General features: G+C 44.3%; 15 protein-coding genes, 1 long non-coding RNA gene, 7 other non-coding genes and 4 pseudogenes across 32 annotated transcripts; 9 read left to right on the top strand and 18 right to left on the bottom strand.

Moving 5' to 3' along the window:
- Positions 1-7,069: 7,069 nt before the first annotated feature.
- Positions 7,070-7,141, top strand: Trnaq-cug (transfer RNA glutamine (anticodon CUG)). Its single transcript has one exon. It is a non-coding gene; the product is annotated as a tRNA-Gln (tRNA).
- Positions 7,142-12,227: 5,086 nt separating this feature from the next.
- Positions 12,228-12,301, bottom strand: Trnan-guu (transfer RNA asparagine (anticodon GUU)). The gene has a single exon. It is a non-coding gene; the product is annotated as a tRNA-Asn (tRNA).
- A 1,769-nt stretch (positions 12,302-14,070) lies between these two features.
- Trnav-cac (transfer RNA valine (anticodon CAC)) lies at positions 14,071-14,143 on the bottom strand. The gene has a single exon. It is a non-coding gene; the product is annotated as a tRNA-Val (tRNA).
- A 4,190-nt stretch (positions 14,144-18,333) lies between these two features.
- LOC117708010 (U1 spliceosomal RNA) lies at positions 18,334-18,498 on the bottom strand. The gene has a single exon (XR_004606746.1). It is a non-coding gene; the product is annotated as a U1 spliceosomal RNA (small nuclear RNA).
- A 5,829-nt stretch (positions 18,499-24,327) lies between these two features.
- Trnan-guu (transfer RNA asparagine (anticodon GUU)) lies at positions 24,328-24,401 on the bottom strand. The gene has a single exon. It is a non-coding gene; the product is annotated as a tRNA-Asn (tRNA).
- Positions 24,402-28,176: 3,775 nt separating this feature from the next.
- Positions 28,177-28,548, bottom strand: LOC117707796 (signal recognition particle 14 kDa protein pseudogene; annotated as a pseudogene).
- Positions 28,549-33,070: 4,522 nt separating this feature from the next.
- Trnag-ccc (transfer RNA glycine (anticodon CCC)) lies at positions 33,071-33,141 on the bottom strand. Its single transcript has one exon. It is a non-coding gene; the product is annotated as a tRNA-Gly (tRNA).
- Positions 33,142-52,140: 18,999 nt separating this feature from the next.
- Fcgr1a (Fc gamma receptor Ia) lies at positions 52,141-61,088 on the top strand. The gene is made up of 7 exons (XM_076932959.1): positions 52,141-52,492; positions 54,328-54,418; positions 54,783-54,803; positions 55,795-56,052; positions 57,449-57,700; positions 59,269-59,553; positions 60,600-61,088. Exons 2-7 carry the CDS (start codon positions 54,388-54,390, stop codon positions 60,668-60,670), a joined length of 918 nt encoding a protein of 305 aa, XP_076789074.1. The 5' UTR covers positions 52,141-52,492; positions 54,328-54,387; the 3' UTR covers positions 60,671-61,088.
- Positions 61,089-63,665: 2,577 nt separating this feature from the next.
- LOC117707747 (histone H2B type 2-F) lies at positions 63,666-73,914 on the bottom strand. 2 transcript variants are annotated; one of them, XM_076932960.1, is made up of 2 exons: positions 73,689-73,914; positions 63,666-67,589 (listed from the first exon to the last, which is right to left on the bottom strand). In XM_076932960.1, exons 1-2 carry the CDS (start codon positions 73,912-73,914, stop codon positions 67,132-67,134), a joined length of 684 nt encoding a protein of 227 aa, XP_076789075.1. In that variant the 3' UTR covers positions 63,666-67,131. The 2 variants fall into 2 exon arrangements, with proteins under 2 accessions (XP_076789075.1, XP_076789076.1); XM_076932961.1 differs by having other exon boundaries at positions 63,666-73,914.
- Positions 73,915-74,524: 610 nt separating this feature from the next.
- Positions 74,525-74,957, bottom strand: LOC117707392 (histone H3). The gene has a single exon (XM_034500818.2). It carries the CDS (start codon positions 74,935-74,937, stop codon positions 74,527-74,529), a length of 411 nt encoding a protein of 136 aa, XP_034356709.2. The 5' UTR covers positions 74,938-74,957; the 3' UTR covers positions 74,525-74,526.
- Positions 74,958-80,626: 5,669 nt separating this feature from the next.
- LOC117707563 (histone H4) lies at positions 80,627-86,640 on the top strand. The gene has a single exon (XM_076932958.1). It carries the CDS (start codon positions 80,743-80,745, stop codon positions 81,052-81,054), a length of 312 nt encoding a protein of 103 aa, XP_076789073.1. The 5' UTR covers positions 80,627-80,742; the 3' UTR covers positions 81,055-86,640.
- A 10,595-nt stretch (positions 86,641-97,235) lies between these two features.
- LOC143442067 (histone H3) lies at positions 97,236-98,773 on the bottom strand. Its single transcript, XM_076932957.1, has one exon. It carries the CDS (start codon positions 98,142-98,144, stop codon positions 97,734-97,736), a length of 411 nt encoding a protein of 136 aa, XP_076789072.1. The 5' UTR covers positions 98,145-98,773; the 3' UTR covers positions 97,236-97,733.
- A 193-nt stretch (positions 98,774-98,966) lies between these two features.
- On the bottom strand, positions 98,967-99,529 carry LOC117707558 (histone H2A type 2-A). The gene has a single exon (XM_034500959.2). The coding sequence runs from the start codon at positions 99,470-99,472 to the stop codon at positions 99,080-99,082; it is 393 nt and encodes a 130-aa protein (XP_034356850.1). The 5' UTR covers positions 99,473-99,529; the 3' UTR covers positions 98,967-99,079.
- Positions 99,530-104,453: 4,924 nt separating this feature from the next.
- LOC117707559 (histone H2A type 2-A) lies at positions 104,454-105,020 on the top strand. Its single transcript, XM_034500960.3, has one exon. It carries the CDS (start codon positions 104,511-104,513, stop codon positions 104,901-104,903), a length of 393 nt encoding a protein of 130 aa, XP_034356851.1. The 5' UTR covers positions 104,454-104,510; the 3' UTR covers positions 104,904-105,020.
- Positions 105,021-105,461: 441 nt separating this feature from the next.
- Positions 105,462-106,971, top strand: LOC117707557 (histone H3). Its single transcript, XM_076932956.1, has one exon. The coding sequence runs from the start codon at positions 105,841-105,843 to the stop codon at positions 106,249-106,251; it is 411 nt and encodes a 136-aa protein (XP_076789071.1). The 5' UTR covers positions 105,462-105,840; the 3' UTR covers positions 106,252-106,971.
- Positions 106,972-122,283: 15,312 nt separating this feature from the next.
- Positions 122,284-128,187, bottom strand: LOC143442066 (histone H2B type 1-L-like; annotated as a pseudogene).
- On the top strand, positions 128,068-128,482 carry LOC117707561 (histone H2A type 2-C). The gene has a single exon (XM_034500961.2). It carries the CDS (start codon positions 128,093-128,095, stop codon positions 128,480-128,482), a length of 390 nt encoding a protein of 129 aa, XP_034356852.1. The 5' UTR covers positions 128,068-128,092.
- On the bottom strand, positions 128,322-129,036 carry LOC117707546 (histone H2A type 2-B). The gene has a single exon (XM_034500943.2). It carries the CDS (start codon positions 129,014-129,016, stop codon positions 128,624-128,626), a length of 393 nt encoding a protein of 130 aa, XP_034356834.1. The 5' UTR covers positions 129,017-129,036; the 3' UTR covers positions 128,322-128,623.
- Positions 129,037-149,260: 20,224 nt separating this feature from the next.
- On the top strand, positions 149,261-150,126 carry Bola1 (bolA family member 1). Its single transcript, XM_034500942.2, has 2 exons — positions 149,261-149,395; positions 149,657-150,126. Exon 2 carries the CDS (start codon positions 149,660-149,662, stop codon positions 150,071-150,073), a length of 414 nt encoding a protein of 137 aa, XP_034356833.1. The 5' UTR covers positions 149,261-149,395; positions 149,657-149,659; the 3' UTR covers positions 150,074-150,126.
- A 1,436-nt stretch (positions 150,127-151,562) lies between these two features.
- Sv2a (synaptic vesicle glycoprotein 2A) lies at positions 151,563-166,125 on the bottom strand. Of its 2 annotated transcripts, none has more exons than XM_034500219.2 (13): positions 165,983-166,125; positions 161,703-162,651; positions 160,219-160,399; positions 159,080-159,231; positions 158,866-158,999; positions 158,207-158,296; positions 157,885-157,995; positions 157,623-157,711; positions 156,930-157,094; positions 156,618-156,751; positions 154,515-154,721; positions 153,773-153,932; positions 151,563-153,410 (listed from the first exon to the last, which is right to left on the bottom strand). In XM_034500219.2, exons 2-13 carry the CDS (start codon positions 162,322-162,324, stop codon positions 153,227-153,229), a joined length of 2,229 nt encoding a protein of 742 aa, XP_034356110.1. In that variant the 5' UTR covers positions 162,325-162,651; positions 165,983-166,125; the 3' UTR covers positions 151,563-153,226. The 2 variants fall into 2 exon arrangements, with proteins under 2 accessions (XP_034356110.1, XP_076789067.1); XM_076932952.1 differs by having other exon boundaries at positions 151,563-151,803.
- On the top strand, positions 164,504-169,181 carry LOC143442065 (uncharacterized). The gene is made up of 3 exons (XR_013109973.1): positions 164,504-164,976; positions 166,944-167,167; positions 167,850-169,181. It is a non-coding gene; the product is annotated as an uncharacterized LOC143442065 (long non-coding RNA).
- A 656-nt stretch (positions 169,182-169,837) lies between these two features.
- Sf3b4 (splicing factor 3b subunit 4) lies at positions 169,838-174,900 on the bottom strand. The gene is made up of 6 exons (XM_034500082.2): positions 174,581-174,900; positions 174,139-174,267; positions 172,942-173,484; positions 172,516-172,722; positions 170,545-170,718; positions 169,838-170,246 (listed from the first exon to the last, which is right to left on the bottom strand). The coding sequence occupies exons 1-6, from the start codon at positions 174,612-174,614 to the stop codon at positions 170,059-170,061; spliced, it is 1,275 nt and encodes a 424-aa protein (XP_034355973.1). The 5' UTR covers positions 174,615-174,900; the 3' UTR covers positions 169,838-170,058.
- LOC117707970 (small nucleolar RNA SNORA19) lies at positions 170,907-171,033 on the bottom strand. Its single transcript, XR_004606708.1, has one exon. It is a non-coding gene; the product is annotated as a small nucleolar RNA SNORA19 (small nucleolar RNA).
- An 813-nt stretch (positions 174,901-175,713) lies between the features above and the next one.
- On the bottom strand, positions 175,714-185,074 carry Mtmr11 (myotubularin related protein 11). 4 transcript variants are annotated; one of them, XM_076932954.1, is made up of 18 exons: positions 184,782-185,072; positions 184,280-184,370; positions 184,073-184,150; positions 183,788-183,909; positions 183,471-183,531; positions 183,188-183,330; positions 182,681-182,759; positions 182,440-182,575; positions 182,134-182,221; positions 181,920-182,008; positions 181,711-181,835; positions 179,492-179,558; positions 179,238-179,308; positions 178,627-178,793; positions 178,185-178,358; positions 177,426-177,608; positions 176,745-177,038; positions 175,714-176,335 (listed from the first exon to the last, which is right to left on the bottom strand). In XM_076932954.1, the coding sequence occupies exons 1-18, from the start codon at positions 184,845-184,847 to the stop codon at positions 176,189-176,191; spliced, it is 2,181 nt and encodes a 726-aa protein (XP_076789069.1). In that variant the 5' UTR covers positions 184,848-185,072; the 3' UTR covers positions 175,714-176,188. The 4 variants fall into 4 exon arrangements, with proteins under 4 accessions (XP_076789069.1, XP_034355969.1, XP_076789068.1 ...); XM_034500078.2 differs by lacking the exon at positions 184,073-184,150 and having other exon boundaries at positions 184,782-185,070; XM_076932953.1 differs by having other exon boundaries at positions 176,189-177,038; positions 184,782-185,074.
- Positions 185,075-185,922: 848 nt separating this feature from the next.
- Positions 185,923-244,468, bottom strand: Otud7b (OTU deubiquitinase 7B). Of its 5 annotated transcripts, XM_076932950.1 has the most exons (14): positions 244,201-244,466; positions 240,071-240,128; positions 219,034-219,113; positions 210,921-211,071; positions 206,703-206,891; positions 205,599-205,826; positions 203,121-203,222; positions 202,371-202,498; positions 196,112-196,224; positions 195,617-195,744; positions 195,067-195,216; positions 194,483-194,597; positions 193,557-193,641; positions 185,923-192,314 (listed from the first exon to the last, which is right to left on the bottom strand). In XM_076932950.1, the coding sequence occupies exons 2-14, from the start codon at positions 240,096-240,098 to the stop codon at positions 191,112-191,114; spliced, it is 2,700 nt and encodes an 899-aa protein (XP_076789065.1). In that variant the 5' UTR covers positions 240,099-240,128; positions 244,201-244,466; the 3' UTR covers positions 185,923-191,111. The 5 variants fall into 5 exon arrangements, with proteins under 5 accessions (XP_076789065.1, XP_076789066.1, XP_034355691.1 ...); XM_076932951.1 differs by lacking the exon at positions 240,071-240,128 and having other exon boundaries at positions 244,201-244,441; XM_034499800.2 differs by lacking the exon at positions 219,034-219,113 and having other exon boundaries at positions 244,201-244,281.
- A 19,850-nt stretch (positions 244,469-264,318) lies between these two features.
- On the bottom strand, positions 264,319-270,352 carry LOC117707391 (large ribosomal subunit protein eL42-like; annotated as a pseudogene).
- Positions 270,353-272,171: 1,819 nt separating this feature from the next.
- LOC117707390 (glyceraldehyde-3-phosphate dehydrogenase pseudogene) lies at positions 272,172-273,297 on the top strand (annotated as a pseudogene).
- Positions 273,298-283,958: the final 10,661 nt, after the last annotated feature.

Raw genomic sequence — 283,958 nt, 5'->3', positions numbered from 1 at the left:
TTGATGTGTGTTTTTGTTTTTTGTTTGTTTGTTTGTTTGGTTCTTTTCTTTGAAATAGGATCTCTATGTAGTCCTGGCTGTCCTGGAACTTGCTCTGTAGGCCAGACTGGTCTTGAACTCAGAAATCTGCCTGCCTCTGCCTTCTGAGTGCTGGGATTAAAGGTGTGTGCCAGCCTGGCTTTGTTGATCTTTTTTTAAAACAAATTTCCTAATACCAAACTCTAAGTGAAATCTTCTGATATCTAACTTTGTGGATTTCTAAAGGGCCCATAGACTATCTCAAAAAAAGTATTATATTTTCAACAGACTTGAGGTTCACATCCTTAATCCCAGCACTGGGGAGACAGAGGCCAAAGGATTTCAGTGAGTTCCAGGCCAGCCAGAGCTACATATTGTCTCAAACAAACAAACAAACAAACCACTATCATTTGTCTTTATAAAAATAGTCACTAAATAATGTTTATATTATATTTTAATTTGCATAGAAAGTGGCATCAAGTAAGAATGTCATGTCAGCTGACAATATAATTTCAGTGGTAGATTAAATTCCTAGCCTGCATGAGGCCTTGGGTTCATCTTCAGAACAGAGAAAAACCATTAGTATGTTACTGTGTTTGAGTTACATTTGTATACAGACACATGGTTTTTGTTTGTTTTTGTTTTTGTTTTTTTCGAGACAAGGTTTCTCTGTGTAGCCCTGGCTGTCCTGGAACTCACTCTGTAGACCAGGCTGGTCTCGAAATCTGCCTGCCTCTCCCTCCCAAGTGCTGGGATTAAAGGTGTGCACCAGCAAGGCACATGTATTGACAAGGCTCTGTAAATTGTTACTAATGTTATACCTTAGTCACAGGGACCCCCAAAGACCACTGAGGACCCAATTCTGATGCAAACATATAAGGGTCTTTATTATGAGGTCAAGAGCAAGGTCTCTCACTGACCCGTCACAGAGGGCCAGAGAGAGCGCCCCAACTCAAAAGGCACGGTGTATTTATTGCAGTACAGCGATCTTGGGGAATTTCTATATGGGTCAGCAAGGTAATATTTTTAAAACTACATTTCTGGCATAATCTGCAGGAACGGAACATGGTGGCAAAAATCACCTAGCAAACAGGATGGCCAAGTTATTTATTTTCTGCAGGATGTCTTAATTTATCTAAATGTACCTTGATCCTGCTATTGGGATGTTTGCTCAAGTGGACTTTGTTATTTTCTTCCTGGAATTGGAGTTTAGCTTCTCGTCTTGCACAAAAATGGAGTTTCTTCAAAAAAACAAAGTTGGTCGGGCTTTACACTAAAGGCTCAGAAGTCTACTAAGTCTTGGTGTACCATAGTCATAGTTTATTATCTTCAAATAGTCTGTGACAGAGAGATAATCAAGTTTCCACGTTAGTTGGGTTGCCATGGTGATGGATGCTCACCAGGTCTTTAAGCATAGCCCTTCTAAGTCTTGTCCTCCAGAGCTCATTGATTCTGTCGGGGTCCAGCCCCGACACAGGATCAGAGTTCTCGACTGGAAGCAGGGATATCTGGAAGACGCATAATAAATATACACAGACTACTTTTTGGGTACAAGCTGGTAAGCATTTTTTCAAGGCTTAAAGCTTCTCTCTCTTCTCTCTCACTCTTTGCTTTCTCTCTCGATCATTCGCTTGCAGCTTGAGGCTGTACACACTCTGCGTTCTCCTGCATACTCTTCTTCTGTGTGCTTTTCTTGAACTCCCACACTCCTACACACCTCTGTGCATTCCCTTCTCACTCTCACACACACCTCACATACACCACATGCACTCTCCTTTCACTCACACACACACTCTCCATACACACCTCACATTCTCTCTTCACTCACTCTTCACATGGTCTTCTCATGCTCTCTCACTCTCTCTCTCACTCACTACATTCACCTCACATGTTTCTTCGCTTTTCTCTTGTCCCAGTCTTTTATTGTTACTCCAGAAGCAGGTAGAAAAAAAGACATCGTATAATCATTGCCAAATCAAATTCAAAAGAATAACCACGTCCCAGAAGAATTAAGAATTACAATTGTTCCCCAAAGTTTCAAGCTTCTCTATTCCCAGGCCTGTGGCCAAAATAATAATAATTGCAAACTTATCATTATTTAAACTTTAACTTTAAACTTATACTTCAGAGCTCAGAGCTCTGAGGTCAGCTACTTGCATTTTCCTGTGACGCTCTAATGATAAATGACATGGACAAAGCTGCCAGGCGGTGGCCAGAAAGAATCAAATTAACCCTTAACTCAGTAGTTCCGCTAGCTTTCTACTTCTGTGCATTGCACACAATGACTCTCCTAAGAGTCCCAGTGTTGTGACTTAGTTTTACTAGAATAAGATTTTATGTATTCTATACTTCCTTATCTAGGAACCACTCTTATATGTTACACAAAACTTATTTCATAACTTCAATAGATTTTTTTTCTTTCTTGGGGTCCCAGTGTTGGCTCTATTTCATTCTCTGATAATTTCTCCAAACTTTCTTTGCAAGTCAAGCATTAATATGGAACTTCCATTGTGCAGTTATTACGTTGTTTCCAAGATGAGAACACACAGCATGCACCTGGGCCATTAGGACTGTGCTGGGCTGTACCTTGTGCCTCAACTTTTAATTGTTTAAGAATCATTACATCAAGGAACATCTAGTTTCACAGAATTCACCAGAGCAGAAGGAGAAAGAAGTAAGAAAGTCAGATATAACAGAATAATCATGTACACCAAGACCAACTGAAAACCAGTCAGGCACAAATGAAATCCATACAGCCGTTGTCCAGGGCTAAGGTTAGAAGAAACGGGAACAATTTCTTTCTTTTTTTTTTTTTTTTTACAAAGAGCTGCCATGGGCTACTAAGATGCCTCCATCCCGGCCTACTGCAGTTAGTCCTTGTCATTGTATGCTGTTCCCAGCATCATTCACTTGCTTTCCTAAGTGTCTATAAGCCTAGACTATTCCTACTTCTAAGAATTTCATAGAAAAGATAAATATTACATTTTTCTAAAGTTAAAATCATACCACTTGGGGCTGGAGAGATGACTCAGCAGTTAGGAGCACTGGCTGCTCTTCCTAGAAGACACTCACATATCAGTTAACAACTGTCTATAACTGCAGTTACAGCAGAGACCACATCACACCCTCTTCTGGCCAACTGGGGTACCAAGCATGTGCAGGAAGCTCAGACATACATGCAGGCAAAACATCCATTCAAATAAAGTAAACTAAAATAATTAAAAATATTATACCATTTGACAGGGAAAGGTTTCAGGATTGGTAGTTCATAGGTCTGTTGACTCAACGTCAAATGGAACAAAAATAATCTGAAACTGAAAAAACTGATAAAGTGTAATTATTTTTTCCCATTTTTAAATTTTTTGATGAAGTGTTAGTCATTTAAGCATTGTTTGTTTCAAACATTGTCTGTTCTGTTGTGTTCTCCAAATCTAAGGAAAAATCTTAGCAATGAATGTTTGTGTGTACATACTTGTAGGTGTGCATGCTACAACAGCCATGTGAAGGTCTTTGGGAGTCAGTTCTCAGCTTCCATCTTGTTGAGGAAAAGGTCTTTCCCATTATTGTTGCCCCAGGCTAGCCAGCTCAAGGTTCTGTTGCCCCAGGCTAGCCAGCTCATGAGGTTCTGCTTTCCGTTTCCTCTTTGGAGTGCTGGGATTAAAACTGCAGGCTTTCATACCTGGCTTTTCAACATGGGCACAGCACATTCAAGTCTATATAAATAAGTAAATCTAACAACATGGGAAATACTGTTCTATTTATACTGCCAAAGCTTTGACTAGCATGTCATGTTTGAAAATGTTCACCAATGGGCTGAAGAAGTGGTTCAGTGATTAAAAGCACTGGTTGCTCTTCCAGAGGACCTGGGGTTTGACAACTCACAACTGTCTGTAACTTAATTCCAGGGAATCTGACACCCTCACACAGACATAAATGCTGGCAAAACACCAATGCACACGAAGTAAAAATAAATTGTACATTTTAAAAAAGTAAATGTTCATTGAATCTGATGTCTCTTTGAAATCAATCTCACCACAACAGTTCATAAGCTAAGCTGGGCTTTATGGCAACAATAAGCTCGTCATTACAACCTGGCCTGATAAATATCCTTACTCTTATAGAAAGAAGACACAAGAACATTATAGCTACTCTGAGGAGCTATAGAGAAGAATTTATCCAAATCTTAGGTTGTATAGGTAATTTGAATAGCAATGGCTTTTAGGTAGAAGAGATTTTGGAAATCTAATCTGGGATTGTATGTGTATTCATATATGTGTGCATGTTCACGTGTGACAGACTCTCACTGTCAAGTTAGCCTGGAACTCACTATGTAGACCAGGTTGGCTCCAAACTCTTGGTCAATTCTCTGCCTATAGGTGAACAGACATTACCATGCCTTGATAATCTGAAACTTCTTTATTAAATATTCTAGCAAACCTGGTTCTGGTGGCACATGAGTATGTACATAGTCTTCGGGAACCTGAGGTAGAAGGACAGTGAATTTGATGGTAGCCTATTGTCTTAGTGTCCTACTGCTGTGACAGAACACCCTGATTAAGGTGATGTATAAGAGACAGCATCTAATTGGGGGCTTGCTTACAGTTTCAGAGGGTGAGTCCATGAGTATCATATTGTAAAGCCTGGTGGTGAAAGGCAAACATGGGACTGAAGCCGTAGCTAAGAGTTTACATGGTGATCCACAGGCAGGAGGCAGAGAGAGAAAGAGCAAGACTGACTAGGTGAGGGCTTTTGAAACTTCTAAGCCCACCTTCAATGACATACCTCTCCCAACAAGGCCACACTTCCTAATCCGTCCTAAGCATGTCCACCAACTGGGAAACAAACATTCAGAATCTATGCACCTATAGTAGGGCAGGAAAATGTGCATCCAGCTTACGTTTAAACCTCCTGAGCTTGACTTTCATCCTTGTTGTTTGATTTTTTTTTTTTTAGTTGGTTTTGAAAAAGTTAAAAAAAATTTAAACCCTAAACAGATGGAGCCAAGAGTGCAGATCAGCTTGTTCATGCACTCTGGGTTCCAGGAACTTGGCTGAGCACAAAATAAATTGAATGGGACTTGATTCTTAAGAGAAGAAAGCTTGTATAGGATATTTCCCCCATGACCGTTTCTTGAACCTGTCACAGAAGCTGAATAATGGGCAGGTGCTTTCCAAAGGTACTTAATCATGATCTCCCCTTACTCTCCCTGGGTTGTGGTTTTGTCCTTTAAAAAGTGTTCTACACTTTTCTAATTCAGGGTTGTCCTCTCTTGCTTGTCTCTGCGTAGGTCAGGCTGGGAGTGTGGCCTCAAGGAGTTGATTCAAAATATACCTCTTGCTGTTTGCATCGAGTTTGGTGTCTTGTGAGTTATTGGGTGGCCGTGAATTCCCGAGGTTTGAGTGGGGGGAGTTCCTCCCTTCATGAGGACCTTACAGTTTGGTTGGTGGGGACTTAGGTGAGAGACCACACTGCAGTCTTTTGCTATTTTCCTCTTCAAAAACATCACAAGTGTCTTCCTGATGTGCTGCATTCTCTCAAATGTTGTGAGTATGTGGCTCCTATGTCCAAAGCCATGTGGTCTCATTGTGATGAGAGTGAGAGAATCATCAACCAACCGGAACAGCAGAAAAAACAAAACTTCTTCAGTGAGTCTGACATAGCTAATGTATGAGTTCCTTCCCAGGTCACAGGCCAACCAGCTTTGATGTTGACTGACAGTGGTGCTTAGGTCAAATTTTGACCAAATTTCCCCCAAAACTAATGGGGAAGGGGAGGCTGGAGAATCAGTTCAGTGGTTAAGAGAATCTGTTGACTGTTCTTCCAGAGTTTAGATTCCCAGTGTTTATGTTGGCTGCTCACAACCCTTAATAACTCCAGCTCCAGGGAAATCCAATGCCTCTGGCCTTCCATGGGCACCTGCATGCATGCACACACGCACACACATTTTAGAAAGTGAGTGGGTTGGGATTTGAGAGGTGTTATCTCACTGAGGTGCTGTTATGCTGAGAAAGCCTGGCGCTGTGGGGGTCCCAGGTAAGCACACCAACACCCAGAGTAAACAGTGCAAGCTGGTTCTGCATACCAGTGATCACAGGACACTGGAGGCTAAGGTGAATTTGGAGCTAGCTTGGGTTACAAAGTTAGATTTTATGTGTTTGCCCAGCTCCAAGCCAAACTGTTCAGGCTACACTATAAACCAAAGCAAAGACTTCACCACCAGAAAGGACTGACTGCATACCTTCCAGTTAGGTAGATTCCACTCTGAAAAAGCAAACATTCTTTTGTTTTTGTTTCTTGTGATCACTTTATAGATTTTTCTCTTGCCCCTGCCTGCAAAGTGCAAAATTCTCTTTATTTTCCCACAATTATAAATGAGTGATCAAAGAAAATGTGATTAAAGCCTTAACGAATACAGGTCTATCTTTAACAGCCCCCAGGCTGACTGTATATGCACACATTACTATTTTGGGATATGATGTTGAATTTTATCTATGTGGTTTATGAGGCCTTGGATGGATATATATATATATATATATATATATATATATATATATATATATATATTTTTTTTTTTTTTTTCTTTTGAAGGAAGAAACTTAACCTAAATGAAACACACATGCGTGCATATATGAAAGAACACAGGAAGGTCCCTCCAGTCCTTCCTATTGTAGGCTTATATTTGTATGTTAGAGATAGGTAGTGTGAACCATCATCATGGGTGCCTGTCGTCCAAGGAAGAGCACAGAATGTCCCAGATCACACCTTTCATCACTGAGCCTGCTTGGAGGAGGAATAGAATGACAGGCAAAAGAAATACTTTTGAGTGGGGAAATTTCGTCTCAGGACAGAAAAGTGTAGTGAATGAAGGGAAGCCATGTTGCTTTTGATGGGGGCTCTTGTCTGGTTTTAAGGCCATAGAGGATTTGCCTTCAGTTTCTCATTTTCTGCAGTGCAAATAAAATAAAAACCGCACAAAACTAATAACTAAGAGAATGAATGATAAACATTTTCTTATACAACCAAGGAATAATTCAGAACATTAACAGGTGTAGGTTCCATGGTGTAATGGTTAGCACTCTGGACTCTGAATCCAGCGATCCGAGTTCAAATCTCGGTGGGACCTCTTTCTTTACTTTGAGCAAAACCTCTTTTCTTTCCCTTCATTCCTGATCTTACAAAGGTTTTAGGTCTTGTGCCTTTCCCGGACTTTCTTTGTCTTCAGGTGAGCTGGAGTGAAGTGGATCCCAGGTCAGTCTCTGGTTTAGTGGATGTTAGCTGGATACGGAGACCTTCCTTTGGTGTAGCTTTTAGTGCCTGGACAATATCCGACATTGGTTCACCGACGTTTTGCATTCGGATCTTGTCGGAATTTCCACAACAGTGGACGCAGCTCCACGCATGGGATTCAAGCGTCGTCTGGCTTTTGCTTTTGTGGCTTCAAGACTGGGAGGGCAAGGTTGCTTGGCAGCGCGTTGGCAGAAAGGGAAACTCCGCGTTCTACAGGTGGGTCTGCAGAAGCTTGGATGGAAAACCGGAAACCCGGATAAGGACAGTTAACGATTGCTTGAGCGGGCTGAGATTTGAAATGAGAATTAGAACCGAAGGAATGCAGGCAGCTTGGCTTCAGAAAACAGACTCAGAAGCACCGGGGCAGAAGTCGCAAATTGTAAAAATCGATCTAAAGAAATGGAAATCGTTTAAAAAGACCCAATGAAAAACCAAAGACGAGTTTCAAACTGTCCCAAATCCCCTCATCCCCTCGTAATCCACATTAGTCTCCCTAATGTTATTTATTCTAACAACTGCTCCCCCAACGTTTTATTACAAGCAACATTTTTTCTAGATCTGTGTTCTCAACAAGCGTTCCTCTCACGTGTCTCACATTCATTCCGCCCCCTGTCCTTTTACCTACGCGCCACTCACCTCCCCCCCCCCCCCCGCGCATTTAAACAAATACACTTGACAAACACATAAAGAACACCCATATTGCCACAACCTAGAATCCCCTATGGCTACCTTGACGTCTTTCCCGTACAATCTCTTTTTAAGCTGCTGTGACGATTGATTTTAGTCGTCACTTTGGCTGGGATTATTAGGTATATTATTAGGACTGCACCAGAGGGTCTATCCGTGGGACCATTTCTAGAAAAGATTGTGTTTGATTGTGATCCCAAACAAAATGTAAGTATTCAGAAGCCGCATTTATGAAATGATCTGACAACCATCCTTACTGTTTTTTGTTTATATGATTTATTTTTATAGACACAGACATTTTCTAATATCGCAAATCTCACAAGGGTTTCTTTTGCTGTTTCTATTTTAAATGTGAGAGTATGTTGCCCTAGCAGAATAAACCAGACGACCATCATGGTGATGGACTTTGTCATACTGGCCTCCTCTTCAGCCACCAGCATCAGGCTTCAATGATCATCTTGTGTTATGTTTTGTATTCCGCAAAGACAGTCTTCAGATTTGACAGAAATACCTAGTTCAAAATGTCCTTGAAATGTTTACTGGGTCTCTTTTAGTGAGCAGAAGACATCTTTGATGTAGTCCAGGAAGAGGTGACTCCTTTCTTTCGCGGTGACTCACCTGAGGCCCGGCAGGAGCGGCCCTGGAGGAAGGCGGGTGAGCGGCCGATTCTTGGTGCAAGGTCCTCGGACTCTCCTCTTAGAGACAGAAGCCAGCAGGTGACTTTCTAGATTGCAAGTGTCTCCCTTGGGATGGAGCTCTCACCATCTCTGACACTCTACTACTGTTCCCCAGGGTTCCTGTTCTCAGAATAGTTTTTGTGAAGTCGGTCACCCGCAGCCTCCTGGCGCTGCTACTTTGTCTCTGTTGCGCTCTGTTACAAATCTCCTGTCATGCGCAGACTGGGGATTTATATTCAAAGTCGACCTCATTAGCTTTTGCTTGTAGACTGTTAAATGGTAGGGCGTTGTAACCTGTGGCTGAAGGCGATCACCGCAAGGGAAGAGGGCTACAAAGCATGGTCCTCACTGTGTGACGGCTGCGGTTATCTGCAGGTTGTATCCTTTCCTGGAACATGGTTGCTAGCCAACAGTTTGTCTTTATGTGCTAGAAACACATTTCTCAACTAATCTGGTAGTAAGCATATTTCTCCCACACACACCCACACACACATTTTGTGCCTCCTGAATGCTGGGGTTAAAGGCAAGTGACATTACCGCCCCACTGCTTCCGCTCTTAAACGCCAACAAAATTGTCCTCAAGTTACCATCTGGAAATGTTAAAAAAGCTTTTTTTTCTCCCTAAAACCAAGAACCAGCAATAGGACCCTGTGTTCCCTAGTGACTGTTGGGGTGCATTCTCTTGTAAGTTTTTGAACTCTATTTTTTTTTTTTTTTAAAAATAGTCTTTTGGCAATATTTTTTCCAACATAATATTTTATTAATTATTTGAGAATTTCCCATCATGCACCTCGATCACTATCACGCTTACTTCCCAATCCTCCTGTGTCCACTCCCCTTCCCTGTAATCTCGCTCCTACAAAGGGGGACAAAAAAAGAAAGAGAAAAAAAATAATAAAAGGAAAAACTCAAGTTCATTTTGTGTTGTCCGTATACACTCATTGGAGCACGGACAGACTCCCAGTGGCAGCCCCCGAAGGGAAGATGAATCCTTCTCCAACTGCGCCCCCCTCCCCCCCACCAGAAGCCATCAATGTGGAGAGCTACGCTTCAACACCCTATCACAGTTTTTAAGAGTTCTCTGGGGCTGGAGAGATGGCTTAGTGATTAAGAGCACTGACTGCTTTTCCAGGGGATCTGAGTTCAATTCCTGCCAACTGGTATGGTGGCTCAGAACCATCTGTAATGATTGATTCCCTCTTCTGGTCTCTTTGAAGAGAGCGACAGTGTACTCACTTGAAATGAGTTAAAAAACAAAACAAACAAAAAACTCCTGAGTTCTCTGATAGTTTCCTTTTTAGGCTCTTATTTATTTATTTATTTATTTATTTATTTATTTTGGTGGTTGGGTTGTGGTGGAAGTAGGGGTTGTCATTGAAGCCTTCTGCTGTCCTCGTTTTGAACTATGCGTCTGCAGACAGCGATACTACTTCGAGAGTAGCTTCCTTGCCTTTTACAGTCAGCGGGTGCACAAATCCTGGGCTTCTACATGCTTTCTGTCAACAGCGCGGACTAAGAACTTGGTCTCGGGTGGCAGTACAACCCGCGGACATCAACATGGCTATCGAAGCAAGAGCCAAGGACCATCGTGGTCTCTGGAAGAAGTATGGACCATGGAGGTCTTTCTTTCGAGGAAGTCCAATCTAGTAAATGGACCATTCTTTATCTTGAACATCTGGTCGCTGTTCAGAGCCAGGGCAGTCCTGCGGCTGGGCAGCTCGTTCCAAGGTCTGAGGCTGAGTGCGTACAAGCTCCAGACTGCTGCACACCATGCTGCCATGCTCTCCACCATGATGACAATGGACTGAACCTCTGAAACTGTAAGCCAGTCCCGATTACATGTTGTCCTTTATAAGAGTTGCTGTGATTATGGTGTTTCTTTACAGCAATAAAACCCAAACTAAGATACTGGGTATGCACAAAAGCAAGAAACCTGGCACATAATGAGGAGAATAAATAGATCCTGGTCCGGATTTGATAAGTTAGAATGCGTTGAGAAAAACTTGAAGCTGTTATATAATTGTTTTGTAGGTCCAAGGACATAGACAATATAAAATTAAAATGGCCAGAATTTACCTTCCAAGCCTAAAATAACATCCAAGATAATAAATGTACCAGATGAAATTAACAAAAAGTAAGCTATTAAATGGGGAAAGGTTAGGGAGTGCAGAGCTACGGGAAGCCATTAAGAAGGAAAATAATAAAAAAAAAATGTTTGCTGGGGCATGAGGGCATACGCCTTTGATCCCAGCAATTGGAGGCTGGTGGATCTCTGAGTTCCAGGCTAGCCTGGTCTACAAAGCGAGTTCCAACACAGCCAGGGCCATAAAGAAGAGCCACCGAGAAACCCTGTCTCAGAGAACCAGGAAAAAAAAAAATCAATGAAAAAGTCCTTAAGTTTAAGTGGTAGACGGCGGTAAGAAGCCCAACCAGGAGCGGCTGTGGGAAGCCCAACCAGCAATTTAGGATCCTGAATGGATTGAAGGAGAAGAAGAAGAAGAAAAAATTAAGGACCAGTAACTGAAAAATGTCCAGTTGTGCCGGGCGCCTTTAATCCCAGGCAGAGGCAGGCAGATTTCTGAGTTTGAGGCCAGCCTGGTCTACAGAGTGAGTTCCAGGACAGCCAGGGCTACACAGAGAAACCCTGTCTTGAAAAACAAACAAACAAACAACAACAACAAAAAAAAAAAAAAGAAAAGAAAAAGAAAAAAGAAAAAAAAGAGAAAAATGTTCAGTTGTAATGAGAATTATTAACCCACTGACCTGAGGATCTGAATAACCTCGTGTACTAGACATTTGAGGAAAACCACACCTACGCACAGAGAATTAAACTGCTAAAACCTGTTGGAAAAGAAAAAAAAAATCTTCAAAAGTTATTGGAGGAATGGCACATACACAAAATGCAGAGGTCCGCTTTTAAAGAACGGGAGTAGGGGGATGGGGAAAGTAGCTGCCACTCGGAGGGAATCTGTACGCACACTGAGAATTAGGAGCATTGTAAATACCGCTACAAATGAAACGGCAAGCACAGTGTCACTATTCTGTTATTTTCATTTCCTTTTTTAAAAAATCAGACTTTAAACAAAAGTAGTAAAGATGAGTTACTCGGCGTCTTTGGAGCGGGGGGGTGGGGGGAAGGGCGGGGGGAGGATGGCAATGCAAGTAGCCACGAACGACAGCACTTGAAAATAGACTATGATAAGTTAGAAAGTTAATGACAATAAAAACAAGGAAAGAATTACAGCTAATAAGCCAACAAAAGAGACAGATTTTAAAATTTAAATACTAGCATTGAACACTTGCTTACCAGGACTCTACAGAAGCGCTTGCAAGAGCGACCACAGATGTGTGCACAGAATGGATGTTATTGTTTGTAATAATGAAACACATGATCAAAAGTCAAAAGTATATGGGAAAGGGACAGATATTAGTTGTTTTTTTAAAAAAGGGAAGGAAACCTTACAAATAATAGTTTGGGCCTGAAAAGAACCTCGCTTTAAGGAGAGAAGATTTGTGAGTTGAGAATGGAATGAAACAATCTTCTCTTCATAAACCACACGTCCCCGGGTGGGCTCGAACCACCAACCTTTCGGTTAACAGCCGAACGCGCTGACCGATTGCGCCACGGAGACACGGAAGCAAGTGCCCTCCCCATCTCATAAGAAACCAGTCACTCGCCTCCAGCTTGGCTCCTTGTTCTTCTTGCTCCCGTTGTGCTTCTCTCGCCTGGATCGCCCCAGCCGGAGGTAAAGCTTGCTCTCCTTAAAAGGAAACCGGAAACCAAAAGACGCACGCGCTAGTTCCAGTGGGCTCAAGAGAGGGTACCACGCTACCAGGGCTAAGATCAGAACCGACGTGACCGTGGGCACACGCTAGAACATCACCAGGCGTCCCAAACACGAATTCCCTTATTTCTAGTGGCCCTTGTTTTTAAATTTACAAACATTTACTTAAAAAAAAAACCCGCCTTATTGAGGAGCAGAAACAGTAAATAGCTTTGCTAGTCAGCTGAGAAGCCTCGTTTTTCTCTGTCATCTTCCTTTTTTTCTTCCCTGACCTACTTTCTTTGCTCCCTTTCACGACTCCCCCTTAACCCTCTCGCCTTTTCCCAGCTCTCGCTGCCCCATCGGCCGCAACCAAGTCGGCTGGAGTACGAGGGAGACCCATGCCACAGGTGCTGGTCAGGAGAAACCTTGGATTTTCTGTGTCTCCATAAAGCAGGAAATAGCATGAACCGCACCAGCTCTCTTGTTCTGGCTGTTGAATAGAGAGCAAGCAGTGAGAAGGGCGAGCGCTTGAGGACTGCGCATGCTCTGCTCCTCGGTGTCAAAAGGAGGGGGTTGAGGGTGATAGGAAAGAAGATAGAAGCATCATTAAATGGTATCAGCCTTGAAGTGCGGAGTCTAAGAGAAAGAGAAAAGAGACCGTGGGAGAAAGCTGACATGCCCAGCTTAGCTCCCCCAACCCCTTTTAGGTTGGCTTCAAACTCAGATTCAACTTTCCCAAGTGCTGGAATTAAAAGAATGACCCACTACATCCAGACTAAAATGTGACCTTTCTTCTGCTCCCAGCAGACTAGAATGTGGTTTTTCTCCTGGTCCCAGCAACCAGAGCCCGCAGAGAGGAGCCGCCTACAGTCCGTGACTGCCTATTTGGTGCACTGAGCCATGGGGCAGTCTACAGGGATCATCCTTTGAATAGACATTTGGGACTAAACTCATTCGCACAACGGTCTATCTCCCCTGATAGTTAAGTAGGAACGTTGTTGTGGATACAATAAAAGCCTCATCTATCTTCACGTTGACTGAAGATCACGACCTTCCCTCTTACCCAAATGCCATTATAATTTTCAGTTGCTCTGTGCAGGAGACCGAGGCGACTTTCATATGAGGATGCACTGCCCGCGACATTCACATGACGCGGTACTGTCCAGTCAAGCAGACCACCTTTTAGCTGATGCTCGGCACTCAAAGCCCTTCGCCATTTCAAATGCACACTGCACCCTATGCACTAACAGTGGTCCCCTTCCTCCAGGCCCATTTTTAGTCCTCTCACCAGTACTAAAATCCACTAGAGACGCCAACCTTCCCTAGTGCCGAAACGGGATTTTCTAGGGTACTTTTTAAAATAGCTCAGGCTATCATAACGAAATACCAATTGAGTTTTGTTTTAATACCAGCGGTGGTTTCTATTCCCAGTAAAGCAGACCACCCGGAGGAAGGAAGGGTCACTCTCTGGGATTTTCTCCTTCTAAGGACACTGACCTAATCCCGAGGGTGGATTCCTCATGACCTCACCTGGATGAACCAAACATCCTAGTGTCTAAAACCACCATCACAAAGACTAATAAGGGTTTTTACCCCCACTGTGGTAACTCTAGGCTGGGTTAAAAGAAACTCCCTGTTTCCGCCCGGTTTCGAACCGGGGACCTTTCGCGTGTGAGGCGAACGTGATAACCACTACACTACGGAAACCACATATGATCCTTTTGCTGCGCGATTGCATGAGAATTGAGTACCTGCTATCCCTACCAGTTTCTAACATGAAATCCAAAAGCATTTTAAATTTTAACCGGCACACCAGTGATCGCTCAGACAACGTAAGTCCTGCTCCTGGGAAGCGGAGGGCCGCAGAATGGTTTTTGTTTGTTTGTTTTTCTTTCACGGCGCCAACAACCGTTAGTGTTCTTGACCCTTGAACAAAGATCGATGTGTTTATTCAACTCAGACGCTGTAGAACTTTTCCTCTGACCCTGTGCTCTACTTTTCCTGTGTTGCTGCTCTCTCCCGTGACCTCGAGTGGCCTGCCTTCACAAGCCCTGATTTAGCTTTTAGTGTCTCTGACTCGAGACCCAGAGGGGGCCCCTCGGGTCTCGGCTGCTGCCATTTAGCCTGTGCGATTCAAAGTCCAGTACTTAATCATCTTACAAGTTAAGATATTTGGTTTTTTGTTTGTTTTTGTTTTTCACCAAATATCAACTCAAGCCAAGCCGCGCGTTCTCAGCGTGGATTGCATTCGTTTGAGGACTCCTGCCGTCGGGTCACTGGGACGCTAACTCAGACTTCAGAACGTCTTTGGTCTTGAGATACTTTTTCGAACCATTGGTTTGGTTTATTCTTTACAATTTTGGACTCATCTTGTTGTTGCTGCTGCTGTTTTGATTTCCCTGTTCAACTAGTTATGAAGTGCGATTCTTAGCCCAGGACCTTACAGCAAATTGCCAGAAGGACGGAGAAAAGCTGAGTCTGAATCGATCTTAATCAATCGGTCAGTCCATTTTCTTGAATCTTTGAGAGAGACCCCGCCTGTCGTCCTCTGTAGCCAGGCTTCTTGGTAGCTTTAAATGGTGAACTTTCGAGAAACGTTTCTCTCCCATCCTTCACTGTCTATCTTCGTACTCCCATACCCATCTAGACATTAGTTGCGTCTAGATTTGTTGGGGGTACAACAAAGACAAGACGAAGGGGGCAGATGTCCATTCTGGTACAGAAGCGGGAAGGGCAGTGGGCGCCCAAAGACCACAGAGTATCACGGGTGCCCACTTGCCTCGCCCTCCCTGCAGATTCCATAGAGACTTGACAACGAGTCTCTGCAGGCTGGATTGGCGGCAGCACGCAGTTCTGCCTCAGACAGGAGCCTCTCGAATGGTAGGTTCTCCGCCCTTCCTCTGGCTGGTTCTAGACAACAGACCCATAAGATCAAAGGAAACGGGTAACAATAGGACAATTCAGCGACATCCAGAGTAAATTTAGAGTCTGGTGTTAAACAGATCTCCAGTGCCTTTTCCAGTCTTTGCTCAAAATTAAGAAATCACAAAAGGGGGGTATTGTGTAGATAAAAGCTGATAGACACTTCAAAGAAAAGGCTATGAGGAAAACAGGGGTGCCTTCGATTTTCACAGGACTGCAGAAGAATGATCGTCCAGGACTGGGAGAGCACAGGTGCATCGTGGGTAAATCTTGGAGATCAGTTCAGGCTCCTGGAGCCAAACCTTGCTGCACCTATCCAGGTTGTCTAAGTTCCTTCATTCTTCAGACTCCTTTAAGATGTAAGAGTTCCTGAGGTCTCCAAGGTCTCCCCTCCTTCTCACTTCGGTTAATCTCTCTCTCCCCTGCATCCTTAGTGTCTCTCCCATCATGACCTTGCAGAGGTCAGCTGTGAGATATGTACCTGAAAGGTAACCTCCTCTGCCACTTTTGGACACTCCAGACATAATAATGTTCTTTGTTAAGGCTGCATGTCTCGCTGGTGTGAATTTGAGGTAGTTTCTGAGGCTTTGGCGTACCTATCCATTACTCTGGATACCATTATTTAGATTTATTATTTATTCTTAGTTTTAGGTTTGTTATTCTTAGTTTTCAGGTAATGAATAACACATAACAATGACAAATGTTCTTAAGTGAGATGTTTACATAGTGTTGAGTATCTTTGAAAAAGGATCACCTTATTTACCTCACGCCCTGGGTGTCTACATATGTCTGCCACCTAAAACATTCCACACGCATTTATATGTATTTGTTGAGAAACCAAAACTAATTTAATGGTGTTTTCTCACTAAGTCCTTTCTTAGAGATAGAAATAAATGCCGATCTTAAAGCTGGATGAGGTGGTGTTCTTCTGTATCAGGGTATCAGGAGTTCAATCCATCCTTGGGCAACAAGGCCAGTAGGGGGATAAAGAAGGGGGGGGGGTCAGGAATACAGTTCTGGACATAAATCTTGATTCTGCACCAACAAACTACACAGTTGGCAATTTACTTAAACAGTTTATATTCTGGTATGAGTAAAATGACAGTTACAGAACTAAATTACTTGAATTTGTGATATGTAAATTTACTTTAAGTTTGATGAAAGTATAGTATTCAATAAATGTGAGTGTCCTACCCCCATCCCCACCAGACTCTGAGGGATTATTTTCCTCTTTGCCAGACAGAATACTTACTAAAAACTAAAGAAGTTGCCAAGAGTACATGTGTTACACAAATCATCCTATAATTTACAGAAAATGGAGAGCTAGTTGTGGGATCAGAGGAGGCTCTGAATGAGTGAAGTCCTGAGGTGGGCCTTGCCCTAGTAAAGTTCAGGGAGATAGAGAGGCCTTTCCTCCTCAGGGAACCTAATGCAAATGTTATAGTGTGTGCAGAGAATGTCCATCATAGCGTTCTTCCCCCTCACCCCCCAGATAGTCACAGCCTAAAGTCAACCTCCTACACACAGCCTGCTCCTATAAAGATCAGCTGAATCCTTTCTGAGTTTGAGGCCAGAAGATCCACAGAGTGAGTTTCAGGACAGCCAAGGCATCCTGAAGTGTGTGTCCACCGTCTTGCCTGTTATAAGAAAGACATGGGAGAGACTCTTTCCTCAGACCGAGTAGCAGACTCAGTCTTTCCCCTTTGCTGGTTCCTTCTCTAAGTCCTGATGTGGCCTGGTCTTCAGTTGAAGCATTTTGTTATGAAGAACTTGTCAACAGCTTGCTTGAAATGAAGGATGCGAAAGAAAAAGTGTCCAGTGCTACCTAAAAGGAATTGAAATAATACTAGTTTGAAAAAGTGAAGGTATGTGAGCAGATTTCCACAGGTTCACATGATCACAAGACCAGGATCCACGGGGGAAATGACGATGGAGGCCTTCAATGTGGATTCTTTGATGAGGACTCCTCAGCGGTGAGGACCACACAGCCTGTTGGAGAAAGATGGAGCGGGTATTAAAGTATAGCGGCGCATGCCTTAAATCCCAGAACTTGGGAGACACAGGCTCTCCATGAGTTCAAGAGCAGCCAGTCTGGTCTACACAGTGAGTCCCTGTCTCAAAATAAACAATAAAATAAAAGGCAAAAACAACAAAACAAAACAAACCCTATGAGATAAGTGAAGACAAAGTTTAAATTAGGTGAAGAGGTGAATTTAAAAATTCTTACACTTAAGATGAAGGGCAGAGAGATTGTCCCTTTGGAAATCAGGAAATGTTTCTGACTTGAGAGTTTTTTTTTTTTTTTTTTTTTTTTTTTTTTTTTGGTTTTTCGAGACAGGGTTTCTCTGTGTAGTCCTGGCTGTCCTGGAACTCACTCTATAGAAAAGGCTGACCTCGAACTCAGAAATCCGCCTGCCTCTGCCTCCCAAGTGCTGGGATTAAAGGCGTGCGCCACCACCGCCCGGCGACTTGAAAGTTTTAAGTATCATAAAGAAAAAAAGTTGAAGATGCCAGAGCTCGCTCCAAAGTCACTGAGATGTCAGCGGTAGAGTGTAAGGATGCTGGGCTTGAGTTAGAATGGGATGCTATAGAGCCTGGGGACACCCCACCTTCTGTCGGTCTGCCATGCTCAAAACAGGAACTGTCCTCCACGGAGGCCTCTGCAGTTTTGAGGACTTTTTTCCAGCAATCTGTTTTAACATTTCTGTACCTTTCTGCTAATATTTAGTTAAAATTAAAAAGTCAAGTATATTTTTCCTTACTCAAACTTGCTCGGTCTTTTTTATCCTACTTATGCCCAGAGATGAGCCCATTGGCGTCCCAGATTCTCACTAATCATTAAGCAAGAAAGTACTCCTTGGTTTGCATACAGCCCAAAATGTATGTTTCTCAGATAACCAATGTATGTTGACATAAAACCAGCTAGTCAGTTGTGTACAACCTAACGTACTCCCTTATTTTTATACAGTAAATGTCAGGGGACCGCGCGTACGCAGCTCCCCAACTACCACAAATTATGCAGTCGAGTTTCCCGCATTTGGGGAAATCGCAGGGGTCAGCACACCCGGAGTGCAGTGGGTGAGCCTCGCCCTGGGAAAACCACCTTCGTGATCATGGTATCTCCCCTGCCAGGTAAGTATGCCTGCCTCGCACCCAGCCCCGACTCACACCCGCCGGCCCGCCACCCTTAACGCATGGTCACTTCAACCCGCCCGACCGCGGGCCTCCCCGGACGCACACGCCATCCCTGCGCTCCGATCACTCCCGCGGACCCGCACTCTGTCCCACGCCGCGGCGAAATCACTCGCGATTTCCCGGCGCCTGCGGCCGCGGCAGCCCCTGCGCGACCCTCATCTGCATAAACCCCGCCCCTGTCAGGCACCCAGAGGTGACATCACGTCCCTACCTTTCGCGGCCCGGTTCGCGGGCCCTGTTGAACTTTCTCGCTTTGCGCAGTGCTGGAGCGTTGAAGGAGACTGTCGTCAGGCAGTACAGGAGCCAGCCCTACCGCAGAGGTCTCCTCCCTGCGCTGCTCCCACCTGCCTGCCGCGGGTCTCCACCGCCGGAGTTTAAAGGGCTCTTGAGTTTTTAACCTGTCGCTTTCTGTGTTCTCTTCTACAGGAACATCACGAAACTGACACTGAGTTGAAACTGACACTGAGTTGGAACTTGGGGCTACCCAAGTCTGGGTTCCTGGCCCAGGGGATCCAATATGCCCTCTCCGGACCTCCTCCGGCTCACATACATATATGCAAAATAAAGAAGTACTCCTTTTGTGTGTGTGTTGTGTATGTGAAGGAGGAGCGGGGGTGTGTACCACGGCTTGCGTGTGGAAGTCAGAGGACATTTTGTGGCAGTGAGATCTTCTTCAGTGTGGGCCCAGTCAGGCTTGACGGCAACTGTCCTTACCTATTATGCCACCTCTCTGGCCCCTTGAAATCTGTCTCTCAGTCTCTGTCTCTGTCTCTGTCTCTGTCTCTGTCTCTGTCTCTGTCTCTCTCTCTCTCTCTCTCTCTCTCTCTCTGAGACAGGGTCTCTCAACAAAGCCCTGGTGTGCTGGAGTTCATTATGTAGACCAGGCTGGCCTTGAACTTACAGAGTCTCCTGCCTCTGCCTTTCCAGCGGTGCAATTAAAGGTGTGAGCCTCCCACACCAGGCTTTTTGTTTATTTGTTTGTTTTGTTAAGGTTCCTCTAGGTAGTCTTGGCTATCCTAGAACTCACTCTGTAGACTAGGCTGGCCTCTAACTGGAGAGCTTTTGATTAACTAGTTGATCCGATTTTTAAGTTCTTGCTTTTTGGACAGTTAACTAGTAAACAGATGCTGGTGAGATGGCTCAGCGGTTATAGACCATCTACTCCTTCAGAGAACCAGTGTTCAAGTCCCAGCAAAGACATGGTGGCTCATGACAAATGGACCTGATGCCCTTTTCTGGCATGCAGACAGAGCACTCTTACACTAAAAACAACAACAACAACAAACCCATCTAAATAGACTTAGCAATCAGTTAACCAGTAAAGGACAATTTCACTTAGACAATTTTACTATTGCTTGGTGAGGTAACCTGTGGAGTGTCTAACACTTGAGCTGTTTTATTTGTTATTTAGGGGGAAAGGGCAAGAGATCTATTAAGTTCTACTTTTAGAATAAGCTGGGACTAAAGAGATGGCACAATTGTTAAGAGTGCTTGCTGCTCTTGCAGAGGACCAGAGTTTAGTTCAGTGGCCAGCACTTACACCCACAGTTCCAGAGGATCCAACACCTTCTGTCCTCTGTTGGAACTTGCAGGTATATGCACATAACAGACAGACACAAATAAATAGTAAAAGTAAATGAACCAGAGCAGAAATTCTCATACACTAAAAACTGGTGACTTAAAAAATCATGGATAGAGCTGAGTGTGGTGGCACAGGTCTTCTTAGCACTCAAGAGGCAGAGGCATGCAGATCTCTGTGAGTTTAAGGTCAGCCTGGTCCACTGCTGCAACCAGTACAGCTTTGTGAGCTAAGAAATGACAGGCACACATACAGAGGAGCTGGGATCAGATGGGCAGGGTGCTGGCAGAGATGGGCCAGAAGCCTGGAAGCTCAGCCTGTTTATTATACACGGTTGAAGGAGGACTAGCCCACGTTAGGTTCTGAAAAGAAGCCAAGCACGGTGGTGCACACTCTAATCTCAGGAAGTAGAGGCAGGAAAATTATGGGTTTGAGGTTGGTCGGATTCTAGAGTGAGATGGTCTTTTTTTTTTTTTTTTTTTTTAGGGTTAAGGGTGAGTAGGGTATGTCTTAGTTAGGGTTTCCATTGTTGTGTGTCGTGAAGAGACACCATGACCACAGCAATTCTTATAAAAGAAAACATTTAATTGGGCCTGGCTTACAGGTTCAGAGGTTCAGTCCATTTTCATTATGGTACCATGCAGGCAGACACGGTGCTGGAGAAGGAGCTGAGAGTTCTACATCTTGATCCACAGGCATCAGAAGGAGACCGTGCATCACACTGGGCAGAAGTTGACCATGTATAAGAACGCAAAGCCCACCTCCACAGTGACACACTTCCTCTAACAAGGCCACACCTACTCCTATGAGACCATCCATCCTAATAGTGCCACTCCTTATGGACCAAACATTCAAACACAAGTCTACGGGGGCCATACCCATTCAAACCACCACAGGGTTCTTGTTTGTTAAGTACAAAGCTCTGGGTTTTATCCTCAGCGTAGCAAGAAAGAAAAACTACTTTCTATGTTAGAAATTAGAATGCGCAGGTGGCTGTGTCTGTGGCCTAGATGGCTACTGATTCTGTGATCCTTGGAAAGTCGTTTGATTACTCATGGTAGTTTGAATCTTCAGTGTCTCTCAAAGGCTCTGTGTTTAAATGTCTTAGTGTCAGGTAGGCATGGCAGTATGAGTTCCAGGAGAGCCAGAGGCACATAGAGAAACCCTGCCTCAAAAACAGTCTTAGTCTTACTCTGCAGCTTTGGGTTATGGGAGAGGTAAATGGAGGTGAAGTCTTATGGCCATTGGAGACCCACCCCTTGGTGGGAATTCTGGGATCTCAGCCCCATTCTCTTCCTCTCTGTTTTGCTTTCATATCATGGAATAAAGTTTTGTCCTGACACACCTTCCCACTGAGACGTGCCTCTCCCCACTATGAAAAAACTGGAAGCAACAGGTCTACCCGATCATGAACAAACTTTTTAAAGTAAACCATCTTCCCTCAGAAACTAATTTATGCTCCTTCAACAAAAGCCTTAAAATTAATGGATACTTTAAGAGAACTAATTGTATACGAATAACTAAGCCTTCATTCAAATTGTAATTAATTATTTCGCACATGCTCGTTAATTCGTCGCTTCTTCCATAGCTGACAGAAGCTCTCATTTTATCCTCTGGGGATCCCTGGGGCAGACCTTATATTCACTCCCTGCCATATAATGCCAAAGTCTCTCTTCCCTCCTTCCTGCAGCCCATTTAACCTACTGAAAAGTAGTTCAAACACTCGAGAACTTCATTGTACTAACACAGTAGCTGCTGGAAGCCAGAGACACTTTCTCTCCACCGTCACCTTCAGGCTGCATTGAAGCTAGTGTTCTTAAGGGAGAAGAGGGTGACGGGAGAGTGTTCGTGTTATAGATATATGCTGACACCTACTGGGCCCCTAGGATTTTTATCCAATATCAGATAAAATGTGAACCACTTTTCTTTCTACACAGCAGAGTCACATACCAGGAAGTACCAAAACCAAAACATAACACATACCTCAGAACAAATCAACTGCCAATCCAAACAGACTCATAGGTTGCCTTTAGCTGCCACATGTCACCTAACAGAGAAAGGAACACTGCTAGACACTGCTCAGCAGAGCACGCACCCCTAGATGCTCATTTCATAAAAGCAAACCAGAAATCCATATGTTCACCCCTGATGGGAGAGAAAGAGTCCACAGCATACAGATAGAGATGGAAAGTTATTGTCCTGTGACAGCTCTTAGTGCTGAAAACCCAACGAGGGCTTGGGGAAGGGGGCAGTGGTGCACGCCTTCAATCCCAGCACTCAGGAGGCAGGGGCAGGCGGATCTCTGAGTGTGAGGCCAGCCTGGTCTACAGAGTGAGTTCCAGGATGGTCAGGGCTACACAGAGAAACCTCATCTCAAAAAAAAATTAATAAAAATAAACCCAAAGAGCTAAAGATAAAGGAATGAGTTTGGTGGGGCTGTTTCTGCACAGGGTGACAAAAGGTGTGGGATTCTATCGACTACCATCTGTCTCAGATGGAGAATTCATATAGAACAGCACTCCCTCCCATTGAATGATAACATAAAGACAATATCAAAGCCAATTTTGTGTACCAGCCTGTCTAAGTCATTATATAAAGATTTTTGGCCCAACATGATGCTAAATGTTTTAGCAAAGGTATATTTAATTAAGTTACTTACTTACTTACTTTTTTTTTTTTTTTTTTTTAAAGATAGTGTCCCTCTACATAGTCCTGGCTGTCCTGAACTGAACTCATATGTAGGCCAGGCAAAAGTGTATTTTAAATGAAATTAACTTTTATATTAGTAAATGCTAAGTGAAGCAAAAATGTGAATGGACTTTATCCAATCAGTTGAAGGTCTTAATAAAAACAGGTTGACCTTCCCAAAGAGAGAGTCATAATTAAAATACTACATTACTTGTCCTAGAAGACAGACTTAAAAACCAAAATTCTTCCGGAACTCACTTGCTGGGACTCACACCTCTAACTTTTGATTTGCCACAATGATGTGGGCCAATATCTTAACAGATATTGATTGATCGACATGTAGCTAGGTAGAAGTCTGTTCCATCCTTCTGAAAACACTGAAGAACAGAGCATGTTATACTAATTGTCTCCTGTTGTCTGTCCACAGGAGACAGAGAGGAGGCACAAACAGCAGGGGTCCGTGAGTGAGGATTTTCTCCTTTTGGGTAAGATACTTAGCACAAAGCTCTTCAAGAAGTCACTCTGGCCAGGACCCTCTAGCCCTGGTTGACCAGGTCACCAGAGAAATGACCACAATTTATATTTCAATTTATTTTATTATATCAAAAAATATAATAAATTGGAATATAAATTGGTTCCATTCTTACGGGAAGTTGTTTTATAAGGTCGGTTGCTTAGAAGCTCATATACTGTAATCTGGCATAGCATTTGTAAAGCCAGGGCTCAGACTCTCAGAAAGACTTGTACAACTGGCAAGCGTATTTGTAGGAGAATGTCTGCAGGAGCACTGTGTGTGAGCAGAAGAAGCACGGAAATGCCTTAATTTTTAAAAACACCACCTATAGGGATAAATAACGGTGCAACGGAGGAAGAAACGCGGAGTCACTAGACTTTTAAAAAAGGATTTGCATATGTGAGTTTAGATGCTACAGGAGACAGGCTGGTAGATTTTCCTGACAACAGTCGCTTGACATGACAACATGAGACGCTTGACATAGGTGCTGGGAACCGAACTTGGTTCCTCTGCAATAGCAACACACATCCCTATCCTCTCAGCCATAACTGGAGTCTTGCAGTAACTCTCCAGGGATCAGGAGGGGGTTTTAAAGGAAAACAATTTTACTGATTCAATGAGTTCTATTGAGGCTCCCCAGGTGTTAGCTTGACCTAGGCCCCACCTGCACAGAGCCCGGTGGCGGACCTGTCACAGGGCAGGGGATTAACCTAGGGTTTAGGAATTTAAGCAAGCATGATAATGATGGTCTTTGTCTTTCCTGGTAGCATTACAAAATGGAGCAATTACTAAAGCCAGTGTGTCCTCTGGATAATGTAATACGAATTACCAACCTCACTTTACAAACAAAACCAAAACAGTATTAGCACAGAACGGTTTCTCTTGTCTCTGGTCGGATTATAGCGGGCTTCTCAAATTCCCTTAGAACATTTTTTTGTTAGGATAAGAGACCATAAGAATGTTTCATTGTGGAGATACAATAAAAGCCAGAAACGTCTCTGGGTGGGCTTGAACCACCAACCTCTCGGTTAACAGCCGAACGCGCTAACCGATTGCGCCACAGAGACACAAGCATGTGGGTGATTACATTCTCATGGAGAGTGAGTTATTCGGCTAGCCAGTATCACAGCCATTGCAAAATTCCTGGGTTAGTTCCAGTGCCTGTAAATTTGGATTATTTAGCGGCGAATACAATCGTTCTTGTCCTTTGATGCCTGTACTTTGAGTCCATCTACTGACACCTGAACAGCTGAGCTGCCTTCTCCTTAGCGCTTCCAGGCTCAGAACCCCCGCCTCGCCCTGTGACAAGACCGACACCGGGCTCTGCGAAGGTAGACTTAGGTCGACCTAACACCCAGGGAGCCCCAATAGAACTCACTGAATCAGTACTTTTTTTTAAAAAAACATTTTTTTTTTTTGTCGAGATTATCATGAAGTTTCATCATTTTCCTCTCCAAACTTTCCCATATACTCTGTTCTTACTCTTTTTCAAATTTGTGAATTTGTTTTGCATAAAAAATTGTTAAAGACACATATACATGTGTATTGCATATGTATATATACGTCTAAATATATAAGTACAACCTGCTCATTTCTGTGTAATGTTACTCGTTTGTATGTTTTCAGGGCCGACATTTGGCATTAGATAACCAAGTGGAGTACTCTTTTCTTCTCTTGGACCCCTGGGCCCCAGGATTCCTTAGTTGCCTGTAATTCTTGTGTAGGGTTGAAGTTTTGTGAGCTCTCCTGTCCACTTTGGCATGTGTATTGTCCTTGCTCAGCTCATGTTTGTGCAGTCATGTTGGTGAGACTTTATGGGTCTAGCTTCTGACATTTCTTAGGTGACACAATCTCACAGCAGGCTCCCCGATTCTCTGGCTCTTACAATCTTTCAGACCCCTCTTCCACATCATTCCCTGAGCTTTAGGTGTGAGGTCCCACCTCCATGTCACACCTTCAGGCCCATTACTGCAGTCGGCGACGGTATTAGTATTATGAAACCATCATAATTCTTTTTGCCTTCCTGTTTGGAGAGAGCAGACGCTACAGGGCTCCAACCTATGACACGACCACAGGAAGCAGTAATAAGGACCCGCAGTTCTAACCCTCTGCATTGTTCCCCGTGTGTCTGTTCACTTCACTCCGAGACAACCTGAGTGTGGCAAGGTGGGAAATGAGCTGGAATGAGAGGAGCATTAGTAATAGTCCCTCAAAACCCGTCCACTGCTAAAACGAAGGGTTCTCCTTCCCTTCATTCTTTGTTGCATTATGAGTGATAGGTAACCATTCTTTAGATATGACTTTCAAACAATGAACTCATGCCCAAAATACACATAGCAGGCTCTTCCACTCCTACTTCATAAGATGAATCCAGATTTAAACCCTGTTTTTAGGGAGCAAAAACCTGCTGCTGTTGTAGGGTCCTGGGATCTCATTAGAGTCATTGGTACCAACTGAAATAGTGGGATCCTGCCCCTCCCCAATTTAAGGGAGGGAGAGTTAGGAATATAAGCCCAGTAAGAAAAATTCTTCGCCTTACTTGAGCAGTGGTGATTGCTAACTTGGTGAAGAACACGGTTGCAGGTATTTTATTTTGCCCCAGATAATACGCCATCTTTCCTCCTTCATTTGCTGATGAAGGCTGCACTCCAGGTGGGAAAAGTACAAGTCACTGTGTAGGACAGTGGTTCTCAACCTGAGGGTTGTGACTCTGCAACATGCCAGACATTTACATTACGATTCATAACAGTAGCAAAATTCCAGTTAGGAAGTGGCAAAAGCACAATTTATGGTTGGAAGCCACCACAACATGAGGAACTGTGTTAAAGGGTCAGGAAGGCCAAGGTAATGGTTTTTTCAGTTGTTTGCCTATCTGACCCCAAGTTAGATGAGCCATTTGTTCAGTAGGTAGGTCAGGGTTAATCTGGGTTGCTTACTTGTCTCTCAGTTTCTGAAGTCTTTCTGCAAACCAATAATCATCTGTCTCTGTAGAAACATAAGCACATCCTTCCCCTGGATTGTAACAGTCTTTGTTCCGTTGCAAGAGTCCTCCTCTTTATATCAAATAGGTTGTAGTATTTCACCCTTAATACTTTCTTCAATAATAGATTGCCAATGAATTTCAGCTGGTGTAAACTCATTGTCTTTACAATTCAAAAATTTAAAGTAAATAACGAGTCTAATATGATGCTTCCAGGCTTACGGGCTGTCTCCTCCTTTTTGTTCAATTAACATTTCCTTTAACATTTTGTTAGATCTTCAATGATGGCCTGTCCTTGAGAACCCTCAAGTAATATGTTTAATATTTCAATATTGTAAATCTCTTTTTCTTTTTCTCTCCTTCCTTCCTTCCTTCCTTTCTTCCTTCCTTCCTTCCTTCCTTCCTTCCTTCCTTCCTTCCCTTCTTTCTCTTTTGAGACAGGGTTTCTCTGTGTAGTCCTGGCTGTCCTGGAACTCACTCTGTAGACGAGGCTGGCCTTGACTCAGAGATCCTCCTGCCTCTGCCTCCTGAGTGCTGGGATTAAAGATGTATTCTATCACCACTCAGCTTCTAGTAGTGTGTGTGTGTGTGTGTGTGTGTGTGACGTATAAACTGGAACATTTTAATTTGAGGAAGAATACTCATGACATTAAAAGCTCCTTTTGAATGTAATCTAACTGATAAAACCTTTTTATTACTTAATGCAGTGGCCTAGAATGATATACATATTGCAACTTACCAAAAACTCTAATGTGCACTACGTTTGTTAGCCATATCTCTTTCTATATATTACCTCTGAGATTGTTACCAGAAGACAAACACGGCCTATGAAAAGTTTCCTAATCAGAAGTTATTAGTTTTGGATACTTTTTTTTTGCACTAAAGGAAATTTTGTTTTTAAGGCTCTCCAGTTAGCACATGTACCTGCATGGAAATTTAATAGCCTCGGGTAAAAATGTACAAGGATATAATCCTATGTATCCATTAAAGAATCTATGAGTTGATTAGTGTTGGCCACAGGGCCAGGGAGATGTGTGCTCTGATATGTGTAATAAAAAGTGAATTAATGTGATGAATTAACAGCTGGCACAACTGGGACACTAAAAGAAATAATTTTGTATCAAGGAAAACAGTGTAAATATGCCTAACAGTACATGCTACATATTGTAAGTTTGTAACAATGTTTAAAGGTTGGGGAACATCTGACAAGACCATAATAACAGCTGCCAATTTGATCTTTTGAACAGATAAGATTTATAACACTTTGGATATGTCTTTTTCATCAAAGTATCCAGCAATTCTAAATTTATTAGCATCAGTCTATAAAAGTTAGTGTTTGATCAAGAGGTTATTGCTTAATAAGAGGATTGATAGAAACAGCTGTTAAGTTTTGAAACCGCATACTCTTGATTTTTGAACAAGCTATCTGTCAATTTTCTTTTTTTTAACTAAATGGAATTTTTTATTTTAAATTATACAATCAAGAAAAACAACCCACCTGTAGGATAACACAACTTTCAATAAAACTATTACAGTAATCTCAAAGACAAGGCAAAAAATCACTGAGTAACTGTATCATCTCGAGTTAGTAGTTATTGTTGGAAATAGGGTAGGAGAAGAAGCAGCTAGCATGGAGACTAATGATGCATAGCTCCTCAGAGATGACTAGACACCTTACAGCTAGAATCTAAGAATATCCAGCCATACAGTGCAAATCTAAAACTGGCTTCTTGCCACAACTAGCCTATGAACATCCCAACCCTTCTCTCTTTAAACCCTTCCGTGAAAACAGTTACAGACAGAAGTGCTAAAAGCAGCAAACAGGACAACTGCACTTGTACGGCTGACTGGTAGCCGTCACGCCTGTCACTGTGCTGGTTTGCTCGTCTTACTCTTGCTCTTCTTGTCTCTCTTCTTCAGCCCATCCGTGTTGGTGCTCAGTAGATTTGAATAGGCCATCTGAAACGTCCTCACTTCTTTGGAGCTCACCATAGTGCTGATCTTCCTCTTCCCATCCGTGGCTCTTCACAGACACTTGTTTTCTGCGGGCTCGAGGCCCTCCACAGAACTCTTCCTTGGGATGGGTTTAGTGCGACTATCATATTTCTTCAGGATGATGAACACGCTGCCCAACGACCGGCATTTCTGGAAGAGCCTGGTCAGCTCCGTCAGGAACTGCTCGCTCTCGAGCAACACCATCCTGGTCTCCGCAGGTTCCGACTCCGTCAGCAGAAGCCTCCTATCTGTCAATTTTCATTAATTTTCTAAAGATCTTGTTGCTGTCTTAGTTCCAACAGGGATGCAATGATAGGCAGAGGGCTTCATACGACTAAGAAGTTTTAAGTTAACTTGTTACAGGTTTTACATATTTTTAAACAATACCCAATAAACTTACAAACCTTGAGGTAAGTTTAAATTTTAGCCAAAGTTTTAGAGATTCAAGGCCAAGAAAAGGAGTTTGAGATAAGCAACAGTAGTTTCCACCAGGAACAGTCTACTTTTGAGGTGTTTTTTGTTGTTGTTGTTTTTTGTTTGTTTGTTTGTTTGTTTTTCGAGACAGGGTTTCTCTGTATAGCCCTGGCTGTCCTGGAACTCATTCTGTAGAACAGGTTGGCCTCGAACTCAGAAATCCGCCTGCCTCTGCCTCCCAAGTGCTGGGATTAAAGGCGTGCACCACCACTGCCTGGCTTTTGAGTTGTTTTAAAGCACATAGTATCTTTTTCTGGGCTCTTCTGTTTTCTTCTTTCTCTTTCTGTCCTAGAGTCAAATGACCTTTTGACCCAGGACAGAGATTTAAAGACACTTTAAACAAGAATGCTTGGATTGGGAGAGGGTGGATCATAACCCAACTTCAGGACCAGCTTTTAATAAGGTAAAACAGCAAACCCCAACATTATCTATGCCCAAAAGACATCTGACTTCCTGCAGAACTGAATCAAAGGACCAGAGGGGGTGACAGAAGTGGGCAGAGACCAAAGAAATCTCAGACATAAGAGATTTTGTGAGTCTTAAACATCGGGTTTCATTGAGCCAAGGAGAGGGGCAAAGACTGAGTAAGCTCCAGGAGGAGCTGGGAGACAGAACTGCAACCAATGTATACAGACAAACACAAGACTAGACAACTAGTATTTGAAGGGAGTCCTGACTGGGATTCACCTCACCTGAACAAATAAAACAGTAATAATAATCAGATAGGCAATGGCTGGCCCCATGCTCTCAACTGAGGGTGTCACGTATGGGGAGATGCCTATCTGAATGTCAATAAGGCAAACCCTGATTTTATCTGCAGTAATAGGAATATTTTTTCTAGTCATAGTATTCTAGCTTCATCTTGCCACCATGTTCTGAATTGTAAATAAGCCTGGTTTTTAGAACAGCCCTCATTAAAAGCTTTCCAATCACATGGGATTAACTGATATTCAGTGGGGGAGTTCTTGTAAAATTCCTTAAATGTAAGCAGAATGCTACCATTTCGAGGGAGTCCCAACTGGGGTTTTATTGTCTTAAAGGAAATAGGAATGTGAGTAAAATTGAAAGCTTCTTGTGGGAATTCATCATTAGGTTCAAATTGAGTTATAATTACAGGGAATTGAAACAAATTACCTATGGAACATCATCTATAAGCATTTTGAAATCCTGTCTTCTTTGAGCCTCCTCTTGATCCTTTTGTTTTAGATTAAAAGGTTTAGAAAACTTGATATCATATGCAGAAAGTCTGTCATCAAATGTTGGAAACACACCAACTGAATCCTTACATTTAAATAGCTAATTTTAAAGTTTCCTTCAATAGTTCTCTAAACTGACTTTTGGTAATAATGATCTCTTCCTCTGAAGAGGAATTATGAGGATTTTTTTGTTTTGCTTTGCTTTGTTTTTGTTTTTCCAAGACAGGGTTTCTTTGTGTAGCTCTGGCTGTCCTGAAACTCCCTCTGTAGACCAGGATAGCCTCAAACTCAGAGATCCACCTGCCTCTGCTTCCCAAGTGCTGAGATCAAAAGTGTGTGCAACCACAACTTTGCAAGATTTTTTTTTCTTAATGCCTCTTCCTTCTCTTCTTCATATAAGATATCAAGATTTAAATTACTGAGTTTTAACATGCTTACTGAGTTTAGGCAGAGGTCTCAATGCTGGTAAATACCTGGATTTGTTTTTGTCTTTTATTTCCATAGCCCTTTTCTTCTCTAGCTCAATACCAGCCATAGCACAACTGTACACGCTCTCAGAATCAGTCGGTAAAGGTTTTAAAGCATTGGAAATTGAAGTGCAAGTGGACCAAACAGCAATAGAAATATTTCCTCCTCTTTGATGAGCTCTTTCTAGAGTTCATAATTTGCATCCATGTCTTATAATTTAAAGTATTTCTCCCCCTCTAAGTGGAACCAATAACAATGCTTCTTAATCTGTTTAAACAATTGTGGCAAGGTTTCATGTTTTACACACACCCCACCTCCCTTAAGCAAGGCTTTGAACAACCGCGTGTGTGTGTGTGTGTGTGTGTGTGTGTGTGTGTGTGTGTGTGTAGCTCAACAGCGATTGGGTGCTTCTGGTTTCCGAGGAGGCAGATTTTAGCTTTGTGGTGCCTCTTCTTTAAGACACATCATGGATTCCTGCCCTTTTAAGCTAAAATGAAAGGAAAAGTATTGGCTTGGGACCCCCAAGACTAAGTTCTCATCACAAAGGAGATTTAATTGCCCCAGAGGGACAGGGGGCAGGAAATAAGAGACAAAGACGGGAGACAGAGGATGAAGGAGAAGGGGAAGGGAACAAAGGAGAGAGGACAGGGGTGTTTGTCCTGGAGTGGGACAAAGGATGCCTCTGGATTGAAAGGAGACAGACATGGCCCATAGGCAAATGGCAGTTTATAAGGGCACAAGAGGAAACTCCAGGTTAGGATGGGGTGTTTCATTTTGATTGGAAATGTGAATTAGGTGAGCCAAAGGGGGTTTTTGATTGCTGGACTTCAATACTTTGACAGCTGGACCTTGGTAGTCAGTCTCAGGGAGAGGAAGTGACCAAATAAGGGGAAAGACCTTGGTGGCTAGCTTCAGGAATGTGATCTATTGACTTGTACCAAGGCAGAGGGAATAGGGGAGAAGGACAAGGCCTGCCTGAGCCATGCTCACCACACTCAAGCTAGCTGGCCAGAGTCTCCTCAGAAACCTCATGACCGTACAGTCCCCACTTTGGGCAGCGAACCCATCATGTGGTCAAGCAACCCTACGGAGGCAGCACTGGTCATGCTTGCATTAAATGTTCTAGTACAGAGACAGTGAACTCAAACGCATCAGGAAATTTATACACACAGTGTGATTAAGATTCGCCTAACACTCACAGTCCCACAGATGACATCGAAGAGAAGTAGATAGCACAAGTAGTGAGCAGTTCTGTCCTGTAGAAGCCAGCTTTACTCTACAGCTCAGTGGTCGTATCCTAGGAACGGGAGGCAAGCAGGGCGTTTCCAAGGTTCCATAGAAGTAGACAGGCAGGAGCTGCCTTAAGACAAGGGCTTCCCGCAGCAGGCAGGGGAGAGTAACTTCTGTCTTGTCAGGCGAGGGTGCTGTCCAAGGTGTGGATCAGATTGTGGCAACCGTGCCTCTGTGGTTTAACATAAAGCGTCAGAGTTGCAAGGCAGAGCTCTGGAACCTGAGAGAGGCTGGTCCGGTATAATATCCCTGGCTTGCAATCTCTTTGTATTTATGTTTGAAAATGCTGTTCCAAAATAAAGACAGAGAAACTAAAGTGGATGCCTTTCCTTTATGGCTTTGACCTGGTACATGGAATTCTCTGTTTTCTAACTTCACGGCATTGCCCAGAGGACTGGAGGCTGTTTTCTTTATCTTAAGATCTGAATTTTACTGTATTGTCTTGAGGCTGCTCTTCCTGAGTTTGTTTGCTTTTGTTTGCTGTGATGAAGGCCATGATCCAGACCCTCTCCAGGAGGAGAGGGCTTATTCCACCCACATTACATTCTCTTTTAATAAGAAAGCGTTTTATCTTAATTGTTGTTGTCTGTATATGCTTGTGTGTATTTGTTTAGGGGCAGGCGAGGGAAGGGCAGAGATCAGTTCTCACCTTCCACCATAGGGTTCCTGGGACTGAACTCAGATCATCAACACTTGGTGGCAAGCTCCTCCACCCTACTGAGCTGTTTTGCCCATAACCTTATTTCTGTTGTTCACTTTCCACGAAGCCTCCCCAAGTGCTAAGAAATATAAACAAAACTCAAATTCTGAACTTTTTTTTATTATTAAAAGTATAGTTTTCGAGTCGGCTCTGTTGGCAGGTATTGCTAGGGACATAGACTATTTCCTTCTTTGAACTCCAAAGGGCCGGAGAGTACAGAGGCTAACGGTGGTGAGTGACTTCCTGTGTCCAGGGTATATAGGGTCCTTTGGCTCCTGCACCCGCTCTCCTCCCCCACCACTCCCATCCTCCGACCCCTAGTCTGGGTTTCCAGGGCTCTGGATCTGCCCAGGACATTCTTCCTGCAGGGAATCGCAACCAATGGTCAGCCCAAGGTTCAGTTGGAATCATGTACCTTCTGCTTTTGGGATTTCTAAGGTTCTGTTGGAAGAAAATAATCATTTTAGTGTCTAAATCAATTACCACACAGGTACAACATTTTAAAGTTGAATTCTTTGGTCTGGTTCGAGAATGGCAGTATTGCAAATCTAATGGACTGTTTTGTTAGTTGCAGACATAGTGCTGTCTCTACTAATTAGATAGAAGCTTAAGAAATTTTGAAAAGAGAGACGTTGCATTGGCCGGGAATCGAACCCGGGTCTCCCGCGTGGGAGGCGAGAATTCTACCACTGAACCACCAATGCCCCCTGTGCATTTAACATTTGAAGGGTAGCAGGATCTAATTTCTTTAACAAGATGTATACTTTACTATGATCTTATTGTTGGCTAAAAATAGCTAACGCAGCGAACTAGCGGTGGCGCAGCGGCTAAGGCGACCGCCTGCAGAGGGCGCGGGTCTCTCTCTCTCTCTCTCTCTCTCTCTCTCTCTCTCTCTCTCTCTCTCTCTCTCTCTCTCTCTCTCTCTCTCTCTCTCTCTCTCTCTCTCTCTGTCCCGTGCGACTCCGCCCGAGTATCATGGGAAAAAAAAGAAAAAAAAATAGCTAACACATTCAAAACAAATGCTTTTGTACAAGAATTGTACTAGAGGAAACCCGTAAGCGTCTGAGTCTCTTGACCCCGTCCTACGCGGGAAACAGCTCTTTCAGGCTCTTATTCATGAGCCTCTTATTTCTGATCCCCGATCTTCAGTTTTTAACTTCAAATGTTTGCCTCGGTGTTTGTCTCCGTGTTTATGAGGTGATCAGTTTGTGGGTGACCAAGGTAAAAGTCTAATCAAGGAAAAAATATGAGGAATTAAAATTAAAGGCAATATAGGGGCAGAATCAAGACAGACACAATCGAATTTTGGTTTGAAGACTTAGTTTTTGTATGTTTCTTTAGATTAAAAAAAGTCCAATCTCAATACTACAAACTGTGTCTAGTTTAGTTGTTTAAATTTACTAGACTGTCTACAGACTCCGCCCCATCATAAACGTCACTCCTCCATACAGTATTTCTTACATGGGCTCAGAAATTGGCTTCCCTGAATCCAGTCTTCTCTACTCTGGCCCACTTGCAACATTGTATCTCAAGTGACCATTTTTCAATATAAACCTGGATACACCTATAGTCAGCACAAAACCAAACCTTGTCTATTAGAAGCATGTGTTACTCAGCTTCAAACCCGTAACAGACACTGCAGGAAAAAAAATGAACAGAGAAAACAGTGTCTGTTTGTTTTTTTAGTTTTTCGAGACAGGGTTTCTCTGTGTAGTCCTGGCTGTCCTGGAACTCACTCTGTAGACCAGGCTGGCCTCGAACTCAGAAATCCACCTGTCTCTGCCTCCCAAGTGCTGGGATTAAAGGTGTGTGCCACCACCGCCCCGCAAAACAGTGTTATTTTAACTCATAGTTTAGAAGCTGTCTTAGGTTTCTCTGACTGTGATACACACCTTGACCAAAAGGCAATCATATTTTTATCACAGACAAAACAACAATCTTGTATGATGTTTTTTTTCCCCAGCTAGTCTCACTCTGCATATAGACTGTTATTACTTAGCATAGATCCAAATATTTTTAACCTTCTATACTTTTGATCTGGAATATCTTCCCAATGCCCATGTGTTAAGGACTTGATTCTCAGACTATGGCATTATTGGTGGGCCCTTTAAGAGGTAGGACCTATTGGAAGAAAGTTAAGACACTGAGGTGTGTGCGCCATTGATGGGGATACTAGGACCCTGTGCTCTCTGTTTCTTTGCTCCTCTGACCCCAGGAGGTAGACAGGCTTCCCCACCTGCCCACTCAGCATAGTACACAATACTCCTCCAGGGCTGAAGCAGCAAGGCTAAGGAACTAAAGAGAAAATCCTAAGCTGGGCGCACACCTCTAGTCCCAGCACTTGGGAGGCAGAGGCAGGCAGATTTCTGAGCTCAAGGCCAGCCTGGTCTACAGAGTGAGTTCCAGGACAGCCAGGACTACACAGAGAAACCCTGTCTCTGAACACCAAAAAAGAGAGAGAGAAGCCTGAGACAATTTGTAAGGAAGAAAATTTGTTTTGGCTCACAGCATTTTGTCACGGTGACGAAAAGCTAACATACACAAGAAAATTATTCATACATTTTTATATAGTTAATATGTGCTAGACAGTTTTATGTCAACTTGACACAAGCTAATGTCATCTGAGAGGAGGAATCCTCAATTTAAAAAATGTCTCCATAAAATCAGGTTGTAGGCAAGCCTGTAGGACATTTTCTTAATTAGTGCTGATGGTAGAGGGCCTAGCCCATTGTGGGTGGGGCCATCCCTGGGCAGGTGGTCTTGGGGTCTATTAGAAAGCAAGCTGAGCAAGCCAGTAAACAGTACCCAGTCCGTGGCCTCTGCATCAGGTTCTGCCTCCACGTTCTTGCCCTGTGTGAGGTCCTGTCCTGACTTCCGCTATGATGCTGTATAAATGTAAGCCAAATAAACCCTTTCCTCCCGAACTTGCTTTTGGCCGTGGTGTTTCATCACAGCAATATTAACTCTGACTGAGACATCATAGCAATTTAGACTGACCCACATGGATTTACTTCTAGCTTGCCCTGCACTTCATTTTGTACTTTCTGCATGAGACCATTTTCCAGTTTTGTAAGAGGCGGTATTACATTTGTTTTTTTCTTCATGTTGGTCTGTGGTCTGCCAATGATGAATTGTTTCTGGTCTCCTTCCTCCCTGAAAACATCATTATTTTTGCTTTGATTATTGAAAGTTATGTATATTTTCTCCTTCAGCCTTACATGGGTTCTAGGGATTTACTAGACAGAATTCTAGAGACAGTTACTTTCAGCATACTGAAGCACTTGTACTTAATTTTTGCATTTCAGAAGTCAATAGTTCTTTACCTGCTGATTTTGGAGGGGGTATGAATTTCTCTGTATGTACTACATTTGATGGGTTAGCCTTGTAAAATATATTGACTTATATTTTTATTAATTTTAAACCTATTATTACAATATGCGCAAATGCCTGTGTGCATGCATGTGTGCGTGAGTGTGTGTGTAGGGGTAAGAGGTCAGACAGCTTTGTGGAGTCAATCCTCCTTCAGCCTGTCCTGCTTGTGGCAAGCATCTTGACTCACTGACCCATCCTGTAAGTCTGACATGTACTTTCATACTGGTTAAGAACATAGAAACATGTCTTCAATGCATCTTCAGTCTCTTGCCTCATTCTTCCCTATTTGTTCCTTGTTAGGTGCTATCTAGCGTTGTCTTCTGCTTAACCTGTGTCTGGGATATTTCTTTTTCTTCCACTTTACTGACTCTCAGGAGTGGTTGCTCCTTTGTTAAACATTTCCACTGAGTTGTTGATCTTGTTGTTGAACTTTTATTTCATTTAATAATTTCTATGTAACCCTATAAATCTGGTTTTTTTTTTTATAGTTTCCAGGAGTTTGTGTGTACAGTGTTAACAAAACCCTTTGACTTTCACTGTGTTGATCCTGAAGATTCTAGAAAGATGACTGAACCCAAATCATTATGGCCAAATTAATTAAAGCAAGCAATTAATTAAAGCATGCTTTTTTATTCATGTAAACGGGCCGCCTCTCCCTAAGGCAGAGTTGGAGAGGTCAGCTTCGGACATGAGGAAGACAGATTTTTATAGCTCAGAGGTAGGAGGTTGCCAAATGGAGGGTTTGGTGGGCAAAATCTACAGGAGCAGAACATGAGCATAACAGAGTTAGTTGTAACGACCTCTTGGAGCAAAGACATAGCTGCAAGGTGATTGGAACCTGGTAGTCATAGCAACCTTCTGAAATAAAAGAGGGAGTGCAAGATGGTTATAGTAACTTTTGAAACAAAGACAGATTGCTGTTTCCTGGAACAGGCAGTATAGAACCATTTGTAGTTAAGGTTACAGGTAAGGCATAGTCCAATCCTTGAGAAACAGATTTAATTATAAACAGTAAGAACCTAGTCTGTCTTTACTATAAGATGGCTTTCAAGCCCAAGATGGAGGCAGCTGGTTCATTTTATTGGGACCTTAACTCTGACTATGGATTGCACCTGGCTCAGGGAAAAAGGATCAGCCTCTGGTGAGAGGACATGATTAGAGTTTCTGACTCTGAGATTTAGGTAACCTGTATACACCTGTGTGGATATTGGAAGCTACTTTGCTGTTGAGTCCCATCAAGAGATTATAGCTCCCATGAGACCAGAGTGACCCCTCAATTCCCAGCAGCTCCCGATGCTGTCCCTCCCCCATTTAAAGCATGCTGTGGATCTTACGCTGTGTCTTTCTAGCAGACTGGTATCATGTGTGGTCCAGAAGACTCTTAGAATCCTGAATGTTTAATGGACACTTAGGAAAACCTCTTTCACACCTTTGATCCCAGCACTTTGGAGGCAGAGGCAGGTGGATCTTTGTGAGTTTGAGGCCAACCTGGTCTACAAAAGTGAGTCCAGGATAGCCAAGGCTTGTTATATACACAGAGAAACCGACTAAAAAAGCCAAAAAGGAAACCTCTTTCTAGGCAAAACCCCTCCAGATCCCTGTTTCATTAGCAGTTCTAGGTGGTATATGTTACGGCTTTTCTGAAATTTTCAATACTGCTGACATACTGAGGACTGATTCCTAGTACCTGTGTGTTTTTATCTTTGAGTATGCACTGCAGGCGATACATAAAGTGAAAGCACGGCTTTCAGCAGGTGCTCGGGTTTCTTAGTGTAGGTTTTAGGAGCTGGCTTAGCACAGGAAATTGCTGTGCTGTCACAGTAACTGCAGCTTGCACAAAAAGTATGGGAAGAGTGCTCACTGAATTTACTGGACTGCAGAAAACTGACAGATAAATTCTCCACCATTGTATCCTCCAGATGCTGTGGGGATAGGACTGGGCCTGACACAATCCTGGGACTATTCCCAACTGTGAGGAATATGCTAGACTATGACATGTCAAGGGACCTGTGCTTGGGCACCCCAGCCATCATGGCGCCTACACCACAGGTTCAGGCATAATTTACCATTGAGTCTGGCAATGGTCATTGTGACTGTTTTCTGACTGTGTTACTGGGTCTCACTATGTGGTCTGAGCTGACCTTGAACTTGCTACGTAGCCCACACTCTTGACCCTTTTGCTCTTCTGTTTTAGCCTGTTGAGTGCTGAGATAACAGATTGTAGTGCCTTGTCCAGCTATTGTTTCCTAGTTTAATGGTTTACACATTTCTTGTCTCAAAACGACATTTATGAATGTGGGTGTGGAACACACTGCCATTTAAAAAAATAATTAATTTTATTTTTAATTATGTGCTTGTCTATTTGGGCATGTGCACATGAGTGCAGATGCCCAGAGAGGACATGGGCACTGAATCCCTCTGGAGCTACAGGTGGTTGTGAGCTGCCCAGTGTAGGTGCTGGGAACTGAGCCTGGGTCCTCTGCAAGAGCAGGAAGCACTTTTAACCCTGACCTGTTTCTCGAGCTCCCTGCATTCTCATCTTTTAAGAAGCAGATTGTCTTCAAAGATACCAGATATTAAAGAATACTTGGGCACTGTTTTTTTAGAGGCCATGTTTTAGGGTAAGCAATGTCTATGAACTTGCAAGCTAAGGAGAAGTCCCTGGATGATGAATTGTGTCAACTGAAAACCAAACAATGAAGATGTTTTCTTGGGACTTGGAAAGATAGAAATAAGGACTCACTGAAAGGATTGGGCCCAACCCTCACATCACATAAGTGGGCGGACAGTTTTTTGACTTATTTAACCAGTAATAACAGCCACCTAGCAATGGAGTTATCAAAATGAAAAAATGAATTATAGCCTGTCTCAATTCCTTTCTGACCTTTAGGCTCTCGAAACTATAAGCAATTAGCTCTTTTTTAATTTTAGTGTGGATATTTTTAAAAAATCAAAATAGACCTATTTTTTTTTTTTTTTTTTTTGGTGTTTTGAGACAGGGTTTCTCTGTGTAGTCCTGGTTGTCCTGGAACTCACTCTGTAGACCAGGCTGGCCTCGAACTCAGAAATCTGCCTGCCTCTCCCTCCCAAATGCTGGGATTAAAGGCATGCGCCACCACTGCCTGGTGACATTTTCTAGAGAAATGGTTCTCAATCTGTGGGTCATGACATCAGAAAACACAGATAACTACATTATGATTCATAGCAGTAGCAAAATTACAACTATGAAGAAGCAACAAAAATAATTTTATGGTTGGGGGCCACCACAACATGAGGAACTGTTTCAAAGGGCCGCATTGTTGGAAAGGTTAAGAAGCACTCACCTAGAGGCTAGGCAAATAGCCCAAGTTGAAATGCCAACAGTTTTATGGAGAAGGCAGGGTGAATCTATATTAAACTCCCTCTGTTGCTCCACACTGGTGTGAGCCAGGGTTCTTGCTGCATCCTCGTACAGCTCCAGCAATTTGGCCTGACTAGAACCACAAGGGAGCGAAGAAAAGACAGACATACAGACACACTGAAGAGCTGGGCTCAGGAGAAAGGGACTGTTTGAGGGAGAAACCACAGAAGCTCTGTGTGTTTATCGGCTAGAGTTGAACAGGAGGGCAGGGTTATTACAGGCAGATAAACAAAGAGGCAGGTTTGTGGTGTAGAGTTGGATCAAGGAGTCATTTAGCTAATCTCAGTAGGTGCAGTCTCTGCAGGGAGTAACCTTCAGGTGAAAGCTGTGGTGGACGTTTCACATATGATCTGTTCAATACCCAGACCAGAAACAGGCTTTGGCAGTTCTCTCTGAGCCTTTGAGCCTCCAGGAAGGACATTTTACCTCTTATCTATGAGTCTGAGGCTTTGGGGTCTTGGTTATGGCTATGCTTGTGCCAACAGGACATTCACTCAGGCTCCATGTACTTAGGGCTTCCTCTATTCCCTGTAGGTCTTACCAAGTAGCTCAGGCTGGGCTCAAATTTTTAACACCCCTGTATCAGTCTCTTGAGTGCTGGGATTACAGGAAGGGGCCACCACACTTAGTCTAACTTAAAGAGATGTATTTTATTTTACATGTATGGGTGTTTTGCCTCCATGATTGTAAATGTACCATGTGTAGGCAGTGCCTACAAAGATCAGAAGAGTCCAGGATCCTCAGGACTGGAGCTACACAGGGCTGTGAGCTTTTTGCATGCTGGGAATTGAAGGAGACCTCTGGAAGAGAAGCCAGTGCTCTCTGACCACTGAGCCATCTCTCCAGCCCTTGCTGCTCTAACCTTTAAGGAGAGATGTTTCTCAAGATCTATGCCTTGGCTGGCAGAGACTTTATATTTTCTCATCTTTCTCCCATGCCTTCTGTCACATTTGAACCTAAAGTTAAAATATGAAACCATAGTTTATCAAGCAAGCCATATGCTACACTGGCCCCTTTCCTGTCTCATCAGAGCACACAGGTCACCAAGAAAGGGCACCCAGGTTATTTATAAGGGAGGGTTTTTTGACATGTCACAATCATCTTGAATCTCACCAGCCTTGGTTCTACAGGAGTCCAGACAGCTGTCTAGTATTCATCACCATCCAAATAATACATCTTTGTTATGAGGACAAGCTATAGTCAATCTGTACCCCCCCCTCTCTCTGACACACACACACACACACACACACACAGAGAGAGAGAGAGAGAGAGAGAGAGAGAGAGAGAGAGAGAGAGACAGCCTATATAATTCTTTTGGTTTATTTTCAAGTTTACATTTTAGGTCAAAACTAGTTTTAAAAAAAATTGCCATTTTATGTATCTCAGCTTAGTACATCAACCTAATAATCAAGCTTTAAACTTTATATACTGCTTAGTGACATTATCCAAGAATGATTTTGCCAATTCATTTCTCTTTTTGTCCCCCACCCCCTTGCTAATTCATTTCTATTGATAATACATAAATGGTTTGGTTCTCTTTCATTCCAAGACAGGGTTTCTCTGTGTAGCCCTGGCTGTCCCAGAACTCACTCTGTAGATCAGACTGGTCTCAAACTCAGAAATCCACCTGCCCCTGCCTCCCAAGTGCTGGGATTAAAGGCGTGCGCCATCACTGCCTGGCTTCTCTTTCATTCTTTACAACCTGATCTTCAGTAATTTCTATTTTCTCAGTTTGAAGAGGTAATTAAATATCTTGATTTACAGCTTTCCCATTTTTGTTCTCTATCCATTTATTCCCCTTTCTGTTTTAGCACCCACTACTACTTGATATTCTGTCTTAGTCATGTTCTATTACTGTGAACAGACACCATGACCAAGGCAACTCTTATAAAGGAAAGCATTCAATTGTAGCTGGCTTACAGGTTCAGAAGTTTAGTCCATTATCAACATGGCAGGAAGAATGGCCATCATCCAGGCAGACATGGTACTGGAGAAGGAGCTGAGACTTCTACATCTGGATCTGCAGGCAGCAGCAAGAGAGACATGGCTTGGGCTTTTGAAACTCCAAAGCCTAGCTCCAGTGACACACTTCCTCCAATAAGACCATGTCTACTTCAACAAGACCACACCTACTTCAACAAGGATACACCTCCTAATCCTTTCAAATAGTGCCACTCCCTAACCATGTAAAATATGAGCCTATGAGGCTATTCTTATTCAGACCATCACAGTACCTTTATTTAAACTTTATATGTTTACATGCTTATGTATTAATTATTTTAATGTCTCATTAAAGGCAAGTTTCACAAAAGTACAAAGACATGAATCTCATCTGCCACAGTATCTTCAGGGTCTAGAACACTGGATGCAGTCATATCTGGTAACTGTGTGAATGAATGGGTTGCACAGATGTTCATTAAAATTGACATCAACTAAACTCCCAGAAATTTAGTATTATGTTTTTCAGTTCCCCACTTTTTTTGTCCTATAACTCTTGGAGGAAGATATTTTGTCTTTGTGTGATGGTTTGTACATGCTTGTACCAGGGAGTGACACTATCAGGAGGTATGGCCTTGTTGAAGTAGGTGTGGCCTTGTTGGAGAAAGTGTGTCACTGTGGAGGGCTCTGAGACCCTCCCCCTAGCCATATGGGAGCATCCCCACCATGATGATAATGGACTGAACCTTTACACCTGAAAGCCACCCCCAATTAAATGTTGTCCTTTATAAGAGTTGCCTTGGTCATGGTATCTCTTCACAGTAATGGAAACCCTAACTAAGACAATCTAGGACTTCCTGTGAAATACCTATAGCATGTTCAAGGCTGGCCTTGAATTCCTGCTCTTCCTGCCTCCATCTCCCAAGTGTAATCACAAGGATTACAGTCCTGTGCTTAGATGAGGTTCTGAACAATGTGCTTTGCATACACGGATAAGTAAAGGAAAGGCAAGGCCACACTGTCTGTGAGTCTCAACCTGCCATGCATGATCGTCATCTCAGCGTTCTGGAAAGTCTTCTGTGTTTACTTTTTATTTGAGAAAAGTCTTAGGGAAAAGGAAAATGTTAATCACATCTAAATGTGACATCAAACACATGTGTAACACAGAGTCACCCTAGGGCTCCCTCATGGACCAGTGTCTACACAAACATCTTTTCTTTCTCCTTGGAAAATATAAGAAATCTTTCTAAATAACAACCATACTTATTTAATTTTTGATTATTGCTTATATGAAGTTAGTCTAGTCTGTCTGTTTTATTTGGTTTTGAGTTAATTGTTCTTACAAAAATAACAGAATCAAAATTACATTTAGTGTATTTGAATCCAGAGGCAGTGTTTTCAAATACAAATCATTAAGTAAAAATTTGTACACAAATTACATTAACCAGAAACTGCCAAGAAACCCATATTTCTTTTTTTAATATTATTTATTTATTTTTATTTATACAAGTACACCATAACTGTCTTCAGACACACCAGAAGAGGGCATCAGATCCCATTACAGATGGTTGTGAGCCACCATGTGGTTGCTGGGAATTGAACTCAGGACCTTTGGAAGAGCAGTCAGTGCTCTTAACTGCTGAGCCATCTCTCTAGCCCGAACCCCATATTTCTAATTTGGATTCCAAAATGTTCTCTAGTGATAAGGACTGAAGTCTGCACTGCTAACCAGCTACATGCTTACCCTTGGACTCATCACCAAGCATTTTGCTGATATTATCTAAGTGACACAAATGAATTAGGACAGTGAACCCTTCCTCTACAAACACTTAGATTCCAATACAGATGTGAAATATGTTGAGTGTGTATCAAATGCATCACTCACACACGCATGACTCAGAGGGGTCCAACCTCTGTGCAAACACCGCAAAAGAGTAAGTGATCTTCTTATGTTAAAAGGAGGTCAGGATGTCTTCTTGAACCACATGAAGAAACATGAAAATGAGCTGGTGGAGGAGGGCAGGGCGAGGTGGCATGGGCAGGGAAACACTGATTGATTGAGCAACAGAAGGAGATGCCCTTTCCCAATGTTGTCTTCACTGTTTCTCTAGACAACTAAAACACGCCGGGGAGTAAGGGAGATCAGAACGGTTGGTCTCTCTGTTAGGACTCATCTTAGAAGCCTAGACCAAATACCATCATTCAGCCACAGAAAGGAGAAAGAGGGGCTGAGAAAAAGGGAGTCTATCTGAGTATGAGACAGAAATCACCCTTAAGCCCAGGGGCTTGAAGGAGAGAGGTGTGGAGGTCTTACATTTAGGAAACAGCTTCTCCATGGGAGGGTTCTGAACTGAACCAATTGCCATAAGCAAGTGGGGAGTGCAAGGATCCAGGCAGCCCTTGCTCTCACATGTGCCCTCCCCCCAGCCTTGAGCAGGCCGGAAAGACCTTGTTTACCAGAACAGACCTAGTAATAGGACCTAGGTGGAGCTATCCACTTTGGCCGCAGGTACAACTTCCTACAGGAATTTAGAAGAATACACAGCCCCCTGGGCTTGCCTTGTGACGAAATCTAGCTGAAACAAAGGATGGGTTCTCCCACCCATCTCTGGCTGAAATAAAGATGGGTTCGGTGGGGCTTTCCCTTTAAATAGAAGAGCTGAATATTAAAATTTGAGCCTTGGTCAGAAAACTTTGTCTTAGCTTCATGCTTCGCCTCTCCGGCTCCTTTGGTCATTTCTAGGCCCCCTTTCAGGTGAACCCAGTTTGTCTGTGGCCTCAGGCGGCTACACTCACAGACTTCCAATCTGTCTAATGTGGCAGCCATTGTTGACTCAGGAGAGACAGGACAGAAGTCTGGGCTGTGTTACTTACAGCAATGCCTTTAAGGTAGAAAGACTTGGGTCTAACCATGACTGGTACCATGGGAAAGAGTATGATCATAACTTAGGAACCATGCCAGCTCTCCCCACCCCTCACACATGCTGCTGTGAGAAAGGGTTTCACACAAGTCTTGTGGCATAGACACGCTTATGCCCTTGCTTCCAGGCAGGGCCATTACTTTAGTTTGCCTTACATGGCTGTCATCAAAATGGTAACCAAAAGCAACTTGGGGAGAGAAGGGCTTATTTCTCTTTACAGTTACAGTTCTTCACTAAGAGAAGCCGAGGCAGGAGGCCATGGAGGAACACTGCTTACTGGCTTGGTCCTCATGGCTTGCTCTGCCTGCTTTCTTATGCCACTCAGGATCACATGCCCAGGGGTGGCACTGACTCCAATGAGCTGTCCCCTCCCACATCAATCAATCAATCAAATGTCTTATAGGTTTCCTTATGGGCAACCCAATGGAAGTATTTTCTCAATTAAGGCTCCTCTTCTGAGATATCTCTGGCTTGTGTCAGACTGAGAAAACACTAACCAGAGAGTGGTGTTTCACTTCAACATAAGTTGCATATTACATTATACCAATATCATAGCATTTTCCTGGAAGCAAGTGAGGAAAAAAGCCTGGAGTCTTAGCTGTGTCTGTCTCTAGTGAGTTTCACTGAGATGTCTTCAATTATAGCTATGAAGAGGAGAGTCCCCACGGGAGTACAAGAAAGCCGTACTCAGTTCCTAAAAAAGTCAGAAGACATACAATATCCACTGTCCTTAAAGTGCTGAGCCAGCAAGAAGATAGAAATGTCTTATTTCTTGATCCTCTTTCCATCCCTACTGCAGAGAGTGCCCAGCTCTGACTGAATTCAGCCCCCTCCACTCTGTGTTACAAAGCTGCTGGTTGCTTGCGACCACCTTGTTGAACCTTTGTGCAGAAAGAAGCACGCTCGGGGTTTATCAGCAGCGATGTCTCTCGTGTCTCACAGCCGCACTCGCTTTGGATCGTGAGGAAGCTGCTTGCAGACTTCTTTGAGTTTAATTTATGTTACGTGCAACACTGGTGCAATGACAGTATGTAGTAAGACGGGAATGTTAGCGCTCTGCTTCCTTTGGATGGATTTACTTTCCATTTCTGTAACTCTGACTCTCCATTGAGATTGATTTTCACTTCCTGCTAAGTACCAGTCCCGAGGCTAGACTAGGGGAAAAGAAACTGAGCTATAGTGGTAAGGCACAAGTCGGACCATGAGTAAGGTTCAACCTTACCCATAGAGTGGATAAAACCCTTACAGAGTAAAGCCATTGCATGGACCACGAGTCAGTGCCCTGCTGTGTGCATTCCTATTGATGGTCCGAGTACAAACTCCCCCAAAATAACTATTTCACAGCAAAGTCTTGCGAACGCATCGGCCATACTAGTTCTGTGAGCTGACAGCACTTTGAAGTTCAGAGACTTGGCCACAGGATGAAGGCTGCTTGTTGCCTGGATTGTTTGCCAGAGGAACTGTGATTGGGCTATCAGTGAATTCACTAAGCGGAAGCTTTGAAATGGAATCCTAAGGATATTATGATGGGCAGAACTCTATTGCCGGCAGAAAATGTCTTAAGAGATTTTGGGTTATGGCGTCTTAAAGCAGGTTATTTTTCCTGTTTATATTATCCAATGTTGAACAGTTTATAATCATGCTGAATATACACATACATGCTACACACACACACAAACATGCACACAAACACACACACACACACACACACACACACACACACACACCATAGCCAACATTTTCACAGACAGTTTTTCCATAGTTGAGATAGTTTGAAGAAAAAGATGATTTAAGAAAAAAAAAAAAAAAAAAGAGCCTCTAGTAAAACCAAACAACAAACCCCAAATAGTGACAACAATAACAATCCAGGGGGCTGAAGAGATTGCTCAGTGGGGGACCTGAGATCAGCATCCAGCACCCACTTCAGGTGGCCCACAGCGGGTTGTAACTCCACCTCTGGAGGCTCTGATGCCTTCTTTTGGCCTCTGTGGGTACTGAAAGTGAAGATGAGCAGACAAAAAAAAAAAAAAGATTTCTCTTTTCTTCTCGATTTAGGTCCTTCCCACTTTTAATAATCTGATCAAGGACACAAGGACATTCCTCAGAGCTTGCCTTTACTTTGATTTCAGGTCTATCAGGTTGACAACCAAAGCTAACCAACCACCTCCCTTCAACCACACACCCATTCAAACTCAGGATAATGTTGGCTGCAAGTCTGTCACATACAGCTTTATTATGTCCAGGTGTTATTTATTCAGGGATTTTTATCATCAACGGAAAACAAGATTCCTTTTTTTTTTTTTTTTTTTTTTTTAATCAAAAGCTTTTTTTTCTGTATTTATTGAGCTGGTCTTGTCATCCTTATCCTATGCTATAGTGGTTTTCAATCTTCCTAACGCTCTAACCCTTTAATACAGTTCCTCGTGTTATGGTAACCCCCACCCACAAAACTGTTTTCATTGCTACTTCATAACTGTAATTTTGCTACTGTTACAAGTCATAATGTAAATATCTGATATGGAGGATATCTGTCATATGGCCCCCATGAAACGGTTGTTAGATCCGCCAAAGGGGTCAAGACCCACAGGTTGAAAACCATTGCTATACTTTATGCTGAATTAATTTAAGATAATTTTTAAAAGAGTTATTTATTTTATTTTCTGTTTTGTCTGCTTGTATGAATGTGTACCACATATGTGCCTGGTGCCAGGAGGCCAGAAGAGGATCTCCTAGGACTGGAGTTACAGACAGATGTGAGTTACAGACAGTTTGTAAGTTCTAAACAATGGCTCTCAACTTTAAAGCAGTTTTCTAATGCCTCAACCCTTTAATACAGTTCCTCAAGTTGTGGTGACCCCCAACCATAAAATTATTTTCATTGCTTCTTCATAACTGTGATGTTGCTACTGCTATAAACTATAATGTGAATATATGATATGCAGAATATCTAATTATGCAATCCCTGTGAAAGGGCCCTTTGACCTCACAGGGGTCAAAAATCACAGGTTAAGAAATGCTGTTCTAAAGGAAGTAGGCGTTTTTCTTCCCTTAGGATGGAACAGATGCAAAGAAAGTGGGAAGAATATGTGGCCAACATATTTTGTCCCTTCTCAGCACCTTTACTCCTGTCTGTGATGCTCTCCTGTCCTGTTGCTATGATTTTGAAGGCGCCTTGCAGAAATTCCAAGCTGTTGCTGGCTTGGAGGGACAGGGGAGATCAGGAACATTAAGCTCTGTGACCCAGCAACCATCCTAGTAAGCTCTGTGACCCAGCAACCATCCTAGCGTACAGCAAGTACATCCTTGTACTTGGTGATGGTCTTTGAATAGTGCCTCCATGTCTGCACCTGCCTCAGAACATCAGAAAGGTAAAAGCTGGAGGAGAGATTTGTGTGACATTTTGTCACTTCAGAAATAATGGAAAGTATGTATATAATAGTAAACAGTAAAATGAAATTAATCATGAAGGAGCTCAGAAAGAGATTTCAGGGGTGCATAAGAATATCGGACAAAGGGTTTGAGAAATGTGTTTATGATGAGCAAAGGTGAGTCAGAAGATACAAAGGCATATGTAACCTGTCTTTGCTACTTTGTGGGTTCTTTCTTCTACTGTTCTGCACCCCCTTTCTCCCACCCTTTCAGCCCTCTAATACTAGATAGGAGAGAAAAAGGATAGAGAGGAAAGGAAAGAGATTCCTGAATAGCCCGGGTTTGGAAAGGGGGTGACATTATTGTTAGGCTATTCCTGCTGATGAGAGGCATGGAGTTTCTTGGGGTAAGTTTTGATATTTACCATCAGGATACCTAGTTTCTTCTTTTTCTTGTTTCTTTGCACACTTACTACTTAAACTGAGACCAACAAGGACCAACAGCGACCAACAACCAACCCCACCTCTCTCAGGGGCTCTAGCATTTATATACCATTTGAAAAATCCCCAGAATTTCAAACATAACACAATCATAGTAACTATTTGCAGCTGGCAAAAGCATGACCCTGCTAGAGCACGAGGCAAATCATGGTGAGTTGTTGTGCACAATCTGAAGCAGCCCCATATCCTACATCAGGGATTAAAATGAAAACATATTCTTATAGAATTTCTGTATTTTTTAAAGAAACCAAAATTTCAAAATTGTCACTACAGGCATAGATGAAGGTTTATTTCTAAAGTTGCTCTCATTTTGAAGATGCCCAAAACAGAAACGATTTGGTAGATACAGTGGTAAGAATAGAAAAATCGGTGGTTTCTGGCAGGGAACTTTTTATTAACATGAATTGTAGTCGAGGGAAAATGTCATATCTGCTTCATGCGAGTCTTCTGATAGAACTCTTTTAACATTACATTTAAATTACATTTCAAATTTCAAATAAGTTAAAAACGTATAGGTCCAAGTTTACAATTTAGCAGCAGATCACTGAATTTGTTTCAATTTTCAGCACTGTTAAAGAAAAAAAATAGCGGCATATATAACGCTTTAAATATAATTGTGATTTTGGTAATTATGTGCAATTCTTTTTTTCTCTTTCCAGTTTTAATGTGTGTACACATGATGTATGCATGGTTTTGCATATGTCTGTGGTTTGTGGGTGCTGTGGGTGCACACGCATGTGACTGGGGCTGTGTGTACTGTGTGCGCTGTGTGTCCTTTAGCATCAAGGTGGGAACATGGCGACATCCAGGCAGGCATGGCGCAGGAGGAGTCGACCATTCTAGTTCTTCATCTGAAGGCCACTATGAGCAAACAGGCTTCCAAGCAGGTAGGAAGATGGCACAGCTACTCCAACCAAGACCACACCCACCCAACGAAGCCACATCCACTCCAACCAAGGCCACACTCACTCCAACGAGGCCACACCTCCAAATAATGGCACTCCCTGGACCAGGCATATTCAAACTACCACATGTTAGATCATAGGCAATGAATGACTGACAGTCCAAGATGATTTTTGACTCCCAGCTAAAATTCTAGTTCTCCACAGCCAGCTAGCTAGCATGGCTAACTAACCTTTGGAGCTGGCTAGCATGGGCGTGGCTTTTTCCTAGGAACTGCAGTTAACAAAAGATCACTTCCAAAGTCCAGTCGGAAGTTTGGTCTCCCTGTGGTCCTGTCTTGCTTCCTTGCCGTGGTACACCAGTGTCCATTCTGATAGGTGACTTTGCATCCACACACTCACAGCCCGTGTTCAGAAACTCCAAGACAATGAAATAGCACAATGACTATTTATAAAGCCTTTGGAGTCTTACGAAACCCCTGTGCTCAAATAATACTTTTAGGGACTGTTAATACATTTAGCGTAAGCATGTACAAGCACGTGCGTGCACAGGTGTGTTCATCTGCATGTGTAGAAGGCCAGAGGCTGCCTTCCCTTGTCATTGCTATCACTCTCCACCTGATCTTTGCAGGCAGCGTCTCCCACTCGACCTAGAGCTGGCCAGCAGCGCCCCCTCCAGGATAACCCCCATCCCTGCACCATTGGGGTTACAGACAGCTTACAAACAAGCCTGGCCATGCCAGTCTCTTAGGTGGATGCATGAACTCAGTACAGCAAACGCTTTACCCACTGACCCTTCTCCCCGGACTGACAATTGCTTGCTTTAGTGTGTCTGTAAAGTGGATGTATGCGTGGGTGTGAGTGTGGGCGTGTGCACACCGTCATGCCCATGTGAAGGTCAGAAGACAAACTTTGCTACAGGTCCTCACAGAGTCTCTGTTGTTTGCCCCTGCACACACCAGGTGTTCTGGAGACTGTCTCTCTCCACTATTGCCTTAGTGTAGGAAGTGGGAAATACAGATGCTCACCACTGTGTCTGGCTTCCCATGGGCTCTGGGGATTCAAACTGAAGCCTTCATGCTTGTGTGGCAAGTGCTTTTACCCAATGAGTCATTAATTTTTATTATTTAAAATTAATTTTTTTAAATGTACATTGGTGTTTTGCCTGCATGCCTGTCTGCCTGTCTATGTGAGGGTGTCAGATTGTGAGCTGCCATGAGGGTACTGGGAATTGAACTCAGGACCTTTGGAAGGGCAGCCAGTGCTCTTAAGTACTGAGCCATCTTCTTCAGTCCTGAGGCATTTGTTTTAATTAATAATAACAACAAAATAAAATAAAATAAGTAAAAAAAAAAACAAAAATTGATAATAAAACCCCACAAACCAACCAAAAAAAAAAAAAAAACAAACCCAAAAAAACCAAAAAACCAAAAAGCCAAAAAACCCCAAAACACACCCCCCCCCCCAGCCCCAAACCAACCAACCAACCAAAACCATTCACATCTGATGCCATTTGGTACCAGACAGCAAGCTTAATATTTCTGAATGATCTAATCTAATAGCTGGTCATATCAGAGGTTGTACATAGCTTACAAAGCAAACTATTATCTTTCCTCTAATATGCAAGCAAACGTCTTTGTTTCTGATTGTACTTTTGTGAACTAGTTATTGTTGAGGAGTCTGGATCAAGTTGTTTTTCTGTCAATTAAAGAATTAAAAGGCACAGGAGATTTCCAGTACAACAGTTAGCAGCAAGGAGCGTCCCAGACACAGCTGCAGAAGCAATGGATGAAAACTACTTTATTAAAGGGGTTTTATTAAAACTTTTATTAACGGCAAGGGAACTCTCTCTCTCACACACACACCACACACACACACCACACGCACACACCCCGAATGCTTGTGTACCTGAGTACCACCGCACACCAGCAAGGCAGCAGAGGCTCACACAGTCTTTGGTGGGCTGGAATTTATCGGGGTTCCCTTTCCATGTTTAGGGTTGTTCAGTTTAGACAAAGAAAGAAATACCCAGATTCTGGAGGTACAGGTAGGAGAATCTGAAGTTCAGGTTATCCTTGGCTACTCAGTGAGACTGGGGCCACCCCGGGCTAGATGCTGATAAGCTGCTGAGCTTTGGGTAGTCAAGGCCAGGCCTCAGGCTTACCTGAACAGCACAGGGAGTGTGTGGGAGCAGCTAGTGCAAGAGAATAATCCTGCTAGCCTTTGTTGCAAGCTGCCAGGCCTTTGCCTCTGGTCAGAAGGATGAAAAACAAGCTGGAAGTTTCCTTGTTTGTTTGTTTGCTTCTTTGTTTGTTTGTTTTTTTTTAAAAAGTCTGTCTGTGAGTCCTATCCATCTGTCCATCAGAGATTTGTCTTGACTTCTAGTCCACCATAAAGACTTGCATCTTAAGGTCAGGACTTAGAATTTCTCTGGTTATCATTAGAAATAAAAGCATGTTGGCAAATGACAAGTGGCTTCACAACTTCCCGGCATTCCTCAGTAAAGAGAGTTGGTAGTCACCTCATCTGCCCGTTACTCCACCTATTTCTCTATTGCATGCAGGTGTGTTCAGCCTTTTGGACACTGTGACACCTCCCAATCAAGTTACAAAAGAGAAGGAAAGGAAATGAAGAACTAGGATTTAGATCGTTGACAGGCAGACATGTAGTAGGAGGTAACAGACAATATGGAAAACTACTTCCTTTTTTTTTTTTTTTTTTTTTTTTTTTTTTTTTTTTTTTATGCTCCTGACCTGAGACAAAGACCTAAGGATCGGGTGGGCTTTTTCTCTTGGCAGCAGGGGCAGGCAGCGCAGTCCAAGTTCAGGGCCCGAGTAGTACGCGTTTATCCAGAAATGTGGGCCTATCAGTTTCTCTGTCTGTATTCAATCTGACGAATCCTAAATTAGGAGAAGATCCCTTTAAAGATCCTCAAACACCCCCACCCGTGACTTCATGAGATCACCGCCAATCTTTCTGTGTGCTGTGCTCTGTGTGCGTGTTTTTCCTCACCCTAATAAAAACCTTCACGGGTTGATTCTGTCTGCTGTCTGAGATTTACCCCTCTGCTACTTGCTCCACACCATTTTTTTTCTGCCTTTAATTCTTTAACTGGCAGAGAAAACAAACTCTAATCAAGACCCCCCTCCCCTCCTTCCCCCCAACACACACACATAAATAGACAGTAAAAGAAGGAAACTAGGACTTAGGGGCGAAGTGACTCGTTGGCACCATCGCGTGGTTATCTGAATACAAGGCAGGCAGCGCGCGGCTGAGTCTTCCTTGGGGATGCTCAGGGACCCCACGTGACTCGAATCCTCTTCGGCGGACTCCTTCAGCCTCCTTCAAACCTTAGGATTAATTGCTTTCCCCTAGCTGACAAGAGTGAAATGATCTCGACTGAGTCTGCAAGAGCAGAAAGCATGTGGAAAAGGGTGGTGCGTGTTCGATTCCCTCTGGTATAGGGAGGGCCCCATTCGAAAGCCGACTTAGCGCTCGGTAATGCTGGCTTACTTCGCATCTGCGCGAGCGCAGCATCACGAGAGGCTGGCAGTCTTCGCCAATGCGCAGCTGCAGAATTATCCAGCCAGGCTTCCCAGTCTGATCGGCGCACTCGAGGACCCACGTGGCGACCCCTGGTGGCAGTCTTTGGGGTAAGAACACATCAGTGAGCATGCAACAGTGAGCATTTATTTCTCACTTGTAGTCAACCGGGGCAGCTCTGCTTCAGTCTACCTGACTAGTGCAGACAGATGGCTCTGTACTAAGGCTGGCTAGCCAGAGAACTTTATAGCAGTGATAATCACAGAAGCAGCAGAGTGTGAGAGAGACAACTTTATGCTTTCTAAGTTCAGATTTAACATAATGTTCCCACCTACATTTTCTAGGCCAGTGGAAACCAAGTGGGTAAAGTCACAGTCGAGAGTCAAGATGGCGTCTTTAGATGCATAGCTCCACTTGGGAGGCAGAGGCAGGCGGATTTCTGAGTTCGAGGCCAGCCTGGTCTACAGAGGGAGTTTCAGGACAGCCAGAGCTACACAGAGAAACCCTGTCTCCAAAAAAACCAAAAACCAAAAACAAAAAAAAAAAAAAAAAAAAAAAAATCTAGATGCATAGCTCCACTAGGAAAGATATTCCAGCAGTCGGGGCCAAGGAATACCACAAAGTCACATCTTACAACAGATTTCACACAGAGATTTAATAGAGAAGGGAATACCCAGAAGGGTAGCAGGGTCTCCGGAGAACTGGGCCCAACACAGGGTTAATATAGTGTTGCAAGGGTAGGGGGTGGGGAGCTTTCCAGCGTGAAATGGGATTGGAGGGATTATGTGGCCTGATCTTGGGCCAAGCTCAGAGATTGGTGGTGTGGTTTGTGTGTGTGTGTGTGTGTGTGTGTGTGTGTGTGTGTGTGTGTGTGTGTGTGTAGGGCGGGGCCTGGCTACCCTTCAGCCAGGACGTCTGGAAGATAGGGCCTGGCTTCTAGATATCACTCTAGGGGTCTGGCCATTTGAGAGCCTTGAGGGTTTAGGAGGTTTACAAAATATACAGTTTACAAAGGGAGTACCTGCCCAGGGCAGGGTCAATAGCATTCATTGGACTCACCGTACTTTCTGTTTAACGGTCTTTTGCTGCTAACAGAATCCCTGGAACTGTTAGATCTTTAGAACACTCTAAGGATGCCACTCTGAGGGCACAGAACTTCTAATTTGAACTTTGAAACTCCTTCCCTATAGATATTCTTGTCCTTTGGTCTAAGTTAATTTTTTTGTAATGATATTTATATTAAATATTGCATTTCCCTGGATTTAGTTATAAATCCACAGTAATTTTCTGGAAGATGGCTTATATATATTGACTCCACTTTTTCCTAAAATGGAAGGCTGATTCTTTCTGTGTGTCCAGAGGAGTAGAGGCTTGAGTATGTCAGGGAGGACTCATTTTCATGACTCTCATATAGGCTGACATAAGAAATCTCTGGATTCAAGTGATAAAACTCTCCAATTCTTGAATCAATCTCTAAAATTCAGTTTTGCCATAACTGTTCCCTAAGAAGTAGAAACAGTAGGAGAAAATATCCAGGATAGAAACACCACCAAAACTTTAGATTTGGATTTTCCATTGGATTCTGAGCATTCACAACTCAAAACAAACAAAAAACAAAAAACCAAACTAAACACACACACACACACACACACACACACACACAGAGAGAGAGAGAGAGAGAGAGAGAGAGAGAGAGAGAGAGAGAGAGAGAGAGAGAGAGGGGAGGGATGAGTAACCTAATCATGGTGGCACAAGGTTATAATCCCAGCACTTGGGAGGTAGAGGCAGAAGGTAGTCCTTGGCTACACAGTAAATCTGGGCTACGGGAGACCTGTCAACAGAGGGGAAAAAAACTAAGGATGTATTTCCCAGAAAAAGGAATGTGACTATAATGCAAGTAGGCAGAAATGGCAACTTCTTCCTCTTTTCTAATCTTGATCCCTAGCCCGAGAAGTACCTTTCAGTGTCTTGCACGGTATATGATTCTTACCAGCTTCGAGGTGACATGTGGCTTCTAACGACTTGGTTACTTTGGGGTAAGTTGGGCTCAAGGAGGCTTGCTAGGGGGAATGTGGCTTCTGGCTGTGGCAAGCCTACACTTTTTGTCACCATTTGTCATGTTAGCCTAGCATTCTAGCTGAAAGGCTGCTCATCAATGATCCAATAGTTTATTGGTGCTTAATTTCCAAAGGATGGGAAGGAAGCTTCTGGTGGCATTAAGCCTTCGAGCCTCCAACGGAATAAAGACAGCATCACAAATAGTGATTTGTTCTGCTGGTGTTGACTTTGGGAAAGAGGGTTCATCTGGTCCTGGGAGGTGACAGGACCTCTCCTCCCAGCCTGCTTTTTGTCGCCTGTCTTCCTTTACCAACTGATCTCTGTCTCTCTGGTCTCTTGCAGCTCCAGTTGGTGGGCAAGTGGGTGAGTGGCCTCTCTCTTAACCCCTCACCCTCTGCTGCTTTCCTGCTTTCAAACAGTGGGTTCCATGAGCCTGGAGGGAAGAGCACAGGGAGGAAGACAGGGAGGAGGAGGAGGAGTTCTCAGTTACAGTTGCTGCATTTAGAGTGGGTTTTCTGCAAAACTGGTTTTGAAGGTTTCTGTTCAGAGTTTTCTGAGTGAACCCTGGCTGCTCAACTAAATGCCTAGCGCAGTGGTTCTCAGCCCTCCTATGCTGTGACTGTTACAGCTCCTCATGCTGTGGGGACCCCAACCATAATGTTATTTGCTGCTTCATAACTGTAATTTTGCTACTGTTATGAATGTAATGTAAATATCTGTATACTCTGATGGTCTTAGGTGACCCCTGTGAAAGGTCATCTGACCTCACCCCCAAGGGGTTTGTAACTCGCAGGTTGAGAAACACTGGCCTAGTGAGGTCAGAAAAGCACAGAATCCTAGAAAACCAGAAGCAGCCCTATTGGGCTGGATCCACAGTGGCCCCCAAATTTGTCCCTCTCATAAGAAAGCAGAGACAGGTTTTTCTCCTCAGGAGAGAGGAAGGCTTCAAGAGCCGGGTCTCAGTTTCCAGGGAAGTGGATGGATGTGCTTTACCCTTCCCCACCCCCAGAGGCAGTCTAGTGCCGAGTGAAGGGAGACTGGCTTGAGGCTCTTTGCTCTGGTTTGAGACCCACTTCACTAGCACTGGTGCTTTCCTTATGGCAATCATCATACCCTACATCTGGGTCTGAACCAAATAACCTAGAGGAGCTCCCTCAGCAGATACGGAAAGGTCAGCTAGCTTCCTGGATTCTCACTTGATAGTCTTTATAAACTAACATAAAAAAACATTTCCCTCTTGTGCTCCCAACAAAACTTCACCAGTAGCTCGTGGTTCTGCCTTTAACTCACTCAGGTTTTTGTTGTTGTTGTTGCTGTTGTTGTTTGCTTGCTTGCTTTTCTCTCTTTTCTACAGTTAATGCCACCAAGGCTGAGATCACCTTGCGGCCTCCATGGCTCAGTATTTTCCTGAAAGAAAATGTCACTTTATCGTGTAAGGCGCCTCACCTGCCTGGAAACAGTTCCACACAGTGGTTTATCAATGACACAGCCATTCTGGTCTCCACACCTACTTATAGCATCCAGGGGGCCAGTTTCAAGGATAGTGGTGAATACAAGTGTCAGATAGGTCCCTCAATGCCAAGCGACCCTGTGCAGTTGGAAATCCACAATGGTAAGCATAGCATGGGTCAGGAGGAGTGGGGAACCACATAGTTCCACTGTGTGGGTACTAGAGTCCTGTCTGTCTGTCTGTCTGTCTGTCTGTCTCTGTCTCTTTCTCTCTGAGAGTGTATGTGAGACTTAATCTTCATGAACGTATCAGTACTAAGAACCTACCAGGTCAGATCAAGTCAGAATAGTTAAAATATCACATCAAGGCCCTATTGGCCTGCAGCCCTCCAGCTGGACCAGTTTGGAGACAATGTCTCAAGAAAAATATCAGGCTCTAATATTTTTATCTTTGTTCAAAATTTAGGTCCCCCCTTCTCCAACTCCATCCACAGCAGTTCTTTTCTGTAGTTTTTTGTTGTTGTTGTGTTATTCTGACTGTGTACACTGGCTCACATTGTGGTTCTAATGTGTATTTATTTGCTGGTTGTGTACTGACCACTTTTACTGTGTTTATTACATGTCTTTATAGAAAGACATGTAATACCCAATGAGTCTTTTGGGAAATGTTTCTTTCTTTTAAAAATATTTTGTGCCAGGCTGTGGTGGCATACACCTTTAATTCCAGCACTTGGGAGTCAGAGGCAGGCAGATCTCTGAGTTCAGGGCCAGCCACATTTTCCCTTATATGTCGAATCTAGCCAAAACCATATGTAAACAAGTGTACATTGGGTACAGTATAACATAGAGAAGAAAGAACAAGAAAGAGTAAATATTGGGGTGGAGGAAGGACAGACTGCAGGAAAAGGACATGTGACCCGAAAGGGGACAGAAAGCTCATTGTTTTTCTAGGTCTATATCTGTCATGAATTTTTCACTTTTGTTGATGGATAGGTGCATAAAAATATATCCCATAGTGCAACCCAAATGTGAATCCCCACAGCTGCCATTTGGAATGGCTATTCTTGCTGTATAAAAGTTCACTGAGATCTTGAGACTTTTGAGTCCAGCTAATTTCAGTGTGTATTTTTTTTTTTACTTGTGTTTTGATAATTTCATATGGAGATACATAAAAATCTTCTACTGTGTTTCAGACATAAAGCAAAGACATGAGTGTGTCTAGACAGTGTGGGGTTTAGTTTCTCGGTTGGGGACAGAAATAGATACAAGAAGGAATTGCGTTTAGAAGGAATGTGGCAGTGGCTGAGACCATGGGGGGGTGGAGGGGTGAGCATGTGCAGCTGTTGATAATGGACGATAGAGGGCGCTAGTGTGCGCAGCTGCTGGCACTGTCGATTTTCAGGAAAGCTTAGAGATTTGAGAGTGAGACAAGTGTGTACCATAGTGGAGATTGGGGTTGGAATATTTCAAGTAAAAGATATAAGTATCTCCAGGGCCAAGATTTGGCCTCCTCACGCTCCCTCTGTTGCATGCAAACACTGTGGGCCCTCACTTTTCAGCTTGGGTGATACTCCAGGTCTCTCGCAGAGTCCTCGCAGAAGGAGAACCTCTGTTCCTTAAGTGTCACGGATGGAAGACTAAGGTGATGAGCAAAGTGGTTTTCTTTCGAAATGGAAAAACGCTTCGGTATGTTCAACAGTCTGAGTTAGATATTACGAGAACCACCCTGAATGACAACGGCATCTACTACTGCTTAGGCACGGGAAGAAGACACCGCTACAAGTCTGCAGACGTGTCTATCACGGTGAAAGGTAACCAGTCTAGATAGCAAGAGTTACAGTTGTAAGACCAGAGGAGTCACTACAAAAGCATCTACAGTCCTCACTTAAGCTTACAAAGGAGGAAGCTGAGTCCTACGAGGAAACAACCTCCCCGAAGGTCACTCAGTGACCGCTGGCTGAGCTAGACCCAGAAGTGAGGCTAGACCCAAAAGTGAGGCTAGACCCAGAAGTGAGGCTGACCCAGAAGTGAGGCTAGACCCAGAAGTGAGGCTAGACCCAGAAGTGAGGCTAGACCCAGAAGTGAGGCTAGACCCAGAAGTGAGGCTAGACCCAGAAGTGAGGCTGACCCAGAAGTGAGGCTGACCCAGAAGTGAGGCTGACCCAGAAGTGAGGCTAGACCCAGAAGTGAGGCTAGACCCAGAAGTGAGGCTGACCCAGAAGTGAGGCTGACCCAGAAGTGAGGCTAGACCCAGAAGTGAGGCTAGACCCAGAAGTGAGGCTAGACCCAGAAGTGAGGCTAGACCCAGAAGTGAGGCTGACCCAGAAGTGAGGCTGACCCAGAAGTGAGGCTGACCCAGAAGTGAGGCTAGACCCAGAAGTGAGGCTGACCCAGAAGTGAGGCTAGACCCAGAAGTGAGGCTGACCCAGAAGTGAGGCTAGACCCAGAAGTGAGGCTGACCCAGAAGTGAAGCTAGACCCAGAAGTGAGGTCTCAGCATTGCAACCCATGGCTCTTTGCAGCATCCACATGGCCCAACAGTGTCACAGTCAGGAGATAGTGACCATCCCTCCTTCATCAACTTATTTTAGCCCTAAAGCCAGAAACTCTAGGTAGTCAAGAGGTTTTGTTTTTTTTTTTTTTTTTTTTTTTTTTTAATAATCCAATTAAATCTCATGAAATTTCCATAGAAATAAAAACAAGAAAGACCTTAGGAGCCAGTTTTATTTTGTGTTTATGTGTCAGGGACATGTATCGTCTCTGGGCCCACTTCTCTGTAAGCATCTGGAAAGCAGTCTTCTCTGTCCGAGTTCCACAAGGTCTTTGTTCTCTTTCCAAGGCTTACCTTCTTCATGCTCAAGTTCACTGCCAAGGTGTTCCTGTCCTAAAAATAGCTCATTTCTAGGGGGAAGAAATTATTGTTCCAGCTTCTCTTTTGAATAGCACAAGTAATGAATGACCTAGCTGACAAGTGCTGACCTTGGGTGGCTACTCACGTGGGGCTCTGTGGCTTCCTCATAAATAGAGCCACGCAGCAAAGTGTGCTTGTGTAATGAGAAGCCCCTCAGCTGGAAGCTGTGCAGTCATGGCTTTTAGAAATTATCCTCTCTGCTGGCAATGGGAGAAACCCATTCTTTTGAGGATTAAGGGTAGAGTCTCAGCCGGGCAGTGGTGGTGGCTTGCCTTTACTCCCAGCACGTGAGAAGCAGAGGCAGGCGCATTTCTGAGTTTGAGGCCAGTCTGGTCTACAGAGTGAGTTCCAGGACAGCCAGGACTACACAGAGAAACCCTGGCTCACCCCCCCCCCCAAAGGTAGAGTCTCATGAAAAGAACAGTGACACAGAATGGAACACCCTGTCCCTTGTCAACTTTCTCTTTAGAGCTATTTGCCACACCAGTGCTGAGAGTATCCTTGCCATCTCCCTACCCGGAGGGGAGTCAGGTCAACCTGACCTGTGAGACAACGTTGTTCCTGCCGAGTCCTGGCTTACAGCTTTACTTCTCCTTCTACATGGGCAGCGAGATCCTGGAGGAGAAGACCATAGCCTCAGAGTACCACATACCAAGCATGCAAAGAAAAGACTCTGGATTGTACTCCTGTGAGGTGTTCACGGAGGGCAAGACAGTCCTTAAGCGCAGCCCTGAGCTGAGGCTCAGAGTGCTTGGTGAGTGCGGCAGAAGTGGGGCTGAGGCTCACTCTGGTCTGTGGTCCAGCAGAAGAGGAAGCTCACATGCAGGGCCCCATGCTTCCTTCAGCACCGCAGTCTTCCTCCAGCCTTCCCTGACTTTCCTCCCTTTCCTTTTCTCTCCTCTCCTTCCCTTCCCTTTCTTTATTCCTCTTCCTTCCTTTATCCTGTTTTCCCTCCTGATGGTTTCCTTCATTTTATCTTCCTCCCTGCAGCCCTCTCTGTGCTCCCCTTTTCCTACCCACTCACTACAGAGGACACTAGGATTGTCTTAGGGTCTCTATTGCTGTGAAGAAACACCAGGACCACACGCAAGTTGGGGAGGAAAGGGTTTATTTGGCCTACACTTATACAGCACTGTTTATCACAGAAGGAAGTCAGGACAGGAACTCAGACAGGACAGAAACCTGGAGGCAGGTGCTGACACAGAGGTCATGGAGGGGGGCTGCTTACTGGCTTGCTCATTGTGACTTGTTCAGCCTGCTTTCTTATAGAACCTAGGTCGGCCAGCCCATCCTACCCATAATGGGCTGGACCCTTTCCTATCACTCACTGAGTAAGAAACTAGATGGAATTTATGGAGGCATTTTCTCAATTGAGGTTCCCACTTTTAAGATGACTCTCGATTGTGTTAAGTTGATATAAAACGAGCTAGGACAAGGGTGCACCTTTTGATTTGACGAATTTACATTATGGCTTTACCTTTTGTCCTCGTATATAACATAGTCTCCTGCCTTTATCTGAATGGAGTGGAGGGTTCGTGAGTCCCAGAACCAAGACTCTGGCAGGGAAGAATCCTCAAACCTGCTTCAAGATTAAAGACAGAAATAGCAATGGTTTCTAGAGTTCAGGAGTGACATTCCCAAGGGGCTTGCTCCACCTAGAGGGCCCAAATGGAACTGCTGGAAGTTCCTTCCTGTTTCCTGACTACTTTCTGGGGACAGACAGCTTGCTTCAGTCTTTTTCTTCCAAACATAACTTGGCTGGATCTCTCCAATGTCTAAAGGATTGCTTCTCTGTTCCAGGTGCCCATTCATCAGCTCCTGTCTGGTTTCACATCCTATTTTATCTGTCAGTGGGAGTATTGTTTTTGTGATCAGAGTTCTCTATGTGAAAATACACAGGCTGCAAAGAAAGAAAAAATACAATTTAGAAGTTCCTTTGGTTTCTGAGCGGGGGGAGAAAGCAACTTCCTTTCAGCAAGTCAGAAGCGATGACACGTATGACGAAGGAACAGCAAGACAGGACACACCAAAAGAAGCCCCTGAAGGACCTTGTAGCTCAGCCTGAACCCTTTCTTCTCCGTGACAGTACTGGGGCACAGACTTTCCCTAAGTTGACCCTGAAACTGTGGGATGGGACCATGGCCTGCAATTCTTAAATAAAGCCAATATACAAACTGACTCTGGCTGAGACAAGCTGGGTAATCAGACATTTCAAAGGAGACCTACACAACAGGAAAGAGTCAAGTCACAGCAGGGGTTGTCTAATGCCTGCCCCAATAGAGCAGGGAAACAGGAACAGTAGGAAATGAATCCCACTCCACCCTCTGCTCCGGACAGGACCCAGCTCTGGAGGACTCCAGTGTGAGAAGTGGGGAACTAGAGCAGGGGTGGGATTCCTGACCAGAAGGGAGAGCTATGCCTACCCTCACAGGGTGGATAGTTTCAGGGAAAGGCCTCCCCAGGGACAGCCTGTGTGTTAGGGGAGCAGATGCTGATACAGACAGCTGTGTAGCATAGGCTGGACTAAGTCCGGTGGTCATTGTAAGAGCACTGGAATTTGTGTTCTCCTTCCCACGTGCACCCTCCCCAGATTTGCTGCCCACACTCCTCAGTGGACATAGTGGCAGTAGCTAATGAGTGAAGTGTCAGCAGTGATCCATCCGTCTTGCCTCCCTCAGGTCCAGATACCCGCCCCACTCTAGAGGCCTTTTCAGAAAGCCTGTATGTGGTGTCTTAACAAAGCTATGGTATAAGGGCTTTTAGCTCTATCACTGTCTGACAAGCCGTCAGCACCCTCAAGTGCCCTCATTGCGTTGGTGAAAGTTTTTTTTCCAGCCTCTACCACCTGTAAGCTGGAGCTTAGGGGCTGGAACATTGTCCAGAAGCCTAACTATTGGAAGGCACGGCTCACATGTGTTCCACAAATGCCCTGTGACCACGTTAGGAAGACCAAATCCTAGAAACAAGGAATGGATCGTGTCTCCCCTACTGTCACTCCTAAGGAGCCCCTGAAGGTCTTGGTGCTTCCCATCCCTGGCACACTAGAGTCTGCCATGTGCGCTGTGGGTGTGGCATACCCTGAGTCTCACTGGATAAGAACATAGTAGATACCAAGGGTATTTTGGAACCTTTATAGCCAGGGACCAATAGGCATAGGGGGACAGGGATGATGGACCGTGGTCACTGGAAGAGATGCACTCTGTTGCACAATGCATGCAGAAACTGTCAAAAACAGTCTGGGAGCTGGAGAGGTGATCGGGGGCTAAGAGCACTTCCTGCTCTTCCAGAAGATCTGAGTTCACTTTTTGTAACTGCTTGTAACTCCAGTTCCAGGGGGTCCTGATAACTTTTTCTGGCCTCTTTCAGGCACCTACATGTGCACAGCATACAGACACAGACATATGAACAAGAACAATTAAAAAATAAATCTTAAAAAAATGAACAACATCAAAACCTACCACAGCTCTTACCTCAAAAGGAATATATATATGTATATATGTACATACATATATGTTATATGGAATTATAAGGGAATATACATGTAAAAATAATACAAATAATTCTTTTAAAATAAAGATGTCTCATCAGTTAAAGAACTTATAGTACTTATTTTAGTTATTTTTCTACAGCTGTGAAGAAACACCATGACCAAGGCAACTTACGAAAGAAAGCATTTAACTGAGGCTCACTTACAGTTTCAGAGAGTGAGGCCATGACTATCATGTCAGGCAGGCTTGGCACTGTAGCAGTAGCTGAGAGCTTACATCTTATTGACAAAGAGGCAGGACAGGGGAGGGAGAAGGGGGAGAGACAGACATGGGCCTGGCCTGGGCTTTTGAAACCTCAAAGCCCATCCCCAGTGACACACCTCCTCCAACAAGGCCACACCTCCTAATCCTTTCTAAACCATCCATCAACTGGAAACCAAACATTGAAACACGTTGCTCTTCCTGAGGACCTGAATTAAGTCCCCAGGATCCATGCTGGCAGCTCTTAACAATAACCACCTGTAGCTCTGGCTCCAGGGGCTCTGATGAGCACATGTGTGTTCATACACACAGATACATATAGATAAGAATATTAAAAAAAATAAAAATAGCCTTACAAAACCACAGCTTTTGTCTCAAAAGGGAAAAGAGGTCGTTTATTGTGGAGCCAATCTGAGTGAGCAGGGCCTGGGAATGCAGTTTTTGGATACTATGAATTCCATGATTCAGTGCAGTGACAGTTGGGTGAAGAGGCAGGCAGATTATAGTGAAGAGATCTCTGCTGTAGGTCTCAGCCACTGTGTGATATTAGGCTTAGCCTTTGGGTTGGAGGGAGCTAGGGCTCTGTATTAGTCAGGGTTCTCTAGAGTCACAGAACTTATGGAATGTCTCTCTATATTGAGGGGCTTTGTTGTGATGACTTACAGTCTGCAGTCCAGCCAACCCAACAATGGGCGGCTGTGAATGGGAAGTCCAAGGATCTAGTAGTCCCTAAGTCCCATGAGGTTACTCGTTTAAGGGTCGACTGTAGAAGTAGCTTCCAACAGATGTGCTAGCAAGCAAGTGCAAGCAATCAAAAAGTGAGTCTTCCTTCTTCCATCGTCCTTTTGTAGGCCTCCAGTAGGTGTGGGCCAGATGAAAGTGTGTTCCACCACTCCTGGATCTTGTCCCAGGCTGGCCTTGAACTCAGAGATCTCCTTGCCTCAGTCTCCTGAGATTGAAGGCCTGTACTACCTTGCCTGGACCTAAACTTTTCATGGCCACTATACTCAAGATCTCCATGTCAAGATCCAGGTCAGAACCTCGTGTCTTCCAGACTCAAGATGATTCTGGATTGTACTTCATTCCAGATAGAGTCAAATTGACAGCACACCTTCCAAAAAAAGATTTATGTATTAGTCACAGAGATGCTATGTCTTAGTATGGGTTTCACTGTTGTGAACAGATACCATGACCAAGGCAACTCTTATGAGGACAACAATTAATTGGGGCTGGCTTACAGTTCAGAGGTTCAGTCCATTAGCATCAAGGTGGAAACATGTCGGCATCCAGGCAGGCATGGCGCAGGAGGAGCCGACCATTCTACTTCTTCATCTGGAGGCCACTATGAGCAAACAGGCTTCCAAGCAGGTAGGCAGAAGGAGTCGGATGGCACAACTACTCCAACCAAGGCCACACCCACTCCAACGAGGCCACACCCACTCCAACGAGGCCACACCCACTCCAACGAGGCCACACCCACTCCAATGAGGCCACATCCACTCCAACCAAGGCCACGCTCACTCCAATGAGGCCACATCCACTCCAACCAAGGCCACACTCACTCCAACGAGGCCACACCTCCAAATAATGGCACTCCCTGGACCAGGCATATTCAAACTACCACATGTTAGATCATAGGCAATGAATGACTGACAGTCCAAGATGATTTTTGACTCCCAGCTAAAATTCTAGTTCTCCACAGCCAGCTAGCTAGCATGGCTAACTAACCTTTGGAGCTGGCTAGCATGGGCGTGGCTTTTTCCTAGGAACTGCAGTTAACAAAAGATCACTTCCAAAGTCCAGTCGGAAGTTTGGTCTCCCTGTGGTCCTGTCTTGCTTCCTTGCCGTGGTACACCAGTGTCCATCCTGATAGGTGGCTTTGCATCCACACACTCACAGCCCATGTTCAGAAACTCCAAGACAATGAAATAGCACAATGACTATTTATAAAGCCTTTGGAGTCTTACAAAACCCCTGTGCTCAAATAATACTTTTAGGGACTGTTAATACATTTAGCGTAAGCATGTACAAGCACGTGCGTGCACAGGTGTGTTCATCTGCATGTGTAGAAGGCCAGAGGCTGCCTTCCCTTGTCATTGCTATCACTCTCCACTTGATCTTTGCAGGCAGCATCTCCCACTCGACCTAGAGCTGGCCAGCAGCGCCCCCTCCAGGATAACCCCCATTCCTGCACCATTGGGGTTACAGACAGCTTACAGACAAGCCTGGCCATGTCAGTCTCTTAGGTGGATGCATGAACTCAGTACAGCAAACGCTTTACCCACTGACCCTTCTCCCCGGACTGACAATTGCTTGCTTTAGTGTGTCTGTAAAGTGGATGTATGCGTGGGTGTGAGTGTGGGCGTGTGCACACCGTCATGCCCATGTGAATGTCAGAAGACAAACTTTGCTACAGGTCCTCACAGAGTCTCTGTTGTTTGCCCCTGCACACACCAGGTGTTCTGGAGACTGTCTCTCTCCACTATTGCCTTAGTGTAGGAAGTGGGAAATACAGATGCTCACCACTGTGTCTGGCTTCCCATGGGCTCCGGGGATTCAAACTGAAGCCTTCATGCTTGTGTGGCAAGTGCTTTTACCCAATGAGTCATTAATTTTTATTATTTGAAATTAATTTTTTAAATGTACATTGGTGTTTTGCCTGCATGCCTGTCTGCCTGTCTGCCTATGTGAGGGTGTCAGATTGTGAGCTGCCATGAGGGTACTGGGAATTGAACTCAGGACCTTTGGAAGAGCAGCCAGTGCTCTTAACTGCTGAGCCATCTTCTTCAGTCCTGAGGCATTTGTTTTAATTAATAACAACAACAAAATAAAATAAGTAAAAAAAAAAAAAACAAAAACAAAAATTGATAATAAAACCCCACAAACCAACCAACCAAAACCAAAACAAAAATAAAACAAAACAAAAACAAAAAACAATCTCCCCCTCTAAAAACCCCAAACCAACCAACCAACCCAAACCATTCACATCTGATGCTATTTGGTACCAGACAGCAAGCTTGATATTTTTGAGTGAACTTTTTTATTAAAGGGGTTTTATTAAAACTTTTACTAAAGGCAAGGGAACTCTCTCTCTCTCACACACACCACACGCACACACCCCGAATGCTTGTGTACCTGAGTACCACCGCACACCAGCAAGGCAGCAGAGGCTCACACAGTCTTTGGTGGGCTGGAATTTATTGGGGGTTCCCTTTCCATGTTTAGGGTTGTTCAGTTTAGACAAAGAAAGAAATACCCAGATTCTGGAGGTACAGGTAGGAGAATCTGAAGTTCAGGTTATCCTTGGCTACTCGGTGAGACTGGGGCCACCCCGGGCTAGATGCTGATAAGCTGCTGAGCTTTGGGTAGTCAAGGCCAGGCCTCAGGCTTACCTGAACAGCACAGGGAGTGTGTGGGAGCAGCTAGTGCAAGAGAATAATCCTGCTAGCCTTTGTTGCAAGCTGCCAGGCCTTTGCCTCTGGTCAGAAGGATGAAAAACAAGCTGGAAGTTTCCTTGTTTGTTTGTTTGCTTCTTTGTTTGTTTGTTTTTTTAAAAAGTCTGTCTGTGAGTCCTATCCATCTGTCCATCAGAAATCTGTCTTGACTTCTAGTCCACCATAAAGACTTGCATCTTAAGGTCAGGACTTAGAATTTCTCTGGTTTTATTTAGAAATAAAAGCATGTTGGCAAATGACAAGTGGCTTCATAACTTCCCGGCATTCCTCAGTAAAGAGAGTTGGTAGTCACCTCATCTGACCGTTACTCCACCTATTTCTCTATTGCATGCAGGTGTGTTCAGCCTTTTGGACACTGTGACACCTCCCAATCAAGTTACAAAAGAGAAGGAAAGGAAATGAAGAACTAGGATTTAGATCGTTGACAGGCAGACATGTAGTAGGAGGTAACAGACAATATGGAAAACTACTTCCTTTTTTTTTTTTTTTCTTTTTTTTTTTTTTTTTTTTTTTATGCTCCTGACCTGAGACAAAGACCTAAGGATCGGGTGGGCTTTTTCTCTTGGCAGCAGGGGCAGGCAGCGCAGTCCAAGTTCAGGGCCCGAGTAGTACGCGTTTATCCAGAAATGTGGGCCTATCAGTTTCTCTGTCTGTATTCAATCTGACGAATCCTAAATTAGGAGAAGATCCCTTTAAAGATCCTCAAACACCCCCACCCGTGACTTCATGAGATCACCGCCAATCTTTCTGTGTGCTGTGCTCTGTGTGCGTGTTTTTCCTCACCCTAATAAAAACCTTCACGGGTTGATTCTGTCTGCTGTCTGAGATTTACCCCTCTGCTACCTGCTCCACACCATTTTTTTTCTGCCTTTAATTCTTTAACTGGCAGAGAAAACAAACTCTAATCAAGACCCCTCTCCCCTCCTTCCCCCCAAAACACACACCTAAATAGACAGTAAAAGAAGGAAACTAGGACTTAGGGGCGAAGTGACTCGTTGGCACCATCGCGTGGTTATCTGTATACAAGGCAGGCAGCGCGCGGCTGGGTCTTCCTTGGGGATGCTCCGGGACCCCACGTGACTCGAATCCTCTTCGGCGGACTCCTTCAGCCTCCTTCAAACCTTAGGATTAATTGCTTTCCCCTAGCTGACAAGAGTGAAATGATCTCGACTGAGTCTGCAAGAGCAGAAAGCATGTGGAAAAGGGTGGTGCGTGTTCGATTCCCTCTGGTATAGGGAGGGCCCCATTCGAAAGCGGACTTAGCGCTCGGTAATGCTGGCTTACTTCGCATCTGCGCGAGCGCAGCATCACGAGAGGCTGGCAGTCTTCGCCAATGCGCAGCTGCAGAATTACCCAGCTTGGTGTGCCAGTCGGATCAGCGCACTCGAGGAGCGACCCCTGGTGGCCTCCTTTGGGGCTCGCAGCTGCTGCTGCCGCTGCTGCCGCCGCTGCCGGGGAGAAATTCAAAGTCCAGCCTAATTTAAGGCTGTGGCGGGTAGACGCCAAAGAGCCAGCAGAGACTGCGATCTTTGCCTTCTCAGTGTCCAGCATGCATGGCCTCCCCGCAGGTTTCAGCACTGTAGGAGCTAAGAAGGAAACCTGGGTCAGCCGAGCCAGAGAGCGTGCAGGCAAGCAGCCCAGTGGATCCTTAGTGCGAAGTTTCCAGAGCTGAGAACAAGGCATCCGGAAGGGATCTGATGAAGCTGGTGGGAGGAGAGTGGTGTGATCGTGGGGAGTCTTCATTCCTAGAGCAGGGCAAGAAGCTTCTTGGACCGTCAGGGTCTTGTAATTTATTACCTGGCCTTCCGTGCCTCAGTACAAAGCAGGCAAGTAGAAGGCTGGATCAGTTAGGGGTTGTTATTTTCCAGGCTTGAGAACCGCAAACTCATTCTCAGGGGGGAGAATCTAGGCTCATTTCAAAAGGCTCAGCGATTTCTAGCCTGGTTTGGCTACTCTAACCGGAGTAGCCAAATTCATTTGGGTACTTGCCAATATTTGGTATCTTTTGAACTTACAGATTGTCCCTTAGGAGGGGCCTACGATTAGCCTAGATCTACCTACCCAGTGATTCCAAGTTAGAAAAAAGAATGGAGATATTGTGGGTAGCTGGCCCTCAGGTGTCACAGGCTTTACTGCCAATTTAGAGATTAAGTCAGGGCTGTAGGAAACCAATTAGCGAGCCGGAGTGGGAGGAGGGGCAGCTTGTGTCGGTGGGACTTCTGAGAAACTGTCACATTCACGATATTTTGGAGGAAGGATCAACAAATCCTTCGAATCCACTAACAGGAAATGTGGAAAGGTTGATGGTGGGGTCAGAGTTTTGGCTGAGAACCTTAAACCTTCTGGTTACCATGCAGAGGAGCAAGTTGGTAGAACAGGGCAGGGAAGTGGGTAGAGTTCTGGATCAGTATATTACTTGAGATTGTTTTTAGACAGAGTCTCATGTGTCCCTGGCTGGTGTGGAACAAGCTCTATAGACTACTCAGCTAGAGCTGGGACTAAGGTGTGCACTGCCTGTTTGATTTTTGCAGGTGATTTGAGGCCAGAACTTCCTGCAGGCTAGGGAGGCACACCCCACACTGAACCCCCAGAACTTCCTGCAGGCTAGGGAGGCACACCCCACACTGAACCCCCAGAACTTCCTGCAGGCTAGGGAGGCACACCCCACACTGAGCCCCAGCTCCCTTAGAACTCATATTAAACCCAAGTATTACCCTTAAAGCAGTTGTTTGGTCTAGAATACTGGACTCCAGATATGTGACAGCCATCAGTTGAATGGACAAGTGCACATAGAAAGTTGAAGAATCTAAGCTTTTTGGTCAGTAAATTTTAGGGGTTGGGGACAAGCACAGTGAAGAATTTGATAAGCTGCTGGGGTGACAGCACATACCTTTATTTCCAGCACTTGGGAGTGATCTCAGTGAGTTTGAGGCCAACCTAGTGTACAGGGAAGCCAGAACTATATAATATTTTATGTTATAAAATCTTATATAATGTTGTAAATATAATATAATATAAATATAATATAATGTTATAAAAAACCCTCAAAAATATAAACATTTGATAAGAAATTGCCAGGGAGAAAGGAGGAAAAAGTTTCAAAAATACTGAAAATGATGCTGTTTTTCATGAGAATATTAAATATGGAGGACTGCATATATATATATATATATATATATATATATATATAACCTATAGATCTGTATTTCTGGGGGGAGAAAGGGAGGAAAGACAGGCATTATGCCGACTTTCTTACACATGCTAAGGTATCTCTGCTTACTTATGTTACTGCTTACACTTACAGTAGTGCTAGAACGTTCCTTCTAGAAGTGTTGTTAGGACCATTCCTACATCTCCCATTTGTGTGAAGTGGCATAGGCAGAATCTTCAGAAGTCATGTTTCATAGCTGTAATAGTATAAAAACTAACCCTCAGAACATTGTATGTTAAGGTTGGCAATGAGAAACCTAGTCTTTCCCCATCCTTCCTCATCCCCCCCCCCCCAAAAAAAAAACCCTCTAGTACTTATGTGGACAATTTGGGACTCTATAAGGTTTCAGGTTTGGGGAGTACTGAAGCTATAGTTCCACTGGCAGAGTGATTCTCAGCATGCACGAAGCTGTGTGTTTAATCCTCTGAGTGGCATAAAGCCAAGCATAGAGATGCATGCCTGGGATTCCAGCATTAGGGAGGTGGAGATAGGAGGATCAGTAATTCAAGGTCATCCTCAGTACTTGAGTTCCAGGCCGGCCTGGGTAGCATGAGACACATGAGTGTAATATAGACCAGTTAGTGCGCAGTTGGTCCAAAACTCATAGCCAATAAAATTGTTTGTTCTTTCTCATCTTGCCCACTGGAAAGACACAGTCAATACCAAACCAAACCAAACCAAACCAACAACGAACCAGGGAAATGGCTCATTGATTGAGAATATCTGTTGCTCAAACAGAGGTCCCGAGTTCGGTTCCCAGAAATCACAAGATGGTTCACAACCACCTGTAACTCCACTTCCAAGGGATCTGACACCTTCTAAACTCCCTGGGCACCAGGTATGCTGTAGATAGACAAAATACTCATGCACAGAATTCAAAACAAAACAAAAACCCAAGTCCCAAGCTCATACCATTTACCAGTGTCTTCCGCATCTAACTTGCTTAGCTATATGCCTTCTCTCTTTCAAGGTTGAATGTACAGGGGATATGTCAGGGAAACTTTTGGTTATATTGGTTAATCCAGTCTTGGTAGACTAGGGAAGTCTGCTCCCTGTCAGCTCTCCGCCTTGCCCTTTCGACTTCCCTTTGCTTTTTATTGTTCCCTTTTTGTTAAGTTCTAACTTTCCTGTAATCCTTTTTGTCTGCCTGTGCCTTCCAGTTCAGTGATTAAAGGCAGGCGCCACTGCCTTTCTTTAGTTCATCCCAAACTTATGAACCTCCCAGAGTCAGCAAATACCGTTCCCTGCTTATCTGTGGAGTCTGTCGCAGTGGTCGCATTGTTATTCCCAATGAATGAGCAAGTTTTTAGTAATAATAATAATAAAAAAAAGGCAGATTGTGGAGAATTTATTGTGTGTTTATTTTATTGTTTTGTAATCAGTGAGTGAGTCCTTTATGATTTTAGTCCCCCGAAAGTGGTGGTCAGTTTTGATCAATGTTCCATATGAATTTGAAAATAATATAAAAATTTGAAAGCAATGTAGTGTCGGGCCTGACACGAGTTCTAATCTCCATTCCACCTTCACCCTTCAGTCATTTACACAGGTGGGCGTGAAACAGGCCCCAGGCTCTAGAGAGATTTATATACTAATAAGGTACCTGAAGGCCAGAGGGTGGAGTCAATTAAGCATTCCTCCCCAGCCCCTCCCCCTTCTTCCCCTCCCTATTTAACTCAGGTTTTAAGAGGTGTGCATTCAGATCCAGCCACCAACCATCATGGCAATAAACCGGGCTGCACCGTGAAGAGCCGTGGAGAGGCCTTTATTGAGTAGCCCAGCCTAACTTCCAGCTGGAGGAACCCAGGGCATTCCCAGCCAACTACCCACAGCATGGCGGGAGGAACCCTGCGGTTCCCCAGCCGTTTTTTTTTTTTACCTACAATGTAGTGTAGGTATTAGTCTTCAAAGGTATGCTTCCCCAAATCCTTATAACAATGGCGGTTTCTGTCTTGTTACTTGGTCACTTCCTGAAGATTGTATGACTACTACTATTATTCTCAATTAAGAAACATACCCAATCAGCAGCTGGTTTGTTGCAGTATCATATGTACCGCACCCTGGCCCACACAGGTTTTAGGAATTACTCTTCCATATCTACATTATTTTTCTATAGTGCCAGAGATTGTCTATTCTGTAGTTTTATTGATAACTGCAGGTTGTGTGGGATACTCAATCCCTTGGACTCAGTGCTTATCTCAAATACAACTTCTGGGTTGTTTTTGGGGTAGGTGTGTCACTATATAGCCTTGTATGACTTAGAACTTCAAATGTAGGCCAGGCTGACCTTGAACTCATGGAGACCTATCTACCTCTGTCCTCTGAGTGCTTGGACTAAAGGCCTGTGCTTACCAAACTCAGCCAAATACCATTTCTTCCTGCTAGGAAGAACTGTTACAATTTTCTCTGATCTGTGTTTATAATTTATGCAACCTGGATTTTTCTCCTCAGAGTGGAGCCAGACTTCTCAGTTATGGTTCTTTTCTTCACACACACACACACACACACAACCATCACAAATAAGATAGACTTGACTAGACAAGGGGTGTGTGTGTTATTCCTTTTCCTGTAAGCAAATGATTGGAATTCAAATTTTACTGTGATGAACTCTCCTAATCCTAAAAATTATATTTACTTACTTATTGTGTTTCCTTGTGTTTGTCCCCAGGACCAAACTTCATCTTTCCAGCCCTAAAATTGTATTAACATTGTTCTATTTTTCACTGGGGGATATAGGGGTAAGGAATAGCCATTTAGAACAATTTCTCTCACCTAGTGCCTGGAAATCAGTATGAAAATGAGTCATTGTTTAGATATTTAAAATGACTCAGAAAACAAGTCCCCAACAAAGGAATTGACAAGCAAACCCTTCAGATATTCAGTGTAGAATGTAGACAACTCAGAAGACAAGGTGCCTCTGAATGATTTAACCCCAAGGCTCATAGGTATTAGCTCGTTATTTACCACACCCTTTTCTGTTATTATTATTCATGAGTCCTGACTAAATACACAAGCTAAGCCAGATAGAATACAGTATCAGAAATAACAGAGGTAATTTCTTTTTGCTTGGCTCTCTTTTGTGTTAAATCATCAAAACTCAGATCTGTCCACTAAAAGCTGGAAAGGAATGTTTAATGGGATACCTCTCCCCTAAGGGTACTGATGTGAATTTGTTTTGGAGACAGGATTTCTTTGTGTTGTCTTGGTTAGGCCATAACCCTGGTTATCCTGGAACTAGCTCTAGATCAGGCTTGTCTTGAACTCAGACGTCCATTTGCCTGCCTTCTGGGGGTGCCGGGCCACCATCATTTGATGGAAAGCTATTACCAAAAGTTTGGCGTATATCAGTAAGAATCTGCCTCCTGGAGTGCTGGACACACAGGTCATCAAGTATTAAACCCACTTTCTCCTTATGGGATCAGTTTCTACAGAAAGATGTCCTACAGGTGTAGGTCTCACTGAGAACCTGTTTTTTGCAGTAAGGAGGTAAACTCAAGACATTAAGAGAACTAAATCTGTAAGCACACTCGCGGCAAGAGGGCGCAGTGGTGGCTGCTTTGCTTCCTACCAAGATGCACTGGCAACTGCTTACTTGTTCCAGCTGCTATCACTATGTCATCTAACCCTAACCAACCTAGAAAGGGCTCCATTATTTTCTTTGGCCAAAAAGAGAATTAGAGAAAACCTCAAGAGCATTCAGTTCTTGGTGAGGGTAAGGTGAGTCTCACTCCCGCTGCGTACACGACCTTTAGTGTTCAAAGTCTAAAAAATTTTTAAAAAAGCGAGCCAGTGCTGTGCAAACTACAACCAGAACTGACGCTGACTAAAACTACGGGTGTAGTAGGGCTGCGAAATGGCGCAGCAGATTGGAGTGGAACTCGAGTTTCTGAAGACGACCCTGCTTGGCACCACTTGGGATACTTCTGCCTGATGGCAGTAGTTTGGCTCATCATGATCCAGTCAGAGCATAATCCTGGATGCCCAGGGGAGTGAGAAACAAACTAGTCCTTGCCTGAAACCACACATGAAATGCAGAGATTAATCTGAGGTAGGCTCAAACAGTTGAGTGGGAAGGTAGCTTCCCAGCCATAAACTGACTGCTCACTCTATCAAGTACGTCGTGAGCGACAGCCCTGCGCCGCACCCTGCCCGCTCCACACTTAGAAACGCTCCGTATTGCACCAGAGCGCTGAAGGGTAATATTACGGACCTTACCTGCTAGACCATAAACCCTTAGTGAATACAGCTCTTTCACCGAGTACTAAAGTGGCTCTGAAAAGAGCCTTTTGGGTAAAGCCGATCAATCACGCCTCTGCTGCACTTCACTTGGAGCTGGTGTACTTGGTGACGGCCTTGGTGCCCTCCGACACAGCGTGTTTAGCCAACTCCCCGGGCAGCAGCAGACGCACAGCGGTCTGGATCTCCCGGGAAGTGATGGTCGAGCGCTTGTTGTAATGCGCCAGACGGGAAGCCTCACCTGCGATGCGCTCGAAGATGTCGTTCACGAAGGAATTCATGATGCCCATGGCCTTAGATGAGATGCCGGTGTCCGGGTGCACTTGCTTCAGCACCTTGTAAACGTAGACAGAATAGCTCTCCTTACGGCTGCGCTTGCGCTTCTTGCCATCTTTCTTCTGTACTTTCGTGACAGCTTTCTTCGAGCCCTTCTTTGGAGCAGGAGCAGACTTAGCTGGATCCGGCATTTTCCTCCGCGTTCAAAGCTGCAACGTAAGATGGACGAGGCAACTACGGACTGTTGCAACGCCGCTGGTTATGCGGTACTTATAGAGCTTGTATGCAAATGAAGGTTCTCCCAGTACTCCGTTTTTATTGGCTAATTTATAGCAGTGTCGGCGTCAAGGAGGCGGAGCCTACTCAAACCGATTCTAGATGCAAGCCTTCGTGGTGCTTAGAGGAAAGTCGTCCTAGCCAATCCCAGCCTTCCATTTCATGTTAGCCAGTAAACTAGAGGCAATTTTGCCTCAGCTGTCCTTCATGTTCTTTTCACTCATGAATCCTTTAACATTAGGTTGAAACAAGCTAACTTCTTAGATTATCACGCTTGGAATTTAAGTTTTGTGTTATTCTGAGTTAATGTTTCTCTGAACGTAACCTTATCTTTACTTTAGCAATGAGCTCAAGATCACCCCTAAATCGAACCTGGGAAAAGGTTCAATGTTACGTATGGCTACGGGATATTGTTAGGTCTGATATACTTGAAAGATTGGAAGTGCAAAGCTGACACAGCTACTCTTACTGAAAACGTAGGTGGCTCTGAAAAGAGCCTTTGTGGGGGATGAATTAGAAGATAGAACTCAGGCGCGCTCCCCACGGATGCGGCGGGCCAACTGGATGTCCTTGGGCATGATGGTGACGCGCTTGGCGTGGATGGCGCACAGGTTGGTGTCCTCGAAGAGCCCCACCAGGTAGGCCTCGCTCGCCTCCTGCAGCGCCATGACGGCCGAGCTCTGGAAGCGCAGGTCCGTCTTGAAGTCCTGCGCGATCTCGCGCACCAGGCGCTGGAACGGCAGCTTGCGGATCAGCAGCTCGGTCGACTTCTGGTAGCGCCGGATCTCGCGCAGCGCCACGGTGCCGGGCCGGTAGCGGTGAGGCTTCTTCACGCCGCCCGTGGCCGGGGCGCTCTTGCGGGCGGCCTTGGTGGCCAGCTGCTTGCGCGGGGCCTTGCCGCCGGTGGACTTGCGGGCGGTCTGCTTCGTACGGGCCATGCCTTTGCAATTTTGGCTTGCAGACGCCTAGTGGCCATACTTATAGACTTATCTTCGTGTTGATTGGGCCAGAAAACAGGAGTTTCTGGACTTGCAGTCTGATTGGGTAGAATTCGATCCTGTTTGCTGAGTTTCAAAACGGTTTCACTATTCCTTCTCTCCTGATGCTTTTCCTTCTTCCAGTATTTATGAACTACGAAAGTTTTGAAAACATGGTGCTTTTCAGTTGCTGTAACTTTCCTAAAAGCGGTGTATAAAGTGTTTCTCGCGCTGTGTGCTCTTCTAATAGGTTTCTTTGGAAACAAGCTTGCTCCTTTCCTGTCCACTTTGTAGCAAGTCACCAGATACTGTAACTCTTCTCCTTAGTTAGCATTTATTTAACCTTAGGCTTTGTGCTCAGCGGTTTGAACACTTTGTACCACCGCTGAAGAACAACAAAGTATGTACAGTGAAAGGAAACAAAAGTAATCTTAAGTTTTACATGTTTTGAAACCCTACCAAAGCCGGTTTACATTTACCACACACTGACCGTCATTATGTATGGTGCTCCCGCCTTTCCTTCCATCTATAGTGCAGTTCCTTCCACCTGCCCCCTACACTAAAGCCAATTAAGTCCTGCAGATGGAATGTTTATACAACAAAGAAGGATAAGACTAGAAGTATTAATACTGTCTTTCCAGTGGAGAACAGTTACTAGTTAAACCTGTCATCTAGATGACAAGTCAAAATAACTTTCAAAGCAAACGGGTATTTATTTGATTTTTCAAGACAGAATTTCTGTATGTAATTCCATCTGTAGACCAGGCTGGCCTTGAACTCACAGAGAATCGCCTGTTTCTGCCTCCTGAGGGCTGGAATTAAAGGTATGCACCACTACTGCCTGGTTTAATATAAAGCTTTTAATAGCATGCTTGATTTTTTTCCCCTTTTTTTTTTGAGGATTGTATACCAACCTTCTAAAACCTCAAACCCCAAAGTAAAAATAGGCCCAAGATATTTAAAATGTTCCTTGATGGTGACAGAATTATTATCTTTATGCTGAAATCCAAGTAAAAATGAAATTGATTTAAAGGAGATTCCAAAATACTAAACACACATAGAAGTTTGATAGTTTAATTAATTTTTAAAAGAATCCTTCAGGGGCAGAAGCAACCTCCAAAATGTGGCACAAAAGTATCACTGCTGTGAACTGTTATTTCTCCCTGTGGTCATTTCCTAACGAGGTTTTAAGCATAGCCAGCAATGCACCCTATTCAAGTAGGTCTAGGATAAGTGTGATGAATCAGTCGGTGAAGCCTTGAAACACAGAAACATCTTCATATTGTACAAGCAAACCATCCAGTGCTTCTCAAACCCCTCTGCTGAACTTTCCCATCAGAAGGGGACCTGCCCTGTGGGAGCTGGATGGTGCCCTCCCAAGTGTCTTGTTTCCTGGTAAGATTTTCTTTGTAATGTATGTACTGGGACATAATGCATGGGGGTATTTATTTAAATCAGAGTGAGATTCTCAAACTTCAGACTCTAATCCCCTGATCTGAGATTTTGATTGTCTGCACTCATCGGTGTTTAGGTAATAATAAGTGAAATATTCCAGAAAAAAAAAAGCCAGGCGTTTTAATTTTACATTGTATGCCTGTCCCCTCATGCCTTCTCACCCAGTACATAAACCATCCCTTTGTCCAGCATATCCTTGCTGCACACAAACTATTTACTTTGTAGCAGCCTCCATTATCAGGACATTTGTCAAGGCATCCGGTGCTTATGTTCAGGTAACCTTGATCTTAAGCAATAAGGGCTCCAAAGTGCATACAAATTTCACTAAAGAAGGTTATCATCATTGTTTTGTTTTACTATCATTCTTTTGATCTTTTTATGGAGCCAAATTCATAAGTTAAACTCTACCATTCGTATCTACACATATACTATAGGGAAACATACAGTGCTGTATATGTAATGTACAGCATTATCTGTCTGCTTAGCCATTGGCTTGGGAACTTGGACTATATCCTCTGAGAGGAGGAGAAAGCTGCTGTATTCAAATACAGAATCCAAGAGTTGTGGGGTTTATTTTAACAGACAAAAAGAAAGTTGAGAGTCTTCCTCTTGTCTGGCTTCTAAACTTATGCTTGTAAGTGGTTTGTACTTTTCTGAAATAAGGATGCCATTGTAAATGTGAATTCTAAGGCATGAAATCAGAAATCAAGAAGTAACTTTCAGAGTTATCAGTGTCCCTTCTAAAAGAGCTAATCATTGCTGCCCAAGCAAACTTAATTTGTAGTCCTTCCTGTACACATCCCATTTAATAGCAATTCAGAGTCAAGTTCAGCTGTGCCTGGTCTCCAGGTTGGACACTAAAGTGATATTTATGTGAAATTCTGGATCCAAACTTTGACCAGAGCAGGGGTTATGATACAGAAGAAACTGTTTCTCTGCGGTTATGAGACAGAGAACTATTTCTCAGAAAAGTCCTGAAGTTTTTCATTAAAAACTACCCCCAAAAGGCCAAGAAGGGTGTAATGGCATAGAGGCAAGTAGATACAGGTGACTTCCAGGGAAGCCTGATCTACATGGAGAGTTCTAGGACAGCTAGAGCTACCTAGTGAGACCCTGTCTCAGAGAAAAACAAACCACATTGCAAGAGCTTACAGTTTAGAGATGAAGAACTGGGATCTTACTAATTGGGGGTGGGTTACAAGAAGCTTAACTTTTTCCATACAGAGAAAAGCAAACAAAAAAATTAACTAAATGAACTATTAGGCATGCAATATTTTACATGCACCTTTATTTGTTTTTAATACAAAAATTTAAGTTTTGTGTTTGGGTTCAAGTACTCCCAGAATTATATTAAAACACCAACTTGGACCAGGTGAATTTTTGGTCTGCTGGCTGCTCAGGCTGTATACCTGATTTGCTTTTATTTTGAATGGTCTGCAACCTAGGACCAAACTAAGAAACCACAAGTATTTGGGATTCTTTTCTTACTCCATTTTGAGATGGACAAATACCTCCAGTAATCTGACACTGGATAGAAATCAGTACAATTCTCCCTCCTACTGATCAGTTGCTGTTACTGCCTATTCATGATGTAGAGTGAAAAATTATAAAGGCCATTTTATGAAATATGTGTAGATTTTTTGCCTTACAGAACTGAAAATAAGATTTCAGGCCTTCACATTCCAGGTGAAGGACACTTGCTGGATTACATTCCTCAAGCCTCGCCCAAGGCAGGAAGGCATTCCTGATTACAGATAAAGATGCTACCACCTAGGTGGGGCCCTAGCCCTATAGCCGGAAAAAGTAAAGATAGCAATCTGAAATGGCTGGATAGGGCACAATGGCATGGTAAAAACCACATTTTTGAGAAGAATGCAGGGCGATTTCCACATGACACTAATCATTTAGAGTGAATACCTCTGAATTGTTCCACTGTTTTCATGTTTTGTATCTTTAACAACCCCATCCCACTCCCCTGGTTTGTGGTTTTTCCCTTTAAAACCTTCCAAGGACTGGCCGAGGGGGTCGGACCTTGACTCCAGCGCGAGTACCTGGTCAGACCGCTGGCTGCCAGCTCTTTCCCTAATAAACCTCTGCTGATTGCATCCAGGTATGGTTTCTTGTGATCTTTGGGTGGTCGCGATTCCGGAGGCTTGAGGAAGGGTCTCCCGAGTATGGGGGTCTTCAATGACAGCTTAGTATAATTAATATAATATTTTACTAGAATGTTCTCAAATGTAAAAGTATATTAAACTATTTCAGAGCTATATAAAATGCTGATTAAGACTCATTAGATCTGCAGAAATGTTATCAGTTATATATTTAAGTTTTTTTTCTTTAACTTCCATGTTTCTTAGTTGGAACTGAATCTTACAAGAAAAGATAGGTCAAAACAGTTGTTTCCTTCTAAATATGTGTAGTGAACATAGACATGAGAATTCTAAAAATATATATATAAGTAAATCAAAGGGGGTGATTAGATTTTGGGGTCCATGTACCTAAAGTAGTAGGGGAAAGAGAAAGGAAGAAGGGACACTTATAGAAAAATAGAATGTCTTGGGAAAATAAATAGCTCTTAGGAGAATAGATGGGGACAGGACAGCTCTGAGACTATCTGCTTAGAAATGGTCTCAGGTCTTATCTCTAAAAAGAGAACAATGTTATTGTTGCCCACCCCCACCCTGGGGATTTTCTGCAAACAGAATAAAATGTTGATTTCTTTTGTAGGTTCTATTCTAGACAAAGAAGGGATTTCAGGATCTCAACCCTTCAAAATGATTCTCATGTCCAAAATGAGCCCATATTTTTGATTCCCTTCAAGTGAAAAGATAGTAGACTCCGAGTCTGCCTGGTACCAAAGCCCTGTCAGCCTGTGCATGTGGTTGTTTTATTTTGCAGTGAAAGAGTCAAAGGCAGGAACTGTCCACCCATTAACAATTATTGAGCTTCTACTACACTTCACCTTACAAAGAAAGAAGAAACAGAAATCACATCCCATAAGGGACATAGTCGAAGGTGTGGAGAAGTCCGAAAAATACAGAGATGTGAAGCAACACAGCTTCCAGGGGTCGCCACGGAAATCAGAAAAAAGCAGCTATGTGATGGAGGGACTCTGTCAATTCTAGGGTGCTGGTTTGGGCATGTAGGCATGTATATGCAGTGGTTCACAAATGGGGTCAGTCCACTGGGGAACGGGGAAGCTCCCTACCCTCTAAGATCTACAATTCATGGGCCTTAGGTTTAAAACATTTGAGTTTGGAGGCAGGATTTTTTTTTTTTCTGAGCCCCTAGCCTAATGTGACTCAAAACCTCCTACATCTATCTACGTGTCTGGAGTCAGAAAATCTGAATAGAAAAAAAAAAAACATGGATTCATCAACACACATAAATGTTAGGGCAAAAGAACAGTTAGAACAAGGCATATAGGGTCACTTTAAAAACAAACCCCAACTAACCCACCATAGTTCTTTCTGGTGCAGAATGTTTTCTCAAGATTCTTCCATGGATGGCCCTGGGAACGATGAACATACTACCAGTACAGACTACAGTTCATTTCCCAGGGAGTCACTGTATGAAGCAGACACAAACTTGAAAAAGCGATTTTTAGCCTGCTGCACAGTAGGGAGAGTTTGGGATAGCTGAAAACAAAGGGCAGACTTCAAAGGACTTGTAGCAGCTCTCCCTGGGCCCTCAGTGGACCTTTGGCTTAGAAGTGCGTGGAAACCCACTGACCTCGGTGGGAAAGCTCGGCTGCATCCTCAGATGTTTCCTAGGATCTAGTTTCTGCTTAGTCTGAATACTCTGTCTATATCAACGAAACAAGCGTCTGTACTCAGAAACGCCTGCGGACTTTCCCTGAGCCTGCTGCTTTAGATTATGTCACGCTGGTTACTGGAACTTATTTTTGCTGCGGTTTTGCCTAACAGGAGTTCGGGGCCCTTCGGTGCAGCGCTCTCCCCTCTCATCATTAAATTTCCTTCTCCAGTCCTTTGTCCTTTTAGCGTCAGGGCTTTCCAAAGAATGTGGCATCTCTAAGTTTTATTTTGGGACCTGAGTTCTCCGAGGGACTATGGCACCATAATTTAAGAAAATTGAAAAAAAAAAAAAAAATGGCATGAGACTGTAAGGAACCGGAAGAGGGCAGAGAAGAGAAAAGAAAAACAGGAAGATGATGCAACATCCAGGGCCGGGACAATTTAGAAAGGTTCCCGCCCGCGCGCTTTCGGTTTTCAATCTGGTCCGATCCTCTCCTATATCAGTGGCAAGCCACCTCCAATGTTTCATTAGCTGTTGTTCCAGGCTGCAGTAACAATGTCTGGTAGAGGAAAGGGTGGAAAAGGTTTGGGCAAGGGCGGCGCCAAGCGTCACCGAAAGGTCCTGAGGGACAACATCCAGGGCATCACCAAGCCGGCCATCCGCCGCCTGGCTAGGCGTGGTGGTGTCAAGCGTATCTCCGGCCTCATCTATGAGGAGACCCGTGGTGTGCTGAAGGTGTTCCTGGAGAACGTGATCCGCGACGCAGTCACGTACACTGAGCACGCCAAGCGCAAGACCGTCACTGCCATGGATGTGGTGTACGCTCTCAAGCGCCAGGGCCGCACCCTCTACGGCTTCGGAGGCTAGACTGCGCCGCTGTCGCTTCACACCCCCTATCCCTAACGGCCCTTTTTAGGGCCAATCACAGTCTCCTCAGGAGAGCTGGCACTGCCCTGGGTCGTACAAATATAGCCAACGATCTAGACTCGGTAAGGTAAAGGTGCGTCTTCAAAATGGGAGTCGCCTAAGCTTCCTCGCCAACCAATGCTACCAGACGTTCGCTTTAGAGCCATCCATTTTGCTTCTTACCCAAAGTGGATAGCATCCAGGAAGGGTTTGCTCAAGTTGGGAATTTTAGTTCCTATTTACGATGTGAGCTGGTTCTCAAGAGACCGGCTCGGCTAAGATTTTATTTTGGAGCAGAATTGCTATAAGACAGCCCTTCAGTTGGGATGGCCTACACCCACACAGCAAATGACTGAGTGTGGTCCTGATTTTCAGTTAATTGCTGTGCTTGGCCGGATATTTGGTATTGTTTTTACGGCCCACTCTCCGCTTTCTATCCTTCCTTACCTGGCCAAAAGATTTTCTTGGCCACGTTAGAAAGCAAGCTGCCATGGTGGAGGTCATGTCCTCAATGCCAAAAGGACACATAGAGATAGACCGGGCATTGTCCTGCTGCTGATTGGCTCAGACTAGAAGAGTTAGGTGCGTGGCCTCTTGCAGAATAAAGAGCTGGCAGCTGAAGCTGGGACAAGCAGGGACAAGAACGGAGCAGGGAGGTAAAGGCAAATGGCAGGTACACAGTGGCAAGAAGTCTGTCAGGTTAAGTAGATGCGCCAGCTGAGGAACTGCTCCAGCAAACTGGCTAATAGCTTTATAGTATCCAGATGTCTCCGGTGTCTTTACAATTAAACCCCAGCAGGACCCCCAAAAGTCTTCGAAATGCTCAGTTTAGGCAGGGGTCTGGGAAATAGTGGACTCTAACTGAAGTTCTGCTAGGATACAATTGCAACGACATTTTAATGTCCTGTAATAGAAACAAGCCAGGTGGTAACAGCTATAATCCCAGCAAGTTAGGGAGGAAACAAGGGTTAGGAGTTCAAGGGCAAACCTGAACCACAAGACCCTGTCACAAAAACAACAAACACCATGAGACTGGAGAGGTGGCTCAGCGGTTAAGGGCACTGACAACTCTTTAGAGGTCCTGAGTTCAATTCCCAGCAACCACATGGTGGCTCACAACCATCTGAAATAGGATCCTAAAAAAAAAAAAAAAAAAAAAAAAAATGTATAGTCAAAGCCAAGAACAAGAAGTTGAGGCAAACTCAAACTATAATTTAGTGGAAGAAAATGTTGAGAAGCTACTCAGGTATGTGGCATGTTGGGACCTGTTTTAGAAAGAGACTTGCCAAAACACGTCTACCAAAAGCAAAGTCTCAACATGGCCAAGAATGCAGTAAGCTATTTTCTATGCACCAATATTCCCTAGCACGCCGATTTGGGTTCAACATGTTATTGGCTGTGGGTTTACTTTTATTTTATTTTTGCCATTGCACATTTACCTTTTTACTGTAGTGATATAGTGTGCAGTCTCCACGTTCAGTTACATGATCCTTTATGAAAATCAACTTACAATTCGAGAAGTTGGATTTTAGTGTATATCACCTCTGGTATGCTGTGAGGATCACTGTAGGAATATAGTTGTGTTGATTCACCTGTGATTGTCGTGTTTAAAGAAAATCCACTTCAAATAACCATATGCAATTGTAAGAAACATACTGAGACCATGTTTAATGTACTCTCCCCCAGTGGTAATATTTTACAAAACCATATGAGCCAATGAGGTAACCAGAAATTGTCTCTGATAACAGTCAAGACTCAGAAACTGGCATCAGCCTTTGTTTATGAAGGAAGAGCGAAAACTGACTTATTAGAGAATACTATAGTCCATGGTGAGCCAAACAACAACATCCTGATTGGCTCTTGCAACTCTTGGGACCTAAATGGGGAAATTGGTGAAATGTAGCGAGTTTCTCATATTGTATCAATGTTCGGTTCGTTTTTGTTAAAGGCAATGTGTTCATTGAATCTAAGGGAATGGGAGCGAGAACTCCCTTGTTTAGTATCTTGATGACTTTTTGTAGGCATAAATTTTTTGCCACCTACTTTTAATAAGGGTTCAATCTCTCCTCTAGCCCACCACCCACAGAGGGAGTGGAAGAGAAAAGTTATTAGGATGTGGGGAGTGGACCTGTTCAGCAATAGTTCCTCTGGGCCAGCTTGATCTTCTTGGGCAGCAGTTCAGTCCTATAGCAAACACCAAATGCGATTAGAACAGCTGCAGGCCAGTCCTCTAGGCAGGCAGACACCAGGCAGCTGTAGTTCAATCCTGAAGGAACCGCCCGGTTCCCCAACCGGCTGGAGGCAAGGCCGCTGAAGTGGCAAACTGCTGCAGGAACCCCACGAGCAGTTCCTGTGTGAGTTTCTCTCAGTGTCCGAGTTATCACAAGTTGAGCTTAACAACGCTATGTAAGGTGAACCAACGCACGAGTGTCTTCAGTAAAGAATAGCAAGGCAGAGCAAAGCAAACCAAGGTTTATTCACACTCCATCATCTTTCACATGCCTGCTATATCCAAACATCCTTTCACCTGTGTCTGCTTCAGGAAAACACTCTTTCATGTGTTTGCTTTAGCAAGACATCCTTTCACCTGTGTACTCCAGCAAACCATTATTTGGCATAACTAACTTTCCAAAGAACTAGACGTTTCCACTTCAACTTTTTTATTTTTTATTCCTTAAAAATGTCATACATATGTACAATGTATCTTGACCATATCTGCCCACTTTCCCTAAGACCACCTCCCCATCTCCTCTCCCTCCCAACTTGGTATCTTTTAATCACTATTTCTTTTGGGGGGTGGGTAGCAGAAACCTTGAGTAAGCTCTGGTTAACAAATAGTTTGGAGCAGATGGTTAAGGGAAGCTGGATGTCTAGGCAGGTGGCCTATCTGGGCAGCTGGAACTTATCAGATCCCTGAAGAGGGGTGTCGTGTGAAGAAGTGAACCTTGTCTGAGTGCGGAGATGGAAGATCCCAGAGGAACAGGGTATCCTTGGCAGTGAAAATGAGATCCCCAGAGAAGCCAGGAGACCTTTGGGGTAATGTAGAAGTAACTTTTATGGTCCTGATTTAATTGTGTTCTTGGAGGCTCACTGTGCCCTTCCCCCAGGCCTGAGCAGGCCTGCAAAGTCATTTAGCACAATAGACCAAGCAACAGCAGTAGGACCTGAGATGCATTGCATTGCCAGCCTTGGTGCCTTGGAGCCTGCTACCTGAGCTAAGAATGGACTGCCTGCTGAGCTAGCCTTGACACCTTCTGGACTGCTATCTCCTTGCCCAGCCCCTGGGCTGAACTGAGAAGAGACTCTGGAGAGTGGGGCTTCCCCTTTATATGTAAAAGTAAATTATTAAACTTCGGGCCTTGATCAGAATACTTTGTCTTGGCCCCACGTTACTCTCGCCCTCCTTCCCATTAATTCCCAGGCTTCGTCTCAGGAGAACCCGGTTACCCATGGCTGCAGGCAGCTACAGCTCACTGCCTCTGTCTGCTAACCTAGACCTAGTCCTGAAAGCTTCTAGCCTCTGTACAATCTAATCTAGGCCTAGAATGTTTTCAGCTTCTGAGACTTGCTGCTGAATAAGCTCACCCCTTGCTAATTCTTTCTGAACTTTAGCTGGCTGGTCAACTCAGCTGTTCTGGCTCCTACTCCTAACCAAGCCGACTGATTCAGTCTGGCTTCTCTTGGCTTCTCCTGAATTGCTCTGTTTGGCCTCATACTAATTTTGGCAATATGTTCTAATCCTATGACCCCTTCGCATTCTCTGGCTCCTTCCGTCTTCACCTGTGTCTTGTTTGTTCTCACTCTGCAACCTGTGGAAAAAACTCAAAGGGGGATTCCTACTCAAGTCTCAGGACAGCACCCACCCAAAAACTCACGAGAGACCACCTTGCTGCAAACACATGAGGCAGTTTAATATCAGAGCTCGGGGCCAGTCCATATCTCTATATCTCACATAGGAGATAGAGGGACTGACCCCGAGGCTCATAGGATTAGGACTTTTATAGGCAAGGGGTGGGGGAAGTGGGAGATTTTTACGTGGGTACACATGATTGGTTGTTTTACATGTTTGAACATCAGCAGGCTGTATAGACTGAACGGGCCCAAAAGGGGGAAGGGTGGAAGAACACCAGATGGCCCATTACTCATTTGGACATATCTCTGTTCTTCTAAGGATGTCCTTGTATACTTTTTATCTTTCATGGTCCAGCCAGGTCCTTGGAAGACTTAACAGACCTTTGTCCTTCATCTTATAACTCTATGTTTTCTGTAACTAATTAACTGGGCTCAAACCTGCTGACAGGCATTTTTAACTATTTAGGTTAGGGAAAAGGAATCACAGGGCCCTGCTATTTTTATTAGTTTGGGGCTATTTCAAAATTTTCTTTCATTGTCTCTATAATTATCCCAGTAAAACTGTTTCCTCTCTCTCTGCCCTACCTCTTAAGTAACTTCCCTTCCCTTCCCTTTCTCTTCTTGTAAGAGCTGAGCACAGCCTATTCTGTCAAATCCCTCTCTCGTTCACCACTTTGTCTGCCACATCACTTTCAAACTTCGTGCTTCCTTCTACAAACTAACTTTACCTGTATTGTTTGAGATTAAAGGTGTGTACTTAAGAGTGTCTGTATTCCAGCCAGAGAGATTAAAGGTGTGTGCTAAGGATTGAGCCACACCATAACACAATCTCACAGTTCACAGTGTGATCAGATATCCTGCAACAGGGTGAAACAGAGGATATGTACCTACTGAGGGGGCTCACAGACTCCAGATCACTGGAGAGAAGCTGGAAAGTCTAAAGAAGGTACAGCCTGTCTGATGGGTGCAGGAGTGGAGTGGCTTTGGCGTAGAAAGGAGGTTGACCTCAGGCAACTAGGGTAAGGGAGATCCTGGAGGCTCCTCTCAGGCCTGTAGGGTAGGGAGGAGCAAGTCTGCCTGGCAATTTAGGAAATGAGGTCTCAGAGGAGTGGGCCTATGGGCTGGAAAGGAGCAGACTGATCTGATTGGCTCAGGATGAGAAGTTGCAGAGGAGTTTAGGGGTAGGAGGGAGTGAGGCTACCTTTTAAATACAATTTTCAATTAAACTTGAGCACAGGGTTTTTGTTGTTTGTTTGTATTTTATCTTTGCATTCTGTTGAGGCCTTCCTGCCTTAGCATAGCTGTAGCCACCAGCTATTCATATCATTGCTGTAATATACCTGCCAGTCACTGACACAGAAAAATAAGGACTCAGAGCAGGGCCATGCTGACCACATACCCTGTTATATCCTGTATGTTATGAGGTTTGTTAATCTCAAGAAATTCCACAACGTTAAGCTTGCTGAAGGACCCATCAAACTAAAGTATGAACTGTTATGTCTAAAATGACTGGAGTCAGGGCCAACCACAGGGTAGCACTTGCATAGGAGCTCATTGTGGTTTTGTGGTTTTAGCCTTTATAAGCTGACACAGAAAAATATTTGTGGTCATGGCCTTAGCCCTTGGATTCTTAGCTATGGCCCTGATCGATCAGTATTAGGGTGTACATTCAATAAACCATCCCTGTTTGACTGAGATCAGTCTTTGTGTGGTTTGTGGGGTGACTCCTGGACCCCAACACATTCTAATTTTTATTTGCAATATTATACCCCCTCCCCCCAAAATGAATTATTTAATTGGTCTTCACTTTTGGTGGCTTTCAACAGCATTAGGTACTAGAGGGTGAAGTAGATTTAAATACAATGCTTAACAGGCATGCTGTCAAAGGAAGGGATCAAGTTGACCTTGACCTCCAGAAACTCACCACACACACACACACACACACACACACACACACACACACAGAGGCTCAGCAGTCCAATACCACATACTGAATATGATGAGCAATCTAATTTTCTGAATCTCAAACTACAGAAATCAGTATGTTTGGGGGAATCGGGGGTGCCTGGGCCGAGGGAATGAGCTTGTGTCAGTCTTTGGGAAGTCCAGAATGCCCGCCATCCTAGGTAGTTACATATTCAGTAACTGAGGAGCAGGGACTGAAGGAAAATTTCAAGAACAGCATTTGTGACCATTTGAGCTGAAAAGAAATGGGCTTTCCTTTACAACCTCACCAACAGCTTGCAATTCTAGTTCTTGTAATGCTGTAACTCTCACCGTAAAGGGCCTTGCATATAAATACATCTGATTCCCACTTAAGTGCCCTGGAACACTGGCTTACGAAAGTCTAAAGACTCAGCAAACAAAGGAAGCAGAGAATATTTCTAGGCTGAAGTCAGTGGTTCTGAAAGTGAGATTTTCCATCCATCAGCACGGGTCACCTGAGTCTCACTGCAAGGAGGACAGATTTGGAAAATCTGGGTGTATGGCCCAATAATTTGTGGATTAATGCCAAGCTCTCCAGGTGGTTCAGTAGTCACATTTAACCACCAGGGACCTGGGTGGCAGATGTTTTGTTGTTATGGTGATGGTGCTGGGTATCACATTCAAGGCAATATATACCACAACACGTCATCACTAAATTATAACCCCAACCCTAGTTTTCCTTTACATGAAGTAAGTTGCTTGCAATAAATAATATTACATTTTGCTTTATGTGATGGAAAAGAAAGCAGGTCCACAGTCCTAATATTAAGTAAAAAAAAAAAAAAAAAAAAAAAAAATTAGACGGAAAGAGACACAGTTGCTTTCTTTGCCAAGCATTTGAGGCAGACATAGAGGATGTAGAAATTACAAAGGTAAAGGCTTGTTTTATTAAATCTTCCTTTGTGCTTTTTATAACACAGTACCAAATTTAATAATCAATGAGTATGTTTTCTTAAGTTTTTCCAATATCTGACGTTTACACCATTATTATATCTTTTGTTTTGGTTTGGTTTGGTTTTGAGAGAGGGTCTCAGTATATATCCCGGGCTGTCCTGGAGCTGTAGGTACACCAGGCTGGCCTTGAACTCATAGGGATCCACCTGGCACTGACTCTGGAGTGCTGAGATTAAAGCAGTGTACTATGGTGCCCAGCTAGTGACACCTTTACACATCTTTCCAGGGAGATTCTTTCAGATGACCTCACTGGTGACCTTTGCCCACATCTTGTCAGTCTCACTAGTACTATAGCATGACTGAAGCATTTAGCTGTGCTGAGTCTGTGAAGAGCAAACTAGAGAATACTCAGTCAGGCTTCCTTTGTACTAATGCATTTCTTCTTTATCACCTCAGCTGTCTGTAACAGGAAGGACCATAAAACCCTGTTTAGCCATCAGCAACAGTGAAGAATGTAAGATGTAATCATACTTTTTGGGGGGTGGAGGGGGGCTTGTCAGCAAAATAGTTTCCTTTTCATTTCCAACCCTGCATGCTCTCCAGGAGGCAGAACCTAACTTGTCTCCTTTTCATCTCTAGAGTAGATGCAGAATATCCACTAGAAATAAGTACAAACCATTGCATGTCTATTCTACGGTTCTACTTCTAATATAATGGCATCAGAAAGCTCTCCTGCCCCCCAGTCATACACATTTCCCTGAAAACCAGTTAGAAGTCTGACTTATTCCCTCTAGGCTCTCTCCCCTGACTCGCTGCAGCTAGCCAAGGCTAGCCACCTTTGAGTCATCTTTCTCTTCCTTTGAAAGCCTCCACTTTATTGCAGCTATTAATATATTTTTTCTACTTGAGCCAAAAGACCAGAGCTTAGATTTATACAAACTGTGACTAGTACACATTTGTATGGATATACAGAGAATTATTAGGAATAGTCACAAAAATTTGACAATGACTCGTAGGTGTTTGCTAGCCTTCTTGATTATTTCTGAATTGTTTGATTTCCTTACAATATGTATGAATGAGTCTCCTCCCCAGATAATAAGATGATTGATAGTCTGATGAGAGCAGTTATGGAAAATTCTAGTTTTGTCAAAGTTAAATTTTCTCATCTTTAGTATTGCTGAAAGTACCTTTCTTTCCAATAGGAATACTTTAGAGAGCAAGTAAAATCTACTCGAAACCAAGGCTGAAGCCATGAAATTGCAGGGTGGTGGTAGCCTATGCCTTTAATCCCAGCACTTGGAGCAGGAGGTAGGTGGGTCTGAGTTTGAGCCAGCCTTGTCTACACAGCAAGGTCTAGGACAGCCAAGGCTACACAACGAAACTGTGGTGGTGGGGGAGAGACAGAGAGAGAGAGAGAGAGAGAGAGAGAGAGAGAGAGAGAGAGAGAGAGAGAGAGGAAGAAGGAGGAGGAGGAGGAGGAGAAGGAGAAGGAGAAGGAGAAAAGGAGAAGAAGAAGAAGAAGGAGGAGGAGGAGGAGGAGGAGGAGGAGGAGGAGAAGGAAGAAGAAGAAGAAGAAGAAGACGAAGAAGAAGAAGAAGAAGAAGAAGAAGAAGAAGAAGAAGAAGAGGAGAAGAAGAAGAGAAGGAGGAGGAGGAAGAAGAGAAGGAGGAGGAGGAAGAAGAGAAGAAGGAGGAGGAGGAAGAAGAGAAGGAGGAGGAGAAAGAGGAGAAGGAGGAGGAGGAAGAGGAGGAAGAGAAGGAGGAGGAGGAGGAAGAGGAGGAGGAGAAGGAGGAAGAGGGAAAGATGGTGGGAAGAACACAAAAGTGTTTATTGTTCACTTTGGTTTTCCCTTTGATTTCAGCGTTAACATCTCTAATTTCCTGTCACCAGATACTTAGGTGGCAGAGATGCCCTGAAGGCCATCCTTGTGCCCTTGAGCCGCTCTACCCCAGCACTGCTCAGAGCTCGTCTACAGCTAATCTTCTAGGCCCTGAACAATTAAAGGCTCAGAGTTGGTTTTGGGTAGTTTTTACCTGTGCAGGCTAGTTTTATTTTAACTTGACACAAGCTAGAGTCATCCGAGAGCAAGGAGCCTCAATAGAGGAAGTGCCTCCCTGAGATCAGGCTGTAGACAAGCCTGTTCTCCTCCCTTTCCTTCAGCCAGGCTCAGGCAAGCTTCTGCGTGTCTCAGAGTCAGCAGCCGCTGTGGCTGCTCCCCCTATTCTCATCGCCGGACCCTCATCTGCTATTGTCCTGAAGCCTGAGACTTGGCCTCCTGCCTCAGAAGCTCCTCTGGCTCCTTCACACCATCTTCTGCTCGCTAATCTCCATAGACAGCTTGATTTCTCATTTACTTAAGCAACTAGTTTCTTCTCTTTACACTTAGTCCCTAATCTCCTGCCCTTGTACAAAGCAATTCTATGTTTACAATATCTTATCTCTGTATATTATTATAAATTATATTAATAAAATAGGATTTTCAAATGTTAACCTCATTCCATCTTTTTTTTTTTTTTTTTAAGATAAGGTATTCCTGAATGGTTCAAGCTGGCCTTGAATTTGTAATTCTCTTGCCTTAGCTTCCAGAGCACTGGGATTACAAGTGGGTACCACCACACTTGGCCCAGGACTGTGTTTTTAAGGACTACTTTTGTTGTTAGGTGTTGTTTTCTGAACATAGTGTCCTCTAATTCCTTCCCACACTACATACCTGGGTAAATGTGTGCATTAAGACTTATTAGCCAATATAATAGCATTGGGGGGGGGGGAGACTTTACAAGTTATCTTAGCATTTCTATGTTCTGTTCTTTACCAAATAAATCACCAAGACTAAAAGCAACTTGGGAAGGAAAGGGTTTATTTCATCTTACAGCTTGTAGTCCATCATCCAGGAAAGTCAGGGCTGGGACTCTAATAAGGCTGGCATCTGGCATCTGGAGGGATTCACATAAGCAGAGGCCGTACAGAAGTATTGCTTACTGGGTAGTCCCCCAAGGCTTTCTCAGCTGCATCCTTATATATACCCCAGGACCACCTGCCCAGGGAAAGCATTACCTACAACTGGTTGGGCCCTCCAAACAAATCATCAATTAAGAAAACACTCTGCAGGCTTGCCTACAGGCTGGTCTCATGAAGGCATCTTCTCAATTAAGATTCCTTCTTCCCAGATGACTACTATCTTGTGTCAAGTTGGCACAAAAGCTAGCCAGTACCAGAGATAATTAAGTGATTAGAGTGGAGCCCTCATCAGTGGGATTAGTGAGTCAGCTGTTCATTCCTCACACCATGTCGAGGACTTTTCAAAGCACCATTCATGACGAACGCCCTCACCAGACAAAAATTGACTTGTTCCCGTTCTTCTGAGCCTCGGCAACTACCCACAATGCACTTCTGTTTATAAATTACCTAAGTCCAAATATTTTATCATTGCAGTCCAAATAGAAGACAGTGTATCTATATTTTATTGGGGTCCAGGAATTACTCACAAACCACACAAACATGGATCTCAGTCAGACAGGGATAGTTTATTGAGCATATGCCCCAGGACTAATCAATCAGGGCCAGGGTCCAGATTGGGAAACTAAACCATGACCTGAATTAAAGTCCTACAGGCTTTTAAGTCTGAGATCTACAACATCTGTGCCAAGTTATTCCATGAATCAGGATTTAGAGATGGGGGATTTCCTTAGGAATATGTCTTTGTTTATACATATCCTCCCATTGGTTGGGGTATTTCACTGTGGTGGGGACTTGCCTTGTCTAATATGTATGTCTTGTCTACCAGGATGGGACTTGTCTTATAATATTCATTAACTGCCAAACAGGATGTCAGTTACCCACATAGATGTCTCTTTCTGCCAGGTAGGATGTCAGCTCCCAGGGAGGCCTTGAGAACTTAAACTTTACTAGACCCCTACTCAAAATGGAAGTCTTACTCCAAATAGTTTCTTAAATTGGTGCAGGATCTCTCTTATGTTTGGGTCTATCCTATTTTATGCGTATACCATAAAAGTATATATACAAGTGAAGAAAGTGCTACTGGGTGGTTGGTTCAGGTCCAAGCTTACTGTGGGTTAACTACACAAAGCAGTTCTACTGACTTCTATCATGATTGGTTTCCAAGGGCACAGAACATAACAGAGTATGTAATCAATCTTACATTAGAAAGTTTCCTAGTAACACCAGAAACATATGAGAAAAGTCCCTTATAATGGCAGGCTATCCAGGTAACAGTTACTTAGGCCTTAACATATTTTATATGTCTTTTCTCCTGATGTGGAATACCCACATGGTTTCCAGTGTCTCAGCACCCTTATAATGACTTCTGATAAACTTGCATGAGAATTTCTATTGAATAAATATCCAGCAACAAAATTTCTGGATCTATGTAAACTTGTCTTAAGAAGTAGTGGCTGTCTTTCATAATGGCTGCCTTAGCTCTACATGCTGTCAGGACAGCATCAAGCACATATACCCTCCATCCCTGGCCATCTCTAGACATGATTCAACTTTGCAAACTTCAAGTGACATCCGTTACTGTTTCAACTTGCCTCTGAGTTCTACTTTTCTTTTTAAAAGATTAAATATATTATTTATGTCTGTGAGGGTGGTGTGGGAGGTTCCTATGGATGTCAGAAGAAGGTGTCAGGTCTCCTGGAACTGGAGTCACAGGTGCCTAGGAGCCACTTGGTGTGAGTGTTGAGGACCCAACTCTGGTCCTCTTTAGAAGCAGGAAGCTCGTCTAACAGCTGAGGCATCTCTCTAGCCTGGTGACTGATTGTGTGTGGGCATTTCTGCATGCTTGTTATCGTTTGCACTTCCTTTTATAATCAATCTTCCATTCATAATTCTCTTATCCTATTGACAGAAGAAAACCAGTCCCGTGGTTAGCATTCAGGATCCTAAAGAATCTGGCCTAAAAGCCCCCACCACTGAAAGTTCATTTTTCATTACTGCCTTTGCCATACTCTGTGCCCTGGTCAGCAGCTGCAACTTCTCCTTTTATCCCACTGAATGAAACAGTAACAAGTTTTCATATAAGTGGTGATTTTACAATGTTCTTGCTAATTTTTTTTCTGTTAGTACTGAGACCACCAGTAACTTTTAAAAAACTCTTTTAAAAATACATTTTTATTTTCTGTGTGTGTACATGCTGTACCTAGTGCAGGACTGGAGGTGAGAGGACAGCTTGCTAGAGTTGTTTTTCTCTTTCCACCACATGAGCTGAGGAATAGAACTCAGGTCATCAGGCTTGTCGGAAATGCTTTAACCACTATACCATCATTACCACATGTGAAACTCTTAAGAATTTAATGTAAAATGTAATTATAGCTCTGATATGGTTGTAACCTGTTAGTACATGGTAACTTCCTCTTAGAAAATCATTTTAAAATTTCTCTTCCATGAAATAGACTAGGATTGAAAATAAGCACTTTGTGCAATTTGTTTCCATTTTAGATCTATATGAGTATATATACTAGGTAATAAAATTAATATTTTGCTGTAGTTTTAAGTAAGCAGAAATCAGTTATGGCTAATTCTAAGTTGCACTAAGATATACTGTAGGTCATGTAATATTTCATGTCCCATTCTCTGAAACTGTGACTCAATACAAAAAAAAAAAAAAAAAAGAGCAAAACACAAGACCCAGGCTTCATTGGCGCACACAGTTTCTGTACATATTCAATAGGAATGAAACAGTCCTCCCCTCTCAGACACCACTGTGGGATCAAATGAGGACTGAGTAAAAAGCCAGCTGTGCGTTGCTCGAGGGCACAGGTATGTAGGCTCTGGTTTAGAGCTCATGGCTAGAAACTGGCATATTTCAAATTATCCACCAATTATTTTGTTACCATTGTTTTTCATGATCTAGTTATAATTAAGAGTTACAATAATACTTGTGATGGTTCTGTAAAACGAAACATTATTGTTAAGAAGCCACATTGTTACTAAGTCTCCGTGTCTTCCAGAGTAAGTTTGTTTCTTAAGCCTAATGTACAGCAAACCATGGTTTTTCAACCTACCCTGAACTTGTAGCCTCATGTTTGCCCATCTCTTTAGCCTTGCTAAATTCCTAAACCCGGGATACATGATTGCCCTTTTGCCTCATGAAGTTGTGTCTTCCCAGATACCTTGATGGCTCCCATATGATTACTCTTGAACTTATTTTATTGCCTTTCTAATTGGCTAATTATCCAGACAGCTGTTTTCCAGTTATCTACACCACAGGAAGCTGTGAGCCCTGAGTCCCCCACCCTTCTGTCCAGGTGCTAACAGTCAATTATCTCAACAGCTGTTTTCTATAAACCCTAGTCCTTCCCCATAAAAGGGACCCCAAAGCCAATGAGGGACTGTTCTCTGAAACCCCGATTTTGGGTGAGGCACTTGTCTGGTCTTGTGAATAAAACTTGCTTAATCAGTGTCATGGAAATGCATTTTTATCAGGTCTAACAATTAGTCTTTCTTGTCAAGTTGACTGGATTTGGAATAACCTGGGAGACACACCTCTAAAGTGTTTGTGAAGGTGTTTCTAGACAAGCTTAAGTGAGGAGGGGAGGTAGGCAGTACCATCCAATGGACTGGGGTCGAGACTAAAAAAAAAAAAAAAGTGAACTGAACACTAACAACTAGCTGTTTCTTGATGGTTGTTGCAATGTGATCAGCTGTCCCGGAGTCCACTGCCATTCCCTCACAGTATCACCCCCTCTTTTTTTTGAGGCAGGGTCTGTGTTGCCCTGGTATTCTTTAAATTCACTATGCAAATCAGGCTGGCCTCAAATTCAGAGATCCCTCTGCCACAGTCTCCTGAGTGCTCGGATTAAGGGTGCATCACCATGCCTGGCTTCCTTATTCCTTCTTAAACCAAAGTAACTCCATCTTCACTTGAACTGCTTCTGTTGACTATTTCTCACAGTAACAAGAACACTGATGTTATTAGTATCAGTGATACCATTAGTTACTGTAACCAAGGATGAGTGAAAACACCATACAGGCTCACTCCTGGGGCAGAGAGGTTTGTTTACTGGGGACCAAACTGCAAGACTATCTTTGTCGGGGCAGGGGACAGAGAGAAGAGCAAAAGGGTGGAAAAACAAGCAGATTTTGTATGATTGTCAGCAGGGTGGGTGGGTCTCTGAGCTGATAAAAACTGGATCGATTGGGAACTAGATGCTATTGCCTGAGGTAGCCTACCTTTGGGATGAATTAAGGGAGTTCTTGCCAGATTAAGAGATTCCTGGCCGGGCAGTGGTGGCGCACGCCTTTAATCCCAGCACTTGGGAGGCAGAGGCAAGCGGATTTCTGAGTTTGAGGCCTACAGAGTGAGTTCCAGGACAGCCAGAGCTACACAGAGAAACCCTGTCTTGAAAAAGAAAAAAAAAAAAAAAAAAGAAAAGAAAAGAGAGAGAGAGAGAGAGAGAGAGAGAGAGAGAGAGAGAGAGAGATATTGATTGATTCCTGGTAAATAAAAATCTTCTTTTAGAACTGTACCTAATAACAATTCTGTTTACCTGGCCAAAGGTCTTCTGTTTAGGACACTGTCACCAGTACTGTCATTTTGGGGGGTCCACTTAGGACCCAACAACTACATTTTACAAGTGTTGTGTAAATTGTGTCTGTCTTCATCCTTACAGAAAGTTAGGAGGATACAATTTTATTCAGGCCAAAGAAATTGGGATCCCCATCTTTTCTTGTGGCCCCTTCCCCAGTTAAGCCTCTCCATGAGCTGTATGTCCCAATTCATAGCAATGAGGTTCTTAACTCCTTCCTGTCCACCTTCCCTCCCCTCTTTGCCACTCTTTAGATAGATTTCATTTGCTGATACTTTGGGGAGGTCCCATCCTGAGCTCCTACCCATATCCTAAAGAAATCTCTCTGCAGTGCTGAATCCACTGGGATACAAAAAGAGGGGTCTTTCCCTTGGCCATCAAGCCCCTACTGTTCACGGGGTGCAGGGTGCTAGTGTGTGTGGGGTCTCCCCTGCTGAATTTTCTTCTTAGTTATTATTACCAGAAGCAAGCTAAAGTCAGAAGTGAGGTCACCTTGTAGCAAAGAGCCCCTTGGGCTTCTCAGACGCTGCTTCTGAGCAATGTTAGGCTCCCTTTATTTGTGACCTACTTCAAGGACCTCAGGATTTTTCCCCAGAATTCCAACACAGAGCTGCTCTTGCTCTGTAAGTTTGAAGACTCCAATAAATCTGGCTCCTTGAACCCAACAGCACACTATAAAGCAAAGATGGATCAGGATATCAGGTTCATCAGTAAACATTTCCTGCCCAATGTGGTGTCTCAGACACTGCTTGGATGTTAATGCTATGAATATTGCTGGTCCCATGCTGAGGGTGGGTAGAGAGTGCAAGAGAGGAGTGCAGTCTCAAAGAGATGAAAGGGAAGACGTCAAGATAAATCCTAAAGCATGCAGAATTCTGTGAATGTGAAAAAGGGAGGGTATTTTGGACAGAAGAAAGGGTATATGAAGACACTTTGCTTGCAGGTGTTGTATGCTGTCATTTGTTCAGCTGGGAGAATAGCTAAACCTAGGAAGCCTTAGAAAACCCCAGACCCTAGCTGTGTGTTAAATTTTTATTGGGATTAAAAAATAATTACTGTGGCTGAAAAGATGGCTCAGCAAAGACCATCTTTGCTGAGGACCAGGGTTCAATTCTCAGCACCCACATGGCATCTTCAACTCTAGTTCTGGGGATCCATCAACTTCTTTTGGCCTCAAGCATCAGGTAGCCATATGATATACATGCGCACATATGTACAGGCAAAAAGCACTCATACATATAAATCTAAATCTTTAAAATTTTAAATGGATTTTCAAAAGACTCTCCCCCTGGACAGTTAACTTAGCGACAGTGAGAAACCTTCATGAACATGTAATCTTAGACCAGGGTTGTTTGAGGGTGTCTAAGGCAAGAATCAGGATAGATGAATAGTTATGCAACTCAAAAGTATTTAGAAAGTATTTTGTGAATTGTGAGTTTTGAGCAAAGGACAAGAGACTTCCAATAGATGAGAGAAGGGAAGGTTTTCAGTAGAGTGGGCAATCTGAAAGAAATAAAGAGCTTTGGGAAGCCATATGGTGTATAATGGTATGGAAAGAAGAATTTGCCATATCACTACTGCAAAACCTGCTCGAATTCCTGGTGTGTGCAGCACTCAAGCTGGGAGGACAAGGATAATTAGGACAATTAGAATAAAACCAAGGAAAGGTGCTTGGAGATGAGCCTTTTACTATGTGGCTTACCTCGAACACACACACAAACACACCTTTTATCCCATCATCCTGGTAACTAAATCGGAACCCAGTAAGTCACCTGATAGTAGATAAATGCTAAAACTTAAATCTTGTTATGTAATGGTAGACATGAGAGCCTCCCAAGCAAGCCAATAGCAAAACCTTGAAAGTCAGCTGTGAAAAATTTTGTTTTTTTCTAAGAGCAGATGAGTGACACATGCCAGCCATAAAATACAAACTTGCAAAGAACCTAAATAATTTTGACTGCGAACATGCTTGTGACACTTGGCCTGATAACGATTTTATCAGGCAGGCGATCATTAAGAAAAAGTACAACTAAAAAGTAACTTACATCACAACGGACGAAACAAGAAAACAAAGCAAGGAAGACTGACTTAGAAGGCATGCAGAGCTTGAGAGGTGGGGGGAGGGTACCTTCAGCACTGTACTAGGCCAATGCTGGTAACTAATTCTTAAGCGACTACGCCTAGAAAGTCAGAGGATCTATGCTGGTCAGTAACCATTCTAGAACAACGCTCTCCGGAAATTCATAAGGAACCAAGACTCCAAGGATCACGAAAAGACCGAAAGGTGGACAGCCCTTTCCAGGAGACCTGTGGTGGCTCTGAAAAGAGCCTTTGTGGGGGGATGGAAGGGACAGAGAGCGCTCAAGCGCGCTCCCCACGGATGCGGCGGGCCAGCTGGATGTCCTTGGGCATGATGGTGACGCGCTTGGCGTGGATGGCGCACAGGTTGGTGTCCTCGAAGAGCCCCACCAGGTAGGCCTCGCTCGCCTCCTGCAGCGCCATGACGGCCGAGCTCTGGAAGCGCAGGTCCGTCTTGAAGTCCTGCGCGATCTCGCGCACCAGGCGCTGGAACGGCAGCTTGCGGATCAGCAGCTCGGTCGACTTCTGGTAGCGCCGGATCTCGCGCAGCGCCACGGTGCCGGGCCGGTAGCGGTGAGGCTTCTTCACGCCGCCCGTGGCCGGGGCGCTCTTGCGGGCGGCCTTGGTGGCCAGCTGCTTGCGCGGGGCCTTGCCGCCGGTGGACTTGCGGGCGGTCTGCTTCGTACGGGCCATGGCGGAGGAGGAAGACACCAGACGAGGAGCACTCGGGGACCTGACCCGGGCCACAGCCGGCCGTCTTTATAGGCGCAGTCTTCCCCACGGCGGGGCGGAGACAGCGACTTGAAACTCCCGCGCTGCCGGGCCATTGGCCGTGGCGTCACCGGCCCCGGCCAAGCCCATTGGCTCGAGCACGCCCCGCCCCCGCCCCGCCCCCTTGTCCGGCCCCGCGGCCCGCTGACTTTTCAACGTTCTGCGAGGGTGGAGCCACGTCTGGCAGCTACGGGTAGAGGGCGGGTGGGTCCCAGCTCTGCCCAAGGGGAGAAGCTCGCGCGGCCCCGCCCGCCGTCCAAAGTCCCAGGGCAGAACTAAGCCAATGTTTGTTCAGTACCGCCCAGCGCCCCAGCCCCCGCTGATCCCCAGAGCCGGCCGCGCCCCGTCCTCCCCCTAGGCCTTGCCCAAGGACCCGGCGAGAGCGGCGGCTGACTCGGACTTTCTGTCTGTACTGGCCTAGACGTCCTAGTCGAGTCCCAGCCGTGCGAAGGGACAGGAAACCTTCAGTCAGGAGGGCGGGCGGGCGGGCTGGCGGCAGGGTGCTGAGTGAGGGAATAGTGTTGTGTGTGTATATGGGAGGGGGAATAGGCGGAGAGATGGCACTAAGTGCTTGGGACAGTCAGCCAGAAACCCGCCTCCGCTCCGCCGAGGCCGGGCACCAAAGAGGGACAACACAGACACTACGCCAGGGGGAACACCACGGGAAGAGTGGGGGGGGAAAAAAGGAGAGGGGACACGACACTCTTACTCTTGGGGCTGGGCCGGAAAGGCCACACGACCGGCTGTGACACAACTCTTTATCTGATTCGGTGGGTGGCTCTGAAAAGAGCCTTTTTGTGGGTTTGCTGGGGGGGGGGGGGGTATCCCGGAGACTCGGGCTGGCGCGAGCAGCAGCCTCACTTGCCCTTCGCCTTATGGTGGCTCTCCGTCTTCTTGGGCAGCAGCACGGCCTGGATGTTGGGCAGGACGCCGCCCTGCGCGATCGTCACTTTGCCCAACAGCTTGTTGAGCTCCTCGTCGTTGCGGATGGCCAGCTGCAGGTGGCGCGGGATGATGCGGGTCTTCTTGTTGTCGCGGGCCGCGTTGCCCGCCAGCTCCAGGATCTCGGCCGTCAGGTACTCCAGCACGGCCGCCATGTACACCGGCGCGCCGGCGCCCACGCGCTCCGCGTAGTTGCCCTTGCGCAGCAGCCGGTGCACGCGCCCCACCGGGAACTGCAGCCCGGCGCGGGACGACCGCGACTTGGCCTTGGCGCGGGCCTTGCCTCCTTGCTTGCCACGGCCGGACATCACGAAAACGCAGACAGATGGACGTTCGCAGCCAGGAAACTGTACTCCAACGCCGACGCCTCACCCTTTTATAGACAGAGACCCGATTGTCCGCCCGACGCTCTCATTGGCTCACAAGCGTCCTGCCGCCGTGGCCAATAGGAGCGCGCGGACAGAATCCTCTCATTTACATAAGCCCGGCTCCCTCGCCCCGTTGCCGCCTTGGAACGCGCGAATCGCGACGCGCGTGCTCAGTGGCCTCATTTGCGTGTCGCCGTTGTTGCGACACTCCGCGGGTCGTCTGGCCGGCTGGCAATTTCTGCTGCTCCGGAAGCTGGCTAAGTGTGCCCTGCTTTCAAGAAGGCCTGAGTCAAGCACCTACTACTATGTGGAGGTTTTCCTTTGAGGAATGCTGGAAACTTAAGTTTTTGATACCTAGGAAGTAGCGAGTAATTCTGATATCCTCCTTTTACTTTTACTTGAAACAGTGTAAAACCTACTTGTTACATTTTAAGCGTTTACCCGTGGAGGCCTCACTTTAAATTCGTTACACTTAAAGCTTATTTCCATGCAACGGCAACAAAAATGCTTAGTTTCTTTTTCTTGATCCATCCACAGCCGGGAGTGCTTGAAAAGACCGAGCACAGTTCGCCAGGAGTTTACTGAAATTATTGGGTTTTTGCAACTTGGATTTGTATGTAGGAATCGAAATAACTTAAAAAGTAAACACTACGCGGCTGCTTTTATCTATCATTTGTCCTCTGATGGCTACTCAGAAGCTCCCTTTAGGAGCCTTCCGCGGTGTCTGGGGTCAGAGTGACTTGGAGTGCCATATCCGGACTGTATTTTAGCATCACGTTAGTTATACCTAGAGAAATATAGCCAGCATTTTTTAATCTCTGAAATTTGCAATAAGCTTTGTGATCGATTCTAATGTGCAGCATTAAAGAATCACTGACTAGAGACATATTGAGTGGGAGCTTAGCTCTAGTAACAGGTATATTGTTACATAGTAACATAGTCCTTATATTTTACATTGTAACATAATGTTGCGGAGATAGAATTCTAAGTCTTTGGGAGGAATAGGTAAGAGTGTAACCACTAGGATTTTGGTTTGAATCTGGATAGGCAGTGTTATTAGAATGGAGTACAGGGAAGCATTTAAAGTTGAGACGTTGAAGGTATATCAAGCGTTCTGATTAAATTTGATAGAATGATATTCAAGTGCATATGTGGAGTCACAAATCTGAGAGATGGATTAAGGGTTCAGCAAAGACTATGCAACTCTGCATTTATGGACTGATTGAACGCAGAACACAGGAATGGCATCCTATCACCTTAGAGTATACTATTGATCCTTATTTGTCTTGAGATATAATTTGGTATGTGTTATTCCTATAAAGGATGCTATAGCATTGCCTTTTCTATTTCTGTATTAGTACTTCGTGTCTCAGGAAGCACTTCCCCCTCCAAGGCACACACACACCTTAGGGTTGGTTGACCTTACTGATTTAAAAATTGTTCCAGACCCCTTCAGATATCTGTATCAACCTTACCATTTCAAAATAGAACAAACATGGATGGGACAGTGGGAACTTTTGTATTATTTTATATGTATGAGTGCTTACCCATATGTATGTACATCATAATGTATACCTGGTGCCTTCAGAGACTAGAGGAGTTTGGATCCCCAGTCAAAATAGGTTGATAAGGAAAAATAGAGGCTCCCAAGTACACATTTGGGCCAAATCTGCAAATATTAAAAGTATTTGATCAGCATTTGATCAGAGCCAAAGATTAATATTTTCACATCAAAAAGGTTTGAATTTCTTTTAACCTGAAAGTTTATAAATTTCAATAATTATAATTTTTAGCAGTTGCGTTCTTAAGATTGCCGTAGTAAAGTACCATACTGTTCTCTCATAGTCACACAGGCTAAGAGAACAGGCTACGAGGCTATGTATCAGTTTGACTTCTGCTTTAGCTGGTTTTGTGTGTCAACTTGACAAAAACTAGAGTCATCACAGAGAAGTTTCAGTTGAGGAATGAAGTACAGAGAAGCATTTAAAGTTGAGAAGTTGAAGGTGGCCATTTCCACAGTGAAGTGTGGCAGCTCCAGTTGCACTCAGATTTCTGCAGCTTTTGAAATTGGATTTATTTTATTAAATTTGAAATTACTTCAGTGCAAAAATTAAGTGGATTACATCTTTCACCTATATATCAAGTGTCAGTGGAAAGTCCATATGCCTTCATTAGATATGTTTAGTGTATTTAGAATGTGGAAATGTGTGCTTTGAATGGTAGCTTAGTAAATGCAGCATTGCATCAGGGTGTATTTGACCAGATACAACTTCTATATTGTAGCAATTTTTATTATTTTGGTTTTCCAAGATAGAGTTTGGAGTTTCTCTGTGTAGCTTCTTTTTTCTTTCTTTCTTTCTTTCTTTCTTTCTTTCTTTCTTTCTCTCTTTTTTCTTTCTTTTTTTTATTTTATTTATTTATTTATTTATTTTTGTAGGCTGTTTTTGGTCTTGTTTTCCAGGCAGAAACTCTTAAAAAGAGTGCTAGTTAGCAAAGGTAGTTTTGCAATGGATGTTGTGATGGTTGTTCTTGGTTGTCAACTTGACTACATCTGGAATTAGTTAAAACCCAGGGGGCTGGGAATACCTCTGAGGCATTTTCTTACGGAAATCCTTTGAAGTGGGCAGATCCCTGTTAAATCCGGCCACACCTCATTAGGGCAACCTGTCTGAAGGATCCAGGAATAAGGGAGGAGCTCTTGTTCTTTGCCTGCTTGTTCACATCGAATTAGCAAGGTCACTCCTGTCACATTAGAGCCTCCTTCAGGTTTCTGGGACAGTGTGTGCATTTCTGCTACCAATTAAACTGGTCGACTATCTCTGACCAGGACTTTGGTGATTATATTTACGGCTTATTCAGAAATTAATCCAGGATAATCTCTCAACATTGAATAAAGTCCTTTTCCTCACTTACATATTGATGGGTTGTGAAAAATTAGACTATGCACAGCCTACCAGAGCCACCGTCTACTGCTATGGCTTGAACTGCATCCACACATTCATGACCATACACCAGCTAAAGCAGAAGTCAAACTGATACATAGCCTCGTAGCCTGTTCTCTTAGCCTGTGTGACTATGAGAGAACAGTATGGTACTTTACTACGGCAATCTTAAGAACGCAACTGCTAAAAATTATAATTATTGAAATTTATAAACTTTCAGGTTAAAAGAAATTCAAACCTTTTTGATGTGAAAATATTAATCTTTGGCTCTGATCAAATGCTGATCAAATACTTTTAATATTTGCAGATTTGGCCCAAATGTGTACTTGGGAGCCTCTATTTTTCCTTATCAACCTATTTTGACTGGGGATCCAAACTCCTCTAGTCTCTGAAGGCACCAGGTATACATTATGATGTACATACATATGGGTAAGCACTCATACATATAAAATAATACAAAAGTTCCCACTGTCCCATCCATGTTTGTTCTATTTTGAAATGGTAAGGTTGATACAGATATCTGAAGGGGTCTGGAACAATTTTTAAATCAGTAAGGTCAACCAACCCTAAGGTGTGTGTGTGCCTTGGAGGGGGAAGTGCTTCCTGAGACACGAAGTACTAATACAGAAATAGAAAAGGCAATGCTATAGCATCCTTTATAGGAATAACACATACCAAATTATATCTCAAGACAAATAAGGATCAATAGTATACTCTAAGGTGATAGGATGCCATTCCTGTGTTCTGCGTTCAATCAGTCCATAAATGCAGAGTTGCATAGTCTTTGCTGAACCCTTAATCCATCTCTCAGATTTGTGACTCCACATATGCACTTGAATATCATTCTATCAAATTTAATCAGAACGCTTGATATACCTTCAACGTCTCAACTTTAAATGCTTCCCTGTACTCCATTCTAATAACACTGCCTATCCAGATTCAAACCAAAATCCTAGTGGTTACACTCTTACCTATTCCTCCCAAAGACTTAGAATTCTATCTCCGCAACATTATGTTACAATGTAAAATATAAGGACTATGTTACTATGTAACAATATACCTGTTACTAGAGCTAAGCTCCCACTCAATATGTCTCTAGTCAGTGATTCTTTAATGCTGCACATTAGAATCGATCACAAAGCTTATTGCAAATTTCAGAGATTAAAAAATGCTGGCTATATTTCTCTAGGTATAACTAACGTGATGCTAAAATACAGTCCGGATATGGCACTCCAAGTCACTCTGACCCCAGACACCGCGGAAGGCTCCTAAAGGGAGCTTCTGAGTAGCCATCAGAGGACAAATGATAGATAAAAGCAGCCGCGTAGTGTTTACTTTTTAAGTTATTTCGATTCCTACATACAAATCCAAGTTGCAAAAACCCAATAATTTCAGTAAACTCCTGGCGAACTGTGCTCGGTCTTTTCAAGCACTCCCGGCTGTGGATGGATCAAGAAAAAGAAACTAAGCATTTTTGTTGCCGTTGCATGGAAATAAGCTTTAAGTGTAACGAATTTAAAGTGAGGCCTCCACGGGTAAACGCTTAAAATGTAACAAGTAGGTTTTACACTGTTTCAAGTAAAAGTAAAAGGAGGATATCAGAATTACTCGCTACTTCCTAGGTATCAAAAACTTAAGTTTCCAGCATTCCTCAAAGGAAAACCTCCACATAGTAGTAGGTGCTTGACTCAGGCCTTCTTGAAAGCAGGGCACACTTAGCCAGCTTCCGGAGCAGCAGAAATTGCCAGCCGGCCAGACGACCCGCGGAGTGTCGCAACAACGGCGACACGCAAATGAGGCCACTGAGCACGCGCGTCGCGATTCGCGCGTTCCAAGGCGGCAACGGGGCGAGGGAGCCGGGCTTATGTAAATGAGAGGATTCTGTCCGCGCGCTCCTATTGGCCACGGCGGCAGGACGCTTGTGAGCCAATGAGAGCGTCGGGCGGACAATCGGGTCTCTGTCTATAAAAGGGTGAGGCGTCGGCGTTGGAGTACAGTTTCCTGGCTGCGAACGTCCATCTGTCTGCGTTTTCGTGATGTCCGGCCGTGGCAAGCAAGGAGGCAAGGCCCGCGCCAAGGCCAAGTCGCGGTCGTCCCGCGCCGGGCTGCAGTTCCCGGTGGGGCGCGTGCACCGGCTGCTGCGCAAGGGCAACTACGCGGAGCGCGTGGGCGCCGGCGCGCCGGTGTACATGGCGGCCGTGCTGGAGTACCTGACGGCCGAGATCCTGGAGCTGGCGGGCAACGCGGCCCGCGACAACAAGAAGACCCGCATCATCCCGCGCCACCTGCAGCTGGCCATCCGCAACGACGAGGAGCTCAACAAGCTGTTGGGCAAAGTGACGATCGCGCAGGGCGGCGTCCTGCCCAACATCCAGGCCGTGCTGCTGCCCAAGAAGACGGAGAGCCACCATAAGGCGAAGGGCAAGTGAGGCTGCTGCTCGCGCCAGCCCGAGTCTCCGGGATACCCCCCCCCCCCCCCAGCAAACCCACAAAAAGGCTCTTTTCAGAGCCACCCACCGAATCAGATAAAGAGTTGTGTCACAGCCGGTCGTGTGGCCTTTCCGGCCCAGCCCCAAGAGTAAGAGTGTCGTGTCCCCTCTCCTTTTTCCCCCCCCCCACTCTTCCCGTGGTGTTCCCCCTGGCGTAGTGTCTGTGTTGTCCCTCTTTGGTGCCCGGCCTCGGCGGAGCGGAGGCGGGTTTCTGGCTGACTGTCCCAAGCACTTAGTGCCATCTCTCCGCCTATTCCCCCTCCCATATACACACACAACACTATTCCCTCACTCAGCACCCTGCCGCCAGCCCGCCCGCCCGCCCTCCTGACTGAAGGTTTCCTGTCCCTTCGCACGGCTGGGACTCGACTAGGACGTCTAGGCCAGTACAGACAGAAAGTCCGAGTCAGCCGCCGCTCTCGCCGGGTCCTTGGGCAAGGCCTAGGGGGAGGACGGGGCGCGGCCGGCTCTGGGGATCAGCGGGGGCTGGGGCGCTGGGCGGTACTGAACAAACATTGGCTTAGTTCTGCCCTGGGACTTTGGACGGCGGGCGGGGCCGCGCGAGCTTCTCCCCTTGGGCAGAGCTGGGACCCACCCGCCCTCTACCCGTAGCTGCCAGACGTGGCTCCACCCTCGCAGAACGTTGAAAAGTCAGCGGGCCGCGGGGCCGGACAAGGGGGCGGGGCGGGGGCGGGGCGTGCTCGAGCCAATGGGCTTGGCCGGGGCCGGTGACGCCACGGCCAATGGCCCGGCAGCGCGGGAGTTTCAAGTCGCTGTCTCCGCCCCGCCGTGGGGAAGACTGCGCCTATAAAGACGGCCGGCTGTGGCCCGGGTCAGGTCCCCGAGTGCTCCTCGTCTGGTGTCTTCCTCCTCCGCCATGGCCCGTACGAAGCAGACCGCCCGCAAGTCCACCGGCGGCAAGGCCCCGCGCAAGCAGCTGGCCACCAAGGCCGCCCGCAAGAGCGCCCCGGCCACGGGCGGCGTGAAGAAGCCTCACCGCTACCGGCCCGGCACCGTGGCGCTGCGCGAGATCCGGCGCTACCAGAAGTCGACCGAGCTGCTGATCCGCAAGCTGCCGTTCCAGCGCCTGGTGCGCGAGATCGCGCAGGACTTCAAGACGGACCTGCGCTTCCAGAGCTCGGCCGTCATGGCGCTGCAGGAGGCGAGCGAGGCCTACCTGGTGGGGCTCTTCGAGGACACCAACCTGTGCGCCATCCACGCCAAGCGCGTCACCATCATGCCCAAGGACATCCAGCTGGCCCGCCGCATCCGTGGGGAGCGCGCTTGAGCGCTCTCTGTCCCTTCCATCCCCCCACAAAGGCTCTTTTCAGAGCCACCACAGGTCTCCCGGAAAGGGCTGTTTACATTTGCTAACGCTTCGTTGCGCCTCGGGCTACCTAGATAACTAGGTGGCTGTTGTATAGTATAGCCTTGTTGCATAGCTACATAGTGGTTCTTTTAAAGGAAGTTTTGCACACCCTTTTTAGAGTAGGTTTAATATTAGTTGACGTCTTGTTCATTCATATTTCTCTAGCTTTATTTACATGCAGCACCTCCGTCCTAAAGGGAGTAAGCTTATAGGAGCTTATCTCATGGTGGTTACTATGTAACCTCTTTAGCCCAGCTGGACCAGAGCCGGCCTTTCTAAATAGCTGAACACTCAGGAGACGTATCTTGCAGCTCATAATTACCTCACTAAACTTTGGCTGAAGGTTATTGTTGCTCCTCGTTCTGCTAGGCAATGTCTGGGGGCTTAACTGCTCATAGTCGGTGGTAAGCGGAGTACTCTTGAGTGATATCCGGTGACACTCGTCTTTGTTCTTTGTCACTTGAAGACCTACTAGCTACTTGGAATTCAGCATTTATTACTACGATCTCGTTCTATGGCAACTTGTTAGTTTCTCTTACTCCCATTAAATTTACTTCAAAATGCCAACCCAACTGTGCCTCCCACCCAAAAATGACAGACACCTTTCTGGACAGAAATACACTAGATATCAAAGAGGAATCTGCTTGCAATTTCTTGTCATAAAGACAATCTTCTGCAGGGGTGGATGTTGGGCCTGAGACTCAAAAGACCACAGTAAATACCTCATGGGGATCACTGTCAGGGACCTTCCCTCATGTCTTCTGCCTGAAACTTCAGAGCGCAAACGAGCAATATTTAAAGCTGTGTGGAGATAGCCCATTTGCCCCCAGCATCTTAATGAACTTTGCTTCAAAGGTTGAACCCAAAAGTTCTTAGAACTAAGTGACTTTGGGATGTCAAAGCTATTAGTGACTAAGCAGACCTCCTCAGCATGCGGATTTGCATCATGGATTGAAACTAAGGCAGATTTAAAAGCAAGATGCCAGCCAATTTAAATACAAGAGGTCTGGATGCTGACAGCCTGTATGTCACGATCCAAGGCAGTCAGGTCCCTTGAGTAGTAGGAACAGCAATGGCCTCCCTTTGTCCTTCTCATTTTTAGGACCACTTTATTCCCTTTCACGACTTGTGAATACTCACTGGCCAAACTCAGACTCCAGGATGGGGGAAACAATGGAAAAAGGAAAGGGAGGGGGCAGTTTACATTGGGCAGGGCAAAACCTGGCCTCTGCTGGTTGGTGATGAACAAAGGACGCCTTCTCCGTTAATGTTCTCTGATTTCCTATCAAAGGTAAGCCTTTGATGTCAATGACTTGGCTGCCTCACAGTCTCTGCTCCAGGGCTGCTACACAACAGAGTTGTGCACTTTGACAATGAGTGAGTTAAGTCAGGCTCTCCTCTAAGCAGTCCTAAGCCTGGTCTTTAATAGGGGAAGGAAACCAGCTGACAGCACAAATATGTGGAAATACAGATTATTTGACCAAACTCCTCTCACCCAGCCTGGAACCAGGCCTCTCCAGGACACAGCTGCCTACCAACCCAGTAGCCACCTTAGGAACAACAACAACATCATCAACACACACACACACACCTTTTAAGAGAATATTCTTATAATCTCAGGTGTTTCCAGGAAAAGTCAGCCACAGGACTGACATTAATGGATTGTGTGTTTTTTATACAGCTGATGGTAACTCGGCTAGGGCAAGGGTAGACATGGATGCAGTTGAAGTGAGGCTGAAAGGGGCTCTTAAGAAGTACAGGTAAACAGATGTAGTAACTTGGCCATTTGGAGAATGCAAGAGAAAGAAGCTTCGGGCCTGAGGAGCACTTCCCAACCCATAGGTCACAACCGTTCCTTTGGGGGCCAAATGGCTTCACAGGGGTTGCCCAAGGCCATCAGAAAACAGAGATTTACATTATGATTCATAACCGTAGCAAATGTGTAGCTAGGAAGTGGCGATGAAAATAATTTTGTGGTTGGGGGTTCACAACATGAAGAACTGTGTTAAAGAGCTGTAGCATTGGGTTGAGAACCACTGAGCTCAAGAACAGTGGATCTGAGCAAGGCAGAGTGATTCAGAGAAAAGCAATTGCTTCTAGAGCCAAGAAGATATACCAAGTCCCCCCTGACATGGAAATTGAGATTCCTTGTGTCTAGAGAACACTATTCTGGGAATTGGGAATTTTAACATATTCACTGAAGTGGCTCAGCCAGACATACTTGCGGTGGACCTCACAGCAGCTAGCTAAAGGGATAACAGAAGCAGCAGATTGATTGAAATCTACCCAGGCATTACAAGAGGAGCTAGAGACACAGCTCTGCAGTCAGGACCACATACTGCCCTTGTAGAGTGCCTGACTTCAGTTCCCAGCATGCATGCCAGGCATCTCTCAACCACAAGTAACTCTCTAGCTTCAGGGAATCTGACACACTCTTCTGGCCTCTGCAGCACCTTCACACACACAAGCCAAAGGTTTAAGTATTCAGTAGCCATTAAAAAACAAACAACAAAAACAAAAACCGATGGGAGAATTCCTAAATGAAGAAGGATAGCTGGAGAGAGGTGAAGAACTCCAGGAGAGAAGATGGTTGAAGGAAGGAAGGGTATGGTATCAGCTGCATCATGCACAGACCCTCAGAAATTCGAATAGCATGTTGCTTAACCTCCATGTCTGCCAACTGTTGAATTATAATCACAACAACCTTATAAAACAGACAAGGAAACGTCTGAGCACTTTGCCCAATTTCCTACAGCTAGTGCCAAGGACAAAGTATTAAAGTGACCCTGAAGTCCATACACATAAGGAGAACACCTTCCAACAGTCCATATTGGAAGCTCAGAAGGGAAATGGTGAAGCATACGATGCCAAGGGCTTAAGTGCCTCTGCTCTGGCTATCTGCCTATCAGCCTGACTTGGTGAACATGTAGGGGATGGTTGGCACTCCTATGCTTTAAAATCTTTCCAGGTTCTCTTTACCTTTACAGTGAAGTCTACGCCATGTGCTGAGGTGCAGAGAATCAGAAACTCAGTGGACAGCACAGGCTCACAAGTCCTGGCTCTACCTCCTACTACTGCATGCCTTTGGCAGAAGCTGAGTCTAACCAGATCCTCATCTCTTAAGTGGAGATAATAGATGGACCAATGGTGTGTGGACGTAGTTAAGGAAATAATTTCCATAATGACAAACAGGTATGACATCCTAAATGAGCAATATAAAACATGCCACTGATGTTAAATATTCAAAAAGAAAAGTTACAAAGGTGTGCTTCATTTCCACCCTAAACTGCATGGCTACCCCACTTCTGTCCTCTACCCCCAACTCCGCCGTAACCTGGCCTCTGACTAGATAAATTCACAACATGTTCACCTTTGAATGCAAAACCCACATCTGAACTTAAAGGGAATGAGAGTTTATTCTGACGTCATTTTGAGCAACTATGGTCCAAGAACATGGAATTGGGTTACCCCAAATTTCATATCCCAATGTCAAATCTGATTCGTGAAGTTTTATAGTTTTACAAAACAAATAATGTCAAAATCAAGGCAAGCTAAAATACATTGGTCAAAACATCCAAGAGGCAGTTATAGAAAATGGAGAAGTTTTCTATAGGTCCAAGACACTATCTGATGGTAATCTTCCCTTTTGGGTTGATAGAAGCCAGTGGGTCTGCTAAGATCCTTTCCAAAGTTGTTGTTGGTTTTTTGTTTGGTTGGCTGGGTTTTTTTTTTTTTTTTTTTTTTTTTTTTTTTTTATTAGTCAGAGGATGCTAGTTCTGAGGTAGGCAAGGAGAGGTTGTTCTGGAGGTTAACGATAGCCCAAGACATGGTAATAGTCTCTGGATCTGTAACATTCATCTCTCCAGAGTACCCCAATTCTGATCTGTCAATCTCTGCAGACACAGCTTCTTTCCAGGATTTCTTTTTCACATATCTGTTGACACAACTTTGGCCTAGCCTGGCCAATGTCTGCAGTTTACAACTAGGCACATGACTTGGCAAAATCCTTTTGTATGCTCGGGTCTCTCTATCCCCTTGATAGGCTGACTTTGTAGTCATCCTATGTAGGAAGCCATGGTTAGTGCCATTCTAAGATGGCGCAGACATCGTGTCCTCTCCACTAGTAAACAACTAACTGTGCAGGTGCAAAGAGGCAAAAGTGCGCCAAAAGTCATGCCCATCCCGGGGCGTATTATGGGTAATGAGTGAACAGCCAATCAGAAGTGAATACGTCACTCTAGGGTGTATTTAAGCTGTGCTTCTTCCTGTCTTTTTGTGTAGGAAGCTGACCTGACAGACCTGACGGCTGGAAGGCACCGCAGGTCTGTCACGTCAGCTTGAAAAGCGGGCCGATTCAAAGCTGCTAAAAGCGGCGGAACTGCCGCCACTTCAAAGCAGCTACCTGTTTTTTCTTACGGTGCAGCCGCCGACTCAAGGCGGCTGCCCGTTTTTTCTCTCGGCGCCACAGACTAAAAGCGGCTGTGGCTGCCAGCCGAGAGAAGCAGCGCCGCAGCCTCAAAAGCGGCTGACGGGCTGACGTTCGCCCGTCAGCCGCTGAGGCGACTATCCAAGATGGCGGCTGACTCAAGGCTTTCAGGGAAAACCATCAGTGCACTGCGCATGCGCAGTGCATTTAGGAACTTGACTCCAGCCCCTCCCAAACGGGGCATGCAAATAAGGTACAACTAGGGTACCACGAACCTGGCCAATCACCCCGCCCGGGCGGGGTATGCTATGAGTATGCTAATGAGTCATTGCAAATTAACCAATCGGACACCTCCATGTGCTTTGCCACGCCCAGGGCTGGGGGTATATAAGTAGCCCATTCTGAGCATTCCAGTCAGTCTCTCCCAGAAACCTAAAAGAGCGCTTCCAATAAAGGCTGTTGAGAAGAATCCGGTTTGTCGCGTCTTCCTTGCTGGACAAGCGGGGCCTCACGTGTCTCTCTTCCACGGGCGAAAGGGGACACGGGAGGTGCGCGGAACAATCCTATGAACTACCTTCTGATTATGAATCCCCAAGAAGCTTACCTCACATGTTCTGTTCCCGCCACCACTTACATGGTACTGAAGGACAGCAGACAGCATTCTCAGATTCCAAAACAGCATGCCCCCACTGTCATTAACATCATTTTCTCTTGCACTGATTTACCTGTCCCCCTACATCCTTAATTCCTTCAGGGTGTTTCAGCAGATCACCATCCTGAGCTTGCTTAGAACACATTAGGTGGTCAGAGAAATACCCGGCATAAGATTCCAGTTCCACTAGCTTCAAACCCTAACCCAGAAGGGACAAAATGCAAGTGCCTCTCTGCTCTCAGGAATTTGCAGACCAGGAAAGAATTTCTTCCAGGGTGGCCCTGCAAAGAATTATTGGCCTGGCCTAGCTGCCTTGGCAAGCAAGTGTCATAGGTTTTTCAGGTTAGAGGCTGGGCTCCTGGGGCACAAAGCGCCTTCCAGTTCCTGAGAGACTGATGCACTCTCTCAGGCAGTGAAGCACCCAGGCCACTGTATTTCTCTGTATGTTCCCTTAGGAAGCAGAGAAGCTTAACAGGACAACTGGTTTTGGACATCAATCTTGTGTACCCTGTATACAAGACTGTGTACTCTGCATCCTGGCAACTACAACTGTATTGATCTTGACAACTGCCACTATATGCTGTTTCTGATAAGAGTATAAAAAGTCTGATTTCTCTCAATAAAATTGCCACAGCTGGACACCCACCCATCCTGGTTTAATTCCTTGTGACCGTGTCCAGCAACCTTGGCCTAGTAGGTAAGCGCTGGACCTTACATGGCCCAAGATTAGGAAAAGCAGCAGCTTCCCTGGGGTGGTATGCCTTACCCACAAATAGCTAAAGTACATACTGTGGCACTAGCTGAGGGCACAGTTCCTAACTGGCACCTCCCTCAATGGGATCCATAATTGAAGGGTGGTGCTTTAGGAGGGGGTGCTCATTTGCAGTGGACTGAAAAATACACCCCCTCAAAACCCAAGTTCAAATATATCTCGGTCCCTGGAATATATAGACATCATCTTATATAGCTAAGAGATTTTGTAAATGTAAATGAATGAAGGACCTTGAGGTGGGCACTTACCCTGGATCATCAAACTGGGCCCTAAATGTAATCATAAGAGTTCTTATTAAGGGGAGGCACGAGGACCAATGGTGGAGAGGACAGCTTCAGAAACTGGAGTATTGTGTCCAGGAGTCCAAACCGGTGGTTTCCATCTGCAGAGCTGAGGAACCAGTTCTGCAGCCTCTACCAGAAAACAGTTCTTCAGGCACATGTTTTAGGCTCCATGTTTTGGGCTTCTGACCTCTAAAAAGAGAATAAATCTGTGTTGCTTTTTAAACCAGTAAGTTTGTGGCTAGTTATTAAAGCAGAACGAATTACAATGCCATTGTGACATCCTCCAAAAGATGCTCGCTCTTTTTGTTTTGAAGCAGAATTTGAAAGACAATTAGCCATGATGTATATTTGGCAGTCAAGAAGGGGAAGCAAGGTGACAGCCAAGGAGGAAATAAAGTACTCAGTGATCCTTGACTGGCCACAGATGGCTCCCTGATGGCTCCTGACCCACCTCCCTCTCTGACTTGCTCAGACTTTCTCAAGGGATCACTATCTTTGTAGGTGCTACCGATACTATAGATGATATGTAGACTCCCCAGCCGTGGACCTCCATATGGGTCCCAAGACCCACTCTAGACAGAAAGACCAAAAACTGACTATATTATGGGCCTGTGATGACCAGAGTGGCAGCCTGTTTGTACAATGAGGAAAGCTCACACCACTTGCCCGAAGGATACTGGAGTCATTTTCTCTAGGGCTGCCAAACAAAGTACTATAAATAGCATCAGTTTACTTTTTCATAATGTGCTGACTAGTTTTATGTCAACTTTGATGTTGGGAGCCGACTTAAACAGCCATAATCTATTGGTAGAAATCTGTATAATTGTTACTAAGCTGATGCAAATTCAAGGATTTCATTGGTATAATTTTTTTCTATTCAAAATTTGTGGGTACAAATTTAACTTCTCCAACAGGGGGCTTGTGTGCTACCCTTAAAGAAGAATGTTGCTTTTATACTGACTATTTAGGCATTAAGTCTCTCGTCTCTCCGGTTCATGCTGTTCAACAAACTGATGGCTTTTATACGACAGCAGATAGATGCTATTCAAATGAAACCCATACAGGTCCGATATTACAGGCTGGAAGTAGGGGACTCTGAAACCTCTGTTATCAAGACTGACGAGGATTAACCCCTAACTTACGCACTAAGCCGGATAGTCAATGAAGGGTAAGAGAACATATTGAGACCCTTGCCCCTAAAAAAGGGAGGTCTCACCATCCTAAGACAGGAGCTCAACCAATGGCTGTTGATTATCCAAGGATGGGAAAGGGAGGCTTGGGGTCCTTTGTTCCAACCTAGGACAGACACGGTTTCCGTAAGTTTTCCAAGCCTTTTGAAAAAAAATTTAAAAAGGGGGACCTGTTGGGAGCCGACTTTTAGCAGAAAGCAGCTATCATCTTTGCAGCCATCTCGAGCCATATACCCTGATAGAGACTTGTTTTTCAACAGCCTACAACAGCTGAGCAACTCTGACAAACATCTTGTTTATTCCACATAGCTTGTTTTGCTGTTTACTGACCCCAGCTGCATGGTGCACATGGTAAAGTGTCTTCACCTGTGTTCTCCTGCTTGTGCTTATAAATACCCAGGATTTCCTTGTAATAGAGTCAATAGGAGAGGTCAATATGAGTGAATAGGAGACAGTAAAGGAGACTTGACCACACACCCTGTCTTGTCTCCATTCTTTGTGTCTCTTGCCCCTCCATCCCCACTCTCTCTCTTGACCAGAGCACTTAGCCCCAAAGCGTGGGGCAGTGTGGACAGCAACATAGTAGCCCCAAAGCGTGGGGCAGTGTGGTCATCAACACTTTGACATAAGCTATAATTATCTGAAAGGAGGAAACTTCAGTTGAAGAAAATTATTCCATAAAATCCGCTGTAAGGCATTTTTTAAATTAGTGATTGATGGGGAGGGCTTAGTCTGTTGTGGGTGGTGCCATCCCTGGGCTGGTGGTCCTGGGTTCTTTAAGAAAGCAGGCTATACAAGCCATGAGGAGCAAGCCAGTAAGCAGCACCCCTCCATGGCCATTGCATTAGCTCTTGCCTCCAGGTCAGGAGTTCCTGTCCTGACTCCCTTTAGTGATGGACAGTGATGTGGAAGTAAGCCAAAGAAACCCTTTCTTTCCCAAGGTACTTTGGCCATGGTGTTTCATCACAGCAATAGTAACCTTGAGACACGCAGATTTGGAGACTAGGCTGAGAGAGAATTGTCATGTGACCTCCAGGGGCTCTGGGTATAATCCTTCCTTGCTTCTTTCAGTTCCCAGTGACTCCTGGTGTTCCTTGGCTCAGAGTGACAGAACTCCAGGCTCTACCTTAGGTTTCACACCAACTTCTTCCCTGCATCTCTCTAGGCTCAAACACTATCTTCTTTCTCTTACGTAACACCAATATTTTAATTTAAGGCCTAAATCTAGGGTAATTTCATTTTAAAAATCTGTCTACTTACATATGCAAAAATCTTATTTCCAAATTGGAAAAAAAAATCAATGGGCACACTGCAGTAGGCCTTAATTGGGCCAGTAGATCTAAGCTACCTATAAAAAATGTCTGGGGTAGGTGGTGCAAAAAACAATCTTATACTCAGGCAAGGGGTCAAGTGGAAGGCCTCAAGGACAGAAGTACTTGAGAACAAGGGGATCCGCCATAGTAATATGCTGGAAACCGTTCACACCCCTGCACACAGAGGCTTGTCTGCATTTGGATGGGGAAAGAGAGAAAGGAACTCCTGACAAGAAAGTTTAATAAAGGTGGCCTCCCTACTTGAGTGGCTGGGGACAAGGGATCAACTTCACCATGACAGGAGTTTGAGAGGATGACCTGAACCCACAAGGTCACCTTGAGAGAGGACCAGTGATAAAAAGATAAAGAAGACAGGAAGTTTGGCATCAGAAGTTCTTGCATGAAATGATGGTTCATGCCAAGCATAAAATTTTATTGAGAAGTACAGCGTCTTACATAATATTTTCAGGGGAAAAAATGGGCCAAGGTCAATAGAAAGCTAAATTAACAAAAAAAATGTTGGCATAGAGAATAAAGGATACATCAGACACAGCTGCTCAGACTGATAACCACAGCATTCAGGAGAGAAAGCCTAGAACCAAAACCTTAACTCCTTGGTAGCCCTGGCTCTATCCCAAGACAGGACCTTGCCAAGTCTGCCCATGAAGAAGGTCACAGTCCCTTTGTGTTTTCATCAAGGCCTCTGAGAAAGTCTTGGTTCAGCCTGGCTCCCTGAAGCCCTTGACTGGAAGAAGTCTGAGGTTGTGACAGAACTCAGCTATAACCGGCAGGGCCGAGTGGCACTGTTCTTCAGGCAGCTGGGACTGTGGATCTGTGAAGAGAGCTGGAGACCCAGCTGGCTTTTCTCAACTACCCAGAGGAAATATAGCAGGCTCTGGGAATCCCTGGGGCAAGCTTATGCCCCAGGTTAGTCATCTGGGAATATCTGTAGCAGTCACAGATCTGATGGAGGCAGGAAAGGAAGGTAGAGAATCTTATCCTGAGACCAGAGAGGGAAATACAGAAATGTGATCTCTGTGTGTGCTTCTTGGCAATAACATTCTGCATTTCTCTTAAAGGTGTATGTCTGATTTCCATGCATGTGCCATGACATATACATACCCTTACATACAAAATAAGTAAATGTATAAAGTTAAAAATAAATAAGTAAGACTATGGTTTGGGGGAGCGGATGAAGTCCTGAGGGAGGGTGTATTATTGACAAGGTCATGCCAAGGACCCCAGTACCCCAGATGCATAGAAATGGCAAAGCCTTCCCCAGGTGAGGCTCAGAGGTGTGGCAAAATCTTCCTCTGATCCAAATATGAGTGTTTATGAATGAATGATCAGTGTATGCAGAAACTATCAACCATAACTTCCTCCTCCCAGAAATAAACAGCTAGAGACCCCTTCCCTACAGAGACCTGCCTTGGCCCTAGCTAACCCCAGCCCTTTGTGCTGAGCTATGCTTAATAAACTTGCAGCTCTGGATTGTGTAGCAGGTGCCCTTCATCAAAGAGCCCTCTCCACCCTATCACAGCTTTTTTTTTTTCTGTCTGTCTGTCTGTCTGTCTGTCTGTCTGTCATTTCTTCATTCCCCACATTGCCCAGCCAGGTCTTCATGACTAAGGCCTCCAGAGTGAGACACATGTATGAAAAGACCTTCAAATCATTATGTGCAGGCAGTTTTCTTTTCCTTTTTATTCTTTGTTTATGTCCTTACTTATATTTATATATTTGTGGCACTGCTGAATTAAATTCATGACTTTGCACATATTAGATGATACTCTACCAAACCCTTGGTTTTTAAATTTACTTTTGGGGTGTGTGTGTGTGTGTGTGTGTGTGTGTGTGTGTGTGAGCACATGTGCCATGGAGCATGTGTGGCTCTCAGGAGTCAGTTCTCTCTTTTCTTTATGTGAGTCCTGGGGATCGAACTCAGGCCGTCAGGCTTGGAGCAAGTGCCTTCACCCACTGAGCCATCTTGATGGCAAAAGGCCTTGTTGTTTTGAGACAGATCCTTTCTATATAGCCCAGGCTAGACTCTAACCTATGGTACCCCTGCCTCTACCTCACAAGTGTTAGGTTTTCAGGCCTATGCCATCACACCAGGCATGATGTACAATTTTTAGGCGGTACTAGGAGTTGAACCTAGGGCCTTTTGTATGTGAGGCAAGCGCTCTGCCACTGAGTCTCAGCCACAACCCCACGTAGAACATACCACCAGGTCATTTTACCTGTGTGATCATCAGCCTTTTTTTAATGAACTGGGGATGGTTTTCATTGGGCAGAGGTACTCTGAAACTATGCAGCGTGCTGAAAGGAGAGGTCAGAATTATCTGTCATGTCCAAAGCTTAGCTCATTCCCCTGGAAAACAAGAATCATAACATAGACCTTCCAGGATTCATTCTGAAACATTGAAAATTGGGTCCAGGGCCCTGACACAAAACAACTGATGAGAACTGAAATAGTTTCCTTTGTGTTTCTTTGATAAGCAGAATTCTGAAGTGGTCTCATGGACTGCTAGCCTCTGCCAGCCCTTATTCAATCCCCCTCCTCTCCTTAGGGGCAGAATCTGTGACTTATTTGTAGTTAAGAAAAATAGGACAGGGGCTGGGGAGATGGCTCAGAGGTTAAGAGTACTTGCTATTCTTGCAGGGAACCCAGGTTCAGTCCCCAGCACCCATGTGGTGGTTTAAAACAGTGTTAGCTGCAATTACAGAGGATCTGGCACTACACATATGTAGTACAGGAAAGCACTAATACATATAAAATAAAAACACATTGTGTGCGTGTGCGTGTGTGTGTGTCAAATGGCTGTGGTGGAATATTCTTGTATCCCTCTGTAGGGGTATATTTCCCCACTACATTAAACTCAGTGTTTTGGGAGGAGCTAATGTGGGAGGAGTGAAGAGAGGAAGAGGAGGAGCTAGGAGAGATGTAGGAGCCGTGAAGCAGCATACTTGTATCGAGAGCAGTCCTGGGTAACAACTTATATCTAGGTTAGTTAAGTGGTTAACACTTCTAATTGTGTGGGCATCTTGGTATTTGAGCATTACCAAATATATAAAGCTATTGGATAATCTTTAACTATTAGAGTCTCATTTCTACCAGGGACCTCGTGGATGGCGGGATGGTCTGGGCTCAGCTAAGCATTGTGGAGACAGCCTGGCAGTTTGGCAGAGCCATCTCCCACAATGACATCTCGTGAGTGGCAGGGCTGGTGCTTTTGGCCCGCCTGAGCAGGTGGCCTGAGCTGAGCAACACCGAGAACACACAGCCGCTCGTGGCCTCAGGCCTTGCCTAGTCGGGAAGATGGTGGCCTGATACCACAAGACAGACCGGGTGCCGCCGTTTCAAAATATTAACATTAACATCCCTCAGATTCTGGATTTAAGAAGCAGAGTGTCTTAGTCAGTATCCTATGGCTGTGAACAGACACCATGACCAAGGCAACTCTTAAGATTTATTTATTTATTATATATAAGTACACTGTAGCTGTCTTCAGACACACCAGAAGAGGGCGCCAGATCTCATTACAGATGGATGTGAGCCACCATGTGGTTGCTGGGAGTTGAACTCAGGACCTCTGGAAGAGCAGTCAGTGCTTTTAACCACTGAGCCATCTTTCCGGCCCTGGCAACTCTTATTTAAAAAAAATAAAATAAAATAAAAAATAAAACCATACACAATTCATTGGGGCTGGCTTACAGTTCAGAGGTTTAGTCTATTGTCATCTCTGTGGGAATCCTGGCAGCAGGCAGGCAGACATGGTGCTGGAGAATTTGCTGAGAGTTCTCCATCCGGATCTGCAGGCAGCAGCAAGAGAGACACTGGGCCTGCCTTGGGCATTTGAAACCCTAAAGCTCATGCCCAGTGTCACAGTTCTTCCAACAAGGCCACACCTCCTAATGCCACTCTAAGCTTTCAAATATATGAGTCTATGGGGGCCATTCTTACTCAAACACCACAGTGAGGTAGGGTGATGAGAGTTTGAAGACAATGTGACCAACAAAGAGAGAGAGAGAGAGAGAGAGAGAGAGAGAGAGAGAGAGAGAGAGAGAGACATAAAGAGTGTGGGGGTGGAGGTAGGGACCCAGCTTGGTGTTTAGTTACAACTAATTCTATTTTTAATGAACCTGGGGCAGTGGAGTCCCAATCTCAGCTCTGTAGGTTAGCCCTCTAACTCCAGGGACTTCGGTCTTTTTGTTATTGCTGCCCTTTATTTAAATTGGTTGCTGTTTGCATTATTGAGATTCGTTTTCTCTAAACTGTCTCTCAGAATTAACTGTGACGCACTGAGAGTCTAGTAGGTTCCGAGATATTTTGAAATACCAGCTTCCGTGTGTGTCAGTTACAGGTGTGTACCACCACACCTGGCTGTTGTTTGGTCTACTTCTATTTTGTTGATTTTTGTTTTGATTTTATTTTTAGAGGTTGTTTTCTTTTGTTTGTATTTGAGACTGGGCCTCACACTGTAACACATGCTGGTCTAGAATTTACTACGTACTCCAAAAGGGCCTCAGGGTTTGCAACAGTCCTTCTGTCTCAGACTCCTTAGGGCTGTGAGGGACCTCTGACGTGTCAGGCAGAGAGGTGAACTGAGAAGAGAATGAAAACTCAGTTCAGATTGAATTTAGCAACTTTGATCAAGACTTCTTAAGCATCTGCTATCGGGTGGTTTATTCTCAACATATTTAAGCCCAGTATAGTTTGGAAAAAAAGAAGTTTTCTGGTGTAATACAATCCCTGATGCTTGGGGTGGGGTGTTGGGGGGGGGGGGAAGCATAACTACATTGAAACTCAGGATACATACCATGTCTTCCAAGAAGATAGATTCTAAAGAGGCTACCTGTAATAACTTAGGGGCCTAGGGAAGGCTCTGGCCTGGTCTCAGTCATACAGATATCATTTGAACTGTTAGTTACCCCTAACTAACCACTTCCATAACTGGTTATGGAAGCTTGGGGACATCTCTGGCTATAAGGGCCATTTAGACTATTGGGTATCACTGAGCCTGGTTGTGGGAGCTGGGTGAGCCCCTGGCTGTAAAGATCACTTAGATTACAAGCCACCTTGGGTCCGGAGCTTGGGATGGCCTGGCCTAACAGATCACCAGGCTATTATCGACTTCCCATTTCCAGCCTTCTTCGTGGAAAAAACGGTTTTTCATCTTTCCCATTGGAAAGACAATCGTGCATGCTTAGCCTTCCTGGTGTCTCTGGAGATCTGTGAGCTCAGGGAATTCTGTGCCACCCTCCCAACTGTGCTAGGTTCTGTCTACCAGCTGCCACTTCTTGCTGACAATGTTTTTAAGAGCATATGAGCAGTAAACTCAAATTCTAAAAAATAAGAATAAACAAAGAAAGCCTTCCCTTTCCCCAAATCCTTACAAGTAGCCATTATCACTGGTTTTCTTACATAAACCAATGAAAACCAATTTGTCGTGCAGACCACATTGGTTTTATCTGTATGAATGTTTTTGCCTGCATGGATTATCTGTGGAAAACATATATACCTGGTACCCAAGGAGGCCAGAAAAGGGGGTTGGCTCCCCTGGACTAGAGTTACAGATAGTTATGAACCACCATATGTATGCTGGGGTCCAAACTCAAGTCCTGTGCAACAGGCACAAGTCCTCCTAACTACAGAGCCATCTTTCCAGCACCAAGTTTTTTTCTTTCTTTCTCTTTCTTTCTTTCTTTCTTTCTTTCTTTCTTTCTTTCTTTCTTTCTTTCCTTCTTTTTTGTTTTTGTTGTTGTTGTTGTTTTCAAGACAGGGTTTCTCTGTGTAACCCTGTCTGTCCTGGAACTCACTGTGTAGACCAGGCTGGCCTCGAATTCAGAAATCCGCCTGCCTCTGCCTCCAAAGTGCTGGGATTAAAGGTGTGTGCCACCACCGCCCGGCTAAGTTTTTATTTTTGTTGATTTTATTTTGTTTCGATGTTTTATAAGACTGACCTTGAACTCGATTCTCCTGCCTGCCTGAGTCCTGTGTGCTACCATACAGCCACCAGATTAGTTTTTCACATATAAATACAAAACAAAAACCTCTAAGTAAAAAAAAATGAGGCACTTGTCCAGTGATGTTAGTTAGCAGCTTTAAAGTACATGCATTTTAGTTGGGCATGGTGGTACACTCCTGTAATCCCTGCCCTTAAACCACATAGGCAGGAGGACACCAAAAGGTTGTGGGCAGCCTGGTCTAATATAGTGAATTTCTGGCCAGCTTGGGCTGCATGCTGAGAGCTTGTCTCAAAAGTCAATAAGTAGTGCATTTTAAGTCGACATGATATAATCCAAATGAGGCACCCAGGGTCATCTTGAATATCCTTCCAGACCCTGTATTGCCGCCTGTAACTCCAGCGCCATGGACACCCACCCCCAACACTTGGCACACACTCACACAGACACATACATACTCACAAATTTAATTTCTAAAAACTCTTTTAAAAAGAAAATCTCTTATAGATGTGCTCCGGGGGTTTATTTCCACAGTGACTCTAAATCCTGGGGGGGGGGGGGGGTGTGTTGAGGTTTCACAACCCCTCACTGTTTCCTGTTTGCTCACTCTCTGCCTGCTGCTATGAGCAGGATGTAGGCTCCCTGCTGCTACCCCAGTGCTGTGCCTGTGCCTGCCTGTCTGCTGCCATGCCCATCATGGAGGAGACACCCTCTGAGGATGTAAGCCCCTAACTACATGCTCTCTTTTATAAGCTGCTTTGGTCATGGTGTCTTTTCACAGCTGTCTTAATCAATGTTCTTTTGATGTGAAGAGACACCATGACCACAGTAACTCTTATAAAAAAAAAAAAACATTTCATTGGGCCTTGATTATGTCTCAGAGGTTTAGTCCATTATCATCATGGCAGGAAGCCTGGCAGCCTGCAGGAGGCAGTCACAGTGCTGGAGAGTAGCTGAGAGTTCTACATCCATATTCTGTAACAGCAAGAAGAGAGACTGGGCCTGGCTTGAGCATTTGGAACCTCAAAGCTCACCCCCAGTGACACACGTCCTCCAAGAGGGCCACACCTCCTAATCCCTGTCAACAGAGGACACTCCCTAATGACTTTCAATTCTGTGAGCTGACTGGGCCACAACAGCAATAGTAGCTGTTGGGGGCTGGTCTGTTGCTATGCATACAAATGCTAAATTCTGACAAGCGCATGCTCACTCTAGCCTGTGTTGTGTAAACCCTGCTCCCCAATTTAAAGCTAATTGGTTAATAAAAGGCTAGCCCCTGTGATTGGGCAATAGAGAGAGGAAGGCAGAACTTGCTGACTGAGGGGACTCAAGAGAGACCAGGGGGAAGAGGAAGGAAGACAGAGAGAATGAGGTCACCGTGAGACCAGATGAATCATGATCCTGTGGCCAGGAGACGTGTACCCTGAGGACGTGCTGAGGGAGCGGAAGCAGCCTGGGTGACACTCAAATAGTGAGTAACAGGGGCGTATGGTTTGGATACAGGTGAGAACAGCATAGAACCCACCCAGGCCAGGCTTACAGCTTGTAAATAAAATACCAGGTTTCTATGTCTTTTATACGGGCTAGCTAGAATAAATATTTCATTTACAGGTAACTAAGACAACATCCTTCCAACTGTTAAGTTAGAGCACCTTCCATGACACGTTCTACGTCACTACTTCCCCTCTCTTAATACTCACCATTATTGATTATGGTCACTGATTTAATATCTTTCTTTCCTTCGATTTACTAAAAGTCTAGGGAGCCAGAAGCCACTCTTCTGTTTGATCTGCATCATCACTGCCTAGGAGGCTGCCAGCCATCTAACTACCTGGAATTGGTTTTTTCTCAAGACAGGGTCTATGTGGTCCTGATTCTCCTAGAGCTCCTTATGTAGACCAGGCTTGCCTCTAACTTACAGAGATCCTCCTGCCTCTGCCTTCCCAGTTGTGCCACCACAGTTGCTCGGAATTGTTTTCTTTGTCACAACACGGATTAAATACAGGGTCTCACTCATGGAAACCCAGCACTCTGCCATGCTGAGCCACCTCAGTTTTCCCTAAAGTTTCCAGACTTGCTTGCAACACCAGGCCCAACTCCAAAAATTCTTAAATGAATTAATGATACTACACTTAATAACGCTTCTAAGAGAAAGAAGTGGCCTAGAAGCTATTAATGTTAATATTAATAGACATTTATAAAAGTACACATTCCCAATCAAACATGTTAAAACAGATTAACACAATGATCACAATGACAGTCTCTTGATTAAAGGGCAATTTCTGAAGATAAATAAAGATTAAACAGGATATGCATAAAGCTGGAGATGAGGCCTTTTTGCTGAGAATTATGAGCTAAGACAATTTCCTTCTTTTTGTTGTTGTCACTGTTTTGTTGTTTGCTTGCTTTTATCACATGAAAACTTTATTGAAAGGAAACAAAGTCACACCCAGCAGACAAGGTTTCTCTGTCATTTTGTCTCATACAGTCACCTACACTGTCACATACTCTACTTCAGCTTGTGTCTGACAACTAGTCCTCAACCACAGGGGTGGGGCACTTCCACCTTTGTTCCTAAGACCAAGAGGCATAACTGCCTTCCTCTTAAAGGCACCGGAGTCCACAGATCACAAGTGAAATTGAATGTGCTATGTTGTTTCATGTTTCACTAAACTAAGCTGAGGCAGTTTGTTCCTAAAACAGAGGAGGTTTGTGAGCAAAGTGAGGGGGTCAGATTTGTGTGGGAGAAGACTCACACCAGCACATAGGGTGGCTAGAGCAGCTTTGGTGGAAGAGAACAGACAGAACCCTCCTCGCACTTCGATAGAATAGGTGTGTGTGTGTGTGTGTGTGTGTGTGTGTGTGTGTGTGTGTTTCCTCCCTCCCTCTCCGTTCCTCCCTCCCTCTCTGTTCCTTTTCAACTAGGGGTATGAAACTTACCATGCTTCTCTGTGGAATCATCATGGCCTAAAGTTGGGATATAGTGGGGGAAAGAAAAGGAGAAAGAAAATACAGGAGAGGGGAGAGGAAGACTAGAGCAACCCCTTGTACATTAAAAGGTAAGTGGGTTGGCAACCATATTTGTAGCTAGAAAAAGAATGCTGATAGGTGTGCAACAAGGTGAAAACAATCTCTGATTATGCTAAAGTCAGGGGTGGTGGCTGCCTTCTGGAGTCCAGCACTTAGGTGGCTTGGAAGGAGGGGGGTCCCTGCAGGATTGATGCCAGCCTGGGTTACATATGGAGACTTTGCCTCAAAATAACCAAAAGACGTGCATTGCCTTGCAGCCCTACCACTTGTTGTACGATCCCAGAGGAGCCATTTCAGCTCTCCAAGGCTGTTTCCATCATCTCTAACATAAAGAAAACAATGAGACATACCTTAAAGGGTAGCAGTGGAGAGGAAACAGGCCATAATGGAAACCACTAAGCAGAGGGCCGGGCGGGCAACAGTCAAATGGTCGGTAAGTTCAACTAGGGGAAGGAAACTTACTGTGCTTCTCTGTGGAATCATCATGGCCCAAAGTTGGGGTATATCCAAAAAGTAGGGGAAAGAAAAGAAGAGAGAAAGTACAAGAGTGGGGGGAAGGGCTAGGGTAATTATTTTTGTAGCAATTATTGTTAAGCTAAGGAAAGCAAATAAATGGGAGAGAGGTTTAATGCAAGATCTCACTGCACTGATACTTTCTCCTCCAGGGTTAAAACACCAGATTCTTTTAATACTCTCTTCCCCGTGTCTGCTACAAGACCATCATACAAGCACGGGAGGAGCCCCAAACAAGCCACCAAGCTTCTTGTGCTGGTGAGAGGTTCTGAGCTGGTGAAATACTTCCCCCCACAACCCCTCCCTCTGGCAGGATAAGCTCAGTTGGCTGGAGCTGTGGTCTCTGGGATGGAAAGTCAGTCTCCCCAATTCCATTCTCAAGGTTAGCCACCGCCCTTCTGGATTTACATGCAGGGTGCATTCTAGAGCAGAGGGGGTGGTGTTGAAGGTGAAGCTTGGACACTTCAACCCCTCTTCCCAAATGCACAGAGGGGGTCAGGGTTTTGGGGGAGCAATCTTATTTTCTCAAGTCCTGTAAAACTAAACTGGGGACTTACTCTCTAGACAGTTTATAAGGAAAAGCAATGCTATTCCTCTGTTCCCTTCGCTATAAAACGGGAGATAATAACGGGACTTACTCCATAAAGTTCCCTGTGAAGATCACATGAGCCAGTCTGTTGGGAGGGCTTAGAACACTCCCTAGCATGTTGAATGTTCTGCAGGTGTCGGCTAAACTTTACCAGGGATTTTATTTCACTTTCTCTTGTTTGTAATATTCTTTATTTGTGGTCATATATTTCTCAATTACAAGGCATTAACAATGGCTGTGTCATAGAATATTCCAGCCCCAAGGCACCACTCAAGTAATGTTCAGCTAGAAGCAGGTGTGTGTTTTAATGTACTGGGGGGTTGAGCCTAAGGCCTCAGTGCATTCTGGCCAACCCTTCCCAGCTACACCCCTAAGCTCTGACCAATGGCTTATAAATCTTTCAAATCAGAGGCACTCAGCTTTTCCACAGACCCAACCAGGAATGGCTGTATCTATTCATTTTATTTTTTGAGAAAATGAATTGCTCAGAAAACAATCCAGCAAAGACTTGAAACTAATTGATAACTTTACTAATGATAACAACAGCGTCTACACACTTGGAAATGCATGTTCGGTAAACGGGACTTATTCTGTCCATGGAGGACAGTGTCTGGAACTCTTTTTTGGATTCACAAAGCTCCTGCAATCAGCTCCAGGAACCTTTACCATAAAGCAGAACTGAGAAAGTGATCAGACCATCAAGTATCTGCACCAACAAAATCAAGACTTCAAAAGGAAAATGTGGTATGCTACACTCTGCAAAAGAAAACCAAGAGATCCCCAAAACCCGTGTGGTCTGCGGGTAGGAGACAAGAGTAGGCAGTGTTGGCCCACGGGTCAGCCGCCGTCCAACCCATTTAGCTTCTATTAATTTCACTACTCACTCGATAACCTATCCTGCAGAGCCCCCTGATATGTAAATGATAGGGACAATTGTAAATTTAAAGTTCATCTCAGTAGAGAATAGAACAATTAGAAACAGGGATGGTAGTGGCAGTAAAAAGTCTGCCCCCAACCCCAGGCCAATACTCTCGATTTAACAAAATTCCAAGAGCTTACTCTAAATTGGCAAAATTAAGGGAACTATTATGGCTAGCCCCTGGTAAACACACACACACACACACACACACACACACACACGAACATAAACACCTGGCTTACGAGCTGGGGTCCAGCTAGTCCAATAATGGCTGTCTACCAATGGAAGTTCCAGTAATCCAGTAGTTGTTCAGTCCACAAGGCTGGATGTCTCAGCTGATCTTCAGTGTATGCCAGAATACTGAAGAAGTAGGCTCTAATGCCAGTTACGGAATAGACTTGCCATCTAGTACAAGCAGGCAAAGAACAAGTTTATTTCTTCATGTCCTTAATAGAAGCTGCCAGCAGGCCCAGATTAAAGATGGAAAAGATCCAGATTAAAAGTGGTTCTTCTCACTTCAAATTATGGAATTAAGAGAAAAAAAAAATTCCTCACAGGTGTACCCAGCTGCTTGGGTTGACAACCAAGAACAGCCACCACAGTAAGTATAACTAAAGACAAATTTGGAAAAAGAATCCCCAAAACATTTCCGTTCCAACGTGTCTTCACATACATCAAATGGACAAGGCCTCTGCCCTCCCAGCCTTAATATAAAAATTAACTCAATAATTTTAAAAGCAGTGATATAAGAATTAATTCAATAAGTAGTTTTTAAAAGTAGCATCTGCTGTGGTTAAGACATTGGTGGGCTCTGGAGGTATAAAAATGTCAGGCCAGCTTGACCACGAACAGAGATTGAAATGTTTGATAGAGAACCACAACAGACTTCTACCAAATCCGCAGCAACGCGGAACGTTCATGTTTGTAAATCAGTAAATTAGAGGGACGTCGCCCTAAGTACCTGTAACCGCTGGTGCCCAGGACACAAGTAAAGCGACAGAGCGGTTTCAGTTGTAGACGGTTGATACCTAGTATTCATCGACACAGACTTAGCTGTGTCCTGGAGCCCTAACCGCCAAGGTAAGGATACCACTTCACCTTAGGTCGACAAGTAAAAGGCACCCGGACACAACAGTATAGAACATGAAAGCCGGGCCCAGAGACCCACTTCCATTATCCTAGTCTAAAAAGAACTCCAAGAAACTAAGTAGGGTGCAGCTAACTGCAAACCAGATATCACAGGGCAACTCAAAACCACAAAGGCTTAAAACTTCTTTAGTGTACCTTTTCCAAGACTCTTAAAGTAACTTTGGAATAGGAACTAGAAACTAATGCAAGTGGACAAAGCTCTCTCCTGATTTGAGAGAGAGACCAAAAGGACCAGCGAGCGCCTCATCCAGGGGGACCTCTACTTGGCGCTGGTGTACTAGGTGACCCCCTTGATGCCCTCCAGAACTAGCTTAGCTAGTTCTTCAGGCAGTAGGAGTCGCACCGCCGTCTGGATCTCCCCGATGTGATTGTAGACCGCTTGTTGTAATGCACTAGGCGAGAAGCCTCGGTGGCAATGCGCTCGAAGATGTCATTGACAGACGAGTTCATGATGCCCATGGCCTTGGACGAGATACCCGTGTCCGAGTGCACCTGCTTTAGCACTTTGTACACATATATGGAGTAGCTCTCCTTGCGGCTACGCTTGCGCTTCTTACCATCTTTCTTTTGCGCGTTGGTGATAGCCTGCTTGGAACCCTTCTTGGAAGCTAGGGCGGATTTGGCCAGTTCAGGCATGATCGAAAGCAAATACTGGAAAACAGTCTAGTAAGTAGAAAATCAATCAGGGACCGGGAGGACCTGAGCCCTTTATGAAAGCCTTATGCAAATTAGGTCTCAAAGTACTTTTAATTTCCATTGGCCCATACGTGAAACTTGCGGTTTCAGGACAAACCTAAAATTTCAGATTTCATTGGACTTCTCTGGGGCCAAATAACGGCCAATGAAAAGCTCCCTCTTGACCCCACCCCTAGGAACGCCTATAAAGAAAGGCCTTAGAAAGGACCCAACCTAGCTTTGTAGCAGTTGTCACCTCGGTACTCTTATTATAGATTTAAATTATGTCCGGCCGTGGCAAGCAAGGAGGCAAGGCCCGCGCCAAGGCCAAGTCGCGGTCGTCCCGCGCCGGGCTGCAGTTCCCGGTGGGGCGCGTGCACCGGCTGCTGCGCAAAGGCAACTACGCGGAGCGCGTGGGCGCCGGCGCGCCGGTGTACATGGCGGCCGTGCTGGAGTACCTGACGGCCGAGATCCTGGAGCTGGCGGGCAACGCGGCCCGCGACAACAAGAAGACCCGCATCATCCCGCGCCACCTGCAGCTGGCCATCCGCAACGACGAGGAGCTCAACAAGCTGTTGGGCAAAGTGACGATCGCGCAGGGCGGCGTCCTGCCCAACATCCAGGCCGTGCTGCTGCCCAAGAAGACGGAGAGCCACAAGGCTAAGAGCAAGTGAAACTCACACAAACACAAAAAGGCTCTTTTTAGAGCCACCAAGTCTTCATAGAAGGAGCTAACGCGCTAGTGTGTGACCAGCCCTTTGGTTGACACTTTGGTGGCTCTTAAAAGAGCCTTTTTGTGTGGAAAAGGTTAATAGTTATTTATTCTTTCCAGGCTTATGACTCTCAGTTTTCTTCGGTAGTAAGACAGCCTGGATATTGGGGAGGACCCCGCCCTGGGCGATGGTGACTCCTCCTAGTAACTTGTTGAGCTCCTCATCGTTCCTCACAGCCAGCTGCAGATGGCGCGGGATGATGCGGGTCTTCTTGTTGTCGCGGGCCGCGTTGCCCGCCAGCTCCAGGATCTCGGCCGTCAGGTACTCCAGCACGGCCGCCATGTACACCGGCGCGCCGGCGCCCACGCGCTCCGCGTAGTTGCCCTTGCGCAGCAGCCGGTGCACGCGCCCCACCGGGAACTGCAGCCCGGCGCGGGACGACCGCGACTTGGCCTTGGCGCGGGCCTTGCCTCCTTGCTTGCCACGGCCGGACATGGCGGAATAAGCAATAACTGCTGCTTTTTCAAGGAAAGGATACGGAAAGGTGAAGCAATTTGGTGTAATTTATAAGGTCTATTGGGAGGGGTGAAGGAAAAGTAGTTTGATTGGCTTAAAATGGAGCTGTCTCCAGCAGCCAATGGGAGAGCAGAAGCTAGATTCAGTGGTTTACATCCTGTAGTACAGGAAATGACGGACTTTTTGAAAAAAGAATTTACCAATCGCTGAGAGCCACATTTAAAGGCTCCTGCAGGATTTTTAAAGACAGGAGAATTTCACGGAGCAATTTAGTGTGGTAATTTACAGAAGTTTGTTTTGTTTGCCCAGTTTAGAGCTAAAAAATCTAAATCAAGAGCACAAAACACGAGTCACTCCCCTCGAAGTATGGGATTCTGTTCTGGACTCCCCGCCCCCGGAGCTTTAAATTACTCTCCAAGGCTCACCTTGCTGTCTCACACAGGCAAGCTCCGCAAAGGAGTTAATGAGGTTGCTTCCCTTCTTTTTACCCTTGTCAGTGACTCGCCCCCTTCCCCATCTTTGCTCCTGAGTCGCTTGACAAAGAGCTAGATGACATGGTATCATCCTCTTTGACCTCTAGGAGGCGTCTGTCACCATCTTTTTCTTCTAGCTTTCAAGATGTCCTCTTGATCTTTCCTTGGATTTTCTTTATCCTGCTCTGGTTCTCTCCCCACTTATAAATCCACGAGTTCGGCTGAACTGTCCTATCCCCAGCTCTTCACTGGCGAGGCTTACAAGTCCAGCTAACTGAGATCAGTAGCTGTTTAACTCGTTTGTCTCAACAAACATCATGTAGCATCTGAACGTGAACTCTGCAGTCCTTTGCCCTCTCCCAAAAATTGCACTCACAAACTTTCAGGTACCAAGATAGACTTAATAGTCAAGATACTAATCTTGCCTTTGTCACAACAGCGTATCCTGTCATTTCCTTAATATCCAATCACCTGTGTCCACTTCGTATTCCCCCCTAAGATTCCACTGAAAGCCCCAAAGTAATAGTTGTGTCTGTAGACTCTGTCTAGAGCGATCGTCTCCCACCCCTACCTCTACCCTAGCACCTTTCTTTTAAAATCTTTAAGCCCTCTGTTTCTTCCCAGGGTCTTGTCAGGCCCTCTACCTGGCAAAACCCTTCGGTTAGTAATCCTATAGAAGGCCAGGCAGTGGCAGTGGTGGCGCACGCCTTCAATCCCAGCACTTGGGAGGCAGAGGCAGGCGGATTTTCTGAGTTCGAGGCCAGCCTGATCTACAGAGTGAGTTCCAGGACAGTCAGGGCTACACAGAGAAACCCTGTCTCGAAAAACCAAAAAAAAAAAAAAAAAAAAAAAAAAAAAAATCCTATAGAAGGCAGGATGCTTATTAAAGAAATAATACAGTTTAATTCTACCCTTTTTGGTTCTTTGTCACCCTTATAAGTTTTACATCTTTAATATTTTTTGTTATCCTCATTCTTTGGGGGTTTATTTATTTTTATTTATGTGTATGTATGTTTTGTCTGCCTGGTGCCAATGGTGGGCAGGGGTTCTAATCCCCTGGAACTAGATGGCTGTTAGCCACCATGTGTGTGCTGGGAACTGAACCTGGGTCCTCAGTGGCTGTTGAGCCACTCTGCCAATCACTGCCAATCACTGCCAATGAACATGAGTCTTGAGACTAGTAAAAAAAATCCATGATGAAATGTCTAGAAACAGCAGAAGGCTAGTGAATTACACTAAGTAAATTACTTATTGTTTGTTTGTTTGTTTGTTCGAGACAGGGTTTCTCTGTATAGCCTTGGCTTCTGAGAACTTGCTTTGAAGGCCAGGCTGGCCTTGAACTCAGTGATTCATCTGCTACCTGCCATTGCCTCCCATGTACTGGTATTAAAGGCCTGCACCACCACCACCCCACAGTTAATATTAGCTATATGCAGAAATTAGTCCTGGGGAAAATGTTATTTACTTGGGTAATGCCCAAATCCAGTCATAAAGCATGAGGCCACAAATCAAAACACAGCATTTAGAAGGTTGGGTAATGAGGACTGCCAAGAGTTCAAAACTAACCTGGGCTAGCTGACGAAGGTGTTTCCTTGGTAAGTATAATGTAGCATAATTCATAAAATAATTCTAACTTTTTTTGATTATTTAATTTTAGAAATGAATGAGTTTATAGAAAGGTCTGATTCACAGGGTTCACAGGTGGTGTTTATGTGGGAATATGTTGTGTTTCTCCAACATTAGCAATATATATAGAAAGCACTTGCTACTCTTGCAGAGGAAATGGGTTCAGTTCCAAGCACCCACATGGTAGCTCACAACAACGTGTAACTCCACCTCCCCCTGTGGGCATCAAGAAATACATGCAGGTCGACAAAATACTCAGACACCTAAAACAAATGGAGGTGGTGGTGCTTGCCTTTAAGCCTAGCACTCAGGAAGAGGTGGAACTCTGAGTTTGAAGCCAGCCTGGTCTACAGAAGGAGTTCCAGGATGGGCTACACAAAGAAACCCTGCCTGGGGGTGGAGGTAGGGGGATGGAGCCTGTTAGGGAACTGTATCTAATTCTGGACGTTACAGTTTCATTCTAAACTATTCTTAAGTTTGCAGGGTATTTTGTTGGCATTAAATAGCCTTTCCACTATGCAAATCCTTACAGTATCAACTTTTGAGGCACTTGGGGCTAAGAACAAACCCCAGATAACAGGGAAATCCCTGGCACCTTGTGAAGCTCAGCTTGAAGGGCCAGTGAGTCCTCGCCTTGACCTCTGGTTTCTTCTCAGTGACCTGTTTTGTGAAGAAGGCTGAAGGGACAGAGACTGCTGAACCCAAATGTGATGCCCGCTGTGCTACAGGCCATCTACAAAGTAGATATAATCTGTTTCATGGATAAAGAAAAAGGAGCTCAGGGGGATTTAGGCCTTGTTGAAGGTCTGCAGTCCCTCCTCACTAACCCAGTTTTTGAGACTCAGAATATACTCTTTATAACTTTATGCATAATCTTTTACTAACCAGATACTGGACATAATGAAGTCACTTGCCCACCACTACTTTTCTCTATAAAGGAGAATTATTTTGAGATTTTAAATTCCATACAAAACCTTATTAGATAAGTCTACATGGGCCGGTATGTATCAGGCCCCATAGTTGTCGACAGCTCCTAGAGCTCCCTTCCTGGAATTGTAACCAAACCTTCCTAGGATAGACAAGCAGGCCCTTTGCAGAGTGCACACCATCACTAACAGGCTAGCTGGGGCTTCCTCTGATACCTCTGAGATTGTTTGCTAAAGGCAGTGGAGTTCCTTCCCAAACCCCTTAATTAAGCAAACATTTATTTAATGCTCTTCCTCTAGTCCGACCACCATCCCTCCCTCTCCTTTCCCCCTCCCTCTCCCCTCCCTCTCCCCTCCCTCTCCCCTCCCCTCCTCTCCCTCCCCACTTACTGCTTAGCAGTCCATTCCTGAGGGATGAGCCAGGCCTTTCCACAGCTCTGGGCCACTGAGCCTTCAGTCGCCAGGCCCTTGTGCTGCATCTTTGGACCCAGCCATGTTCTCTTCTCGCCTTTCCAGTTTCTGCCTCACTTCCTTCGTGAGGGTTTCCCCACTTCCACACAAATGGCCTGGGTGTGTCCACATAGCTCTGTCACGTGTTCACAAATGGCAGCATTTGCCGCTCTACCTTTTTTTAAATATTTGACCTCCATGTTTTCTTTATATCAATAGTTACTGATTCCTTCTACCTACCTTATAGTAGGTAATTAACTATTTTGATATAAATTAAGTAAACAATACTTTTAGAGAACTGATGGATTTTCTACTGTATGATATTTTTTTTCTCCACAACACTTCCAGACGCCACCAAATTGGAATAGCTCAGCTGGTAGAGACCTGACGAGCACACCGGGAGCTGGGTCGGCTCTCCCCACTGTAGTGAGAATCCTGGAATTTTGCTTCCTTAAAAGAACAGAAATATTATAAGAACAGGTGTCATCAGTGGTCCACGATTCCCCTCAGGGAAGACAAAGCATGGAACTGGTGGAACTGGTTTGGTTCCCAGTGAGTGCAGAGAGTATGGGAGAGACTGGAAGAGAGAGCCTTCAGGAGTTCTAGGCGAGGCTCTTTAAGATGAAGGCCTTCCCCTCAGCCATCCTTAATGAAGAGACAACTCTTGCTTGTTTATACTGGTTTATTTGATGGTGGATGTGAATGAATACACCTTCCTCAGGGCTACCCAGGGATTAAATACCTTTTGCAGAAGGAATGCCCCAAAGGAAGCTTGTTGGCTGAACACTGGGAACCATCTAGATGCCTCATTTGCATGGAGAACTCCAGGTTTTTATGCTACACACTGATCGTCCTGGTCCTCAGTGGGGTGTTGTGGTTACGTGTTCCAGAGTAGGCAGAGGGAGGCAGGGAAGACTTCACCTGCTGGTCTCAGTTCCGAGATTCCTGAGGTCTGAGCTCATTCATCCATGCTAATTCTTATGACTGTCTGGTAACACAATCTCACATGATCTACAGAGACTCTTGTTTTTTTAAAAAAAAAAAGTGGGGGTGTGCAGTAGTGAGAGTCACCCCTGCTAAAAGCCTGGCGAGAAGAGAGACATTTTCTTCAGTTCTGGAGCCACAGATAAGTTTCAAGTTCCCCACCCCCACCCATGCTCCTATAACCAATAGTAATTAAACTCAGTGAGTCACAAAAGAAAAAAAAGATACACACACACAAATAGTAAAAAAGATTTGAATAAAAATAAAGATTTACAAAAAAAGGCTTTTATAATGGTTACCTGTGGGCCGGTAATATTAAATTCCCTCAGTGCCTTCTGAAGCAATGGAAATTTCCTCTCTCTTAACCTGGGAGCCTCCGGCAAAACTACACTGCACAGTTGAGATTGCTAAATTTAGTGTGTGTGAATCATACTTCAGTGAACTTACAAACATCAGTGGACAAATAAAGTGGGATCAGATAGTGAGGGAACGGTGAGAGGTTGTTGACCACCCAAACCCTCAGCTTACAGGTGTTGGTCATATGCTATGTCTGATTTTATACAAGATGGCCTCCATGATTTCCTAGGGCCTAATGCCTCACAAAACCTTGATCTGCCCAAGACAGACCCTTTAGCAAATAAGAGATATTATTGCAACTATGACTATATTGAAAACAAAGACGAAAAGCTTGCTATAGACAGCTTGCACTTAATTTTGTTTTCTTTTCAAAGAATAAATAAATAATAAATTTAACAATCTTAACTTAGCAAGTTCAGTCCATTTAGGTGTATGTCATGACCATTAGTAACTGAGGGTGTATATTTGGATATATTTGTTACATTTTTATGTTTCTATTTCTTCCCTTAATATGCTATTTTTACTCATTCATTTTTATTGAATGACTCTGGCCTATACTTGTGTTCACCATAAAAATTAAGTTTACCTTCTAAAGAGTTAAAATGATCCAGTGTCCTAAGCCTTCAAACAAGAAAACCACTGTAGAAACTCCACAAAGCTTTCTTTGCAAATGTAGTAATAATAATGTTGGTCCCTTCCAGACAGGCTTTGGTCCCTTTATTTAAACATTTTTTGGTTGTTAAGACATCTTGCTCCAGTGCCCAGTCTGGCCTCAAGCTCACAGTCATCTTACCTTAACCTTTTCTAGTCAGCCACTGTGTCCAAGGTACTTATTTCATGTGCTATATTTTATCAAACACCTAAGTCTAAGTATGCTAACCATGAATTTGGCCTCACACGTACAGAATATAGTCAAAGTCAAGTCCTCTGCCTGGAGGCCTCTTTCCACTGGGCTAGTTGTGTACGCCCATTCAGATCTCTGAATGCCATCTCCACAGCAAGCTTCCCAGCATCCCCTGCCACTGTGGATTAGCAAGTCTCCAGCCCATGATCCAAATGATTGAGCCTTTCTATGGCCTTTGAATCCATGACTGCCTCCCCCTATGATGTCTTACCTTCATTCATGTTCTTCTGACCTACAATATTCACAAAGGCTTCCCTTGTCCCTCTGCTGCCTCAAACACACTCCTCACACACTAGCCAGGGCTGCTGTTCAAGTAAACATTTTCATTCTTTTTTCTTTTCCTTCTTTGTGATTCTGCTATGGGACTGGGGTCCTTCAGAGATTCACCAGTCTGACCATGAGTGAATTTTAACAAAGAATAGGCATTTATGCAGATCCACATCTGCAAGGGCCAGGTCTACATCCTGGACTTGAGATTCCTAAATGTAGCCCTGAGTCACATTAGTCAGGGGTTTATATAGGCTAAGAATATAAAGTTACATTCTGTTTACCTGCAAGCAGGAGGCTACATTCTGTTTTGCAAAGTCTTAGTTATCTGGAATAAAACAAGCTTCTGTTTACAGAAGCAGAAACAGAAGTTAATCTAATGACCTGTTAACATACCCTGCATAACAGTCTGGTTAAAATTGTACAATCCAAACAATCACAAAAATAACCCGTAACAGACCTTAAAGTTTGAAAGGCATGTTTGTTCATTAAGTTCTATTAAGCACAGTAATTTTAAACTTTTTAACATAAAGTTCACTGTCACAATTCTTTTTTTGTTCATATGCTTTCTCTTCAGGTGGTTTCATACACACCCAACAGAACATGCACCTATCCCAGTTATTGTCTTTTATCTTCAATAACCCCTGACTAAGCCACCTCCAGTATACTTCCCAAGTACTAAAATTAGTGCACAAAACAATGAAAAACAAAAAAGTCACATACACTCAAAGCACAGTGATCCTCCCTATTCCAAAAGGGAAGCATCCTCAGATGCTCAGCTGATACCCAGATACCTCTGCACCCAGTCACCCCTCAAGGGATTGGTTCTAGTTTGGGTACCAATACATCAGTGCTCAAGTGGCTTGTGAAATGGTATAGTGTTTTTGTCATTTCTTTTTGTATTGTTTTGCAGTGCTAGGGTCGAACACAGGGCTAGTGTTGTATAGCAGTTTTCTCCACGATTGATACATTCCATCTGCAGGGAAACTCTTAAGGCAGAAAGTAAACAACTCAAAATAGATTCAGGTAGTCCCTGAAATGACCAGATTCTCCACTCCTCCCCGCACCCGGTCCCTGAGAATACACAGTGAAGACTGCTAAGAGGTGTAAGGTCTGAAAATTACTGAAGGAAGGCCCCAGACTCAGATAGAATGCAAAAACAAAGAAACAACCAGCATGCAGGGAGTCAACCATTCTTTGAAGTGGCGACCCCAGACAAGCAGGCCTTCTCATAGGGATCCAGGAAAACTCTCTAGAAGGATTATGTAATCTAAAATTTCATTGGTGGGTTGTAGAGGGTCATAAGTGGTCAGTGGTCTGCATTCCTATGTCATGAACGTTTAACCATAGGATGAAAGAGGACTGCCCAGTGTAGATGACCCATTCTGAGATATTTCCCCATTTCTGTGGTTATCCCCAGGCTGTTGTTTGGGAGGGGGGTTTTATGACCTCGTTCCTGGATTTTATGGTCTGTTCCTAGAGCTAGTGACTTATGACCTAGTTTCTGGGACTTAAGGTCTATTCCTGAAGCTGGTGCCTTACAGCCTTTTTTTTTTTTTTTTTTAAATCAGGCCTGGTCCTTAAAATGGAGACAAATAGGGTTTATGTTGCCCTTTCAGAGTGACTCTCAGAGAAGCTAAGCTACCTGAAAAGTTTAGACCAACTGAGTCACTTGGGAAAGACTTTCTCCAACCTGTTGAGCTGCCTATAGGTTGTGTGGTGTAGTCCAGGTGCCCGGTGTTTGTGAGCTGTTGTCCACGCTGGGATAGGCATTGGTGATGCAGCTGTCTGAGTTATAGCTATTCCTGTAACCCTGATGTTGGGTGGAAGCCGAGAAAACTCACTTTAGAGACGGAAGCTTAAAAATAAAAGCTTTACTTTCTGAGCACACAGTGGGGTGGGCAATTCAGGATCTGAATGAGTCCCCGAAGGGAAATTGTACAAAGTTTTATAGAATGAGAACACAAAGTGAGGGGTAGGGCGGGAGGGAGCTTGGAAGAGCTGCAGTGTTATGCATCTGTAGTTTGACATTATGGGTTAAACCAGGGAGTACCCATTGGAGACTGGGCTGTATCCAAGGGGCACCTGGCTTCAAGGTCCTGAATTCATTCTCCTAGACATTAGGTCCAGAGCTCATAGTGATAAGGGACCAAAGGAATGGGTCAGCTGCATGTAGTTAAGGCACAACAGGCAACTGGTTATATATTTTTATAACTTAAGCACAGTTTCTATAGTCCTTACCTGCTAATAGACAATTAAGAAGACATTCGGAGAGGCGGAATGGGAGTTCACACTAGGCCTGGGAACACAAACTTGTTTGACCCTGCCAGCAAGATGGAGAAGTTGTTCATGAGATGGCTGGACTCAGACAACTGTCTACTTACAAGGTGTCCCTGAGATATCTGGATTCCCATAACTATTTACAACAGAAACTATTTGGCTATGGGGGAGACCACAGCTCCCCTAGGACCTGAGACATTTAGTTTCTCCCTGTGATTAAATGGAGTCTGAAAACGAAATGGTAGCACTTAGAATACGTTTCTTTTGCTTGTTCCCAACACCAAATAAAACTCATTGGTTCACTAAGTTGGACTTTGGTGGTATGACCACATTGGTCTATCACAGGCCCCCTAACCCGGGGTGAGAGGATGCTTGTGTTGAGTCTCTCCAGATGAACTGGCCCGTTATTGTGAAACCAAAGCAGGAGCCTCATTGTTGAGAAACAGCCACATTGTTATACATTGTTACTAAGTCTCCATTTCATTACAAGAGCAAGTTTCTGCTTCCTAAGTCTAAAGTATCCTGCAAACCAAGTTTTTCAACCTAAGCTGAACTTGTAACCCCATGATGTTGCCCACCCTCTTGCCTTGCTAAACTCTGAGCCTGTGTGGTATATGATTTACCTTTTGCTTAGGAAAGAGTCTTCCCAGATACCTTGATGGCTCCCTTTCCACATGATGTATTCTTGAACTTATTTTTATTGCCTCCTTTCTAACAATCAATTATTAAGAGAGCTGTCTGGATAACATGCCCAATTAAAATTAAACACCTCATCCTAACACAGGGTTTCCCCTTGTACCTTTATAAACTGCCATTTTCTTATGTGCCGTGTCTGTCTCCTCTTTATCCCTCTGGGAGAAACACCCCTGGCCCCTCTCCCTTGTTCCCCTTCCCTTCTCCCTCGTCTTCTATCTCATGCCTTTGCCTCTTATTCCCACCCTTTGTCCCATTGGGACAAATAAGTCTCTTTTGTACTGAAAACTTGGTTTTAGGGGTCCTGAGTCCTTCTACCTTGTACAACTCCAAATACAGCTTGCTTTAATTAGACGGTCATGGAATTGGTTTTTTTCCTCATGTCTTACACACAACCTAGTCATTGGAGAGGAGGGAAAGTCAATTGAGAAAATGCCTCTATGAGATGAGACTGGCCCTGCCCATTATGGGTGGTGCCATACCCGGGCAGGTAGTCGTGGGTTCTATAAGCAAGCAAGCAGAATAAGCCATGAGGAGCAAGCTAGTAAGCAGCACTCCTCCATGCCTCTGTACCAGCTCCTGCCTCCAGGTTCCTGCCCTGCTTGAGTTCCTGTCCTGACTTCCTTTGATGATGAACTATGATATGGATGTGTAAGCAGAATAAACCCTTTCCTCCCCAAATTGTTTTGGTCATGGTATTTTATCATACCAGTAGTAACCCTAACTATGACACCAGGAAAAATTCTGTCACACAGCAGCTAAGCAAGCACTTTAACACTGAGCTATAGTGCTAACTCTTTTTGTTACTTTTGAGACAGAAGTTCACTTAGTTGCCCAGGCTGGGCTTGAACTCATTATGTAATCCAGGCAAGCCTTGAATTTGAGATCCTCCTTCCTCAACCTCTTGAGTGTCTGGGATTCTAGGCCTATGTCACCAGACCCAGTTCTTATATTTGAATATGATCTGTTTACTTTAAGTCTAAATCACTTATAATGTCTAATACTATGTAAGTGTCATGTAAATTGCTGTTATATTGTGTTGCTTGAAAAAGAAAATAGTTTGTACCTGGTCAATATGGATGCAATTTTTAGTTCAGCTACTTTTTAAAACAAAACAAACAAACAAAAAACTCAAGATCTCTCACCTTTAATTCCACACTCAGAAGATAGAAACAGGAAGATCTCTGTTCGAGGCCAGCCTTGTCTACATAGCAAGTTCTAGGACAGCTGGGGTTACACAGAGAAACCCTCTCAATCAATCAATCAACCAATCAATCAATACAACAAAAAAAAAAAGGGGGGGGGGGGAGAAAGGTCTCTCACTTTATAGTCCCGGGCAGTCTGGGATTTGTAACATAGAACAAGCTGGCTTGCTCTGAACTAACAGAGATCTACCTGCCTCTACCTACCCAATTCTGGCATTATAGGTGCACAACCATGTCAAGACACATACATATACCTTTAAAAAAAACTATAAACGCACACACAGACATACACACACACACAATTTCCATAATAAACTTCAACTTTTATTTCATACTGGCTGGTCCTAAAATTCTATTCTACAGCATAAATCAAGAATTCTAGCTTAAAATGAGTAAGAGAAGTCCACAGGCTACAGATGGCAACATAAGGCTGGGGTTCCAGCTCCCGCTGTCTCAGCCACAGAGAAGGCTCAAACAGAAGGATTGTCCTGAGCTCAGGAGTTTGATACTGGCCTGAGCAGCATCCCAAAACTCTGTCTCAAAAGAGAAAAAGTCAAAGCTCTGAAAGACTAAAGTGAGAAGCTAGCCCAGAGCTCTAAGGGACTAAACTGAGGAGCTAGCCCAGAGCTCTGAAGGACTAAACTGAGGGGCTAGCCCAGAGCTCTGAAGGACTAAACTGAGCCCAGATTAGTGAAGATGAGAAGACAGTTGCACAGCAAGTTTGGGGTAAGGGTCATGGAACAGTTTCTGATCATTCTGGTTATGTAAAAAAATGTCTGGATTTTTAAATGTATTAGTAAAACATTAGGAACCTCCAGAGAAATAAAACCACAAGAGGAGAGAGATGGATGGATGGATGGCGGGGCAAGGGATATACAGAGTGTACTATTTGTATAACTTTGGATGCACAAATGGAAATCATTGTTACACTTCCGGTCTTGTAACCTACGGCCACAGCCTTGTCTGTTTTCCTCTCGCTGTGTCTTATAGTTAGAGTCTGCCCTTTCTGCTACCTCCTTAGCTCAGGTTGAGACAGGACAGATAAACAGAGAAAATTCAGGGAACCTAAGAAAGAAAAGGAGTCCCTGACTCAGAGTCTGGCTCAAGTCTCTCCTGAGAGTCAGGCACTCCAGCACAGTTGTCAAAATCTGCTGGGGAGGTTGCCTACATAGTGGCAACATTCCTCTTCCTTAGAGATGTTTCACATAAGAATATTAAAATAGTCATGAAACATGCTATTTGTATGTATGGCTTTTGAATGTGACCTTATTCCTTACACAGATACAAATCTGAAAATCCAGAAGTTTCTAGATGAGACTCTTTCAAATAAGATTTTAAAACTTTGTTTGCAGTAAAGACACCTTAACTTCTTTGCATCCTACTGTGATGATGTGATCAACTGTGATCCTGTTCATTACTTCCTAGGGACCACTCTGTGATCTCTACCAAGTTCCTTAGCAACTGTAGGATCAACCTCAGAAGACACTGAAGTCCGGAGTAAGTAAAGACACGGAAGTGAAACACTCTGGAGCTCCTGTCCACACCTGCGTGTTTATTCCCACTCAGAAATTTCTGTCGATGCCCTTCCTTTAGAACTCCAACTCCCCTCATACTAGAGCATCCTGAAATTCTTTTTTGTGGTAACGTGAAGCTCAGCTGAATCTGAAGGGGGCGCTCTGCAAGGAAGACAGGCTGCTTCGAGAGTCTGCAGTGACCAAGCTGCAATCCTGAGATCATCCTCCTCACACAGCGGCATTAACTTCCCAGCTGCTTCCCCAGCTTCCTTGCTCGAGTCTTTTATAATCTTTTTTTCCACGCTGCAGACGTGATCTTTGCAAAATGCAAATTCAAAACCACATTTAAGTCGGTTTCTAAAAATTCAGCATTGGATGGAATGCGGTCTTCGTCTGTTTGTGCTACCATACCAGAATATCACTGGCTGGGTAATTCATAAAGAACATCTTTTCCAGTTCTAGCCCAAGACCAAATTGCTGACAAGCTTAGTGTCTGGTGAAGGCCAGTTTTTCATAGTGACACTGTCCAGAGGTCTTTACTTTGCAGAAGGGCTGCAGGCATGACCTTGCTTCTTCAAGCCCGTTTCTAAGGCACTAATCGATTCTGAGAGCAGCATCTGTACGACCTCACCACCCCTAAAGTCCACACCTCAAAGCCACTGCAATAAGGACTGAGAGTCAACGTGGGTTTGGAAGACACATGTGAAGCATGCTAAGTGCTAAGGAGAGGATTGGGGGCAGTGGTGGCGCACGCCTTTAATCCCAGCACTTGGGAGGCAGAGACAGGCGGATTTCTGAGTTCAAGGCCAGCCTGGTCTACAGAGTGAGTTCCAGGACAGCCAGGGCTACACAAAGAAACCCTGTCTCGAAAACACACACACACACACACACACACACACACACACACACACATACATAAATCACACACACATACATAAATAAATAAGGAGAGGAAGGAGAGGATTGGGGAAGCTGGATTACCAGCTGTGTATTAGCTAGAGTCATTGTTGTATTAGGTGTATAATGGCATTGTAGGGCAATGCCCTTGCTCTTAAGAGGATAGGTGAGTGTTTATATAGCAACCTGGTCTACATACTGAATTCCAGGCCAGTCAGGACTGCACAGTGTGACTGTCTCAAAAAATGGGGGATGGAAGGGGTAGGAATAGGGGACAAAAAGTCAGTGAAATTAGGTAAAAGGTAGACATATTATCTGCTGTTAAGCCAATACTGCAATTTTCCCAAACATTTTAAATGTCTCAGAGGTTAGGGAAAATGTCATTTCATGTTAACTATCCTGAGTCTGACATCAGTGTTATGATTGTATAGCAGAATTATATATACCTCAGGACTTAGAGGTAAAGTATGTAAAATTTATTTTCAAGTGGCTTAGCAAACCAAAAGTATATAAACATGTCTTAAATGTACATACAGTAAGTGTACAAATGCAAGATCTGGTAAGTCTAGGCAGGGCATAGTGGCTCTGAACATGGTGGTACCAGCCTGTCAACCCAGCCCTGAGAAGGGAAGGAAAGATAGTGGTTGAAGCCAACCAACCTGGGTCTACTTTATCAGTATTGCCCCGCACACCCCAGCAATCCAACATAAACACAGAAACACGTGCAGTAACACACACACACACACACACACACACACACACACACACACACACACACACACACACAGTGGGCAAGTCTAAGGAAAAGTAGAAAGTATTGTTCTGGGCTTGATATTTTGTTGCAAGCCAGACTGATCCATGGTCCTGATGAGAGGACAAAGGGATCATAAGTCCTTGCCTGGGCAGACTTGGTAAGGTCTGATTTAGACTGGAGCCAGGGCCAGTCTAAAGGAGTTAAGGATTCAGATCCTGGGAAAATGGCTCTCTTATCCCCACCCAACAAGGACTGTGGTTATCAGTCCAAAGGTAGATGTGTCTGAAGTATCTTGTGTTCTTTTGCCAAAGTTGTCTGACTTAGCTCCTAGCCTTCCCCCTTGGGACCCTGTCACTGAAGAGTGTGACTTGCTGGTCCAGTCAATATCTCTCTCTCTCTCTCTCTCTCTCTCTCTCTCTCTCTCTCTCTCTCTCTCTCTCTGTTTTTTTAATTATATGTCCATGTGTTGGTATATGCATGTGAACAAAGATGCCTGCAAAGGCCAGAAGCAGTATGCTGCCCAATGTGGGCTGGAAAGAGTATATGTATTTTTATATTCTTTATATATATTCTTATATTATATATATATATATATAGTATATAAATTTAACTTATATATAATGTATAAATACATAAATTAAATATATAAAATTTATATATAAGCCTATATAAATTAAAATTATATAACATCTTGGAAAAGTCTCATCTTGTTGCATCTCTAACTAAAACTAGCTTTCAACTGCTACCTAGGGGTTGGAGAAAGTCATCTAAGAAAGCTGTCCATAGTCTAGCAGGATCTGCCCCCACCCCTCTGCCCACTACTGCTTGTTCCTTCTGGTCAAGAAGATGAAATCTTTGTTGTGAGTGGAACCCTAATGTTCCAAGCTACTCAAAACATGAAATAATTAATCCAGTTAAGCCACTCAACCACTTGGCCAAGGAATCACCCCTGGGTGAGACAGACAGGTCCATCCTTAGAAAGCCAGGCACAGCCAGGCAGTGATGGTGCATGCCTTTAATCCAAGCACTGAGAGGCAAGTAGATCTTTGAGTCTGAGGCCAACCTGGTCTACAGAGCAAGTTTCAGGAGAGCTAGGTCTACACAGAGAAACCCTGTCTCAAAAGAGAGAGAGAGAGAGAGAGAGAGAGAGAGAGAGAGAGAGAGAGATCCAGCCTCACCTTAAGCCTTCCTAGAGACATTGGTGGAATAACTATCTCTTTAATGAGATGATATTCTTTTCCTTCCCTTAATCCCCATACACACCAGCACAGTCCCCACAAACAGTCCTGAGGTTCTGTATAAACATCACTGAAGTGGAAACTTACGGGTTCTTTGGAAAGTCAGTTGTGCTGGATGGTGTTGTGCTAAGGCAAACACATGAAGCAGACCCAGGTGAAAGGATGTTCTACTAAAGCAAGCATGTGAAAGGACACGTGATAAAGGATTCTTTGTTAATGACAGGAATGTATTGGTCTGCCTTACATTGTGTAGTTGAGCTCCATTTGTCAGGACTCCATAAAGAGAAATGCACCAAAAAACTTCTGGTGGTGTGCTGCAGTTTCTTGTCACTTCTGAGGACTCCAATTGTCAGAGTGATGTCAGCTGAGACAGAATCACGTGCTGAGGCAAGACCTGTGGAGGACACATGATGTTTGGAGGGAGTATAAAAAGGATTCCGTGGACATCGACAGAGACTGAGCTAGGCTTGCTTACATAACTAAATGCTTCTTGGTCTTCACTGAGAAACAGGCACAATCAAGAACTGCGGGGAGGGGGGGGAACGGGGGGGGGGGGGAAGGAGCCCCAGCTTGGTGGGGAAGTCTTCTTCTTCTTGTTGGTTCTTCTTGAGGCAGCAGAGGGGGAAGAGCATCGGCAGGGGTAAGACTTGGTCTTACGAGATATTTAGGGTTACTGTATAATAAAAGTTTACTTATCTAAGTTACTATGCTACTGTAGCTGACCTGCCTTCTGTGATCCTCTGAGGCCAGAAACTGCAGTTTCTGGCACTTAGCACCTCATCCTAAAAACAGCAAAGGATTAAGTAAATAGCCTTTGTTCTATCTCAGCAGGAACTGCTGGGCCCTAACTTATGCCTGCTAGTCTGAGGTTGCAGGAAGAAAAAGACACTTAGAGAAGTTATTATAGAGCTTATTACTAAGTGTAAAAAGTTTCCTATGAAAGCTACCTAAGGGGAAACGTGGAAAGGTCCTAAGTGGGGAAAAGGAAAAAAAATCTAATAAGGGAAAAGTTTTAAGGGAAGAAATTCTAGGTAGGGGAAAAGGAAAGGAAGAAATGAGCGACTCTCTTTGTCTTTGTCTTCAGTACTTATACATCTTTCAGAGTACATGATCACATGTTACAAAGTTCATCACAAGTTCACACCAAAAGTCAAATCACAAACTGAAATAGAAGTTTACAACAGAGAATGTTTACATACATATCCATTAGGAGTAATTATCTGACTAAACATTCATCACCTGTCTAGCTCCACAGGTTCACTGAAGGTTTAAACCCATAACTAAGTTATTAGTGAAGTTTTGTATAGATAAACCCAGGCAATATTTTATCTTCTGTACAGCACCTGTAATAAATCCTTAGTTCCCTTTTAATGACCTTTGCTTATTGTTTTACAACCTCTTGGCATGTGCTCTGAGTAGGAGAAGGTCTGGTTGCTATCTAAGAGCAATTAACTGATGACACATGGGAGACTGGCAGAGTTCTCACTGCAGTTTTGACTATCAGAAAGAGACCTAATAGCAGTCCCACTATAAAAGAGCTTAATAATCATTGATATAATTTTAGGAAATTTTATAGGATCATCATTAAGACTTAAGAAGTCATCTATTTGTCTATATAGCATCACCACAAGACAGTACATCTTCATGGATCTGCAGAGATCTGCTCCAAAGGGGTGTGCTATTGCTTAGTGATTGTCATATTTTTTAATAATAAAGGAAAAGCAAATTAATAGCAGGAATCTTTCCTAAAATAAGTCCCTTACAGCCTTGCTGAATAAGGGCTCACTTGTCACAGATTATATAATAATCCAAGGCAAGCATTTCAGGATGATCACCTGCTAATTATTAGCTTGTCCCATTATGGCTCCTGACAGAACTTTTCCTGTTGGCCTTGGTCCCTCCTGCTGACTCCTGCTGACTCCTGCTGAGGCTGAGGCATGGCTGTCCCTACTAGGTTGTGCCACTGCTGCTGCTGTCCCAACTGTACCAAACTGGACTGCTGGTGCATCTGTGAAGTGTTAGCAAGTGAACTGAGCTGCCACTGCTGATCTGTGAACTGAACTGTCAATTTCCAGACAACACAGACAGGAGTTGCTCCAAAGAACCTTTCTAAACAGGTCCACTTCCCCCAGCCCCATCCTTTCTTTCTGCTGCCTCTGGTGGGTGGTGGGCTAGGAGGGAAGTTAAAGCATTTAAGAACTGTCATTAAAAGTAGACCTTGAAAAAAATTAAAGTACATGTGACTACTCCATTCCATCATAGTATGGTTTATGGGAAGGGTTTTATTTTTATTTATGAGAGAGAGAGAGAGAGAGAGAGAGAGAGAGAGAGAGAGAGAGAGAGACAGAGAGAGACAGAGAGCCTGAACATGGTCAGAAGACTGGGCCTGGCTAGGAGGGAAACAGGAACAGAGACAGAGAGATCAAGAAATAGCAGGGTTAGCAGGAGAAGGAGTAGCTGGGGGTGGGGGTGGGGGAAACCTATGAGCTGGAGGGAGTTCAGGGTAAGAGAGGAGGTGAGCAGGGCTAGCTGGGTGCTAGCTGGACTCTGAACTATGCTAACAGGTACTTGAGATACTGAGAGAGCCTGGAGACCACCGTAGGCTTCAGTGTACTAACTGGAAGCTCAGGTAGCCATTTGTCCTTCTGCCTTTTGGAATTTTGGGAAGTGGGATTTCCTTGGGATCTGACAGTTGGGTCTACCCAGAGAGGTACAACGTTTTCTTTATTCTTTCTTCAAATGCTGTTCAGAGCCTAGGTCTTCTTTTTCTGGTTATTTAGGATTCCTTACCTTTTTTTTCCAAAGCTCTGGTCTCCACCATGTCCTCCTGTCTGTCCTTTATGCCTGCTTAACTCAAACAACGTGGCAATTTTTCCTTCTTGTCGCCATTCTCCCCCTTGGGGCAGTTGTTGAGATTACAGCTTACTTACCCTGGTATTTGTTTGGTTTTGTTTTTTAAAAACAAATCAAAACAAAAAACAGAAAAAAAACTTTAATAGTGTTGTCCTGTTTTAATAAACTTTGACCTGGCAATGGTGGCCCACACCAGTTATTGGGAAGCTGAGGCAGGTGGATCTTTGGGTTCAGGCAAGGCCAGTCTGATCTACAGAGTGAGCTCCAGGATACCCAGAGCTACACAACCTGTCTCAAAACAAACAAAACAACAACAACAAAAACCCAGCAACAATAACAAAACAAACAAACTACCTAACTAATTAACTGGCTAACTTTGGCTTTATAAGACTTTTGAACTTTTACTGCCTTTTAATTCTCTAGTCATTGGAGAAAATGAACTTTTTCCTGCACCCTTGATGGTACCATTATCATCTCTGCCCCAGAGCACTGACCATACCTATCTACATATTAATGCTTCCAACACCCCCCCACACACACACATCATGGCTTTTGTACTCCAGGCTGAGGAAGGAAAGAAAGGCAGAGAAAGTAAAGGGGACCTGGGAAGGGAAGGTACATCTCACTTCCGAATGTAGTGGTCAAAGTTTCTCACCATCTGTGGTGAAGGGTTTCAATGCAGTTAACATTTGCTGAGAAGGTTGCTTACATAGTGGCAGTATTCTTTTTTCATAGAGATGTTTCAAGTATTGATAAAAGAGGTCTGAGTCATGCTTATAGCCTAAGCATGTTCCTTTCTATGATGTAGAACTATAGATTTCTGGAAATCTCACAAACAAGACAAAAACCATATCAAAGCAAAGCATAGCTTAACTCACTTGTGCAAACCTCATGACAAGGTTTTCTGTCATCGGCAGTAATGTTATCTGTTGGATCTCAGAAACCACCCTATAATCACATTTAAAGTCCTTAGCAACCCTTAGAAAAAGAACCCTTCAGAGGCCAGTAAATCATAGAAAGGCCAATATAAAGACACAGCCAACTCCCTTGAGAAGCTCACAACCCACATCTGTTGCACTAGCCTTTTCCTCCACACTTCAGTTAATCTCCCCACTTGAATCAGTGTTAAAATCTCTTCTTAATAAACTCCACCTAGCCAAGAGTGGTGGTGTACGTCTTCAGCCTTTAAGCCCAACACTTGGGAGGCACAGGTAGGCAGATCTCCATGAATCTGAGGCCAACCTACTATATATTATGAGTTCCAGGACAGCCCAAAGACAAGGCTACTGTTGGGTCCCAAAGAAGCCAGGGACAAATAGCTAACTGTGGTTCCTATTATACCAAATACACACTGGCAGCAGGACCCCATACGCTATGGCCCCTCTTAGCTCTTCTCACCCTACCTCCAAACTGCTCCAACCCAAGGGCTTCCCTTCCCTTCTCCCAGCTTCTGATTCCTATATAACCCAGCCATTTTGGCCGTGAACTTTCTTGGTCCTCTCTCTCTCCTCTTCCTCTCCCCTCCCTCTCCCTCTCCTCCCTCTCCCTCTCCCCCCCTCCATCTCTTACTGTCCCCTCCTCTCTCTCCTCTCATAGCCCCGTTCAGTCTGCTGGTCATGTTTACTCTGCTCCTTTTTCTTTCTGCTCTAGACTCTTTCAGATGCCCCTGGCTGTATTCGTCCTCATACACAGAGTAAAAACCTCCTCAGCCATTCCTTGGAGTGGTCATGTGCTCGTTTCATTCAGTTACCACATCCTGAACAAATGAGGTAAGAAAGCGGTCTTCTTGTTTCTCCTAGACTGCTCTAAGTCTCTTGACAAGTTTCTTTGGTCCCCATGTCTGGGTAATATGCCCTCAGTAAACTGTGTGTAGTCTCATCATACACTCTGCACACGGTATCACAATGGACATTGTGACTATTTCTCTAATGCTTTGTAAACTCTGAGAGCAGGGCTGTCTTTACTCTCTAGCCTCCAGCACTGGTCTGGCACACAATAATTATGTGTTTAATATATAGAATGGACTTCCACTTTCTTGAATGTAAAATAGAGTAATGAGATCCAGGGGTGGTGACTGTTAGATTTAGGAGCAAGAGTAAAGAGACAGAAGGCAGGAAGAGAACAGAATCTGACCTCAACAGATGAAATTATTAGCACGTGTGCGCGCGCACACACAGACAGACAGACAGAGAGAGAGAGAGAGAGAGAGAGAGAGAGAGAGAGAGAGACTATTCCTCTCTCAGGAATGAAGGGATCTCCAAGAGGAAATAAACCTGCTTGGGATCCTACATAGGAACGCATGGAGAGCTTGGGAATGATGAAGTTACTGCAGTCAGGAGGCTATGTGAGGATCTTCATTTTCTTCTCACTGGAATTTTCTGCTTCAGGCAGGACAGATTATCTTGGGAGGTAAACTTTTCAGCAGACATTCCTCTCTGAGTTGAGCAAGGTCCACTATAATCTCACAGAAATCCTGTTTGGCTAAGGAAGCACTCTATCAATATCCCAGGACAGTAATCCCAGCAGGTAGAAGGTAGAGGCAGGAGGATCAGGAAATAATGGGCATTCTAGAGAGGTAACGGCCAACCTGGGCTACATGAGACGTTGTTTTTTATCAATTATTTATAAAAGACTAAAGCTACTTGAGTTTTAAGATCAAGAAGCTACAAATCTGGTGCAACAATCTCAAATTTGCAGGAAACCCTTTTGTTTTCATTGCTCTAATTCCAGACCTCGCAGGATTTTTTTACCGGTCGGGAGAGGCAGGAACTACAATTCCCATGAAACCTCTGGGTACTAGGTAACGCCTGCCAGACGCAACCAGGACTGCATTTCCTAGCGAGCCTCCCGACGCCGCGTTTGCGTCAACACTGTACGTCCGGAAATTCGGTCGTTAGATCAAGCAGCAGTGCAGCAGGCTGCGCAGCAAGTGCAAAGGTACCACCCTTGGGTTCGGAGACGTTAGGGCTCTGACTCAGGCAAAAGGACCATGTAGTCATACTCCCTTTTTCAGCTCCCAGCCATGCCTTCCCAGTTCCCTTAGTGCCTAGCGCTCTGGCCGATCAGTCGCCCTTGTCCCTCAGCTGCTGGCGTAGAAGCCGCCACGCAGAGCAGAGGCGGTTCATGGGTGTGCTTGTCTGGAGTGCTTGGGGAGGGTGTGTGGACTGAGTCTGGTGTCCTTCATCTATCTCTCTGCAGCGGATGCTAAGTGCGCGACCGGCCCGGTGCATGGTCTCCATGGCCACGCGCGCATGTTTGTCGCGGGGCAGCGCGGGATCGGCGGCTGGCGGGCCAGTGGAAGCTGCTATCCGCGCCAAGTTGGAGCGAGCCCTGAGCCCTGAGATACTGGAGCTCCGCAACGAGAGCGGCGGCCACGCAGTCCCAGCAGGCAGTGAGACGCATTTCCGCGTGGCGGTGGTGAGCTCTCGTTTCGAGGGGATGAGCCCCTTGCAACGGCACCGGCTGGTCCACGAGGCATTATCGGAGGAGCTGGCTGGGCCCGTACACGCGCTGGCCATCCAGGCGAAGACCCCCGCCCAGTGGAGAGAAAACCCACAATTGGACATTAGCCCCCCCTGCCTAGGTGGAAGCAAGAAAACTCGAGGGACCTCTTAATACCCGTATTGGGAGAACAACGATCCGAATGAGAATAAACTACTTTATCACTACTTACTACCTTATTTCTTGATTTGTATGGACCAGGACCTCTGCCCCTTCTGCTAATGTACACCAAGCAAAGACAAAGAAGCTTCTGATGAATGCTAAGCTAGCCCAGAGAGAGAGCAGCCACTCACTCCTGCCCTTGCCTGGGCTAGACTAGAAAAAAGCTGCCCGTTCCTGATGAGTCGGATAAGTCATGATAAAAGAAGCTGTTGCTCTTCTTACCTGTTAAATTGGAGCTATGTGTTATTATGGGGTGCAGGGTGGGGCCTGCGTGACTCCACGGAGCGCTTGTGTGTCAGAGGGTAACTTGGGTGTCGCTCCTCCCACCGTCGTATGGTTCTGGAATTGAACTCAAGCAGGCCATCAGGTTCACACAGCAGTTAGGTCCCAACAGGCATTCTTGTGAGAAAGTTATCTCTAGGCTAGAGAAGGGATTCCTGAGGAAATGAACTATTTGGGTTTTGCAAGGATATCAAAATTAACCTGGAAAAGAGGGAATTCCTGCATTTGAAACAGGAAAAGAACAGAAATGGATATAAACATTGCCTAGGTTTTCGAGGGAAGCTCAGATAACGTTCATAAGCAGCTCCGAGAAAGGCCTTGGAACGCACCTTGGGCTGAGGACATGGCTCAGTGCCCGAGCACTTGACAAGTTTGTGTGACACCCTGGGTTTAATCCCAGCAATGAAGATATGTGTGAATGAGTGTGTGATCTTGTCCATTTCTGACAAGAAATAGTTTCTATATTGGACCTATTTGGGCAGTAGAAGGTTATTAAAGGCCTCAGAGCCTGTGTAGTGACAACACAGCTATAATCCCAGCATTAGGAGCAGAAACAGGAGGATCTTGTTGAATTCAAGGCCACCCCAGACTAAACAATGAGACTCTCAAAAGAAAAGAAAGAAAAAACGTAATGCAGCTTGATTAAAGCAGCAATGGACTTGACTGAGGGGAACCGAGGACAAGCTGCAGGCAATAGGAACTCCCAGAAAGCATTGCTTCAGACTGGGGGTCAGAGAGGTGGTACAGCACTTATGAGTACTTTCTGCTCTCCAAAGGATCCAGGTTTGATTCCCAGCATCCACTTGGTGACTCACAAAGGACTGTAACTCCAGTTGCAGGGGATCTAGTGCCCTCTTCTGGCCTTGATCGGTACCAGGCACATGTGCATATATACATATGCAGGTAAAATGCTCATGCAAATAAAATATGTTTATGTTTTATTGCAAGAATAGCAAGGGCTCTTAACCCTCTAGAGGCAGCACAAGTAAATGGTTTTAAACAAATAAAATGAAGATTTTAGGTCCTCCATTCCATAAGTCGATAAGAGTGGAGACTTGCTTGTTTTGGCCCTGGAGAAGGAATTGTTTCTCCAACACTACTTTACCTTCCCCAGACTGTCAGGAAGGAGAAATGGAGAGGCAGGAAGCAGACACACCACTTCGGGTTTTTCGTACCCTTTATTTTTCAGCAGTATTTTTCATTTCATTTTTTCACATCAATGGAATCAGGTTTAGGGTTCCCCAGGAGACAAGGAGGTAGATGTGTCTCCCTGGGGATATAGTAAGGGAGAGGGCTATGTCCAGCCACGGAATGGTGAGGGAAGGGGTGTACACTCACACACTGGGCACTGGAGGAGAAGGCAGTCCTTTGAGCACAGACACGAGTTAAACAGTCACCACCTGGTTGGTATTACAAAATCGGAATGGCCTTAGGGTTGAGGGCACCAGACACAGCATAAGGAGGGTGAATTCGGATTTTTTTTTTTTTTTTTTTTTTTTTTTTTTTTTTTTTTTTGGTTAGTTTAACTTCCTTTTAACTTTTTTTTTTTTTTTTTTTTTTTTTTTTTTTTTTTTTAACATTTTACAAACAGCTAAAAACTACAACACGTCACAGCTACGGTGGGAGTGGGAAGAGAGTACCAAAGAAAGCAGCCACACAGAGTCGGGTAGGAGGGGGGCAGCTCTACCTACAGAGGCTGTTCTGTGGAAGGGAAAGATGGGGAAACTGAGGCTTCTGGTCCCTGCATTAGGGGTCCCTCATGACCCAGCCTTTTTGAGAAGGTTTAGGGGATGGACCCCTGCTTCCTGCCCCTGCCCCAGCTCCTTGTGCTTTCAGATCTGCTGGTTTGACCATACATGCCAGGCTATTCTCCCTTTCCTCCCTCTGGTCCACCGCCTGTGCAGACAGGTCAGATGGAAGGGTTATGGCTAGTGGGTCTCTTCTCTAGAGGAGAAGAGAGTGAGTCCTAGTCAAGTGCCCTCAGGTACCCCAAGGCTGCAGGACTCATCCCAGCCTGGCCTAGGGGTTCTGCCTCCAGCCCCAACACAGATACGAGATGCTGGGAGGTACTATAGAAAAACAATGTTGTGTGTGTGTTCACTGAAACTACTACTCTTGGCTTATATTTGAACAGTATAGTGGTACCCCTACCCCATGGCACACACACACACACACACATACACACACACACACACACATAAATACACACATGAGTGTATACATCCACACACAGTCCAGCTAAGCTGCCTCAGAACTTACATATAAATAAGAATCAGAAAACTAATTCCATAAAATCCAGGCTTCACACTTGTAGCCTGAATTGAGGTGAAAATGGAGGCCAGAGGGCTGAGGTTTATTGCAACTCCCCAGCATCCTTGGGAGGTTAGAGGGCACCCAAGGCCTTCCCACTTAAGAGTTTCTTTTGGTCCAAGCCTCAGCCCCCATTATAATGTCATACCTGTGGTTCACCAGGGCCTTGGCAGAGGGAATGAAGGGGAAGGCAGAAGTTCTGGAACCCCTGGAGCAGGGAAACAGCCCCCTCGCTAACACTGGGGGAGAGAAGGATGCAGCCCAGCCTTCTCCTTGTGCAAAGTTGAGGATGGCAGCAGGTGGGGAGTACTTCATCCCAGAAGTGGAACGAAGGGACCTTCCCTGTAGTCCCTGCCCGTCAGGGTCACACACATGCACACAGGCACACACAGCTAAGACACCAAACACTGGGGAGTGAGGACCAGGACAGCAGGGCAGGGGAGGGAGAAAAGGAAGTATTGGTCTCACAGTGTGCCTGCCATCCCTAAAGCCCCTGAGACACCCCCTCTTCTCTCACTGCAGCACCTGTCCCCGGGTCTCAGGCAGCTTCAGAGCCAGAGAGCTACCAAGGGCAAGAGCAGCCGAGGCAAAGAGAATGGGAGCAGCCTTGGTGATCCCCACAAAGGACGTGAAGATGCTGATTCCCAGCACAGCTGCCAGCTTACACAGGGCATTCAGGAAGCCAAAGGCGGTGGTCCTGCGCAGTGCAGAGCCGCATGGCGGTGAGGGCCCAGAGGAGGGAAGATGGAAGGCAAAGTGGGGTAAGACGAAAGCAGTGTGCAGGAGCAGCGGGAAGGATGGATGGAGAAGTGATGGGAGGGGGTGGGACATACAGACACATTGGGAGACAAGAGAGAGGAGATGGAAGCAGAGGTTAGTAATTAGCAGTTCCAGAAGCGAAGACAAAAGCTCCCAACTGTTAGGGAAAAGCTCAGCAGGGATGTGTGCCCTATCCCTAACAATACCCTTACCCTTCACCAGATTCTTAGCTCTTCTCCTCACTTCCCAGTCCTGTAGCTCCTAACCCTCTTCCCCTGTCCCCACCACACCCCAAGCTACCTCTTGTCAGAAGGGTAGAGTTCAACGGTCAGCACGTCCAGCGCATTCCAGGATGCAATGCTGACTCCCCCGAAAAGGCAGAGCAGAGCGATCATGGCTGACTCGCTGTTCCCAAAAGACAGGAAGAAGCAGGACACACAGGACAACACACTGGAACCAGCTGGAGCCAGGAGAAGAGACAGCACTGAAACCCAGCCGTGGCCCAGCTCACCACCAACTTTGAGACAACCCCAGATAACTGTTTCCCAGGGTAGCCGAAAGGAGGGCTTTTTGCTTATCCTCAACCCCTGTGTTTGTCAGTACAAGTTTCAGTAGCAGCCATTTATTCAACACCAACTATGAGCTAAGTAACAGGATGTTTCCTGTGGACCTATCTGAGAGATCAGCCTTCTGAGAGAGGTGCTATTTCTTCTATGAGAGGTGCTAGGTAACAGGTGCAAGCTCACAGGGTGTAACCTGTCCAAGGTGGAGCTGAGCCTCAAATCTGTCACCTCAAAGTCCCTACTTGCCTACTGTCCAACCTATTTCTTTAACCCTCCAGAGTAACTTCTATGCCAGGTCCACCCCCATTTTGCAGCACCCCTAAAGAAAACATGAGAGGGGAAAGCTCGATGGCCAATGTTTTCCACAGCTGAAGGCGAGAAGCCCGCTGACAGCCTGCCCCAGCCTCCCCCCCCCAGCCTCCACCTCAGCCCCACGGCCTCTACTCTGCGTCAGCCAGCCCCAGCCCTCAGCCCCTTACCAAGCATTCTGAGCCTGCCAATCTTGTCCATGAGCAGAGCAGACACAATATTTCCAGGAAGCACAGCCAGTGTCCCCAAGAAGCTGACAAAGTACACCATGTAGGCACCTTCACCCGTCCCTGTCACATCGAGGGGGCAGCCTTCTTTATTGTGCAGGAATGTGCTGTTCACCAGACGGCTGTTCACAAACTTGTACTCAAACAGGTCTAGAAGATCAGGACACAGGGCGAGCATGAGACCTGCTATGTCTGTGGAAGTTAGCAGTTGGAGCCTGCAGCATTAGCACTGACACTCGCTGCAAAGCATCCAACATCACCATGGGAACTAGCAATTTTCTCAGCAGAAGGACCATGAGCAAGAATCGTGCATGGCACCTCTGAGCTTTACTTGTCTTTGTTTCTTGTTCATCTTTTTTGTCCACCTGAACTGGCTATAAACAGAAGCCCTGTTTCTGGCCTAGGAACTGCTTCTGAAGAAAACATTAAAAATAAGTTTTAAAGTCAGTGTCTCTGTGTATCTCCCTGTGTCTTTCTATGCCTCTGTCTCTCTGTCTTAGTCTCTGTGTCTGTCTGTCTGTTTGTCTTGTCTCAGTCTCTCTCTCTGTCTTTGTCTCCTTCTCCCCTTCTCCCCCTCTTTCCTGCAAGGTGAGGAAAGCTTACATAATACTCCATTTAGAGTTGGGATGTTAGCAGGCGGTGGTGGCTCACACCTTTGATCCCAGCACTCTGGAGGCAGAGGCAGGCTGATCTCTGAGTTTGAGGCCAGCCTGATTTAGAGAGTGTGTAACCAGGACAGCCAGGTTACACAGTAAAACCTTGTCTAGGAAAAAACCAAAGCCAAAACAAACAAACAAACAAAAAAAAGGAGGTGAGGTGTTTCGTGTTTCAGTTGAGCACACAGAACTCAGCCTTCAAGCCATGACCAATGACGAGTCAGGCTTTTGTTTCTTTTTCTCTCTTACATATTTTCTAAAAGATTTATCTTAGGCTTTTTTGGTTTTGTTTAGTTGTTGTTTGTGTGTGTGTGTGTGTGTGTGTGTGTGTGTGTGTGTGTGTGTGTGTGTACATGTACCATAAACTCTCAGGGGCCAGAAGACAGTGTTAGATCCTCTAGTCTCCTAGAACGAGAGTTACAAGCAGCTGTGAGCTGCCTGATGTAGGCACTGGGAATTGAACCAGGTCCTCTGCAAGAGCAGTCAGTGCTCTTAACTGCTGAGCCATCTCTCCAGCACCGTTTTAAAAGGGTTTTGTTGTTGTTGTCTTGTTTTTTGCTTTTTAAAACAGGTCTCACACAGCCTAGTCTGGTCTCAAACTTGATCTTTAGTTGAACTCCTGGTCCTCTCGCCTCTACCTCCAGAGCGTACCACTATAATCAAGTTAGATTTTGTTTTTAATAACTAGGGTTTGGGATTAAACCTAAAGGGCACCACATGAGCTGGGCAGGTGCTCCACATGAGCTGGACAGGTGCTCCACCACTGAGCTTGCCAGTCTCAGCCCTTTGGTCTTAAACTTTCTCTGTAGCTCAAATAATTTTCTTTTCTTTTCTTTTCTTTTTTTTTTTTTTTGTCTTTTCGAGACAGGATTTCTCTGAATAGCCCTGGCTGTCCTGGAACTCACTCTGTAGACCAGGCTGGCCTCGAACTCAGAAATCCACCTGCCTCTGCCTCCCAAGTGCTGGGATTAAAGGCGTGCACCACCAGTGCCCGGTGCTCAGACAATTTTCAATCCTCCTATCTCAGCCTTCTGAGGAGAGGGACTGCAGGCCTCTATGAGGCTGAACTAAGAAGTGGACTGACACTATGATTCCCAGCTTTTTCCTTATTAAATATCCCTTGTATTGTCTTTTTCCCCCCAGCTTACCCTCTTCAAAATTACATTAACATTACCTCACTGAAACTTTATATTCACAGCTAAAGGTAAAAGAACTCAAAGTTTTCCTCAGATAATGGATCCCAGGAAAATACCCATTGTATTTCCCAAATCACTGGTGGTAGCCAGTAAGCAACCACAGGGCTCCAGGGCACTCTCAGCTTGAGACCAGGAAGCTAGGGGACGAGTCCCTTCATCAAAGCCCTCGGGCTGACACCCACCGACCACCTTACCAGTGTTATAGAACACGGTGTTGATAAACGTGCAGTTTCGGAAGAATGTGTTGCTGGATGTAACATCTTCAAAGTAACACTCCTCAAACAGGGAATCCTCAAAGGACACTGACTTCAGACGCAGCCCAATGAACCTGTAGGACCAGGATGATGAGACACATCCCCTCACCACTCACGCCCCTAGTAGTGAGACCTAGAGCCCTGATTATACATAGGCTTGGCCCCAAACCACCTTGTCTTGAGCTCAGACTCATCAAAGAGAAGGAAGTAGGAGGAAGAGGGGAAAGTGATGTGGAAACATCCTCCACATACTTGTCATTGAAGTACTGTCCCCCTCGGTGAATCTGATTCTCCAGCGTGAAGTTGAATGTCACATGCTCTACGCGCTCCCCTGGGAACACTTTGGTGCGGGCTGCATAGTCCACAGCCTGGAGATGGCGGATCATGTCGGGAAACCAAACAGTCAAACCATAGTAGCTGGGGAATCAAAGGCATGGAATTAGACAGGGCAAATGAGACACCAGGACCCTAATCAGAGGGGCTTGCTTACCCCCAGCCTCATCCCACACATTCTCCATCCAACTACTGTGGTTCTCAGGTCTTCTACACTACCCATTATACTCTTCTTCCCATTCACTCTGAGGATTTAGATTCCCCTCCCCAGCCCCCTGCACCCCCACCCAGCCCCAAATGTCCCCGTAACACAGCATCCTCACCTTACGGTGGCACCACTGCACTAACTCTAACAGCTACTTTTATCTATTCCTGACAGAAGATAAACTAAGACTGGAACACATCTCCTTATCCCAGTACATTGTCTGGTAAAGACTGATTGCCTGTCAGTTTGAATTACAAGTTTGATGACTTAATTAAGTAGAGAACCTAGAGAAAGCATCGGAGGATGCAGACAGATAGCACCCTCCCTTGTGATGTGTCCCTTCATCTCCTGTCTCATCACTCAGCTTCAGCTACACACAACCACAACCAACACTTAGCCTCCCTCACCTGAAGGACATGGTGAACCATACGCCCATCATCATCAGAGTGATGCGCCGATATTCTGGACTGAAGCAGGAGAGGAAATTCCCCCAAACCTACACAGGACACAGTGAAGGCAAAAGCCGGCCACACTAACGTCTACCTATTGACCTCCAACTCTTGCTCTTTCCACCTCCCTCAGATCACCTTGACCCTCACCCAGGCTCAAGCCCTCCCTTCTCTATGTCCCCCACTCCTTCTGTTGCTCTGCCGTTCACTCTTTCCTTACCTGACCCCCCAGGCTCAAAGCCCGAACTCCCCATCGCTGGTACCAAGTTCCTGTGTCAGACTGGATCTCAATCAATTCATCCTCCTGATGAATCGTTTTAATGTGGGTTACCTGGGCACAAGAAGGGGAGTGAACAGTCAACCCACTCCAAGTGTCTCTTTCTCTCAGTAGCAAAATGGGGGGGTGGGGGGAGAGGAAGCAACATAATGCCCTGGGAAGGTCACTGACCTACAGTGTGGTCTGAGACACCTAGGAAATGGGTGACATCTAGAAGGGTTCAGGTGGGGGGTTGGGGGGTTGAGTGGGGAGAGTCGTAGCTTACTGAGAAGACTCGCTCAGGATGGCCCTTAGCTCGCATGTTAGTGTCATGAACCTGCTTCAGCACCATCCAGGCTTCGTCATGTTTCCCATTCTAGAACACAGATGTAATTCCCAACATGCAATTCAGGCATGCCAGACCCATTGTTACAGACCCCACCCTTCAATTTGGCTTCCTGAGTCCCAGCTCTCCCCCACAACCCTAATCTATGGTCTGTACATCAGCTCAAGCTGGGATACAACAAGGTATGATAAGACTTGGTCAAGACTTGGGATGGGGGGTTTGCATGGAACAGATGCCAGCATAGATCCTTGGGGGGTTCTCCAGTAAAACATAAAGGAAAAACCTAAGATGAGGGAAATGGTAGCCACAGAAGGAGCCACACCCCAATCTGCTGGAGCCAGGAATAGCTGGACGGGAGATGTAAAGGGTGGGTCCCAACTTGGGCCTGCAGGATTGTAAGCCACCCATAGATGAACAGGATTCTTGGTCTCTCCAAACCCCTCAGGAGACACATTTTAAGACAAAGGAAGCAAGATAAAGTCCCCCAGAGTTACGGGCTTGTGGGCTTGTGACCGAGGATTTGGTCACAAGAGTGCATCAACCCCACAGCAAGCATTTTCATCCCCACCCCCGACTCCCCTGGGGAGCAATCCATTCACCTCTAGGAAGAAGCGAGGACTCTCTGGCTGAGTAGTCAGAGCCCCGATGGCAAACACAGAGGGAAAGGCACAGACGAGGACAAAGACTCTCCAGCTGTGGAATTGGTAAGCAGAGCCCATCTGGAAACTCCATCCTGGCAGACAGTCACAGAATCAGCAGAGAAGCAGGAAGCACAGCAGAGCTGGGAGGACTGAGAGTCTGAGGACAGCTTACCATAGTGGGGGATGATGGCCCAGGCCATTGCAGCTGCATATACCCCACCAATCATCCAGAACATACAGAGCCAGCTCAAGTGCTCCCCACGTTTCTCCTGGGCCAGAAACTCCGAAAAATAGGAGAAGACAATGGGGATGGAACCGCCAATCCTGGACATTTCAAAAGTAAACATTAGGAAACAACCATCTCCCCGATCCCTCACCCCAGTGCTCTGGTCCTCAGCCCCCCATTCCCACTTTATTCTCATCTCATACATTATGTCCTATTAGCTCTTTTCACCACCAGCCACCAAGTCACTATTCTTGGGATAGCAGGAAACAGGCGAGCAGGTCTTGGATCAAGGAAAGAACAAGCATTAAACCCTAAAAGTGGCTAAGAGTTGAGAAGGAGGCAAGATCACTGAAGAAAAGGGAACTGCAGTTGAATGTGGTATTTGTTGCATGTGGAGATCCCAGCACCAAGGGGCAAAGGCAAGGTGAGCATTTCAAGTCCCAGACCAGCCAGGAGCTTGCTATATGTAGCAAAATTCTATCCAAATAAAAATTCAAAACCAAGACGAAACAAAACAAAAAAGCCCTTTGAGATGGATGTTCACACCTTTAATTCCAGCATGTGGGAAGCAGAGGCAAGCAAGTCTCTGAATTTTAGACTAGCCTGCTCTATCTACATAGTGTCCCAGGCCAGCTATGAACACTCTGTCCAAAGCAAAACAAAACAAAAACAAACCCAAAAAACAACAACAAATGGAGACAGCGCAGGTCTTCAGATTTGGCCAAGGAGCGTGTCAACAAGCTTTCTTAACAAATTCAGGAAAAATATACATTCTGGGAGGGGATAACTCCATGGTGTGCATGAGCCCAGGGGCAAGGCTCAGGCCTACTGGACCTCTGTGTAGACAGCTCAGAAACAGAGGTAAGCTGAGGGACTCCGGGACAGACCAGGCATGGATGATGGATGTTAGCGGCAGGCACTGGACATGGGTAGCTGGCCTGAGGATGCGGTAGGGAGTGGAATAGTTATCCATTCACACAGTTCACACAGATGTAAAGTATATCCAATATGCCTCACACTGTGCCGAGTGTACATTACAGCAGTGGCCTGCTCTGTCTTTAAGGGCTTAGGATGTGGACACTCACCCAACCCCAGAAAGGAGCCGGCAGAAGAGGAAGGTGCCATAACCCTGGACGAAGGATGAGAAGAAGGCGAAGACGCTGTTGACTGAGAGCGAGATGAGCAGACACTGTCTTCGACCCAGCCGATCAGCCAGGCCTCCCCAGAGGAAGGCCCCCACCATCATGCCCAGGTACACAATGAGACCTTTGGAGAGGAGGAAACGGGGGGGGGGGGGGGGGGGGTGGGGACGCATGAGCAGATATGCCTCAATTCTCCCATCAGCTTTGTATTAGAGCCCCAACTCTAGGGACTGAAACTCCTGTAGCAGAATGGATCTGAAGAACTTCTAGGAGCTAAGTTTACCCAGAGATAAGGAGAGCAAATATTTAAGAAAAACACCTCTCACTTTTGCCGCTTCCTCTTTCTTCCCTCCCTCTCCCTCCCCCTCTTTCTTCCTCTCTGTCCTCTTCCCCTCACCCAGAAGTGAAATAGATCTGCATAGATTCCTAGATACCACCCCCACCCTCTCTATCTTCCCACTTTGTTTGTTTGAGGACATCTTCATCACCATCATCATCGTTGTCATTGTTTTAGACTGTGTCTCACTGTGTTGCTCTGGCTGGTCTGGAACTCACTGTGTATACTGGTCTAGCTTCAAACTCACATATCCTACAGCCTCTACCTCCTGAGTGCTCAAACTAATGGTGTTCACACCACACCTGGCTTTTTCTCTCAGTTTTGATGCCCTCAGAGAAGAAGATCTCAAGTTCCCTGGGAAAAGGCTCCAATACCAAGTTTATCCTTTATCTCTTTCCAGCCCCAGTACTTGGGATCCCAAAATTTCCCCCAGTTTTTTGTTTCTTTCCTAAAACCAGAATTGGAATTGATTTTTAAAATCATCTCTAAAGCGTTGCATTTTGTCAATGTCCAAACCAAGTCCAGAGAGAGACAGAGAGACAGACAGAGAGAGATAGACAGAGACAGAGACAAAGACAGAGAAATCTATGGAGAAGCCAGCCCTCTATAATTTCTCGGTGAGCATATGGGATTTCTCCTTCTAGATTCCTGTCAGGAAAGGCTACCAAAGACATTCCTGGCCCCTAGACACTCCCATGTCTGAGGTGTTCTTACCCACATCGCTCCAAACAGACCCTCCCCATATATACCAAGGCATTTCAAAGCTGACTTGTTTGTTCTGCAGTCAGGGAAAGGCAACTCAGTAACCTGATGGAAGACGTGGAAGATGCACTTAACAGTAGCCCAACCTACCATGGCCGTTATCCCGCAGTTAGGCAAACTACCACCCACTCAGACACCAGTGAAAGCCCCAATCCAGCTATACTTTCTCTTTCACACACAATTTCATTTACCCAACCTCCAGAAGAGGGTGTCCACGGGGGGATGGTGTGTGGAATGTCAGTGGGCCCTCTAGGTACAGCTTGCAAAACTAGTGGGACAAACTAGTTAGTGGGGTGGTTACTACAGCAGGTGCTTGCAGGCTTCTTACCCAGCATGCCTTTGTTGGAGTCCGACAGGCACATGTCTTTCTCAGCACTGGGCAGCACAAAGCCCACCACAAAGACCTCTACACCATCTGCCATCAGCGCCAGACCCAGGACGAAGTAGAGTGTCCACTGGAAGCGGCCATGGCCACACTCCCGGAGGATGGTTTCATACTGCTGAGCCAATTCTTCCCGATCTTTACGCCGCTGCGCCTCCCCCCGACCCCCAGGGGGACCCTCCCCATCACTCAAGCCCCCTCTCACTCCAGCCAGGGGTGCCCCATCTGCCATCCGCTCGCCTTTGCCCCCAGACTCTGCCCGGGGGATGCCCTGATATTCTCCCTCGTAGATCTCATCATCCTCATCGTGACCCTCAGTGGCATCACTAGAAGCACCACCTTCCTCCTCATCCTGGGCCCCTTCTCCGCGGTAATAGCCATCAGCAGGGGCAGGGAAGTCGTCATCATCCTCCTCCTCCTCAAAGCGGGAGTAGGACCTTCGGGAATACTCATCCTGGACTCTGTCGAGGCCCTTCACCACCTTCTTGGCCGCGTGCTTCTTAACTTCCTTGGCAATGTCTTTGGCCCCACGGATGAACGCTGCTCGGTCTCGGAAGCCTTCTTCCATGGTGGGGCTTGGGGTATTCACTAGATCTGCCTTACTCTCTGCTTCTTTTTCAGCCCTTTGCTCAATTAATTGGAGGGGGTCAAGAAGACCCTCTCCCCAGATGAAATGTATTCCAGTATCTTTGGGCTCAGACTAAGAAGAACTAGGGCCTGGCCACTGAGGTCCAGATGGGGCAAAGGAAGAACAGAATTCTACCGGGTTCAGTAGGGTGAGCGGGGGAGCAGGGAGAGGAATCGGGAAGGGAGAGCCAGGTTGGAGGAGCTAAACTGAGGAGCCAAGATATTTCAGGGAGGGCTGCCTATTTTTCTTCTGGGAGGCTCTGGAGACCTAGGAAAAGGAGAGAAAAAGAAAGCTCGCTAGACTAGTGTAGAAGGACCCATATGGGGCCCCTCTCAACCTAGTACTTTCAGCCACCAGCTATTAAAGAGAAATGATTATCTGGGCCAACCGCGAGCCACTGGATATACAAGTCCCTCTTACTTTGGTGCTGGAGGGTAGCAGATCCACAGGATTTGCTCCAGAATCGGCCATCTATCTGTTTCCCCCTAACTACTGCCCACATCCATTTTGAAGAAAACCCAGGAAACAGCAGAGACAAGAATTTACTAAAGGCTCCTGGAGAGTCCTGGCTGAGACAGTGCTTGAGGATGAAATGCAGGGACAAGCCTTCTGACCAGGTCCCTCAGCCCACTGATGGATCTGAAGGCAGGGCCTCGACTGTTCTTTCCTCAAAGTCTTCCAAGGGGAGATTTCTCCCAGCTTAGCCTAGTAGGTAAAGCTCATCCTCCAGAGGCAGACAGCCTTGGGTCCGCACTGTATGAGTTTGACATGGCTCCCCTGACTCCTACTTAAAAGAGGAAAGTGGAGGCTTAGTGATACAGCCCATTCATGCTCACCCCAGGACCATCAGCTCTGGTCCTGGGGTGAGCAGGAACATAGGGAGATGCCCCTGCATCGCCTAAGATCTCTTAGCTAAGGCGCGAATGCCTATTCTTTGGGGTGAACAGCAGAAAGGGACACTACCAAGGAGAAAGCTGGTCAGATGCAAAGCGCATGACATTTGAAGTCCCCAGCCCCCACTTGCTCCCTGCTGATGATGGGCAGGCAGCCTCCATTTGCCTGAGCCTCCCTGTCTGGCCATTTCACTTGATGGTAATTGAATTGGGAAAATCCACTTCTCAGAGTTGTGAGACTTAACCTCACAGAACTATTTTATGAATATTAGTTTGCTTCCTTCCCTAATATATTGAAAAAGTGTGAAAGAAGCTGCCCCAGCGGAGCAGACTTTGCTACTGAGGCCCCGGATCCGCCCTAGAACTTTGTCTGGGTTTAAACTAACTTCAACAGCTGGAATTAGGTATATCCTTCGTAAACCAGCAGGGTAAGGATCCCAAAGGGGAGACTTGAAACCTAGGCAGGAGGGGCAAGGAGGAAGCTCATGAGCTAAGAGGGGAGGCAGCCAGCTGCTGTCCCCTTCCTTCAGAATGTCACATATAGACCCTCTCTGCCTGTAGGGTAGGAATAGAAATGACTGATGGAGGTCATATTTCCAATGAGAGTCTAAGGTCTTTAGTTGTGTCTCATTCTTCCAGGGTCTCCCTTCCTAATCTCCCTTAATCCCTCTGGTTCTTCAGGAGTCAATGAAAAAGAAGTCCATAAATACTGCATTGCGTAGGCAGCTGGTGGAAAATGAAGGGGACCAACCCTCCCCCCCAAATAAGACATCCCCAAAGGGAGGCATAAGTTAACCTCCTTCAGAGGACACAGGTCTAGATTAAGAGCAATAGCATTCCCCTAAAATAACCTCTGCTCCTATCCAGGCCAAGCCTTGACTAATGTCACACGCGTGTGTGTGTGCGCGCGCACACACACACACACACACTAGTGGAAAAGGGTAAATAATGCCATGTCATTCAGAAAGACACACTGGCAAAGACAGATGTAAGCAGTGGACAACAGTGATCAGAAACAGTGGCCTCAGTGTCACCTTTTCTCCATGGTTCAGGGAGCAGCTGTCCTCAGCACCAAGGCCATTTGTGTACCTCACCTTCCTTTCCCAACCATGATCTCTACTCAAACCCTAAAGGAAGATTTGGACCCACCAGGAGCTGTTTCCCACGCCTGTTGACATTGTTTACCCCTCAGCATGAGTGTGAGGGTAGGAAAGGCTCCCCCCAGCCACAAGAGCACCAAGTGGCTCAGCAGCCAGCTCCCTGGGGCCAGCAAGCCCAGGAGGGAGAAAAAGAAGACAAATTCTTTGAGCTGGTGAGGAAGTCGTGCTATATTTAGCCCACGGAGCAGCACAGAGTGGCTGAGCCTGAGGAAGAGAGGCCACACTGGAAGAGGTGGAGTTAAAGGAGACTGGATTGGGATTTACCAAGTCCTTTAAGGCTGACTGGCTTCACCTGACCGGAAGAAACGTGTCCAGATTTTCTACAGAAGGTGGGAAGGGCATGTGGACAGGGCTTCATAAGCAAACCTTCGAGACAGCTGCTCAGGTCCAGACTATCCCCTTAATCAAAACCCTTGCTTTGGAGACCCCAGGTTTCCAGCTCATCTCATCCCATCCCAGGTCATTAAGAAGTGACAAGGTCATGAAGAAGCAATCATTGATCAGAAGGTTCCCATGGAAAAGGACAAGGGACAGAGAAGGTAGGGTGAGGGGGATTCCAGAGTGCCCCTCCCTGCATCATGGCTTGATAACTGACCCTCCTACTCCTCTGCAGGACCAACAAGACTGAACCTCACCCCTACAATCTACCCCTGGGTTTAGAAGATGGGAGCATCCAGTTTTGTCAGCCCGGGGGAGGGGGGAGGGGGAGAGAGAAGGTGTCAGCGAGAATGGACCAGGAGAAATGCTCACAGAGAGGCCAGGGATGTAGAGAAAATGCTTCACATGCACAGGCTTAGGGACAGCCTCTGCCAAGATTGCAGAGACCCCCACCCCCACCTAGCCTCAGCTCGGGTACCAGGCACGAGGCCCTGGGGCTGACTACACTGCTGTTCCCACCCTGGTCCTGCTGCTGGACAGGTGCCCACCATCATTCTGCCATTCTGCACCCCTTCCCTGACCCCCCTCAGTAAGCGCCTCTAGCCCCAACACCTGGCTGCTTCCCATGTCTGTCTGCCCAGTATTTCATTCCTTCTATCCTTCACTGAGCTGATTCCTCTACCCCCAACCCCCACCCGCCAAGTCCAGGCAAGAGAGGCAGTACTCATTCTCTGGCCCCAGCCAAGGTCACTTACCATGGGGGTGGGGGGGCACATACATCAAGGTGAGGAGAAGATGGAGTTTGAGGGAACCTCAGCTTACCTAACAGCCCCTCACCAGGTTTATGTAATGGGGACCTTAAGCTAAGGTAGAAAAAAAAAATCCTTGCATATATATGTATATATGTGTGTATATACATACAAATGCATATGTGTGTATTGCACATATAAATTTATTTATTCAAGTATATTCTCGAAGCAACTGAAATAAATGACCCATTCCCCAAACCACCATCACCACCACCACCACCACCACCACCACCCTCACCTCTACAGCGGGGACAGTCACCCTTCCCATAAGCAAAGCATCAGAGATAAAATGGCTGCAAGGCTAGACGAGGATGCTTCTGCCTGGGGCGGGATGGAGGTGAGGGGAGAGGGGTCTCACCTGAGCTTGGTTCCCCGGGTCAGGGAGTCCCCGGGTGAGGGAGGGGGTCCAGCCACAGGGCTGAGGAGGCAGCGGCGACTGCTCCTCCCGGTACCAGGAGAAGCGACACTGCAGACCTGCCCCCCGCACGCGCTCCGGCCCCGCCTCCGACCCTCCCTCCCCCGCGCCAGTGAACGGCGGGAGAGACCATTGTGGGGGGTGGGGGTGGCCAAAGAAAAGATGATGGGGGGACTTAGGACACAGGAAGAAAAGACGAAGGAACTGGAGGGGACTGTCAGTGTGACAGCTGTAAATGACAGTCTTTCTCAGCCCCCTCCTCCCTAGCAAAAGATGCCGGGAACTAAAGGAAGACACTAACAGTGGTTAGGGGAGTAAGTAGAAGAAATAGACAGGAGGTGATGAATGAGGTAGCCCCTTCCTTTGCAATCAAGCTAGGATGAGAGAACCCAGGAGTCCCAGCAGATCTTGCTGCGTTAAAAACAGCTTCCTCCCCTTCTACACTGCTCCCTGGAATTAAAAACCCTCTCCCAACCCCACAGCTTGGACCCCAGGCCCAAGCTATGTGAGAGGACTGAGAGATAACAAGGCGTGGTTTCTGTACTCAACAGTCAGAGTCAGTGACTCCTAGGTCCTGTCATCTGTCTCCTCCAAAACCAGTCCATACTATAGATGTACAAGGTGGACCTCCTCCTCCCTGTCTCCATTCAGTTGCAGGTAGCAGAGGCGGGTGCTAGAGAAGGAGTTGGTCTGATCCACTGGACAGTTTGCTTTCCAACCACTCACTCCAGTGACTCAAAAAAAAAAAAAAAAAAAAAACAAAAACCACATAACCCATCAATTAACTCCCTCTTTGGGGTGTGTGTGTGTGTGTGTGTGTGTGCGCGCGCGCGCGCACGCGCTCGCTCACGTGCGTGCTGGCTTGGGTTCTCCTTTTCTTGAATCTTTTCTATTTTATTGTCAGATAACCTGGACTAACAGATCAACACTTGGAGACCGTTTCGCTCCACAACTCAGAGGCGCTTTGAAGAGGTACCCCCTGAACCAGTCTACTCAAGATAAGACCTTGGGATTGTCTGGAAAGATCGCTGACCAAGGCATAGCCCAGATTTCCACTTCTGGCCAAGTCCCCTGTCTCTGTGAACCGCACACAGGCTTCTTGTCTAGAAATGGAGTGTTTTGGACCAGGTATCTTTTTTAGCTGTAATACCATATAAATCTACTCGGTTAAGTGTGGGTATAGGCTGGGAGATACTGAATACAGAAGGCTGGCAGCCTGTGTGCTCAGAGATTTCCCAGATGCCATTTGACATGATAAATTACTATGCTAGGAATGTGGGCCTAAGTTTTGTAGGGCCCAATTCTGGATTTTGGAAATGTATGGGTCAGTAAGGTACACAATTTATTGAAAGTCATAATAGATACTAATTCACCCTAAAAAGCTACCTCTCCCCTAGACTGAAGATTTGTGTCCAGTGCACTCTCCTCAAGCCAAATCAGGACCATGTCAATGTTTAAGTTACACAGTGACATTACTGAATGAGAGAACTTGCATCTTTAATGGCATCTGGCCATCCCCAGTAGGATGCCAATGAATCCAAAAAACTCTCCTGGCAATAACTCTCTGCCCCACCTCTACGAGCAGGGAAGCTTTGCCAATGCTCTAGAAGTACTCAGTCTGCTGGCTGGAGTGCTCTTTCCAGGATGGCACTTGGAACAGCGCTGCCCACACGGGCCTCGGGGACCGGTCTTTTACTAGGCTTTCATTGATGAACCTTCTTAAGGTGTAATACAACTTTTAAAGACATTATCCCCCATTTTAGGTTATGGGCAGGCCTTGCTGATGGGAAGCTGTTTTTTTCTCTTTCAGGTGATTCTGCACACTCTGCACTGATATATTTATTGGCTTCTCAGAAGACATACAGGACTCACAGCCAAGGACAGCACAAGCCTGTAGTCCCAGCTAATCAGGAAGCGGAGGGAGTTCCAGGCCTGTCTGAGCTACAGAAGAGCATCTTAGACCCTATATCACAATAGAAAGTACAAAGAGGGCCAGGGATTCAATCCCCAGCACTGCAAGCAAACTAAAAGGCATAATATGAAGTTTCTTTTTAAATTCTGAGGGAAGATTTAAATCAAGTACTTCACCACATCCACCTTCCCAGTCCCTGGACAGGGTTCATCAACAGTCTGATTTCTTCAGGCTGTCAGGCTCCCGCCTTCCACTTGTGATTTCCTTGTCCACATCAGACAGCCCCACAGCTTTGCCAAGGTTGTCTGTTGAGTGAGTCTCACATTAACATCTGTAATCCAAGTTTGTCTCCACATGCCTAGTCTATGCTGCTACCTGGATGCCTCATTAACATATCATTAACATATCAACTAGGGCAGCTCTTATTCCTGAGCAGAGCCCACAGCCTCCTCCCTTCAGTGTTGTTTTGAAGGATTTCCATGGTCACCAATAAAAAAAGGTTCTAAAACTCCAGGAGCCCAAGCTGCCTCTGACCTCAGCAAGTCTTCAGCCAGCCTTTGTGCTTCATCCACCCCTCACCTTTCAAGATAACTCCAGCCAGGAGCATGGCACCCTCCTGATCCCAGCATTCTATTGACAGGCCAGAAGACAAGGCTGGTTGAGTGGCAGTTAAAGCCCCTGGGTTAGGATTAGGCTAGATCATGTTTTTAAACTCTGGCTTGTCCTAGGAACTATGAAGGCCAGGCTGATCTTGAACTCAAGAGATTCACCTGCTGCTGCCTCTGGCAGCATCAAAGGCATGCACCACCATACCTGACTAGTAAGACCATTACAGACATCACTATTTTCCAAAGGAAGTCTTCCTGAACATTCAGATCAAGTTAAATGTTCTGACAGTAACACTTGCTGTGCTCAACCTGGTCACTAGCAGAGCCTTTGTAGGAACCATAAATGTTAAAGTGGAAATCATTTGGAGAACTGAGAATGTGAACAAAATTGGGAATCAGATATAAACGTTATTCACTGAAATGAACATTTGCTCTCCTTACTCACTTTCTCTAGCAATTATTTAAGACATTCACATGGCTCCAAATGAAAGCCATGGTAACAACACTCAAGAGATGAAGCTTCCATTGAGCATGGTGGCACGTCTTAAATCTCAGCAGAGGTAGATCTGAGTTCATAGTCAGCCTGTTCTACCTAGTAAATTCCAGGAGAGCCAGGGTTACAAAAAACAGCTCCAAAAGGAAGGAAAAAAAAAAAAAAAAGCACAAAGCTTCCCTCCATATTTTAATGATACTTTCCATTGGTTGGTCATCTATTTTTTAAATATATGAACATACACACACATATATGCACCACTCCCTAAATAAGGGTGCATATCATATATATAGGTGAATACAAACACATTATATACTTTACTATGACCTACACATCTTTTATGAGAATGCATCATCATTTATTTCCCCTCTGGTGTCAAGGACAGAACTCAGACAAGTGCCCAGGATGCACTCACTGCTGCTGAGCTGCAGCCTCACTCCTTGGTTGCTGCAAAGCTGCAGAGCTTTAGTGTGTGGACTTACCAGTTCATCCAACCAGCCCTTCAATGACAAGACACTTTCCAGCCGCACTGCAGATGGTGTTACAATGGATACTTTTGTGCCTGTCACTCTTTGCTAATGTAACACCAGACATTTTATTCCTGCTGTTAATGTCCCCATATTATAACCGAAGATAAACTCCATTCCAAGTGCAGCTGTCTGGTGGTATGGCATGGCAGTGCAGCAACATGAGAAATAAACCCTTACAATGTAAACACCATCCCTCTTTCATACTGTTCCACCCATGATCCCTGGCTTCTCCTAAAAGAACTTCACCAGAGAACAAACAAGAAGCATACTTTTATTTTTCTATACAAGTATAAAGAAATTAGGACCAACATTTTAAAATAAAAATGAAGAAAAATCCCCTATGGAAAACATGACATTGGAATGGGGACAGAGTTGCTGGAAGGGGTCAGTACATTAGCCCTGGTGAGCTACAGCATCTCTGATTGGTCCAAGAAATGAAGACACAGGGAGGATAAAAGGAGACAGAGGATGGCGATTTACTGAGGAAGTGGGCCCCGTAGTGGACCTCGAGGTGGAACTGGGGGCCGTGGAGTGGGTCTGGGTGGAGGGAGGGGCCCCCGCTGGTAGCCATAGGGAGGGGGTCTTGGAGGACCGGTGTATCCATGAGGGGGCATTAAAGGAGGGGGCCCACGCATACCATGAGGAGGCATGGGACCTGGGTGACCTGCAGGAGGAAAAAGAAAAGTTAGCAAAACTGAAAACAGGAAGCAACTAATGTTGAGATCAGTAGGGATGAGAACGGAAATGTGGGAAGTCAAAGAAAAGGCACAGGACAGAGCGATGGGCAAAGAAAGCTGTAAGAACACATGCAGGAGCAGCAGCTGGATGGTGCCTGCCCTGTAACCATAGCACTTGGGATGCTAAGGCAGGAGCAGGAGTCACCTGGGATACAGGCTGTCTGCGTGTCTCTGTCTTGTCTCTCTGTCTGTGTGTAGATAAGAAATGGGCTAGTGCCCACTCACCCATGGGAGATCCAAAAGGAGGCCCTCGGGGGGGCATGCCCATCGGAGGAGGTCCAGGATGAGGCATTCCAGGAGGTGGCCGAGGTGGTGGCTGCCCCCCAGAGCCTGGAGGCCCAGCATGGGGGTGTCCTAGGCCATGGGGGCCATGGTGGGCCAGCTGCATCTGGGACATCCCTATGAAAATAAAACACACAAGGAGACAGAGACAAAAGGGAACCAGGGCAAAGAAAACAGAAGAGAACAAAACGACGAGGATGACAGAGGACACAAACAAGGTGACACCACCCTTACCCCTTCCTACAGTAAAACCCAGCCAGCTTTACACGCTCTTCACTTTCCTTCCATGATTTTTTTAAATCAATCTTTGTCTGAAGGTGACTGACAGCAGTGGCTAAAGTAGTCATGCTGCTAATATTCCTCCAAGTTTATTTAGCACATCAGAAATATCTTTTCTCTTGGTGTGGAGAAAAAAGACAATGAAATGTGCATTCACTTCCCTTCTCTGACTGAAGCTAGAGATGGTGACAGCCAAGTACAGAACAAGCAGAACGTTTGCTCTGTGTGTAACAGGACTTGGTGGCAGATATATGCCTGGACAAAGGCTTAATACTAAAAGGCCGGACAGAACTGCTTAGGAAGACCAGTCTGGTAGCATATACCTGTATTGCCCAGCATGCTAAAGGTAGAGGCAGAAGGATCAGTAGTAGCAAAAGCAAAGTTGACATCAGTCTGGGACACATGAGACTTTGGCTCAAAAACCAAACCAAAACAACTAAATGAAAAGGAAAGAAAAGAAAAGAAAAGAAAATTTTAGCCTGCCATGGCAGTGCACACCTTTAATCCCAGCATTAGGGAGGCAAAGCATGTGGATCTGTGTGAGTTTGAGCTAGCCTGGTCTACAGAGAGTTCCAGGCCAGGCTAGCCAGGGCTACATTGCAAACCCCAACCATCCAAAAACAGTTCTTAAGAAGACAAGAGAGTTATGTCAAGTGCTGCAAGCAGAAAGTCTGGCATGTGCAAACACCAAACAGTAAACATGGTAATGCCTGTAAGCTCGGCCACCAGGGGGACCTGAACACTGAGCGCTGACAGTCCAGGTTTTCTTCTGTGAGTGAAGGGAACAGAAGAAACTTAAGCAAATGTCTATGAATACCCTGGAAAAGTTACCCAGGGAAAGTAGATCAGAGACAGAGAACCTGAGTCAGAGTGACAGGAAGTGAAGTGCAGTCTAGAGCACTGGCTTATGACAAAAGACAGACTTGCTATGCAAAGTGGAGGGCAGAACAGACAAAGCACAGAGTTGAGAACTGGGCTCCTACAAGCAAGAGCTACTGAAGATGGTGCTGGAAAGAGAAAAGTAAACTGTGGGTTGAGCAGCAGCCCTCTTTAGCCTGCCAAGAACCTCAGACGAGAGACCCAGGATAAATCAGAACCTTCACATTTAACACTACAGATAAACACAGAAAAGAGAACCAAGCACAAAATCCACACAAACAAAAAAGGAGCTGATCCAGGCTGCTCTGGTTGACATTAGAAAACCCAGAAATACACACGCCTTTAATCCCAACCCTTGGGAGGCAGAAGCAGAGGTAGAGGCAGAGGCAGAGAGGCAGAGTGGCAGAGGCAGGAGGATTGAGTTTTGAGGCCAGCCTGGTCTACAGAGTGAGTTCCAGGACTGCAGGGCTACACAGAGAAACCCTGTCTCAAAAAAAATCAAAAGCAGAAATGTCTTCTAGATTTGGCAACCTTGGAAGCATAGGAGAAGTTAAAAGTTTTGCCAAGTACGAGCTGTTCTTCAGAAGATCTAAGAAATGGAGATAAAACAGGAACACCAGCATGTACAAAGTATTGTTTGTTTTCTGAAGAAAAGGAGAACTCTGGACTATTTCCATCTAAGACAAAGACCACCAGGAGAAGCAGTAACAGAGTCCCCCTCACAAGCTCAGCTCCTTCCCAGCATAAAGCACTTACCTGGATGAGGCATCCCACCTGGTGGGAATGGGTGAGGATGTGAATGGCCATGACCAGGATGTCCAGCCCCTGGAGTTCCTGCTGCCGGGGGGCCATGTCCTCCAGCCCCAGGTGGCATAGGTGGTGGAGGCATGGCTGGGGGTATCCCAGGAGGGAGGGCTCCAGGAGGTGGCACTGGAGGTGGGAACGAGCCAGGAGGTGGCATGCCTGTTTAAAGAATGAAAGACAGCTATGGTAGTAGGACAGAATGTCTTGCAGAGCTCCTCCCAGCATGCCACACTTCAGTTTCCCGAGGAAACCCAGCAACCTATGCCCTTCCACCAGTACTCCTCCCTCCTCCCTCACCGCCCACTCTCTGGGGGCCGCTTCTGCCTCCTGCCCTCTCTCCCAGGGCCTCATTGGCATGGTCTGGACGACAAGCTGTACCTGGTGGAGGGAGCCCAGAACCCAGGGATGAAACCACAGGATTGGGGGCAGAGGGTGGAGGGGGTGCATCGGCAAACAGCTGATGAGGGCGGTCAGCCTGGGACAGTGGGTTTTGGGCTGCCAGAAGTCGTTCAGCTGCTGAGCCATGGCGTTCACCCTTAGAGTCCTTCTTGAAGGCATAAGACACAGTGATAGGGCGGTTACACAGGTACTGCCCATTCATGGCCTCGATTGCTGCATCCGAAGCATCAAATGAGGCAAAATTAATGAAGGCATAACCCTTGGAGTTGCCTGTGTCAGGGTCCCGCATAATCTTGGGTGTCTGTAAGATGACTCCAAAGGCGCTGAAAGTATCATAAAGCAGCTTTTCATCAATTTCTGGGTCCAGATTTCCGATGAAAATGTTGGCTCCTACATCCAAGTTTTTGTTGTGAGCTGAGGCCTTGTTCACCCGTATTGGCTTCCCATAGAGTTTGATCATGTTCATAATCTTAATGGCATAGTCAGCATCTTCCTCACTCAGGAATTCAACAAAGCCATAGCCTGGGAAACCAACGAAACATTAATTCACCTGCCTCCAAACACAAAGAACGTAACATAATAGCTGGGTGGTGGCCCATGCTTTTAATGCCACCACTCAGGAGCAGAGGCAGGCGGATTTCTGAGTTAGCCTGGTTCGTGATTAGCCTGGTCTACAGAGCAAGTTCCAGGACAGCCAGGGCTACACAGAGAACCTCTGTCTCAAAAATAGAACAAAAAACCAACATGACAGCCAAGCGGTGGTAGCGCACGCCTTTAATCCCAGCACTTGGGAGGCAGAGGCAGGTGGATTTCTGAGTTCGAGGCCAGCCTGGTCTACAGAGTGAGTTCTAGGACAGCTAGGGCTACACAGAGAAACCCTGTCTCAAAAAACCAAAAAAAAAAAAAAAAAAAAAAAAAAAAAAAGAAGAAGAAGAAGGAGAAGGAGAAGGAGAAGGAGAAAGAAGGAGAAGGAGAAGAAGAATAAGAATTTTACTTCGATCGAGAATGGCTCCAGTAACTATCGCAAAGAGAAAATATTCCAGAAACTAGAAACTGAAGCTTAACGGGGAAAAACATCTTTAGATTGACTGCTCATTCCAAAGTAGCTGTGACTGGAGCTCAGACTCTTCAGGGGCCGTTAACCCTATACGAGGTTAGTTCTCCCCAAGTACTCACCTTGGTGCTGGCCAGTGACTCTGTCCTTCGGCATGTGGGTGTTCACCACTGGCCCTGCCTGCAGAAAGAGCTCCCACAGCAGAGGCTCACTCACTTTCTCGTCCAGACCTCCCACGTACACCGTGGCATCTAAAGGGAAGAAGCAGGAGGTAAGAAGGTCGGGAGTGAAAAAGAAAACAAAACCCAAAATTTGGCATTCTTGCTGATTCTGTATTTCCGGGAGATTTTTGTCTTCCTGGTGGAGGGAGTACTTAAGGGGACTGGATCCAGAAGCATCACTCCTCACAGGCCTCGGCCTGCACCCGGCCTCGAGGCCAGCCAGGCGCCCAGAGGTCGGTCTCACACCGGAGAAATCTCGTCTCCCACCCAAGCGGAAACGCTTCTGGCTCTAATCTGCCCTCCACCTCCTTGGCCCCATCTTGGGATCCTCTCTCCCAATTACCCTGATTCCGTTCGGAGATAGGTCCGGCAGCCATGGCGAAAGGGCTCCCGCCGTCTCTAAGCAGCAGCACCGCCCCCTGACCTCAATTACTACTTCCACTTCCGGGCCAAGGCTCGCATTGGGCGGGGCCGGCGACAGGGGAGGGGCCGGAAGCGATCGCGGCCATCTTAGGAATCCGATCCGTAGCAAGGGGCGCTCTGGGGCTGCTGCAGCAGTCGGGGCGGAACGGAAGTGTTCGGCCCGTCTTGATACAGTTAACTAAAGCCCTGAATGCTTCCAGACTGTTAGAGGATCACACTGCCCCCCAAGCGCAAATTCAAATGCTAAACCAGGCTTTGTATGTTCTGTGACGCAGAGACGTGCGCCAGGCGAAGTCCCGCCACATCCAGGGCAAGGACTGCCTTCAGAAGTAGTCTGTTATTAATAAGGTCCACAACGTTCGTGCAGATTCGCCCTCGGCCTAAGCTTGAGCTCGAGGTATTTTGTTTTTCCCTAAGTGTCAGAGCTCCGCTAAGCTTGGGAAATCTGGGACACAAAACCGGATGGGTTCACAGGCCGGTATTGAAGCTTTAAGTAGGAGATATGGATCTCTTGAGTTAAAGGCTAGCCAGGGCTACAGAACGAGTTACAGCCATGGCCACACAGAAAACCTGTTTCGAAAAACAAAAAAGTTCCAGGCTAGCCTGACATACACAGAGACCCTGTCTCAAAAACGTTGTGTGGTTTTTTTTTTTTTTTTTAAGATTTGTTTATTGTATTTATATGAGTACACTGTCTTCAGACACAAACAAGAAGAGTACATCTGATCCCATTACAGATGGCTGTGAACCACCATGTGGTTGCTGGGAATTGAACTCAGGACCTCTGGAAGAGCAGTCAGTGCTCTTAACCACTGAGCCATCTCTCCAGCCCCGTGTTTTTGTTTTTTTGGTTTTTTTTTTTTTTTTTTGGTTTTTTTTTTTTTTTTGGGGGGGGGGGAGACTTTCCCCATATTTCATGTGAATTCTGCCAAACCACGCCTGACTTAGAGCCTTTATTTCCTTATAATAATATGGGTGCTTTTCTCAGTTCACACCCTACCACCACCGCTTTGCTGAGATCCTCATTCAACACATGAAAATACCAGCAATGTGTAGAAATACTGCGCTTTAATGAACTTCTTAAATAGAAATGCTGCTACAAAAATAAACAGTGAGAGGAGAGGGTGTTTCCCTTATTCACCTCATTCCCACAGAAGACTAAGAAAAGATGTCAAAGTAGTGCTGAGAGCTTGAGAATGAGGTCTCTAGGACACCTTGTTGGGACTGATGAAAAGGGTCTCTGATACCACACTTCCGACAGCCACCCCAAAGGTACAGAATTGTCTGGAAAAAATCACATTCTGAATTGGTTTTGTTTCTTATTTTTCAAATCACAAGAAACAAAAATAGCGCCAGGAACCAAACGAGAGGGGAGAGCTGGAGGTTGGTAGCACCACCATGTGTTACAGAAACCTGCCTACTAAGTGAGCTTTACAGACTGGGCTGCCAAAGCTGAAGCACCAAGGTCAGACATAAAGATCAGCAGAAACCCCTGCCCTCTGCCCTGCCTTTGAGAATGCTTGCAGTTTCAGCGGATCTGAGAGAGGATGGTATTTGGATCCCTTTTCGTGCTGTGATCCTCAGGAGATATTCTTGGTGTCCATTTTCTCAACAGCTCCTGAAGATGAGATAACTCATCCTGCAGACCAGCGATTGTAAGAGCTGAGGGGCCCATCTGGGGAGACGCAGAGAAGGGCACAAAGGAAGATTGTTACAGGTCTAGCTTTCCACTTTCTTTCTTTCTTTTTTTTTTTTTTTTCAAGACAGGTTTCTCTGTGTAGCCCTGGCTGTTCTGGACCTAGCTCTGTAGACCAGGCTGGCCTCGAACTCAGAGATCCACCTGCCTCTGTCTCCTGAGAGCTAGGATTAAAGATGTGCGCCACAACTACCCGGCTAGTTTTCTATTAAGATCCTTGGTACTTCTAGAGTCTTAAATGTTCTTCCCCTTCTAACAGTGCTCTAGATTCTACGTGATCCAAGCCACAGGCAGTTTTCCCAGCACCTACCATCCCAAATGGACCCAGTTCCTCCAACCCTTTGCCTTTCCAGCTTTCTCCCCCAACCAACCTGTCTTCCCCTCTCACCTGGACCTCAGGCCTTCCCCTCAGGTAACATCGCTTCCAGAACCTGACCTGTGGTCCCAGATACCCAGGCAGCAGTAGCCCGGGAGGTAAAGGGCAAGTTCCCCAATGTGAGGGAAGCCCCCATTCCTGGTCAGCTAGGCTTTCAGAGGATCTAGTGGGTCGAGGGAGCCAATGAGAAGAGACTGCCAGCAAGGAGGGGCTGTCTTGCCAAGGACAGAGCTGATTCAGGGGGGTCAGGGCCCCTCTAGAGAACAGCCACATAGAACTGGGGGGTCCAGGAACCATGAGGCTTGGCTAAAAGAGAAGAAGTCAACAGACAACTGAGAAAACAAGTGCTTTCTGAAGTGGGAAGGGGTCCCTAGCTGCCCCTGACTGTGCTGTGACAAACTGCAGCCCTCTCCCTCTGACCTCCCTTCCCATTAGGCTTCAGGGCTTTGGGCTTATTAGGTTGCTTTTTAAAAAAACATGTGATATATGGACATGAACCAAGAAGACAAACAGATGAAGACCAGAAAAAACACTCTCTGCTACTCTAGAACATCTGTTTTGCTGAAGGCAGGCTGCAGGTGACAGCTGTAAAAGATAATGGTATCTTTCTCTGAGAGACTCGAATATCCTGTCATTCTCATCTAGTAGTGTGAACCTGAGAGAGTCAAGGGAATTGAAGTGTAGATATCTTACCTGCTGTCTAGGGAACCTGCTGTCTGGGCAATGCTCTGGATTGTAGCCAGGATTAAGGAACTGTGATATCTGTTCCTTGCTGTAGCGTAAATCCCAGTCCCAGACAGACAGATGTAAATTAGCAGGGCTTCCAGGTAGGGGCTGGGAGTGCTCAGGAGTGTAAACTTGTGTATACGAGTTGAACTAAACAGAGGAAGCAAAGAAACGGGTGATTTGAGCTCAGGATTGGTTTGGTGGATAAAAGCACTTGCCATGTGAGGGTGAGGACCTGAGTTGGAATCCCCAGAACCTTCACAAAGCCAGACACACAGCTTAGGGTCTGCCATTTCAGTGCTACTACAGGATGATGGGGCAGAGCCAGGAGAACCCCTAGAAGCTCATGGCCAACGAGCCTGGAGTATGCAGCAGACAAGCAACAGGGACTCTGTCTTAATAGAAGGAAGGTGAGGATTGACGCCTGAGGGCCTCTGACCTCCGCAGGACTACTGTGACATGCATATGTCACATTCACACACGTAAATGTGCACACACTTAAAAAAATTAAACAAGGATGGTTAAACCAGTTTGTGTTCCTGTCCCACATCTAGAACAAATTATAAACCTTTTACCTCCTATTTCTGGCATCACATACAGAACAAAAGTCTGATCCTAAGAGTGAGGTCCACCAACCCCTTCCACAAACCTCAGTTTTCCTAAATCAAGACTAAATCCCAAAGTTTGAAATGCTCAACAGGAAAGAATTAAGAAGAGGTCACTGACCTGTCCACTCTTCTTCCCACGCTCCCAAGGAGTGTTTCTCAGAAAGGTGAGGGTGTCCGGAACCCTGACGCTGTCGTGAAGAGCAAGAAGGAAAAACTCGGAGAACTCAAATTGAGCTGGAAACTGCTGGAGGAGCTGCCAGGCACAGTCAAGGAAGAGAGGGAACACTGGGGCCTGAGAAGAGAGAACAGTCTGGGCTGTCGCAGGCATCTGCAGAGGGAAGAACGGGGACCTGGAATAGGGCACTAAGGAGGTCAGGGATTAAAACAGAAATTGAAAGTAAAAGGGGTTCAAGGCTGACTCACCTGAGTGTCCACTCAGCCCAACAGTCCATTCAGACTGAGTTTGAGTCCAGTGGGTTAGGCTAGATCATTTTCCCACCCTCTTTCCTTTAGTAATGACACCACTCAAAACAAAACAAAAACCCCTGAAGTGTCCTCACCTCCTCAGTGGCCCCAGTTTCCCCAAGCCTGGTCAGGAAGGGGTGTCCAGCTGCCACCCACTCTCGTTGCACTAGGGACTGGAAACCAAACAATGTCCGAGCTTCAGGGGCCAAAAGCAGCTGGACGAGTGAAGAGAGGAGGCCATTGAAATCACGATCACCACGCTCTGGGTGACAAAGGAACAAAGAAGGGGGTCCAAGAAACTAGGGCAGGAGGGAATGAGAAGAAGAAACATGGGGAGAGGGGGAGGGACACACAAAAGAAAGTGGGGGGAGGCAGGAGAGGGCACAGAAAAGTGAAGAGAAAACAAAGCTCAAATGATTCACCTCATAGACTTCACCTTCACAGAGAAAGCAGAGCCACACTTCCCAAAAATCGTCCCCAGTGCCTTGCTCACCCTGCCCCGTCCCTATCCACTGATGAAGGGGTGAGAAGGACTGAAAATATCTTGGAATTCTGGACAACTGTTACAGTAGGGACTGAGTAGTTCTGAAGGATGAGTTGGCACTCACAGGAAGATGCTAGTATTAAAGGAAGCGCCCCTTCCACACTACGCAATCACATGCAGGGCAAAGGGAAGGAAGGGAAGGAGCTGACCCAAGGAACTCACCTTGAAGCACTACAGAACGGACCCGGGATGTCACTAGCACTGAGATGTCACTGGCCTTTCGAAGACAAGACCTGGAAGGGCATGTGAAGAGGGGAGTGGTGTATTAGAAGAGAGGCAGATTCCCAAATACCTGCTCCTTCTCCTGAACAACACAGTAACAGTCTTGGGAAACAGGACAAATTGACGGAAGGCCTAAGTCAAGAGAGGGTTGGGGAAGCTGGAATTATTAACCATGATTAGAAGGCTGGGCATACCTGACATAGTCCAACCACCGTGTTCCTTCCAAGGCTGAGAGCCATTTATCTTCAGCTACAGATGAGTCTAGCACAGAGGGAGCAGGAAGGACAAAGAGATCAGAACCCAGGATCTACGTTTGTACCCAGATGTAGAGTGACAATTTTGAAATTTTGGTTTCTTTAAAAACACAAATATAAAATTCTCTCTTTTTTTTAGTCCCAGGTGTGGGTGTGGGGCTGCTTCAGACTGTCCACAGCAGCTGACTGTGATTCGCCTCATGCTCTAGCAGGGGCACAGTTTTGCCAGCTGCAGATAGTTTCTTGAGATTGTGTGACATTTGAAATTCTGGGAACCTTTCAGAGGGTAATAAATGCTAGAGCCCCTAAAGGTTGGTTGTTTTAGGGAAGTTGGTTGCAGTTTGTCAGTAGTTGTGTCCAGAGAAGAAACAAAAGAAAAAAAAATTAGATTCAGGGATCTCTTTCTCTCCCCCACAATTCATTCTTTCCTACCTAGTGATAGGGAATGAAACTGGGGGGTGGGGGGATAAAGGGTGGGAACAGGAAGTATCTACAAAGTAGCAAAGACCAGGTACACAGATGGGTTAAGAAGTCTAGTTAAGCCTGGCAGTGGTGACACACGCCTTTAAACCCAGCACTTGGGAGGCAGAGGCAGGCGGATTTCTGAGTTCGAGGCCAGCCTGGTCTACAGAATGAGTTCCAGGACAGCCAGGACTATACAGAGAAACCCTGTCTCAAAAAAACCAAAAAAAAAAAAAAATTCTAGTTAAGCCGGGGAGTGGTGGCATACGCCTTTAGTCCCAGCACTTGGGAGGCAGAGGCAGGCGGATTTCTGAGTTGGAGGCCAGCCTAGTCTACAGAGTGAGTTCCAGGACAGCCAGGGCTACACAGAGAAACCTTGTCTCAAAAAGCAAAAAACAAAACAAAACAAAACAAAAAAGTCTGATTAAGATGTATGTGGTGTGTGCCTTTAATCTTAGCACTCAGAGGCAGAGGCAGACATATCTCTGAATTTGTTGAGGCCAGCTTGGTCTATACAGTGAGTTCCAGGACAGCCAGAGCTACATAGTAAGACTCTGTCTCAAAAAGCAACAAAACAGAGCTGAGTAATGGTGTGCACACATTTTGTCCCAGCACTTGGGAGGCTGAGGTAGGCAGATCCCTGAATTCAAAGCCATCCTGGTCTACAGAGTGAGTTCTAGGAACAGCCAAAGCTACACAGAGAGACCCTGTCTCACAAAACAAAAACAGAATAAAATAAAATGCTTTGGTAGTAGGGGCTGAAGAGATGGCTTGGTGATAAGAGTGCACATTGCTTTTCATGAGGACCTCTCTGCTTCTCAGAACCTGACAGTGTTTCACAGCTACCTGTAACTCCAGCTCCCAGCTTCAGGAGAGCTGACACCATTAGCCTCCACAAGCACCCCAAAATACATGGCATATATACACATGATTATTTAAATTACTTAAATATAAAATATATGGTATACTCAAGAGGCAGAGGCAGGTGGATCTCTAAGTTTGAGGTTAGCCTGGTCTACATACATAGTGAGTTCCATGACAGCTAAGGCTACACAGAGAAACTCCATTTTGAAAAAAAAAAAAAAAAACAATTTCCAAACAATTACAAACAAACACAAACAAACAAAAATCCATCCCACTTAACTTAAAAAACAAAGTCTAATAGCAGTTTCCTAAGAGTAGGTATGAATTATGAATGCAGGCCTTAGATTTGATCCTGAACATTTTTAAAAGGCTTTTATGGGTATACAACACTGTGATTTTTATTCCACAATAGGGCCAGCGTGGTCCTACACTCATTATAGAAATCTTCTTGATTTTTACTATCCAAATGCTGTGATTAAAAGTATGTACCACCATACCCATATTCAGCCAATAAAGTTTTTATTTTTAAAGTTGGGGAACAGGGTGTGGTAGTACATGCCTTTAATCCTAGAAGAGAGGGAGGCAGGTAGATCTGAGGATTTGAGATCTTCCTGGTCTACACAGTGAGCTCCAGGTCACCACATAGAGCGACTATTTCAAAAAATAAATAAAAACAAACAAACAAAAAAAAACCCATTTGTGGGAAAACAGGTTATTGGTAAGTGTAGGTGATGAGGATGGGATAAAAAAATGAAAGATCATTGGGCTAAAGGATCTATAATATACAAAATAGTAAACCAGGTCAGAGTTGAGGGTTCAAAGGTTATTCTCACCAGGCAGACAAAGGGCCCTCAGTTTCAAGTGGGCAAGTTGGATGTCAGCAATACTAGGCATCTCATCCGTGGTATCTACCAAGACAACATCAGAGTGCCCAGCCTGTAGCATTGACTCCACTGCTCTGGAGGGAAGAAAGGAAGTCAGGAATGAAGGCAAGGGGTCTTCTAAGAATGCCTAGCCCTTGGGTTTCATCAAGACCCCTCACCTGATATCTTCTTTGTTAGGGTCACTGGCTATATAGAAGCCTCCACATCGGAGAAGGTCACTGCCTCCCGGGTGGTGCCAGGACAGGCGCTTCAGATGGGTGAGAAGAGGGTCATTGTAAAAGAAGTACATTTAAGAGGACAGCTTTGCCCCCATGATGACCTCACAGCAAGCCCCCCATCCCTTGTCCCTTGACCTTCTAGTTTCAGACTGACCGGTCCACGGCCCTGATGGAAATGTGCAAATGCTCTTCTGACCTCGCTGTCCAGAGTTCGATTAGGGACCCAGAAGTAACCTGAGAGACTGCAAAAGGAAGAGTGAAGTCACAGCCTTTCAGTGACCTGTGCTAAGGAAGCTGTTCTAACAAGGACATTACTTTGGAAAGACCATTCCAGGAGATCTCGGGTTTTGAAACCAGGAGTAACAGAGGCTGGAGTTTATGGGAAGTACTGACTTGGAGGATCAGGAGACTCTGGGAAGATTGGGAGGGCAGCAGGAGTCAGGGCAGCCTGAGCCATCACCTGGTAGCTACATCGAACCGCTCATTGACAGTGCTGACCCTCCAGCCTCTGGCCCCTTGTTTCTTCCTCTCTGTTTCCCAGTCTTCTAAAGTCTCCAAGAGAGGAATGGGTGGTTTTCTGGAACTAGAAGCCTTGCCTGGAGAAAGAGTGAGAAGCAGAGGAAAAAGAAATATTTTGTCCAACTAGGCCCTTCCATTTCAGACTCACTTCCCATCCCCTGACCTAAAGCATTGTCGCTTACCAACTTTGCTCAGGGTTATTCCTCTATACTGCTGAACGTGATTGCTCTGAGTTCTGGCTTGAATGATGGCCATGGTTACCTGGGGAGGAGAGCATCTATCCTTTAGCTTCAGACTGAAGATGTAAAAAGATAGAAATAGAGCATGTGTTTCTCTACTTACTGCCTTTACCACCAATATCGAAGAGCAGCTAAAACAGGTGCTAGAGAAGGGGACCTCCACAAGTCACAGGTGCTGTGGTCAGAGGAACAAATCTAAAACCACAGACTCATAAGTTGGGAATTAATTAGGAATATTACCCAACTCTCCACATTTTGCAGAGGTAAAAACTTACCTATAGTTACTGCTGCTCCTAACTGACAGAGCCAATCTAGAGCCCCCCCCCCCCATGAGACTGTCACTCTTGTCCTTGAGTGGAGTGGAGTGAAAAATGGTGATAGACCCTGGAGCATGGAGGGCACCCTGAGGTTTCTACGTGAGAAGGGTTTTTCTAAGTAAAGGGTTCTTACCTGGAAGGCCTGAGGTGCCAGCCCTCCGACCTCAAAACCAACTCTAAGTAGCCGGAAGTCTTTGCCATGAATCAGAACCTCCTCTGGAATGAACTTAAGCTGAGACCCGGGACGGAGAAGCTGTACTCTTGACAAGCCGCTCACTGAAGTCAAGAGTGGAGTGGGGTAACCGTGGGATCTCTCTGGGAACCTTTTCTCCAGTCCACCCTGCCCCACCCCTCAGTCTTCTGAGAACAAAGAGGTGGGGGCTCAAGTGCCCCTTTTACTAAGGTCTCAGACTTACCAGCCTCTAATCGCCCAATGTTGATGAGGGCGAAATCATAGTCACTACTCAGAGGAGTATCCTAAAGGAAGCACAAGCAAGACATGCTACAGACAGCTAACAACCATCCACGTCCTGCCTTGCTGCCTCCTCCCCGCCCCTGAAGAAGGCAGCTTCCCTAGAAATAATTCTACCATTACTGATACATTCACAAGATAAACAGAGTATTGCTATATAGCCTAGTCCAGCCTGGAACTCTCATGGTCTTCCCATCTCAACCCCCCAACTGCTGGGAACACCATGCCCAGCTTCAATCTTTTTTACACTAAGCACCTCACCTGACTTCGCTGCCATCCACAAGGCTGGAAGGTTACCCTAAAGTTAGTACAGATCAGGGTCCCAGGAAGCTCCAGTCCGGGGCCTTTCCTCCGGCCTGGTGCCCATGCTAGGACATGCTCCCCTAAAAGGGAGAAAGAGAAGCAAAGTTCTAACTATTCCCAGTGCTGCCCACACTTTTACATGGTTACTGGTCCATTCTTCTAGAATGTAAACTTGAAGGAAAAGAATACACATTTTTTTAACCTCTAAAAACTCGACATAGAATATGGCACATATACACTCACTGGTCTTTGGATAATTCATAAGAAAAGTGGAAAGCAGGGTGAGAAAGCAGAAGGAACAGCGTCTAGGTCTCCCAGCATCTGAGGAAGCAGGGGAATTGAGTCTCAGAAACACTTTGAGGAAAGGAACAGAGAGCTATCTTTGGTGAAAACAAAAAAGGATGGGGGTAGGACAGCTTTCAAAGGAATCCAGAGAGCTCATATGATTACCTGGGAGACAACCAGAGGCCAGGCAGCTGCCAAGTTGATGACTGCTGGCCTCTGGCATCCTGGTCCTTGGGTCAGACTTCGGTCCAGAGAGCTGAGCAGGGGAGAGAGTTAATCTGGGACCTCCCAACCTCAGAATCTGGGATTTCTTCAGTAGCTGCCTTTGGGGACCCGCATTGAGTTTGAGTTCCTTCGTGTTTCACCTCTCTCTCTCTCTCTCTCTCTCTCTCTCTCTCTCTCTCTCTCTCTCTCTCTCTCCTTCCTCCCTTCCTTCCTCCCTCTCTCTTAGGGAAACTGAGAACAGTGAGGGAGGCTGGCAGACAAGATAAGGAGGGGCTGGTTAATGGATAATGAGACAACTCCAGACTGAAAAATGCAGAACAGCTCCATGACAGTTGATAAAACATATACACCTTCCTCCTCTGGATCCTTTCCTTCCTGCTTAATTTCCACAGCATCCCATTCACACCCTCTTGCTAGCCACCCTCCCATTCCTTCTCCTTACCCCCATCTCTGGCTCCTCCTGCTGGGGGGCAATGTTGAAACTCTGGCCCCGGCCCCCCCACCACATTTCCCTGGATCCATCCGGGAGTGGAGCAGCTAAGGGTGAGAGTCCTTAAAGATGCTCGCTCTCTCTGGGGAGAGGCTAAATCCTAGAGGTGGGGAGAGAAAGGCTGGGGAGAACACAGGGGTAGCGGCATTTGGGATACCGGGAGCACAGTTGGGGGGGGGGGTGATCTTATTTGAAAGGTGTGTCCTGCTCAGACAGGGGAGGCTCTTTGGAAACTTCGGTGACTCTAAAGAGAACAGGCAAGATGCCCAGCCCCTTAAAGGAGAATACACACATTTTTTTTTTTTGAAAGTAGAAAGGAAATGGAGGAGCTTAAGAAAGATGGAAGGAATGGGAGAACTGGGGAATACTCAGATTCCCTTAACCCAAACCCACATTCTAGTCTCTTTCTGTTCATGAATATTAGAGGGTGGGACGAGGGGAGCAGTAATGTAATGAAAACATTTTGGGCTAGCTCTCTATACTCTTTCAATGAGAAATGAAACACTAGGAAACTCAGTTATTTTGTTTCGTTTATTTATGGGTTTTGTGATTTTGTTTTGATTTTCAGCCCCCTCTGACAACCTAACAGGGGTTGAGAAGAGGACATGGACCTTGTGTCCTTTTCCGGAGAGCGTGACAGGCTGAGGGGCAAAATGTAATGGGCGGAAATTGGTGTGTCTGGGATGCAAACATAGCACAGGTATTTTGGCGTGCAAATCTCGGCCCTGGGGCGGGGGCTAGAAAACCCAGGAAAAGATTGTGGTATATATCTAAATCAGCCTTTGCACCCGGCAAGCGCACCTCCCCACTCCCGCAGCCAACTATTCGCCTGGAAAGCCCTGCCCCAGGTACATGACTCCGCCCCTCCAACCCAGTCACCAGATCTCCTAATGAATGATTCATGATCTGGACTTTGAAAGCTAAGGACTGGAAACCACTTTTCAGTTCCAGGATCACATCTCCCCCTCCTTCCCTGCTGAATTCAAAAAGCAAACATGAGGCTGTAGGGTACTAGAGGCGCAGAGAGGCTAGGGAGGGCAGCTTGAGGGTAGCATGTTTCAACACTGGAGAAGACAGGAAATGAAATACAAAATAGGTGTTAATGAGCTGCTGTTTTATTGTTTTAGAGTCTGTACAGAGGCAGCAATCCTTAGGTGGGGGCTGTGACATTCAACATTCCCTTCCCCACAGCACACATCCTTACAGCCTCAGCTTCCAAAGTTCCCTTTGTTGGCTGCAACTGTGGAAATAGTGAAGCTAGCATGAGCAGAGTCTGGAACAAACAGGTATGTACTTGCTAGCAAGCGGGCCTAGAAGCCTGATTGTAAAAGTCCTAAAGGCTGCTGGCCACCACCACCCCACCACACACCTCAGTGTATGTAATAAAATATGTAATGTAATAAAGTGTGTAATGTAATAAGGAACAGGTGTGCCCCTGGTGGTTTAGAATCCCATGACCTACTTTTCTTCTCCCCACCACTTTCTTCGAAGAGCCTCGTTCTGTTCTTTAATATCTTAGGTATGGGAACGGCAGAATATAGAGGGAATAGTCAGAACAGACAAGTGATCTGATCATCACCTAACAGAAGCACAAAGGGGTTGCAGTTGAGGGTTAGGTAACAGGAAGACTTTCACCAACTGCAGCACAAACGCAGATGTCCACTGAATGGAAAGGAAACAGAGAGGCTAGGAGCTCTATCAGATTTTTCCATTCTCAGAGCCCCACTCTGGTTACAGGGTTGTGCCAGGAGCAAGGGCTGCTGGGAGGGGTAGCTGGAGGAGGAAGGTGGAACTGAATGACTCACAGGATGAATCACAGATCCAGTTATAAACACAGAGAGAGGCCAAGGTCCTTCCCACCCCACTCCTATACAGCTTCCATCACTTCCTCGACCCACAACCCACATAGCCGAGGGAAGGAGGGGGCACAGGAATTCTACATGGAAGCATGCTTGTATTTTGTTAAACAGCTTAAACACAGGAGGCAACACACAATAACTTGTGACTGGGTATCCACAAAATATTCAGAGACGAGTGCCTGTATGACTCACTGAGCCTGCAGTTGATAGAGATTGAGGGAAAGAAGAAAATATTAACAGTCCAGGGTACATGTGTTTCCAGACCAGAAAATGGCTTCTAATTCTGTCCTCTTGCCTACGGCTATGTGGCTGGGTACTGCCTCTTTGAAAAAGAGGACACAGTCCAGTCAGAAGTGTCTGAGTAACTAATAGACAATCATTACTCAAATGCTCCTTTATTGAATGAAAAGTAAAGTGCCTGGAACCTTGGACATGGGGGTGAAAGGAAGAACACAGGAGCCAGAGCTCAGAGAACTGGCTCTGTTCTCTGGGCTCAGGATCACCTCCTGAGTATACAATATAAAGTCATGGTAATTTCTGCTTTATTGGTCTGTGGACTTTGGAAATCTATGGCGAGGGAAGGTACTTCTATTTTAAGGCACAGCATGGAGCTTAACACCATCCCTCACTCTTAGAAATTGCATCTTAAAAACTAAAAAGATATAATTTATATCATTTACAAAACGCAGTGTGAGGAAAATCTTTTTCTCAGTTAAGCCAGCATGGGTTAAGGGGTTTGGAGGCCAGTCCTCTGGTGTACTTGCTGTAAGCTGGGATGGTACAGAGGATGTAGGGCAGAGAGAGTGTAATCATGTTAAGGGGAAAGGAAAACAAGAACCCTGAAGATCTCTCTCCATTAAAACTTTAGTGGGACCCCAGATGCCCCAGGTTAAAGAGAGTAATTGCACTTAAATATAAGCCTGAGAGATGAGGCCACACCTCGTGTAGGGATCCACGGGCCTACCCCACCCCGTCACACGAGGACCTTCCTAAATAAGGGAGGTTTTACTCATTTGGATGCTCCACACACAACCCCTCCTTCTCCCCACCACAGTAATTGTATGGGCTTGCTTATTCCAAACAACAAGTCATCTTTGTTTCCCAGACATTCCTTAACTCCACCCTACTCAACACTTCACCCTCCAAAAAACAGAATGAGAACCTCACCAGCCCTTATTAAAAATAAATAAATAAATCTGTTGTCTCAGAGTCCCTCATTTTTAAAATGGATTTGGGGGGGCACCTTGATAGTCACCCCCCAAATTAAAACTAATTTAACAAAAAGTTAAAAGGCCTAATACCCATTTCCCACATGTCCTTAGGCCTCCCTTCCCTTTCCTTGGAACTTTATTTTTTCTTTAGAAAGGCAAGCAGAATTAAGATTGGGTACCATATAAATAAAAACAAACATGATACAAGGTTTCTGATTCTCTTCATTTGTCCTCAGTTTTTAAAAACAGGAGTGTTAATACAATCTAATAACAGATCAAGTCCAAACACAGCAGTCCAATGGAGATGGAATTCCTTGGTTTTATTCTCCAGGAAACCCCTGCTGGGCTGTTTGCATTCCCACCCACCCAGGCTGGCATCCTGTGTGTGCTGCAGGAGAAGGGTGCCAGCAGTGCACACAGGATGTCTGCAGTCAGGAAGAGGGGCTCCCGGTGAAGGTTTCACCTGTGGCATTCAAGCTTCAGAAACTGGGACAAGATTAAGATGATGACAGCAAGGCACGAGGCATTCATTCACCATTCACTGGGAGAAAAACTGAAGGAGTGCTTAAAATTCACCAGTCAAGATAAATACTATCTTGATGCAGTATTTAAAAAAATAAAAATAAAAAATGTAAAAACACCTTTATGAACCTATCACAACTTAAGTAGACAGGGTTTGTCCTCAGACTTGTTCAATTGAGGGCTCTCACTTCTTTCACCATAACACCATTCCTGTTACATCCTAAGATTTCGATATTTTGTTCAACCTGGGTTTTTAATATGTTTATATACTGAAGTTTTAAAAAAAAAAAAAAAAGTCTGGTATGATGTGATCCCAGCACTTGGAAAGTTTGAAGCAAGATCATACATTTAAGGCCAGCCTGGGCTACAGTATAGAATCCTTCCTAAACAAAACAAAACAAAACAAAACAAAACAAAAACAACCCTCATTTCCTAGTAGACCTTTAAATTATGCACTTACCAGAAATACTTGCCTCAGACTGGTTTCAGCCTGAAGAAAGCTCATGCCTAGATATCAGCACTCAGAGGACTGAGGCAGGAGGGTTGCTATGAATTGGAGGCTAACTTAGGTTATATAACAAGTACCAGGCTGGTTAGCCAGGGCTACATAGCAAAGAAAACAACAGCAACAACAACAACAACAACAAAAGGGAAATTCTTAAATCAACAGATTGGCAGACTTGGAAGTGAGTGACTTTCAAACTTTTTGAGTGGGTGGGGGACAACTTCTTAAACTTAGTAATTCCATAAAGAAGTCTTGACTAGCTTTGTTACCAAAGAGAGGTGTGTGATCATTTTCCTGACTAGACAGAAGAAACATGCAGAGGAGTCCCAACACACTCTCACTCTCTCTCTCTCTCTCTCTCTCTCTCTCTCTCTCTCTCTCTCTCTCTCTCTTTCACACACACACACACACACACACACACACACACGCACATATAGCCATTTGTGACTTAAATCAAATGCTGGGATTACATTCCATTAGTGGGCGATGACATACCTCAGCAGAAAAATCGGAGCCCAGAAATAGCCCCAGGTAACACTCTGGACACATGCAGTACACTCCCACCCCTTCTTCATTTGCATCCACAAGTGTATAGAATTGCATAGATGATTTTTCCCCAGGAAAAAAATAAGGAGAAAGGACAATTGGTGCAGGATAGTCTTCAGGTTTAAAGCTCTTAGAAACAGCTCTGGTCAGAGCATAAGCTGTCCAGACTTGTGCTTTGTGCAAATTGCAAGGGAGCTCTCAGCACTGGGTCCACCCCTACCCCTCTGGAGAACAGGGCTGGCTCAGAAAAAGGGAGAAATCCAAAGGTAGGTCAGCTCCCTGGGACTACTCTGTGGCCCATGGACTACTCTGTGGCCCGTGGACTACTCTGTGGCCCATGGACTACTCTGTGGCTCACAGACTACTCCGTGGTTCACGGACTACTCTGTGGCCCGTGGCTACAATCCACTAAGATGTATTTTTCTAGCTACCTTCTTACGTGGCCCCTAGCCCCATCCCATGCTTCAACACCAGTCCTAATATCAAAAATAATTCTTCTTACAAAGTACTTTTATTATTTTAATAAACTAACCACAGATTAAGGTCAGCTATGGCTTAACAAAAGAAGCCAGGATGTTAAGTTCATTCTCCAGAAGTTGACAGGAAGGAGAAAAAAAATCACTTAGCTAAAAGAGGGAAGTAAGTCATTTTTAAATTTTGTCAGGGTCATGTTTTTCTTTAAAAAATTAGTCAGTAAAATAGGTTGTTTTCTACAGAAACACAGCAGCAGAGGACAGTGCTCTACAGAGGTTTTTGGTATTGTTTCAAACAGTCTAGCCACACATCTGGCCTCCTCCAGCCCTTCTCAAGTGTATTCAAACTCACATGGAGTTATTGCTAAGTAGTTAAAAATTCCATCACTTTGCACCCGTTCACCTGAAGAAAATCCCACATACAAGTCCACTTCTTACCACTCTTCTCTTTCCCAAAGGGAACTTGCTATTAAAGTAAAATAAAAATAAAAATAAATCACATCTTAACTTAGCTGAGCTTAGTCCTTAAAAAGATGAGGGAAAGATGGGGGAACAGGTAGTCTCCCCCTAAAACTAGAATGGATGACAGATGAATATCTAGAAGAACATAAAACTCTCTAGGAAAGAATTCCCCTTTCCTATTTCCATTCACTGGGATTTAAACGACCCTTTCTGTGTAACCAGGCCAAGCACATACATTACTGCCTTGATCCTTCAGGAAGAATTTAGCCAACCCTAATATCTACCTAATTCAAACCAAATCAAATGTGTTCCATATCTCAGATTGACTCTATACTCCCAACTACACCACCATGTGCTTTTTTCCTAAAGTCAATGAACTTTGGTCTATTTTTTCCTTAACTGACTGAGAACTTTCTTTCCAGGTTCCTCCCCGAAGGTGTCCACCCACCTCCCACCCACACACACCTAGTATTTCCCTACTTTCCCTTGGGCCCTGGGATTGGGACACAAGAGGTTCTGCCTTGCAGTCTCAAGTCAACTGTGCACAGGAGCAGTCCTGCCCTCGGGGCAGTGCTAGCCCTGTCCTGCTCTTGCCAGCCTGCCAGCACTCCAGCTCCCACACATCTCTGCACTTGCCCCTGATGAGCCAGAGTTGAGCTTAACGTTCTTTGTTTAGCCCCTTTCCCCACTAAGGTTCTAGCCATTCAGAACCTGTGCGCCAGCAGTTCCCCACCAGGTTCCCGTTCCCTCCGCCTCAGTTCTTCCCTGTAACAGCAAGAGCAGAAGTTGTTTGTCTCAGGGTGTCCATAGAAGCTGCAGTTCGGTTGTTTGCATTTGGTCTGGGTTGGGGGAAGTCCCCGGGGAGCTCCAGCCCATCCATCTGGCTCAGGGGGCTCTCTGTAGCCATTGCTATAGGAATCAGCCACACGGAACTGGGGTGGTAACAAGGCACCCCTGTGAACTCCGTCTTTGCCTGGCTCCAGAGATGGGATGCTGTCCTGGTGGGGGTAGGGTCGCCCAGGAGGGTACTGTCTGGGAAAGGTGGCATATGATGGAAGGCCCCCTACACATGGACCCCCTGCCAACTGCCTCCGGGGTTCCTGGCAGTGGACTCCACCCCCAGAAGGTCGAGGAATAGTAAAGCCCCCAGGGTAACCAGTAGAGAAGGCCATTGCCTTGGACTCTGCTGGGGAGTCATTGGGCTGGTCCTCCCCACCGTCCGGCTCTGGCTTTTTGGCTGGAGGAGGCCCACTAACTAACCCTCCATTCATGATCTTCCTTTCAGCCTCCTTCTGCTTCTGCTCTGCCAGGAATCTCTCCTCAGCATCTGCAAGGTAGCGTTGGATCATCTCCTCCTGATATTGGTGCCGGTGGCCCATCTTCAGGGTTCCAACAAAAATATATTTGCCCTCCCCTTGCATCGCGATCCTCATAATGCCCAGGCTTTGCATCACCTCCTGGCTATACTTGCTCCCTCCATTGCCAACAGACTCAGACGTGGGCTTCTCAGACACGGGCCCATCCCCAGCCGCCTCCTCCTTGCCACCCTTCCAGCTCTTCAGTGCGTTGTTCTTCTTCTTCTTCTCTAATGTCTCCGTACCACTGCTTATTCCAGACCCACTCCCCAGCCCTCCAGGCTTGGGGACCTTGCTATGCATTAGGCCCCCCATATTCTTCTTAAGCTTGCTGCCCAAGGTCTTGCCAAAGCTGCCCAGTTTGTTAGCCACGGAATCTGCTCTCTTCTTGTCCTTTTCCCGGTCGCGCTTTGACTTTTCCTTCCGCCTGCTGCCCTCATTGCTGATAGAACTGCTGCCAACTGACTCCTTGTCTGATTCCCCGGACTCAGGAGTGGACCTGGGTTCATCTCCAGCTGAGGCTGTGGGGGACTCAGGCTGGGCCAGAGGAGCCTATACGAGAGAAGAGCATTGACAGTTACCTCCCTATCTAACAGCTTTCAGAGCTACCTAGAACCCTGCTATACAGGTTAGTCACATAAAAAAGGGTGGTATTCTGGCTAGTGTTTTTGTCACCTTGACATACGTTAGTGTCATCTGGGAAAAAGGCATGTCAGTTGCTGAGCTGCCTCTATCATACTGCCAAGTAGGCCAGTCTGTAGGACATTTTCTTGATCAGTGATAGATGTGGGAGGGCCCAGCCCATTGTGGGTGGGGCTTCTTCTGGGTAGGTGGTCCTGGGTTGTATAAGAAAGTGGGAAGAGCAGGCTAGCAATCAGCATTCCTCCACAGTCTTGCTTCAGCTCCTGCTTTCGCTTCACTCAATGATGGAGTGTTATCAGAACATGGACACCAAGTGAACCCTTTCCTCTCCAAGTTTCTTCTGGTCATGGTCTTTACCACAGCAATAAGAAGCAAACTAGGACAGGTGGCATATGCACCATGAACTCCATCTGGGGAATGACTGTCTGGCTCCAGAGATATGATGAAGGTCACTCAAGAGGCACTGTCCCTCTCTGGCTTCAGCCTGCTGTCATGGGCCAAGTAAAGACCCTTGTCTGATAGCTAACTCCCTCACTCCCTGCAGCCCAAGCTCCTTCTGCAGTACAGAGATGCAGATCCACACGGGAGCCTGAGCGTCACAGCGTCACAGAGTCACAGCACAATGCATGGCCTCTGCCTAAGCAGGGGCCTTTCACATTCCTTCTTTTGTCTGTTTGTCTGTCTGTCTGAGACAGGGTCTTGGTACACAATCCAGGGTAGCTTTGAACTCACAATCCCCCTGCCTAAGTTTCCCAAAATACTGGGACTATAGATATTTGCTACTTTGCCTGGCTGGAAAAATATTTTTGCAGATACCAGAATGTTCTTTATTACAAGTCTGTTTATGTCAAATTCTGTTCAAAATTAAACTCAAGGAACCCTTAACTAACCACAAGCACCCAAGCCTGAGCACTGCTTTTATACAATCTATACTCTAACTTGTGGAGGTCCTGACTCCAGTCTCCAATAGAGCCAAATAACAGTAAATAAATAGCAGAATGTGACTGGAGACGGGTGGGCATAAGGGGGCCAATTAGGAAGGAGGAGGGGGTGTTCTGACATCATCATAAGCTGCACTAGAGCAGGTTCTTATTGTGCTTGCCATTCCTGACAGTGAGGACACACAGGGGTTCTGGGTGGAGCAGTGCTCACTTGTGAATCAGAAGATAGTGGGATCCATTTCACATTCATATAGCTATGCAGCAGATGTAACTTCACCTCCAGAGACAGAATTATACTGTGAAAAGGAGAAAAAAATTAAACAGCTGTTACTTCAAAGGCAAGTAGTCCTCTGGAAAGGACTGAGCAGTGTCCCGAGACCAGCTACCAAATGCTGCCATTACTACTGTTGTGACATCACTTAGTGAATTCTGACCATCGGGTGAGGACTACCTTTTGGGTTTCTTTTTGTTTTAAAGAAAAGGGCTCACTATGTAGTCTGTCATAGCCCTGAACTTGCAGTGATTCCCCTGCCTCAGCCTCCTGAGTGCTAGGTGAGGTGTGGGCCACCATGCCCAGCTGTAAGGACTTTAAATACTAGATTTTAAAATCAAACCCTCTCAGCCAGCTCCCAAAGCTGCAAAGGCCCAAAAGGGGAAGCAATGAGGAGTGGGGCAGGGACAGGTGTTTACATCCACATCTCCCCAGGGAAGGGACACACACACACACACACACACACACACACACACACACACACACACACACACATACACACACACGGAGGCAGGCCTGAGTGCCAGATGACAGAGCATGTATTTTCCTTGCTATCTAAATGCCAGAAAGATGAAATTTAAAAGCAGAGTATTTTGGTCACTTGTTTAAAAACTCCTCTGACTTTGGCTTAGAGTCAAATAGGATCTGGTTGTCTTGCCTTTTTAGTCACCATTTTGGGGATTCTGGGATGTAGTAGGCAGGAACTCGCTCTGCTCTAAGAAAAGAAGGCCAGCGTCCTGAGGAACAGCCTGCCTTTCATCTCTCCACCACTGAACTAAGAAGAGTGTGGGTACGTGGCTCTGCATGGGGAGGAGATTTCAGCTACTGCACAGAGAAAGAATATGGAAAGGCAAAGCTGGCCTCACCTGGCCAATCGGACATTGTCATTATCATCTTTGCCCCACTCCCAGCCCTTTCCTGGGTCCACAGCAAAGTGCAGGGGCAGCAGCTTATGCTCTGAATCTGTGAGCGGGATCACAGCTGGGGAGGGAAAAACAAGCTGTCAGAAAGTCTTCTGAGAAGGGAGAAGGTAAATGAACACACACTGACATCACCTATGGCTAACTATAGTCCATCTATCTGCAACACTTAGAAGTGAATTACATTAAACGCCAATGAGCTACTTCTCCTTACTGCCCAGTATACAATTTAGCCTACTAATCCCCCAGACTCCCTGCCAGTGACCCAACCTACTCTTCACAGAGATAAGTGCAGCCTGTACCTCACCCAGACCTTTACTCTACAACAGCAGTGACAGAGACACTTTTTTCATCAAACCATCCCCCTCTTTTTAAAGTTAAAAACCCTTGGGAATATTGTATAGCTTAGTTAAAAAACCAAAACAAGAACTGGCACCATCCGGCCTTCCATTTCCTCAGTCACGTCCTCCTCCTTAGCCATCATCTCCACTTCTGAGTAAAGCCAGCCCCAGACGCACTGCATGTGGCACCTTGTTCCTTGGCATTGCCCTTCTGCTCCATCGACACAAGTGCAGAGAAGTGGGCCTGATCATAGGCGAGCACCAGAGGGGATCGATGACACTGGCTGGCTGGGACCTCCAATGGCAGATAGATCCCTCCAAAGGGGATAGGGGCAAATGCTGTAGGAAACCATGAAGGCTATTATTACCAAGGTGAGATCCTTGCCTACTTCAGTCTCTCTACCCTACTTCTCTAAGATTTGTTTTTATTATTTTAATCCTGGGTATTCATGGGTGTTTGTGTGGGGGTATGCACATGTGTGTGTGAATGCCAGGTCCCCTGGAGATGGAATCATAGATAGCTGTGAGCTGCCCAATGTGGGTGCTTGGAACTAAACTTGAGTCCTGCAAGATCTAAGCCACTTCTCTAGCCCCTTAATCGCACTTTTCAATTGAGCATGCCATCCCAATTCGTTTGAATCTCTTGAGAAGTTTCCACTGTTTTAATGTATAGCCCCCACCCCAAGATTCCACATACAAGAGGTTTGTGAGGGAGAATGACGATGAGTAGCTAACTCACCTTCCCCTCCAGAGTCCCTCAGCATGGTGTCTGCCACAACCACTATAGGCCTCTTGAGCACATGAGCAAGGACGAAGACATGAAATTCCTCTAGGCTCTCATATACTGGCTCCTCTGAACTCTCCACTCTACAGTGTAGGAGAATGGAGGAGGCACAGCAGAAGGGAGAAGGGAGAAACAAAATGAGTCCTGAGACCAGTTCCAAAGTGAGGGAAAGAATGCCCCAACCTGGTTTTCTAACCCCAAAGCTTCCACAACAGATCACTCTGTGCTACATGGTTGATGCTACTTCTGTTTCACTAGTAGGGAAACCCAAGAAAAAGGTATAGGGCTGAAATGGTGTTGCAAATGTGAAAGTAAGGGGCTGGTGAGATGGGTAAAGGTGCTTGCCACCATTCCTAAGGACCTGAGCTCAATCTCTGAGATTCATATAGTAGACAGAAGGAAAGAACTGACTCCTTGGATGACCCCGCTCCCTTACCGAGACACACTTACCCACCACCACTGGCTCCGTTGGTACCCAGATGCATTCTGGGTTCACTTGAGGCAAGTTTGATCAATTCATTCCATTCCTTCTGCCACTCATCTTCCGTATACACCAGTCCTGACTGTAAAAGAGACCAGCAGTGACGAAAGCACAGGTAAGCAGAGGCTAGGTTCTAAAAGGCAATGACCATCCAAACTCTCCTAGTGTTACAGCCGCTCTGTCTTCTTAGCACTTGCTTTACACTTGTACTAAATCAATTGTTTTCTCTTTTTCAGAGTCAAGACCCATAAAATAGGTAGGTTGGTTGGTTAGTTTTGAGACAGGGTTTCACTGTGTATCCCTGGTGTCCTGGAACTCCCTAGGTAGACCAGGCTGGCCTGGAACTCTTAGAGACTGGCCCACCTCTGCCTCTGGAGTCCTGGGATTAAAGGCATGTAACACCATGCCCCATTTTGTTTCTTTTTGAGATAGAATCTTAGGTATTGCAGACTGATACTGAATTAGCTATGTATGGAGGTTAGCCTTGTAATTCTGATCCTCCTGCATCTGTCTCCCAAATGCTGGGATTACAGGCACAGGCCACCATGTTTGGCAATCTCACATTTCTTGATCTTCTGTTCCTTTTTACTCACTGCACTCTAACCCTATTCTGCTCTCTACGCCACTGTCCTGTCCATACAAGTCACCTGACCAAATCAACAGATCCAATGGCTCTGGCTCTTATCTTTCACAACCGTTGTGTATCTCACTTTCTCTTTAAAGTCTCTAATTTAGCTTCCACACCACTGCTTTCCCTTAGTCTCCGAACTCCCCTCCCCACAAAACTGGAGTTTTGGCAACTATTTGAATCTTGCTTTCCTCTGGGTGATATCTTCACAGGCTGCAATCCTATCTACTACATCTATGTGTGCAGGACTCTAGAACTGACCCTCCCAGGCCCCAATCCCTTTTCATTTCTATGTTCACGTGCTCAGATGTTCACTGTCACTTATCCACTTTTCATTTCTATGTTCACATGCCCAGCTGTTCACCATCACTTATCCACAGCGGCTCTAAAGTCTGTATTTTAAATGTAAAACTTAACTCCTGTCTCCTTACATGCAATAACTATTACCCAAATACCCAGACTAATAACCAGGGAGTTACTAAGCTGTTTCTTCTCTCAGTTACCCTACACCAGACGTCTCTGTCGACAATTACTAAGCATAAACTGTGAAGCGTCTCCCTCTGATTGTACTGAACTCCTCAGATCCACTTCTATTGGGCTACTATAGCTTTCCCAGTATCAAAATGTAATGGCTTGTTTGCTGATAATAATAATTCTAAGAATCTTCACTGCACACGGTATACAAAGCCTGCTCCTCCCTCTCTGATCCCCATGAGTAGTTGCTCCTGATGGCAGTGCCTCATTCTCTGCTCCTTTATTCCTGCCGTTTGCAATGACTACTCCCTATGCTTCTGTAAACAATGCCTAATCTTTAATAGCAAACTCTCCTCTGAGGAGTTTTCTAAACTTCCCTAGCAGATCAGCCATTCCCTCCTCTGAACCTCTCTCTTTGAAAATGCTCTATATTACTCTACAGAGACCATATCTGAGTCAGGTGTAGCAGCACACATCTTAGCATGCAGGAGGTAAAAACAGGCAGATCCCTATGGGTCCCAGGCCTACCAGGGTTACCAAGAAACCACATCTGGTCTATTTTGCTATATGTCTTTAGGGGTCTATTCTATTCTACTGCTCTATAAGAAAAAAATCCTGTTTTATGCAACATGGCCCAGTGCCTATTATATGATCAATAATCAATAAATCCATGCTAAGTAATTATAATTTTTATTAAAGGATAGTGTACACCAATACAAATAATTTGCTTTGTCTTCTTGCTCTTTGAGACAAGGTCTCACTGGGTGACCCAGTGGCACGGCTTAGGTAGTAGAGTGCTTGCCTAGCATGCAGGAAGCCCCAATTTTGACCTCAGTACTCAGATAAACTGAGTACACTCCAACAGTCATGGGTAATTCTGGCACTCTGGTGGAGGCAGAAGTTTAAGGCCATCCTCAGCTACAGAGTAAGTTGAAAGCCAGACTGGGCTAATTCAGACCCTCTATTGGGGGGGTAGGGGAAGAGAAGGCCTTAGGATGTGATGATTTGAAAGATAAGTTTATATTATCAGTATTTTTTTGTTTAGCATAAAACTGAGTTCCATTACTTAGGTGCCTTCTGACAGTTTCTGCAGTCACACTGAGCACAAGACAGCAGCAGAACAAAGACCATGGGGATCAGTGCTACTGTGAGCATATTTTACTTTAACAAAACGGCAAAGAAATTTGCAACTTGTAACAATGCAAGGGTTATGTGTGAAATGCTCCTTGATAAACACAGCCAGGAGGACTTGCCTCTAACTCCTCCTTGCTGTCTCCTACTTCTGGTGGTGCTTGTTCCTATTTGTTTTATTCTGGTTTGGGTTTTCAAGGCAAGGTTTCTCTGTGTAGCTCTGGCTGTCCTGGAACAAGCTCTGTAGACCAGGCTGAGATCTAGAACTCAGAGATCCACCTGCCTCTGCCTCCAGCATGCTGGGATTAAAGGACTGTGCCACTACCACCTGGCTTTTTTTTTTTTTTTTTAAGGTTAATTTTATTTTATGCACGAGTATTTTGCTTGCATGTATGTATGTGCACCACATGCTTGCTGGTGCCAGATGAGGTCAGAAGAGACCATTGGTTCCCTGGAACTGGAGTTATGGACAGTGGTCAGCTGTCAGAGCTCCTCTCCAATTCCTCTGCCTCCTGTTTTAATACATGCAGCCACTAGGTGGCAGGCACTCTTAACAAGTTTTACTACCAATTTCAACACAAAACAAGGAAGTCCAGATTTGAGTTTTGTCATCAGAAAGCTAAAAGCCTCCTCTCAGGTCATCACCTTATCTTCTCCCTGCTCCCAAGTAAGGGATGAAGTTATCAAAGTTCAAGCAAGACAACCATGCATAGCACATTTCCAGTGTGAGACTTGCACTATGCCAACCAAAGGGAATAAACCAACTGCTCCTTCACTAGCCACTATTTTCTGTGCACCCCCAGAAGGAAGGGCAGAAAACATAAGAAAGAACTTGGTTCTTTCTGGTTCTCCCGGATAATGCTTCCATAACTGACGCCCATCTTTAATAGATTTAATGATCAGATTGAATGTACTTACTCTTATTTTACTTTTGCTATCACTCCCACTTAATAACCTCTCTCTCTGATGAGGTTGTTCCTTGTCCCTGGTGTGGTCAAAGCTGAGGTTCAGCTATAACTTACACTCAGCAAGAAGAGAAAGCTGATCACTAACTTGGTTTAAACTCCCAACTCTAGGCCAGCTTGGATCTACTCAGGAAAAGCAGCTTTCTATAAGGGCCACTTCTGCTTTGGTTGATAATAAAGAGTGTCAGTTTGTAGCCAGCTAAAGTGATGGTGGCAGTGGCGCACACCTTTAGTCCCAGCACTCAGGAGGCAGAGTCAGGTGGATTTCTGAGTTCGAGGCCAGCCTGCTCTACAGAGTGAATTCCAGGACAACCAGGGCTACACAGAGAAACCCTGTCTCGAGAGGGGAAAAAAAAAAAAAGGATGTCAACTTGTGTCTTTTCCCTGTGGATTCTATTTCTGAAGCAAAAATGGATGATCAAGGATATGTGTATGATTTCTTTTTTCCAAAGATTTATTTTTTAATTATTTGTCTCCATCAGTCATATAAGTGTGGGTGTCCACAAAGGCCAGAAGAGGGCAGCAGATCCTCTGGAGCTGAGTTACAAGTGGCTGAGAGCCATCTAGTGTTGGTGCTGGGAACTGAACTAAGAGAAACAAGTGTTCAGAACCACTGGACACTTTCCCCAGGCAAAACAATGAGTTCTTTGTTTTAAGGAAACACATCAGTGTGTGTGTGTGTGTACACATGTGTGTATGAAGGCCAGAAGTTGATCTCAAGTGTCTTCTTTGATTGATCTCTTTATTATGGAGACAGATCTTCTACTGAATTGCTGCTTGCCAAGGCCAGCAAATCTAGGTGCCTGATCCCTTGCCCTTGGGGTCCCATCTCCTGTCTCTGAGTACTGAGACCACAGGCAGCTTCCAGCCTGTGTGGCTTTATTACAGACTCTGGGGATCTGAGCCTTGGTCCTCATGCTCACGTGGCAAGGAAGCACTGTAGCTCCTGAGCCCCATAATGGCAGAGATCTTACGTTACATCTTTATATGTAAAAGTCCAGATGACTGAAAAACAAAACTTTAGTTGTGTATTATTGCCAGTTATAATGGAACAGTGAAAGATGGAGATTGGGGAAGACACAGGAAAACCAAAAAAACCTCTGAAAAGACATTCTATATCCAATGTTAGAAATAATTAGTCAAAGCAGGCAAAAAAACAAAAACAAAAATAACTCCAAGTCAGGGACTATATAGATGGCTCAACAGTTAAGAGCACTTGCTGTTCTTGGAGAGGATGAGGGTTCAGTTCCTAGCACCCACACTGTTCAGCTCACAACTGCCTGCAACTCTAGTTCTAGGAGATCTGGACACCTTCTGTCATCCAAAGGCATTTCCATGCATATGCACAAACACATACATAAAATAAAAAAAAAAAACAAAACAAAACCAGTTACACATGAAAACAAAGCATACAGATATATGGAAGACAGACAACCACACACACACACACAGAGGGGGAGTGGGAGTGAGAGAGTGAATGAGAAGAACTAAGGAAACAGAGAAGTCTACTTATGTAAACACATAATGTCACTTTTATAGGAACGGGTCAACTTCTATAGAGAACCAAATAACAAACACAACATCAGACTCTGGGCCATAAGTCACTCTAAATTCTGTGCTTGAACAAAGAAAGCAGCTCCATCCATACCCAAAACAGGCAAGGCTGCCTTTCAGTGAAACTTTTAAAACCCAAACTAAGAAAATAAATGTAGTTTTCCCAGTTCCTGGTGTAGAGATGGAACATAAAACTCCATCACTACTTTCTTATATAATTATAATCACAATACCTGCCAAATCCCTGAATAGTAATATTTAGATTCAATTTAAGAAGTATCCTTTTGCCGGGCAGTGGTGGTGCACACCTTTAATTCCAGCACTTGGGAGGCAGAGGCAGGTAGATTTCTGAGTTTGAGGCCATCCTGGTCTACAGAGTGAGTTCCAGAACAGCCAGGGCTATACAGAGAAACCCTGTCTCAAAAAGCCATAAAAAAAAAAAAAAAAAAGTATCCTTTTACATTTTTTACCAAAACTAAAGCAAAGCTGCAGACTATAAAAACATTTAAGCATTTACATAATTAAAACCATGAGTGGCAAGGAGTTAAAGGTGCTAGCCACCAAGCCTGAAGACCTGTTCCACCTCCAGATCTCACACAGTGGGAGCAAACCAACTCATACAAGTTGTCTTCTCACTTCCACATATGTGGCTTATGTGTGGCACGTCATGCATACATGCACACACACATGAAATAAATAAATACTATGCAAGCAAATGATTTTTTAAGAGAATTAAAAACAGCTGGAAATTCTGATTTAACCATATAACCCCAGCAACTGGAAAACTGAGGCAGAACTGTTGCAAATTCAAGTCCAATACACTTGGACTGTGTAGTGAGTTCCAGGCTAGCCTGGGTTACAGAGTACGGGGAAAGGAGGAGGAGAAGGGTGAGAAAGAAAGTAGAAGAGAGGGGAGAGAAGGTGAAAGAAGGGGAGGGAGATGGTCTTAAAGTTAACCAGGCAGGTGAGACAGCTCAGCAGATAAAGGCACTTGCTACTGAGCTCAATAATCTGAATGTTGATACCTGGAACCCACAGAGTGGAAGGAGAGAACTCACACAAGGTGTCTTCTGACCTTCACACACACACTGCAGTGATGCACACACACACACACACACACACACACACACACACACACCGTACCCAACAAATGAGTGAATAAATAATCTAGCCTTATACTAAAAACAAGCTACAAAAATCCTATGAACTTATCTGAGCTCATTAAACAAACCCTCCACTAAGAACTCTGAGTACCTGCAAAAAGCTTGTGTTGGAAAACACTGTTGTGGGCAGAGGCCTCAACCTGTTGGGTTTAGCCCTCCCAGCTGAGCAGAAGGCTCTTGTCTATGGCATTACCTGCATTTTCTGCAATTTTCAGGAAGACACAGAAGTCTCAATCTTCAGCACCAGGAGACACTTCTCTCTGGTTATTGGTGGGGGACTTTGGAAAGAAGGTGCCCACCCAAGCTCACCCACCTCTTTATTCTGCTGTGTTTGCTGCCATCGCCAGCGCCTTTTCAGTGCTTCCTTCTCGACCCCCTTCTCCATCAGTGCGTACAACGCTTTCCTCAGCACCAAGTCTCTATCATGGAAACCCCACATCCCTGTGGGGAGAAAGCAAGGCATAGGACACTTTGGCTTGACTCGCTTTCACTTACTAATCCAGCCTTTGTTCTGTGGCACTAGGGATCTCAAAAAAGGAGGGAGATATAATTTAATCCCCAAACTTCTAAGATGAAGCCATCACTCCTCAGCAAACCTAACAAACCAAAATACAACAGCTATTAAAACTGGTATGATATCATATACCCATCAGCATCATGAAATGGCTAGAAAATGGGGACCCCTTCCAAAGTTAAAAACAAATATATGGAGTTATGAGTAGGCTTAATAATTTAACGTGTCACAAAGGCCAATGAAAACCACGTATTTTTATACACTAAAGGACTAGTTAAGTATAATTTTGCCACTATACACATAGATAGCCACATAAGCTTGCTTATTGTGCTTATTACTTCCAGAGCTCAGCTCAGAGTGGAGCCTACAGGAACCGAGTATTCTCCCATCTCTAAAGATAGGAAGCTAAGGCAAGGTTCTCCCATTCTCCTAAGTCTTGGCATGAACCATCATGTCTACCTGGGATGAAATATAAGATGAAATCCTGCACATGATACTTGACTCAACGGTTTTCTCTCTACAGGGAGGGAGGCCATTTTTGAGACTCACCAAGAGAGGCTGCATGCAGGAGGCAGTTCCCATCCCCGGTAGTTGCTAAAGGGAGCAGCCTCTGGCAGGTGGAGTCCACACTGACCCACCAATTCAAACGCCCTTCAGACATGGCAGCAGGAGAAAGGGAGAGAAACAGATTAGAAAGACTGTCAGTATAAAACTACTAGTCCTTTTCTTGAGACCAGGGTCTTGCTACATAGACCAGGTTGGTTTTGACCTCATGATCCTTCTGCATCAGCCTCCCAATAGATACTGAATGCTCTGTATCATCATCACCATCATCATCATCATCCTGAAATGTGGTCTTGTGTAATTGAAACTGAGCTTTGAACCCACTATGTAGCTGAGGTTTGCCTTGAACTCCTGATACATCTGCCTCCATATCCTAGGTGCTAAGATTATGGGAATATAGCATTAAGCCCAGCCTCTATGACTCTTTATATCTTTACTTACAGTTAGAATCTGTTGAGCATGACTAGTTAGATCACTGTGTCTTAAGTAGAGACAATGCTGTCCCATGGGATCATGAGGCAACATGTGAAGACATGTTTCTTTCCCACAGTTGGTGGGGAGGTATATGCTTCTGGCATCTAGTACATACAGACCAGCAATGCTTCTAAGTGTAAAATGATGGTCAAGAAAGCTTGTACAACAAAGAATTACTTGGTACCAAGTATCAATAATACCCAAGGCTAAAACTGAGCTACTTAGTGTGGTTCTGATTCCTTCTCTCTGTCCAGAGACACTAACTTCAATAGCAGCAAGGCTCAGCTTAATTGAATCAACAAAGAAAAAACTATGCAAGGTATATATGTATATGTCTTATATCATTTATTTATGTGTATATATCCTGTATCATATGTGACAGCACTCAGCAGGTATGTGCTGTAACTTTAAAGTTATAAACAAAAAGACAAAGTATATAAAACACCCAAATAATTACTCTTAATTGTGAACAGCAATCTCACAAATCCATTTACAGGAGAGAACGATTTTACAAATGACACTTGAAAGTTTTCTTGAGTAATTAAAAAGTCGCTGGGCAGTGGTGGTGCACGCCTTTAATCCCAGCACTTGGGAGGCAGAGGCAGGCAGATTTCTGAGTTTGAGGCCAGCCTGGTCTACAGAGTTCCAGGACATCCAGGGCTACACAGAGAAACCCTGTCTCGAAAAAGCAAATAAAATAAAATAAAATAAAATAAAATAAAATAAAATAAAAAGTCTACAAAAGGAAAAAAGTAGCTTATGATTTCACTAACCCAGATAAGTTGGTAACTTCTAAAAAAGAGTTGCAGTTAACACTGGATACAAAATGGAAAAACTCCCTATTCATGCCCCCACCTTCAACCTCCGATCTTTCCTCCATAGGAACTTAAACTTTTTTTTATATATTCATTTATGTTATGTGTCAAGTGTTTTGTCTGTTTGCCCATCTACATCCCACAGGAATGCCTAGTGCTCTCAGAGGTCAGAAGAGGGTACTGGGTCTCCTGGGACTAGAGTTGCAGACAGTTGTGAGCTGCCATGTGAGTGCTGGAAACAAAGTCTCAGTCTTTCACTCTAGCCCACCATGAGGATTTTTTTTGTCTTTTTTGAGAAAGGATCTGACTATGTAGCCATGGCTGGCCTGGAGTGTGATATATAGACCAGGTAGACCAGACTGGCCTCACACTCATAAAAGATCTGCCTGCTTCTGGCTCCAGAATGCTGAGATTAAATAAAGGCATGTACTACACCAAGCCTGGTCTTTTTCAATCCCTACCACCCCCATGAGGATTTTTTTTAATATATAAATTCTTCCCAAAATTCCCAGCTGCCATACTGTTTTACACTAGCTAATTTTTCTTAATTACATTTATTTAGTGTGTGAGTCTATAAGCATTGGCACATGTGCATGGCACAGCACTGTGTGAAGGTCAGAAGACAACCTGGGGACGTCAGTTCTCTCCTTCCACAATGTGGGTCCCAAGGATCAGGCTTAGGCTGTCAAGTCTTGGTGGCAAATGTCTTTATCCACTGAGCTATCTTGCTTACCCAAATTAAGTTAATGTTAATTTAAAATAGGGTCAACTAAGAAGGTAAATAAACATAGGGGAAAGATTTGCATGAATAGATGTGACTTTTAGTGCATCATCTACAGCCTTGGTCCTCTGTTTTTGCAAAGATGCTCCATAGCCAATTATAATCAATTATTTTTGTTCACATACTGATTTTTGGGTATCAATTATTAAGCCCTTTACATACATATCTGGTTTCTCTTCTATTAAATAGGAACCTTTCAACGTGTCTAAATTTCATTCCTATCCCCTTCCCCAATACCTGGCTGGTTTTTATTCTTTATCTCAATACAGGTACCTGAGTCCTATCTGACAGAAATCAGATCTCACACTTAAAAAAGAGGCCACTGATGAAGGCTTTATGTGGCTGCAGGCCAAGACTAGAGGAGCTGTCACTGAAAAGGAAACACCCACTGACCTGCCTGTTCCAAGGCAACCAGCATGGACTGCTCAATGAGGTCTCTCTCTATGAAGCTGCGGAAGTCTTCTTTGTACACAGTGAGATCTGGAAGCTGGAAGGCACAGATGGGCATTTCCAGGGGGTGCTCACTGCTCCCCCCACCCCCACCATTGGAGGAGACATGGGATCGGGCCAGGGAAACAATGCTGGAGCTGGCGTGGGAGATGCCCCTAGACAGGCGTTTTTCTGCAATGAGAAATGGAGTCACCTTAGAACATATGCAACTCTCTCTGAGAATTCGCCACAGATGTAGGGTACTTACTGCTTGACAATTTCCAGTCAAGGAAAAATTGTATCTAGCCAGCTACTTCTCAACTTCGTATTTTTTTTTAAGCCAAATACAAATGGGAAAATATACAGAATTGCATATTTTGTAGATACTTATAGTACTACCAAAACCTTATTCATCTTTCTAGTCTTGTCTGGGGTTTCCCTAACCTTCCTTCTGACTTTATCTGTGACTCTCACTTTTTAACATGAATGTGAGCTGTTCACTTAGCAACCTGGTCATTTTTTTTTTTTAATGGGAAAAACAAGGAAGAAAAAATGGGCTTTCATTAAGCTGGATTTTGGCAAAGAATCGATCTAGTGTCTTAGAGGATGTAGAAAGGATTTCCATGAATGAAAAGATTATACAACAACATCTATACAACTTACTGTAACTTTTATTGATATTTAGAGATTCAATTCTAATATGCCAGAGAGCAAAACACGAAAGGAAACTGTGCCTCTGAATCATTTTGTTTTAAGTACATGGCACCTGCAATGTCCCAGCCCATGTAACATGAGCAGAATATGTCAGTGTGATATTACGTATTTGCACAGCTTCAAGTACTTGGGCGATTGTCACAAGGGGACAGGAGCTCTAATGCCGCAGCTGTCCTCCTCCAGTACTAGCCAGAGATGCTGCAGAGAATGCAGGGCTATCTCAGGTCATTCACAGATAGTTACAAAGTAACTGCTGGGTTTGGCTGGGAAGAGAGTAAGGAATGAAAATCTCCCTAAAGGAGCACACAGGTGCTCCCTACTCCACATATAAAACCTTAGTCCTCAGAGCAATACCTTGAATGATGTCATCCTGTCTCTGAAGGATGGGTCGAGAAGGGCGAGTGGGCTCTCTATCCAAACCCCCTTTTTCAGGGGTCTTAGGGCAAGTACTCCCTCCACTAAAGGGTGGGGACAGGTTCCCAGCATGGACTTGACGCAACTGTTCAAAATCACTGAGGGCAGCACTCACATCCCAGTTCTTTCCTAACAGGAGAAAAAACAAGAACATATAGTAGACTCAGAGTATTAAGAGACTAGGGAAGACCCCGGAGGACCATTCTAAACGTCCTAGCACAGTTAAGCAAGCCAGGTATGGCAGCACAAGCTCATAATGCTAAACCTCAGGAAGCTGAGGCAGGAGATTCACAAGTTTAAAGCTAGTCTGAGCTACCTGAGACTTAGTTCCAAAATACTTCATGTCAAAAATAAACCTAGTAAGATCATATTCATGTACACTACAATTTGATTTTAACTTTCTTCTCCTTCCACTTTAATTTTCTTCTTCTAAAATACCAATTTTCTTTATTGTCTATTTCCTATGTAAGGTACACAATGGTAGAAACTTTGTCTCTAAACCCAAAGGGCCCTTTAGAGACCTAGTTACATAAAATGAAACTCGTTTTACAGACAAAAGAAACAAAGCTTACAGAAGTACCAAATCTTGCTCAAAGTCTCAGTTTGTAGCAGGCTCAGTAGACTCCAGGATATCCTAAGACTGTAAAGTGCATACAAAGTCCAGGTCCGCAGTGAAGAGCTACTATGTACTCAGGAAAGTAGCCGGGCCACTCCCACTTTAAAAACAGCTCACTATTTGAAATGACTCTATGTGGTAGAGCTTTTCCTGTTGCTTTCTCTATTTAAATTATTTAACACATGTTGATGAACTGTTTGCACTTCTGTTACTCTAGCTGCTGCAGCCTTGGTATCCACACCTCCAATCTACTCAAGGAATCTCATGAGATTAATTTTTCTAAAGTACATTTAGTTCTGTGTTCAAAATCTTTATGTAATGGGTTATTATTACTACAGAAGGCTCCTTAGCCCAATATTGAAGGCTTTCTACAGTCTCTCCTGTTTTCTGCCTTTTTCTCTGTGCTGCAATTTATCTAGTTGTGAAAAATATAGATAACAATACTAGTATGCTGTGTGACTGATTCTTCCAGGCTAGATGTGATCATTGCCATCTGACACCCTCTTCTGGCCTCCTTGGAGATTAGGCATGCACATACATATATACATGTTAGGCACTCATACATACATATAAAATAAAAACAATCTTTCTGGGTGTTATTATTATCATTATTCTCTCTTGGTAGGGGAGACAGTAATGAGGTTAATAAAGTTTATAAGGTTCCTCCTCTGCCCAAGACTATGTAAGTATTTAACAACTGCTGAGAAGACAAGACTCTGGTGGTATAGCTGCCCATAGTTATCCATACGTTTGGCATGCTACCTAATCTCCTGAAGTGACCTCAATAAGCTCTGTCCTCGGGTAGACTTGGGTGAGGTGACTTTCATGATCTGCTCCCGTCCATCAGGTATAGATAGAAATAGACTTCCCCAGAAAAGGTTGTGCAATGCTGTGCTTGCAGCAGTGTGCCATTCTGAAGGTTAACTGAGTTGAAAGCACACACAACAGTGCTTTGTGTGCAGAATCTCACGTGCATTACTGCACTCTCACCTTTGTCTAACCCTCCTCTTAAGCTCTACTAACTCTTCAATTCATGCTTGCTGACTGAATTCTAACCCTTTCAACTCTTGCTCTTGATTCTCTTGCTCTAGTCTCCACTGGCCTCCTTGCTGTTGCTAGGCTACACCAAGACTGCTCCCCACCCAGACTTCTCCACTGACTCTTCTTACTGCATATAAGATACTTTTCTCCAGCATGTCTACCTAGATGAATCTCTGTAAACTTCAGATATCTGCTCAAATACCATGTTCTTAGTAAGTCCTACTCTGACTGCCCAGTTTAAAATCACGTCCACCTCAATACTCTGCTCATCATTTCCGTACCCCCCCCCATGCCCTTGAACATAATACAGTAAACTATACACGTACCCCGTGTGCACTGACCATCTTCCCTACAACATTAGGGTAGGGGGGTTGTTTAGTACAAGCATCAAGAACAAGAAACTCAATAAACATTTGCTGAATAAATGGAGAATATTTTCCCTGAATCAACTTGTGTGCTAATAAACAACCTGTATTGAGAACTGGGATTTGCATTTCCAACTGTCAGGAAACTCCTTAAAGTCATCAGGACCTCTTAACACTAGCATGTCCAGCACCAAATGTCAATCATCTCTCCAAAGCTTGTACCCTCTCTTTCCTCATGTGACCCCTAAATCAGTAACAGCATCGCAATCTCTCTGGGTCTGAAGCCTTCAGCTGCAGCTCCTCACTGTTGCTCAGACCCACCCTTTCTTCTCCCTCACCTCAATTACTCAGAGGGTTAAGTGACTCTCCAATCCATTCCTTCTTTTCTGTCTTTATTGTCTCTGCCCTAATTCAAGTCTTCATATGCTTACCTGGGTGGTATATATGTATGTGGGTCCTTCCTATGTTCTTCTAAGAAGGAGACTCTCTGATTTTCTAATGAGTCTCTGCTCCTAATCTCTCTTCTCTCTAATTTATTCTTTGTACTACAACCAAAGTTAACTTTTTCTTGTTGTTTTGTTTTTGAGACAGGGTTTCACTGTGTAGACCAGGCTTGTCTTGAACTCACAAAGATCTGCTTGCCTCTGCCTCCTGAGTGCTAGGGTTATGTGACACCATGCCTAAGAAAGAGGTAACTTTTTAAAGTAAATTAACATGCTAAAGAAAGAGACGATAATATTATAACAATAATAACAAGTTCTTTGATTCCCTTTCTAAATTGTACCTTTGTCACTATGTGAGTAACGAGAACTGAACCCAGGTTCTCTTAAGAGCAGCAAATGCTCTTAACTGTGGAAGCATCTCTCCAGCTACTAACTACTATCTAACTCTATCAGCTCCTCTCCCTCTAACAACACTGTGGTCTAAATCACCATTATCTCTCACCTGAACTATGATAATATTCTTACCTGGTTTTACCAATGGCTACCTTCCAATATAACCTACTGAAACAGATTAAACACTCAAACTCTAAAAAGTATTCTTATACTATTAATAATTTCACTTCCAGTGAACTTAAGGTATAACTTCCTTACTGTGGTGAACAAATGCCCTCATACTCTGCTTCCTGTTCACCCCACCACTTCCCATCACTCTTCCCATCACACCAGACCACTCTTCCTGTCTCTCTCACCACTCCATTACATCGCTCTCTCCTCTCAGGGTCATCTTGTAAGCTATTTCTCCTAGGCAGTCCTTCCTGAAAGCTAAATTAGATTTCCCTCTTCGTAACTCTTAATGCCCTTAGTTTTTTTTAATTTCATAAGTGTTTACAACATGCAAGAAGTATTTGTAACATGATCATTAAGAGCCAAACTCAGAAAACGGGTCAAGGTTCAAATTCTATGTAATTTCACTAGAATTATATAACACAGCAGCTGAGAGAGTAATGCATCAAGTACCTTGCATACACTGGGCACATTGCACACACAATGAAACATATCCTCTTATAAGAGAATGATTTTATTTTTATGTTTTCCTTAATTCTGAGTGTGTTGTTGGGCATGTGTGTGGTATATATGTGTGCTTTGTGCATACAAGTGCATATAGAGGCTAGAACAAGTGGGTGGTATATATGTACAGCATGTGTATAAATGCTAGAGGTCAATATCAGGTGTTTTTCCTTATGATTATTTTAGTGGGCTAATCTATAATTTTTCCCTTGACTTACGTGAACATAGATTCATGGTGAAGAAAGCTACCCAAAAATACAAGATGACCGGGAATCTGCAGTTTTACAACTATGGTGGATCACACAAAGTAGATCAACAGAAGCAACTAAACTGAGGGCACACAGCACTCAAAGTGTTTTTCTGATCACGTTAAAAATTTTCAAATCGCCGGCAGTGGTGGCGCACACCTTTAATCCTAGCACTCGGGAGGCAGAGGCAGGCAGATTTCTGAGTTTGAGGCCAGCCTGGTCTACAGAGTGAGTTCCAGGACAGCCAGGGCTACACAGAGAAACCCTGTCTGGAAAAACCAAAAAAAAAAAAAAAAAAAAAAAAAAAAAAAAAAAAAAGTTCCAAATCACCCTAATAATATGAGATTTTGGTTTTCCTTTTCTCACTCTCTCCTTACCTTCTAGAAGATCTCGAGCCAGCCCTGGCTCTGCACCTGTGGAACGAACAAAATCCGACAGGACAGCATCCATGTCCAGGGTCATGGGATCATCAAGTACTCTCAGACAGCAGGATGTAAGCAGAACATAGATGAAAATCCAGGCTCTGACCTGAAAAGGAGATATGTGCACAAGGCTCAAGTAACCAGAAGAGCATCACCACAGCCCAACTTCAACAGGCTCTTAACGAATAGTAAACTACTCTGGTTCCTTTATTCCAACTGAATTTTCAAACAAGGAATTTTAATTTTTTTCATGAAGAATCACATTTCATTTTCTTGTTAATAATATTTTAATGCCTACAATAACTACAAACCACTCAACAAAGCTTTGCTTCTGTTTTGATTTGATTTTTAAGGAGGGAGGCACTGTGGTTGAAGCCCAGGGCTTGTATACACTAGGAAGTGCTCTGTACCCACTCTAGTGCCAAGTCTGCCCCTCCAGTCTAAAGGGAGAAGGCAGCAAGCTGCTGCCCTAAAAAGCTCTCCAACCTTCAATGTTCCCTAAATGGTACCATTCTCATTTCCCTCCTGAAACATATTTATTATTAAGGGGTTTTGGTTTTGTAGACAATGCTTCATTACGTAGCTCAGACTAACCTCAAACTTGTAGCAATCATCCTGTCTCAGCCTTTTGAATGCTGATACTACTGGCATGTGCCACCATGCCCCGGCTTTCTCTGAATTTACTTTAATCACTCTCTGCCTAGCCTTTGATTTTCATGTCCAATTTTTGGAAGCGGGAAGTTGTGTGTCTTCTTTACCGATAAATCCCCAGAATGAATTACTTGATACATACAGTACAAGGCACATTGGCCCTTAGGAGATACTTATTAAACAAGTGAACACTACACCGCAGATGACTTCAGGGCTGACTAATATTCTCATGCTAGTTGAGAAAACAGGAAGAGTTAAACTGAATGCTGAAACTACTAAAAATAAAATAACAAGCTACTCTGCACTCTGAGTGGAGAGCCAAGAGGCTCATCACAACAGTCACTGACTGTACAACTCAGGAAACACAATCAGACAGGATTTTCTCCTCCCAGGATAAGTGAGTGCCAGTTTACCTGAGAAAAGATCCCTTCTTTCAGACTTGACTTTAGCAGAAACTATGTCCGTTGACCTGACTGCCTGGCACCATGCACATTCCTCTGAGGTTAACAGTCCCAGCTGAGAAAGCAAAACTAGGGTGGAGAACCACCTCTGAGCGCATTCATCAGTCCTACGGTGCTCTGTAGAAGGGGCTCCTTCATAAAGTGCCCAGGCATCCAAATGCTTCACTGCACCCACTAATCCCATCTTTTTGGAAAAGACAAAACCAGAATTGTTGAAAACAACAGATGACTCAGACAAAACATTCCTCCAAAAACCTAAAGTCTAAGAATGACCCCCAAGTATTTTTTTTAAGATTTATTTATTTATTTCATGTTATTTCATGTATGTGGGTACACTGTTGTTGTTTCCATACACACCAGAAGAGGGCATCAGATCCCATTACAGATGGTTGTGAGCCGCCATGTGGTTGCTGGGAATTGCAGTCAGTGCTCTTAACCACTGAGCCACCTCTCCAGCCCCACCCCAGGGATTTTTTTCCCTCACTTCTCTCCTATCCCTGAATACAACTTGTTTAGTAGTATAATCTGATCCCATTTTTCTACATTTTTGGATCTAGTAAGGCAAATAGCAAATTTTTGTGGGCTATAAAAATTATAAGTCTCTAAACTGATAACTGAATTGTTTTGTTGGTGGTAGTTCTTAGGATTTTTTTGTTTTTGTTTTTTGAAAAAGAGAAATCACTATTTGTTATAGTACTCTAAAAATACAAGAGATCAATGGGAACAGGGCATGATTTAGTCATATCCCTAGCCCAATACTGAGCAAGGTATCTACAATATAATGGGCAGTCAATAATTACTTGGTGACTAAATTCATTATAAACAAATGTCTAATTTTCATCTGCTTCAATATCCTAAGCACCAAGCCAGCATTCCTGAGGTCAACAGTCCCTGCTGTTAACCTCATACTAATCCAGAACTACATGAAGAACTTCTGGTCAAGCTTTCTACAAAATGACCCAGCCCCCTTGCAGCTTGTGCTTAAGAATTGAATTTCAAGGCAGGCAAGTGGTACACATTTCTAATATCAGCCCAAGAGGCAAAGACAGGAGGATTGAGAATTCAAAGCTACAAAGAAAGACCCTGTCTCAAAAAAAAAAAAAAAAAATTAAATGCTTTCAGAATTCACTGGTGAATGAAAGGCTTTTCGTTTCCTAATTCAAATGAGAATTCTCTCCAAAGCCCATTATATTCACCACTTTGTCACAGGACATGGTCACTGTCCAAGTAACAAACACATAAATAATCCAAAATTAGGGGCCTAACTCCAAAACGAACTTCAATATTTGCTCTTAAAAAAATAAAGCAAGGGAGATGTGTGTGTGGTGGCATAGGCCTTTAATTCCAGAATTCTGAAAGCAGAGGCAGGCAGTTCCCCATGAGTTCAAGGCCTATGTAATGAGTTCAAGGGCAGCTAGAGCTACGAGACCCAGTCTCAAACAAACAGACAGACAAACAGACAGACAGACAAACCACTGTAAGCTACTGTAACAGCTTTCTGAAAAGACATGGGAAAGATGCAACAACATACACACACAGAGCTCAGTGGAATGCAGGAGGCTTGACTGAGCCACAGGCATGCAAACAATTTCCAGCCAGATACAGGCTCCTGAGGGAGAAGCAAATGAAAACCAATGGTGTCGTGGCATCTGGGATCTAACATGGTAACAGAAGGTAGGTTATTCAATTCCAAACATCTAAAATAAACAAATAACTCCTATCTGGAAAGACTGGCTCTTCAGCAAAAATGTGAAGCACTAAAGCAAACTTCTTGGCAGCTCATTCTTGTATTGGATTCTCCAATACATGGTGTAGACTATGCCCTTCGCCCAACAGGTAAGGACAGCAGCTCTCGTTACAACATCACCACACCTGGCTGACGCTTCTCAAATTCCAAGTGAGGATACTGAAGCCAACTTCAAAGACTCAGCTAGCTCTGTCTCAACACACAGGAAGGGAAACCCAAAACAAAAAACCAAACATAACCTTCAGTTTTTCAAATAAAAGGGAAGCAGCACTCAAATGTTTGTCAACTGTGTGGTTTATAGATGGCTTCAGTCAAAAGCATCCAGTTTTCCTAGAAGGGCTGTCACCAATTATTTAGTCCCATGTCTGACCCTACCAAAGAACTCTTCTATTACATCTCCAGTAGACTGTCCAGTTCCCGAGTGGATACACACTCTGACAGGGAGCTCATTACTTTCAGATCCAATTGGAAGAAATTGTTTTGTTTTGTTTTTTTCTAAATAAAAGCCAAAGCTATCACTACACTCCTCCCCTGATAATGTTCACATAATGGTTCTTACTCAGTTCTACTGAACAACAAAACTGACTCCTGAGAATGATGGACTTTTCAATGGAAATTAAATTATTACTTTACATAATTACTTGTTGCAGTCCAACATCATTATCATGAGCCAGGAGGTTTTATAAACTCTTTCCCTGGATCTGTATTTACCTGTACCTATCTATATTCATTTATAAATGTTGGTGCTGACAATAACTATAAACTCAACATGTTGCATAAACAGAGTATCTTGGTCAAAATTCAATTCTGCCTCTTGCCCCTGCTTCCACTTCCATGCTTTCCTGAAGACAGAAACCAAGAACTAACAGGAACAAGTTAGTATTCCCTAAGCTCTTTCTATAACAACTCATTAGCAGTGCACTCAGCAGCACACAAAAGGTGCTGGGTCTGATTCCTAGCAACCTTCCTTTACTATCTTATTAGCTCAACAATGAAAACAACAGGCCAGGTGAACAGTGCATCTGAATGTCCAGTCTGAATGCAGCCTTCCCTAGCCTCCAGCTGTTGCCAAAGGGATGCCTTTGGTGTGGCACAGAAAGGAGCACAATCACTGGGGAAAGGCTCTTGCTTCCCCACTTCAAGTCCTACCATTTTCCTGAGAATGTCAGTGCTCATCTGTAATCCATCTACCTTAGAGTTTCATAACATCTAAAACTTTCATCTCTAGTGAGATAATTCAGATGCTGACCCTGCCATTTCCTGAAACCATTTCCTCTAGGAGTCTGAAATTCTAGCATTTTACTCTACATTTTTTTTCTTTTTTTCTTTTTTAAAAGACAGTGCCTCTACAAAGCCTTCAGTGGCCCAGAGCTTCCGCTATAACTCATGCTGGCTAGGTTCTTAGTTTCTATGACATCTACTTTCTTAACCACATTATGCTTGGGACAATAAAAAGTCCATCAACTGCCAATGGAACATTGGGCACTATGCTCAAGATGAAACATGAACAGTGAACCAGACACAATTCCCATGCTTATAAAATATCTACAGTAAAAGGAAAATAATTACAAAATCTCACAATAATAAATATTGGAGCAGAGACTGTTGTCTCCGTAAGGAGGGAGAAGAAGCCACAGGGAACGTGGTATTTAACTAAGAACTGGACAGTGAGCAACTAGAGAGACAGCCTGGGATTAAGACGGCTCCAAGCTGATGAAACATTTATCAAAGTTCTGAACTTTGTGAGAGGTGAGAGCTGTAGAAAAAGAGACAGGACCTAGTAGAGCCTGGTGAAGTTTGAGGTTTTATCCAAAAAGTAATGATAAGTATTGTGAGCACGGGTGAAAAAGAATCAGAAGTGAATTATTAACATATCAGAATGAAAAGGTTTTAAAGCTGTTGCTGTTGCTACAACCATCCTGATTCTACTGGGAAGAATCTGAAAGAGCACGGTGGACTCAGGAAATGACTGCTGAGGAGACAGATCTGATGAACTAGATTAGGATGGCAGCAGAGAGGAGAAAAGCTGAAGAGATTCTCATCTTGTCCCCTCTTGCAGAACTGAAAGGAAAACCAATGACTGATTATTTAAATAATCTGCAAATACCTAGTTTCTTTTTTAAAAAACTTATTTATTTTCATGTTATGCATGAGCGCTTTACCTACATGTATGTATGTGTACTACATGCATGTCGGGTGCTCAGAGACCAGAAAAGGACATTGGATGCCTGGAACCTAGACTTATAGATGGTTGTGAGCTACCATGTGGGTGCTGGGAACCAAAAACTCCAGTCTTCTGCAAGCGTAGCAAGTGCTCTTAACCACTAAGCTACCTCTACTGCTCAAAACCTAGTTTCTTTCTTTCTTTCTTTTTAAAAAAATTGGTCCACATAGCTTTTTAATTTGAAATGTGAAGAAGAAATGTGTACTAGATAAAATGGATTTATGTAAACATTTATTTTAGTTTAATGAATTTACAAAAATTTAAAGACCTAAAAGTAATTTGTTAGGCATTTTTATAGATTTCTTATCACTGTGATAACAAAGTTCAACAAATTGTGTGGCTTAAATACCACTTTGCAGTTTTATACTTTTTTAAAAAAATTAATCATTGTATTCATCTACATTACGATTGATCCCCCCTTCTCAGTTTCCCTTCCACAATGCCCCCATCCCACCCCCCTCCTCTTTCCTCTACCCACCCACCCACTCCCGCTTCACCACCCTTGGATCCCCCCTACACTGGGGCATCGAGCCTCCGCAGGACCAAGGGCCTCCCCTCCCACTGGTGCCAGATAAGGCCGTTCTCTGGTACATATGTATCTGGAGTCATGGATCCCTCCATGAGTGCTCTTTGGTTGGTAAAACCTAGTTTCTGTATCATTCTGTTTTAGCTACCCAACTTGGGTGGCTCTGCCACTCAATTTCTCTACCACTAGATGGAGTTACTGAACAAAATAAGATCAAGTAATTCTGTAGATTAATATGCCAACTAAAGTGCATTTAGTTTTCTTTCATCAAAACACCATTGTCTTCTGGTTGACTCTGTTACACCACACAGTTGTCTCATGACCATCTCACACCTTCACCATTTTTCCTGAGCCTCCTAGCCAAGAAGCTGTCTCACTCACTCTTAGCAAGGATCTTGCTCTCTCTGCAAAGAAACAAAATTATAAAGCAAGGCAAAAGGACTTTTTAGATTTTCTCCCCTGCCCTTCTTTCACATTTGTGGTGGTTTGAATAAGAATGACCCCCACAGGCTCATGTATTTGAATGCTTAGTCAGTTGCTGTGTAGACTGGTACTAAGGGAGTGGTACTATTTGAAAAGATTAAGAAGATTGGGGGAAGTGTGTTCCTGGGGGCAAGGGGTGTGTGTGTGGGGGGGGTGTATAGGCGCTGAGGTTTCAAAGCCCATGGCAAGCCCGGATTGTCCTTCTGTTTGTCCCTCTGTCTGCCTATGGAGCAGTCTGGAGCTCTTCACTACTTCTCCAGCACCTGCCTAAGTGCATCATGCTCCCTCCCTACCATGATAATGGATTAAACCTCTCAACTGCAAGCACGTCCCACTTTAATGTTTTGTTTTATAGGAGCTGCCTTGACTATGATGTTGTCAGCAACAGAATAGTGAATAAGATGTTACTACCCTCTTCTTAAATAGACTAATCCCCTGATGCTACTTTCTTAACCCGTATTTAGTTCATCCTACTCAAATGGGCTTCTACAGGAGGACAGTGCCATCACAGGGACTGTCACAATCATCCTCCTCAGCTCTCCCGGAGCCTCCTAGGTCACCTTGTGGACTCTCTGCCTGTTCCTGAACTAAGGTTAAATAGGCACAGTTCTCGCCATAAGCCCCCCATTTCTTACTCTGTAGCATCTCCTTGAGAGACTTCATTCTCAACACTGGCCACCCAAATGCTGATGATGTTAAAAGTATCCAGAGTATCAGACTCTTTCTGCCTTGTACGAGAAGCCCCAGACACTTCAACCCAGACAGATTAAAAACATATTCCTCTTTCCTCTCTGTCCTTCGTCCTTTCTAGCTATCACAGTGCTTTCTAATCTAGCAAATGGAGCATCACTCCAAGCATGGAGCCGCAAGCCAAGAAGGCATGCTGTACTTTCCTCTTCTGCCTTACACTCTCACACAGCTTTTCAAATTTACCTTTACAGTCTCTTAAATCCATCCAATGCCTTTATTTAACAAGTTTTGATATCTCTTTTGAAAACTGGGACCCAGAAAAAAACTTCTTTTTCCTTTCACAAACACTGATCAATCTCTATAAACACCTAGTATAAAGAATTATTTAATATAAATAGACAGTATACCAGTGCTCAAAACTCCTCAAAGGCTCCAATGAGGAAAGTTCAACATCTAAATTTTGCACATCACACGAAAGCCCTTCGTGACTGGGCTCTCCCTCTCATTAGCTCCATCAAGTGTATTTCAGATGTCAGTTGCTGTGTAGACTGTTCCCTGCCTAAAAGGACTGCTGGGCTTTTTCCTCTTCTCGAAAACCCACTGAGTGCCACCTCACTTGCAAAGTGTTCTCTGGACTCTACTTTCCCCTTGGTCTTCACAATAGAGCTTTGCCCCCCGGCATCTATCACCATTTCCCCAGAGCACACAGATTCTGTTGATTTACATGTTTGTGTCTCCACCAAACAGTAGCAAAACCTATCTTAACTTTCCTGTGTCCCAGTCACTACCAGGTACACAATTTTCATTCCAATAAACTGAAATATATTTGTATATTTGCATAGTACCTAACTACAGACAGACAGACAGATACAACACACACACACACACACACACACACACACACACACACACACACACACACACCAGTATTACACATAGGCAAATTTACAATGGCTTATCTTAAAGACATTTTGCTAAAGACTTAAATTACTTTATTTGGAATAGCTTCTATTCCCTAATGATTGCTACAACTCAGGAGGCTAATGCTGCATTAAAGCCCATCAGTACATACTAAGTCCCCAACAACTTAACAACAGAGAAAACACCCTAAAATTAAATACTGGTGGAAGAGAATAGATCTCTGTCAAAATGCTTGAGACACTACTGACCCTACATGCTCTGCACACTCTCCTCCGTGCTCTCACTCTGCACACTCTCCTCCGTGCTCTCACTCTGCACACTCTCCTCCGTGCTCTCGCTCTGCACACTCTCCTCCGTGCTCTTACTCTGCACACTCTCTGGCCCCCGCCAATGCACTGGAGCAGCCTCTGTGCTCTGCATCCTCTCCAACTCCTCTCAAACCTCACTGAAAAAAAAAAAAACAAAACACATTTAAGATTCAAGAATTTTTCAAAGGTCAGAGACTCCTCCATGCTTATGATGTCAACTCCAAGGAATCCAGACAGAGAGAGAGGAGGGCAGGGGCACACAATTCTTCCTAAGGTGGGAGGGAGGGATGAATGATTGTTTTGGCAGGCTGTCTTTGGTTAATACCGGTCCTTCTAACATACAAAAATGTAAACTTTCAGACAGAAAGAGAAGATGGCCAACTTCCACTCTCAAGGAACCCATGTAACATTAAATGAAGCCAAAGTAGACTAAAGCTTTAGAAATGATTTCACTTAAATTTTCAAACAACTCTAAGAGGTTTATATCACTAACCTCAAGTTATAGATGATAATGGCTTAGGGGATTCCTTCAACATCATACAGTACTAAGTAACTAACCATATTATTTACACACCAATCCACCACAACAGAGACCCGTACCTACTCTAAGAGCACACTTCATCTGGAGAGGATGGAAGAACATGGTCAATCTATCCACTCATACAGGAGCTCACCCACACACTCAGAGCCTTTCAATTCCACACTAAAATAAAGAATTAACTCTGGGTTCTGACACTTCTTGTTACAAATCTGGATCTAACATTTTAGGACTGTGTAATCCTGGAAATACAACTATTTTGTGCCACATTTTTTTCACATATAAAATGGAAATTACACAGTTCATAACTCTTGTTTGGATTACAAATATTTACAATCTTTAGAGTAATACCTGATATCCTTGAGAAATGTAAACTGCCTATTTGAGCCCAAATCCTTGTCACAATACTCTTAACTCCACCAGGACCCAACATAGCTGCTATCATTTCTTCCAGAATTCACTCCTCCCAAAGCAACCTCTCCAGGCCTACAAGTCTTTTCTTGTTTTTTTCTTTTTTTTTTTTTTCCATGTGTCTTTTTTGTTTGCTTTGTGTATGTGTGTGTGTGTGAGGGGGGGAGGTGTTTTGTGTTTTGAGAAAAGGTTGTATATAGCCCAGGCTGGCCTTTAATTTTTTGTGTTGCCAATGGCCTTGAATTAGTGGCCTTTCTTTTTCTATGTCACAAGTACTGGGGATAGAGACTTGCCACCATACCTGGTTTTTGCAGGGCTTGGAATTCAGCACAGGTCTTCAAGCACGCTAGGCACGCACTCTACCAAGTAAGACACTTGTTTGGGGACTTGTTTGTTTGTTTGTTTTTGTTTTTAAAAGACAGGTCTCACTGTGTAGCTCAAGCTAACCTTGAACTCATCATTCTGTAACCCAAATAGACACTGACCTTGCAATCTTCCTGCCTCACTTTCCCAAGTAGCTGGGATCACAGGCCTACACTGCTATGCCTAAAGCAACATTGTTGACTTGTTTGTTTTAGATGAATGTATACTTTACATGCTTTTTTTTTCTTTTTCCTTTCAGTTAGGGCTGAGAATGGCCCAAGATTGGGGTTTCTTGGGTTTTTGCTGTTAACTTTAGCTTTGTCTTTTGAGTTAGGGTTTCTCTATGTAGCTCTGGCTGTCCTAGAATTCACCATGTAGACCAGGCTGGCCTTAGAGAGATCTGCCTGCCCCTGCCTCCTGAGTTCTAGAATTAAAGGCATGTGCCACCACACTCAGCCAAGATTGGGTTTTTAATAAAGTCAACTTTTAAGATATCCTACAAAAACAAAAGTTCTACTTGAGTCCTTTAAAAATTGATTACTTAATTTCATATACAGACTACTAACAAAACAATAATAAATTAATAGTCTACACTAATTGTAAAACACTGACCTCTCAAAGGCCAATTTGCTAACCTTTAGTAACTCCCATCCCTCTGTCAGCTATTCAGTTCCTAATTATTGGTCATTTGTTTGTCAATTATTTAATATCTAGTAAATGGAAAACATCACAAAGAAGGAAAAAAATCAAACTACTGTACTATCTGTTAGTTATCCATACAAAACCAATCTATTTCATAAATCTCTTCTGGTAAATTAATTTCCTCCCACATACAGCTAATAACTTTTAGCTTCCATTAGACAAAGTTTTCCTTTTTATAAAAGTAGACACTTCAGAGACAGGCACAGTGGTGTGTATTTGTAATCTCAGCACTCAGAAGGCTGAGTCAGAAGGAATATTTTGAGCTCAATGTCATCCTAAATTACACAGAGAATAGCAGATTAGCCAAGACTATATAATGAGACCCTATCTCAAACAAGCAAAACAACAAATTAGATACTTCAGCTCAAAGATTTTCATCACTTTCTTCTTTTTAGTTCTGCATCTGTCTTTTCCTACCATCCCTAAAGCTCCTGTAGACTCTATGTAGGCACTTGCCATTGTTATTAACTGGTCTTTTAGATACTTCCACCCTATCTCCAACTTGATTATCAGTCATTTACTCAAAATTTGCCAACCTGGTCTATCATCTTCCAGACACTGGTTTAATGGCTGGGAATACAAACAAAGAGGAGCCATAGAACTGCCTGCACAGAGTGTCAACCTGTTAGTGTCATCACTAGCACAGGAACTCATACAAGAGCAACCTCATGACTCAGGTGAGTGAGAGAAGTGGAATCTTTAAAGACTGCAGGGGACTAGAGGACAGGACTACATTTCAGTGGAGATCCTTGATGTTGGCATTTTTATTTAATGTTTTAAGTATCCATACTTAAAACAGACTTTAAATTATTTATTGGTTTCAAATATTTACCATTTTCTGATTTGCCCCATTGATACAATAATGGTATATATGAACAAATATAATTTAAATGTGTATAGCTATGAGTTCACTAAATAATTTTGTAGTTTTGTGAAACACTTTGACAGATCATAAAAAGAAGTTTCAAATTATAATAGAATATACTTGCAATCTCAATATTCGAAAGAGTGATGTGGGAAAACACCCAAGTTCAAGACCAGGCTCAGCTATCTAGTGAATTCTAAGCCAATCTAAGCTATATATATGACTCTATCCCTCAAATATTTTTAATTAAATACTCTTTAAGGTTTTTATTCTGTGTTTTCTGATAGCTGACACATATACTCAGAGGCACTTGTCATACTTAAATGATACCAAATGGCAAAGCAGCTGGACCCAGGGATTCTGATTCTGGGTTCACATCAGTTCTCCAGACATTTACGAGAAAATCACATGGTTGGTCACACAAACTCCACATGCTTATTGACACTGTCTCTTAGTTGTTACTATCCTTCCTGACAACTGCCACCCACTCCACAAATGCATACCTATAGGGCTGCAGTAAAGTACACTCTCTAATCCAGGTCATCTCCACTTGGGCATCTCTTTCACTTGGGCAGGTTGCTCTTCTTGTAGTAGTTTGTTTTTCTTTTAAGAACAAACAACTTGGGGTTAGAGGGATGGCTTGGGGGTTAAGAGCACTGGTTGCTCTTCCAGAGGACTTGGACTTGATTCTCAGCACCCCTACTGAACACATAACTCTGTCACTCCAGTTCCAGGGATTTCAATGCCCTTTTCTGGCCTCTGTTGGCAACAGGAAGGTGCAAAGTACCCAGCCATACATGTAGATTAAACAACTATACACATAAAATAATAATTTACATAATTAACATCCTATGTGAACAGAAGTAGGGAGGCTCAGAAAGTCAGTGTTTTCCCTATGTTACACTGTAAAATTGTGAACTTTTAGAAATATCTTATCAGAGACCATTTTATTCCATATATCAAGTTACAGATGACAACTCAGAGTCAAGTGAGTGAAGTTTAGTCACTGTCCAAACCACAAAGCTAACTAGTGATAAACCAGTTCCCAAAACATAAATCTAGTGATGCTAGTAACTGTTACCTGATGTGAAATATCACCAGCTTTCAAACTCCTAGCCCCCCACCCTCATATCCAGCTAAATCTCTCACTTCTACAGATGGGTACCAAATGGAAAAAAAAAAATGTGTACTTTAAAAGCCAATCCCTGCCTGGCAGTGGTGGCACACGCCTTTAATCCCAGCAGTTGGGAGACAGAGGCAGGCGGATTTCTGAGTTCGAGGCTAGCCTGGTCTACAGAGTGAGTTCCAGGACAGCCAGAGCTACACAGAGAAACCCTGTCTCAAAAAACCAAAAAAAAAAAAAAAAAAGTCAATCCCTTAGCAACCCATATTCAGGAAAAGAAATCACCTGTAAAGACTATCAGAGAGGCATAGCAAAACAAAGCACTTTTGTGTGCTGGCCAACACTAAGTGAGATGGAAACTCTACTTGGAATAACTCCACAACATCATCTCCCTAAGGCCTAAAGCAAGACAGTAGGATAAAACTATGTATCATAGAGATATCATTTTTAGTTTTATATTGTTAGTTTGAAGCTAGAATATACTTTTTTCAGAATAACCTATTTTAATTGAATATACTTGTCTTATACTAATTAAAAATCACTGCTGAGCTTTGAACAAGACAAAACATAACCCAAAACCAAGAGAGAAACGAAACACCAACTTTTAACCCATTTCTTCTGTTTGGCCCAAGTGGAAAGCTTAAAGCATCAAAGCAGCAGACCTCCCTACAGTCGTTCAAGTTAGTTTACTTCTTAAAATACAAAACAAAACCACTTGTCCTCTTGCTCAGGAAGGGCCATCATCAACAGAGTGGCACCCACATGCAAACTCTCCTAACTCAACGGCAGGCCAATGATGCCTTCTAGAAGTTTATAATGTGCTGAGTCCATGAAAAAACAGGGGTGGCACAAATATCAGCCAGCTTCCTTTATTGAACAAATATTTACCAAGTACCAGAAATCAGAGACAAAAACAAAATAAAACAAATTTTTAAAAAGCAAAAGAAATCATAAAGGGGAGAGAGAGATCTTCAAAATCTACTGAACAGATTATTACAGTTGTTTCTCTCCAAGAATGCCAATCACTGAAAGTTACCCATGAAGTCCTTTGATGAAATACCTAATCAAATACTTTAATCAAAGACATTGTTTACTCAATCTTACTACCTTGAAAGCCAGACAGACACTGATCCTGACCAACACATTTGCTATCTATTCTACAGGATCCATATTAGAAGATGTAGTTTGTCTTATCCCCAACTCAGGATAAACTGTTTACTATGTAGATAGATGATTCCCAAAGAATGTACTAAAAATGTCTAAGGTCAGGTGTTGTGGTATATGCCTAAGCAGTTGTGAGGTGAAGGTAGAAAAATGAGGAAATTCAAGGCCACCTTCAGTTACCCAGGGGGAGCTAAGCTAGATGAAACCCTGCCTGTTCCCCCACTTCATCCCCCCAAAATGACAAGTCCTGTTAAACGTGCTTTAGAAACTCTAGATCATGTGTACAACTGTGATGCAAATAAGAAAACTGAGGTAACCCAATCACAAAAGAACACACATGGTATGCACTCACTGATAAGTGGATATTAGCCCAAAAGCTTGAAATATCCAAGATACAATTCACAGACCACATGAAGCTCAAGAAAAAGGAAGATTAAAGTGTGGGTGCTTTGGTCCTTCTTAGAAGGGGGAACAAAATACTCACAGGAGCAAATATGGAGACAAGGTGTGAAGCAAAGACTGAAGGAAAGGTCATCCAGAGAATGCCCCACCTGGGGATCCATCCTAGATACAGTCACCAAACACAGACACTATTGAGGATGCCAAGAAGTGCATGCTGACAGGAGCCTGATTTAGCTGTCTCCTAAGAAGCTCTGCCAGAATTTGACATATACAGAGATATGCTCAGGCCAACCACTGGACTGAGAGCAGGGTCCCCAATGGAGAAGTTAGAGAAAGGACTGAAGGAGCTGAAGGGGTTTTGCAACCTCATAGGAAGAACAACAATATCAATCAACCAGACCCCCAGAGCTCCCAGGGATTAAACCACCAACCAAGGAGCACACATGGAGGGACCACAGCTCCAGCAGCATATGCAGCAGAGGATGGCCTTGCGGAGCAGCAATGGGAGAAAAGGCCCTTGGTCCTGTGAAGGCTTGATGCTTCAGTGTAGGGGAATTCGAGGGTGAGGGAACACCCTCATAGAAACAGGGGAGGGAGAATGGCATAGCAGAGTTGGGGAGAGGAACTGGGAAAGGGATAACATTTGAAATGTAAATAAAGAAAATATCCAATTTAAAAAAAAAAAAAGAAAGAAAAGAAAACCATTGAACTATTTGTTCACATAGAATAGACAGAAGTAGCCTAGGCAACCCTTTACAAGAATATAGCATCAGACCAAGTCTTCAGAAGAAATATCTTTGCCTTTCCTCTCCCACAAAAACTACAAAAGCATCAATTAGTGCACAAATTAATACCTCATTGGCCTCTGTGTCTTTCCTTAAAACTAACCCAAGAAATCAAACCTAAGGATGAGTTGTAACCATTATTATTTTTAGGGGTAGTAGTATTATTTTTAGGGCTTTAAAAATAAAAAAGACATAAATGGAAATATAAAAAAGTATCTCAAAAATCAAACTCAGTTTTACCTAGAATTCAAAAGCAAGTAAGTACTCTCAATTTTACCAAAGGGTCAATAATTTATGACTAACTCAAGCAAAACAAAAATCATAAATTTCTCCTTAAATTATACACTTAATAAATCAAATTGATCCAGTCTGAAAGTGTTAGGCTCAGATCCCCTGTAATAACTTGAAACTACAAAACTTTAAAATTCCATCCTTTCTTCAAAAGCTTTACCTACAGTTAAATGCTAAGTACATCTTTTTTTTAAAAAATAATTTTTATTATATTTATTGTGTGTGTGTTGGGGGGGGGGGTGCATGTTCCACAATTTGTGAGAGTCAGTTCTCTCCCCCATGTGTATCGGAAGTACCAAACTCAGGTCAGCCTCAACGGTGGCAAACGCCTTTATTCAGTAACCCATCTCACCAGCCCCAGGATATAATTTTCTAATGAAGAAATACTTAACAAAGAAGAAATGTCTGAGGAAGGCAAACTGGCAATATGTGGCACTTTTTACAGCACTTTAAAAAAGATTTAACATGAAGTAGTGTGGGCACAGTGGCACGTGACTATAGTTGCTGTGCATATGGGTAACTCAAAGACAATGTGACAAGATTTACGCTGAGATAGATTCCTAAGGAAAAGTTCACAGAAGCCAGATTGTGTGCTATGGAGCTTCTGAAGACTGTAAAACCTGAGGAGCAGTTCACAGAAGACATCTGTGATATAAGAACACAGGTCAAAATGATTAAGCCTGTCCCAGGGGTGGATAATTATCCCCTTAAACCCAGAAGAGTATGTTTTCCTCTAGCAAAAGATTATGCTAGAGGTGGAGATAGTTTGACCAGCCAGGAACACTCCCAACAGACAGGGATGGTGATCAGGGAGGGAAGACTACAATGTCAAGATAACCAGTCTGACCCAGGGAGCCAGCAGGCACACCAAGGGAGAAAAGGACCATGTTCCCCTTTGGCCCTGGTAGTAGGTCAGAGCAGATTAGGTCAGGCCCGCTGGGTACATCAGGTGTGGAAAAATGTAGGGAGGCTAGGTAGAAGAGCTCCAGTTTATGAAAATGTAATGGCTCAGCATTCAGGGAGCTAATTAAGTCAGCACCCCCTACTCATGCTTTGTATCCATCCTTCCATCTACAGACAAGCAATTTTTCATGCTGTAGTAGACCCTGCTTATGTTTGACTTTATTATCTTTAGTTGTTCACCTCTGGGATCACCTGACATTTGCTCAGAACAGGTGACAATGAACATTCAGAGTACTTCACCAAGGCCATCTTTGTAATGCACTATTTGTTATGGGATAGTGGTTCAGGATGTTGCCTTGCCCTGCCCATCTTCTGGAAAAGGTTTTGTTATATAGATGACATCATGCTAACCTCTTGAGTATTTTGCAGATTTGGAAAGCCACCAGAGACACACACAGTGCCTCTAAAGGAAAGAGGATGAGAGATCAGTCTGCACTGTGTGCAAGGACCAGACACAGCTGTTAAATTCTTACAGTATGAATATAATACTTGACAATGGTATTGACAAAATCCTAAAACAGCCTGTGCTTATAAATGTAATGAAGCTACAGGAATTCTGAGGATGCTTAGGATATGAGCAGATTTTCATGCCCCATCTTACCTAAGCTGTCTGTCCTTTGTATAACTTGATAAGAGCTAAGGAAAAGAAAATGTATCCCAACTAGAACTACATGACCCTGGAGTGTCATGAGTGTTATATGAGACTGGGACAGAAAGTTTCAAGATGCTTTTGTACAAGCTAAGATCTCTGTAGGACAGGCCAAACAGCTGTGTGCCCCACTACCCCAGTGTCCCTTCCTGTTTGAAGTCACCAGCTATTCAGACAGCTACCACTGGGGGCTACGGCAAAAGCAACCTGAGCAAATCATTCCAACTGGATTTTGGTCTCAAGTCATGGAAAGGAGCAGAAGCTATATGTATACAACACCCACTATGAAACCGACTACATTTTCAATACCAAATAGTTCTAATACTTACAACTTTGGGGCTGGAGAGATGGATCAGTGGTTAAGAGCACTGAGTGCTCCTCCAGAGGTCCTGAGTTCGGTTCCCAGCACCCACATGGTGGCTCACAACCATCTGTAATGAGATCCGATGCCCTCTTCTGGTGTGTCTGTACCATGTACTCACTTACATAAAATAAATAAATCTTAAGAAAAAAAAATACAACTTTGATCCTACCTAAACTCTAGAACACAAATGAAATCCATATTCTGTATAATGCTTTTTAGTAATTTCTAAAAGAAATCTTTATGCCTCTTTTGAAACTGTCGAATATCACTTATCCCAGGTATCGGCACATGGTAACAACAGCCATAATTTAAAATGAGTACTCTCAAGCTGCTCACAGTGGCTCATACCTTTAATCCAGCATTCAAGAGGTCTATAGTGAGTTCCAGGACAGACAGCCAGTAAGTACAACTACACCAAAAAAACATGTCTCAAAGAATCAAAATAAATAAATTAAATGAATACTCTCATTTAATAACATTAATAACATAAGATAAGGATCGACTTAGAATATAGGTAAAACTGATCTTGGCTAGGCAGAGGACACTCCATTTTTTATGTCCTTCCCATTCTCAAAACTCTTCCTACACTTGTGATATAGAAAGTATTTTCTAATTGAATAAACTGAGGAAGGTAAGTGTAAGCAAAGTATCCCTGTTGACATAGTCATCAGGGAAAGCTAGGGAAAGACAAACATCCCATGGAGACTACATGACACTGTCACAAGCGCATGACTCACTACTGAGCAACAAGAAAGAACATGAGAAGGAGAGAAACTTCAGGAAGCCAAGGAAACAAAATATTTCCAGTCTTCAAAGTCTAAAACAGGCTACTGTCCAGTTCACTCCCAGGCAGGAATGAGTGGGGAGGAGAGAAAAGGCAATATGGGGCAGGTGGACTTTTCAGAACAAAGACATTTCTTTTTCCAATTCATCAAAAGTCTTTAGAACAAAGAAATTCAGGAGGTTCCACCTATTTTTATGGCTTTACTTACTTACATATTTAAAGACTGTACAATGTATATAAATGACAGCCTAATGTAATAATGGTTGCACACATAACCTCTGGAAACCATCAAAGCAGTATTTAAATCCCAGCTCTGTTACTCTTCTGCTTGTAACCTTGGGGAAGTGCGTTACCTCTTTATAACACTGGCAGGAACCTTATACTTTAACAGTGCCTCAACAACGGTGGTGACTATTTTGAATGAATTCATCTGTGTGTAAGAATATCTACCTTAGGGTAGTAAATGACCTATAAGGCACCAGGTTTAATTCAGGGTAAGGGCTACTATCAAACAGTGATACGCTCTTCCTTCTATTTTCCAGCCAGGTCAGAGGTTATGACAGAGACCCTGGCGAAGAACAAAATGGGAGACAGGTCCTACAGCCAAGTGTTGGAAGGAGAGGTGTTTACTACTAGAGACCTGGTCAGAAAGCCCAGCAAACATAGTCTTGGCAGATGAAATCAGGAACAATGGCAGACTCTGACAGTAGAAATATAACAAATGGTGATTCATAAAACATTATTCTGAATCCTTGAGAATCTGTCAACCGTAGATAAAATTGTGGCCAAAAAGAACAGATGAGAGGTGAGAAAGAGAACTACCTTAATGTGTCTGCTCACTTATTGTAACACCACATACAAGCCTCTACGCTAACCTATAGCACAGATAGTTGCCTGCTTCACAGAACTCACTTCCCTTTTTAGGTAAGAGCCCATGTAAGTTGTTCTTAACTGTGGACAACATACACCAAAGAGAGCTGAATTTAAAACCTACCTCTATTCCAAAACAACATCACCTACAGCCTGCTAACCCAAGCAGCCATCCCACTTGGAAGGGAAAAACTATTTCATCTTTAAAACTGAGAGTCAGAGAGAATATGCATTTAAATTCAAAATCCAAAGGAAGCTTTCCCTTTGAATACAAAGAACATTCTCTCAAAAGAAGATAGCACTAATTACTTGTTATAATGCACTCTGAGCATGACAGCTGTAAGTACCAGTTAGTGTTTAAGTGCACAGAAAACCTATCTAGAACTGAAACAGCTTGTGGTTGGACATCATCATAATGTGGTCTTTAACTTCCCATTACATTTCCCAGGCATCTGATCTGCATTTTTAACCACCACCTACCTCCTCCTAAGCAATATGATACGGTAAAAGACAGCACCAAAGGACGGCCAGGAGGGCTCCAGGCAGAGCTCTATCGCTTACTAGAGCCAAACAAACTACTGACTTCAATCCTCACTTCAGTACTAACTGAAAACCTCTGGTTAGAATCAGTGTTTTCCAAAGTTTCCCACCAGGGTAACCTTCCCAAGAAAAGTATCTCAAAGCAATCCAACTAAGCTTCCCTATTGTTATAACTCATTTGAAAATATGCACATTACTATCTATTCCTTTCCCAAAATAATAATTACTAAATTTTATTTCTCTTCAAATCACTCAGATCTCTCATTCATGAGAGAAATTTTTATCTATACCTTGCATACTTGCATAGAATGCTACATGAATTGATTTCTCACTTGGTATTTAGTGTTCATGACTTTACCTTAATTTTTACCTTTCCTGCAAATATTTAGTAGTCACAACCAATTGTTAACTTCTTTGTCTGTGTGTATGCAAGTGCACACTGTATGTTGCAGGTACAAACACAAGTGTGGGTACACACATGCTTGTGTATGTGGAAGCCATGGGACTACATGAGGTGTCATTTTACTTTAATTTACTTACTATTTGTCCACTTGGTTTGTTTGTGTGTTTGTTTGTTTGTTTGTTGAATTTGAGGCCAAGGTCTCTCACTGGACTGGAACTCACTTGTATGCTAGTTGGGCTGGTCAGTAAGACCCAGGGATGGCTCTGCCTGTCTCCCCTTCTCCCACTCAGGGATTACAAGCATTACCACCACAGCAGCTTTCCTATGTGGGTTCTGGGGACCAAACTCAGGGCCTCGCAGAAGTGATGGACAAACACTTTAAGAAGTGAGCTATCTCCCAAGTGTCTTAATTACTAATTTCTCGGTGTGTATAATTCTATACCAAAGGCCTAACTTTTCAGAAAGCAAATATACAAATAGTGTTTGTTGTTTACTCCTGTCTTGAACAAGTAATCCAAATTTTCTGGTCCTTGTTTTCCTTAACTAGAAAATGACTGTAACATATAAAATTCCTTTAGTTCTAAAATGCTCTATGATGATATATATGCTACATATTCTATATTTGTTTCTCACATTTTGAGTGTGTGTGTGTGTGTGTGTGTGTGTGTGTTACCAAGTCTTATTTAACCTAGAATGTGAGTTCCCACAGGACCTAGCCTCCTATTATTACTTATTTATTGGGTTCTACCTTCTTACTGTCACTTCGCTGCATCTATCCAGAGCCTGGTATACAGAGAGTTCTCAGGAGACAGAAATGTATAATCTTCACCACTCAGCAAAAAATACCAATAGAAATGTACACAATCTTAATTTTCGTGATAAACAAGTAAGTGTATGATGATGTGAAAGAGAAGAAATTCTAGGTTGTTAAAATGAGAGACTTCTTTATGTCAAATAAGTAGGAATTTATTTGGGGGATCAAAAGAAGCTAGCATAAGGCAACTCTTCAGTCTAATTTTCAGTTTCTATTTTCACTATTATGAGAAGAGTTATGGAAGACTGTCTCTGGTCAGTAAACAACAGCAACCAAGTATTAGGGACATCAGACTTATCCCCTAGTAAGTAATGAGAAATCAAAGGAATGAAGGGCTTAACGAACAAGTGAGCTACTCCCCATTCAAAGGAAACAGAAGCAAATGCTCACAGAAGGCTTTAACAGCAAACAAAAACTTGCTGTCTCAAATGTGCAGTTGTCAGCATCACACTTTCCCAATGTTTGTACCTCAAACTTCCAAGTAGACAAGCTCCACATAACATCAAGTTCAACTAACACTAAAGCCTCAGAGAAGAAAGCCCCTTTTTCTTTGGTGTTAGCTGCTAATGATTCAAAAGGCACAGAAGGAGTAACTCATTTAAAATAGCCTTGACTTAAAAAACAAAACAACTACTGCAGAACACAAAATTGCCATTTTCAGTTATATTTCACATATAACGTTACCCAATTAACTGTCAGTATATAGCCTAGAGCTTATACAGAACCCTATACCAGGTTTTGAAGAGTTCAGGAAAGATGCTCCTGTCCTCAGTCCTATTGTGCAGTACCTGCTTCTTTGCTATTTCTCTGACTTCAGCATTTTCCTCTCCAACCTAAGAATATTCTGGGAACCACAAAGTAATAGAATAGTCTGGGGTTAGAGGTCCTTTCCTCTGCTTTCCCCAAGTCCATAAATGAAGCCAAAGGCCAAAGGCAATTTTCTCCAATTCCAGATCTCCCTTATGGAGATGAGAGGGGGGACGTGGAGACAGCCAAAAAAGGAAGTGTGGACCAGGGGGAGTTATTTATAGGATATGTAAACTTATCAAACCTAACTCAATCAATTACATATACATAATCACTTCATCAAAGGCTTCTTGGCCAGAGCTAAGCAAGTTACCAACTGAGCTCTTTCCCCAGCTCTAATTCTTAACACCTTGATTCGGAAGGTGTTAATTGAAGCCATTCTAGCTCTACACAATCCCTTACAACCTTCTCAACACCTCATGCATATGATCCAAAACAGACACTCCATCAAATTTCCACCTAACAATAACTGTAAAGACAAGTAGTTGAAATAAAATTCAGAAGTACATTTCAGAGATACAATTGAATTGGGTATTATCTACTTCAAAAACTTCATGATATTGTGCTTCAGAACCCCAAGAGGAAATTAAACTTCATGTTAAACATATAAGTTTAAGTATATAAAATTACCAACATCTGTGGTTTTTTTATCTACATATTAACAATTTCAGTTTACCTTAATATTTAACTTTTACTTGTGGGTAGGGCAAATCACTGAGGCCCAAACAATGTTATAGTATATTAGGACTCTATACTGCAGAATATGCTTTTGAAAATTTTAAAACAATTGTCTGTAGCTTCTGAAGCCTCCTGCCCTCCTGAATTAAAAAGAAGAAAAGAAGAAGAAGGAGGAGGAAGAAGAGGAGAAAGAGGAGGAAGAAGAGGAAAAGGAGGAAGAAGAGGAGAAAGAGGAGGAAGAAGAGGAGGAAGAGGAAAAGAAGGAGGAGGAGAAGGAGGAGGAGGAGGAGGAGGAGGAGGAGGAGGAGGAGGAGGAGGAGGAGGAGGAGGAGGAGGAGGAGGAGAAGGAGAAGGAGAAGGAGAAGGAGAAGGAGAAGGAGAAGGAGAAGGAGAAGGAGAAGGAGAAGGAGAAGGAGAAGGAGAAGGAGAAGGAGAAGGAGAAGGAGAAGGAGAAGGAGAAGGAGAAGGAGAAGGAGAAGGAGAAGGAGCCGCCACCAGGCAGCAGTGGCACAAACCTTTAATCCTACCACTGAGGCAGAGGTAGTGGGATCTCCAAGTTCAAGACCACCTTAGTCTACAGGACAGTCAGGGTTACACAGAGAAACCTGTCTTGAAAGACAAAAAAAAAAAAAAAAAAAAAAAAAAAAAAAAAAAAAAAAAAGTCACGTGTTGTAATCTGGCAATCCAAACAATGGACAGATTTAGACAGGAGGATTGAGAATTCTAGGCCAGGCCAGTGTGAGCTACATAATGACGCTCTATCTATAAACAAACAAACAAACAAACAAACAAACCAGAGAGAGAGAGAGAGAGAGAGAGAGAGAGAGAGAGAGAGAGAGAAGCTGGTGGTGGGACACATGGTTAAATGCACATTCGCGCGCGCGCGCACGTACATAAGAATGTGTGTATCAAATTTTCTTCTTTAGTGGCCAATATTTTTTGGTTCTCAGGGGTGTTTGGTAAGTAATCAGAGAGGCTGGGGTTTTGTTTTGTTTTCTTGTTGTGTGTGTATGTGCGTGTGTAAGAGAAAGAGACTGAGACTGTGTGTATTGGGGGTTGGGAGGAGTTTTAATATCCATCTCTAGTGAGGATGTCAAGACCTTGGTGACTAAAGCAGAATCTGATAGCCAGTGAATGTGTCTGGCCACAGGAGCACAGGAGAATCAAAAGGCACCAGGATCAATTCCCAGGAGTTTCCCAACTGGATGGTATCACCTATCGACTCCTGCTTCAAATTCCAAGGAATGTGTGCTTTCATTCCCTGTAGGAAGTTAGTACTGAGTGTACTTAATAGATATCTCAATACAGTTTTTATTGCAAAATGTTTCTTCATAAGCTTTATTTTTATAGGGTCGTCTCAAAAATTAAGAATTCTCTAACACAATGGACACTCTTATTTTTTAATTTGTTAATATGACCATTTAATCACTAATCATACCTAATGATTACTAAATGCCTACCCAGTGTTAATTACTGTGGTAAGATCCACAAGGAAAACAAAAATAAAAGAGGCTATTTCTGTTTTTAAGGCACTCACAATGCTTCGAAGAGGTATACCAATGCACAAATAAGCCAAAGTATGAGAATATGCAAACACCACATGACAACTACCAACTAACAGTACAATTCAGCAGTGAGACAGCCAATCAGATCCTACTGGAGGGCAGAACAAGAAAGACCTCTGTGAAAAGACCAAACACTGAAGCTTAAAGGTTGGGTAGGGGTGCCTTAGTAGTGGAAGGAGGAAGTAAGTTTAAAGATAACGTGACAGCTGTATTTGTAAAATATTTTAAAGAGTGCAAGGCACACCAAAGCAAGTGTGACAAAATATTAATTTTCTTTACATTTGGGTTATGAGCTCAAATTACCTGTTGGGGCTTTTTCTCTAAAATTTTCCAAAAGTTAAAATAGCTCATCAGGTAAAATTGAAAAGCCAATGGGTAGTGGCACACAACTTTAATCCCAGCACTCAGGCAGAGGCAGGTGGATTTCTGTGAGCTTAAGGCCAGCTTGGTCTACGGAGTGAGTTCCAGGACAGCCAGGGCTACATGGAGAAACCCTGTCTCAAAAAAAAAAAAAAAAAAAAAAAAAAAAAAAAAAAAAAAAAAACAAAACAAAACAAAAAACAAAAAACAACAACAAAAACAAAAAAAACAAAAAAACAAAACCAAAACAAAACAACACCACATTGAAAAGGAAGGGCTAGGTAGCTGGGACACTGGCGGAATCACAGGCTGGAGAATACAGCACTTGCCTAGCATGCAAAGGTGGTCCTGGGGTTGATGCCCAGCACCACAAGAGGAAAACCAGAAATAAGAGCCATTAACATATGCAATAACAACACTCAGAAGCAGGATAGTTCCCTAACTTTTTAAGGCAGTGACTTTCAACTTCCCAATTGCAACCCTTGAATACAGTTCCTCATGTTGTGGTGACCCAAACCACACAATTACTTTGTTGCTACTTCATAACTGTAATTTTGCTCCTGTTATGAATCGTAATTTAAATATCTGATATGCTACACCTGTGAAAGGTTCATTCAACCCCCACTCCCCCAAAAAAGGATTGTGACCCACAGGTTGAGAATCACTGTTTTAAGGGAACATGTGATTCTTTTGTTTTAGAGTGAAGAGCCTCAAACACTTCATACAATGTACACAAGAAGTGTCTAGAACAGGGTGGAGTTGTAGTTGACAATACAGGCTAAGAATGAAGTTTTTATTGCCATCCCAAAGCAGATAGCTGAGGGGAGTGAGAACCACCTTCCCAAATAACTTAAATGCCGGTGGAGCCAAGTCATCTCCCCCAAAACAAAGCAAAGGAAACTTCCAGCTACAGAGGATTCCAGACAAGGACTGACTGTGAGTAGTTCCTCTGTACCTCCTTTCTCCCCTCCCCCAACACTCACAAACAAAAACAAAATGTACCCTTGCCCACTTGAGAAAGAATTAAGAATTGGCAGCTCTGCTGAAGTGGACAGCTTCCAAACCAAAGTCCTTCTCTGGGGAAGACATTGACAGCTCAGAAAACAGAAGGAAATCACTAGTTAGTTAAGATCTGAGGAAAGCCACCAGAAGGTACCCATCCATCCTTCCACACTCCCTGGTGTCTTAACTTCCCCAGGGGAATCAGGAAATTGAAAATGTTCTCTATCTGATTCTGTTCTTCCCCAGCAAAGAATGACAAACATGCAACTCTCATATTAAAACCAATTTCCTTCCACAATTGAAAGGAATAGTTTGAATCTGAGTACAGTGTCTGACTTACCACTGCCTGTTTGTTTTGGTTTGGGTTGAGGTTTTGTTTGTTTGTCATTGTTGTTTTTTGAGACAGAGTCTCTTTCTGTGATCCAGATAGTCCTGATACTATGTAACCCAGGTTGGGTTCAAACACCTGAAGTCCTACCTCAGCCTACTAAGTACTGGGATTACAGGCATGAGCCACCAAGCCGCTGGGAGTATAGGAGGACGATGACAGGGTTGCAACTACTGTGGCACAGGATAGCTTCAAACTCACAATCCCTGCATCAGCCCCCTAAATGCTGGAATTACAGAAGGAGGCCACCATACTCAGCCTTAGCCTATTTCTAATAAAACGTTTTGCTGGCCCAACTTAAAAATAAGTTTAATAGAAAATAACTTGAAGGAAATTTGGTGGAAAAGAAAAACAGATCTACACACTCAGTAAAACCTTGACTCCTTCTACATCTAACTATTACAGCTGATGAATCCCCAACACACTGTTCCTCTCTCTACCGAGCACCTAATAGACCCAGGTCAAAAGTCCCTCCTCAGTGGGACTTTCAATGCATCATTTTCTCAATCAAACCTTGGGAAGTACCACTGTTCACTTTAGTTTAAAAAGACAGTGAACTGGGGGTAATAAGCCACTCTGTGGTCTAGTACAACACAAGGAGGGAGAAGGAAACAAACACTGAAAAAGGGCAGGAGAGAGAATGTGATGACCTCACATCTATTAATCACCTGCCAAAGGCCAGCCACTGAAAATTCAATTGTACACTGAGCTATCAAAACTACTCAGGTTCTAATTTAATCCTCAGGTAGTTTGTTTAAAAATGAATAAGAAAGCATCATAATCCCTCCAATTCTCTGACTCCATAAACTTTACCAACAAATGTACTCTGGTCAAACAGGAAATTACAAGGTCCTTTGCCTTGTTCACCTGGAGCACACTTTATACACCACTGATAACCTTTCTTGGATTTGAAACTTATCCCCATATGCTTATAGTCCTTTATTACCTCACCACTTACTGCACTATGAGATAAAGTTCTCCAGTGGCAGAGCACATGCCTAGCACACGTGAAACACTGTTCAATTCTCAGCACCACAAAATAAACACAGGTCAGGCATGGAAGTTCACATCTGTACTTAGGAGGCTGGCAGAAGAGTTTTAATTTCAAAACAAGCCTGAGCTGTGTAGTTAAAATCCAGGCCTGCTTGGTTACAGCGTGAAATTCCATTTCAATAAATAAATAAATAAATGCATGGATGGATGGACAGACTGACAGGAGATAAAGCTCCACATGATCCAGCCTTGTCCAGTCTTGTTTTCCAGCCATAATGTCTTAGATCCTACATGAAACAGTCTGTTTCATTCCTTCAAGTTTTTTTCATTCCGGCTCTATTCTCAGCCTAGAGTGTGCTGCTCTCAGTCTCCTGTAGGCCATATGCTTAGCTCATCATTCATGAGCCAACGTCTTCTCTGGGAGAACTGATCTGTGGGCCTCCACTTTCTACTCCGTAACTTTTATTACAACATTTACCACACGTCACTACATCTATATATTTACTATCTTTCAACTAGACCAGTGGTTCTCAACCTTCTTAATGTTGCGACCCTTTAATAGAGTTCTTTGTGTTATGGTGACCCACAAACACAAAACTATTCTGCTGCTAACTTCATTACTGTAATTTTGCTACTGTTATGAATTGTAATATAAATATCCGATATTCAGGATATCAGATATACTACCCTCAAAGAGGTTGTAATCTACAGGCTGAGAACTGCTGAATTAGACCCTTATGTTTCTTGAGTAGAGAATTTTTCTGGCCTGTTTCCATCTCTTTAGTGCCAAGGACAGAGTTTGTAAGATGGGAGACATCCAAAAGACACTGGATGGGGCAGAACAGAAAACAACCAAATAAACAGGAAAGAAGAAAGAAGAAGCAACCGAGATGGCCTAGCGGGGAGAAATGCTAACTCTCGGGCTCACCGCCAGTCTTTACCATGCTGCTTTCTCTAAAGCACAGTCCTCATACAGCTATGGATAGCTACTGCATCTTTGCTGATAAGCTCTTTCCCTGCTTCTGCGAAACTTCGGGTTCCTAACTCTGGCAACCAAACCATCTTTCATGTGGACATGTGCCACTGTAAGCCAATATATCCCAAACTGAACTCATCATGTTTTCCTCAAAAATAAGGAAACCTGAGGCTTCAGATATGGATAAGCATTTAAGAGCACTTGCTGCTCTTTCAGAGGACCAAGGTTCAAGTCCCAGCAGCCACATCAGTGGGAATCTGGTGCTCTAACCTGGCCAGGAGAGGCATGCATGTGGCACATATACATAACATGCAGGCACTTCCACATACATGTGAAATTTTTTTAAAATTTTAAAAATAAGGAAATCTTCATAGTCAATATCCCCTACAGCGCAGGCCTGACATGGTCCTGCCTGACTCCTCACTGTGGTGTCCCCATACCCAGTCCTCACTAGTGCAGCTTCACTATCTCATTTCCATTCTTCGCTGTTCTACCTCAAGACTCTTCTCAGGCCTCAACACTGTCACAGACTCCAGAGAGCCATCTCTTTTCCCGTTAAGACAACAAGCCAGCTTGCCTCTTACTGTCACATTACCATTCTAATAAAAACCTTCCTGGGTACCTGAGACCCTATTTTCTACCTTTTAACACACATTTATTAGTCTAGTGTTTAAAAACAGCCTTTCCCCCAAAAGCACAAACCCAAACACCATAAATGTCACCACTACTCAGGTCAACCCAGTCAATGTGTTTAGAACATTTTGACTACTGTCTTGTTTCCCGGGTTTTGTTTGTTTGTTTTCATTGCTGGCATCTGCCTTTTTAAGATGCTGCACTATGCTGCTAAAGCTGATCTGAAGCCCACAGTCTGATCTTCAGCCTCTCATGTGCTAGGGTTTGGCATGACAGGCAGGTGTCATTATACCTGGCTTTCCTAATGCACTTTTAAAAAGCATTTGAAATTCTGTAATTCCTCTGTGGTACCTTTCATAATTACCAGAGTACTCTACTCCTAAAGTATCTATAGTACAAGGCCTGGACTGTGCAATTAAATTAAATTAGAATTTAAGCTTTCCACTTAAAAAACTGTGCCTGGCATGTAAACAGAGACTCAGCCATTCCATTTCTCTTCCTCAAGCTGAACCCATGGTCTTAAAGGACCCAACACTGTTGCTCCCACTCCCTCCACCCCCTCCTTCAAGCATTTAGCATAAAACTGAACTCACAGCAGGTAAAAACAACAAGTTTAATTAATTCCTCTTACCCAAAACTATTTCTTAGAAGAAATTAAGGGATAAGGTATAACTAAGCAGTTGAAAATAATCCCAGTCTAGCTGTACATAATAAGATTCCTGTCTTTTCTGCCTCTGGTTTCCAACTCAGAAATATAAACACCTGATTGGAGGTAAGTGATAATCAGTGCTCATGACATCACAGAGTTTTGTAATGACTACAAGAAGGTGGGAGCTGGCAGGGATAAGGGTGGCAAGGTCACTAGAGAATACCTGTGTGCTTTTGTTTACTGTTTACATGTGGAGACTTCTCACTCCCCACTCCCTTTTAATCAGTCATCAAAAAAATTTTCCTTCAGGATATCTGAAGATTTTTCAGTATCCAAGACCTTAATAAAGAAAGCTACCTTATGAGGGGCTTGGTGGCATACACCTTTAGTCCCAGCACTCCAGAGGCAGAGGCAGGAAGATCTCTCTGAGTTCAAGCTTAGCCTGGTCTACAAAATGAGTCCAGAGAAACCTTGTCTCAGACAGACAGACAGACAGACAGACAGACAGATAGACAGACAGAAGCAAGCAAACTAGCTAGCTAACTTCCTCTTTAACAATGCAGTATAATGCAGTGAGATTCCCTCAGATACTGTGAATGAAGATTCATTCTAACTAGAATACAGACATCATCTACCAAGTGTTCTTATGCATGAGGCAGACAGTCTGAGAGGCCACACAGGACCTTCAAAGACTTTCAAATTAGCATACATTAAGATACTTAGTATAGTTTAGTTTTAATTACCCATAAATGGACTATTAATCTTGTGGATTTCTAAAACCGAATATTTAATGCAAAATAATTCTATGTCATTCTTCCTATAGTCTTTTCATAGCTACCAGGTAATACAGGCTTAGAAACATAAATTTGACATCAGTATAACCTCAAAATAGTAAATCTGGCTTTAAAAATAATGCATTTTAAAAATTATAAATTCCTGCATAAAGTGTTGAATTCTTAGACCAGTACTCTCTACATTAACAGAACTAAAGGCTTTTGAAACATATCCTTACCACAGGCTTTTGAGCAGAACCCCGCCATAGTCTTGCGATTTTTCCACAGGCTGGTGCACTATGAAACAGGGACAAGCAGAGCTCAGACAGCAAGGTGTGCAAATACAAAAGCTTCTGTACAGGATCTTACGTCTACCACTGAGACTGTATCTCTTTGGGCCAGGATGGTACAGAAAAGAAGCAGAGGAGTCACAATGTACCGGTTCCTGCCTGACTCCTGTCCCTGAGTTCCCAGACCAAAGGGCTCAATATTTCTCACTAAATCCACCCTTTGTTCAAGGACCTACAATGACTCTATTGACCCTTCTATCCACATCCAACAGGCTGGCCTCTGAATCCCTTCCACCCTCTTACTCCCCATGACTTGACAGCCCACATTTTCTCCAGTCACTCTCACACATAACTTAGTCATTCATATATACCATCACTGCACATTACACATTCTATACTCTATTTGGAAAATCCTTTTGTTTGAGGTTTTTGAGACTGAATTTCACATATCACAGGCTGGGAATGAGTTCTGATCCTCCTGCCTCAAGTGCAGGGATTACATATGTCTATCACCACACTCAATTTGTTCAGAACTGGTAACAGAATTTAGGGATTCCTGCATGTTAAGCAAGCACCCCCAGCCCCTCAGAAAATCTTTTCTTTTATTCCCAACACAGAACATTTTTTCATTGACTTCAATGTATATATTTATAGGTAATGACAGAGAAGTGACCTGGGTAAGGTCACATTGTAAAGAACCGAAGTGCATCTAATTTCATAGCCCGTACTTTTATATGACTCGTCATAACCAAAGTCCATTTTAAAACATACTAATTCAGAAACCTTTTGTTTAATCTCATTTATTCCTTGTTACTTCAAGTTTGTCCATCCTATACACACTCTAGCACAGTACATTAAACTTGGTTTTGTTTAGACAGTTTCCTACATTTAAAGTCTAAACACTACAGCTTCCTTACATTTATGTCCCCATCATCCTGTGCCCTGCTCCACACCCCATGTGTTACTTCTCTACCCCTCATCCCCTACTCCAAGGGAAAAGGCATCTTTTTACATCTTTTTATCTTCCTAGACACTGGAGCTTAGAGTTGCTTTATCCAAGGAAGTATTCAATTATTATTCAGCAAGAATTTTTTTAAGTTCTCTCTTTTATTATCTTTTAAAAAGTCAATTGAATTCAGAAATTCATGAAAAAAAAAAACTGCCCTACACAAAATTTTAATTGTAATAATTTATCAGGCACTAAGATTCCAGTCGGCTATTCCACTGTCCTTAGGTTCCGTAGGAAATCTATTTCTGAGACCACATTTGCCAAGATTGATTTTCCCCCCTTTGGTGGGGTTAAGTGTTTGTGGTATGCACACTTCCCTAGAGCGCACACATACACACACACACACACAAACACACACAGTCTCTCTGTCTCTGCCTCTCTCCAGTAGTCTCAGACAACACAGCTAGAACACTTGACATACATACATACACACACACACACACACACACACACACACACACACACACACAGTCTCTCTGTCTCTGCCTCTCTCCAACAGTCTCAGACAACACAGTCAGAACACCTGAGGGATCTGGGAGCTCAGAAACTCATTATAAGCAGTATAATATTCCCACAACAAAATCAACATTTATTTTTGATACTAAATTGTTCCACAATAACTCTCTTGGCTACATATAATATATCTCAAATTTCTAAAAAGTCGTCTAAGAACTGAGAATAACAGTGGATATATTGAGCTGCTGGTTCTACACTCATTCCTAGGTTTATTCAAACTCTTCAATCCATACCCAGTGGAGTATCATATACAGTTCAACAAAAGGAAGCTAGATATAAATAGAAATTACCCATATGCCATAACTATGATTGGCACTAGCCAACTCACATGGATTAAAGCAACTATTAGCAGTCAAGACTCCAAGAGGATATGTGTGATTTTTTTAAATCCAATTTTAGACTCCAACTGAGATATTTTTCCACTAATAGGTAGAAGGAGAAGGGAGGAAAAGAGAGATGAAGCAATTATTACTTCAAGAACATTTCCAAATTAGTGACCTAGCTCCATCACAGCACCTCTAACACTGATCATCCGTCACTGGTGCCTTGTCTTATACAGCTCATCAGAACACACTGCTGCTCATCTTGCCTTACACAACATACCAGTCCTTTTTTTTTTTTTTTTAGACCAAGTTTTACTTTTTTCTCCACCACAGAGAAAGTCCCTGGTACTAAATGAGAAGGATAAGATGAATCAGACCACTAAAATAAATAAATAAATAAATTAGTAGTAGTTTGGAAACTACCTACCATCTATACTTCCCACTTAAACGTATGTCCAAAGCAGACATCTCTTCAGTTCTAAATTATTCACGTTAATGGATAATGATTGGCAGAAAGGTGCTGATAATCCAAAACGAGAACAAAAAATCGAAAAAGAAAAATCTATTTTGGTTTTGGAATATGTGTTTTCAGCATATTTACCTTCTCAATTATGCCTGGCATGAGCTAATATTTGTGTTCATGTGCAATCTCTAAGTACACAGAAACCAGCCTGGATTAAGAAGGCACTCTGAAGATGCCAGTTCACTAATGAAGTTAGAACAGACTGCTATTCAGCCCTGTACAGGAGGAACAGCAATTTCTTTTATTTTACATTCTGTTCAGCTTTCAAAATATCAATAGACTAGCACAGCAGGTTAGTAAACCAAAGAACAATTAGTTCCTCATTGTTTACCTAGAATGTGTTCATTTGTAAGTTATGTACTGTCAACATTTAACTACAAGTCTGATTCTCCCCGGCAGACTTCTCCATCCCTCAGGAATGGAATCTCATTTACTAAGGAACACATTTCCTAAATGTCTTCTTAGCTATGCAATATAGAAAAAATAAATAAAATAGAAATTAGCTACTTCTTTGGAGTCTTCTTACCACTACCTCTTATTTTTCTTATCCACCTGAATCAGGTTTTGGGAGACAAAGGGATCCAGCCTCCTAAGAGACCCAAGTATATTGTAGGAAAAGTCAAAGACCAGCAAATTACCAGCTTCTAAGTAAAACATCCTACGTAATGTTCACAAAAAGATAAAGAAAGCAAAAGCCAAAGTTGGGCTAGCGATTGGCTTTGCAGACATGAAAATTCCCTAAGAAGTTTTTGTTTTGTTTTGTTTTGTTTTGTTTTGTTTGGGGGGGGGGGAGGTGGTGGTAACCTCTTAGATCAAATTTCACCAGTCCGCTTCTCTCAACTTCCCCATTTTTACATGTGTCTTGTGCCTAGAAGACACCTAGTTAGAAAGACACTCTATCACCAGAGAGGAGAGACTCTGAGGGCTGGTACTTGTGAGCGACAGGCTAAAAATACGCCGGCCCAGTAAACAAATCCCATTCCATCTCGACAGGAGCCACACCGTTAACCTAGTAATTATGAGAAGAGTGAGATCACGCAGCCCCCAGCTTACTCATCATCAGCTTCTAAAGTTTCCATCGGCTCAGAGCAACTTTTCTTTTTTTTCTAAAGTCCGTAAGCCTGCCCTAGAATTTCTACACCTACACTCACACACAGCCTGCCCCTCTCCCTCTGTGTCCCTCCCCCCCTCCGCCTCTCCCCTCTCTCTCTCTCCTTCCCCCCCCCCCTCCAACCCCACAGCCCCTTCCTCCATTACTGGACGCACCTCGGTTTGGCTATCGTTAAGAACAAACTTGTCTTTTCTTTTTACTTTTATAGTGACTTTAAAAGAACTTTATCCTACTGGGATAAAGGAGTGGGGCCGGCGGCTGCATCTAGACCACCCCAAAACTCCGCCATCCTTCTCCTAAAGTCTAACTGACAAGAAGGGACCATCCAAACTGCCCAGCACAGCTCGGGGAAGGACAGGAGCCGCCGGCCAGGGCTGGGAGCGCGGGACGCAGGTGAAAGATTGGCGTGAAGGGGGAAGGTGGGGACCAAGCAGGGAGCGGCGAGGCGAGGAGCGGGTGCTCAGGGGAGATGGCTTCAGGTGAAGTCTGGTCAGAAAGAGGGGGCAGTGGAGCTCGACGACGCAGAGTTTGGGGCGCTGGAGAGGCGGGAGGGGCAAGGGAAAATGGGGAGGGTGTCAGGGCTGGGGGCTCCGTTACCCTCGCGACTCTCAGGGCAAGGCTCTAGGCCGGGGCGGAGCGCGGGGCCCGGTCGCCTCGCCTCATTCCTCGGCAGTGACCCCAGGGTCCGAGCGGCCCCTCCCCCGACGACGATGGAGGCGGAGGCGGACACTGCGAGCGCGGCTGTTGCTCTCCACAGGAGATGGAGCTGGAGCCAAGCCGGAGTGACCGGAGCTGGCCTCTTCCCAATGGCTTTCCGCCGGCTCCACACCGGGTCGCCACTCCGACTCCAGAGGCTGGTTCAGGATCGGTGGCTTTCGGCCGTCCGGCCGGAAACAAGCGCCCGTTTCCGGCCGGAGCGGGTTGGCGGTGACACCCTAGCCGCCCCCGGGCCTCCTCCCGCCCGGCGCGGCCGGCCCTGCCCCGCCCCGTCCCGCCCAGCCCCGCCCCTCCCCGCAGCAGCCCCGCCCACAGGACCGCTTTGGGGCTGTGGCCGGTTTGGCGCTTGCCCGGCTCGTGACCCCGCGCGTTCTTGGCTAGCGTCCCCGAGCCCCCGGGCTGAAGCACTTTTGAGCGGGAGCTGGGAGCTCCGCATGAACTGTTAAGACTTTGGGGTCGCATCAGTTGGCGCCAGCCCTAAGGGAAGAAATGGAGACCGGTGGAGTAGCTTTCGAAAGGTGAGAAGGATAAAAATACTTGAGAAGGTTGAAATTCTAGTTACTCCACGCAATCCTGAACCAACCAGAGTGAAGTGAACATCGCTTCCTACAAACCAGCCCCACCCAGTTATGCATTCCCCTTGTTCCTTCACTCTTGACACGAACATACCCTTTTCTTTATTTACTTGCATAACAATGACTCCCTAGTGACATCCCTGCCACAGTCAGCAAAAGTTTTTAGTACTTTTCACTGTTAAAGTGTTTCTACAACATTACAGCATAATTCAACGCCTGTACTTATTGAAGCACTACTGTACTCCATAATGCTGGAAATAGAAAACTCAACAAGACGTAAATCCCAAGCATCAGCAATCTAACAATTTAAAATTTACTGAAGTATTTTATATAAAGCAAAACGAACATATATGTCATGTAGGTTACAATGAGCTGTGCCTAGGAGCACACAAACAAGGCATTTCAACTTTTCATACTTGTAAAAGAATAGACTGCTTTCAGAAGAAATACTTTATTGCAAACACAAAATGGGCCCAGCCTATGCTATACTCTAACCAAATGAATCCTAAATTTTAATTCAGAGCCCTAACATTGTGATACCCAGTCCACACATTCAAGGCAGTGTTTATTATCAAAATTGTGCTCAATGGGTTTATGTAAAAACACATTATACAGTTAGCTCTTTATTTTCTGTGGTATTCTCTGAGGCTTTTGGTTTCTAAGGGGGAAGGATAGAGCACAGAATTATCCAGACTAGGAAACTGACACCTGAAACAGGAAACCCACTGGACAGCTGTATCTCTTGAAGAATACCCTTAAGTTTAGAGTTGAAAGTTCAGGGCTGAACCTAAGGTCATGCATACATACCTCAGCCATGCATACATACCTCAGCCAAGGTACCTTGCATGGGAGTCACCTCATACAACTGGTACCTTGCATGGAACATACCAGAACTTACAATGTAACTTAACAAGCAGAGCCATTTGGGCAGAGCTTAAAAGATTCAGGGAGTATCAATTATAACTACTATTTAGTGACAAATTTGAGGAGAAGAGGGTGGGATTTGGTTTTATTGAATTCCATAGATCATACTAGACCTTGCTAGCTAAGTCTGAGGTGAGAAGGCAGAACTATGCAAAACTGAGAGCTGTTTTCACCAAGGCCTCCAGGCCCAAGTCACACTCATCAATGAGCTATGCTAAGCCCACTCTCACAGACTCCTTAGGACCAGGTACGGAGCTCAAAGGCTCTCTCCACCTGGAGTACAAGGCAGATGTTTTTCGTGGCAGTGACCACAAAAAGTGGTCCAGATTCAAAAGCTGAGCCAAGTTGCTGGTCAAAGCCATTTAAGCAACCGCACATTGTAGGCCTGCCTGGAAATTTAGGGATCAGGAAGTGATGGGGTTGCAGTTGCTCTGTGCCTGTTTCTTACTCTGACCATCCATCAGGCATTGTTGTTTGTGTAATTGCTCAATGGGCTACTTGTCTTTGGCCAGCTCTGTCTGTGTGGGTAGCAGTGTGGTCAGCTGGGCTGGAAGCCAGGCCACCTGGGTTCTGGTCCCAGCTCAGCCAGTCCCTAATCCATTAAGTGACTCCCATTCCTATGCTGTCAGTTTCTTTGCCTACAAACTAGGAGCGTCTTCTCTTGCTGTGTGCAGACTGTTCCAGTGTCCGATGCTCAGAAAGCTACCATCTGATAGTAAACAGTCACAGCAGCCTGAGTACAGCCGAATCTTTTTTTCCCACTACTAGGTGGAATAGTAAAGGATGGAAAAGCATCAAAGAAAACCCCAGCAGTGTACACAAGACCACGCCCCTCATCTGCCACAAGGCCACGCCCCTCTCCTGCCGTTCAGCTCACTGTTCTTTTCCACCCTGACGAATGTTTTTGTTTCCTTGTCTTAGTGTGATTTTTAAGCTTCCAGAAGCTCTGTGAGCTTTAACTTGTGTTTCACCAGCGCAACTCAACACTAGGCTGACGGGTACGGTGCAGGGGAAATATTCAGAGAAAGCTGTTTTGCAACTAACCAGGAAGAAAAAAGGAGAAATTATTTGCATTTATATGTTTTTGTGGTAGAAAAGAAAACCAAACCAAAATAACTTCCTTTCTACCACTATGACTATAATTTAGACCAGTGGTTCTAGGATGCCTTTAAAACTATGTACTGTAGGTGCTTAGGAATGTCAGAGTAACTCAGAATTCTTGGCGCTGAAAACCATAAATCCATATATATATATTTTAAAAAAATATTCAGGGCTTTTTCTAAGTTAAATACACTCCTAGCCCCTGACTCAGAAATTTTATTCCTCCGTATTTACCCACTAGAAAAGGAAATATGTGTCTATGAAAAGCTTCTATATAAATGTTCATAACAACTTCATTTCTAAGAGCCACTCAATGGAAACCTTTCAAATGACCACAATAAAAAATAGACACATATACATATATAGGAATTTTTATAAAAAAAAATAAGCTACCTTTTTAAAGATTTATCTTATTTTATGCATTTGAGTATATTATTCTGCCTACATGTATGCGTACCATGTGTGTGTACTGTCCATGGAGACCAGAAAGATGGTGTCCAGTCCACTGGAACTGAGGGTGTCCAGTCCCCTGGAAATGGAGTTACAGATGGCTGAGAGTCACATAGTGCTAAGAACTGAACCTGGGTCTCCTGCAACAGCAACAAGTGCTATTAACCACTGATTCATCTCTCTAGCCCTTCAAAAACTTTTGCTTATTGATGTTTGCTCAATTTTAGAGCCCTTACATAAGGCCCTGGATTTGATAGTGAGCAATACACACACACACACACACACACACACACACACACACACACAAATTATAGAGGGGGGAAAAAGGCATTTTTAAGAAACTCAAATTCCAGGACAGGCAAAAATACACAATAGGCCAGACAGTGGTGGCACACTCCTTTAATCCCAGCACTTGGGGGGCAGAGGCAGGCAAATTTCTGAGTTTGAGGCCAGCCCAGGTACAGAGTGAGTTCCAAGTCAGCCAGGGCTACAAAGAGAAACCCTGTCTCAAAAGCAAAACGAAACACAATAGTAGGTACCAGCCATGGCCGCCTATTAAGGGTGAAGACAAATTAACTTAAAGGATCACAAGAGGATTTTCTAAAGTGGTGAAATGTGCCATATCTTCTAAAGTAGCTGTTACACATATATGTCACATTGGGGTTTTTTTTTTTTTTCTTAATTTTAAGGTATTGTGTTATTATTTTACATAAATGGGTGTATTCCCTGCGTGTATATCATGTCTATCCGTGCACCATGAATCTGGTTCCCAAAGAGGCTAGAAGAGGGCAGTCTTCTTAAGTGGCATTGCTAGATCATACCTCCTAATATTAAAACTCCAATACTAGAGTGATCTTTCCTTACCAAAGTGATACTGACACATGGCAACATAGCTATTCTTGGTTGTCAACTTGACAGACCCTGGGAAGCTGGAACGTCAAATGAGGATTTGTCTCCATCAGATTGGGCTATGTGCATCCTGTAGGATGGATGTTTATGTTTCTTTCTCACTACTAATTGAAAGACGAGAATTTAGCCTGCTGTAAGTAGGCCATCCCTGGACAGGTGAGTCTGAGTTGTATAAGGAAGCTAGCTGAGCAGAAACAAGAGCAAGCCAGTAAGAAGCACTCCTCCACAGTCTGCTTTCGTTCCTGCCTCCATGTTTCTGCTTGAGTTCATGCCCTGACTTCTCTGGAAGACTGACAACTGTAGTCTGTAGATAAAATAAATCTTTCTTTCCAAGTTGCTTTTGGTCATGGTGTTTATCATGGCAACAGGAAGCAAACCAGGTCTTCTTCATCTTTGCTGAGAAAGCCTTGATTGCATTCAACAACAATCCTTCTCTGTGTGACTCTGAACTTCAGAAGAGGCTGTTTCTGGTGAGGTGGGGACAGGGGGAGTTGCTGGTCAAACACAGGTCACAAAACTCCATTACCCTCTGTTTGGCTTTGTTTAGACAGGGAGTCGAATTCTGACTAATATGAAATGCAAAGAAGCCGGGCAGTGGTGGCGCACGCCTTTGATCCCAGCATTTGGGAGGCAGAGGCAGGTGGATTTCTGAGTTCGAGGCCAGCCTGGTCTACAGAGTGAGTCCGGGACAGTCAGGACTACACAGAGAAACTGTGTCTCAAAAAAACAAAACAAAACAAACAAAAAAAAAAAAAAGAAAGAAAGAAAAAAAGAAAAAGAAAAGAAAAGAGAAGAAAGAAATGCTTTTGGAGCGGGTATTGGGTGGGGAGTGTTTGTTCTTACAAAGAGACAAGAAGAAAGTGTTTTCTTGCTATTTGAATATTATCTTTTGAGCTGTTGTGCTGGTTGCAAGACTAGCTTGATAATCAGAAGATAGCAGAGGAAAAACAATTAAAAGATTCTGGCCCTTTGGTAAATGATTCAACCAACACTGGCGTGGCTCTGCTGGAAGTTTTTGTTACATAAGTTAATACATCTTACATGTTGTTTAAATCATTTTGAATTAAGTTTCTATGACTTAAAACTCAAAGCATATCAACTGATAAGATGGCATTAGTTCCTTGGTATTATAAAGAAATGCAGGATTCCTTAGTCTCCATTATAAGCTCCTGTGCAGCTGACCTCAGTCTGGCTGTAGCTCCAGAATGCAGCGGTTTGTTAATCTCCATCTCTACCTGTGTGTTCCTCTTCCTTCTCCACCACGGTGAGCTAGTGAGCATTGACAACCAGCTCTACGGAGGGGAAAAGGCACTGACAATGTCCCACTGTGGTGCGATTTTACTGAATAAGGTGTTGGGGAAAGAGCCAGCTTGATGTGACCTTAGCACAGCACTGTGTAGCTCTCAACTTCCTCCTCTCCTGATATGTGTTCTATGTAGGGCTGGAGGTATAAAATCTACCACTCCCTTTAAAGGGCTGTATGTAAAGCTCCAAACTATAAATGTCTTCACCAATCAGTCAGAATTTGACAACTGTTTCAAATTGTCTATTTCCAGAAGTGTTTGTTCATACTTAACTGTTTAATTGATTTAAAAATAATAATAAAGAGTAAATGAACGAATGTACCAAAAGAAGAGTTTGCCAGTGAGCGGCACTAGATTACCTTTGTGCATTTCTAAAGTCTTCCTAGGATTAGGCACTAGGAAATCCCTAAGGGGAACATCTCTGCCCCGAGATGGCCCAAGATCAAACTACTTTATGGCCAATAAGACTTATCAGCTGGCAATTAGTACAGCACAATCCCTGGTTGAGCTATGACAGGACATTAACTGAAGAGCCTTTGGTAGAGTTGGGTGTGTTCTTATTCAGGTCCTGACAAATCCCCTGAGGGTATTAGAATGGCTTCTTCAGGCCAGAAGAGGCCAACAGGTTGGTAAAGAAGAGAAGCCAGTTCCTTAGGCTTTGAGGAGAGTTAAGTGCTGCCTTACCTGATTGGAATGTCAACCAGGTGGGTCAGCTCAGTCTCCACCTTGCAGGTGACACACCCCCAGACATGGAGGAAACAAATAAGTCTGCTAACACATTAGCCAATGCGATGAGAAGAGGCTCAGGAATGAATGACTAAGTCACTCTGCCCCCTGACTAGGTCAGCACTGGGAAGCGAGCCAAGTTCAAGCATGCTCAAGGGTATAGAAGAGAAGTGACCGTGTCAAGCTCTGGCTGCTGCTCCCGTGTAGTTGCTTAAGCTCCTTTTAAAAAAAATGTGATTAATTGCTAAAGATAAACTGCTGCTGTACACTGAGGATGCTTTCCTAAATTATAAATTCATGCTTATTTTCTTCATGGGAACTATATCTAGTTGGCATTTACTAGACTTTCTTAGTGACATGTTGCTGACGGTTGCTTTTCAGATTGATGTACTAGAGCATCGTGGCACTATTCCTGTGCTGTGGATGGTCTGTGGAGAAGCCCATAGTTGTTTCTTAAGTGGAAAAAAAAATTATGGATCTGCACATGAAAAATATTCTTACTTAGGTAACATATGTAGTAATGTATAATTGTTTGGTTTAAGAAGAGTGAAATCCTGAGGTCAGAAGAAACTAATGGAATAAAACCAAAAGCTGGGGAAAGCTCCATAGATAGGAGGAGAGGGGGAGGGCATCAGATCTTAGGACAGTTTGGTGAGAAAGTAGTGACCATCATGATCGAGAGGGAGGGAAACCGACCTGAATAGTGAGGCCTGAGAAGGAAGTCTCCAGTGCTAATCAGCAGTGCCAGCCCTACCCCTGTGGGCCCACTGCCCCCAGGAATGCTCTCCCCCTCCTCCCTGGCCTCAGGTCACACAAGGGCAGCAGCTTCCCTTTGCTGCCAGTGGATGATGCGGACTCAAGCAGTGGCCAGTTTACCCTAGGCCTTCGGCCAGAACGATAAGTTCTCAGCAAAATGTAAGTTAATACAGTATATTTGAATCTTGAGGCCATTTCCTATATCTACCATGTGTATGACAGGCAAAGATTCAGTCATTGCTCTTAGAGAGCTTTCGTGATCAAGGCTGGAGCTAAAAGTCCAAATCCTTTTCTGCTTGACATATGCCCTTCACTGCATCTGTACACGGGGGAGGCGGGGGGCGGGCGGGGGGGGGGACACTGTCTGTGTCTGGTGTGGATGTACGGGACCAACGCAGCCCTTGTCTATAGGTGTTTGTTCATGAAAGAAACAGAAGGGACTGCCATGGCTGCCCACCATCTGCAGATCTGCAGTCTCTTTGACCTCTCTTGATTTAGAAATCTGGTACCTGTTGTCTACTTTCACACCATCAACAGCCTCTTCTTCTTCTTCTTCTTCTTCTTCTTCTTCTTCTTCTTCTTCTTCTTCTTCTTCTTCTTCTTCTTCTTCTCCTTTTTTTTTTTTTTTTTTTTTTTTTGCTTTTTCAAGACAGGGTTTCTCTGTGTAGCCTTGGCTGTCCTGGAACTCACTCTGTAGACCAGGCTGGCCTCAAACTCAGAAATCCACCTGCCTCTGCCTCTCAATCTGCTGGGATTAAAGGCGTATGCCACCACTGCCCAGCCATCAACAGCTTTAATACTTAGCAAGACAGTGGCTAATTTTAAGTGATGCACAGCCCAGCAGGTTGATTTCACTCTGGCTTACTATTCCTGCTGAGACACCCCCTCCCTGCCCTGCATCTACATCTGCACATCTACAATGATTAGGTAACCCTGCCTGCTCACGGTTGGTACATGTTTCCCCAACTTTAGATTAGCATTCTGCTTTCAGTGTGCAAGTCTATTTTCCATACTTCTTACATCAATTCCTTTCTCTCAATTCTCATTGTCATAGTCCTAGCTCAGTACCTCTGACCTTCCTAGTGCACAGTGGGTCTCTTGCTCTGATTCAGTCTTTTCTCATCTACTCGGATGGAACTCTGATCTGGTCATATCATTTCCTCTGTTCAAAGTCTGCAGTTATCCTTGGGGACATTTATCTATGGCCAATAGTAACAGTAATATCATTATCTCTGTTATAATTATTGTGATTGACATTAGAATTCAGAGGATAGGCTGTTTTGGAAACAACTGTGTAACTGGGAAAGAAGATATTGTTATTTAAAACCAAAGCCTCTAGACATGGTGTCTTAGGCCTGTCATCTAAATCTTCAGAAGGCTGAGACAGAGGATTGGAGTCGGAGACCAGCATAGGATACAATGTGATACTACAAACAAAAGCAGCATCAGTACAGACCCACAAGGGAGCAAGGAGCAAGCATGATTCATACAGACAGTGAAATGTTCTTCACGCTGCCTCCGTTAGCTGACAGAATGGGAAGAGAAGAGTGGCCATTGGCAAGCTTCTACTGAGTCTTCTCAGTACCTAGCAAGATTCATTAAAGAATCCCTTATTATTGTGGGGTGGTGGTGGCACATGCCTTTAGTCTCAGCACTGGGAAGGCAGAGGCAAGCAGATTTCTGAGTTTGAGGCCAGCCTGGTCTACAAATTCCAAGAAAGCGAGGGCCACACAGAGAAACCCTGTCTCAAAAAACAAAACAAAACACCCTGTCTATCATAACAAAGTACATTAAAAACTGGGAGCCAGCTGGGCAGTGGTGGCACATGCCTTTAATCCCAGCACTTGGAAGGCAGAGGCAGGTGGATTTCTGAGTTTGAGGCCAGCCTGGTCTACAGAGTGAATTCCAGGACAGTCAGGGCTACACAGAGAAACCCTGTCTTGAAAAACTAAATTAATTAATTAATTAATTAAAAATAAAAAATAAAAAAAACTGGGAGCCACATGGAATGTTGAGGAGCCTTTAACAGAAGAGGTTTGCCCAAACAAAGTGGCAATATGAGGTGTCACTATTACCACCCAAACTTTGCAGGAGCTGACAGGTGTACACGAGTATTTGTGTAAAGCAGCATCACATCTGAGTGCAGTGCAGTGCAGTGCTAATGAGGATGGCACATTAGCAACCAGAAAGAGTGCTCAGCTCATCCTCAGGTCCCTGGTCCCTGGGGAGACTGAGACCGTTCCCTAGAGGTAGTGTCATCTACACCCATTTCCCTCTCACTTCCGATGGTTTGCCACAGGCCATGAGGGTTTCTGCTCCTCTCCAGCTGTGACCACTAAGCAGCGTTTCTTCCTTCCCTATGTGTGAATGTTCCTTGAAGTCTTTGCTGCTCTGTCCTCAGAGTGGAATTTGGGTGAGCCCTTTGAACAGCCTTTTTCTCGATGAAGAAAAACACCTGTCTGTTCCCAGACATATTGCCGCCCACACCCTCACGGACAGGCCTCCCAGGAGTAAACTTTGCTAATAAGAGTCCACATAATTAGTAGAAGTAATTGGATCCAAAGAGAGAAATAATGGAAGACACAGTTGTGGTGTCCTATTTATTAAAACCAGTATCCTCGCCTTCCTGAGGTCCGAGGGATAACAGAAAAATAGCAAAGGATGAAGGCCGGTTAGTAACAGACTTGGAATAAAGAAGGGACAAACAGTGCTCACACGAGGCCCTGTATAAGGGTCCCCCTTCCCTGGGCCCTAAACTTGAAAAGGCCATTCTAGCGTTCCCTAGCTACATTTGGTGAGGAAACCCAAGACCACCACATTAGTGCCCATCTTGTGTCTGGAGACCCCAACCTAAAAGGCCTCAGCCCATCAGAGAGCCTGTTTAAGTCTGGTCCCTAGGCCCAAACTGCTAGGGATGAAACATCACTGTTAGAATTATGTACCCTGTACTGTCAAATCCTATTGGGGGTCCAATAATTCTACATTTGAATCCGACTTTGCAAGTTGTTATGAGGAAATATTTGTCAAGGTAAGAGAATAGAATATACTTTATTTAACAAAACTTATTAACTTTGTCTATAGCTTTCAAATATTTACATATATAAAATATTAGCCTCTACTCTTGTTCCAGGTCTCACAAAATTTGGGGGTAGACTTATTTAAAACAAAATAAAAAGTTCTTAAGACTAGATAACTACATATTTAACAGTAAAATTATCCCTTATAATTTATTTAAAACTTGTCAAAATGTAAATATTTATTTAAAGTTATTGAGTTATCTTGAAATTTTTCTTAAAGTAAGCAGACTCCTCTCGTATCTGTGTATAAAATTACATTTCCTCAGTGGGGCAATGGTGGCACACGCCTTTAATCCCAGCACTTGGGAGGCAGAGGCAGGCTGATTTCTGAGTTTGAGTCCAGCCTGGTCTACAGAGTGAGTTCCAGGACAGTCAGGAATATACAGAATAACCCTGTCTCAAAAAGCATAAAAACAAAAAACAAACAAACAAACAAAATTACATGTTCCTCACAAAACTTATTTTAGGTGAATAATTGTCAGCACTTTCTGATTTTATCATTCCCAAACAAGAGTTTGGATCTCCCACATATACACCCAGCTTCCTGCTACACCCCCACCCCCACACCCCCATTCCCCACTCCCTACATCCCCCACACACCCACACTCCCACACTCCTCACCCCCACAGTTTCACACTCCACACATCCACACTCTCCACAGTGGGCTTTCTAACCCATTCTGACCTGTGTTGAGGCAACCTGCCCTGTATCTTCTCTTCCTGCCCCACTCCTCTCTTCTTTCCACAATTTACATTAGCCAGACTAAAACAAAACAAAAAAAAAGCGTATGTGTGTGTATGTGTATTTGTGTGTCCACATGTGTGTGCATTCATGTGGACACCAGAAGAGGTCTATGCTGCATCTTTCTCTCCACATTATTTCCTTTTATATGTATCTGTAGTTTATGTGTGCATGTACCATGACATGAGCCTGGAAGTCAAAGACAATCTCTCCCACTGTGTGTGTTTCAGGGAATCAAGCCTGCATTGTCAGGCTTAAAAGTAGCCATCTTTCCTGCTGAGAATCTCACTGGCCTGCTTACTTTAGTTTTTGAGATGAGGTCGTTCCTTGAACTAGGAGAGCACATGGCTGGACCACCTGGCCAGCAAGCCCAAGCATCCTCCGGTTTCTGCCTTCTGAGCACTGGTAGAGCTTTTACAGGCGAGCTGGGGATCTGAACTCAGGTCTCCATGCTTACACAGCAAATACTTTCCAACTGGACCATCTCTCCAGTCCCCAAAAGCAGTGTGCTTTTAAGTACATACTTTTAAAATATTTTTCTGTTATTGGGTATTAAGTTTAATAGCAAACTTTTTTCCCTTTCTCTCAAAATAAACACAAAGTTTTTTTAGTGACTCAGCTCTGCCTTTGTAGATGTCATATCCTCTCTGTAGGAACATGATCTGTTTGCTATATTAAATACTACATTGTTAAGGTGTTAGATGTCTAATTTTTTCCCCTAGTGGCATGAAGAGGAAGACAAGACATGGGCCTGGTCCTTGAGGCTGGGAGGAGTTGAGTTGGCAGTGAGTGTCTGGGACAATATGGCAAGGGGTTAAGTATTAATCTAGAAAAGCAAGTTCCTGCCATCTTATCAAGTCTAAGGGTCAAATCCAGAGCTTGAAATAGAAGATGACATCACAGACCAGGAACTCAGAACTTTCAGTCCAGTGGTTACAGCAGGTATGAGGTGAAAGTGTTCTGTGCTGCTATGTGCAGTCAGAGTCTTGGGCTCGTGTCCTGTGAACACTGCACGGATGACACGGATGACACGGACGACATGGACAACACTGCAGCCACAGCTCAGGAGAGTCCATGTGCTCTGTGATAAGATGTGTTTAATTCTTTAATCGGCAGTATTTATGGAGAGCATTGGAGATTTGCTAAAATGTGCATGTGACTGGCCACTTCAGCAGCTTTTTAAAGAGAGGAGATGAAGGTGTATAGGTGGACGTTTAAAATTCACTAAAATTACAGACACAGCAGATACCTTAGACTTTTTCTTGCCACCAAATTCTATATCCAACCCAGTCATTTAGAAACACAAATAGTCTGTCATTCAAAAGAAAAATTTAGGCTGTCTGCTCATTCTCTCTCTCTCTCTCTCTCTCTCTCTCTCTCTCTCTCTCTCTCTCTCTCTGTGTGTGTGTGTGTGTGTGTGTGTGTGTGTGTCTGCATCTGTCTCCATCTATCCCTCTGTCTCTGTCACTCTGTTTCTCTTCCTCCATTTCTCTTTCTTCCCCCTCCCCCTCTGCTCCCCTTCCCTCTCCTTCTCCCCCTCCCCTCCCCCTCCCCTCCCCTTCCCTCTCCCTTTTCCCCTCCCCTCCCCCTCCCCTCCCTCTCCCTTTCCTCTTCTCCCCCCCCCCTCCATCTCTCTGTCTGAATCCGGACTACACAATGGAGAGAATGAGTCATTAGTTCCTCAGTCTTCACCTGGGACAAATGCTTTACCATCTCTGCCTCAGGGACTGAAAAATTCTGAGTTGATTGAGGGAACATGCAGTAGTGACCACACACTCAAAGCACACAGTTTATGGACTGCAGAGTGTGGTGTCCAGCCTGGAAACCCATTGGAACAACAGACAGCAGACGATTGGGCACAGACACCTCAGTGTCTCTGAACAGGAGTCTGCAAACTGCTAGCTGTGTCTGAGCGTTTAGCCTCTGGGCAGACTGCTTCTGGTCATTCTCCAGTCACCTTCAGTTCATTAAACTAAAGAAACCCATAGCCTGGCAGCGGTGGTACACACAGGTAATTCCAGCACTTAGAAGGCAGAGCCAGGTGACTCTCTGAGTTTGAGGCCAGCCTGGTCTACAGAGCCAGTTCCTGGACAGCCAGAGCTACACAGAGAAAATCTATCTAGGAAAAACAAACAAACAAACAAAGCCAACAACAACAAAAGAAACCTATCTACTCTTATCTTATTTCCTGTCCAATGATACATATGTTTAAGAAGTTGAGAGAGAAAAAGAGAAAAGTCTCAAAGTATGAGATTGGTGAAGAGTTCAAAGGACTCTAGCCCCCTGCTCTTTTTTTTTTTTTTTTTTTTTTTTTTTTTTTTTTTTTTTTGAGATGAGAGTAACACGGTGTTACCCAGAATGGACTTGAATTCCTAGACTCAAGCAATGTTCAAGAGTCCAAAGAGTCTCTGCCCAGCAGCACCAAACAGAATCAGCATCCACTATGACGTTATTGTTTGCCAACATTGTGGTAAGAAGTTTATCCCGATTAAATGATGGCTGGCAGTGGAGAAAATCCTTTTATCTGGTAAGTTTTCTGAAAGCAGAATCGAGAAGTTCTTGCTCATTTCAAATACGTAGGGGCAAAAGTGTGCCGTGCTTACTGTTCCTATACTAAGACATGCTAGACATTCTTGCCACAAAACTGTGGCAAATACGTTCGACAACCTGTATGTTATCAGTTTGATTCATTCTTTCTGCAGTGCACGCATATCAAAATATCATATGGTCCCCCATACATGCATACAACTATTATCTGCCAGCTAAAAAACGTTAAAGGTGTAGTGATGTAATATGACATCAGCATTTCCTGATTCCTCTCCTACGTGCTGATGAGTGCTGACCGAGTGTAACTACTTCAGCAGAGCACAGCTTTATTTCCTCCCTCTGTGATGTACCAGCTCGTGCTGATGCTAAGAATGGAGAGTTATTTCTCATTGGATTGCAAGGACTTACCAGTGAATGAGCATTCTATCCCATGAGTTAAGCCTAGTCCCTGCTTCACTTTTCTGAGAAGCTACGCATTACAAAACTCCAGGTCTTCTCCTAATAGAGCCATTTTGACTTTTTTTTTTTTTTTTTTTTTTCCTTTCTGGGGCCAAAACAAAACAAAAAACAAATTAAGTCACAGCAACCATTTTTCCTGGCAGGAGTGTGACCCGGTTTACAGTCTTTGCGTTCTGGGAAATAAAGGATCCCACAGGCTTAGGAGGGGGGGGACATGATCATAAATAGGAAGCAGAGGGTAAAGAGGATAAAGGGTTTAGGGATGAGGTGATAAACACTCGGACCAGATGGCTGGAAGAAGAAGGCTAAACAAGGGTGAGCGCTGGCCTCAGCCCTGTGCTCTCAAAACTACAGAAATCGTTCTTGTTTATTTGGCTGAGCTTAAGATGTGACCAGACTTATAAACATAAATATAGAAGTTTGAGAGAAAAAGCCTCACAGAAACAATCATAGAAACAAGCATAGGAATAGAGGCCGGCCAGAGGCTGGCTCAGTGGTTAGGAACACTTGTTGCTTTTAAATTGTTAGGGCCCAGAAATCGCCAGAGAATGATACCCTAGACTCAAATAGTGTGCAAAAGCAAAGAGTGTTTATTTAGCTGAATTTCCTGAATAGAGGGAGGGGGTCTCCTCATTCAAGAATGCAGACCCTCTTGGAGGCTTTCAGGCCTAGCTTTTATTGTCAGGAGAATTCCAGGGAGGGGTATGTGCCCTTTCACCTTGATTGGTCAGCTCTATCTCTAGGGTCTGACTAATTCTATAATGAGTTAGGTTCTGGGGACCTCCCTGGGGTCTTATTCATTCTACCTACCTATTCTTACTTCAGGCCAGATGACAAAGTTTCTTTGAATTGGCTGCCTGAGGCTGTGGTTGGCTGACTACAGATTTCTGAATCCAGGTTCTCATCTCTGGGAAACAGGAACTTAGGCCTAGTCTCCCAAACTGCCAGTTTCCAGCTTGTCATGGAGTCAGCCTGGCTCTGGCTAACTCAGTCTTCTCAAGAGTACTGGAATTCAATTCTCAGCTCCCACATGGCAACTTAAAATGGTTTGTAACACCAGGTCCAGGAGGTCCAACACTCTCTCTGGCCTGTGTAAACATTTCATGCTTGTGGTTGGTGCACGTATATACATGCAGACACTCACACATACATACGTGTAAAACTATAAATAAATTTTTAAACAGAAATAAATATCAACAGCTACCAGTTGTGTTACCAACAGAGGATGCTACAGGCCATGTGAAAAGATGAGTTTTCTTTCTCTTCTCTTACACCCAAGTCTTCAGTGACATTTTATAAACCCCTCAGCTTGGTCTTAGGTAAATTAAAGAAAGCAAAACACAAGACAGATTGCAGGAAAGACTGCAACCAAAGACTCAGACACTCCAGGATTCATTGTGGCCTTTACTGCTTGAGTTCCTCCTTTGACTAAAGACATAAAGTATTTGTCATTTCTGTGACTGTATTACTTCACTTAGCGTAGTAATGCTCTCAGGCATACATCCTCCCTCCTTAAGGCTGAATAGCAGCAACTATAGGTGGTATGGAGATGCTGTCTTTAACCAGTCATCTGCCAATGCACACCCTGGTTTATGACTTAGAGTTGCATATTGATAACCACTCACCAGCCATTTCCCTAACATTAGCTAAACAGTTGCATTGCAGTCGCGTTGATGGTAAGTTAGGAAGCTCAGCTCTGTTCTGTCCTCATGAAGATGTGGAAAAAGGACAAGGGAGAAAGTTCACTCTGTAAAGCTCTTGTTGTACAAACATGTGGACCCAAGTTTGCTTCCATGTAAGAAGGCTGGACTTGGTGGCACTCACAATCCTAGAGATGGGGTGGCAGAGAGACAGGAAGATCTCTAGGGCTCATGTTCAGTGAGCATAGATGAAGTGTCAGACTTCAAATCAATGAGAGATCCTATCTCAAAAACATGGCTGAATCTATGGCTCAACCATTAAGAGCATTTGCTGCTCCTACAGAGGATCCAGGTTCGAGTCCTAGCACACTATGGCAGCTTATAACTCCAGTTCCAGAGGATCTGATGCCCTCTTCTGATGTTCATGGAACACATGCATACATGCAAGCAAAACACTCAGCGCATATAATAAAGACTTTTAAAAAATAAGACCAAAAAATCCACACACAAATACACAAGACAAGGCAGACAGTTGTTCTTAGCGACAATGCTTTAAAATTGACCTCTTCTAAATATATATACAAATACACATACACAGAGATACCAGAAAGAATATATTTGCTCATGCAGATGGTTAGAACATTATTATGAGTTTAATAAAAAGCTTTTAACGGGCTTTTATTAACAACCGAGGGTTGCATCACAGGGGTAGGCCACTTGCCTTACGTGCACAAGGCTCTGGGTGTCCTGCGCAGCAGCAACACCACAACTGTAAAAGATAAGGCAGAGGAGGAGATCCACAACCAGGAACAATTTCCTACATCTGCTTCTGTCTTGACACTCAATTCCCTGCATCTGTCTTTTAGCATCAGATCCCACCGTCAAACTGTTAGTGTGTTGGCCTCCTTTTTGGATGACATGTCCCCGTGATTGTGGACTGGTCATTGTCCTCAGTTTATTTATGTTATCAGTTAAGTGGTAATGTCTCATACTGACTTTCCCAAAGTAACCAGGGTAGTATTTGTTGAAGTTGATCCTTTGGTAGAGCATGCAACCAGCATTATACAGCCTCCTGGGAACAGGATTCAAGGCTGCCCTGGTCCTAGATTATGTGGCCTCAAAGTTTCCAGATCTTCTTCATTCTGGTTGAGATGGGGCCACCTAAAGCAAAAAGTGATTTCATGCTCATGACAGTTGCTGTATAGTAAAACATTTCTGGGCAGGCAAGATGGCTTGGGGAATAGCTTTACAGCCCAGCAAACCTGACAACCTGAGTTCAATCCTCAATACCCAGTATATGGTGGGAAAAGAGGACTGGCTGACTCCTAAAAGTTGTCCTTTGACTACTTAAAAATACACACACACACACACACACACACACACACACACACACAAAATCAAAATCAATCTACCAATGCAATAAAAAAATTTTGGTCCCAAATTCATGCACATATAGGCAACATTGAATATACTTAGTGTGGGAGAGGGAGAGGAGAGGGAGACAGAGAGGAAACATGAAGGTGGGAGGGAAAAGTGGTAGCAGATAGCAGAGGAACTGAACAGACAGGAAAGGGGAGTAGATTTGATCCAAACATACTATACATACATACATACATACATACATACACATTTACATGTATATATATGAATATTAAAATACTACAGATATTTTTAACTCCTTGGTGAGTCAGTCTTCTCTGATGGGCTTTGATGATTTCCTCATCTGTCTTTCTTTTTCACGTAGCTCATTATGTCACTTTCAAATAGATATATTTGTTTCTCGTGTGTACACTTCTTACACTGTCACGTTGCCTCTAAAGCATAGGGATCAAGGCATATGCCACCATGTCCATGGATTGTGTTTGTTTTTTGAGACAGGGTCTTAGGTTGCCCTGGCTGGCTTTCAACTTGCCACTTAATGGATAATAATAATTCCTAGTCATAATTATTTCCTTGAACTCCTGGTATGGAGTCTCCTGCTCTCATCTGTAGAGGGCACAGGTGCCCACAGATAAGCACTGGAGACTCCAAGAACTTCACTCACGCAGGGTTGTCTCCTCAGTGGAGGAGATGTGTACCTGGTTTCTACTCAGAAGGCTGGGAGTGGATGTTGTTAATGACCTGGTGACCTTTGCTATGTAGGCCCAGGCCTCACCCAAATCCCCCAGAATATTTATCCCAGACTCTCCCTCTTTTTATCTTTAGTTTTATTTCTTGGCCAATAAGACCCATCCTTGGGTGAGATGTCACATGTACATTATAGCCTGGTGACTTCTACAGTCTCTTGGTCAGAAACCACACTAAATCCTAGGCCCTTAAACTGTAGAGCCCATCTTCATGATTGCAAAAGACTTTCAATACATTCACACTTTAAGTTTTAGTGTGCATATGGGATTAGGATAATTATTACCAGAAAACTTTTTTCCAAAATTGTTCTGTGTTTAAAGATGTCTAAAATAAACTGCCTGATGCCAGACTCCAGAAGTTTGAACCAACACCAGCTGACTAAGTCATACTGAACGGAGTTTCTTTCTTGCCTCATGCAATTAGATTCCCTGCTTGCCATGAGACTTGCAGGGACAACCCTCCCTCCCCCCACATTACCTCCTCAGTTCTGGGATTGCAGGCATGGTCCATCACTACCAGATTCAAATCTTTTCTAAAGTATCTGTTGAAACGATCATGTGTCTTACCTCCTCTACTATCTAAAGCATCTAGTGAATTTTATTTACAGACTTTCTAAGATTAATAGAAATCATTTCTACAAATCTATAATAAATCCTACTTGGTCGTAATAAGTCACTCTCTCACTGAATTCCTGTGAAAGCATGCATGCTGGTGATATTTAAGACTTTGTGCTTTCATTCATAAGAAACAATGGCATGTAATATTCTTTTGTGCGGTTTGAGAATTTTGGTTTCATCAGCTTGTAAACTAACCTGGAGAGTTATTTTTCTTTTCTGGGTTAAGTCATAGTTATTTCTCTGTCTCAATTTTAGAGTAGACACTGTATGAAGGTAGGAACTGTGTCCATCTCATTATCTGATCTCGTAGCTTTAAGACTTGGCAGGAAGTAAAGAATATAGGATAAGCTGGGGGCGGTGGCCAGGCCTGGAATCCCAGAAGTCAGAGACATCATAAATCATGGTGGTTGATATACATTGAGGATTTCAGGGCAGCAGGGGCTAATGAAACTCTACCTCCCTACCCCTCCTCCATCAAATATTAGATAAACAGAGCTCTCTATACTTCCACCTTTCAAAGGTTTTTATTGGTAATTACTGTATTTCTTTCTTGTCTCCCTTACTAAATTATTGTATGTTTCACTGGGGCTTAACAGGAAGAATCTAAAAGATAGTTGCTGCATAAATTAAAGAAAATTTCAAGCGACTTGAAAGACAATGTGCCACCATATTTTAGGTGAACAGGGCCAGGCCTACAGCAGACTTTTCTCAGTGACAGGCTGTGAACTGTGCTCACTAACTTATGTTTGATGATTCCAGCTCAAGTAAATTCTGGGGCCTGCGGGCCTGATTCCTCCTGTTGGCCACTCTCTACCTCTGTAAAACTTACCTTCCTATTTCTCATTCCTTCTGGGCCTAAGCTTTCAACCAGCAAGTCATACAAACTAATTCTCATTAACAGAAAGCAGCAATTAGAGGAGCCCAAGGCAGCACCTGCAGACAATAAATGTGGATTAAAAAAAAAACAAAACAAAATATTGTGCTTTTTCTGATTATTAAGCTACATGCTTATAATAGAGAAAACGGAAGCACCGAAATCCACAAGGAAAATAAAAAGCACACATAAAGCCCAGCTAAGCCGTAAGTCATACATCTTTATTTTAATTGAGTAGCAGTCAAGAGCCAGGGCCTGCTGCCTGAGCCTGGGTCCTATTCTTCACCATTTACTTGTTTGACCTTAGGGAGGTTATTTAATCTCTCGCTGTCTCAGCTCCACCACTAGAGAGACAAGGATAGAGATGATAGTCATTAGTTCTGTGTAGATTTCATTAGTATATGTGCTTAACGCAGTCCCTGACCATGGTAAGGCCTCTGTATTTTCTATTATTATTTTGACCAATAGTCTTCCAAATAGTTAAGACAGACCGACCAGTGGGCAGAAAAGAGGTGTACCTATAAACATACTTACTTTAAAAAATATTGAAAACAAGACTGGAGAGGTGGTTATTGTTTCATCCATATACACCTCACTTTCTATGTATAAAAAGGACTCCTTTTGGGGGGCTGAAAAGCTAGCACAGCAGGTAAGAGCCCTGACTGCTCTTCCAGAGGATCTGGGTTTGATTCCTGATACACACATGACTACCTGTACCTCTAGTTCTAGGGCATCCAATGCTCTCTTGTGGCCTCCACAGGTGCCGGGCACACACATGATGCACAGACTGCACAGACATATATGCAGGCAAAGTACTCATACATGTAAAAATAATTTAAAAAAATTAAAATTCTGGAATCATTCTATACCTGCACTTGCTTTTCTTTCTGTGGCACTGGATATAGAGCCCAGGACCCCATTCACAATGACCAAGACCCCTAGGACCTAGTTATATACCCTTATTTGTTTTTGTCACTTCAAAGAACACCATAAGTATCTTTCCACAGTTTAGTCTTTAGCAGTATCTTTGTAGACAAAATTCCTAATCTCCACTTGATCACAGTCCTCACCACTCTCTATCGCCATCACACTCAGTTGCTTGATAACCATCAAATAAATACAGGTATTTGAGACTTCTGTACACTCAAACATGATTTGTAGTAATTGCATATTACTTCCTTTGTGCTATGACCATTTCTTCCCCTCTTCTTTCTCTATCTCCTTAGCTCCCTCTCCTCCCCTCATATTATTCATGTGTTATTGGGAATCAAACCCAGAGCCTTAACCATGCTAGGCAAGTGCTCCATACTTGACTATTAAGATACATCCCTAATCCTTTTCCTCTTCTTTTTTAAGATTTATTTTTATTTTTAATGGTATGTATGTGTATCTACATGTGAGTATGTGCTCATGAATGCAAGTGCCCTCAGAGACCAGAAGAGGGCGCTGGATCCTCTGGGGCTGGAATTATTGGTAGCTGTGAACCACTTAGTGTGGGTGCTGGGAACCACATGCTGGTCCTTTGAAAGATTAATACCTGTATTACTGCCAAGCCATCTTGCCAGCTCTACCACCCCCAGCCCTTATTCTTAGCCAGTCTCTGTGGTTAGACGTTTAAGTGGTCTAACTGACTCTCATGCATGGAAGAACATTCTGTTTAAATTTTTACTTTACATGCATGGGTATCTTGCCTGCATGTATTGTATGTACATCACATGCTATATGTGTGGTGCCCAAGGAGTCCAGAAGAGGGGATCAAATCCCCTGGTACTGGAGTCACAGATGGTTTTAAGTTGACATGGTAGTACCCGAAACTGAACCCAGGACTTCTGCAAGAGCAGACAGTGCTCTTAACCACGGAGTCCTTTCTCTAGCCCAGAATCTTAACCCTGTTCTTCAGTGACATCCAGGATTACCCAAGTTTCCCCATGCTTCAAAAATACTGTTGGTGGTGAGTGGTTAGAGTAAGAGACAGAATATTTGTAGTCTCTGCTAACCTCTGTCTTTAAAATCCAGAATTTGCATGAGTCTAATTGCTTTTGTAGTTGTGACAGTAGGTGTCACCTGCTGCTCCTTGCAGTGACCCTCACAAGGTCAGCATCACTCAGTATTATACTGAGCAGAACTGAGGGTCAGATGGATTCAAGACACTTGTGTAAAGTTGGATATGGTGTGTAGTGCACAACTGTAATCCCGCACCTGAGGAGGCAGAGACAGGATGATTGTGAGGGTGGCCCAGGAAAAACAGTGAGACCACATAAAAGGAAGGAAGTAAGGGAAGGAGGAGGGAGGGAGGAAGGGAAAGAGAAAAGGGAGGAAGAGGAAAATATCATATGAAGGTACATAACAATAAACAGAAAAGCCAAAATTCAAACCTAGGCTACTTTAAAGCACAAACCTAGGTATCTCTAATAATTTTCTTTTGTTTAGCACTTTTATTTAATGTTTTGGTTTTTTGAGATTTCTAAAACCTTTTTATGTGTGCAAGTATTTTGTCTGCGTGTATGTCTGTGCATCACACATGTGCCTGGTGTTTGTGGAACCCAGGAGAGGGCATTGGATCCCCTGGTACTGACATTGTGGGTGTTTGTGAGCTGCCAGGGGGTTGGGGACCTAAACCTGGGCCCTCTGCAAGAGCAGCAAAAGTTTTTAGCAACTGAGCCCTCTCTCCAGTGCCTGGTTTAGCACTTTTCGTTTGTCATAAAGGCGTCCTTATAGACTGGCCCTGACAAGGGTGCGGCTACAATGAAGAAGTACTGTAACTAATTCATAGATTAGGCCAGGACAGCAGCGCTCATCAGAGGTCGGAACCAGCACTCTATCTGCTCTCAGAACTTAAATCGCTCCTGTAAGCACTTTGAGTTAGATGTAGATGAAAGTACTATGGATTTTCTGCGTGCTTAGACTTCTCTGGCTGCAGCAGGAATGCCAGTTACAGAGCCGTGACAGGCCCTCTGGCCGACTCCAGCACAGCCTCATTCAGCAAGTTTGTCCTTTTTCTGCTGTTGCTCCCAGCTGACAGAGCTACTTTTAAAAAGGAAGTCATTTCTGCAAACGCATTTGAAGCAAGCTCATCCCTCTCTGGCTGTTGGCAGATAGGACTCTGGCAGAACAATCTAGAAATCTCGTTTCCAATGCTAAAATAGAAGTGCCTGAGTTTTTAGTTACTTTTTGAGTTGTTGTGCTAGTAAAATATAAACATTAGTGGGCTTTGATTTATCCAAAATAACATACTTTGGATATTGCAGGGTTTTTTTTATTTTATAATTAACAATTTTTTTTTTTAATGTCAGTGCACTTTGCAGCACTGAAATTCATTGCATAGTTAATTTAAGCAGCTTTCTTCATACATTACACTCTTGACAGCCCTTCTAGTACTTAAAGGTTTTCTGATGGGCAACATAAACTGAGCATAAGAAGACAGTAGGCGCTTGAACGAGTCTAAGGGGCAGAGCCCGTGGGGGTCATGGATACCCCAGCAAAGGAAGGGCATTTGGAACACTCAGTGTCCTCTAGAATGGAACTGTCCCTCTCTGGAAAAGAGAGAGACAGTTGGGCAGCCCATCCTGAGCGTGCTCATCAGCGCGCGTCTCCATGAGCCGCCTGTAGGTTACATTACCTTTGCTTTTAGATTTATTTTATTGTTATTTTTGAGCATATGTAAGAGTGTTTTGTCGGCAAGTATGTGTGTGCACCACATTGCCTGGTACCTAGAGAGGCCTGAGGAGGGTGTCAGGGTAGGGAACCTGGAATTAGAGGTGATTGTTTGCCACCATGTGGATGCCAGGGACCAAACCAGCTCCTCTAGAAGATCAGCCAGAGCTCTCGACTGCTGAGCCAGCTCTCCAGCCTCCATGCATCTCTGTGTTAACACAGGACGCCTTACCATAAAGATTCAAGCCTCGCCACACTGTTTTTTTTTTAATTAAGAAGATAAAAACGATTAAAATGCAGAAAAATGCTAATTATAAAAAATAAGACAGTCATTGCCATCCAGAGCCTACAGTTGTAATAACATCCTTCTCTCTCCCTCCCCCTCTCTTTTTCTGAAAGCTTTAATTTATTTCCTCCCCAAAGACCAACTGCAATCAAAGGGGGTGAAAGGTCAAGATTTTATTGTCTTCATAACAAAATTGGCTTAGAACTGGGTCCCTTGGCCCTTTCAACTTGGCCTCCCAGTTCAAAATGCTTGCACCTCTTAATCGCCAGCATCCTCTTGGATCTGCAGTTGGACTCAACACACTCCAGTCTCAGCACGATCTTCTTTGTAGTTTTAGCCTTTTTTCGGAAAATAGACTTAGTCTACCCAACATAGCCACTCTGTTTCCTGTCACAACGCCTCTTTCCCTGGGCATACAAAGAATCCTTGCCCTTCTTGTGCTGGGTCACCTTGTGGGGTTGGTGCATCCCACATTTCTTGCAAAATGTCCAGGGCGGGTCTTAGGAACGTTCACTGTGTTTGCTGGAGCGCGATCAACTCAGAAAGAGAGAGGAGAGAGCAGCAACCTTCTCCTTCGATTACTGTGACTGAAATGGGCCCTGCTTTGTCTCCTTCACGCTATCTCCATAGAACTGCTGGCACTCATTGTGGCCTGGCCCTCTAATGTTTCAAAATCAAATATGGTGTTTATGGTTTTAATAAATAAAGATGGCTCAGAGATTAGGGGTACATGCTACTCTTTCAGAGGACCTGAGTTTCTTTCCCAGCACCCACCTCAAGTAGGTCACAACTGCCTATAACTCTAGCTATAGGGGATCCAACACTATCTTCTGGCTTCTGTGGGTACTTGCATGGACACACATATACAATTTAAAGGGAAGTTTTGTTATTGCTTTGGGTTTGGTTGGTTGGTTGTTGGTTGGTTGGTTGGTTGGTTTAGGATTTTGTTTTGTTGTTGTTTTGAGACAGGATGATCTCACTATGTATCTATCCCTGGCTATCCTGGAACTAACTCCCTATGTAGATCAGGCTGGCCTCAAACTCCTGGAGATCTGTCTGCCTCTGCCTTCCTAGTGTTGTGGTCAGGTGCACCACACCTGACAAGAAAAGGTTTTATAAATGGTTCAGTGAGACTAGGAAGCGTCTTTATTCTACTATAGTAGCTTTTATTGGGACAGAAGTTAAATTTCATCTTTTTAAAACTGCATTACAATATGCTCTTGGTTTCTTTCTTTCTTTCTTCCTTTTTTTTCTCCTCAGTGGTGTGAATATATTCCCCAATTTCAATCATACTTAAAACCTGGGATTATTCCTGCTTGATTAATTAAAATTAGTTCAACAAATATATGTGTAGCTGTCATCTGCCCAGCACTTCTCATGATAGCTGTTATGTATTAGGAGCTGGTAATGGTTCAGAAGATAAGTTTGGGCCTGTTATTTTATTCATTGCAGAATATTAAACTTCATAAATGAAGTTGACTTGTTTTCTTTTCTTTCATGCTATACCTGTTTGCCTTCTTTTCAATCTTAGTTTAACTTTAAATAAACACAAGTGTTTAATTGCTTTCTATGCTTATACACATGTATACATAACAAATGAGTTTATCTTTTTTGTTTTCCTTTTTGGAGATAGGGTCTCATGTAGCCCAAGCTAGCCTCCAACGAATCAGATGGCTAAGTCTGATCTTGAACTCTGACTCTCCTGCCTCTACCTCCTAAGTGCTGGGATTGGAGGTTTGTGACACCACCCCTGTCCTGTACAGTGCTAGGGAACAACCCCAGGGCTCCCTGAGTATAAAGCAAGCACTCTCCCCACTGAGCTGCATCCCTGCAGAAATGTATCTTTTTCTTAGAGGTTTTCTAGAATGTATCCATAAAGTTATTTAGACTGTGGAACCATTCTTCTTACTTTAATAGATAATATTATTATTGTTATTATTATTATTGTTGTTGTTGTTGTTATAGCAGCAACAGCAGTAAACGTTTAACTATGTTTCATGGCACATTCCTATAATCTTAGAACTTGGGAGGTAAAGGGAGGAGCAGAGACTTAAGGTCATGGACAGCTAAATTGTGAGCTTGAGGCCAGCCAGGGCTGCATGAGACCTTGTCTTTAAAGAAGTTTAAAACAGGCCGGGCTGTGGTGGCGCACGCCTTTAATCCCAGCACTTGGGAGGCAGAGGCAGGCAGATTTCTGAGTTTGAGGCCAGCCTGGTCTACAGAGTGAGTTCCAGTGAGTTTCAGGACAGCCAGAACTACACAGAGAAACCCTGTCTCGAAAAACCAAAAAAAAAAAAAAAAAAAAAAAAAGTTTAAAACAGGGGTTGGAGAGAGAGTTTAGCCACTACTTACTATTGTTACAAAGGACCTAAGTTTAGTTCTCAGCACTCAAGTCTGGGGGCTCAAAATTGCCTATAACTCCAGCTCCAAGGAAATCAACATTCTCTCCTGGACTCTGTGCCTACCTGTACACACACACACACACATACACACACCCTGGGTTTGAGTAGTAGGATTTTTTTTTTTGCTTGTTTTGTTTTGTTGCTGTTTGATATTTTTGTTTTTGATACTGAGTCAGGTTTGTAACCAAAGTTGGCCTCAAACTCAACATATTCCTGCCTCAGTCACACCCCCAGCTCCCAGCACTGAAATCATAAGGCTTACAACACCCTTTCTTTTTCAGAGATGTTGTTGAGTTGCTTGTTTGTTTGCTTGCTTGCTTGGTTTTTTTTTTTTTTTTTTTTTTGGTTGGTTGGTTTTTGGTTTGGTCTGGTAGTTTGGTTTTGGCTTTGCCCAGTTTATCGGAATGAATATTTATTTTATTGACTTTCCAATCTTTCAAGTTTGCAATTACATTTCTACTGTTGTACAGCTTTTGTTTCATTTTGGTTTTATTTATCTGTTTTTATTACATTTTTATTCTGTGCTGAAGAGGGTATATCCATGCTGCAGCAAGCTTTTAGAATTGATTTTCTCCTTCCACCAGGAGCCAAAATCAGGTGGTCAGACTTGGTGGAAATCCCCTTTACATGCAGGGTCATCTAACTGGACTTGTTTTGTTATTTGTTTGTTTAACTTTTTATTAATTCTTTGAGAATTTCACATGATGTACCTCACTCTCATCTCCCCTTCCTTCCATATCTGTCTTCTGTCCTTGCAACCTCCCCTCAAAAGAAAAAAAAAAAAAATCTCAACATGGAAGCTACGATGTGTCACCCTTTTGCCCACACAGTTTTGCTTGCAGATGTTCATTGCAGTGCGTCATCACTGGTCTGGATCGAGGCCTCTGGCTTCTGCTGCACTATCAATTCTGGATCCTCACCAGGACTCCTCTAGACATCCTGTTTTTGCCCTGTGTCATGGAGATCCTGCAGCTTCGGATCTGCAGGACTGGCCTCTTCACTTGCTCTAGCAGATGGGGTAGATGTTGGGGTGAGCAACTCATAGCCCTGGATCTGGGTCTGGGTGGTAGATGAGTTGGTCAGAACTGGCTCTCTCGATTTGTCCAGGTGAAGTGCAGGCTCCTCTCCAGCACACTAGCCACTGCAGGGATCACCTGTGCCCCCACCACCAGGGTCAGCTCTGCTGTACTGCCCAGGCAGGGTGCAATGCCTGCTCTCCCTGGACTCCTGCAGTGGGTGAGGGGTGGGGCTGGCTTTCTGCAGCCCTCAGACATTAACATCACCCTGGCGGGAGCCCAGACCACATATATATCCCCATGGCCTTTGGTGGCAATATGGGACACTGATACCAACACAGATCCCTGCTGCTGCAGGACCACAGACCCAGCCATGGCCCTCAGCAGCAGCATAGGCTGGGACATCACCATGGCTTCAGGCGGCAGCGCAGGCTACTCACATCGGGCTCACCACCCTCGTGTCTCCAGCTCCTCCTCTCTTCACAGTGAACAAACCGCTCTGCCTCTCTTTCTCTCCATCTCTCCACCACTTGCTCATCATAGTGGTGCCCACCCGTCTCTGTGTGATGGCGGGCAGACCTCTGGGTATCTTCCCTTTGTTTTGTTTTAAACACCACTTTCTACATGCTAAGAGGTTCTGCTTTGGTATGTCTTCAGTGCTGTCTTTAATTGTACTCTTCACTTACTCAAGAACTTCATTTACTCTTGTAGCCATTGGTTAGAGCTATGTTTCCCTACCCACTCCCCTCCCCCACTCACTTTAGGATAGATACTCTTCAAGCCTGCCTGCATCCCCTGGGCTGAGGGTCAGTCAGCATGGCTTCCCCCATTGCTAATCCCTGGATACATCTCTGTCTTGTAGAGGTCATTTACACATTTCCTGTTCAGCTGACACCTTAAAAGGTGTTCTGAGGCCTGTTATCCTGGCATCTGAAACAATAGTTCTCCAAGGGAGGGCCTTCAACCTTTGTATCAGCACCACCAGTGGTATTAATTAAAAATACTGCTTCCTGGAAGCCATCTAAAATCTATTATGCTAGAACATCTACTAGGGTCAGAGATATCTATTTTTAACAAGCACCCCGAAGATAAGTCCCGTTCAGTACCATGACATAGCAACTGTGCTCTCAGGTAAGCTTCAGTTAGGTTCAGAGCAAATCAACTCCACTGAAATGGCATAGGACCCCTGACAGACCCTGTATGGATGTTGTCTGGCTTGAGCTTGCCCAGGACTTGTGCGTGTTGTCATTGTTTCCTTGCTAGTCATGGGCCAGCTCTGGCTCTTACATCCTTTTTGCCCCCCTCTCCCACATTGATCTCTGAGCCTTATGAGGAAGGGGTGTGCTATAAATGTTTCATTCAGAAGTGAGCATTCAGTTGTCTCTTATGACCGTGTATCCAAGCGTATATGGGCAGTAGTGATTGAACCTAATGGTTTTCTTGAATGAATGAATGAATGAATGAGTGAGTGAATGAGAGAGAGGGAGAGGGAAAGGAGGAAAAGGGGGAAGAAGAGGAGGAGGAACAAAAGAGAAAAAACACAGATTGGGTAAAAAGAGAAGAGGTGGCCCAGGAGGAGCTGGGAAAGGGTTAATTATGCTCAAAATATATTCTACAAAATCCTCAAAATATTATTTTTTTTTTAGTTTAATTTTTTTTTCCGGCTCTCTGCTCCTCCCTGTTCCAGAGACAGCAGCATCTCTTGTGCTGTGCCAGCCTCGTCCTGTAGACAAAATGGTGAAGGTCGGTGTGAACAGACTTGGCCATATTGGGTACCTGGTTACCAGAGCTGCCTTTGGCTCTGCACTTAGCAAAGTGGAGATTGTTGCCATCAACGACCCTCTCATTGACCTCAACTACATGGTCTACATGTTCCAGTATGACTCCACCCATGGCAAATTCAATGGCACACTCAAGCCTGAGAATGGGAAGCTTGTCATCAACCGGAAGCCCATCGCCATCTTCCAGGAGCGAGATCCTGCTAACATCAAATGGGGTGATGCTGGTGCTGAGTATGTTGTGGAGTCCACTGGCATCTTCACTACCATGGAGAAGGTCAGGGTCAACTTGAAGGATGGAGCCAAAAGGGTCATCATCTCTGCCCCTTCTGCTGATGCTCCCATATTTGTGATGGGTGTGAACCTCGAGAAATATGACAACTCGCTCCAAGATTGTCAGCAGTGCATCCTGCACCACCAACTGCTTAGGCCCCCTTGCCAAAGTCATCTATGACAACTTTGGCATCGTGGAAGGGCTCATGACCACGGTTCATGCCATCACTGCCACTCAGAAGACTGTGGATGGCCCCTCTGGAAAGCTGTGCCATGATGGTCATGGGGCTGCCCAGAACATCATCCCTGCATCCACTGGTGCTGCCAAGGCTGTGGGCAAGGTCATCCAGAGCTGAACGGGAAGCTTACTGGCATGGCCTTCCATGTTCCTACCCCCAATGTGTCCGTTGTGGATCTGACATGCTGCCTGGAGAAACCTGCCAAGTATGATGACATCAAGAAGGTGGTGAAGCAGGCATCTGAGGGCCCACTGAAGGGCATCCTGGGCTACACTGAGGACCAGGTTGTCTCCTTCGACTTCAACAGCAACTCTTACTCTTCCACCTTTGATGCTGGGGCTGGCATTGCTCTCAATGACAGCTTTGTAAAGCTCATTTCCTGGTATGACAATGAATACAGCTACAGCAACAGGGTCGTGGACCTCATGGCCTCCATGGCCTCCAAGGAGTAAGAAACCCTGGACCGCCCACCCCAGCAAGGACACTGAGAGCAAGAGAGAGGCCCTCGGTTGCTGAGGAGCCCCTGTCCCCAACACTGAACATCTCCCCACAATTTCCTTCTCAGACCCCCATAACAACAGGAGGGGCCTAGGGAGCCCTCCCTACTCTCTGAAATACCATCAACAAACGTTCCCTGCACCCACCAAAAAAAAAAAAAAATCTGTATTGAGGGTAGAGGTGTAACTCCATGATAAAACTTGTATTTTTAAGGATTATTTTTGTTTTATGTATATGAGTGTTTTGCTTGACTTTAATATATATGCACTGCTAAGGCTAAGGCAGGAGGACCCTGGATTCAAAGCCTGTCTGGGCTACACAGTGAAAGTCTATCTCAAACCTTTCCCTCCAAAACACTTTTAAAACCATAAAAAAAATTTTTTTAAATGGTGACACAAGCTTGTAATCCTAGCCCTTAGAAGACAAAGGCAGGAGAATCAGGAGTTCAAGGACAATTTGGGCCACAGACTGTCTTGAGTTTTATCTCATAAACAATAAACTGCAAAGACAGATAGTCCAAGTCAATTTGGATGGATCTGGTTTTCACCACCTCACCCCTACTTTTCCCCTACCCCTCTCTAAACAATCTGGCCTGAAAGATTACAAAGGGAAGCAATACCTTTAATCCCAGCACTCAGGAGTCAGAAGCAAGAGGATCTCTGAGTTGGAGGCTAGCCTGGTCTACAGAGTGAGTTCCAGGACAATCAGGGTTACACAGAGAAACCCTGTCTCAAAAAAATCAAACCAAATCAAAAAAGAAAAAAAAAAAAAGGAAAAAAAGCATCTATTGTGGTCATCTTGTTCAGGTCTTGTTTAGGCAGCTAAGTTGTTGAGACTTCATGGATGTAGCTGTATTGACATAATCTCACAGCAGCTTCCTGTCTCTCTGGATCTTACACTCTTTGGGGCGCATCTTCTGCAACAGGACATTCTCTGAGCCTCAGATGCGAGAGTCCTGTTCCCTAGACTAAGAACTACAGGCAGCTAAGGAGCAGGAGAAATAGTCTTCCCACAGAAGAGCTCCCAGATGTCCTATCCAGTATCAAGTGGTCAGCGCTGAAAACATACCTGCAAGTAACACTCTCTGGACTGAGCATATTGTATTTATAAATTTGGTGTGTGTGTGTGTGTGTGTGTGTGTGTGTGTGTGTGTGTGTGTGTGTCAACAATAAAAGGAAGAACCCATGAATTTAAGACAGCAAGAGAGAATACTTGGGAGGGGTTGGAGGGAGAAAAGAAAGAAATGATGCAATTATATTTTAATTTCAGAAGATAAAAATCATTATTAAAAAAATTGGTCTTTTCAAAGATGTAGCCATGTGGCATCTGGGTGATCTATTAATAGCTCATAGCAACACTGAAGGGTAAATGTGGTCTCCTTCAGACAACTTGCCTTTCTGCTGTCACAGACTCCCAAATCTGCCTGCTCCTGGCCTCCATGCGCCCCGCTAAAATCCCCCATCCCCCACCCAGACCACCGTAAAGTCCATCGCCTTTGCCACAGGATCTACTCAGCCCAGCCTCTAGACTGACTTGACAGGTCCCAGTATCATTTTCTCTGAACGATAGCAGGCTCACAGTAAAGCCTCTCACGGTCCATTGTATCCTCTCTTCTGATCCAGAGGGAGGTCTCAGCTGTCGCTGCCCTAGCCGCTTCCCCAGCCTGTGAACAGAGCACACCCACCTCAGAGATAGTGGCTCTATCCCCATCACCCAGAAAGCTTTTTTCTTTTTCATTTTTTAAAAACATGTATTACTGTTTTGCCTGCATGTATGTCAGCGCACCAGGTGCGTGCATTGCTTGCTGGGGTCAAGAGAGGGTATGAGACCGCCCTCCCCCCACCCCCCCCACTGGCATTACAGCTGGTTGTTAGCCATTGTATGGATGCTGAGGAACGACCTGTCCTCTGCAGGAGCAAGAGCAAGCGCTCATAACCACTGAGCTCGCTCGCGCCACCGACCTTGGCGAGCTCTTATCTGGAATCCATGTAGCTGTCTAACACTTCCTTCAGGATTTTGCCCATGTAGCTTTGAATGATTCTGTGAATATTTGCTTAATTCATTAATTTTTTAAAGACAGGGCCTCCTTATATTGCCACCAGGCAGTCTGGAATTCTTGGGCTCAGGCCATCTTCCTGCTCCAGACTCCTAAGCTCAGACAGCAGCTTCATAGCCCTGAGCAGCTGAATGCCCTATTTATACCCGGAACTGTGTACATCCAAGACTTTCCGCAGCCTCCCTCCGTCTCCCTTCACTAATCTGTTTTTCTCTGTAGAATTTATCACCATATAATTACTATATATTTTATTTATAGTCTGCCTTTCCCCCACAAAGCTGAGTTGTATGGGAGTAGGCATTTCTCTATTTTATTCACAGTTGTATTTCCATGGCTACTATTACATATCTAGTGTTCAACAACGCTTACTGAAAAAAAAATAAGCACGCTCTACAAATCCAGCAAGTAGCGTCAAGAGTTAGATACAGGTAAAATACAAAGAATAGAATAGGAAAAAAAATCACTCAGTTTACACATCTTCATTCAATTAAAAGTAGCGCCATTAAATTAAACATCTACATAAAAATTAGTAAGCCATTCTCTTTACTTCCTTATGTCCCAAGTCCTGCTACCCCAACATGCCTTTCCTCTCTACAGGAGAAAGCAGAGACTGTAGTGGACATGCACTGCCCAACATTCATGCAATCTACAAATCCAGGCTGGGACTGCAGATCAGCTGGGAGAATGCTAGCCTTCCATGTACAAGGGCCCAGCCTCCATCCCCAGCAGCACACAACAACCTGGGATGGTGGTACATGCTTACAGCTCCAGTATTTAGTAGGTAGAGGCAAGAGGATCCTGAGTTCAAGATTCTTCTCAGCTAGTGAGAAGAATCTGAGGCCAACTTGAGCTACGTGAAACCCTAAAAAATCCAAAGATGATGAATTCCACTAGGAATTAAAGCTAGGAAATATGGTCTGGAGAGACTGTATAGACTGGAGAGATGGCTCAGTGGTTAAGAGTATTGGCTGCTCTTCTGGAGTACCAGGGTTCAAGTCCCGGCATCTACATGGTGGTGGCTCACCTAGAATTGGATCTTCTGGCCTCTGAGGACACTGGACATGAACATACAAACATAAACATGGTTAACATATTTATATGGATAAAAAATTTAAGTTTAAGAGAAGGGAAATATTTCCTGAATCTCCCACCTAAGGAAATGGTTTAATCCAAACGGTTTCCAGATGAAAGACACACAATTTTTATATTTTACAGTAAGCATTTAATGCACCAGACCTGAGTAGATATCTACCATCTAAGCTATTAAAATCTACTTCCTCATCAATAAACCCGAGTTATAACTTGCCATGTTCTGTCTGGACAGCTCTTAATTCCCATTGGCCGGCCCTCATGAGTGTTTTCATGACTCACCCTCCCCGTGGGTCTTCACCTCTCTCCATTTTCCTCTCTTCTCCTCTGCTCTCTACCCGCAACCAGGTAACTCAAAACCCACCCACCTCTAATCCCTCCAACAATTGGCTGTAGCCATTTTTATTTAATTAATAGTTTTAAATTAAAGTACAAGGTTTGCACAACAAAAGCTGGTAACTGAGAATTCACTGTAGGCCTGGATTCTGGGGTACAGAATTTAGCATCACAATACATACTGACAACCAAACCTCAACACACACACACACCCCACATATAAAACTTTAAGACAGATAAATAAACAATGGCAAAGGCACTGAGATAAATCACTCCTAAAGCACATACAGATACTAGCAGTAGAATGCACTGTCGCTCAGGTTCCCAGCTCCCCCTTCCTTTCACTCTATCAGGATAAATCTGAGTGTTCTCCAAATCAGAGCATTCCTAAGCCTAAGCATGGTGAACTTAAATGTCGCTTTGTACTTTCAACAATAACTGAAAACTTAAAATGAAAGAAACTCAAATTCATGATTTGTACATTTTGTGCTGTATGTGGTAACAGAGGAAACTGCTATTTGCATTATTCTCAGGTATTACCAGGGATTGTGTTATTCATCTCCAGGTTTAAAATCCAGTTTTATCCCTTAGAAGAAGTAAGCTTAGCTATCAAATGTCTATTCTCATTTCTAATATAACATTTTTACTATGTCTTTGAAAATTTCATACAATATTTTGATCATATTTCCCCCCCTCACTCTCCTGTTTTTCATTTTTTAAAAAGACAATACTGTGTATTTCAAAGCAACGTGTATGCAATAAATACATACAACTTTGTCAACTAAAAATAAATAAAGCCAGGCAGTGGTGGCACATACCTTTGATCCCAGCACTCAGGAGACAGAAGTAGGCAAATCTCTGTGAGTTTGAGGCCAGCCTGGTCTACAGAGTGAGTTACAGGACAACCAGCACTACACAGAGAAACCCTGTATTGAAAAACCAAAAATAAATAAATAAATATTTATAAAAACAAAAGAGGGGCTGTGTATAGTGGGGCACATCTTCAATACCAGCACTGAGGCAGAGGCAGGTAGATATTTGTGAGTTCAAGGCCAGTTTGGTCTACATAAAAAGTTCCAGCCCAGGCTACACTGTCTCCAACACAAAAGGAGGAGGAGGGAGATGATCAAAGTCCCACTTATGTCACTGGGTTGTACTAAGAAGCAAACACAGCAGACTCTTAGAAAAGAGCCCAAGATTGGCATCTTCTTGTTTGATGTCTATTGCTGTGATAAACGCTATGACCAAAGGGAAACAGTTTGTTTCATTTTACAGCTCCATCATGAACACCAGTGCAGGGACCTAATGCAGGAACCTGGAGGCAGGAACAGAAGCAGAGGCCATTGAGAAAAGTCAGTTACTGGCTTGCTCCACAGCTCCCTCCACTGCATTCATATATAACCTAGGACCACCTGCAAAGGGGATGGCCCTGCCCACTGTAGACCGAGCTCTCCTACGTCACTCATCAATCAAGAACATGCCCCACAGGTTGCCTATAAGCCAATCTGGTAGAAACATTTTCTAAATCGAAAGTCCCTCTTTCCACATGACTCTAGTTTGTGTTGAGTTAGCAAAAAACAAAACAAAAACCCCACCAGATCACACTGAGAGGTGCACTGGCAGCAAAAGCAGACATTATATCAGGCTTCTGCCTGCCGGATCTCAGATGGGACTTCACACTTAGCAAACAGACCCTCCCAACTAGTATGCTTCTTGATTAGATAGTGTGTGTGTGTGTGTGTGTGTGTAACGCATTTGACACATGAGATGAAACAACAATACCAAAAGCAGTGGGATTCAAAGCTGCAAACAGATGAGGTAGACAGAGTGGTTTCACACTTAAATCCCATCTCAGATTGAGGCTGTTAGATCATTTGAACCCAAGCTGGACAATATAGTAAAGGCTGAGAGCAAGAGTGAGACAAGAAACAGATTATACTACAAGTCTTATGTAATCTATTCTAGCAAAAACAATGCCTTTCCATCATTTGTGTGAACACTGGTCACAGGACAGCTCCCAGTTTTGGAAGCCCACAGTTTCTCTAGTACCTTCTTGACAGTCCAAGGGTGCCCCCTGTCTGAATATGAAATATCCAAAGCTAAAGAGAAGTGATGCTGTCTCCGTTACACACACACACACACACACACACACACACACACACACACGTGCTCACGAACGCACACACACTTTGTTTATTGAGAGTGTGGGTATGTATGCGTTTGTGCCATCACACACACACACACGTGAAGATTAAAGGAATTGGTTCTAGCCTACCCTGGGATTGAACTCAGGTAGTCAGTCTTGGCAGCAAGACCTTTACCAGAGGAGCCATCTCACCAGTCCTCACGGAAACTCTTACTCAACAGTTTCTGGAATCAGCCCTATCTTTAGCTGCCAGCTGCCAGAGAATGGTGGAAAAAAATACAGCACGCCATTTGTTTATTATAAGCCCTGCCCCCCCAATAATCAAATCAATATCCCCGCTGTTTATCTGGAGATTTGGAGAGAAGTTTTATATTTTCCTCAGAATTTATTCCATATTAGCCAATACAATTATTGGCATGAGCCACCCAGCTAATCACATTGACCTCTTTATCTGTTCTGCCCGTGTAAAACTATACTCTGTTTAACATGCCACTGAAGAGCCATGTGTCCAGTAATGAGTTTCACCAACATCAAGTATTTATTGGCTGTCTTCTCAGGGCAGGACACAGTTCTAAATGGAAAATATGGAAAACCCCTTTTTCTATCCTTAAAGAAATGATTTCGTGTCTAAAACAGAAAGTGTAAAAGGAAACAACACAAAGAGACAGTAGTAAATCACCGGCTGGTGGAGTAGCTTCCCCCAGTTTGCTGCTTTCTTGCACTTCAAGGAAGGTAATTCGACCTCTCCCAGCCTCAAAGGATCTGCATCCTTTTCACAAAAAGGTTGCAAAGGGAGAAATCTTCCTAAAGATCCCAAGGCAAGCCAGGCTATGGGTGATGCCTGCCTTTAATCCTGCACTTAGGAGGCAAAGGCAGAGCAGATGGAGGCAGTCTGGTCCACAGCACAGTGAGGACTACGTAGAGAAAGTCTACCTTGAAGAATAGTACAGAACAGACAAAAGTTCCCAAGGCAGCTGTTCTTGAATTGTTTGGGTTTTTTGTTGTTTGGTTGGTTTCATTGTTTTTTTTTTTTTTTTTTTTTTTTTTTTTTTTTTTTTTTTTTTTTTTTTTTTTTTTTATAACTCTAGCTGTCCTGGAACTCACTTTGTAGTCTAGGCTTGCCTCAAACTCACAGAGATCTGCCTCTGCCTTCTGAGAGTGGGGATTAAAGGTGTAAGCCACCACAACTCAGCTAGTTAATAATGATTATTATGAAGGAAATATCAGATAACAATGTCTGACAGTAAAAACATTTCATTTGCTTAAAATATAAGTAAAATATTTTGCATCTTAATTTTACAATATGAAATATTCTTCCTCCTAAAGAAAAACTGATTGTCATCAAATGATTGATAAAGTCACTAATGTGTCATCCTAAAGAAGTATTATCAACATAAAAATAGTATAGTCTCGACTCTTATATCTAATAAGATTTAAGAAGTTATAAGACTATGAATTTTCTGATATGTCATATGGCATGCCAATTTTTGTGATGCATTGCATAAAATACTAAAATATTTTAGTTATATTTATTGTCATCTACATATCTAATACTATGAGAAGCCCAAAGGGGAAATCATATTTATAAAAGAGATCTCAGCAGTAATATAATTATATTATGTATAATACTATATGTAAGAAATGAGAACTTAATGTATGAATTATCAAAATATAAATAAGATATATTTAAAAAGAAAGAACTTGTTATGCAGGCCTTAACATTGGAACATATTTAAAAATTTGTCTTATGAGGGGCTGAAAAGATGGCTCAGCTGTTGAGAGCACCAGCTTCTCTTTCCCCGGCTCCCATGCGGCAGCTCAAAACCATACCCATGACTGTAACTCCAATTCCACGGATCTGACGCCCTCTTCTGGCCTCCATGGATACTAAGCATGAAAGTAGTACAAGACCTGCATGCAGGTAAAACACTCATATGCCTGCAATAAAAATTAAAAATTTATCTTATGAACTTTGCAGGGAAGCAAAATGTAACAATCATACTTTGTTTGCAAATGCCTTTACCCACTGAGCCATCTTGCTAACTTAGTGATTGCTATTACAGGGCATTATACAGGAGGCAACACTTTACTTTCATACTCTTTTATACTTAGTATACTAGTCCTAGCTATAAGAATGAAAAACCATGCAAAGGCCACGAGTTTGAATAAGCTGGAGCTTTGCAGCTAGCTAGCAGTGCAGCTAGACCCAACTGTCCTAACCCAGACAGGGAGCTCTGAAAGCCACACACAGACTTGTGCAGCACGATCTGCCCATTTCACAGAGCAGCTGGTCGAAGAAATGGGTGCTGAGGAAGGTGTTGGGAGAAGTCAACAACAGTACCAGAGGCAGTAAAGAAGAAAGCAGAGCCTCGTTCATTGCCATGGAGCTCTCTCTCACCATGCTGATCTTGGTTGCCCAAAATGTAATTCCTGGAACATGGGGCCAGAACCCCTGGGAGCCTATTGAAAATACAAGTGCTCGCAGAACCACTGAACCTGTGTCTTAACATGGGCTCCAGGTGAATCCTAAGTACGTGAGGGAGGGTTAACTACAGGAAACAGGTTCCTCTCCAAATGTGGTATTTGAAGGACTGATAAGTCATTAAGTATTGTCTTAACCTCAACTTTAGAAGAGACAGATACATAACAAAGGGTATTGAAGGGGCCTTTATGGCTTTTTGACTGGTGCTAGGGCTTGAACTCACAGTTTTCACATGCTAGGCAAACACTAACTGAGCTACACTTCAGCCCTAACAGCCTTCATGTTTATCTACCAATGACTACTTAGGAAGAGCCTTCATAAAATATTTCTTATTTTATTGTTTTTTTTTTTCTGAGAGGTACCAATATAGCTGTTGTTGTTTTAAGTAAATATAAGTTTCCTTAATGGTGTTTGTTTGTTTATTTTGTTTTGTTTTGTTTTTAACTAGATTTTTGCTTTCAGTGCTGGGGCTGGAACCCGAAGCCCCAGGCATGCCAGCCAGATGCTGAACCATACCCACATCTGTTACACCTTCTTTAGGAAAACTGGCAATTGGTGGTAGATTTGATCAATGTAACATGTATGAAATTGCAAAAGAATAAGTAAAAGAGAAACAGAACCCTGACCAACCTAAGTCTGTACTTACTGTAAGCTCATACCCACACTTTATACTTTGTTTAAGGTCTAATCTCAGTAGGGGAATACACACTCACTAATGTGTTTATCAAAATAAACACAAAAGTATTCATATAATTACATTATGCCTAGCTAAATTGAGATCTAGGTATCAATACAGGTTCCATAATCCATCACATCTATTTACCACTTGAAAAAGAGGGAGTCAGGGTTGCATAAATGACTCAGTAATGTGCTTGCTGCGTGAGCATGAAGACCTGAGTTTGATCCCAACACCCGTGCCAAACCTCAGACATGGTAGCATGCGCTCATAATCTAGTGCTAGAAAGGAAGAGACAGGTAGATCCCTCCGACTCCTGCGCCAGCCGGCCTAGCCCAGCCAGTGGGCTCCCCGATTCCAGTGAGAGAATCTGTGTCAAGGAAAACAAGGTGGACAGCTAGCTCCTTCACAAGGTGAAACTGCACTCAAGGTTAACCTTCTGGTCCACACACACATATGCCATATACACACACAGAGACACAGACACACACACACAGAGACACCCCCCCCCCCAACTGAGCAGTCTTTTGATTTTTAAGTAATTTTAAACATTTCGTGAAATACAAGATCATTTCAAAGAAGAAAACAATCAGCCTGATGTGACGGTGCACAGCTTTAATCCCAGCACTTGGGAGACAGAGGTAGGTAGATCTCTTGAGTTCAAGGCCAGCCTGGTCTACAGAGAGAGTTCAGCATAGCCAGGGCTACATGGAGAAAGCCTGTCTCAAACAACAGCAGCAGCAGCAGCAACAACAACAACATCAAAGGATAGAAGTGTGTCCACGAATTCTTATTTAAATTTAGGATCTCGAAAAGGAAACAGTCTATCAGCGGGGTCTCAGACTTTTGGTGCCTTCCCTTGTTTTAACACAGTTGGGTGAGGGCTGAAGGGGTTAATCAACAGTTAATGTCCATTATGGGATAACTTACATTTCCTCAAATATTGAAGTCTTAATGCAGAGTTCTAATAAAATCTCAGTGCTTAGAAGGTAGCCATATTTAGAGTTGGGGTCTTTAAAAGTTCAAATGCAGTCATCAGAGAGTCTCCAACCCAATATAATTTTTCTTTGTATGAGGATATTAGAATACAGAGGCACAGAGAGATCACATGCTATCACCGGACAAGACCATTTGCATAATACCCAAGAAGTCAACCCTGAACACCTTGACCTTGGATGTTCACCCTCCAGAACTATGAGAATACGACATTCTTTTGGTTTAGCCACTTTGTCTGTTGGCACTGTTATGATGTCCCCAGCCCATTAATACAGCATCCAACATGGAATATATGTGATAGGTATTTATTGAAGAGAATTTATAAATGTTACATTTTATCCAGCTACTAAGTCTGCTGAGGCTGACTTTCCACCATTAAAATCAGAAAAAAAGTATTTATTATGAGATAACACAAGCACAAAAGATACAATACAGAATAGCCAAGCACTGTCCACTTACCTGACGAGTTGTAAAGCCTCAGCACACAGCTGAAGCACCCTGTGTTCTGCCCTCAACTGTGTGTCCCTTGCTCCCTCTCTGACCGAATCAGCTTATCACTCATGAAGCTTTTGTTTGTGCATGGTTTTCTGGCCTGGGGTTTTAGCAATATGCTATTTTTACAAGACAATCCTGTAGTGCATTCTTTAAGAACAGCTCATGCTGCTTCTATTACCAGTACTCCATTCTATCCAAGGATGCTTTTAGTTCTGACTCATCTACAGCCACCAAATACAGTAGTTAATTTCAAAATTATTACTTATTGTAAATATTATTTATTCATTATTTGGGTGATGAACAGTCACCCAAATAATTTATTCATTATTTGGGTGATGAAATTGTTTTCAACTTTGTTTTGCTACTCTCATTGACACTGTTAAGAGCAT

Source organism: Arvicanthis niloticus, chromosome 4 (assembly GCF_011762505.2).
Source record: "Arvicanthis niloticus isolate mArvNil1 chromosome 4, mArvNil1.pat.X, whole genome shotgun sequence".
NCBI lineage: Eukaryota > Metazoa > Chordata > Mammalia > Rodentia > Muridae > Arvicanthis > Arvicanthis niloticus.
The sequence above is the reverse complement of the archived record's forward strand: the minus strand, read 5'-3'. Positions and strand labels throughout refer to the sequence as shown.

Bases quoted from the DNA above. Each gene is read 5' to 3' on its own strand.
- LOC117707747 (XM_076932960.1), bottom strand. From the start codon at position 73,914: ATGCCGGATCCAGCTAAGTCTGCTCCTGCTCCAAAGAAGGGCTCGAAG. The intron at 67,590-73,688 runs GTGAGGCTTCCC...TTTCCTTCTTAG, and splicing joins CATCTTCGAGCGCATCGCAG to CTCCTACAGTGCTGAAACCT.
- Otud7b (XM_076932950.1), bottom strand. From the start codon at position 240,098: ATGGCGGGGTTCTGCTCAAAAGCCTGTG. The intron at 202,499-203,120 runs GTGAGTCTCAAA...TTCTCCCCACAG, and splicing joins CCTGCATGCAGCCTCTCTTG to GGATGTGGGGTTTCCATGAT. The intron at 194,598-195,066 runs GTGCCACATGCA...TTCCCTCCCCAG, and splicing joins GGGCAATGCCAAGGAACAAG to CTGTGATCCCGCTCACAGAT.
- Fcgr1a (XM_076932959.1), top strand. From the start codon at position 54,388: ATGTGGCTTCTAACGACTTGGTTACTTTGGG. The intron at 54,804-55,794 runs GTGAGTGGCCTC...TCTTTTCTACAG, and splicing joins TCCAGTTGGTGGGCAAGTGG to TTAATGCCACCAAGGCTGAG. The intron at 57,701-59,268 runs GTAACCAGTCTA...CTTTCTCTTTAG, and splicing joins CGTGTCTATCACGGTGAAAG to AGCTATTTGCCACACCAGTG.
- LOC117707546 (XM_034500943.2), bottom strand. From the start codon at position 129,016: ATGTCCGGCCGTGGCAAGCAAGGAGGCAAGGCCCGCGCCAAGGCCAAG.
- LOC117707559 (XM_034500960.3), top strand. From the start codon at position 104,511: ATGTCCGGCCGTGGCAAGCAAGGAGGCAAGGCCCGCGCCAAGGCCAAG.
- LOC117707563 (XM_076932958.1), top strand. From the start codon at position 80,743: ATGTCTGGTAGAGGAAAGGGTGGAAAAGGTTTGGGCAAGGGCGGCGCC.
- LOC143442067 (XM_076932957.1), bottom strand. From the start codon at position 98,144: ATGGCCCGTACGAAGCAGACCGCCCGCAAGTCCACCGGCGGCAAGGCC.
- LOC117707558 (XM_034500959.2), bottom strand. From the start codon at position 99,472: ATGTCCGGCCGTGGCAAGCAAGGAGGCAAGGCCCGCGCCAAGGCCAAG.
- LOC117707557 (XM_076932956.1), top strand. From the start codon at position 105,841: ATGGCCCGTACGAAGCAGACCGCCCGCAAGTCCACCGGCGGCAAGGCC.
- Mtmr11 (XM_076932953.1), bottom strand. From the start codon at position 184,847: ATGTGGTGGGGGGGCCGGGGCCAGAGTTTCAACATTGCCCCCCAGCAG. The intron at 182,009-182,133 runs GTCAGTCTGAAA...ACCCATCTGAAG, and splicing joins TCCATCAGGGCCGTGGACCG to CGCCTGTCCTGGCACCACCC. The intron at 179,559-181,710 runs GTGAGAATAACC...CCTCTGTGCTAG, and splicing joins GAGGGCCCTTTGTCTGCCTG to ACTCATCTGTAGCTGAAGAT.
- Sf3b4 (XM_034500082.2), bottom strand. From the start codon at position 174,614: ATGGCTGCCGGACCTATCTCCGAACGGAATCAGG. The intron at 173,485-174,138 runs GTGAGTACTTGG...TTGGTTTCCCAG, and splicing joins AGTCACTGGCCAGCACCAAG to GCTATGGCTTTGTTGAATTC. The intron at 170,719-172,515 runs GTAAGTGCTTTA...TTATTTTCATAG, and splicing joins AGGTGGGATGCCTCATCCAG to GGATGTCCCAGATGCAGCTG.
- Bola1 (XM_034500942.2), top strand. From the start codon at position 149,660: ATGCTAAGTGCGCGACCGGCCCGGTGCATGGTCTCCATGGCCACGCGC.
- LOC117707561 (XM_034500961.2), top strand. From the start codon at position 128,093: ATGTCCGGCCGTGGCAAGCAAGGAGGCAAGGCCCGCGCCAAGGCCAAG.
- Sv2a (XM_034500219.2), bottom strand. From the start codon at position 162,324: ATGGAAGAAGGCTTCCGAGACCGAGCAGCGTTCATCCGTGGGGCCAAA. The intron at 159,000-159,079 runs GTAAGCTGTCCT...ACTGTCTGCCAG, and splicing joins GGCCATCATCCCCCACTATG to GATGGAGTTTCCAGATGGGC. The intron at 158,297-158,865 runs GTGAATGGATTG...TCTGTGTTCTAG, and splicing joins GTCCTCGCTTCTTCCTAGAG to AATGGGAAACATGACGAAGC.
- LOC117707392 (XM_034500818.2), bottom strand. From the start codon at position 74,937: ATGGCCCGTACGAAGCAGACCGCCCGCAAGTCCACCGGCGGCAAGGCC.